Source organism: Sebastes fasciatus, chromosome 13 (genome assembly GCF_043250625.1).
Source record: "Sebastes fasciatus isolate fSebFas1 chromosome 13, fSebFas1.pri, whole genome shotgun sequence".
Taxonomy (NCBI): Eukaryota; Metazoa; Chordata; class Actinopteri; order Perciformes; family Sebastidae; genus Sebastes; species Sebastes fasciatus.
The window spans coordinates 29,781,668-30,034,112 of record NC_133807.1 but is presented as its reverse complement, the minus strand read 5'-3'; the positions used below and the strand labels follow the sequence as shown (position 1 = coordinate 30,034,112).

The 252,445-nt window shown below is 40.9% G+C and overlaps 17 protein-coding genes and 1 pseudogene across 31 annotated transcripts; 9 read left to right on the top strand and 9 right to left on the bottom strand.

Annotated features, from left to right (window-relative positions):
- Positions 1-2,769: 2,769 nt before the first annotated feature.
- On the bottom strand, positions 2,770-3,957 carry LOC141781220 (uncharacterized). Its single transcript, XM_074656805.1, is given in 1 exon segment — positions 2,770-3,957. A coding segment is annotated over 1 exon segment (918 nt). The 5' UTR covers positions 3,841-3,957; the 3' UTR covers positions 2,770-2,922.
- A 252-nt stretch (positions 3,958-4,209) lies between these two features.
- Positions 4,210-6,672, bottom strand: LOC141781218 (uncharacterized). Its single transcript, XM_074656802.1, has 2 exons — positions 6,375-6,672; positions 4,210-5,541 (listed from the first exon to the last, which is right to left on the bottom strand). The coding sequence occupies exons 1-2, from the start codon at positions 6,556-6,558 to the stop codon at positions 4,358-4,360; spliced, it is 1,368 nt and encodes a 455-aa protein (XP_074512903.1). The 5' UTR covers positions 6,559-6,672; the 3' UTR covers positions 4,210-4,357.
- A 940-nt stretch (positions 6,673-7,612) lies between these two features.
- LOC141781216 (uncharacterized) lies at positions 7,613-10,054 on the bottom strand. Its single transcript, XM_074656800.1, has 2 exons — positions 9,868-10,054; positions 7,613-8,977 (listed from the first exon to the last, which is right to left on the bottom strand). The coding sequence occupies exons 1-2, from the start codon at positions 10,052-10,054 to the stop codon at positions 7,794-7,796; spliced, it is 1,371 nt and encodes a 456-aa protein (XP_074512901.1). The 3' UTR covers positions 7,613-7,793.
- Positions 10,055-11,027: 973 nt separating this feature from the next.
- LOC141781215 (methionine-R-sulfoxide reductase B1-A-like) lies at positions 11,028-15,723 on the top strand. Its single transcript, XM_074656799.1, has 4 exons — positions 11,028-11,184; positions 12,922-13,064; positions 13,272-13,386; positions 15,105-15,723. The coding sequence occupies exons 1-4, from the start codon at positions 11,130-11,132 to the stop codon at positions 15,122-15,124; spliced, it is 333 nt and encodes a 110-aa protein (XP_074512900.1). The 5' UTR covers positions 11,028-11,129; the 3' UTR covers positions 15,125-15,723.
- A 1,251-nt stretch (positions 15,724-16,974) lies between these two features.
- On the top strand, positions 16,975-18,429 carry LOC141781214 (methionine-R-sulfoxide reductase B1-A-like; annotated as a pseudogene).
- A 12,677-nt stretch (positions 18,430-31,106) lies between these two features.
- LOC141781213 (heparan sulfate glucosamine 3-O-sulfotransferase 6-like) lies at positions 31,107-50,913 on the top strand. Its single transcript, XM_074656798.1, has 2 exons — positions 31,107-31,927; positions 49,407-50,913. The coding sequence occupies exons 1-2, from the start codon at positions 31,407-31,409 to the stop codon at positions 50,023-50,025; spliced, it is 1,140 nt and encodes a 379-aa protein (XP_074512899.1). The 5' UTR covers positions 31,107-31,406; the 3' UTR covers positions 50,026-50,913.
- A 10,533-nt stretch (positions 50,914-61,446) lies between these two features.
- On the bottom strand, positions 61,447-62,688 carry fahd1 (fumarylacetoacetate hydrolase domain containing 1). The gene has a single exon (XM_074656797.1). The coding sequence runs from the start codon at positions 62,595-62,597 to the stop codon at positions 61,935-61,937; it is 663 nt and encodes a 220-aa protein (XP_074512898.1). The 5' UTR covers positions 62,598-62,688; the 3' UTR covers positions 61,447-61,934.
- A 1,321-nt stretch (positions 62,689-64,009) lies between these two features.
- LOC141781211 (hydroxyacylglutathione hydrolase, mitochondrial-like) lies at positions 64,010-68,851 on the top strand. The gene is made up of 9 exons (XM_074656795.1): positions 64,010-64,170; positions 66,128-66,312; positions 66,705-66,769; positions 66,900-67,017; positions 67,099-67,207; positions 67,332-67,435; positions 67,670-67,771; positions 67,881-67,960; positions 68,064-68,851. Exons 1-9 carry the CDS (start codon positions 64,104-64,106, stop codon positions 68,161-68,163), a joined length of 930 nt encoding a protein of 309 aa, XP_074512896.1. The 5' UTR covers positions 64,010-64,103; the 3' UTR covers positions 68,164-68,851.
- An 836-nt stretch (positions 68,852-69,687) lies between these two features.
- On the top strand, positions 69,688-73,690 carry LOC141781210 (hydroxyacylglutathione hydrolase-like protein). Its single transcript, XM_074656794.1, has 9 exons — positions 69,688-69,818; positions 70,055-70,196; positions 71,018-71,082; positions 71,199-71,316; positions 71,444-71,552; positions 71,801-71,904; positions 72,157-72,258; positions 72,359-72,438; positions 72,758-73,690. The coding sequence occupies exons 2-9, from the start codon at positions 70,092-70,094 to the stop codon at positions 72,906-72,908; spliced, it is 834 nt and encodes a 277-aa protein (XP_074512895.1). The 5' UTR covers positions 69,688-69,818; positions 70,055-70,091; the 3' UTR covers positions 72,909-73,690.
- Positions 73,691-73,738: 48 nt separating this feature from the next.
- Positions 73,739-82,992, bottom strand: narfl (nuclear prelamin A recognition factor-like). Of its 3 annotated transcripts, none has more exons than XM_074656793.1 (11): positions 82,860-82,992; positions 76,824-76,916; positions 76,601-76,744; positions 76,359-76,488; positions 76,145-76,279; positions 75,729-75,847; positions 75,469-75,598; positions 75,321-75,393; positions 75,095-75,232; positions 74,756-74,913; positions 73,739-74,402 (listed from the first exon to the last, which is right to left on the bottom strand). In XM_074656793.1, exons 1-11 carry the CDS (start codon positions 82,968-82,970, stop codon positions 74,161-74,163), a joined length of 1,473 nt encoding a protein of 490 aa, XP_074512894.1. In that variant the 5' UTR covers positions 82,971-82,992; the 3' UTR covers positions 73,739-74,160. The 3 variants fall into 3 exon arrangements, with proteins under 3 accessions (XP_074512894.1, XP_074512893.1, XP_074512892.1); XM_074656792.1 differs by lacking the exon at positions 82,860-82,992 and adding an exon at positions 78,123-78,279 and having other exon boundaries at positions 73,739-74,537; positions 74,692-74,913; XM_074656791.1 differs by lacking the exon at positions 82,860-82,992 and adding an exon at positions 78,123-78,279.
- e4f1 (E4F transcription factor 1) lies at positions 82,928-91,594 on the top strand. 2 transcript variants are annotated; one of them, XM_074656790.1, is made up of 14 exons: positions 82,928-83,061; positions 85,124-85,248; positions 85,331-85,415; positions 85,798-85,985; positions 86,114-86,234; positions 86,332-86,484; positions 86,693-86,892; positions 87,081-87,317; positions 88,001-88,112; positions 88,338-88,555; positions 88,678-88,876; positions 88,966-89,126; positions 89,805-89,867; positions 90,527-91,594. In XM_074656790.1, the coding sequence occupies exons 1-14, from the start codon at positions 82,944-82,946 to the stop codon at positions 90,899-90,901; spliced, it is 2,355 nt and encodes a 784-aa protein (XP_074512891.1). In that variant the 5' UTR covers positions 82,928-82,943; the 3' UTR covers positions 90,902-91,594. The 2 variants fall into 2 exon arrangements, with proteins under 2 accessions (XP_074512891.1, XP_074512890.1); XM_074656789.1 differs by having other exon boundaries at positions 88,963-89,126.
- Positions 91,595-94,510: 2,916 nt separating this feature from the next.
- grid2ipa (glutamate receptor, ionotropic, delta 2 (Grid2) interacting protein, a) lies at positions 94,511-132,699 on the top strand. 6 transcript variants are annotated; one of them, XM_074656774.1, is made up of 23 exons: positions 94,511-94,999; positions 96,580-96,833; positions 97,407-97,739; positions 97,820-97,974; positions 108,909-109,184; positions 115,884-115,969; positions 116,922-116,991; positions 117,438-117,740; positions 119,171-119,322; positions 119,506-119,667; positions 120,940-121,046; positions 121,135-121,282; positions 122,990-123,324; positions 125,113-127,449; positions 127,677-127,764; positions 128,253-128,342; positions 129,158-129,354; positions 130,057-130,212; positions 131,043-131,129; positions 131,243-131,372; positions 131,483-131,601; positions 131,696-131,860; positions 132,205-132,699. In XM_074656774.1, exons 1-23 carry the CDS (start codon positions 94,918-94,920, stop codon positions 132,283-132,285), a joined length of 5,913 nt encoding a protein of 1,970 aa, XP_074512875.1. In that variant the 5' UTR covers positions 94,511-94,917; the 3' UTR covers positions 132,286-132,699. The 6 variants fall into 6 exon arrangements, with proteins under 6 accessions (XP_074512875.1, XP_074512877.1, XP_074512876.1 ...); XM_074656775.1 differs by having other exon boundaries at positions 94,512-94,999; positions 115,932-115,969; positions 125,101-127,449; XM_074656773.1 differs by having other exon boundaries at positions 94,512-94,999; positions 125,101-127,449.
- A 3,177-nt stretch (positions 132,700-135,876) lies between these two features.
- slc5a11 (solute carrier family 5 member 11) lies at positions 135,877-153,746 on the top strand. 2 transcript variants are annotated; one of them, XM_074656785.1, is made up of 17 exons: positions 135,877-136,010; positions 137,340-137,486; positions 137,700-137,771; positions 138,237-138,341; positions 138,970-139,029; positions 139,477-139,581; positions 139,705-139,810; positions 140,316-140,396; positions 140,486-140,691; positions 143,096-143,231; positions 144,629-144,736; positions 144,848-144,998; positions 146,216-146,384; positions 146,641-146,856; positions 148,396-148,543; positions 148,655-148,890; positions 151,525-153,746. In XM_074656785.1, the coding sequence occupies exons 2-16, from the start codon at positions 137,340-137,342 to the stop codon at positions 148,885-148,887; spliced, it is 2,043 nt and encodes a 680-aa protein (XP_074512886.1). In that variant the 5' UTR covers positions 135,877-136,010; the 3' UTR covers positions 148,888-148,890; positions 151,525-153,746. The 2 variants fall into 2 exon arrangements, with proteins under 2 accessions (XP_074512886.1, XP_074512887.1); XM_074656786.1 differs by having other exon boundaries at positions 148,655-148,894.
- arhgap17b (Rho GTPase activating protein 17b) lies at positions 150,473-182,101 on the bottom strand. Of its 5 annotated transcripts, none has more exons than XM_074656781.1 (21): positions 181,672-182,101; positions 176,815-176,854; positions 169,490-169,594; positions 168,653-168,729; positions 166,723-166,834; positions 165,776-165,852; positions 165,097-165,199; positions 164,651-164,719; positions 164,432-164,513; positions 162,254-162,381; positions 161,565-161,676; positions 161,397-161,478; positions 161,174-161,254; positions 159,926-160,039; positions 159,743-159,834; positions 158,646-158,784; positions 157,583-157,882; positions 156,883-157,004; positions 155,555-155,965; positions 153,390-153,441; positions 150,473-151,679 (listed from the first exon to the last, which is right to left on the bottom strand). In XM_074656781.1, exons 1-20 carry the CDS (start codon positions 181,722-181,724, stop codon positions 153,434-153,436), a joined length of 2,307 nt encoding a protein of 768 aa, XP_074512882.1. In that variant the 5' UTR covers positions 181,725-182,101; the 3' UTR covers positions 150,473-151,679; positions 153,390-153,433. The 5 variants fall into 5 exon arrangements, with proteins under 5 accessions (XP_074512882.1, XP_074512883.1, XP_074512881.1 ...); XM_074656782.1 differs by having other exon boundaries at positions 153,396-153,441; XM_074656780.1 differs by lacking the exon at positions 153,390-153,441.
- A 3,366-nt stretch (positions 182,102-185,467) lies between these two features.
- Positions 185,468-187,475, top strand: aqp8b (aquaporin 8b). Its single transcript, XM_074656788.1, has 5 exons — positions 185,468-185,879; positions 186,266-186,392; positions 186,490-186,704; positions 187,018-187,152; positions 187,276-187,475. Exons 1-5 carry the CDS (start codon positions 185,614-185,616, stop codon positions 187,316-187,318), a joined length of 786 nt encoding a protein of 261 aa, XP_074512889.1. The 5' UTR covers positions 185,468-185,613; the 3' UTR covers positions 187,319-187,475.
- A 2,838-nt stretch (positions 187,476-190,313) lies between these two features.
- Positions 190,314-196,582, bottom strand: LOC141781202 (meteorin-like protein). 2 transcript variants are annotated; one of them, XM_074656771.1, is made up of 4 exons: positions 195,711-196,582; positions 194,677-195,110; positions 192,486-192,545; positions 190,314-191,187 (listed from the first exon to the last, which is right to left on the bottom strand). In XM_074656771.1, exons 1-4 carry the CDS (start codon positions 195,794-195,796, stop codon positions 190,850-190,852), a joined length of 918 nt encoding a protein of 305 aa, XP_074512872.1. In that variant the 5' UTR covers positions 195,797-196,582; the 3' UTR covers positions 190,314-190,849. The 2 variants fall into 2 exon arrangements, with proteins under 2 accessions (XP_074512872.1, XP_074512873.1); XM_074656772.1 differs by having other exon boundaries at positions 194,698-195,110.
- Positions 196,583-198,927: 2,345 nt separating this feature from the next.
- Positions 198,928-203,114, bottom strand: cbx8a (chromobox homolog 8a (Pc class homolog, Drosophila)). Its single transcript, XM_074656770.1, has 5 exons — positions 202,823-203,114; positions 202,639-202,682; positions 201,594-201,659; positions 200,930-200,996; positions 198,928-199,989 (listed from the first exon to the last, which is right to left on the bottom strand). The coding sequence occupies exons 1-5, from the start codon at positions 202,889-202,891 to the stop codon at positions 199,135-199,137; spliced, it is 1,101 nt and encodes a 366-aa protein (XP_074512871.1). The 5' UTR covers positions 202,892-203,114; the 3' UTR covers positions 198,928-199,134.
- Positions 203,115-213,172: 10,058 nt separating this feature from the next.
- On the bottom strand, positions 213,173-226,268 carry cbx4 (chromobox homolog 4 (Pc class homolog, Drosophila)). Its single transcript, XM_074656769.1, has 5 exons — positions 225,906-226,268; positions 225,760-225,803; positions 225,008-225,073; positions 221,813-221,879; positions 213,173-216,040 (listed from the first exon to the last, which is right to left on the bottom strand). Exons 1-5 carry the CDS (start codon positions 225,972-225,974, stop codon positions 214,649-214,651), a joined length of 1,638 nt encoding a protein of 545 aa, XP_074512870.1. The 5' UTR covers positions 225,975-226,268; the 3' UTR covers positions 213,173-214,648.
- Between the last annotated feature and the right edge of the window lie 26,177 nt (positions 226,269-252,445).

Genomic DNA, 252,445 nt, shown 5'->3' with positions numbered 1-252,445 from the left:
ACATATTTTTTAAAGGTGCTATTGATAAATATTCAGTCATTAGAAGCTATAAAAAATAAAATAATAAAATAGAATAAATATAATAATAATAATAATAATAATAATAATGGGAAGTAAGTAAGTGAGTGGAAAATAAATTGCAATTTATTCAAATAATACTAAAATAATAATAATAATAATTTGTGTCATTGATTATGAGATGAAAACATCTATAGGAATTCCCCTCCAATAGGCTTCAATTTATTTATTTGACATATTTTTTAAAGGTGCTATTGATAAAAATTCAGCCATTAGAAGCCTTGTAGAATTAGGAACTAAATGTCAGATATCTTCCACAGAGATAAACATTCATTTTGGACCCACCAAAAATGTTTAAATGACTAATTCGACACCTTTCTAAAAGCTTTTTTTTAAAGGTGCACTGTGTAGGATTTGGCGGCATCTAGTGTTGTGGTTGCAGATTGCAACCAGCTGAGAACCCCTCCGCTCACTCCTGCCTTTCCAAGACTGCCATAACGTGAGCCGCCGAGTGCAAAACCGTGGTAACGCCGTTTGCCTCGCTCAGAGGCCATCCTTACCATAATAACACTACCTTAGGAGCAGCAAACGTCAGACAGCGGCTGTCGGTACCACGATTTTTACAGTCTGTGGCTCACGTTAGCGCAGTTTCACAAGAGTCTCGGAGAGCTACGATGGCCTGCGGTGGCCTGCCACAGGAAGTTGGTATGTCAAACTAACTTCCTTATGTTAACCAGAGACAGGAAGTTGGCACGTTATGCTGACTTCCTTATGTTAACCAGCTATAAGAAGATACATGCATTACAGCTCTATGTAATGCATGTTTTTCTAAGTGAAAAGTTCAATGGCCTATTTATCAGTTTTGTGAACTATTTTGATAAAAAGATGTATGAACCACTATGTGCACTCTATGTTACACAGCCTTTATGCTACCAATGTTAGCTAAATATGCCGTCAAACTGTAACTCATAGATATAAAACAGTGTTTTATACCCATGTATTAACTTCTCTCCCATATATGCGGTGTTGTTTCTATCCATCTGTAAAGAGATGCATTTCCTTGCGTTGTATACATTAAACTTGTACATGTATATGAGCTTGACAGGAATACATGCAGAGTGAGAGAGAATAGAGGGAAAGCTTTGGGCTTTTTAGGATGTGTCTGGATTATTGCTCATCTCCAGTACAACCAGCAGAGCTGCAGGGGAGCAGCCCACACACTGACCTTGTATGAACTGACATTTAACTGCTAGCTGGCTGCACATCATTTCATGGACACGTTTATACATTTGGACTCCCAGTAGTAGAAAAAAAACATGTTGCTGTTATATTCTACAAGAAAGAGTTCATGCTAAAAGACAGAGATTGATGGTGCTGACTGACAGTTGCTAATATTTGTGTTATAGGTCCCTTTTTTTATTGACTCAGCTAAACAATACATGCGCTTTGTTCTCCAGTACCAGTGACCAAGACAAAGCGCATGCCACAAAACATAATAATTCCAAAAGCAATATTTTTATGAGATGAAAAAAATAAAATAAAATAAATAATAATAATAATAATAATAATAATAATAATAACAATAATAATAATGGTAATAAATTAAGTGAGTGGAGAATAAATTGGAATTAATTCAAATAATAATAATAATAATAATAATAATAAAAAGAAAAGAAATGCATAGTTTTATAATACAATTATATGGGTTCTTTAGAGCAAATGAAAGAAAAAATATATAGGGTTACAACAACCCAAAATACTACTAATAATATCTCATAAAGAGTAACTCTGGTGCGTCTGCTGCCACCTGTTGGCCAAACTACAGCAGTGTGATGCAGCTTCCTGCCCTTCATTTGATGTGTTATGGAAAAGCTTCTATGGATTTAAAAAATCTCTCTGTGTCTCTGTAAATCCTTAAATGCTGTGTTATTAATACATTATGGTGAACTTGGCAAATAGGTTGAAAATGCTGCAAACATTTATCATATCTCAGATATCAACTGTAAGCACGGAAAGCTTTTATTATGCTTTAGAAATTCCCAAGACGGTGAAAATGATTGTCCCTCAGGCAGCATTTCTGTCAGTTACATTACTGTGGTAACTCAATTTGTCCATAGATGTCATTGAATGTGATCTGTGCATATTAAAAAAATAATAATTTTGTATCAAATTTGCTCAAAGTTACCGACTACAGCTTTAAAACTCTCAGTTAAAAGTCACTTTTGTGAGACAGAATGGTTAAATTTGAAGCAGCAGAGGCCAAGATATGCTGTCTTTTAGACAGTAACGGTCAAGCCCCCAAAAACATTGGCTACTACAATTCCCACAATGCAACTCACACTTCTTTCAAACCCCACATCTCCAGTTTGTGAACTTTATGAACTTCAGTGTAGTGCCCTTTTATAAGGCACAAAGTCAACTCACTAACCCAGCCAGATGAATATGTTTTATGGACGACAACATTAGTCTCGAAGGAACAACTTCACTTTATTAGATAAAACCACTGTGTCGTTACTTTGATGACACGAGCTCTATGCACGGACATCTGTTCTTGACTTTGTCTCGGGGCTGTGAACATCTCACTTTTTTTCCACCAGCTGTTGAAATCACAGTAGCCGGCTTACTTGTGAAATCAACAATCAATATGTAAAGTGACTACTGCTGTTAAGCCATTTATTTCTCATGTATCTCCATTACAATACGGAGAGGACAAACTTTTTTACTGTTTCACTGATGAGTTATTCAACCCGAGGATGCAACAACAGTAATATTATCTTAACTGTTTGTTGAATATGGCACAATCAAGTGGTGCATTTAAGCTGTTTTACAAATATCCGTGTGTGTTTTTCCACACATGTAGAGGTTACTCCACGCTCTCTGCTGTGTGTGCACTCTTGCGTCGAATCAACCGTCACACGAGGATGGCTGTCGTCCTGAAAAACGCTTCACGTGCGTTTTGAGATGGTGGAAAAGTTTCCCACATGATCCACAACCCTACGGTCTCTCTCCTGTATCCTATTTCCTACAGTGACTTATAAGGTGATGCTTCTGAGTGAATGCTTTCCCACAAACATTACACTGAAACGGTCTCTCCCCTGAGTGGGTCCTCATGTGCACAACCAGTTGCTCTTTTTGGACAAAGGCTCTCCCACAGTCTTGACATTTAAAGTCCTTAACCCCTGTTTGTATTTTTGAATGTAACTGCAGACACCTGGTGTTGGTAAACTTCTTGCCACAGACTTCACAAAAAAGGCGTTTGTTGAGAGCACTTTGCAGATGTGTCAGAAGCTCCTCTACAGACTCACTTTTCTGCCTGTGTCTTTTAATGTGATTCATGAAGGGGCGGATGCACTTGAAATGCTTTCCACATATCGGACACGTACTGCGTTCCTTCTCACTTTTAACAGAAGAAGAATCTCCATCAGGCAACGCCGCAGGACCCTTCTGCTTCCCGCCGCCGTTTTGTCTTCGTAAAACCTTCACTTTTCGCCTCTTCATCTTTGTCCGTGCTCCTTCGCTCCGCGACCACTCCTCATCGCTGCCGTTGCTCTCGCTCTGAGCTGCAGAGCCGTCTGAAGAAACTGGCTGCAATTCATAAGACACTTGTGTCTCCGGCTGATCTCGCTCACTCTTCACACCTTCAATAGAAGGAAAAATAACCTGCTGTGTTTGACCGTCATCCCAAATTTCCTCCTCCTCCTCTTTTATCTCGGATATCTTTAAGTGTGTCTCAACCAAGCAGTAGTTTCCATCATTGTTTCCTGTCTCTGCACTGGTCTGAGAGAGGAGGACTGGGACCTCAGGTGTGCTCAGTTGATCCATAATGCTGGGCAGTTTTTTAGGCCATAATTTGAGTCCACATATACCATCCACAATATCTACACAAAGTTACAACTTCTTGCTAGCTACAGCCTTGTAATAATAGACGTAAAGTGCATCGACTTTAACACCATGTAGGTAGCTTTACGCTGTATTAGATGTTTTACCTTGTGGCCACAGCCAGGAAAAGATAAACAGACTACTGTAATGTGATATGACAGAATATTCAGCTTTATTGTCCCCCATGTGGAAATTTGATTTCACCATAAGAAGACATTACACAGAAGAATATACAAAAATACATACATGAGCTGTGAAAAAAGAGCAGATATCAACATATTTCAGAAGTCTAAAATCATATAAACCGAAACCTAAAGGGATTCATGAACATATTTAGGTTGTGTTGTTTTTTTTCTGGTAACAATGAAAGGAGCTCTTCAAAATGAATCTAACTTACCGATATATATGATTTGTAATTGAGCTCTGAGATGGTCTGCCTGCCTTGTTAATGTCACGGTTTTCACTCAGCGGCTAACTTTTCATGAGTTTGCAGGTGCACCTTCAGATTAGGTGCAAACCTGTATCTCATACCACAAATATGGCAGCCATATGGCCTCTCTCCTGTATGTGTGGTCCTATGTCGAGTCATCTGTCCGCTTTGGCGAAAACGTTTACCGCAAATATCACACGGGTACGGTTTTTCTCCTGAATGGTACCTCATGTGTGTTTTGAGGTGACTGCTTGTGTTAAAAAGTTTACCACAAAGGCCGCATTGATACGGTTTCTCCCCTGAGTGACTTCTTTTATGAATTGTAAGGTTCTGGCTCTGACTGAATGCTTTTCCACAAACATCACAGTGATACGGTTTCTCCCCAGAATGCGTCCTCACATGAACAACCAGATGCTCTCTTCGGTAAAATGTCTTGCCACATTCTTGACACACAAACTCTTTAATGCCCGAGTGTATTCTTTCATGCAGCCGGAGACAACGGACATTGGCGAAAGTCTTGCCACAAACGGCACAAAAATACGTTTTGTTGTGACAACCTTTCACGTGAGTTATCAGCTCCTGTGTGGACTGGCATGTTATCCCACATACAGTGCAATCAAAATTGTTCTCATGTGTTTTTATGTGCTTCATCAAAGAGCCGATGTACTGGAACCCCTTGCCACAAAAATGGCAAAAACTGCGATCCTTTTCGTTTTTAGCAGAACTTTTGTCATATGGCAAAGCTGCTTTGTCCTTCTCATCAACGCTACCACTTTGCAATATCTTTCCTTTCTTTTTCATTGTTTTGGTCTGTTCTCCTTTGCTGTTCACCCACTCCTCATCGCTGTTATTGTTCTCACTCTGAGCTTCAGAGCAGTCTGAAGAAACGGGCTGCATCTCATATGATACTTGTTCCTCTTGCTCACTTTTCACAATTTCAGGAGAAGGAAAAAACATCTCCTGTGTTTGACTGTCATCCACAAGTTCCTCCTGCTCTTCTTTTATCTTTGACATCTTGAAGTCTGTCTGAACCAAGCAGTAGTTCCAGTTATTACTGTCCGGATCTGCGCTGGTTTGAGAGGGTCCCGGGACCTCAGCACTCAGACTGAAGTTAGATTCTTCTGTTGTTGAGGGTCCTGGGTTCTCCTGCAGCAGTGGGGCATCACATCCGTCTCCATGTTCCACTGTGCTGCTGGTCAGTGAAGGCTCTGCAGCTGCAAAACAGACAGCAGCAAAAGTTACCCAACAAACTGTCATGTTTCCATTTAAAAGGAAGTAATTTTCTTAAAAGATACACAATATGAAAAACTTTCTGGAAAAACGCATTAACGCAACTTGCGATTTTTAGGTTGTCGCGGGCTCAGTTTTAAAGCAAGAGAGAAAATGCTGGCATCATCAGGAATCCATTGGTACCAACCATGTCATACTAGCTAAATAATGCTCCAAACTTACGCTAAATTTGGTGGAAAAACTGGTAAGGTTGTTTTCAAAAGGGGTCCCTTGACATCTGACCTAAAGATATGTGAATGTAAATGTGTTCTATGGGTACCCACGAGTCTCCCCTTTACAGACATGCCCACTTTATGATAATCACATGCAGTTTGGGGCAAGTCATAGTCAAGTCAGCACACTGACACACTGACAGCTGTTGTTGCCTGTTGGGCTGCAGTTTGCCATGTTATGATTTGAGCATATTTTGTTATGCTAAATGCAGTACCTGTGAGGGTTTCTGGATAATATCTGTCATTGTTTTGTGTTGTTAACGGATTTCAAATAATAAATATATACAAACATTTGCATAAAGCAGCATATTTGTCCACTCCCATGTTGATAAGAGTATTAAATACTTGACAAATCTCCCTTTAAGGTACATTTTGAACACCTACTTTCTCCTTCTGCAGCAGTTTGCAGTACTTGGTGAGTGGATTCTGCGCATGCGTAGAAAGCTGGTAGCTACTTCCTCTAACCACTTCACTAAAAGCTATATATATAGTCTAACATAAGACATCAAACCGCCTCTAAACATCACATTTAACCTGAGTCTCACCTGGTTTGTGTCTCAGCAGGTCCAGCTGGTGTTGCAGACTCTCCACCTCCTCTTTAGAGCGACTAACTTCGGCTTCGTACAGAGCTAACGTGACGGTTCTCTCCACCTCTCCGAGGATCTCCTCTGCTGCGGAGAACAGCCGCTGATGAACGAACGACCTCAGCTGGATCATGCTGGAGTCCATGTCTCAAAAAGCATCAACGATAGTATCCGGATAGGAGACGAACTCAGCTAACAGCTAGCAGCTAGCTCAAACCGTTAGCATAGCTTGGTGGTCCGCTAACTGCCACTGAGTGACTTCCGGCTTCGAACTTTTCAGAATAAAAGCGTCAGTTCCAAATGGAAATGAAAAGTACTTTAAAGAAACTAAACTACATCAATCACAACAACACTGAAGGGTGGATACCAAATACATTTTCTGCCAGTGAAAAGCCAATATATATATACATATTATATGTATATATACATATACATATAATACTCATACATAAAATCTGAGTCAAGAAAAAGTTTTACTTTTTTATGCAATCAGATTTGCATTTATCACAGTCACTTCATAGCACTACTTTGAGAGGACACATACGCTGAGAGGGTGCATCTCTGCAAATGTAATAAAGTATTGATTGAGTTGATTTTTGCATGTAAACTATTAATTCAAAATGTATACAGTGTTTTTGAGAATCGTTACAGTATCACAAAATATAATAATATTTGATTTTTCATATATTTTCTTACAGCCCTAGCCACCTAGCCAACAACATACAAATCTACAAGGTATAGGACAGGGCTTATGTTTCGTGAACGAACTGAATGCAACAACTTTATCATTAATAAAAAAAGACATGTTTATATGTCAACTTGTAACCCACAGACATAATTGTCCACTACAAAACGCACACACTGACAGGAATCTCTCTGTCTCCTGACACAGATATTCCCTGGAAAGCGTATTTGGGATGCTGTATAGTAAATGTGGGTTGTTTTCTATTCATGTTTGCAGTGCTGTATACTGTTATTTAGGGAAGTTTATGTTTTTGCCTTTGGAAGATTGTGACCCTCACAGTATATAGTCACATTGTTGTCTATGCATTTATTTTATTTTGACGTAAAATGAAGTGTGGGGATTCCTCTTCCGTTTGTCCACTGTGGATCAGTGTTGGATCCTGTCCAGGCCAGCAGGAGGCAGTAGTGGATAGCTCTATGTGACGGGTCGGGCTGCAGACATGAGGAGTCACAGGTGGGTTTTCAAAAAATAGGGTTTATATAACACAAAATTTAATGCAATTTACAAAATTGGCAACAACTGGTCCCATTAAAGAGGTCAACTGAACAGAACTCAACCCAGGCTATGCTGACTTAACATAAACGGAATTGATCTGCACATTTGTAATTGAGCTCTGAGATGGTCTACCTGCCTGGTTAAGGTAACTGATTTGAATCAGCGGCTGCCTTTTCATGAGTTTTCAGGTGAGCCTTCAGACTATGTGGAAACCTGTATCTCATACCACAAGTATGGCAGCCATATGGCCTCTCTCCTGAATGTGTGGTCATATGTGAAATCATATTTGCCCTTTGGCTAAAACTTTTACCGCAAATATTACATGCATACTTTTTTTCTCCGGTATGGCGTTTTATGTGCACTTTGAGATTACAGAGAGTATTAAAACGTTTGCCACAAAGGTCACATTGATACGGTTTCTCCCCTGAGTGACTTCTTTTATGAATTGTAAGGCTCTGGCTCTGACTGAATCCTTTGCCACAAACATCACAGACATACGGTTTCTCCCCAGAATGCGTCCTCACATGAACAACCAGATGCCCTTTTAGGGAAAATGTCTTGCCACATTCTTGACACACAAACTCTTTCATGCCTGTGCTGTGTCTTACTTCATGCAGCTGGAGACAACGGATATTGGCAAAAGTCTCGCCACAAACGGCACAAAAATATGTTTTGTTGTGACAACTTTTCAAATGAGCTATCAGCTCTTTTGTAAACTTGTATGTTTTCCCACAAACACTGCAATCAATTTTCTTCTCGTGTGCTTTTATGTGATTCATCAAAGAGCCGACGTACTGGAACCCCTTGCCACACAAATGGCAAAAACTGCGATCCTTTCCACCTTTAGCAGAACTTTTGTCATATGGCAAAGCTGCTTTGTCCTTCTCATCAACGCTACCACTTTGCAATATCTTTCCTTTCATTTTCATTGTTTTGGTCTGTTCTCCTTTGCTGTTCACCCACTCCTCATCGCTGTCATTGTTCTCACTCTGAGCTTCAGAGCAGTCTGAGGAAACTGGCGGCATCTCATATGATATTTGTGTCTCTGGCGGATCTTGCTCGATTTTCACAATTTCAAGAGAAGGAAAAACCATCTCCTGTGTTTGACTGTCATCCACAAGTTCCTCCTGCTCTTCTTTTATCTCTGACATCCGACAGTTATTACTGTCCGGATCTGCGCTGGTTTGAGAGGGTCCCGGGACCTCAGCACTCAGACTGAAGTTAGACTCTTCTGGTGTTGAGGGTCCTGGGTTCTCCTGCAGCAGTGGGGCATCACATCCGTCTCCATGTTCCACTGTGCTGCTGGTCAGTGAAGGCTCAGCTGCTGCAAAAGAGACAGCAGCAAAAGTTACAAGGAACTCATTTTCTAAAAGATAAACACAATATGAAAAACTTAAAACTCCAATTTGCATGGGCAGTTTCTGCAAAAGTGTTCCTCACACTACTCTGAAGCTGTACAGTATTCAAATAATTCTACTCCTGCTGCAGCAGAGCTCGTACACTACATGGGCTCTGTTCCGTACTGCATACTGCGTACTAAATTAACGATTAAGTATGCCAATACCAGCAGACTGTTCACACTGAAGTCTACACTCAAGCAATACGTCTTGTCTGAATCACATGACTGTATCAATAACGACATTTCCAGTCCAAGCTACTGTTTTGTAATTTTTTATCACAAATATACCTCTTTTTAGCTGACGTGTGTCGCTTCACTGTTTTGAGCGATGCTCGTTCATGTCTATGTAGAGCCCGACACTTACTTTCGTTGACTTAACGGCCACAGGTGTCGCTGTTAACAAGCATTTCTGATTCTTACAAATAGTCCCTTTAAATTGTGCAAAATAAATAAACAAACAATAAACAAACAAATTAATAGAACTTGAATGCACTAATCTTTAGAGCATTTATTTATTTTATATAGTTTATTTATTTTATTGCAATTTATGTACCATTTTTTACAGTTTTATTTTTGTTATTTTATTTTAATTACTCATAATTTAAATATTATGTTCAACCTGCTTTGTTGTGTGTAAATGGGTTCATTAAAGAGGGAGAGGTAAACAAGTGGATGATTGAGTGCGCATGCGCAGACAGTAACACCTTTAGATATCACCTCTTCTACCTCTACACCTCTATCTGTTAATAATATAGATTAGTCTGGTAATTAGAGACCTAAACGTCTCTAAACATCACATTGAACCTGAGTCTCACCTGGTTTGTGTCTCAGCAGGTCCAGCTGGTGTTGCAGACTCTCCACCTCCTCTTTAGAGCGACTAACTTCGGCTTCGTACAGAGCTAACGTGACGGTTCTCTCCACCTCTCCGAGGATCTCCTCTGCTGCGGAGAACAGCCGCTGATGAACGAACGACCTCAGCTGGATCATGCTGGAGTCCATCATGGCTCAAACGGTAGCTGGTTGTCCGTTAGCTTGTTGCTAGGTAGCATCCAAAATACGACTTCCGGTTTGAATCGTTCAGAATAAAAGCGTCAACATCCAAACAGAGATGGAAGAAGTACTTGAACTTGTCACAGCAACCAAAGGCAAAACCACATCAATCACAACAATATAATGATACTTAAAGGTCCCATATCGTGCTCATTTTCAGGTTCATACTTGTATTTTGTGTTCACGAGGAGAGTCCATATGAAAGCCTCATGTGGTATTCACGACCTTGTGAGGGGAAAGTTTCTAAAAGCTCACGAGTTGTGTTTGTTGACATTGTCAGAAATGGCGGAGGCCATGGAGGCTCATTTTTGGGCACATAATCAGTTAATATATTGTAATTTTAGTCGTATATTGTAATTTTTCGTAATTTATTTTATATATATATATATATATATAAATTAAGTGCAAGTCATATATTTGCGACATATATTGTTCCCACCTTCCATGCTGTGTTGAGGAATTTTATGTACGAATTTATGTGTCGATTAATTGATTAAAAAATTTAATCATAATGGCCTTAACTGAGCCCACACAAAGTGACACAAGGTACTCCTCTTGTTTTTGGAAACATTGGAACAAATGCCTATATATGTTTTAGTCGCTGTGAACTGCAATGATTATATCTCTGAGTTGTTGTCCTTGTATTGTATTGTATTGTATTTAATTTTATTTATACTGATATGGACCTATGGGTCTGAAATAAAGTTAATGATGATATAGTATGATGATGATATATTCTGCCTACTGCAGCTTTAACTAAATAACTAATTTAACTATTATATTTAAGTTAATTAATTAATAATTTAAAGGACAGATTTAGTCCATAACAGAATTGCATAATACTGTATATACATTTATCAATTAATTATGAGGAAACGCATCCATGGAGCACAGTTCAGTTAATTCTCTGGTTTTATTTTGAAGGCCGGACTCTCAACCCGGATGTCCTGATGTTGTCAGGTGTCAGCTGGTCAGATAGATAACGTGTTAACTTTAACTCACATTGTTCCTCCTCTACAGCAGAGAGATGTCGTTCTGCAGCTTCTTCGGTGGAGAGGTCTATAAAGACCACTTTAAACCAGGTAAACCTTCATCACTTTAACTTTATTCAACATGTCTGCTTTAACTTGTGCTTGTTTTGAGTCTGTTGGAGCAAAAGTGGAGAGATAAGGAGAACTAGCTGACTAACTGTTAGGTAACTAGTTCCTTGTTATGCTAAATAACTTCAACATCTTGTTGTAGCCAACAATATAAACTTTAAGGAGGAGATGACACAGTTCACATGATCACACAGAACTGAGCTGATGAGCATGGAAATAACTTAAATAATGAATAAACCTTGTTACCTCGTGTAAGCCAGGTTCAGGTTGCATAACAACTCTGTTACAAAACTGGCTGTTGTTTACAACCAGGGAATGAAATGAGGAAATACAAGGTAAATGTTGGCTTTCAGGTCACCTGCCACCATGGCAGATTATTATATAATATATTATATTATGATATTAAGAAATATTAGTTTTAAAAAGCAATTCCTAAATTAAAAATAGTCAGTGATTAATGTTACATGATCCATATTTCTACTGTCTGTTACCACTCACTCAATGTTTACCAGGGGTGGAAGAAAATAATGAAAATATGGAGTATTGCAATATTATGTTTAGTGATACTGTTAGATTCTCAAAACCCCTGTATTGATTTCTAATTAATAGTTTACAAGCAAAGATTATCTCAGTCAATACTTTATTTTATTTGCAAAGAGAAATGCAAATCCTACTCAAAGCTTACTCAAATGTTATGCATATGACCCTTTCAGCGTATGTGTCCTCTTAAAGTAGTGCTATGATGTTGGATGAGACTGATAAATGCAAATCTGATTGCATAAATAAGTAAACTTTTTTTTTAACTCAGATGTTATGCATATGGTGGTGTGTTCTTTATACTATGACAGTTTTCATAAAATTAGATTTAAAAAAAAAAATCACATATATTGCCTTGCTTACAGTACCACAATATATACCGCAATATATTGAATCGTAACCTCTGTATCATGATGGGTATCGTATCACCAGACAGCCCTAGTGTTTACTATTATAAAGCGTTCTACATAGATTTCAGAAGTGGCAGACAAAAAAATTGTGTGGCTAGTAGAAATGTTCAATGACCTGCCCAGTTGCAGGTGAGGAAAAGACTTAATTTCAGACCCTGTTTACAACAGATGAGAAGTTAGACTTCCTCTTAAAAACAATACACCCTTATACAAATACCAATGCAACATTATCTATAAATAGTACTAACATAATGTTAAATATGAATATTATATCCTTTGAAAATTTAAAATGAACAAAGCATGACCACACCAATCAATGATAAAAGGATACCAACAAATTACCATTACTTGGTACTAACTTGATGTCAAGTCTGAGCTATGGTCATCCTAAATAAAGATATAGATATTTAAATCAATATCCTCCTCACAAACTCTAACCATACACTTCCACGCAACACACACACACATTTGTCTTTTTTGATATATTTACTGTATTGTTATTGTTATTATATATATCTTGTTCTAATTGTTTATCACTATTATGTAGTCATATTATTTCTTTATATTAATCTTGTCTCTAGGTGGAGGCTTCAGATAAGCCCAGCGGGTTTTTGGCCTCTTCCTGCACTGTATATTATTCTTTCTTTTTTTTTTTGTTATGTTGTATAGACTTAAATTGTGCAAAACAAATAAACAATAAATAATGTTGTATTAAAATAGTTCTCTCCTCATGTTGCACACCAGTTCTCATCTCCCATCCTGTACTCCTCAGGGGTTTATGTGTGCACCAAGTGTGATCACCAGCTGTTCACCAGCCGCTCCAAGTACGAACACTCGTCTCCCTGGCCAGCCTTCACCGAGACCATCCATGAGGACAGTGTGTCTAAAGATCAGGAGAGACCTGGGACATTCAAGGTACAGTCAATAGATAACAGGTTTCACTTTGTTTATTTAACCCGTCAGAGGTATATCAGGGTATAATATTCATTTCTAGACCAGTCAACACACATTTTCATACCGGTATAACCCTTGAAAGACTCGTGATTGTTTAATGCTTCAACTGCTGACTGTTATCGAAATGTACAAAATCCTGATGTAGATGTTTCTGACGTGTTGTTCCAGGTGCGATGTGGGAAATGTGGAAATGGACTAGGCCACGAGTTCATGAATGACGGGCCAGCCAAAGGCATGTCCCGTTTCTGAATATTCAGCAACTCACTGAAGTTCGTCCCTAAAGGTAAGATAGTCACATTGTGTCACAACACCAGGATGCAACTACAGTTTCGGCCCTGTTGCGTTGTGTTTGTGTTCTGTTGGCCCAAGGAATGCAAAAATACCAGTTTCACAGCAGATACCATGAAGAGCTGGACTGATGTCATCCGACACTCCCTTATTGCAAATATACGTGGCAGTGTCGGCATGTTTGTCTGCTGGCAAATCAAAAATATGTCAAGTCATGTACCAAAGCTGAGTCCTTAGTACAGATCGGGGTTTGAATCTGACCCATGGCCCTTTACTGCATGTCATCCCCTTTCTCTCTCTCCCTCTTTCATAGCTATCATTGTCACTATCAAATAAAGGCAAAAAGCCCCAAAAAATAATCTGAAAAATAGTCTTCATTACATATTATTATTATCCACCAGCGAGCACAGACAAGCTTATTTCTATCAGTAAAATGTCACGCTCAGTACAGATCTTGGTCACAGTTCTTTACAAAAAACTAATTTAAGTGATGCTTAATAAAAATGTTTATTTAAAAGCGAATTGGCCCACATAATATGCAGCATATTTTTTTTTTAAACTTTCAAATATTTATGTTGGTATTGATTTACAAAATCCATAATCAGTTAGTGTTTCGTTTTTATTTCCATTGAGCAAACATATTGTTAGTGCACTAATTGTTTAACAAATTTGTTGAATTATTAAAAAATAATTTGAAGAATAAGAACCACTCTAACCTCTTCCATTTTATGTGCCCCTAACAATACAAATCCAAAACCAATACACCAATAAGATTTATAATAATAATATATATGGGTCCAATGTATTTCTTTTTTAGGCGGTGGACTTAAAGGGATAATCCGGGTGTTTTGAAGTGGGGTTATATGATGTACTTCTCCATAGTCAGTGTATTAGCTACAGTAGATGACAGGCGACACGCCCCCAGTTTGGAGAATCAGACAGGAGTTACCACACGGAAGCAAAGCAACGTACTGCTGTGGACGGGGCCGGCAACAAAACGTATTACAAAAGAAAGGCCCACCTATAAAAATGATAGCAGTTGTAGTGTACGCTATATTTAGAATATGTTTTGCCAGTTTACCTTGCTGTGAGACAGTTATACAGTCTGTGTTTCTGATGGGGAACTGAAGCCGTCATCTATGCTCTCACCAGAGCAACCAGACTCTCAGTTAGACTCCAAACTAACCGATCGAGGCAGCTAGTAAAATTCCTAGTTTTTTCAATGGAGTCTGGTGGCTTTGGCGAGAGCATAGATGTATACAACAGCTTCAGTTCTTCGCTGGAAAGGGCTGTCTGACGGCAAGGTAAAGCCGTGAAAATATTCTAAATATAGCGTACACTTAAACTGATATTGATTTTTTTTGTTGCCACAACAATACATCGCTTTGCTCCGGTGTCGTTACTCCGGTCTGTTTCTCTAAACTCATCATCTACTGTAGGTAATACACTGACTATGGATAAGTACCTCATACAACCCCACTTCAAAACACCCGAACTATCCCTTTAAAATGTCCCCCACAGTCCTCATGGACAGAACAGTTACAAATCAGGACATTGACTTTTGAACCATCCCCTCTAATTTCTCCATTGTAAGGGACATATGATCACAGACGATGAAAACTCTCATCATATTTAATTATTTAGTGTCGTCCTAATCAAGAAAGGGTTGGCTGTAATGTAATGAAATGGTTCTGTTTTCTCGTCCCTCCACAGATAAGGTCGATGGACAGTAAGGTGAGCTTTTAGAGGGAAGTGCTGCTGGACTTGTAGAAGTGTCTCTGTGCTGCTGAAGGTGAGGACAGCGGATGAAGAGTTCTGGGATAAAGCCCGATCTGGGAGCGCCAGGGCTCTGATGAATGATGAACCACACTGGACAGCGAGTGCAGAGCACTTCTTTCAACTCCTTTTTATTATGCAATCATCACCATCTCAGGATAGACTCAATGATTACACCGTCCCACCAATTATTCATAACGAATGAGATTGCCTCACAGGAAGAATAAATGATTCTATAAGCTATTTATTTACCTTCACAGTTTTGCCTGTAGTTCATCTGCTTTCCCCAAACTGTCAAAGTAAAGAAACAAGCGTAGCAGTCTGTCAGAAAGAAATAGCTTACAAAGCTGTGAATCTAAGACTAGAAGATGATATATTTATTCATCAACAATGGCCTCTATCTATTCTTGAGAAGCTTTATGCAAATTAATCACAATGACTGATATGCAAACTGAAATAAATCTATTTTAGATTAAGATAACAGTGCTCTGAATATGAACTGATGTCTGTAGCCTGTTCCTATTTTTCAAATATTAAAGTATGTTTTTTAAACTGATTGAATAGTTTCACTCCTTTTATGAACACATGTGATACTACAGAGTCAGTAATGAGGAGGAGAGGCGGAGTCACTTGTTGTGGACTGATCTGGATCTCAGCTTTAGTCACGTGGTTGTAAAAAACTATGTTAGATTTTAGAGAAAGTACTGTTCCTTTAGATATATGCATGGATGGATGAAAGGAGGCCATGAACAGAGCTGATAAATGGTAAGCTTGCACCTTGAGGAGCTGTGATGCTGGTCGAACACAAGTGCCAGGGAGAAGACTTTAAGCATTTTAATGACTTCAAAATTGTCAACATGTGGTCACACCGAAACACAAGTGAGTGACATCTATGGAAGAATGAGGAGAAGGGTATAAACGAGCATCCGGCAGGCCGATGAAGTTTGCTGGTGAGGTGAACGACAGACAGCCGTTGTCCCCTGGACTCCACAGGTGTTTTAAGTACCCCAAAAGGATAAAAGCACAATGTAGTTTGCCTGTGTGTTGGTAGGATAATACGGTCATTTTGAAATAAAGTCACATCAGACGTATTAAGTGATACAGAAGTCATCACTATCTTTCCTGAAACGTCCAGATTTTTGTTATATACATACTACGTCTGTCTCCAACACGCCTGTTGATGTGCAGAACAAACTGTGTAGAATAACTAGTCTGATGCTGGTTGAACAAAATGTAATTGCAGCTTAGCAATGACATCATCGCTCCAGATACTGTAGATTTAACAGATACCTGCTGTCTTCAATTGGCTGTAAAGAGAGTCACCAGAGTAAAGGAAAGGCCTTCAGTACAGTACTATTGTCATGACAGACAGAGCTTTATTATGTCAAGCTGACATCAATGTCATAATCAGTGGTGGAAAAATCAGCATTATCATGATGTCGAACAAATTACCTAAATTACATATATTACCAAATAGCCTAGAAATGATTGAAAAGCATCATAAACCACCAAACGGAATACAGTAAGTTAGCGATTTCATTTTTTTTTGGTATTTAATGCGAGAAACTTCAGCAAGTAGTTGTGAAAAGGCAGGCTTGGGCAGCATGCACCATAAAGCAGGAAGGCAGGAGAGATGGTCCTTAAAATATAGACAATAGTAGGCGATGGGGTCGGGCGATGTTTGTTATTTTATTTAGTTAATTTAATGGTCATTTATTTTGTTCATTTCCAATGCATATCTTTAAAAACAATAAAATTTATAAAAAAGTGATGTAAATACTGCCATCAAGTGGAAGTAAAGAGAACGAGCTCAGACCTTACACAAGGAGGCCAGAGCTGCTGACACTTGATCTGGACGTGCAGGTTTGTTCCAGCTCGAGCCGGGTGACTCTTTGTAAACACACGTTTCAAACTGCAGAGAAATCACCTTTTGGTTTGAAGACACAAGAGACGTTTGAAATGGATGAAATGGATGAAATGGATGAAATGTCATATTGCTCTTTCTCTGGTGGAGAAGAATACAAAAATCACTTCCAACCTGGTGAGTATAGCGAAGAAGCATGAAGTCCCCGCTGTAGTGAAAATAATAAAAAGCACTCATTGATATCTTTTTATTCCTCTCAGGTATCTATGTGTGCTCTGAATGTGGGCACCAGTTATTTTCCAGTATGTCAAAGTTTGAGCACTCTACTCCTTGGCCTGCCTTCTCAGAGACGATCCACGAGGACAGCGTCTCCAAACACCCTGAAGCATGGGGACCCCTAAAGGTAGATTACCTCTAGATTACTGCACCTGTTATCAATCATGTGGTAATAGAGTTTTGTGTGATATTCCAGGTTTGTTGTGGGAAGTGTGGCAATGGATTGGGCCATGAGTTCTTGTACGACGGACCAAGAGAAGGGCTATCACGCTTCTGAATATTCAGCAGCTCACTCACGTTCATCCCTAAAGGTGAGTCTATATCTTTGCCCACATACAGTAGCCCTACATTGCACCCATATCATGCTCCTTTAACCCACTTTTGGCCTCTTCTCTCTCTCCACAGAAAAGGTTGATGGACAGAAAGGTGAGCTGTGAAAAAGAGGAACGTTTTCTGCTGCAGAAGGTGCGGACAGTGGATGAAGTGCCCCGGAAGAAAAGCCTATAATGGAGCTCCGGGACTCTGATGGACTGTGGCCTCACTGGGCAGCAAGTACACGAGTAAACCAGGAGCACAGACATTCACTAAATCATCAACCAGGATCCAAACTCAACTATGAACCTTTACATGCGTGCTGTACAAATATAGAAATGAGTTAAAGTCTCACTGGGATAGTAAGTCACTTTGTTTGCACGCCTCATTGCACCACTCTGGATCTATAAATATGTTGAACACACTGCACAGACTTCATATTGTTCTTCAAAAGTGTAATTGCATGCTCCAGTCAGTTGATGGTGCTATGTGCCCTAAAAACAAAACTTAAATGAACTGCATTTATAACTCACCTACTGTGGACACATTTTGTTCTCTCTAGAGTTAATAGAGAAGAATATCCCACTATGAGAGCTCCATGTATTCAGAGCAAACAAATGCCCGTTCCCTATGGCAACAACAAACCAATAACTACAGTACTTCTTAGTGCCTTTTTTACTGATACTCTCGATTCACTTGCAATAATTTCAATTAAATGTACTCCAGTAATTGTAAAGGATTCCTAAATGCTGCCTGCAAAAAAACAACCAATGTTTCACAAGTAAAAATGCTTTTACTGCATCACAAAAAACATTTTTTTTGTCAATGCAATTCTTGCTAAAATCCCCCAGATTAAAGGGATAGTTCTGGTGTTTTGAGGTGGGGTTTTATGAGGTACCTATTCATAGTCGGTGTATTACCTACAGTAGATGACGGTCGGCACGCTCCCAGTTTGGAGAAACAGACAGATGTAACGACACAGAATCAAAGCCAACAGATTTTAACACTTAAAAGAAAGGCCCACCTAAAAAAAAATCAATATCCGTTTAAGTGTACGCTATATTTAGAATATTTTCACCGCTTTACCTTGCTGTCAGACAGCTATACAGTCTATGTTTTCGAAGGGGAACTGAAGCTGTTATCTATACTCTCGCCAAAGCCACCAAACTCCATTGGAAATAAACAGTAATTTTACATCGCAGAACACGGGGGAGTTGCTGGTCGACCGCTTCTGTGATTAGTTTGGATTCACCAAAGTCACACAATAGCACAAACAAACTAACCGATCGAGGCGACGGTAGACCAGCAGACCCCGTGTTCTGCGAGGTAAAATTACAGTTTTTTTTCAATGGAGTCTGGTGGCTTAGGCGAGAACGTAGATGGATACAACGGCTTCAGTTCCCCGTTGGAAAGAGCCATCTGACGGCGAGGTAAAGTGGTGAAAATATTTTAAATATAGCGTACATGCAAACGGATAACGATTTTTTTTTTAAAGTGGGCCCGAAAATAGGTTTTGCTGCCGGCCCCGTCCACAGCAGTGCATCGCTTTGCTCCCTTGTCTGTACTCCTGTCTGATTCTCCAAACTGGTGGCGTGCCGACCGTCATCTACTGTAGCTAATACACTGATTATGGAGAAGTACATCATACAACCCCACTTCAAAACACCCAAACTCATCACTTCTAAGGGTACAGTAGCTTGTCTCCACTGCATAGTGATGTTGTGCCGACTTGCCATCTTCCCCGTCATGGCAGGGGCCTGTTTTAGGAAGTAGATCCTGGATTTATCTGGATAACTTTGTTGAGTAAAACTCAGACATCGTTCCAGAGGGTTCTGTGTTTTTTCTACTCAGCAAAGTTTTTTTCCAGATAACTCTGCAAACCTGCTTCTTGCCTGGTGGAGTGGTGGAATTATAAACAAAGTGAGGATGCGGGGGTGCGTTCAGCAGCTCTCGGGCTGTTTAAAAATGTCTGTGGGACAGAGCAGGTGTGGAGCTGCTCGTTTCAAAGGCTGGAAGATCAGAGGGGGGAGATGAAAGCTGCAGTGTCAGGCCGTGGATTAAGACAGGAAGTGCAAACATTCGTCGATTGTAATGATGTGTAGTAGTGTGGTATTTAAAGCAAAGACTACATTTGATGTGATGGGTGATTTTGTCTGTGAGACCAAAAGAAATTCACTTCAGACGGAGCAGCTGCTGCAAAAGTACTGTTTTAAATCTCAAGTATTTTGCCTAAAGTGATGATGAAGTAATACCTTCCTTCTGATTAGATGTCTTTTGTCGTGGATTCTCAAACGCCACACACAGCTGGCTCACAGACTGAACTGTCCTCCTCGGGGGTGACGCCTGGAAGAAGGGAGGGGAGAGTTAGAGAGAGGGGGGAGAACGACAAACTCAACAACAGACATAGACCAAAAAAAACACAAAGATAAACCAGATGTGAGAATGAGAGATGAAGAGGAAAAGGAAATTGCCCAAAACACGGGGACTGTAATTAAAACTCGCTATCTGCGAGAACGCTCTTTCTGGCTGGCATCTGTGCACAGCTGTATGGCCAAGAGGAAGCAAACAGGAAGGAGGAAGTGGTAATCCTCTGATAGAATCACGAGAATCGTAACCGCACTTTTCCCTTCCACTGACCTCAAGGGCTCATCCTGCTCGTAATCCTTAATTACATTAAACCGCTACTACTCCAAAAGCCACGCAGTCCCAAAAGGCCGAGCCTCGGGGTACAACTTAAACATGTGTGTGTGTGTGTGTGTGTGTGTGTGCCACGTACTGACTCATTCGCAGGCACATCTTGTTTTAATTGTAACGTATATGAGGCCTGTTGTCTGGATGTGGATGTTTACGGGCGCTGCACCTGCTTCTGTTTTTTGAGCCACGGAGAAAAAGTGTCTCATTCTGCGTCCACACGCTATGACATTATATCCAGTTTCATCAAGGTAGTATTACCCTAAAAACATCTGTCATCCGGTGGCTCCGCTTCACACACACACACACACACACACACACTACAGGAGCTGTGATCACTTTGTGGGGGGGAATGAAGCTCCTGGATGCGTGACTGTAAAACAGAAATAGAGAAAGCTTCTTTCATCCGGGAGTAATGCGAGTTCCCCCACTACGCTTTAATATGATGTCTCCATTCATACATGGTGGGGCTGCCCTCCACATGTTAAAGACCACATGTGTTGGGCCAAACATCTGTAATGATCGAAGAGGATAAACACAGCTTTTAGACACGACACTGGAATGTGATTTCCGCTCCGGATCAAAAGGAGACTTCTGGAAGGCACTCCAGGTTGGGCATTGTTGTAATCCTGTCAGGGCAACATGTGTGTGAAAGAGACGGAGGCTTACGAAAAACCAAAAACGAGAATATATTCTCTCGGCCTCTCTCCGAAAAGGCCCGGCAGTGAACCGCAACGGGAAATGTGTAGTTTACTGAGCATATAAACAGATTTTTATGCAGAGCGTGGGTATATGAAATGCATATCTTTGACAGCCTGTGTTGGTTATAAACACTGTAAATGTGGAATGAGGAGTAATAAAAACACAATTACATTGAGGAAGAAACAATGGAAAAACCTCAATTTTCTGTTCGTTCCAACAAAACGTCGACAGTTTAAAACTATGGGAGGGGATTCCACAGAAAAGTATGAGGGCTCCCAGTAGAGAAATAAACAACGAGAAATTTCAAAGATTATCTTCAACGGCTTCTGCCGCTTTTTTGTCACCTTTTATCACATGATCACATTCCTGTTTCTGAACACCACCAGCTTCAATAACACAGAGGGGGGTTTTGAACATATGTATTTGCAAACATCACTCACTATCTGAGCTCTGATCTACTCAGAGATACGACCCCGAGACGGCAGCACAGGTTGGTCTGAAAGCTTCAAAGGAATACTTGAGGTGTGTGGCACTGTATTGTTCACGCAGATCAGGGAGAAAGGGGGTCCTTATTCTCGGGGATGCTGGGTCGACTGCGGGATAAGAGAGAGGGTTTGAAGCAGGAGAAAGAAGACTGGCTGATTGTGTGCCCACATGTCTACTTTTATCCTTCCTTGATCAGAGACTATGGGGTTGAGAGGCCTCAAAGGTGGGCACAGCAAACCCAGAGAGAAACTGTGGACAAGCTCCTCTATTCTGTGTGAGTTTCTGAGGCTGTACGGAGCAGATAAAAGTGTGCCAGAGGCAAGGGAAACATTTATCAAACGCGCCCGTCTTCAGAGTATATGGAAATATCAGGACGGTTTTAGATTTCGGCAGAATGATTTTAAAAGGAGGCGCGCCTCACAGATAGTCGGAGCGGTGATGGTCGGTGGAAAATGCTGCATTTGTGTGTCCAGAAATGTCAGAGGCCTTTTGATGTCTGGAGAGGTTTATGGCACGCTAAAAACATCCTTTTATGCAGACAGAGACTACTGAGGAGAAGAAAGTAATTACCTCAGTCTTTCCCCGGGTATGGTGCCCACCCATCCTCCACCCACCCACCCTGCTAACCCCAGCTCCCTGCAATTTGTGGCTGCTCATCCTCTGTCATCTTGGTTAGTAGCTAATCCCAGTGTGCTCCATAGGAGAAGCATATTTGTGCATGCTTTTTTCCTTCTATGTGCAACATATATATACATACAGTCTGTATTAAGTTTTGTGAACCCGCCCTCCCCCCCACCGGTCCAAGATGGGTGGTCTTAATAGTCAAAATTGCTGCTTAGGTCGTGCTGATTGTTAACTTCTGTGCAGAAAATGTTCAGAGGTGCCTGAGCTCTTTATTCTCCTCGGTGATTATAACCCAATCAGGAAACCTATAATCATTCCCAGCGTTATGACAGTTACAGAGGTTTCTCAGTAGATGTTGTGAAAGATCGACAAAAGTCACATTTGCATCTTTTACCAAAAATCAACAAGCAGGGAAAGAAGGAACAGAAGCCCGTTTCGACTGCAGGAACTTTCTCCCGGAACTAGGAACCTTTGAGGAACTACTCCTTGCATTTCGACCGCAGGGACCAGGGTCTAAATTAAGTTCCGGGGACATTTTCCAGGGACTCCCCCCCCCCCCCCAAAAAAAAAAGGGCAGTACTTTCTGAAAGTACAGGAACTTTCAGGGTGGAGTTTGCAGGGATGACCGTTGCTGATTGGTTGCTTTTTCATATGTCAGCGGACTAATTTGCCTCGTCTTCGCGGGTCTTTAGAAGGCTACGGAAACCCAGACAACAGTGGGCTGAAGGAACCTTTCAGTTTGCATAGTGGAGGGCAAAAAAATGATGGGATTAATAATCGTATCTTTCTTATGACTTTTTTTGGTCATGGTGTCATAAACTTTCTGTAATAAAACATCTAAAAGCAAAATATCTTATCAGATTGGGGTCTAATTTGTGTCAGTTTAGGGGTCCTTGACGTGAAAAAGTTTGGGAACGACTGTTTTATAGCACATCTAGCCTCCGTAAAACTGCATTTTACCCCAAATAATAATAATAATTACCAGATTTAAATAAAGCATTTAGCATGTGTGTGTTTTGTGTGATCACATCTGGATCCCCCTCGTTGCATGAACGAGGGGAATTCCACATACCTCTCCAGCTTCATGCCCCTCAGCACATATTGTGCAACACACTGATTTAACCTTTTTCAAGTCATCTCCTTAAATAGTCAACGCTAGAGCCAACTATCTCTCTAGAGCTCTCATTTATCACTTGCTTTTTTTAAATATCAAAAATAATCCCTGAATGCATGATTAATATATCTCCAGCATCAACGTTTTGGCTCAGATGAACTTTAATGCTCCGCATTTGCACTCTATTCTTTTACTTTTGTGCCAGAAAAGCAAATAACCCTCTAATCTCGCCTGTCAGTCACTCTGCAGTAATTGTTTCTCTCGATGCCTCAGCCTCTCCCTATTGGCCCGTCAGTGTCTCCGGATTTGTGCGGAGAACACCATGTTACGCCAAATACCAGAGACGGCGAAGCCCGAGAGTGCACTTTGTGTAATTTCCTCCATATCTGTAACAATTATTGCAGGAAGTAGAGTGAACGCTTGGTCAAAAAAAGGATCCAGATTAATTTTTAATGTATTTTTTTTGGGGGGGAAAGTCCGCAAAGAAAAGCCTTCCTGCTGTCATTTGGATCAGCGGCTCTGTTGTGTCCCCTAAAAACACAGACCTCAAAACCCAAAGTGAGACCAGATGAGAGCTACAGGAAGGAGAGGAAGATTTGTGTTTGAGTGTGCGTGACTGTGTGTGTGTTGGTAAAGGGGGTTAAAAAAGAAGAGGTCAAAGACTCAGAATACATTCCCACAGGAATGAGGCTCACAGGCAACCCGATGTGATTATCAGCTTTACGACAAAGTGAGGGTGTGGTGGTGTTTTGAAGAAAGAGGACAGATATCCAGCTCTACCGTGACCGCGGCTCAAAATTATGAACCTGTGCAGATAGTCGTGATTTAAATGATGTCATTACGCCATGAGTTAAAGAAATAGTTCAACATTTTTGGTAAATTTGCTTTATTTCTGAGTTAGATGAGGAGTTCGATACCACTGTCCTGTTTGTACAATAATGGTACATGGGCGTTTTTGGACCCAGCTTTGGACGCTTGATGGACTGCCACTAGACACTTGATTGGACGAACGCTTTCACTCGTGGGCTGCTGCTCAACATGGCTGCTCGTTTGGAAACTTTTTTCTTGTAGGCTATAATACAAAAATAGTTCACAGAAATTTCTTTCTGAAAACAATTTGGGTGAGAAATAAGCCATGCAGATGCTGAATCTGTCTTTATTTTAGATCGACAACGGTTAGTTTTTCGAGAGTTTCCAAAGGCGGCGAGTCACACTGGACGCTCCTGATTTGCATAAAGTAGCCTAAACCTTTATGCAAATGAGGAGCGGGCTGTTTTAGCTAAGCGGCTGTAGCTGTAGCTACATATTTGGCATACAGGCGTGAGTGGTGAGACGAGATGGTAACCCACAATTTGCAAAACTCTTGCAGGATGGTTAAGGTTAGGCATCGACCTTGAATGGTAAACGTTGGTGTAGGTCGTCGGGCAGCAAGTCTCACAAGAGCTTTTGCAAGTTAAGACCGGTATTGATCTTCTCTTGCTTTTCCTCCATCCAAGCCAATTCCTCTTATTTGGTTTAAATAGAACTTTAGGCAACGATGAAAAGCACATAATGCCGTATTTGTTTGTTTATCTGTTCAAAATGTACCTTAAAGGGAGATTTGTCAAATATTTAATACTCTTATCAACATGGGAGTGGACAAATATGCTGTTTTATGCAAATGTATGTATATATTTATTACTGGAAATCAATTAACAACACAAAACAATGACAGATATTGTCCAGAAACCCTCACAGGTACTGCATTTAACATAACAATATATGCTCAAATCATAACATGGTAAACTGCAGCCCAACAGGCAACAGCAGCTGTCAGTGTGTCAGTGTGCTGACTTGACTATGACTTGCCCCAAACTGCATGTGATTATCATAAAGAGGGCATGTCTGTAAAGGGGAGACTCGTGGGTACCCATAGAACCTATTTACATTCATATATCTTGAGGTCAGAGGTCAAGGGACCCCTTTCAAAATGGTCGTGCCAGTTTGGGGCGCTATTTAACCTCCTTTTTCGAACAGCTATAGCTAGCAAGCTTTGACATGGTTGGTACCGACGGATTCCTTCGGTTTTGTAGTTTCGTATGATGCCAGTATCTTCACTCTAGCTTTAAAACAGCCCACTACCTCCGAAAGATCAAACGCCGTCAGGTTTTTAAGAGGTTAATTAAAAATCGCAAGTTGCGTTAATGCGTTAAAGAAATGAGTTATTATCGCGTTAACTTTGACAGCCCTAGTTTAAATGATTCAAACTGAAAAACATCAATCCCTAAAGTGAAATATCCAATTTTTAAAGATCATTTATCTCCCACCAGGCCTGTTTTTTGTTTTTTTTCCCTGGTGGGTCACATATTTGCTGCACTCCTGTCGCCTTTGGCCAAAACAACCGTCAGCACCCTCGCTGATGGTTTGCTTGTTTGAGTCGCACATGATTTTGCATTCCTGTGAAATGCAGACTGGCCCCACGGGGGTAGAAGCCCATCTCCTGTTTCTGCAGCATGAAACAGTTTGACACACACACACACACACACACACTGGCCTGCACGATCTCACAGGACAGGTGATACTATTTTAGCAGACCTGACTCAACAGTGAGGCAATGGACAGAGCAGTTGTTTTTTTTGAAGATGACAGCTCTCTTTTCTCACAGTCAGTGTGACAGGTTGGAATTCGAAAAAAACATGGGAAACTCCAGAGAGCGGAGAGACAAACTGCTGTGGTTTTACACCAGTAATTACAGTCAGTTAACACCCATCTGATGACTGTTTTTATTTACAGACATCATCCAGGTTTGACTTGTTTACAAAAATGAACACATAGTCCCTGAGGAGACACCCAGTTTGCTCGTTCACACGCATCTTCAGCCCCGTCCAATTTGTGCTGAATAAGCTGAGAGTGAGTGAGTGAGAAAATTAACGAGCACTTCCATTTGGGTGGCGGTTCTGGCCCGGTAACAGTAGCGCACAGTGTTCGATCCAACCGTCCGTGTCCTGTGAATTGCAAAGATGGAAAGAAAGTTGTTTTTCACACACTGGGCGGAAATAGATGGTGACAGTGACACATAAAAGGCCCGGGCTGTGGTCTGCAGCTGACGTCATGGCAATCAACGTTTAAGACGACGAGGCCTTTCAATGAGGGAAAGCCACATGGAGCAGCACCACAAGCATTTCAGTAAGTAACAGTCTGGGATCGGGCACCACAAGTGGTGGTATACATGTGCACGCAGACTGGAACAATAGGGCCTCCACAGGCACATGGAAGCATGCGCAACACCCTGGAGGAATAAAAGTCTCCGCACGCATATTGACAGACTTCATGTATGTAGTCGTCTCAAAATGTTTCACCTTCACGGCTCTGTCAGATTTCGCAGCCACACGTCTCAGTGAATCCCCCGAAGTGAGCTGGGAGGCATGAAACTGTATACCGAACTAATCACAGTTGTCTCTTTTTTAACCTCTTTTCTCGCTCCGTTTCTGTCATGAAGACACAAAAACATACAAGCACACGCAAGTTCCCCCTTCGCGCGCCCCCCCACCTCGCTCCACCCTTCCAAAACACCACCCAATATCGCTTAGGAGCCAACCGCCAGATCCCACTTTTCACCGCAGAGCTGCGGATTAGAAAAGGAGGCATTTCCCAAAATGGTCTGCGGCTTGCGCGATGACATGATTGTCATCCAGTTTAATTCTCTCTGTACTCTTTAGATCCTCGCTCTCCTGATTCTACCACTGCAATTAAGCACCCAGAGAAGGTAAATAACAGTTAAAAAAAAAGACCTGACTCCTGTGCAGACTTGCTCCCCGGAAAGGTTTTTATTGCCAAGATGAAAGACACATTGAAAACTGTTCTGTGCAGCTGGTTTTCTAGCGGTCTAGAGGAGGGCTTGCATGCATTTTTTGTTTATTTGAAAAATATCTGTGGGCTCTATACATGTATATCAGTTACGTAATTGAACCTGGCACTACCCAAATCGAACCCTCATGAAGTTGGCAAGCAAACTTTTCCTCCGATATAAATTACTCCCATGTTGAACTCTGGGCTTTATGCAGGTCTAACGCTGTTTAATGCTTTCAAGGCCGTTGAGGCTGTTGCATAAGCTCCAAACATCTCTCCTCTCAGATCTTTAGCACGTTCATCCTTTCAGTGATGTCTCTATAAAGCTGCGGGGCATGTCTGGGAGTCTGGAAGTTCTCCTGGAGGCGAAAAAGATCGATGCACCTGTGTGAAGGTGCGAGGGATGAAGGGTGGGAGGAAGAAGAAGAGGAAGATGTGGGGGAACATTGTGTGTGTGGATGGAGAGATCAGAGTGATTCTGTTCTCGTCGGCCGTCCGTCATTCTCGCCGACTTTGCTTACGTTTGAAAGTTTTGGGGAAGGCTCCAGGAGGAGGGTGGGGCTTCACAGTCTTCTTTTGTTGTTGGCTTTTGTATTCAGCGAGCCTCCCCACCTGAGGGCTCGGCCATTCAGCACCTAACATCCAGCAGAGTGTGTGTGTGTGACATCTTTTATTCCTTCAAAGGAGCCGCACTTCAGACGCCACAATGTGAGCATTAAACTGAATTGTTTTGGGATAATAATAATAACCACATCACTGCATAGAAAAGATCCAAACAGAAGGAAAAATCCTCCGATACATCTTCAATCTGGAGCTCATTATCAGTAAATATCTCATTCATGGTTCCATTTGTGGGGGAAACTGCAGCCATACCTCGGCACCGCTAAATGAGTATCTCCTGGCCGGCGCTTTCAAAGATCTGTCATGAGGGCTTTAAGGAGATTCTGCCGGGTATCTTGCGGCTATCGCAAATAACCTACAGCTTCTTCCTCAAACTGGAAATTACTAAATGAGGGTGGAACATTGTGCTTTTGCTGAGGAGGATTTGTAATTTGCTGTAATGGCTGACACATGTACACGCCATCAGCGGGCCTCTGGCTATGGAAATCTCCATCAGTGGTGCACACAGGGATGCAGCAGCGGCGGCGGTACACACCTGAAGGCACCACAAATGTAGTCTGGACTGCACACACGTATGCATGAATGCCTATAGATGAATGCGAGCGCATATAATGTACACAAAGATGAGACGTACACACACAAACACATCAACAGGGAGACGTATTATCCAACCACAACCCTTTACAAACAGGCACCGTTCACAACTCGCTGCCTGTTTGTTTCTTTAATCTCGCTGTTTATATTTCTGCGTCCAAACCTGTCAGCGTAACTCCAGCTAGAGCAATTAGCGTGAGGGAAAAGCAAATAAAATGTCTGATGAAAGCAAAAGCCTGGATCCTGACCTCATTCTGACTGAATCTGCCTCCAGCCAGCAGACAGTCATTTCCAAAGCTGTGAATTCCTCGGTGCCAGGCTGGCCTCGCTTTGGATGGATTTACAATGGCTGTTTGTGCTTCAAAACATATCATTATTCTATATTTGCCTGGGTCATGTCAGAATCCGCAGACCTTTGTTTGAGCACTTTTTTTTTTTTTTTTTACAAACTGGTTTTTACATCTCAGGAGATGTCAAATCACAGGCTTTGTAATGCGTAACTTTGAAACGTTTATATATTCCTTAAAGGAAAAGTTCAACATTTTGCGATATTTTATTTTCTTTCTTATGTTATATTTTGTTTGTTTAATCGGTAAAAAACTAAAGCGTAAAAATGACAAGTTGAGTTTTACAAGGGGTTAAGTGAGCTTTAGTGGTCTTAGTAGGTGGTTTTTGTTACGTTTGGACAGAGCCAGGAAGGCTGTTCTCATACACTGTTCGTTACTATACCTACGAAAAGTTATTTACTGTAATTCGTATATATCACATGATAAATATTTGTGTGTAATTCAGATAATTGTGAACCAGGAAATATAAAGAGCGGTGAACGCTGCTGAAATACTGAATTTTTGCACAGGAGACCGCTGTTTGTGTCCCGGATGAAACCAGAAGTCAAAGGTGATGTATTTGTAAAGTAACTTATGTTATTTTAAGGCAAACCACGATCTTTTCCTAAACCTAACTAAGTAGTTTTGTTGCCTAAACATAAGGAAGTTGTTTCCTGTGAAGACGGAAATTTATTTTGAAAAGACTGTATTCATGTAACGAGCGGAAATTGACACGTGTTGCTGAACATTCGTAGGAAAACAAACAAAAAAGGAGGAATAACTAAGATATCATATGAGCCGTTGCATGAGAGTACGTTGAGCCAGGCTAGCTGGTGTCAATGTCAAACTTTTCCTTGACGTTAAGTTTGTTAAAACCAAGCAATTTCTATTTTCTCTGAGGATAACGAGGAATAGAGCTGAAGAAAGATAAAAATATAAAATCACCAATTAGGAAACACAGTGAGCACTTTGCCAAATTCATTTACTATCTTTGTGTGAAACTCACCGTGTGCCCCGGGGCTGAGTGTGTGTGAGTGTGAGTGTGAGCACCTCTTTCTCAGACAGATTATCTACCTCAGTTCCCCTTCACCTCTCCTCACTCTCTCTCCATCCCCTCATCCATTCAAACAGCCGCTTAGTCAGGTTCAAAGTCTGAACTCCATCTCAGGTTCAAGCTCCATCTCTTTGCCAGAGGAAACTCTATACCTGGCTGCAGCTTCACAGAGTCGGAGGGGGGAACATCCCGGTGCCGATCCTTCCTGTACGGCCCCCGAGGTGCCACACTCAGCCTCAGATACTGTATTTATGGGACAGAGCAGTCGCAAGGGCCCCCCCTCCTCGCTTTAGGACTATTGTTTGTGCCGGGAGACGTGTCGACGTGTCAGCTGTGTGTTGGTTCAGTCTCAGGGTGCAGGGAGAGTACAAGAAGGTTTTGGGTAGACATCCTCGGGGCTTCTCTCATTCACAGAGACATCTATCACATGGGTTCAAAGGGGCAAGGAGGATTTTCCTGAGTGGGGTCAGCTTACATTTGTAAAACACTCATGTGCCTGTAGCTCATTATAAAGTACTCAATACGTGTTTTTCATGTTACAAAGTTCCACAAAAAACATAAATAACTTTAGGCATATTTAAAGGGACTGTTTGTAACTTCTTACACATATAAATCTACCGGGTCGGGATACCGAGTCTCTGCTCCTCTGCCTGCTTGCCTTCACTCACACACTGCGCGCGTTCTCGCTGTCTCGCTCCACCTCTACACGTGCATACGTGCACACTCCACACTGAAGAAGACTTTGTAGCTCTGAGAATATCTAGTGGACGTTTGTGCAGAAATAACTGCTGCAGCTCCTCCAGACCAACAGAGGTTTTCCGTGTCTTGTGAAGTGATGGGACTCCGCAGCGAGTAACGTTATCGTCTCTGACCGGGTGCCGGTGTCTCCCTGCGGGCGCAGTCGGGAGACAATAAAGTTTCTTTTCCTGCTTCAGCCCCGGACGCTGAAGCAGGAACAGCCCACACTAGGATCAGCATTGATTCATGGAGAGCCCTCTGTCTGGTCAGCTAACATTACTGCCAAGCAGGTGAAATATAGAGTGATATTGTGCTTTTAGCTGACGTGTGTCGCCTCACTGTTTTGAGCGATGCTCGTTCATGTCTATTTAGAGCGAGCGTGAGCCCGACGCTGACTTTCGTTGACTTAACGGCCACAGGTGTCGCTGTTAACAAGCATTTCTGATTCTTACAAACAGTCCCTTTAACTCAAAGACAGATTTAGTTTTTCTCAGTGGGTGCATCAAGTGGTTTCTTTGAGATGATTTATGATAATAATAATGTAATTTAGGTTATGAATGAAAAAATATGTTGTAATATGTGTGCCATATAGAAAGATAGGTTACTACCCGAGGCTCTATATGTAGTCCCATGAAGCATCTACAGCTGGAGGAGGGAGGGGTGGAGTAAAAGAGGGCGGAGGAGAGGAAGAGGAGAAACCTTGAATGAGGGATTAGTTAGTTAGACCTCAGAGCTCACAGACACAGCAGCCTGCAAGTCTCATCTGACTGCAAATAAACGAGTCATGTTAAATGACTAAACTTTCTACACTGACGAGGAATAATTTCTGACAAAAAAAAAAAGACAAAGATTATGAGGATCATTTTTTTTTGTGACCAATCCATCATCTCCATGCGATGCCTCACTTTTACGCAACAGGTCCTGAGAGATAAATTTAAGATTTTAAGAATTTAAGAAGCATGCTGTCCACGTTTTGGCCCTTTATTGGCACCGAGCAGGAGATCAACTCATGGGATGTAGCGGATGCAGAGTCAGGTTTGGCAAGGTGCTCTCCAAGGTGTCTGTGTTTTTTACCATGGTCCTGATCTTCACCTACTTCTTCTACTGCCTCACCGGACTCTGTGACTCGGCTCCGAGGACTTTGTACAGCCAGAGAGCTTCAGATTATGACTTTCTGGACGATCACCGACGCGTTTTGGGCGAGCTGCGACCGTCGCCGCGTCTCCTCCTTCATCCAAACGCGCAAACGTCTCCAAACGCGGACGCAGAGCAGGTGGAGGTGGAGGCAGAACAGCTGCAGCTTCAACAACAGGTGTTGGACAGGAGAGCAAAGGAGAGCAACAACAACGGCATCCCAGTGGCCAACAGTTTTGGCACCAAAAGGTTTCCGCAGGTGATTATAATCGGAGTGAAGAAAGGAGGAACCCGAGCTCTGCTGGAGTTTCTGCGCATCCATCCGGACGTGAGGGCGGTCGGTGCGGAGCCGCACTTCTTCGACCGGTTCTACGACAGAGGAGCGGAGTGGTACAGGTGAGGAGCGCACAGACACACACACACACACACACACACACACACACACACACACACACACACACACACACACACACACATACACACGTGCACACACAGTGTTGCCTTTTAGCTCAATTTTGGCTGCAAAATAAAAACTGAAGGGCAGTTGCAAGGACATTTTTCCCCCTTTGAATGTGTAACCAAATTATAGTATAGGTCCAAATAAAGGCACATAGGGCCGATAGCATTAATCTGTTATTTTTTTTATTTTTTTTCCTTGGAAACTATCATGTTTTCCCCAAATGATGTACAGATTGTTATTAAAATGGCTTGAAAAATGGTGCATATAGCTGCCATAAATGGGAAAAAATCTCCCTGGAAGAGGATGCCACCAGACCCCCCTAAAGGTTTGGAGTGAGCCCAGATGTTTGCAACATCTGGCTCCGCCCCTGTTGTTAATATACATGTTCAGAGTTATTTTAACCCAAACCACAATCTAGTTTTGTTACCTAAACCTAACCAAGTCGTTTTTTCCTAAACCTAACCAAGTCGATCTTTTCTTAAACCTAACCAAGTCGATCTTTTCCTAAACCTAACCAAGTCGATCTTTACTTAAACCTAACCAAGTTGATCTTTTCCTAAACCTAACTAAATAGTTTTGTTGCCTAAACCTAACTAAGTAGATCTTTTCCTAAACGTAACTAAGTAGGTTAATTTTGAAAAGACTGGAGCATAAATTGACAGGTGCGTCACATGTTGCTGGACATTCGTTGGAGAACGCACAAAATAATGAGGAATAACTTTTCATAAGAAATCATACAAACTGTTACGTTGAATACATTGAACCAAAACACAACACATGTTGAGGAGGAATAATTTTCACTCCTGCCACCTAAAAAAAGGCAAAAATGTGTCTGATGTTACTATTTTTAAGTTACATAACATACACAGGTAGGTAGGGTAGGAATTCGGCGTAAACAGCATGATTAATCTTGAAATCTATTTTTGTAATACTATGCTGGAGTAGAGTTCACAGAATAAATGTTAAACTGATAAATCTGATACACTTGAATATAAATGCCATAATAATCTTGTTAATTAATCTAATTGCAAATTAAGGATCCCTAACAATGCCAAGTAAATGTGGTCTTCAATACCCTGAAATAAATATGAGGCCAACAGAAGAACATTTACTCAATGATATTAGATGTCTTTAGGGAATAGCACAGTAGTAGTAGAAGTTAAACAACCCCCCATGATAATGTTAGGACGGACACAGATGACAATATTTCCTCAGTAATAGAACTTTACTCCGTTAATTTGCCTGTCCAGGCTTTGGAGAAAACATTCGGTTCTTGAGCTTTACAATAAAGCATCGGATCCATCCCAGACAGTGGCGGAGCGGATGATGTATGGCAGGGTGAAGGGTCAGATGAGCAGCGGTTGGTGTCACCTGTGCAGAAGTGCTGATGTCTCCTGTCAATAGACCGCAGACCGCTATACACAAGGCCGGTTGATATATACAGATCACCATAAAGCCGATATCCTCCCTGCATGCTGCACTGTAGATCAAAAGGCTAGTGGGGGTCTCTGAGGAGCAGTCCATCATCCTGACAGTCATCTAAACACCATTTATACCCGTCAACATGACATCCTGTATTAACACTTCCAACCTTGTTCTGAGCGGGAGTCATGCAAACATCACAGTGATTACTCATATATATAAATAAAGGATTTAAACCATGATACAATTAACTCATGTCAAGGTCGGTCTTGGCTGCACGTCTCAAAGATGTTGCACATGCCCAGCAGCTGATCTGGGGGTGACCAGGCTGACCAGAGCTATCATTTGGGTGTCGTTAAGGCCCTAAAGAAGGATTAAGGTCTGGATGAAGCTGATCATCTCCAGATGCTCTACAAGCTCCCGGAGAACATCCGAGTTTAGCTCTTAAACGTGGTGTCACAATGCTATTTCTGATCTGTGAGCACACTGTAGCGTTAAAGGTGCCATACGGAGAGAGCGAGGTTTGACAGGATGAAGAGCACTGATTAAACGAACACTTTGATAGCGCGATGGTTCTTGAAACTCTAAGGTGTAATTTAATCTTCTCTTGGCTTTTCTTGTCATCCCCCTTAGCTGTGTTTTAACCGGGAACATAAGGACACATGGAAACACTTTCACCACTGATAATTTTAGCATGCTGCTGAGCTTCCTCTCTGTTTTTCTCCGTGCACGTAAACATGCATCACATACGCATTAGCTCCCTTTCCTACTCCTCTTTTACACTTCTCTCACCACTTTCTCTCCCTCTCGTCTAGCTTCACTACTCTTCTCTAAGCGTAAAGGATGTCTTTATGTGGAAATACCTGTGGCAGACCTTGGTGTTTCCAGGGCATGTTTTTATGTGAGTTTATGTGTGTTTTAATTAGCCTGACTGGTGCTGTAAAGCTGTTACGCTTTAATGCTGTAGCTGTGTTGGTGCTGTAGCACGGCAGCGACACCAACATGATCCCTGAAAGTTTGATCGGTCATAATAAGGGCTGCAACTCATTTGAGCCCATTTTAACATCATAAAACCCAAAGATATTCACTTTACTATCATATATGACAACTAGTCATTAGATTTGAGAAGCTGGAACCAGCAAAAGTTTGGCATTTTTGCTTTAAAGCGGCAGCAGTGTGTAGGATTCAGCATCATCTTAACCCATTTACATGAAAAGGCGTATGAATGCCACGATAATGCGCAAGGTGTGTCATTTGTACGCCATGTCTGTACTGACTGCAATGTCAACGCTCTACGTAAATACGCTACGTTCAGAGCTAGTGACGTAGAGTAAAAGGTGAGAAAGACTGCTTATGGCGGGCGGGAGGGGAGGCGGATGGGTCCAACAAAAACACATGACTTTTAATCAAGAGACCGGTGTTTTGTTTTGTAAGTGACGTTTGTTTCCGTACTTATGTTACGTTGTTTCCTTACGTGTTGTTGGACACACAAAAAGCGGCGTACAAATGACACACGAAAAGCCTAAAATGCATCCTCATGACACGCAGAATGTCCGTGTAATGTTATGCTATTTATACGCCTTGCCGTGAGACCGGGTCGGGCATCTAGCGGTGTGGTTGCAGATTGCAACCAACCTCCGCTCACTCCTCATTTTCAAAACCGTGGTAACGCAGTTCACCTCCCTCAGAGGCCAACCTTACCGTAATAACACTTTTAGGAGCAACGGAAGTCAGACAGCGGCTGGCGGTACCACGGTTTTGTGAGTGGGTTGCCGTATTTTTTGTTGACCGCTATTTTCTTTTGATCTCCGTTGATTAATCCTGTTTTTGCGCACGTTATGAATAAGTTGATCATTTTCATTAAACCAGATTTTTGTTCAACGTATTTTTTGAATCTCAGTGTATAGGGCCCGACCTCAGCCTCTCAGCGTCTTTTAGTTTGTTTCCTGAAGTCGTTACACATACTATTAATCAAATAATCGCTTCAATTCGTATCTCCAAAAGAAAAACAGAAGAAGAAAGACTCTGTGTGCAATATGTAATTCTCTTGTGATGCCAAAATTTGACAAATGACAACTGGGTAAGTGGTCCAGTTAAATCAGTTCTGATGGGTGTGATCTACTAAAACTAGTTTTATTATTGGCTGTTTTCTATTTATGGATAGAAGTAAACTAATCTGGAGAAGGTGGAGAAGAGTTGGAGGGATTAACACAACAATAGCGCCAGCAGCAGCAGCAGCAACGTGATCCTGGGTGAAATCACTGAAAGATGAGTCCCTTGTTGTCACTGAAACTCAGAAATTGGGGGAAATCTGTTTGCTGTCATCTGCAGCGACCCGCAGAGAGGCTGCTGGAAATGTGTGTGTGTGTGTGTGTCAGTGACAGCGAGAGCTCATCCATGTGGAACAAGCAAGTCCTCGTCACAGCAGGTCAACTCCCTGCCACATCTGGAAGCTAACAGTGCACCGCTTTCCCATCTGATTCGGTTGGAGGCGGCTGTGTATGACAGGCTCTGAAAAGCAACGGAGAGAAAAAAGAGCTTTGACATTTTATCTTGTTGAAGTTCCCCGCTTCATCTGCAGCTCTGAGGTAGTAGCGCTGCACAATTATGACCAAAATGATAATCACGATTATTTTTGATCAATGTTGAGATCACAATTATTTATCACGATTATTATTTGCTTTTAGGGACCAACTATTTTTATTACAGTTTCACATTTATAAAAACAGAGCGAACAGAGCTAAATGTTATCCTTTTACTTTATTGTCATCTATAGTAGTTATTTGCAAAAACACACAGCATTCAAATGATTAGGAAATAATGATTGTATTTTTATTTAAATATTTGCTTTAATTAAAAAAAATCTTGGCATTAGTATTTTTAATTATAAGGTGCTCAGAGCTAGTGTTAGGAATATCTATTTTTTATTGCTGTGAAAACATCTCCTTCAAACAACTGGATTTATTCACCAAAAACTACATTTTACAAGATTACATTTGAAAGCATCAGGATAGCGTTATAATCTACCATCGCCCAATACTCATTTTTACTGAGTAGAGCTTGAGCGCACCATAATGTGCTCCGTGCTGTCGGCAGACGAGCCGATCACTGTGACGACTCTGAGCAGCATCACAGGAATTAATTACAATATGTGTCTGATTAAGTTAGTCGTTCAAAATGTTTTTACGGTTGTTCCTCCACGACTGATTTTGGACAACTTGCAGCTTTACGTGTTTTTCACTTACTGAAGAACCTCCATACCGACAACATGTTGTGTGTGTGCGCTGTGTGCCCCATGATGTAACATGTTACACACATGTGTCTGACTGGCGAACAACGTGGATATATGAATATGAGAATGCTGAAAACCAGCCGGCTTTTTCTAAACATCACATCAACATTGCAGTTGATCATGTTCATTTAATTGTGGGAAGCCAAAGTCGTGATCGCGATTAAAATTTGATTAATTGTGCAGCCCTACTCTGAGGTCAACAGGTTCATAGTTATACGATACATATGGATATAAGCATTTCACTGGATCATTAATTTAATCTTAGTATGGCGCCAATTAACCTACATTGTCTTATTACTTTATCGACTCTCCGTTTCAGACACATATGACCTCTGCGTGCTTGTACTTTACTCATAATCAATATATAAAAAAAACTATTAAAATGCTCCCAAATCAGAAAATTGTTAATCATTTCGTAGAGGAGTCATAATATGAGTCATAAAAACACAGCCTTCGCCAAAGACACATGGCTTCACATTAGCATATCTGACAACAATTTGTGCATTGTGATAGTCCGCCTGCTTCCACATGTCTTGGACGGAGAAATAAGCACCACGATTTTAGCAGATGGATGAGAGCCGTGCACGGTCATATATTGCTGTCAGACATTGGCGATCTCCCCGTGCATGTTGTTCCAGCAGCATTGTCTTCAGCGAGACAAACTTAGACCTCATTCATGTGTGTTTTCCATCGCTTTTATCTCGAGTGATCCCTCTCCACCCATCCCCGTCTCTCCATCCCCGTCTTCTCCTTTGCATGTGTGCATACGAGCCCCATTACGGGAATGGAAAAGCCACAAATAGTGCATTCAGAATGAAGCAAAGATTTTAATGAATTTCTGTGTTGTTTTATGGCTTTAAGGGGGACTTCATGGAGCGATGGGTTTCATATGGGACTTGAGAGCCACCGCAGAAAGCTGAAAAACCTCAGCTTTCCATGGCACAATGGTTGCGATTGTCACGGCTTTGTCACCATGATGTGGGCTGTGAGTGAGTGAGTAACTCTCACAGATGAAGTCTATCTTCAGCTCCTTGATGATGTTAAAATGAGAAGATTTGTAGCAGAACAGACAGTTGCTATTTTAAAAGAGATGAACAGTTGGATCTAAAATAACATCCTATAGAAAACGTCTCTTTATATTTAATTTATGAAAAGATGCAGTTCCATTTGAGGAAAAACACCAGTCCACAAGTTCCATCAATATTTTTGAAAGCTTGTCAATTGGCTGACCTACAGTCTTGACACCAAAGGCCACGGCCGATCGGATTGCTATTAAAATGTAGTATAAATCCTTTAAGGGTGGCAGCACAAGAGCAAGGAGAAACGACAGCACTGCTGAAATTTACATTGGCCCTTAAAATAGATTTTATTTTAAATAAGGATCCGAAGTGATGAGGGGGAAAATAAAATGGGATTATGTCGATCTTTGGGATAATGTATGGGTCATTTTTGATGTGCTTCTTTTCAATATACGTCTATTTTGTTAGATCAGAAAGAAGATATATAAGTAATTTCTTTGACACATTAAAGCAACTTGCGGTTTTTAGGTTGTAGCAGGCTCAGTTTTAAAGCTAGATAGAAGATACTGGCATCATGTGAAACTATAAAACCTAAAGAATCCATTGGTACCAACCATGTCATACTAGCTTGTCGAGAAGAAAGTTAAATAACGCTGCAAACTCTAGCAAAATTTTGGCGAGGAAAAACTGGCATGGCCATTTACAAAGGGGTCCCTTGACCTCTGACCTCCAGATATGTGAATATAAATGGGTTCTATGGGTACCCACGAGTCTCCCCTTTACAGACATGCCCACTTTATGATAATCACATGCAGTTTGGGGCAAGTCATAGTCAAGTCAGTACACTGACACACTGACAGCTGTTGGTTGCCTGTTGGGCTGCAGTTTGCCATGTTATGATTTGAGCATATATTGTTATGTTAAATGCAGTACCTGTGAGGGTTTCTGGACAATATCTGTCATTGTTTTGTGTTGTTAATTTATTTCCAATAATAAATATATATATATATTTTGCATAAAGCAGCATATTTGCCCACTCCCATGTTGATACGAGTATTAAATACTTGACAAATCTCCCTTTAAGGTACATTTTGAACAGATAAAAAATGTGTGACTGCATATTTCTGAGTAACTGAAACACTGAAATAAATATGAATGCATATTTTAAAGGATATTTCTAAGATAACTGTAATGTATGTATAAAATATATCTACTGTTCTTTACAGTTTATAAAACGGAGTACATACCAGTTTTTTGCCGTTAGATTACTGAAGTCTGTTGTCACGTATATACCATATGTTGGTTGATCATTTCCATAATGATGTGCTTGTGATGTGTTTATGAAAGTAAATTAGTTGATTCACACTTAATATCCACAATATTGCTTTTCATTTTCGTAGTGTTAATGGAACAAAATGCTTTGTTTTACCTCCATTATGAGCTGTTAAGGTTTATTTATAACCTCTAACCGGTAGGTGAAAGTGTGCTGATTCGAACACTTACCGTGTCAGCCTAGATATCTGACAGCTGAAATGGCGAAAGTGGACTCTAATGTGCATGGGACGACGTTTTCCAGCGCGAGGGTGATTTTCCCCGACACCTCGTTCTGCGTCCCAGCCCCCGAGGCCATTAGTGATGGAGGCTGAACGCCACTGATTGGTGTAACAGACCAGGAAGTGGTCTCTGTAGTGTTGAGTTGTATTGTGTTTTAATGGTGGTGGGTTCTGGCTGCAGTTGGGTCTAGGTGGTGTTATAAGGCCCACAGTCACACCCCATATGGTGGGAATTATAATAATTTGAGGCGCATTGTGGTGCATTTTGGGGGCGCCTGTAAAAAATCTTTCAGTCGTGCCGTTTTAGCTCCGGACTGCAGTTAGCCGGTGAGGAAAATGCTTTGTGTCAGTTGGCCGAAATGAAACGTCTCAGATGTAGTCATGCTCAGTTGCGCTGCTATTTCCAGAAAAGATTAACACGAGGTAGAAAACAGATGGGAGTAAACCAATGGAAATACAATGATATGGAAATACAATGATATTACCAGTGGGAAATATACAATTTTTATCGCACATAGTCAACAATTACATGGTTTGAATGGAACAAGTCTGATTCTCATAACTGACCAAGAGAGCCGCAGTCATGATGCTCTGTTTAGCATCAGGCTAACATCAGCATAAGGACTGGGTATCAAACTTCAGTACTTGTTGGGCACAAATTGTGTCCATGCATCAAGTTTAAAAAAATAGTGTTGAAAGTTGGATTCACAGTTGCGCTAGATGAAAAGTTAAAGAGGACCTATTATGCTCATTTTCAGGTGCATACTTGTATTTTGGGTTTCTACTAGAACAAGTTTACATGCTTTAATGTTAAAAAAAAAAAGAACACCAAACTGTTCGGACTCCGCTCTAACTAGTTTTGTTTTGAAGGCGTGCCAAACTAGCTGTTATGCAAATGTGTTACTTGGTGACATCACCACGTTATGGAGGAAAAGGTGGGACTGAAAGCGAGGCGTTTCAGGCAGTTCAGGAGCAGTGTTTCCGTTTTGTTTATACTCGCGCAGGCCTCCGTAGATGGGCGCGCACTACAAGCTTGCACAGAGGCGTTTATGCTCAGCGTGTTGTTCGTTGCAATATGCTCTGAAACGCCAGGAGGCGTATAAACTAAATATTCTGTGGATAAGCAAGAAGTCAACGAGTGTTATCGGAAAGGAAAGTAGGCTGCCTGGCAACAGTAGTAAACACCGACGTACGTACCGCCAAACATTACATTTGTGTACTGTAATTATTACTGTCACTTACCTCCAAGTCAAACTAATCTTCCGTCTCTCGGTGCTTCCCTTCGCGTCGCCAATCTTTCTATAAGACCTTTTTTTTTTTTTTTTAACTTTTACAAAACGATCACTCAGATTCTTTCACAGCCTGCAGCAAAAAGCCTCTTCTTTCTCCAGTGTGTTGCCTGTTTCTTTACAAGTATTTAATGTCATGTGACTGTCCCTGTGGTCTCTAATAAGGTTATATAATAATAGGTTGTGCGAACCTGCCCGGCCAGTCTTCCCTTGAAGGAAGGAGGATGTTGAAATGGAAGGCGCAGTCGGTGCGTAGTTACAAAAATTCGCGCCGGCTTTACTCCCTTTGGCGTTGATTTTGAGCTTTGTAACTTTGCAGACCTTTTACGTGCACAAGAACCTATATAACACACTAAAAAGAAAGGGGGAAAAGCACATAATGGGTCCTCTTTAATTAAGGGATCACCAAAGTTATTATCATGAGGGGGACATGAATGTGTGTGTATCAAATTTCACGGCAATCTATCCAGCAGTTGTTGAGATATTCAATCTCAACCAAAGTCACTTATTTTGTTAAACAGAAAAAAAGGGTTTTGTGGGAAAAACATTTTTTTATTCAAAACAATATTAAAAAAAAGTATTGTTTTAGTTTTGGCGCAGATATAGAAAATGTTAAAATACCCTGTTGCGTGTCACCACTACTACTTCCACGTGCCAAATGCTGAAGTCATTACTGATTTCCGCAGCAAACCATCACTGACGTCCTCTTTAAGTCCCCTAATTATGATTGGACGCCATGCAGTCACTAATTAGCGACTGACCAACAAAACGGATTTCTTTATAGAAAAGCCCACACACACACTCACACATATGTGCATGATTTTAACCCCCACGCACACACACACACATTCAAACTCATTGCGCCGGTATCCTGCTGTAAACCACCACAGATGATGAAAATGTAAAACATGACGTCTCTGTGGGAGTACCACTTCAGCTAACCTCCTGTCGAGAAAAACCCTCCGCTCCCTCCATTACTGCATCATTATTCATAGGGGGGGGGAAAATCATCTGATAACAATGTATTTAAAATCTGTGGGTGGCAACAGTCTTTCTGCCAGTCATGTGGTTTCCCAGGGGGCTCTAACCATCCACTTCCTCTCTCTGCCGACGGAGAGAGGGGATCGGCGTCTGCAAAAGCGCCGGAAATTCACCTCCAGGCTGACAAGTTTTTTTTTACTTTAGCTCTTATACACACTCTTGTAACTCTTATAATGTTGCTCAAGTTTCGTTTTTAAACACGTTAACTTTCCAACTTTGGCGTCCATGACACTTTGGAGGCCTCGTCGCTTGCTCAGGTTTCCGTTTAGACAAAGAACGCAGAGACAGAATGGCTGCGTTCGCCCTTACTGACAATGATGACTTCTCCTGTGTGTGTGCAGGGTAGTATCACATCGACAGCGTCAGCGGGCGTGTTGACGGGGTTTCATGGTGAACCTTTATGCTTTGTCACTGCAGTGCAACCCAGCAGGTTATACTTAATGGTTTGGCATTTTGGGAAATACAATAAAATCTTGCGGGGAGTTAGATGAGAAGATCGATACGGCTCTCATGATGGAGGTCGGTATCAATCTTCATCTAACAGGGAGTTAGCAAGAAAACAAATAAGCGTAAATGTCAAACTATTCTTTTAAACGGCTCGGTTTGCTCGCTTGTTGAGCTTTTTTTTTTCTGCAGCATATGTTTCATCCAGGCATGAAGGCGTAAATCAGGGTTCCCACACTCGTCCCGTCAGCCTGACGGGGCTGCTGGACGGCCTTGAGGCTCCTTCTGTCACCCTCTGAGAGAGCACAGCAGCACTGCCGGGAAATGTTTTCCTCCAGTTTTGTTGTTTGCTCCCATTCTCATTTTTTTTTACGGCCTTGATTTTCCACTAATTGGGTTTCAGCTCTGAAAGCGTTTGGACGCAGCAGCAGAAGTCTCAGTGTTTAGCGTAGATGGTCCAGTAAACTAATATAATAAGCCATGGAAATTTAGATCTGTTTTTGTTTTTCAGAAAAATGACACGATAATTGGTATTTTTTGGGATCTTTTTTGTCTCCGGTCAGCTCTGCTCTGTGTGCAGAAGGCCTTTTGTTAGGACGCTGCAGGGATATCTGCAGCCCTGCAGCGGGAGAAGCCATAATCTCGGGGGCAGGAAGTCTCCTGGCCACATCCTTGTTGCCAGCGTTAGTACTTAATCTTCTGATCCAGACTGGCTAGAACATATCAGTAGTGTAATCAGCGGTGCAGCACTTCAGGGAGGAAAAGTGCTATATCCTTTAAGCAGCAGGGAGTTCCAGACTAATATGTCAAGACTTTACTACTGGGCTAAATAGAAAACATCTTCGTGCCCCGAGTTACTCTCTTTGCACAACAATAGACTGAAAGGCATTTCTCTTTAACCCTTTACCATTCCTCCCTCTTTTTTTAGAGGGGTAGGGGATGTTCATGGTGAGATAAAGAGTCAGATGTCACATAGAAGTGGTGTACATCATCTGAAAGCTGAAGATTAATTTCAGATGAAAATGAATTGTGAAAGTGTATAAGAGCGTAGAACATATTGATAGAAGTTTCTGATTTCAATCCCCATGCTCTATTATGTCTCACAAATTGTTGCAGCAATCTTTGGGTTGATACCATTTGTTACACATATTTTGGTACTAAATTTAACCATTTTTTTCCACTCGAAAATTGATTAAAATGATCAATAATCCCTCCAAAATACCACATTAAGACACCAAGACCTTGAGGAACACCATAGAAAAAGCCATGCTGTGATTTGGTTTCAACAACTTTTCACATTTGGAGATTTTTGCAAGAATTGCACTTTTTCGGCGATTGGATGGCGAGCACTTCTGTTGTAGAAACTGCTCAGAAACGCCCTTATTGTCAATCTAGCTAGGAAAGCCATCCATCCTCTGAATGCTCTAGGTCTCTAGTTTGTAGCTGTAAAGTTTCATGAAGCTGTGATTATCCTAGAGGTCACCACAGGTCATTTTATACAATGAGCTCAATGAAATGTCTCCTATGGGGACTAACATCATCACACATGAATACAGTTGGGCTCATTGGATCCACAAGAGTCTCAGCTTTACAGTGATACCCAATTTATGTAATTCAACACTGTTTTGGGACCCCAGTATGAAGAAATATTCAAACACATTTATATTGCATGAAAAAAACTGCATGTTTTTTGCCCCAAACTGCATGTGATTATCATAAAGTGGGCATGTCTGTAAAGGGGAGACTCGTGGGTACCCATAAAACCCATTTTCTTTCACATATCTTGAGGTCAGAGGTCAAGGGAACCCCTTTGAAATTCACCATGCCAGTTTTTCCTCGCCAAAATTGTGCTTAAATTTGTGGCGTTCTAGTTTCATATGATGCCAATATCTTCACTTTTGAAAACTCAGTTTGCAAGAATCTCTGAAAGCGGCCGGAGTTTTAAGGGGTTAAGTTTAATAAAAGAGCTGTATTTGTCAAACACATATAACCTCATAGATTTACATGCATGAGAAAATTGACAATAAATGAATCATCGCTGATCTGTTTACTGTTCGTTCTGACACACCACATACAGGAGCAGATTTATGATCGGCTATTATTGATTCTCTGATAATGAGACAGATTGTGATGAGGGAGATAGGGACCCGATGAGAGAGAGAGAGAGAGAGGAGGGGGGGTAAAAGCCATAATTCATTAACTATTCATGAGTATGGAAAGACAACTTATGGTCAATTACTGAAGTGACACTTTATGTGAAGGAGTGAAGGACAAATGGAGAGGAGTATGGATGAGAGAGGGGAGACGAGCGCTCAGTTTCTCATCAGTAAACACCGACACCTCCGCGCTCACACGAGTGTATGTGCACACACACACACACACACACACGCACGCACGCACGCACGCACGCACGCACGCACACACACACACACACACACACACACACACACACACACACACACACACACACAGTGAACAATCTGTCATAGAGACAGACTTATTGATTAGACACAGATAAACAGGGGACAGACAGGCAGCGATAGGCCATTTGCAGCTCTTGTAGTTGGATAATAATCAATTAATGGTCTTTTATTATGGAGATCATTTAGTGGGAGTGGATTGAAACGGCTTAACTTTAAGTAAAGGATGAAACTCGAAACTTACACAGGAACAAGAAGTGTTTTCTTTCCTCCTTCACACTCATCATAGTCATGAACGTGTGACAACAAATACATTTTCATAATTACAAAACTACAGAAGGTTGCAGCACACTAAATATAAACCCTTTAACATGCAGTTTTACCTTTAGTTTCCCCTTAAATAGCACTTTTTATTTTATTCCACACTGTCTGAAAGTATCATTTATACGACGGAGTATAAGGGCCATATTGAGGGAAAAAGAAAATCAGAGATTTCGAGATTAAATTCATAATATTACGAGAAAAAAAGTTGTAACTTAATGAGAAAAAAAGTAATTTCTTCCTCCATAAAAGAGTCAGTTTCCCCATCAGGTCCGTGTGGTTCTTTCTTTGGAATAAACGCAGTTTCTTGCACAATCTTTTCAAGGTCCTGATGATGATGATGATGTGGTGCTGATGTGCCAAAAGATTAAGTATTTGGTTATTTGTGAAACCTAAACTAAAGTATAACTTCACAAGATGCTCCACGTTCCTCATTTTCACACTGTTTCCCCACTAAAATAACACGTAAAATTACTACTTTATAATATTATGACTTTATTCTCATAATATTTCGACTTTTTTTCTCGTAAACTTCTGACTTTATTCTCGTAACAATACGAATTTATTCTCAAAATCTCAGATTTATTTTTTCTCCTCAATGTGGCCCTAACACTCCTCTTAAATCTGATGCTATTCTGTCTTTCGGATGTTGTAGCGCTCAGTCTTAAAGCTAGAGTGAAGATACTGGTATCATATGAAACTAACAAACCTAATGAATAGATTGATACCAAACATGTCATACTAGCTTGTCGGGAAAAACGCTAAATAACGCTCCAAATTTACACAAAATTTTGGCGAGGAAAAACTGGCATGGCCATTTTCAAAGGGGTCCCTTGACCTCTGACCTCAAGATATGTGAATGAAAACTCTGAGATGAACAGAGTGAAAACTGAATCTTATTACATCAAACAGATGTTTTGTTTAATCCCTACAAAAAAAAAAAAAGTGTAAAAACAACATGTGTTTTATTTTTACGGGACGCAGGAAGTAACAGCACTGTGCCAAGAAATAGTCCGGCACGTAATCCCCCTCTAAAACCACAACATGTTGCTTTTACACTTTTGTTTTTGTACAGACTAAACAAAGCAGATACAACGTGTTAATTAGTGAGCTGTTGAGTTGCCGGAGGTGGATTTTGTTACCTTTGGACAGAGCCAGGCATGCTGGCGGTAGCTTCATATTTTACCGTAGAGAGTGGTATCAATCTTCTCATTTAACTCTGTCAAAGTGTGTTGTCCAAAATGTCAAACTATTCCCTTAAGGGTCTCCACTACAATTTAAAAAGTTTTGTGGGTTTCAACAATGTTTGGCTGCACAGGGAGAGCACCAGCAGGCTGCTGCTTGTTGAGGGGTTAACCTACTGTGCTGCATTTAAACCACAGAATGAGCGCAACCTGTACTTTGAATACTGACTGCTGCTCCTAACCGCAGTCAATCGCTGCTTTGTGTACTTTAAAACTATTGGAAGTTTCATCAACCCTGTTTCACTTCCACATCGAGGCTTTGCCGAACTCTAGTTCTCTCAGCTGGAACCAGTGGGCAACCTCAGAGTCTGAGAAGTGAAGCCAATGCTGAAGTCTGCATTCTCTCTAACAGCCAGCAGGGGGCGACTCCTCTGGTTGCAAAAAGAAGTCTGATTGTATAGAAGTCTATGAGAAAATGAGCCTACTTCTCACTTGATTTATTACCTCAGTAAACATTGTAAACATGAGTTTATGGTCTCAATCACTAGTTTCAAGTCTTCTTCAATACAGCATGATGTTCATTTAGTAAATTATGGTCCTATTTAGAGACAAATAGACCATAAAGCAGGGGATGATTTAGGGCGGGGCTACCTTGTGATTGACAGGTCGCTACCACGGTGTTGTCCAGTCTGGGAGTTGTCCGTGTTTTGAACTTTAACTCTTTCATGGTGTGTTTTGAGTTCATGAAAGTTAATTATAACCTTTTTGGTCGCCTGAAAATGTCTTATTCAGCGTGCGTTTGTACTTAGCTCCAGCCTCTCATAGCACTTCTGGTTGCAAAAGACCAAGACGGCGACGACCAAAATATCTGCTTCCAAACGGCAGTCCACAAACCAATAGGTGACGTCACGGTGTCTACGTCCACTTCTTATATACAGTCTATAGCTGGAACATAAAGGAAATATAAATAATGTTGGCATACTACCAATACTCAAGACTTAAGTGGTCAATCTTTCTACATGCCAAACAAGTGTGTATTTGTTTTTATGCTGTTTTCATCTTAAAGGCTGACGATTGTTATTCTACAAGCAAACAATGGGTCTAATAGACCATTACTTTATGAATACTACAGTTTGCTTTTTAATAATAATAATCAAACCAGTGTTTAACCACAGTCAATCTCACTGTAACAACTTCCAAAATTGAAATAAATTTCCCTTGGACGTCCATCAGTGATCTACATCTCTGAATAGCTCTCTTGTCACTGACATTTTAGACTCTACGCAGACTTCTAATAAAGCACACAGGCTCCGTTACTTGTTTATTTTATAGGAAGCCACATGAAAGCTCTCTGTTTCCAGTAACAAATAAGATGAACTATGAAACATTTGAAACATTGCTCATTGTCCCGTTTGTCACGCAAGAAACAATTTGTCCCTGAAATCCAAAATCCACCACAATTTTTGCATCACACAGTCCGTCAAATGTGGACACATGGAACAAACGCCAGATCTGTCGAATACCACGTTTCCCACAATGCCTGTTTGCCAGATAGTACTGAAAGTTTATAGGACAGCAGATGCACACAGTTTAGTAAAGCAGAGACTTACAAACAAAGAAAAGTTTAAACGTACAATGTAGATTAGCGATTATTGGTTTGGATTACAGATTAATAGACTTTGCATTGCATGCAACATGTATCTCTGCAATATGCAAGCACATAATTCAACACATGCCTTTTCCCTGTCGTGTTCTTCATCTCTCCTCCTTGCAGCCATATGTTTAACACACTAGCTGAGCTCAGCAGCTCGCCATCCTGGTTGCACTTCCTGACTCTGGTCTGTTTGGTCTGTTTGGGTCCTTGTAAGAACCCGTAGGGGAGGTGAAGGGGGGCGGGGAGGCACTTTGCTCTTGCAGGAAGAAAGGAGGGGTGGAAATCTGTAGGAAATTGCTGTTAAGTGGTTCTTGAGGCTTTGTGGTTTTGACTCATCAGGCCCGTAGTGAGTGGATGGTCCTGTTGTGCAGGTCTTTAGTGAGGCTCCGATGGGCTGTCTGAGGCCCCGGTACATAAACACACCACAGAGTATACGGACCTTTAATCACACAGATTTTGGGGGTGCTTTAATGTTTAGCGTATATAACGTGTTTACGTTATCTCTTGATGTTCTTTTCACTGTAGTCAGTTTGTACCCCTCATGTGATTAAATTCACATACGGTCACGATTTCACAGAATGTAAAGCAATAATGCAACTGGCACTTTTTTTTTTTTTAAAGCTGCATTAATCAATATTTTTAAAGTAACAATAGGTCAGACGTCTATGTGTTATGTGAAAGGGGGTTACTATTATTGATGGACAAACAGAGAATTATCACCCAACTCTGCAGTTCCCCTCAGCTCCTCAGTGTTTTAGTGTCTTTTAGCTCATTGTTTTGTTTTTGCAGCCCACGACTTTACTCTTTTGGATCGCTCAGTAGCGGTTGTTGTTTCCAGGTATAACAGCCAGCTGTTTTCAGTGAAAAAAACTCAGATAAACCAACTGTATCTACCTGCCTTGCAGCTAACTGTGGAACATTTAGCAGCTAAAGAGCCAGATATTTCCCCCAGGAGTTGGTGGAGACCAAAAACGGAGCTAAAATTTGGATTTATATTTATCAGGTGGACTCAAACACGACTACAAATGGATGCTAACTGTACTAGATGTGTATAAGTCACTGTAATATCAACTTTATAAGGCTGTGGTAATAGAGTGCTCCAGGGATGACATATTTTTGTAGGCCAACCAGGAAGTTAGCACCGCCCTGGTTCCTTCAACAAAAAGCCAATGGGATTGTTCCATTTGGTTTTGCAGAAAAATAAGCTCTGTGGCAAACAAACGCTTCTGATACTTACATGCTTTGTTCAGCAAGATAATCTCCACAAATGAACACCACTTTAATGATTATCTAAGTGTGAATGCAATCGGCAGAAGTAAACAGCTAACGTTAGGCTATAAACAAACTACACCACGGTCGCATGAACGCGAGGCGAGGCGGAGGAGTTGGCGTGATGATGTTTTGTATTCTCATTTAGCCATTTTATATCGTAGAATAAAACATTAAAATCTCTTCAGCTTGTGTTAACCACAGACCTTATTTCAGGCGTCTAACTAAAAACCCATTGTCTTTGAGACAAGGGAACTGGAAGTGCTGAAATGTTAACTCATTTCCAGGTTTTAGGACTCATTCCTTCAGCTCTCTGTATGTCAGAGTTGTGTTTGCAGCTTGTTCCGCTGCCACAAATGGCTAAAAAATATATATTATATATTATATTATATAATATGTGTAAGCCCAACTATTGGGCTTTCAGATCAGCTAGATATATTACAGTCGTTATGGCTTTGAGAGATGAATCTGAATTCTGTGTCTGACCAGTTTTTTCTTTTCATTTAGGAGCCTGATGCCTCGGACGCTGGACGGCCAGATCACCATGGAGAAAACCCCCAGCTACTTCGTCACAAAAGAGGCTCCTAGCCGCGTCTGCACTATGAACTGCCAAACCAAGCTCATTGTGGTGGTCAGGGATCCCGTGACGCGGGCCGTATCTGACTACACCCAGACACTGTCCAAGAACCCAGGCCTTCCATCCTTCCAGAGCCTGGCTTTAAAAAACTCCACCACAGGTCTGATTGACACCACGTGGAGCGCCGTGCGCATCGGCCTCTACGCCAAACATCTGGAGAACTGGCTACAGCACTTCCCCTTGTCTCACTTTCTGTTTGTCAGCGGTGAGCGGCTGGTGTCCGATCCAGCCGGGGAGATGGGCCGTGTTCAGGACTTCCTGGGTCTGAAAAGGGTTGTTTCAGACAAACACTTCTACTTCAACCAGACCAAAGGTTTTCCCTGCTTGAAGAAGCCCGAGGGGAGCAGCAGACCTCGCTGCCTTGGAAAGTCCAAGGGCAGACCCCATCCCCAGATCCCCTCTGAGGTCCTGCAGAGGCTCAGAGACTTCTACAGGCCCTTCAACCACCGTTTCTACCAGATGACTGGACAAGACTTTGGCTGGGACTAATAGAGGAGATAAAATCCAGTCTGACAGTTTAATGCTCCACAGGACTAACGCTCTCAGGGACGGGGAGAGAGGAATACAAAGTCCACAAGCTGAATCCTGCCTCAGTGGACTCAACATGACATGCAGCACATGAACTGTCACTGTTTTGTCGGAGAAATGCCGACATGTGCTGCCAATATGCAAGTTACACACATAGTTAATGGCTTAGTTATTAAACCATTAAACCCTTTTCTTGCCCATATAATGTTATACCGAAGTTAGAAGCAAAGTGCGTACCAAAGGGAAAGGAAAAAACTTTACCTTTGAATATCATTTTGTCTATAAAATAAGCTGATATTTATAGTTTCTGTTGATTTGAAATGCGACAGTTACAGATTTCTTTTATGAAAGAAATGTATTTATTACACGACAAGGCAAGACATAAAACTGAATATGTTTTCATTGACAGGACATTGGGAAAAAAATGTCATACTCCATGATAAACCACTATGTCTTTTTAATTATTAGCAGTGTTACTTTGACTGCATTTATATTTTCATTACATTTACTGTTTCCAAATGTCCTTTGAAAAGCTACATATCTTAGTCTGATGTTGCAGGGTATTTCTCTGCACGTTGCAGTTGATATACCAATGATACCTCATGTGTAAATATTAAATGTGATCAGAAACCACACATACACAAGTTCTATGGCAGTTGTAGATATTTCTCCCCACACATATTTTAATTGCCTTGGACAGCACCGACTGTATCGGCTGTTACTCACTGTTTTGATCTGTGATTATTTTGAACCATCTAAAACTCCATATGTAAAGTACACAAATTACAGTGGTGTGTATAAAACCTAAATTCTGACCTGTGTTGTGAAGTAAAGTTTTATCTGACATGACATCCAGAGTACAATGTTCCTTCATTTTTAATTTCTGTGTCACTGTAAAGTTATCAAGCAAACTGAGGATGTTCGTATTTAAGACTGCTAAAATGATATATATTTGGCCTTCATAAAGTTTGTGGAAGGATCAGCCGCCGATAAACCCACTCCTTCAAACATATTTACATTTAGCAACCGTAACTAGGCAGGCCTGTTGGACTTCTCCATGTTGAAGGGGTGTTTATTATGAGGTTGTAGTAAGAGAGATACTGTGTAGAGTTTGAAGGGTAACAAAAAACTATACGAAAAAAATACTTGACAAAAACGAAATACGAAAAAAAAACTTGACAAAAAGAAAAGTAGGAAAAAAATACTTGACAAAAGAAAATACGAAAAAAATACTTGACTAAAAAATAACTTGACAAAAAAAAGTAGGAAAAAAATACCTGACAAAAAAAAATACGAAAAAAATACTTGACTAAAAAATAACTTGACAAAAAACGTATGAAAAAAATACTTGACAAAAAAAAGTGTTAGAAAAATACTTGACAGAAAAAAATATGAAAAATGACTTGACCAAAAAATAAATACGAAAAAATAAATAAAATAAAAACCTGACTAAAAAAAATATTTGACTAAAAAAATAATTTGACAAAAAAATACTTGACAAAAAAAAAAGCGAAAAAGATTCTTGACAAGAAACCCCACGGAAAAATAACTTGATAAAAATAAAAGTACGAAAAAAATACTTGACAGAAAAAAAATGAAAAATTACTTGACCAAAAAATAAATACAAAAAAAAAAAAAAAACCTCACTAAAAAAACTAAAACAATATTTGACTAAAAAAATAACTTGACAAAAAAAACAGTATGAAAAAAATACGAAAAAAAAAAGTATGAAAAAAATATTTGACAAAAAAATACTTGACAGAAAAAAAAATTAAAAATTAATTGACCAAAAAATAAATAAGAAAAAAATATTTTTGACAAAAAAAACCTAAAAAAGGCTTGACAGAAAAATTACTTGACCAAAAAATAAATACGAAAAAAAAAAAACCTCACTAAAAAAATACGAAAAAAAAAACAGTATGAAAAAAATACGAAAAAAAAAAGTATGAAAAAAATATTTGACAAAAAAATTCTTAACAAGAAACCCCACGGAAAAATAACTTGACAAAAAGAAAAGTACGAAAAAAATACTTGACAAAAAAAAGTCCGAAAAAAATACTTGACTAAAAAATAACTTGACAAAAAAAGTATGAAATAAATACTTGACAGAAAAAAAGTATGAAAAAAATAGTTGACAAAAAAATACGAAAAAATTATTTGACAAAAAAATACTTGTTAAAAAAAAATACTTGACAAAAAAAAAATGCGAAAAAGATTCTTGACAAGAAACCCCACGGAAAAAATACTTGAATCAGCTGTGATCATTAAAAAGGTGTTACTTTCAACTCAAGGAGCTGATGCTATCTTAATCTGCTATCAACAGCTACAACTACAGCTAGTTGTGGCATCGGGGCATAAGGGAAAGCTGGCATAGCAACAGTAACTAAGGGAGGCAGGCATAGTGAATGGTCAGTTCTTCCATGGTAACCATGATGGTAACCATGATGGTAACCCTGTTAGTGCTGCCACGACCAAAACGTCTCCTCTCTCTTTCTGTCCTTGTCGTGCCGTTCCCCCCCCCCCCCCCCCCTGCCCCCCACACTTTATTTATGCCCTCAAACTTTAACTCTCTCTTCCTCTCTCACATTGCTGTTTCCCTCTCGCCACTTCCACACAGCGAGACCACATGTACCGTCTGAGCCGGCCTGCGTGCTGCTGTGGCCTTTAATTATGAAAAATGTCAGCTTGCTCAGAAAAGCCCCCCTCCTTTCCTCTCTTTGGGCTCAGAATTAGCAGCAGCAGAGCTTGTCTCTTTCATCGTACACTAGTATCCTGAATGGAAGGAAAAAAACAAAAAACATCTGCTCTGGTGGAACGACCAAAAAAAGGAAACCCACCATTTGACAAGATCTGATGTTTTTTTGTTTTTTTTACAATGCATAATGTGACTGACCAATTCAATGATTAAACCAAAAAAATATTCAATCAAAATTAACACTGAGCTTTGTTTGTGGAAATGGCTGCTTGCATTAGCGTGCTAGTGCGTGTATTCGTGCGAGTTTGCATGAACACACGCCCATTTCTCTTTGGCTCTTTCCATACATCTTGCCTCCTCTAATTCCAGTCAGTATTTCTGTCACATTCCCCCTCTGTTTTATATGTCTGGCATTAGTTTTTAGTGGGCCTCGCTAAAATTTAAATGTGCTTGCCTCACTTCATCTGTGCCAACTTTTATTACTCTGCATTACCAGCCATAGAGCTTTTACGCCGTGCCAGCCCGGCAGCAGGCATTAAAAGATAACTGATTTCCCATTCTGCCATCTGCGAAAGACGTTAGCATCGCTGTTCGCGGGACTAGCCCAGTCGTTAAGTTTCATTAAATCAGCGGGACATTCGGCGTAATCTACGGTTGTCACTAAACACTGGTAATGATGTGAGAAATTCAATTGAGGTGAAGGAAGAAAAAGAGCAAGAAAAAATGGAGGAATGATTGAGAATACGTTCCCTGAAACTGAGAAGCGAGACGAGAAGGTGTGCGTCGGTGTTCATCAAAAATGAGCTACTGCTTATGTAATGAACCATAACTTCATCCAACTCTGTGATCTAAGCAAACAAGCCTCGCAGTATTCCCTCTTTGCACATATACTGCTCTGTATGAGCTCACGAACAGCCACTTGTGGCTCCCACAAGAATCTGTAGACACCACCAGCACTTAGTCATGTTTTATGACTCTGTCATCAATATTTTAGGTGTACGGCAATTCATGATTTGATTTGATTCAATAGAGTACGATGGTGTCACAGGTCCAGACATTCTCACTGCAGCTGTCTGAATGTCCTTTACATTTACATTACACATTTATTTGAGGATTCATCTTAAGTTTAGTGTAATATTGGAGACTTTAGAATATAACAGTAATTTAGTGGTTTCTCAGCAGCTAATGTACTGTAATAAATAAATATAAATTGTTTAGCTTAATAATGCATCAATACATGAGCCTCAAATTGAATGATATACTGTATGAATTTGTTTTACATTTTGGACTAGTCATTAGGATTGGATATCGGTACTCGATACCTTTAAGGTATCGACCAAAATAACCCAAAACCAAGTAGTATCGAAACTTCTCCATTCAAATGATACCTGCAATCTATTTTGTTCCCAGATCTTGACAAAGATGACACTGTGAGCGTGAACGGAAGGAGTTTGGATGAAGCGCAGAGGGGATTTTTTTAAAAAGACGGAGCGTTTTCTTATCTCCCGCTCCATCCCGCTCCAATTTCGCTCCGGTACCAATTACACCATGAGTTCGAAGCATGCCCCAGTGAGCCTGACACAGAGTGTATCCTGCGAACGGCGGCTGCGTAGGATTGTTTCAGACATGTGTGATCCAAACATTTCCAATAACTCCAGAGTGTTGTAAAGTCCAAGAAGTCAAAATCTATTGAAAAAAAGATAGATGTAATCATTTCTAAAATTCAAAACATGTTTTAATCTAACAAAATATTCTGCTTCAGTCTTTATTTTTTGGTGTTTAGCATTTCAAAAACAGCATTTTTACTGCGGTCAAAGTATTAATGGGGGCGGTCGAGCAGTAATCAAACGAAACTGATGAGTTAAAGTCTTTATAGATAGTTAATTTAATAAAAAAAAGACTGACTCAGGGCCGGCTCTTGCCCTTTTCATGATATCATGATACATATTGCATCGTCAGATTCTTGCCCTAATATAACCTCATCAGTCATTCCCAAATTGTCATGATAACACTGATATAGGTAGAGTAAAAAATATTGTGATCATTAGTCTAATAATAGCAGTGTAAAGAAACAACATCTATAGCATTTTGCTTATGATAAGGATATCCAGGATATTCCCTCCAGTCACATTAAGCATTCATGTGTTGTTCCCTTCAGAAGCTTAAATGTGAAGTAGAGTTTATCCCAGATGAGTTCAAGGAGAGAAAATAGTCGTGTTAGTGAGGGAGTTTAGAGGACTGAGGTTTTGGCACCGGCTACGTGCGGTTATTGGCAAATTTGGAACACATTGTGCTGCCTGTTGGATTAGCTGAGATGTGTTTTCTGCAGAAAGTTTGATGGACCACGTTTTGATGCATTTTTGTAACTGCACAGTGAACCCCGTTGGCCCCGTCAGTGGATGTTGTCTGGTTAGCCTTCAACAGTCTAACACACCAAAAAATAATACCATTTAATAAATCTGTGGTGTTTGTGTTCGTCCGGTGTAATTTTGACTTTCAGGCTGTGTACCTTCATCATAACCACATTCTTCCTGGACTGTTTAACATCTGTTCCAGGTTCAATTACAATTCTCCCACAGGCCTCTCTGTTTTCAGGATCAATCAGAGCCCCCATCAACCTGTCCCATGCAGGCCGGTCTGCTGAAACCCGACTCTGTGTACATCACCTTCCCACACCTGTAGGGCGCGTTATCTCCAAGACTCACAGGAGCACCGGCACTCGGGGGGACTCCGGGGTTATACGTGTCCATCATCAGAGCAGTTATGACAGATTCAATTAGATCTGGGATCTGGGAAATGTAGTCGTGGCCCTGCTTTTTTTTAGAGCAGGGTTAGAGCAGTGCGCTGCACAGGTGTCGTCTTTTATGAGATATGAATCATACCGTTCATTGTCCCCGTGTGACTGAAGGTATTACAGCCTCACAGGTTTCAACAATGGCTTCAAAGCTCGAGCTCAGCTCTGGTTTAGCGTTCACCACATGAAGCGGTATGTTGTCATCGAGCGGGAGTCTGAGGAGGTATATATTTGACGCTTTCAAGAATAAGGGGATTACGTGGAGGCCACAGTCTTCCGATCTAACGAACACCAACCATGATGTCACCTGTGACATGGAGCCAAACGGCAGAGATCTGAGGGGATTATCTTGTAAACAAAGTTGATTTTCTACCCCATCGCATCTAATACTAAGTGGCTTGAAGATACATATTTACATTGAGATATTTACACTGAAATATCTCAACAACTATTGCATAGATTGGCACATTTGGTACAGACATTCATGGTTCCCAGATGATAAATCTTAAATGGACAGTGTGTAGGGTTTGGCGACATCTAGTGGCGTGCTTGCAGATTGCAACCAACCCTAGCACCCCTCCGCTCACTCCTCCCCTTCCAAGACTGCGGTAACGTGAGCCGTCGAGTGCCAAACCGTGGTAACGCCGTTCGCCTCGCTGAGGCCATCCTTACCATAATAACACTACTTTAGGAGCAACGGAAGTCAGACGGCGGCTGGTGGCACCACGGTTTTGCACTGTGGCTCACGTTACTGCAAATTCACAAACGTGTCGGAGGTAACGTTTCATTTAGTTTCAGTTTACTAAACATATGTTTTATTTTACTGAGTGCTACAGTCATGTTAAAACATGTGTTAGTAGCCATCAGTTCATCAGTAGGTTCAGAGCAGAGGTATCCATCCTTCTGGAGGTCACCGGGTCAAATCTCTCAGGTTCACACGGAAAACAACTTGAACATGAATACGGGCTTGAACATGTACCCAGAAGCGAAGCTCAATTTTGTTGCTTTTTCCTTTTTTTATACAGTAAATTCCAGTTAAAGAGGACCCATTATGCTCATTTTCAGGTGAATATTTGTATTTTGGATTCTTACTAGAACATGTTTACATGCTTTAATGTTCAAAAAACGCTTTCTTTTTCTCATACCGGCTGTGCTGCAGCACCTCTTTTCAACTTGAAACGTTCTGATTGAGCTCTTGCCCAGTCTGCTCTGATTGGTCAGCTGGACCACTATTGTGATTGGTCAACCAAACCAAACTCTCTGGACTCCACTCCAGCTCTGCTCGAACTAGTTTGTTGAGGGCCATTATGCAAATATGTTACTTGGTGACATCACCACGTTACAGAAGAAAAGGCGGGTCTTCGAGCGAGGTATTTCAGGCAGTTCAGGAGCAGTGTTTCTGTGGGGGAGAGTAACTCCCTTTGGCGTGGATTTTGTAACTTTGCAGACCTTTTACATGCACAAAAAAACTCTATAACAGACTAAAGGAAAGGGGAAAAGCATAAAAGCATTATAGGTTCTCTTTAAGTTAGTCTTTATATGAAGAAACATGTAAGGAGAGACACCGGCATACAACAGCAACAACATCCTTAGATGATTGGAAGACATCTGAAAATCCCTGAAAGTCCTTTTTTTTTGGCAGATTAAAGCACCAGTTCTTGACATTAAATATAAGACAAGAAAAGGTCCAACATGTGAGAAGGATTTACAACTTGGCAATGTGTGTGTGTGTGTGTGTGTGTGTGTGTGTGTGTTCAGAAAAGGACCATTCGCGATGCCTCGCTTTGCGTGCCTCGACAACGGTGTGGTGAGGCCATTCTTAGAAATAAACCACCAACACACACACCACCATCAGAAGGACTGAGTCAGACAGGACGCATATGACATATTGCATCAACAGACACACACTCACATGGCCAGGAAATTGATTTTATTTCATTTTTGGAAGAAAAAGCAGAAGGGTGTGTGTCTGTACTCTATGTGTGTTAGTTTACATACAGTAGGCTACTTGATGTCAACCCATCGCTTACAGTGAATACACCTCGTCTTTACCCCGCATTTTACAAATCATTGACACGTTCTTGACTGGTTCTTCCGCTTGTAAACAATCACAGTGCGTTTAATGAATCAGTCTCCTACTGAATGAACAAGTGGGTGGCTTGGGGATTAATTAATAACACCATGGAGCCAATCAAGAACCAATTTGTGATTTTTTTTTTTTTTTTATAAGCCAAACTTTAAGGGCTGTAATTCATTTTCGTAGAATAATGAACGGGGTCTTTGGCAAATGAAAAGAAACCATGCGTGAAGGCCAGGTGCGAGCCTCTTTTCATTCAGAGTGATTGACTGCACGTAGTGTGTTAACATTTCGTTTGAAGACGCAGGTGGAAGGCAAAGTGGGTAATGTAAAATGCAGCATTAACAGCAAAACGCAGCATTTGATTTAAGCAATGCGTCGTCTTCCATACAGATGTGCGTACATTACCAGAAGAGTTTTTTAATACCTCCGCCAAGGCCGAAGGCCTAGGAAGGAGGTTATATTTTCATCAGCGTTGGTTTGTTTGTATGTTTGTTGTTTGTTTGTCCGTTTGCAGGATACTCCAAAAGTACGTGATGGATTTGAATGAAATGTTTTGGAGGGTTGGAGAGTGGCACAATGAACAATCCATTAGATCTCGGTCCGATCAGCCAGAACATTAAATGTCCAATCGTCCACAGTTGACGATTGTTGGAAACGGTTTAGGTGAGTTTTATTTTGTTTCTGTCCAGTTTGAATGAAGTGTTTTACGATGCTCCGCTACGTACATCTGATCTCAACATAAACAAAAATACACGTGGATGATGGTGCAAGCTGAACGGAGAGGGGGGTGGGGGGATGTCTGCGCTCTCCGAGTGCCATTCTAGTTTAAGAATGCAGTTTCATTACATAGTGTGAAATATTTCCATCCATTTGGCAACAGTGCAAGCTTCTCTATAAACTTTGATTGTTCAAGTCATCCAATCAAGGCCCAATAAGCAGACTGGAGCTGGTGGCTTTTGTTGGCTAGAAAGTATATGCACTGAAACGTGTCCAGAAAAACAATGTTATAAAAATCCCATTGTAAAAGTTCTTAATCCCATATCGCTAAAAAAGAAATTTCCCCAATTTGAGTTGAGCTACCATGACCATTTGAAAAATCTCTCTAACCCAAATTACTCTCTCATCAATTAAAGCTGGAGTCACAATTTAACAAGACGCCGTGAGGCCTAAACCACAGAGAAATCCCCGAGCATTTCTTCCCTGAATTGAAGGAGACTGCGGTACGGGTGGAAAAATGTGTGGAGTCCTCAGTATGAACGTCTTCCTTTGTGGCTCCTCACACTTTAATCCTACTTTTTATCTGTGGAAATCAACCCCCCTCCTTTACCTTCACAGTGGTTCATCCCTCCCTCCCTCAGGGTGTTTCTGATGAGTCTGCCATGTGCCCATTATTCCCAAATAAGAGCCACCGCACAACATACACATCCCTCATCACGCCTAATCTCGAGTAGTCACAGTGGCCAGTAACTCAATCCACATTGGTCGATTTTCACTCATGCAAACAAATCCACAACGGGAGGAATTGATGGCATGCATTAAATTGTGGGCTCACATCCGTGGACGCTGCATGCCAGCCAAAAGCTAAACAAATTACTGTTCCCATGAGAAAGGAAGATTTTGGAGTTTAATGGACACTGTAATTTAGTGGTTTTTTTTGCCTTTTTATTTGTTTTGACCAATATTAATACAGGATATATTGTATTTCACACAAACATAGAGACAGATATATTGTCTTTCTATCGTCTGGATTTGGTGTAAGTGTTGAGTCTGACATCTCTTTTTCACTTTAAAGACTTTGGCTCAATGTGAAAAGGATTTAATGCTAAACCTTAAGGATGAGTCATATTCATCCTTTAAATGCAACTGCAACACTTTTTCTGAGTTTATGACCAGTAGAGCTGGGTGTTGTTTAAAAAAAACGATGATGTCAGTACCAATACCAGTGCTCTTAAAGCGATACCGTTACCAATAGTACTTCATTCAGTACCCATCTTTTTTGAGTGTCTGTGGTCATATTTTATAACAAGGGACTACAGAAACAAATACAAACATCAAACACCAACGTATATCTCTGAGAAAATGAGTTAAAGCTGCCTTCTTTCTCAAGTCACAAGGCATGGCAAAACCTGACGTACTATTTTTTTTTACCATGACAACATTGCAGAGCAGATCATTCTGGACAGGTTGGAAACTGCAGAGAGAGACAGCTACATGTGACACACCATGGTCAGCTCTATTGAAAAAAAAACAAAAAAACAAAAAAACATTGGCTCACTTTCATTATTCAGACGGGGTCCAGGAGTAGTCATCTTTTCCGGCAAGCTTATATCAGACTTTTCACCTTTCTGCTATGACACCAGTGTTCTCAACTTGTTTTGAAGACGTTTCTCTAAAAAAATCAACACAATCCTTAATTTGAATAAAGTGAATAATTGGATTAAAGCATCAATAATTAGAATACACTTAATATTCTGCATAATGAGTACTTTTACTTTAACTTTAAGCACATTTTGCTGCTAATACCTTTCTACTCTAATCAAATTGTATATGTATTTCTACACTGCTGTAGTGGTACTTTTACTTAGTAAAATATCTGAGTACGTCTTCCACTACAGTGTTTAACTCAGTATATACAACATATAAAGTAGCTACAATTAACTCCACTTTGACCAGCTACTTCAAAATGCTAGTTGCACTTTACTGCATAATAATAATAATAATAATAATAATAACTAACATTAGCCATTCTATCTCCAATAATCACTAATTTGACCTCTTTACTAATACATTCATACTTCTACTTATATTTTATTTTGTAGGAACTTTACTCAAAATATTAAAATATTTTTACAAACATATTATTGTATCTTTGATTTCAATAAAAGTTCTGAATACGTCTACTAAATTTCAGAGACAAATATTGTACTTACTTAATATTCTACATACAAAACGTGATCAATTTATAGGATATGATGCATTAAAGATGGGCACTACTATGGATAAAATCCTCTATTATCTATATGGTATGTATTTGGGTTTGTTTCACCATAAAGATATGTTTAGTTTCTGGAAAATGAGCTGACTGAAATGTCTGTATGTCTGGGTAATCCAGAAAATTAAATGCCTGAGCAGTCAAGATCTACTTACATTTTTAATTTATTTGTAAAAAAAAATACTTTTACAACAAATTATTGCATCTTCAATTTGAATAAAAGTTCTGGATGAATTATTTTCATATGGTTGAAGTAGATAATACAGTAAAAAAAAAAAAGATCACAAGTACACCCATGAGATCAATCAATTATTGTCATATAGTGCACAAGGCAGCATCAGAAATAAGGTGTTGATGGCACAGCACTGCCATCTGCTGATACACACTGATATTAAAATTATATATTTAAAATAATTTGACTCAAACTTCTAGTAAAACACTCTCTTCATGAGTCTGCTTAATTTCTCCTCATCATTAGTGTCTTTTTATTTTCCTCTACTGGTCCTGTCTGTCTTGATTTGAATAAAAGTTCTGAATACGTCTGCTAAATTTCAGAGACAAATATTGCACTTAACTTAATATTCTACATACAAAACGTGATCAATTTATAGGATATGATGCATTAAGGATGGGCACTACTATGGATAAAATCCTCTATTATGGTGTGTATTTGGGGGGGTTTTACCATAAAGATTTATTTAGTTTCTGGAAAAATCTATTGAGAAACTGGTTGGTGGATAAAATGAGCTGACTGAATTGTCTGTATGTCAAGATCTACTTGCATTTTGAATTTATTTGTAATAAAAAATACTTTAACAACATATTATTGCATCTTTTATTTGAATAAAAGTTTTGAAAACTTCTGTAATCTGAGACAAAGACAGTGAATTACTTTCATATGGTTGAAGTACATAATACAGTAAAAAAAAGATCAATTACAATCAATTATTTTCAAATAAAGCACAAAGGCAGCATCAGAAATAAGGTGTTGATGGCACAACACTGCCATCTGCTGATCCACACTGATATTAAAAATTACTTATAATATTTTTACAAACACAATATTGCACCTTTGATTTGAATAAAAGATGCAACTGAACACTTCTGATGATCTGAGACAAAGACAGTGACGATGATAGATAGATCACAAGTACACTCATCAATTATTGTCAAATAATGCACAAGGCAGCATTAGAAATAAGGCTCCGCACTGATATTGAAAATATATATTTAAAATAATTTGACTCAAACTTCTAGTAAACTCTCTGATTTATTTCTCCTCATCATTATAGTGTCTTTTTATTTTCCTCTACTGGTCCTGCCTCTCCACCCTGAAGCTCATGGAGACCACATCCTGGATGCCAGCCTGCAGCTCATCGTGCTCCTGCACAGCAGAGACTCCTTTAGGGGTCCCAGTGAGGATGAGGTCTCCCTCCTCCAGGGTGATGAACTCACTGATGTAGCTGATGAGATAAGGGATGGAGAAGATCATCTGGTCGGTGCAGCCTTTCTGCCTCAGCTGGTCGTTCACCTTCAGCCACAGAGTCACGTTGCCCGGGTCTGGGATGCGCTCTTTGGGGATGAACTCACTGACTGGACAGGAGGTGTTGAAGGCTTTAGCCAGAGTCCATGGAAGACCTTTGGATTTGCACTCATCCTGCACATCTCTGGCTGTCATATCCAAGCACAATGCATATCCTGCAACATGCTCCATAGCTGCAGACTGAGAGATAGCAGTGCCTCCTTTACCTATCACCACCCCCAGCTCCACTTCATGGTGCAGGTTGCTGCAGTAGCTGGGCACCTGGATGGAGGAGCCTTCTGTCACATAAGCAGAAGGTGGCTTCAGGAACAGGATGGGCTCGGTGGGAATGGCGTTTTTCAGCTCTTTTGCGTGGTCTGCGTAGTTCCTCCCGACGCAGATTATCTTCCTCCCCCATTCCCAGAAGCGAGATATGTTTCTTGCTGACATTGTGGAGAGGTTTTGGAAGGTTTGAGCCGCTCTGAAGCTGTCAGCACCGGTTTACCTGGACTTTGACCGACACACTCTGAGGTAGTGGTGTGTAGGTCACGAACGAGCCGGTTCAAAGAGCCGACTCATTTAAGTTAAGATAAGAGAGACGTTTTTTTTGTTTTTTTGTTTTTCTTTAAAGGGACTGTTTGTAACTTTTTACATGTATAAATATACTTGGTCGGTTTCCCATGCGCACTCGCATATACACGCTCGTGTGTGGCTACGCTGTTCAGACTCAGACTCCAACACAAACTACACTGAAGCACCAAAACCATAAAGTTATATCTAGTGAAGCCTGTCTTGCTAAAAAGTGTCAACTCTTCCTGCTCCAGCCCCCCGACCACGGCCAGAATACACAGGAGAGACCGTAGCTTTGGTCAGCGGAGTCTCTACTGTACTCTGCTCCTCTGCCTGCCTTCACTCACACACCACGCTCGTTCTCGCTCCACCTCACGTGCATGCGCGCACACTCCACACTGCAGAAGAGTTAGCAGCTCTGAGAATATCTTGTGAATGGACGTTTGTGCAGAAATAAATGCTTCAGCTCCTCCAGACCAACAGAGGTTTCCCATGTCTTTTGAAGTGACGGGGCTCCGCAACGAGAAACGTTATCGTCTCCAACCAAAACTCCGGCGTCTCCCCTGTTCCCTCCGGCCACGGTCGGGAGGCTGAAGCAGGAAAAGCCAACACTAGGATCAGCACTGATTCATGGAGAGACCTTCGTCTGGTCAGCTAACATTACTGCCAAGCAGCTGAAGTATAGAGTGATATTGTGGTTTTAGCTGACGTGTGTCGCCTCACTGTTTTGAGCGATGCTCGTTCATGTCCATTTATAGCGAGCACAAGCGCGAGCCCGACGCCGACTTTCGTTGACTTAACGGCCACAGGTGTCGCTGTTAACAAGCATTTCTGAAAGTTACAAATAGTCCCTTTAAGTGATATATGTGCATACATACTAATCATATGTGAAAACAACTAAAGCTAAATTTAGCTGAATTATAAAAGGCAGAAGTGGTAAAAACGAAGAGCCGTTTGGGAGCCGAAAGAGCCGGTTCTTCTTGGTGAGCTGAGCCAAATGATCTGGATCGCTAAAAAGAGCCTAAATTCCCATCACTAGAAACGAGATTATTCACCTACGGCGAGCCTGAAGGGCCAAACAGAAAACTCAAAAAACAAATCAAACCTGTTAAATCGATGTATTTAAAAGTGTTAATCAGGCTAAAATATTAAATAAACATCCCTCACATATATCATAGTGTATCTTTATGAATTACTCATTAAAAAATACTAAAATTAACACATTTATTCGAGTTTAACTGATTACTCCTGATCGACTCCCACAGGTTTGATTGATTGAGCCTGGCGGGTGAAAGGTGAAAAGGAGGACGAACCCGGAACTCAAGCTGAGCTAAAGTTCTCTGGTTTACTTGAATGCGATAAGGAAATATATAATCTGCTGCTGTTATGTTATTCAAGTCACTCGTAGGGAGTGCCTGCACTCTGCTCGGAGCTGCTACAGCCTTCAAATACGGTACGTCCACTCGATTATTCAGCATGTTAACTAGTTTAGCTTGTTAGTTAAATGAACGATAGCTGGTTTGCTGACATGTGCTTTTTATTATTTGTTGTTTGTTGAGAGAGGAGGGCCACATCATCCCAGATGTTCTGTCTGAGCAAACATCTGCACCGTATTACATAACCTCCTCTTTACCAGTCAGGTTAGGTAGAGTTAGGTGTTCTAAAGCCTGAAAACAGCCATGAGGAGGAGCAGAAGTCTAGATCTTGAATTACAATATGCTGAAAGGTTATTATGGAATTTTTGCCCAATGATGCCAAAACATGATACTGCCAAGTGCCACCTTAACATTACAGTGTCCATTTAAAGCAGGGGTCAGCAACCTGCAGCTCTTCAGCTCCTCTCCAGTGGATTTATAAAAATGGAAATGAGTAACTGTTTTGTGTTTACATTTTCATTTTTATTTATCATTGTTGTAGGTCTATGGTACGATGGAGTATTAGGTCCACATTGAGGGGAAAAATAAAATCTGAGATTTCAAGAATAAAGTCATAATATTATGAGAATAAAGTCATAGGTTTATGAGGAAAAAGTTGTATTATGAGAATGAAGTCTAGTAATATTACGACTTTTTTCTTGTTAAGTTGTGACTTTATTCTTGTAATATAACGAGTTTTTTCTCGTAAACTTATGACTTTATTCCCGTAATATTACGACTTTTTTCTCGTAAAGTTATGACTTTATTCTTGTAATATAACGAGTTTTTTCTCGTAAAGTTATGACTTTATTCTTGTAATATTACGACTTTTTTTCTCGTAAAGTTGTGACTTTATTCTCGTAATATAACGAGTTTTTTCTCGTAAACTTATGACTTTATTCCCGTAATATTACGACTTTTTTCTCGTAAAGTTATGACTTTATTCTTGTAATATAACGAGTTTTTTCTCGTAAAGTTATGACTTTATTCTTGTAATATTACGACTTTTTTTCTCGTAAAGTTGTGACTTTATTCCCGTAATATTACGACTTTTTTCTCGTAAAGTTATGACTTTATTTTTCTAATATTATGACTTTATTCTGTAAATCTCAGATGTTTTTTCCCTCAATGTGGCCCTAATACTTACTCCTACATTTGCTCTTTGGGCCTCACTGCATTAGACCTATATACTTAGACTATAAACTGTGTTACCTTCATCACAATGATCAAATGTTTTGCGGGTCCAGACAGATTTTTTTTGTTGCCTAAAATGTCTCTTTTGATAGTGAAGGTTGCTGACCCCTGAGTTAGGTCAATGAGTGCAGCTGTGACCATAGCAACAGGCTGTGGATTCATTATTGATAATATTGAGCCTGATTTTATTCTATGTCTAGAGAATGTTTTGTTTTGGTTTCCATAAAGGTAACAGTAAAATCAAAGAACATTATATTATTAATCTGATTATTCTCTTAGCTAAATTTCATATAAATGATACCTTCATATACATAAATCCAAATTTAGTAAATCTAAACCTTAATTTTTAAGTATTTGAACATGAAACCAAACAATTAAACATTAAATTGATTCTCTCCTCCGAAAACAAAAAAGGCTATTAAGACGGTTTAACTTTATGCACCTCCATTTAATATATTGATCTAAATGTTTATTTTCCCTGGCTTTGTACTTGTAAGCTGTTTATCCCTTGGCATCTGTTAGTTTGTCTTGTTGTTGTTCCTTTTACAGTTTTGCACGTGTCTTTATAATTGAACCTGTATGACCAGTTTGTGAAATAATTGTTTACTTTGTTGTTGTTGTCGTTAGCTTACTGTACAGTTTAATGTCATCAGCTTCCTGGTGTTTGTGTCTAATTAAATAGACATTTCTAAGGAATGGGTGCCTGTCATAAAACCAGAGTATTTTACAGGAATAAAATGAGATTAAGAGTTTCCTCATGTCAGTCTGTCAAATATTGACTTGTATCTTCTCGTCCTGAAGCCCCTGTAGAAGTCCGGGCCCAGGCAGCTGCCCTCCTTCACAGCGCAGTGAGGAAATCCTCCATGGTGGAACAAGCAAACATGAGGGTTGAACTTCTCCCAGCTCTCAGTGACAACTACATGTACCTCCTGATAGATCCGGACTCCAGAGAGGCAGCTATTGTTGACCCTGTGGAGCCAATAAAGGTCTGTGCATTCATTAAAATGGATCTTAAAGGGAGATTTGTCAAGTATTTAATCCTCTTATCAACATGGGAGTCGTTAAATATGCTGCTTTATGCAAATGTATTTATATATTTATTATTGGTAATCAATTAACAACACAAATCAATGACAGATATTGTCCAGAAACCCTCACAGGTACTGCATTTAGCATGAAAACAATATGCTCAAATCATAACATGGCAAACTGCAGCCTAACGTATTAAAGTATAATTATTTTAGTAATCATGCATGACTAATATTTTTTAAATTAATATTTTAAAAAAATCTCTAGGTTTACTAATACCCTCATTTTAGAAACTCTGAACTAATCACTGAAGCACTATTTCAGTTAGACCTTTTTGTGCTTTCAACAGGTTGTGGAAGCCGTCAGAAAACATGGCGTAAAACTCACAACAGTTCTGACCACTCATCACCACTGGTAAGCTACAAGTTAAGTTAATCATTTATTTTACACACAGTGTTACACTGGCTAGAATTGATTTACTATGTCCATGACAGCATTCATGAGAAAACTCTAAAGTTTACCACTGACCATGTTCTCTCCTCAGGGATCACGCTGGTGGAAATGAGAAGATGGTGAAACTAATGCCGGGTCTGAGGGTCTACGGAGGAGACGACCGAGTCGATGCCATTACAAAGAAAGTTTCTCATTCCCACAGTTTCAAAGTAAGAGACCATCAAACTGTCTATTCTACATTCCAAACAGCTAATGACTGATGTTTGCTCACTGTTGTCATTCTTTGCCAGGTTGGATCACTCAACGTCAAATGCCTGTTTACACCGTGTCACACGACTGGACACATCTGCTACTATGTGACAAAGGAAGGCAGCACTGAGCCGCCAGCTGTTTTCACAGGTAATCAACATTAGATTAGATGAACTACAGATGATACCGGAGACAATAACTTCTTGATTCAGTATTGATTCAACCTTTGTAACAAGTCAGCTATCCTAAGGATGCTCTTTTTTTTCCTATGCAGGGGACACGCTGTTTGTGGCTGGTTGTGGTAAATTCTTCGAGGGTACAGCAGAGCAGATGCACAAAGCCTTGATAGACATCCTGGGACGCCTGCCTCCTGAAACGGTGAATATATGCACTCCACCTGTAATGTCAGTGTCAAGGGTATTAACGTAAACAATAAAGAAATTAAAGTAATTTACAGCAGATTTGTGACGGAAGATTTAGAGATCAGATTTAGCTTTTGCAGTTTTTAAAATCTTATTTTCCATTTTGGGTGTTGGAAATGTGTCATATTCTGATAACGTATATTTAACCTGTATGACAGACTGACTAACCGCGGTGTGTTTGTGTTTAAAGCGTGTTTACTGCGGTCACGAGTACACCGTCAGCAATCTGAAATTTGCACGTCACGTGGAACCGGACAACGAAGTCATTCAGAAGAAGCTGGCGTGGGCAAAGGTATTTAACTGACGTGTCACAGCCAAGCAATCATTGCCTCGATCAGATCATCAACCTCTGAAACTGTAAATAAAAACTACTTTGCGCCCGCGTGTTTGTATTTCTGTAGGAGAAATGCAGCGATGGAGAACCAACCATCCCGTCCACGGTGGCAGATGAATTCACATTTAACCCCTTTATGAGAGTAAAGTATGTAGCGCATGATTTAATACTAATTATACTTTATTTACTTACTACTGATGTATGTGTAGTTTGTTTAGAGCTAATTGCGTTTCTTTGATGTTAAATTCAGAGAGAAGTCCGTGCAAGACCACGTAAAGCAGACGAGCTCGATTGAAACCATGAGAAGTCTCCGGAAAGAAAAGGACGGCTTCCGGGTGCCCAAGGAGTGATGTCCAGCGACTTTTCTTAACTGCTTACAACACTGCGAGCTGTCAATAGTGAACTACAGAAAACATCTGCATATTCAAAGCCTCCTTAAATCAATCTACTACATTCACGCTCCCATTTTTCATCACTACATTCAGCCCTAATATGGCTATAAACTTGTTTTAGTTGACTTTGGTTTGGTGGTTTTAAGGAATATATGGCCATTAATTCAATGCTTTAAATGACAAATAAGTTTGTAAATCTGAGTTTTAGAGTCTATTTAATATATTAATGTACAAACTACAATTTCATGAAGTGTTAAATGGGAGCAGCTTGAAGAGAATTTTTTGGAATACGTGTACAATTTCTGTAAATTCATAAAATAATTTTGTTGTCTGTAAAGATTCGTATCAACGCTTTATTTTGGAGGGCTTCCGTGTGGCATTTCTTTTCATATTTGCGTGGAAGCTGGTTGTTAATTATGTGAAATTCAGCACAAGTGCTTTTTTATTTCATCCTTTATTCAAAAGCGCTCTGTGAGCAAAGCATTGTCTACTTACTGCTGTGTCAGCATTACATGTTAGATACCCTGAATGCTCGTTTGCATGTAAAGTACAATCTTACAAAGAATATTGCATGATGTTCTTCGGAAAAAGCAATAAAACAAATTTATTTGAAGTCGGTAGAAATAAAAGTCTTGCTTTCAAAAAGTGCTTTAAGTAGAAAGTACACATTTTGCAGAATGTCCCTATTGAAACATATGATATTATATTATTGGATTATAATAAGAGCATTGACATGTAGTCACTACTATAATATAATTACATCGTGGTTGTTTAGGGCCTTCAACTACTTCAAACACTGTTGGGTTATTAAATATATATAACTGCATCACATTTTATATGATGATCATATGTTTTATAGAACAAATAATTGTCTGCAAAGTAACTAACTGTCAAATGCAGTGGAAAAATCTGATGTGTACATTATGAATGTACAAAATCTTTATAATTTGGAAATCACAGATTTCTTTAAATAAAAATAATACATAATATAATATAAATAGTCTTTATCTTCAACCAAGTCTAACATATAATATACTGAGCAGAACAAGGTGTGTATGTGTAAATATATATATATATATATATATATAAATAGTTGTGTTTTATATGAATAAGAATGAATATTTAAATGAATATTGTAAGGTTTTCATTTATGTATTATAATTATAAATATATATATATAGATGTATGCACATATATTGGTGGTGTTTTATATTAATAAGAATTATATATATTTATATACTGTATATTATATTTATAGAGATATATACACATATATTTGTGGTGTTTATATGCATATTTAAATTAATGTTTTATTATTATTTTTATTATTATTATATTATAATAAATATATGAAGACTTTACAGGAATATTAATTTGAATATTCATTCATTCGTATTCACATAAAACATCACAGATTTAAAAACATCATTGAATGTTTCCGGCTCGATTAAAATGTCTTGGATTTATGTGACATGTTGGCTCGATGATGTCGCGATAACTCCCCGGTCTGACTGTCTGGATGTCTGACTGCAGAGATGTAGAACAATAATCATCACAACATCACAGCCGGACCAGGATTAAACAACCTCATCGTGGGAATCATTTAAACTGAGGTAACATTGTTTTTATTGACATGTGTATCTTATTTAATTTGTCATTAATGTTTCATGACACATTTGTTTTTATTATTATTATAAGGTTGGTCCTGCTGACTGAAGTGTTACAGTTGCATGCTTTTATTAGCTAATTATTTAATGCTCAACAGTATCAGTGTGATGCATTAATATAACAACTGCTGCATATTTATATACAACAGTTTAAATGTTGACTAATGAAACTCTTCCTGAAGTGTCGTGCACTGTAGTGCGCATGCGTTGGAGGGTGTGATGAAGGTAAAGGTGATCTCCATCCTGGAGGACAACTACATGTACCTGGTGATAGAGGAGCAGAGCAAACAGGCCATAGCTGTGGACCCTGCTGTACCACACCGGGTGAGTCACGCACGCACTCACACACACACACACACACACACACACTCCTGTTTCAGTCCATGTGATGCACATTCAAAAAAAATATTTTTTGTGTCTTTGTTTGCACAATACACAATATAATAAAACATAATAGATTAATCAAAAAAAATTGGTGCGATTAAAAAAACAGCAAAATATATTAAACACAACCTGTAAGTATAATATAGTTTAATATATAGTATAATATAAACAACCAATAATTATATGTACTGATAATAAAATAAATGTTAGATTATTTTTGATTAATGACGACTCTGCAGAGTGAATTTGCAATTCATTTTTTAGTTCATAAAACTTTCAAAATTGTGAAAATTATCCTCCACAATTTCCTAAATCCCAAAGTGATTTCATCAAATTGCTTGTTTTGTCCAACCTACAAATAGTCGTTTATCAAAATTATTGTTTTTAATTAATTAAAAAACAAAAACATATATGAAACACAAAGTGTAAGCATAATATACACTATAGTATAATATAAACAACAAACAATAATTATATGTATGTGATAATAAAATAAATGTTAGATTATTTTGATTATTGACTACTCTGTTTAGTATTTTCTCTTTTATTTATTTATTTATTTATTTTTATTAAATGTCAGAACATTTTGAAAATACCCTCAACAATTTGCTAAAGACCAAAATGATGTCATCAAATTGCTTGTTTTGTCCAACCTACAAATAATTGTTGAACATTTCCTTGTTGATTGAATAGTTACATACAGTACAGTACATGTGTGAATTACTGCTAACAGAGAGATTATTATTTTTTTTAAATTACAGCTGCTAGAAATCGTGCAGAGAGAGGGCTTGTCTCTGACGGCTATCCTCACCACACACCATCACTGGTAAGGCTGTGTGGTACATGAGTGGGGGGGTAGCGTTGCCTTACAGTAAATCAGTAATACCAGAACACCCGAACACATCACTGCTAATAATTAACTAGCCTGTTTTCTGTGATCAGGGACCATGCTCGGGGGAACGAGGCTCTGCTGAAGGAGGTTCCTGGTCTGAGGGTGTACGGGGGAGATGATCGGATCGGGGGTCTGACGGATAAAGTCACCGACGCTCAGGAACTCAAGGTGCCCACAAGTAACCCTTAAAACATCTCCAGTTTCTGACTTCACCATGTTAATTATACAGTTGTTGTTGTTGTTGTTGTGTCTCTGCCATGTTGTCTGTTGATATTGTGTTTTCTCCGTTTTGCAGTTTAACTCCATCAATGTGAGGTGCCTGTTCACTCCCTGCCATACCTCTGGTCACATGTGCTACTTTGTTTGGGAGGATGAGTGCACTGACGCGCCCGCTGTGTTCACAGGTCTTTGTCTGTAAACATAACGAGCTGGGGAACCAGCTGAAACCTGAGAAGTACATTTCTGAACACAGCTTACAGTTCACTCACTGTCACATCATGTGGCATCAATTATGTATATGATTACTTCATGTTGAGTGGCTAGAGATATGAATCCTTGTTGACCAGCACATTGTGCATTGTTCTTGCTGTGTGGGATGACAGGGACTGACCTCTGGCCTCTGCCTCCACTTGTTTGTTCTTGTGGTTGTTAGGGGATACGCTGTTTATCGGGGGATGCGGGCGGTTCCTCGAGGGTACGGCAGAACAGATGTACCACAACCTCACCCAGGTGCTGGGCTCGCTACCTCAAGACACGGTGAGTGGAAATAAAAGAGATATTTGTCGGTGTTTGTCGTGTGCAGTGCTCTCGGGGTTAACGGCAGCTTGACATGACCTCAGATAAGAGCTGGTGTACAACGTGAGTCACAGTGATGAACAAACACACGTACAATGAGGGGATTGAGTGCAGCCTGGCTCTCTCTAGCACAAAGCCCAGAATGACCAAGATGCTCAACCTCTACTGCTATTTGTGAGTTAATCAGGAATCATGTGCTGTTCATCTGTTCAGAAGGTCTTCTGTGGACACGAGTACACCATTAAGAACCTGAAGTTTGCCATGCTGGTGGAGCCAGAGAATGAAAAGGTTAAAGAGATGCTGAGCTGGGCCAGGGTGAGCAATACAACTAAAAACTCTTTTTTTATTGTCAACAAAAAAACCAATTTAAATATATATTTTTTGCTGCGTTACCTGACCGTCTTTGTTTCTGCAGGCCAGAGATGATGATGACAAACCCACAGTGCCATCCACCCTGATGGAGGAGTTTGACTACAACCCTTTTCTTCGTCTCTCGTGAGTTTGGATTATTTATATATAAAGATGTCACCAATTTTAAAAAATGGATTCAGATCTTTTTATGTTGTTTTGGATGTAAATGCGCTTCTCTTGATGCTTCTTGTAGCGTTTTCAGTGCACAACATATGCGTTAACCCAGTCACTCTTTTAATGATGAATTGCTGTGTACCTGGTAAAACAGGCTCATTTGATGAGCCCTTGCTTCAAGGTGAATCAGTGGTTTCTAAAATCTTGATGTTTCCTGCCATAATTTAGTGTTATACTTTGTCTCAGTTGTTAATATATCTATATTTCTAATCCTCATCCTTTACTCTAGGGAGGAAGGAGTTCAAAAGTTCACTGGGAAGACAGACCCCGTAGAGGTGCTGAGGGTCCTACGGAAGGAGAAGGACAAATTTAAGAAGCCTAAAGAGAGACTTCCTGCCCACGCCATGTTGGCGTTGGAGTGGGGGCTCCTCCGACCCTGACTTCCACTTTCAGAGATCTGAATCAACTGTTGAGGAGGAACAGTTTGAATGACTGAATGCAGCAAAACACGACTCCGTAGAGTGTCGTTTGTTGCTTTAACCCTAAATTTAACCGATTTATACTGTTGGGAACCTGGTTGACCCCCGTGTGTGTTTTTTTTAATAATTATGAAACAATATTTGCACAAAGAGGCCAGTTTAAAGCTGCTTTCATTAAATATTCCTACAAACTAATTTAATTTACAGGCTGGTCTCCCCGTCTGTTATGCAGAAACCAACAGGCAACATCTGCTAATACCAATTCACATTGAAATTGTTTTAATTTTTATGTGTTGTGTATTTATTTTTTTAAATAACTGGTTTTGGGAGAAAAATAAGCTTAATTTCTTTATACTTTATATGCACTTTTGCTCTCTTTATTGATGTTTATTTTCAGTCCAGTAACCTTGTGACTGCCAGTTTATTGTACTTTATTTTTTACTAGTTTCAGTTTGGACATACTGTGTATATATATATACTGTACAGTTGCTCTCTTGCTTACTTTTGCAGTTGGACTCGACACAATTGATTTACCGTAAATTTGTGTATAATTTAGACTGCACCTTATACACAGTATTTTGGAACAGGAGTCTGATGTGCTGCACTCATAAATTGTACAACAAGTGTAGAAACAAAAAATGCAGTGTACATCACTATGAATGTAGTAAATCCCCACTTAGCGAGAGCTTATAATTGTACATCAGAGTCAAGATTATTCAATAAAACATATCAGTCTGAATCAATATTCTGTTGGACATCTTTTTTTTTTTTAAACGTACAAAACAAATGGCTACAATTAAATAAAATCTTTATTTTTTCAATATATATAAGATTAAATAAACAAGGAATGATTACATTTTGCTTTGTGTTATTTCAGCTCACATTTTCGAAGTGTAACAGGCGCCCCACAAATGTATTCTATATTTATACATTTGAAAGGACAATCAGCAGTATAAGGGCAAATGATCAGACCGTATACATGATGTGGTTTAGCTTCAGCATTGTGTCTATCATCTACGCTCGTGGTCTTCTTGCCAGGCACACAACTTTTAGACAAGGAGAAAGGTGGTTTAAAAGGTTATTGGCACATGTCAAACCAGCTTATATTTGACTTTGCCCATAACCCCTCTCTTCTCTCTGAACAGAAACATATATTTGGACGGTTGTGTAGTCAGTGCTTGTTGAAAAAAAATCTCTACTAATCACGCTTTCTTCACCACTTCATAGCGAGTCCGTTTGTCATCTTCTCCACGGTGTGGTAGCCCGTGTGCAGAAACGCTCTGGCTCTCTCCTCCCCTACGCTGTGGAGCCAGGACCGGTACAGCTCGGACACGCGGATGTCATCTTCTGGCGATAGGGGGCGCTCCGCCTTGTAGAGCGCCTCGACCTTCGCGAGAAGCTCCTTTGGCGTCTGACCAGGTAAGGGCTTAACCTGTCCACCTCCATTTAGACAGCCTGAATATTGACAAGAGTTGAGGGGAAACATGCCGTGCTTATCGCTTTAATTTGCTTGCAAACATCAAATTAGTAAAGCGGTGCTGGTGAGACTACGGTGCAAGTTGTGCTTGTCAATGCATGTATTTAAGATGCCTGCTTATTTCCCCAGATGTGACTGAACACAGCATTTTATAGCTTCCATATGTTTATGTAAAAAGCATGTCATTTATGATAGCTTGTGACCAGCTTAACATGAAAACAAATGGTAGTAGTAAACACTCTCTGGTGTGGTAAATATATGCCGTACCAATGGAGCAAACGTGCAATGGCACACATAAAGGAAAAGTTTACATCCACATATTTAACTTTACCTGACGGACAGGCCATAACTTCCACAAAGTCGTAAGGCGACTTCCCCTTCTTGAGTTTCTGCACCAGGTTCTGGATGTTGCGGAAGCCGTATGTGGAAGCAAAGCACAACAGGACAACTCCGTCTCTCTCTAGAGTCACTTCCTGGAAGTCTTTATTCCTGTGGCAGACGGGTTGAGGTGGGAAAACGGGGTTAGGCAGAAATTCTTCAACACATTGGCCCTCTTGGACTGCACATATCAAGCCTCAAAAACATGAATTCGTACTGGACTCAAGCTTGACGGATCCACAAAATGACCACAAAGCAGTCAAGCTTCTTAAAGCTGTTGAGACGGACTCACCGGAGGGTCCTGTAGGTGAGCTGCTTCACCTCCTCTCCAAACAGCTGCTTGGCAGCGTAGGTGAAGACATGATGGAGGTAACCCCCTGACCCGCTCCCAGCATGGCTCAGGAACTCACCCCCGCTCACACTGCTGAACCTGGATCGAGAATAATATGTAGTGGGTGTCTATTCTTCAGGAAATTCCTGCTATGGCTAACAAACAAACGAAATGTCACAGAACTCACATTATGTCTGGCGGTACAGGTTCCACTTCATTAAGAGACACATTTTTCTCCTCCAGCATTCTCTGAACCTCTCCTATACGAGACATGAAAAGAGTAAGAAACACCACATTCATATAGACAAAGAGCATCATAAGAGTAGTTACTGTACCAGATGTGATGACGCAGTCCACTTCTCGCGTCTCAGCTTCATCCAGGTAGAACTCTGACCTCGAGGCCTCAAGTTTCTTGTCAAAGCAGGGCATTACTGCCACATGGTAGATCTGCTTTGGAGTTAGCCCCTAACAACAACAACACACACAATACACACAGTTTAATAGCAACTCATTATTCTATAACTTATCACTTTGACCTCCATGAAGTGGAGCACACTGTTTGATTGCAATATCGGATGTGAAAGGATCCCGGTACCTGTTGATCAGCAAAATAGCCTTTAACCAGAGAGCCCATCATCGCCTGGGGGGAGCGAGTGGTACTAATGTAAGGAAGAATAAACTCCCCGTGGGTCTTCTCTGCATAGCAAATCCAACCTGAGCAAGACACACACACACAGACAGACACAAATGTTTACACTGAAGTGACTGACGCTGCCTTTTTCCTTTTATTAAGCATATCACTTAGTTACACAAATATGAAGACAGTTCCTCCCTCAACACAGCTACGTACAAATTCATATTCTACTTTTACATTATATTAATCGATGGAATTTTACATTGCAAGACTCAAAATATATTTGTCTGCAATTAAAAGCTTGTTAGTGAGCTGATTGTTCCCCAGCATGGTCAGACGCTCCAACATTATACCTACAGGGTTTTTAAGTGGAATACCTGGACAGGCCGATGTCATCATGGGAAGTCTCTTGCTGTCCTGCTCCTTCCTCTTGAAACGCTCCACGAACTCTCTCTGGCTCTCCAGCAGGCTGAAGGTCCGACTATACGTCGTTTCAAAGACATGATGAACTCCTGCAATAATGATAATAATAGTCATAAGTGACAGTCTAAATCAACTTCTCAAAAGAAAAAAAGTAATATTTGCACTCACCAAGGCCTTTGAAGAAAGAAGTGAGCCTCCTGCCTGCCTCACTGCTGCTGAGGTCATAGCGTGCTGCGAGGGACGCTCTGGACTGCGGTGACACCGACACCACCACCACCTTGTGCTCGTCTGCGTTGGCCTGTGAAGGGAGTCCAAATGACAAACACCCGAAATTATTACTATCACATTCCAAAGCAATCATAACTAGACACACACTACACAAGCATTCAAACACATCCATCCGTCTCTACCTTGTTGTTTAGCAGCACTTTTAAGAGCTCCTCGTGGCTCTGCTGCTGAATGAGGACGCTCTCAGCTGAGGTGATGCAGCCACTGCAGGCCAGACAGTCATTCAGTGAGATCTTCGCTTTCTCCAGCTTCTGCTTCCCACCATCCTGCAAACACGAGGCGAATTAACTCAAGGTGGTGCAATTTTATTTCACACGCAGGTTTTGATTAAGTCTAGATACCCACCTGGTTGACTTGGACGTAACTGCCATCATCTTCTATTTGAATTTTGGCCAAAGAACCTTGTTTCTTCTCTATTTTAACAGGTTTGACACATTCCTGCGAAACAGAAACCACATATGTGAACCAAACTACAAAATACTTTATGAACAAGATAAACACGGCAATTTATAACAACATCCAAAGGCACCTGACAGAACTGAGTAAGAACAACAAAGGTAAGAGAATAAAGAAGTAAGTAAAGAAATTAAATACAAGACAAAAAAAACATTAGTAGAGGTCAACACTTGGTAGACCAACGTTTCAAGCCAGATTCAGCTGTCATTTCACTGTTTTTTCTTCACAAAGACCACAGGAAATGACTAAATTATTCGCGACAGGTAAGAAATTACACAAATGAACATCAGTGTTACATCATTCAGCATATGGCAGGTGATGAATCTAAATAATACATTCACAGGGAGAGATGGTTGGACTCCAAACCTAATTTTGAACATTTTTATCAAGAACTGAGGCAATATGGCACCACGATAAAAATTTAAAAAAATAAGAAAGCAATCAGAACTAACTATGTGTTTGACAAATTTCTAATGGACCGATGAGAATCTATTCTGAATTTGTATCAATTTTTTATATATATATATATAAATACTGCTCATGCCAGGGGTACATTAAAAAATAGAAAATAAATAAAATACAATTTATTTATATAAATAAATAAATAAAATTGTATTTTATTTATTTTCTACTTTTTAATGTACCCCTGGCATGAGCAGTTTTATATGTATATATTGTTATTGTACTTATATTTTCTAAAATAAAAGAAATCTAAATAATATAAACTGACAAAATACCAGGTCTTCAGTTTGATAATGTGGTCAATAACTCCAGCTACAGTAACGTATTGTCTATTGAGATAAAGTATAACTTATGAAACCATGTTATTACCCAACACTGCTGTTACACTGGAGTTACATCACTGCTAACATTAGCAGAAAGCTAACTGCGCAGCACGCATTAGATGCTTTTAGCAGGTTTTGCGATCAATAACAGTTAAACCAATTAGTCAACTTTACATTATCATAAGCTTTTGTCGAGGAGGATTCATAGTTGTGTTTATTTTTAAGTTGTTTGATCACACAGCAGCTCTGTGTGAGCTAACAGTGAGCATGCTACTGTTATCTATTTCAACACGTGTTTCTCTATCTACTGCTTTTATATGAGAAGTGAGTAATTATCGTTAACTATTATGTCCTTTTAGAATAAACCCCGGTGTTATAAGCATGTTATAATAGTTGAAACTACCTGAGAAGGAGTGATAAAGTCATCCAGATCTGTCAGCTGCAGCACACCGCTGAAGACAGAAGCCATGTTCACTGCCGTAAAGCGATTTTGTTGTTTACTTTTGTGTCGTGAATAGCTCTCCTTGATTCAACCGCTCCAGCTGAGACAAACTTCACTCTCAACCAGGGGTCTTTCCTATTTGTGTTTTTATACGGCTTGACTCCTCTCCTCGCGTCTTAGTCCCGCCCACGGGAGATGCGAGCGGAGGAGGCGAGGAAACGACTCGAGGAGAGAGGAAACGATGAAATATGTTTTTAGAGACATGGATTTAATTATCTTGTTTATCTGTATCTTATCTATATGTTTCACCCATACTATAAGCCTCTAAGAAAGGGGAATCTACAAGCTTATAATCTTAAAATGCTGTTATGAGTCAGACACTGGGAAAAAGAGAGGTCAAGACAGGTCAGAAATAAACAGGAATTGTAGGTATAACATAGCTTTATTAAAAACAAACATTATTCACAGCTTTATGTGACTACACCTCCTCACTCAATCATTGATCTTTCAAAACTGGGACTAGTTTTACATTTTATATGCAAGCTTCTCCCTGTAAACTGTATCCCTCTTTTACATTTTATATAGTCTTTTCAAATATTTTATATTAACTTAAAATTGCAGCAGGAAAGGAATGCAGAATAAGAACATTGTATAAATTGTTCTTGGTGCATGTTACTCTGCAAGACATATTACAGATTAATAAAAATGTATGTGCACTAGATATGTGCGTTTATTATTTATATACATTTTATTCAATATGTATTATTATTTTTTTATTTTTTTAAACATGTTTTTATTTTCTAATATTTTTTCTTTATTATTTCAATCATTGCTTTGAATGTATCTTATATTTTCATTGACTCATTATAATAATAATAATCATTATTACTATTATTATTATTATTATATAGTTAAAGTATATTTGATACAAGGATAGGTTCATTATCAATAATATATCATTACCACATTTCTTTTCTATAATTATCAATTTCTTATGTTACTTTATTTTATTTCTCTGTTTTCAATATTTGTTTTAAAAACGAAAAGAAATGTTGATAAAGGTGGAATTGTAAAATAAGCCTTTTGCTAATAAAAATAAATAATCTCTTTAAAAAATAGTATACTTTTATAAACTAAAAAGTAAAGTATGCTTGGGAATACACTTGAACTATACTTAAGTTTACTTCATAAAATAAACTTAAAGTATACTTCTTTTTTTTAATAAGGGTTGCTGTGTCATGCACATTTTACCTTTTTCTATTATTATTGATATGTTGTGTTGTTCTGTTTTAGCAGTTACCATATTTTTTACTTTATTTATCTGCTTTTATTGTCTTGTGAATATATATATATATATATATATATATGTGTATATATATATATATATATGTGTATACATATATAACATTTTATTTTATTTATTTTCTACTTTTTTTAATGTACCCCTGGCATGAGCAGTTTTATATGTATATATTGTTATTGTACTTAGATTTTCTAAAATAAAAAAATAAAAATATAAATAATATAAACTGACAAAATACCAGGTCTTCAGTTTGATAATGTGGTCAATAACTCCAGCTACAGTAACGTATTGTCTATTGAGATAAAGTATAACTGAAACCATGTTATTACCCAACACTGCTGTTACACTGGAGTTACATCACTGCTGACATTAGCAGAAAGCTAACTGCGCAGCACGCATTTGATGCTTTTAGCAGGTTTTACGATCAATAACAGTTAAACCAATTAGTCAACATTACATTATCATAAGCTTTTGTCGATGAGGATTCATAGTTGTGTTTATTTTTAAGTTGTTTGATCACACAGCAGCTCTGTGTGAGCTAACAGTGAACATGCTACTGTTATCTATTTCAGCACGCGTTTCTCTATCTACTGCTTTTATATGAGAAGGGAATAATTATCGTTAACTATTATGTCCTTTTAGAATAAACCCCGGTGTTATAAGCATGTTATAATAGTTGAAACTACCTGAGAAGGAGTGATAAAGTCATCCAGATCTGTCAGCTGCAGCACACCGCTGAAGACAGAAGCCATGTTCACTGCCGTAAAGTGTTTGTTGTTTACTTTTGTGTCGTGAATAGCTCTCCTTGATTCAACCACTCCAGCTGAGACAAACTTCACTCTTAACCAGGTGTTGCTGTGCTTACCTGTCATCTTTTATAGTATCGATTTAATTATCTCGTCTATCTGTATCGTGTCTATATATTTCTCAAATACTGTAATATATATATATATATATTTATATATATATATTTAATATTTATATTTTTAATATCTTTTAATCATGACTTGTTATAGTGCTTCATGTATTGTAATGTATTGTTGTTGTTTTTTCTTTTTTCTTATCTGGACCTTGAGTCTGCATAAAGTTTGAATGAATGAATGTAAGCCTCTAAGAAAGGGGAATCTACAAGTTTATAATCTTAAAATGCTGATATGAGTCAGGCACTGGGAAAAAGAGAGGTCAAAACAGGTCAGAAATAAACAGGAATTATAGGTATAGCATAGCTTTATTAAAAAAAAAACATTATTCACAGCGTTATGCAACTACCCTCCGTTACCCAATCATTGCTCTTTCCAAACTGGGACTAGTTTTACATTTTATGTGTAAGCTTCTCCCTGTAATCTGTATCCCTCTTTTGCATGTTTTATCCATTCTTTTCAATTATTTCACAATTATTTCAAATTGCAGCAGGAAAGGAATGCAGGATAAGAACATTGTATAAATTATTCTTGGTGCATGTTACTCTGCAAGACATATTACAGATTAATAAACATGTATGTGCACTGGATATGGCGTTTATTATTTATATAAATTGTATTCAATATGTATTATTATTCTTTTCTTTTCTTTTTTTAAACGTGTTTTTATGTTTTTTTATTTTCTAATATGTTTTCTTTTTATTTCAATCATTACTTTGAATGTATCTTATATTTTATAATTTCATTGACTCATTATAATAATAATAATAATAATAATTATTATTATATGTGAATATTTCATATATGTATTATGAGGATAAACTAGATCAAAGCATTTTTTCTGGTTGCCTCCTCTGTGTAGATGAAGAGACACACGCACGCACCATTTTTTTAGGATAGCATTCCTATAAGTAGAAGACTGGGTATAAATATATGTATGTATACATCCCTTTCTGGACGTATGTGTACAGTTATACACATTTATGTATATATACTGTATATTTGTTTTATCAACTTGTCCTACCATTTTACCACTTCTATTATTATTGATATGTTCTGTGATGTTCTGTTTGAGCAGTTACCATATTTGTTTTACTCTATCTGCTTTTATTGTCTGATGTTCTGTTTTAACAGTTACCATATCTTTTACTTTATTTATCTGCTTTTATTGTCTTGTGAAGCACTTTGTAACATCTGTTTTGAGAAGTGCTAGATAAATAAATTGAATTGTTATTTATTATTATTTTGTTCAAATGATAGTGAATAATCAGATATTTATCACATATATAAAGGGATAAATCGATGCTATCTATATAATGTATATATATATATATGTGTATATATACATATATACACATATATACACATATATATACATATATACACACACATATATATTCATATTAACATATATATATATATATGTATATATATTACTCTATATATTACTCTATATATTAAGAGTAAAACTAGATCAGAGCATGTTTTCTGGTTGCCTCCTCTGTGTAGATGAAGAGACACACACACGCACCATTTTTTAGGATAGTTTTAGCAGTTACCATATTTGTTTTACTCTATCTGCTTTTATTGTTTGATGTTCTGTTTTAACAGTTACCATATCTTTTACTTTATTTATCTGCTTTTATTGTCTTGTGAAGCACTTTGTAACATCTGTTTTGAGAAGTGCTATATAAATAAATTTAATTGTTATTTATTATTATTTTGTTCAAATGATAGTGAATAATCAGATATTTATCACATATATAAAGGGATAAATCGATGCTATCTATATAATGTATATATATATATATATATATTAACAAGCTAGTATGACATGGTTGGTACCAATGGATTCCTTAGGCCCGCTACAACCTAAAGAACACAGGTTGCGTTAAAGCGTTAAAGAAATTAAAAATTAGTTACTATCGTGTTAACTTTGAAAGCCCTAAACAAAATATTCTTTAACACAATTATAAGTATAAGTAGCTGGCTGCACACTTATTTACTATTACATATATATATATATACATATATATATATATGTATATATATATATGTATATATATTACTCTATATATTAAGAGTAAAACTAGATGAAAGCATGTTTTCTTGTTGCTTCTTTAACACAATTATAAGTATAAGTAGCTGGCTGCACACTTACTTACTATTACATATATATATATATATATACATTATATATATATAATGTATATACATTATATATATATATATATATATACACATATATACACACATATATATTCATATATACACATATATATATACATATATACACACATATATATTCATATATACACATATATATATATATATATATATATATATATATATATATATGTATATATGTATATATATTACTCTATATATTACTCTATATATTAAGAGTAAAACTAGATGAAAGCATGTTTTCTTGTTGCCTCCTGTCTGTGTAGATGAAGAGACGCACGCACGCACCCTTTTGTTGTTATGACTACGGGGTCGTAAATCCGCCATGTTTTGCCTCCTCGCAGCGGCGTTGCGACAGAGACGGAGAACGACATGAATGTAGAAAATCCTCATCATCATACGGCAGCAACAGAACCAGAAGCAGAGAGGGAGACAGCGACCGACGACGACAACGAGACTATCACCATTCAGACCACACTGGGAGACGAAGGTGAGCTGTGCTTCTGGCTGAAAGCAGACAGAAAGATGTGTTAAACATTGTGTTTGGGCCTAGCTGACTTCCTCCATCATGAAGTGTTGCTAACAGCTAGCCACAGACAGCTAGCTGTTAGCAACAACATTAGCTTAGCATAGCTAGTTTGTGTCCCAAGTCAAACAACAAACATTGCCACATTATAGTGAAAGCAAACAGCTGTCTGTTTACTAGGGCTGTCAATCAATTACAATATTTAATCACAACTAAATCACACATTTTATATCTGTTCAAAATGCACCTTAAAGGGAGATTTGTCAAGTGTTTAATACTCTTATCAACATGGGAGTGGGCAAACAGGCTGCTTCATGCAAATGTATGTTTATATTTATTATTGGAAATCAATTAACAACACAAAACAAAGGAAACAAGGATAGGTTCATTACTCAGAATGCAGAATAAGAACATTGTATAAATTGTTCTTGGTGCATGTTACTCTGCAAGACATATTACAGATTAATAAAAATGTATGTGCACTAGATATGTGCGTTTATTATTTATATACATTTTATTCAATATGTATTATTTTTTTAATTTTTTTTTAAACATGTTTTTATGTTTTTATTTTCTAATATTTTTTCTTTATTATTTCAATCATTGCTTTGAATGTATCTTATATTTTCATTGACTCATTATAATAATAATAATCATTATTATTATATAGTTAAAGTATATTTGATACAAGGATAGGTTCATTATCAATAATATATCATTACCACATTTCTTTTCTATAATTATCAATTTGTTATGTTACTTTATTTTATTTTTCTGGTTTCAATATTTGTTTTAAAAATTAAAAGAAATGTTGATATACGTTGGAATTGAATTATTAAATAAGCCTTTTGCTAATAAAAAGAAATCTTAAAAAAAGAAGTGTACTTTTATAAACTAAAAAGTGAGCCAATTTAGTCCCAACAAGTATTGAAGTAGTACTCTTACAAGCATACTACTAGTACATACTTATTACATAAAATAAACTTGAACTATAATTAGGTTTACTTCATAAAATAAACTTAAAGTATACTTCTTTTTTTATAAGGGTTACTGTGTCATTATGCATCTTACATGATCACAGCTGCTGCATATGTAGCTGCAGATAATGTAAATAATATTTTAGCTGTAAGAGCAAAATATACATGCATTATCACTGTCAAATAATAGTGAATAATCTGATATTTATCACACATATAAATAGATAAAGGGATAAATGGATGCTATTTAAGATAAGATAAGATATTCCTTTATTAGGGGAAATGTGCAGTGTACAGCAGCAAAGGGGATAGTGCAGAAAACAAGATGCATCAGCTGACACAGTAAAAAAAGAGCTAAACAAAGTGTAACATAATATGAACCATTTAAATAGAAGGAAGTATTAAAATAGGAGCAGTATATACAGTATTGACAATAAACAGACTTAACAAAATTGCACAAGTGGAAAATGATATTGCACAGTGAGAATGAAATGAAATTCCATCTGAAAATATCAGGTTATTGTCAGTTTTTTGGTGTGTAATGCTCATATCATAACATGGCAAACTGCAGCCCAACAGGCAACAACAGCTGTCAGTGTGTCAGTGTGCTGACTTGACTATGACTTGCCCCAAACTGCATGTGATTATCATAAAGTGGGCATGTCTGTAAAGGGGAGACTCGTGGGTACCCAGAGAACCCATTTACATTCACATATCTGGAGGTCAGAGGTCAAGGGACCCCTATGAAAATGGCCATGCCGGTTTTTCTTCGCAGATATTTAGTGTAAGTTTAGGGCGTTATTTAACGTTCTTCGCAACAAGCTAGTATGACATGGTTGGTACCAATGGATTCCTTAGGCCCGCTACAACCTAAAGAACACAGGTTGCGTTAAAGCGTTAAAGAAATTAAAAATTTGTTAGTATCGTGTTAACTTTGAAAGCCCTAAGCAAAATATTCTTTAACACAATTATAAGTATAAGTAGCTGGCTGCACACTTACTTACTATTACACAATTACTATTCTTAACTTTGTGTTTCTGTGCTGTCAGATGAAGATGTGCACAAGTGCGGACGCTGTCAGACCGAGTTTTCCACGTTGGAGGCTTTTATCCAGCACAAGCTACAACACAACTGCAGACGTGCGGAGGCGATCAGCCAGGAGGCCAACGAAGAGGTATATGAACTGTTACTGTGTGTGGGTTTATATTCTATATTAACAGCAGTGAAGAACAAATGTTTATCTACATTTTTGCCAGGTTACTGAAGCCAATGGAGGTTCTTCTTCAGAGGTGAAAGCAGCTGATGGTGCATCCTCAGATGAACCATTGAAGAGCACTTATGGTGGGTCAACATTAAGACTGCAACTAAAGTATTTATCATTAATTAATTTGCCAATTATTTCTCTACAAATGGTGGAAAAATAGTGCCCATGATAATTTCCCACAGGTGACTTGTTCCAAGTGTTTATTTTATCCAACTATCAGTCCCAAACCCAAAGATATTCAGTTTCCTACTACCGTTTAAGACAAAGAAAAACATTAAATCCACACATTTTCAGAAGCTGAGATCAGCAAATATTTAGTGTTTTTGCTTAAAAGTAGATTAAAGCAATAAATTCCTTAAAACTACATTTTTGTTGATCGACAATTAATATCTGATCAACACCGTTTCAACCTGACGTTTCAGGAGGACTAAATTGTTATTTTGTCTGTTTTTCACACAGATGGAAGCAGCAGTGGTACGTTGGGTCGAGGTAGCAGGAAGAAAGTCGTTTCACTCAAAGTCACGGACCACTCAGATGGGACCGAAGGATCCTTATCTGACAATGCTGACAGTGACCTCAAGCCTGTCTTCAAAGTCAACCAAGAGGGACGCTACATTTGCCAACTTTGTGACAAGACATTTAAAACAGTGAGTCAGTTCGTTTGTGTGTGTGTGTACCTAAAATGAGATTTCCTGATTATTAGAAAGACATGCAGGGTATTACACTTCATGTTACCAGTGTTGTCTTTCTAATACGCTCTACTTTCACCCAACAGACCAACATCTTGAGAACTCACATGAAAACTCACAGCGACCACAAGAATTTCTCATGTGACCTATGTGGGACCTCCTTTCGCACAAAAGGCTCCCTGATTCGTCACAATCGTCGTCACACTGGTACAGAGCGTAAACGGGGACTGTTTTTGTTTTGAATTGATGTCCTTTAATACATTTTACCTAATGATAGCACTGCTTTTTTCCTGTTCTCTTGCAGATGAGCGGCCGTATCGCTGTACCTTATGTGGCCAGTCCTTCAGAGAGTCGGGTGCCCTCACCAGACACCTTAAGGCCCTCACACCCTGCACAGAAAAGATCCGCTTTGTTCAGTACAAGGAGATCTTGGTCAGCAAAGATGGAGTACAAAAAGGTTAGATTCATACTGCAGAAGTTGTTATCTTGTGCGTCTGTGCTGGAGAGGGTAGCTTGATGGTCTTGTGCATCTATTCTATCAAAGCAAATGAGCTGTAGCCGTGGGTGGAGTCCTTGAGAATTTTAAAAGTTTACAATGTAGTAACTTTAATAATAGATTTAGAATACTTAAGGAAGTGACTGACAGGTCTGTGTGAACTGTCCAGGAGTCGAAGATGATCACGCTGCAATGGCCGCCCAGCAGCATGAGGTCGTGGTTGTGGAGCAACAGCCAGAAGAGGAGCAGGAGCAGGAGATGGTAGAGGCTCAGACTGCTGTCGTCAGTGTGGTAGAGGCTGGTTCACAAGAGGTCCTCCATCAGGTCCACTTCACAATGGAGGTGAATGGAACAACGCAGGAGCAACAGGTGAGAACAGAAAGGGTGCACATTTAGCTCAAAGTCCTGTATGGGCTTTAAGCACTCTTAATATACACAAAACACATACTCTTTCTTTTCCTTAAAATGCCTTTTGGTACATTTATGGAATGATTTAAAGAAAAAGTGGAGTCATCATCCGACCTTTTCTGTTGTCCTGTCGCTCTGCCTCTGGCCAGGTCGTAGTAGAGCAGTCTCAGGCGGAAGCCCTGGCGGCTGCTGCAGCAGCAGGCGACAACCTCATCTGCCAGGCCATCATCAACTCTGGCATCGCTCTGGAGACAGAGGAAGCCGTGGTGGAGGAGACCTCACAGGAAACCGAGGAGATGGATAAAGAGGTTTCTGACTGTCCTGATATTGATGAGAGTGTCACTGAGATCCAGGTCAAAGAAGAGTTTGTGGAGATGGAGGCAGAGGTAAGGATGGCTGTAACTGGAACTGACCAGTACGTTTACTGCATTGCGTTAAGGCTCATCAGATCGTACTGCTCTTCAGCTGGCAGTTATATTCAGCATCAGGGAGTAATCATTAATAATGAATCAACATTTAACATTTTTTTATTTTTTTTTAGGGCTGCACGGTTTTGAAAAAAATATTTTTTAAAAATATAATTGCAATTATTTTGGTTGATATTATATAATATATATCATATAATTTTTATATTCTTCTCATTTTCATTGAGAAAGATATGAAAATGATTATGGTGTGATTTTTTTTTTTTTTTTTGCGGGGATCTGTACCAAAAAAATATGTTTTCTTAAGTCTGTAGAATATGATATGTAGGCCAGGACATCTCTGCAGCATCACAATATATATAATTTTAAATGGTATTTTGACACACATTTCATCTTTAACAAATATTGCAACTTCTACGATTTTAATTGCAGAAGGCCATATTGCACTTTAGATACAATTTCGATTCATTCTGCAGCCCTAGTTTTTTTTAAAAGGTAAAAAAAACAGAAAATCTGTTAATCACTAACAGAAACTGACGGGGAAACACTGAATTGATCACTGGAAACATTTGAACTGGTTCTCAGCACAGCAGAGTGTTGCAATGATTGATTTGCACTCATAGCTTTATTTTTTTATTTTGCAGGAAGCAGGTGATGGAGTTGAGCAAACATCTGCAAAATTGTACACGTGTCCACACTGTAATCGCTCCTTCAAGGGACTGAATTACTTCCGCTTTCATGTCAAGGGCCACTTGGGTAAGTGCATAACTATTAATGATGACTCACAGCATCACTGTACGCTCCCCTCTTATCATCCTCTTCATTGAACTTCATCAACATGTGAAATTAAAAAAAAGCAGTTTCTGGGACACTGACCAATTTCAGAAAAAAATAATTTTGGAATTTCAGGAACTTTGTGGACCTTTTGTTGGTCCGTAGATAAATATCATTCTTCTCTGTGTATTCTTTCTCTTTCTGCAGGTTACAAGCCCTTTAAGTGCACGCTCTGCCATAAGGAGTTTCTGACTGGTTACCTGCTGAAGAAACACATGGAAGTCCATGTCAGTGAGAGGAGGTACAAGTGTGGCGAGTGTGGCAAACTGTACAAAACCGTTGGGCATGTACGTGAGCACATGAGGGCCCACTCGGATGAAAGACCCTACCGCTGTGCCCGATGCAACAAGGGGTATAAGACCAAGGTGACTTTGTAGACATTAGACTTTGTTGTGTTAAACATCTCAGCTTTTATTTCATTCAGAGGTCATCATTCAGAGATGTAAAAGGCGGTGCCATCTCTAACATATCTCTTTGTGTTGCTCAGAATGCCTTGCAGGTGCATCAGCGGACCCACGGGGAAGATAAACCTTATGTGTGTCAGTTCTGCTTGAGAGGCTTCAGGGAGAAAGGCTCTCTGGTGCGACACATCCGCCATCACACCGGAGAGAAGCCTTTCAAATGCCCAAAGTGCGGGCGCGGCTTTGCCGAGCACGGGACTCTCAATCGGCATATGCGTGCGAAAGGTCTTTGTGAATAACTGACAACAAAACTTAGTATTTTCGGCAGCGATACAGACAAACATGATAACACAATTTGTGATTTCAACCAGGAGGCTGCCAGAAGGACGATTCCAGTGAGCAGCCGGATATGGTAACAGAGGAGCAGGCGTCGGTGGACAGCCTCGCTACGGCAGCCATCATCTCAGAGGATCCTCATGCCGTCCTGGTGGAGTTCTCCTCCGTGGTGGCAGACACACAGGAGTACATCATCAAGGTGAGACACAGGGAAGCAGGGCTAAGAGAAAGCGTGGTTTCTCCGCTTACGTCACAGCTTCAAGGTGCATTTAAGGGTAGAATTGTTTAAGCACCTCTGTCCCAATCAATATTATCACGGCAAGTGTTGTGTTTATTAGCGATCAATAGCAGAATACGGGCTGTCACATCACTGATTGAAGTGTAAATTGATTGCTGATTAGAACCAATCACTCAGCACTTTTCTTTGCCAAGTGCAGTAACCTTTTTAAAGAGACAACTTGATTTCTGGTAGTTTTTAAAGTTGCAAATTACATTTTATTTGTTTACAGAAATGAGTAACCGCAGACTGAATAGACAGGAATGGAAATACCGACTTCAACAGCATTTGTATCTGACATTATTTTGTATAGGAGTGGCTGACAGGCATCGTAGTCGATATTGAATAACGACACAAATGATTTATTTACATGGTCCAAATACAGTTTTGCAGACAGGAGGAGCTAGTAGATTAGTCAATGGAAGTAAGCACTACCGCTTACATATTAATGTTTCCAAATTATGGTCATCAGCTTAGTTCAAATTTAAAGACACAGACTAAATCATACGGACTCTTCACGTGAACACGGTAAACACGACCCCATTTGAAGGCACCATTTGTCATTAATTTTATTTGCTCTGCTTCTCTCATATCCTCTAGACTCAAACAGAGGAGGACGTGCAGGAAGAAGAGGTTACACTCATTCAAGACAGCCAGAATGAGGTCAGTACACACACACACACAAATGAGAACATCTGTATGATCATTAGAAGTGGCAGAGTGTGAGAATCTCACTGTTTTTAAAATTGGGTTTATAAACATATTTAATGTTAAAGGTGCAGTTTGTAGGATTTGGTGGCATCTAGTGGTGTGGTTGCATATTGAGCTCACTCCTCCCTTTCCAAGACTGCGGTATAATGAGCCACCGAGTGCAAAACGCTGTTTTCCTCGCTTAGAGGCCATCCTTACCATAATAACACTACTTTAAGAGCAATGGTCGGCGGCTCGCGGAACCATGGTTTTGAACTCTGCGGCTCACGTTACCGCAGTTTTACAAGCGTGTCGGAAAACTACGGTGGCTCTCTCTAGAATCAGTGTTTGGTTTGTCCGTTCTGGGCTACTGTAGAAACATGGCGGACTCCGTGAAGAGGACCCGCTCCCTATGTAGATATGAAGGGCTCATTTTAAGCTTACGATTCTTAGTTTCAGGTGATTATACACTAATGAAAACATAGTTATGAATATTATATTCCATTTCTTCTAATAGATCCCCCTAAACGCTACGCACTGTTCCTTTAAGGATCTGATAAGAGCTGTCTTTTATATTTTCATCATGTTATAACTCTGCTTCTACCTTCCTATATCCAACCTCTCCCTGCCAGATGGGAAACCACATCATGAAAGTGGTGCAGCGACTTGTCAGCCAGTCGCAAGGCGCCGGCGGCACGGGCAGCCACCAGATCATCGTGCGCAACATGGCGATGAACGAGGAGGCCGCGTCCATCTCCGACTGTGGCGACACGATCACCATCGCTACGCCCGAGAGCCTGACGGAGCAGGTGGCCATGACGCTGGCCTCCGCCATCAGCGACGGCACGCTGCTGGGCACGGCGGGCACCGTGGAGACGGCACACGGAACAGTTACCATGGTGACCACGGAGGAAGCAGTGGAGGAGGGAATACAGATGGTGCAGCATCAAGAGGAGTACGTCATCACCTCCCCAGAGGAGGTGGAGATTCAGACTGTCGTTTTATGATCGAAGAGGATGCTAACTATGGACTGAACCTGCGTAGCCGACTACTGGAGAGTTTATATGAGCCTCATTTGTGAGATTTGATTTCAAAACAAAAGGCCAAAGTGTTTATAAGGTTTATAGTTACAGAAATAGAACAACCTACAAAGTGTGAAAGATAAAGACTTTGCATGAGGACTAGTTCTATCGTGTGTTTGGTTTACTAAAATGAAGCACTGCATTCAGCTAATTTTCAACCTTTAAGGTGCATACAGCTTAAAAGAATAACTAACCACATTCATTTAGTACGGTTTTCATTTTGAAGGCCTGAACAGATGCACATTTTCTTCTTTTAGGTGGTATAAAATGAACACGTCTTTGCCTTTTCATCTGTTGTCGTAGCCTGGTCTCGTCTCTTTGCTGCAGTCAAAAAAAGTGAAAATTCCCTCTTACTTAAAATTTACTACCTAAAACGGCGTCATTCCATCAGCAGTTTTCACTTCTGCTCTCTGATGTCCGGGTCGGCTACAGTCGAGTTTCTGAACTCTTTATCGTCTCAAAAATGAAATGTGATGCGTTCGAGGAGAGTTATAAAACGTCCCATGGCACAGTGTTAAATCATAATGCATCTTTTAAGCATGACGACTACAGCAGACATTAAGATGTGGTCAGTTTACTTGAGCAGAGTTTGCATCAAATAAATGCTATTTTCTTATACAGTTGGCTTCTATTTATCTTTGTTTATATCCTGTTTTTTTCTGATTGAGAAGATTGTCTGATCGTTCAGTGTGGGATTTATTTGATGTACTAATTATATTTATGTGATCACATTTGTTTTTGCCAAATTTATTTTTGTCTTCATTTTAGACTGAAAATGTGGGATGTTTTCAATGGAAATAATTGTATCGCTCACTATTACAGAAAGAGTTTACTGTGGCGTGTTGATATCTGGTTGTTTCCTACTCATTCATAGTTGATGTGCTTCCCCAAAGTCCCCGCAACTTCAGTGAGAAATACCTGAATATCAGCTTATTTTTTGCCTGTGTTTTATTTATTTATATATATATATATATATATATTTATAAATGTATATAAATGTGTATATATATAAATATAAATATATCTATATAAATATATATTTTTATATATAAATATATATATTTTTATATATTTATATATATATATATATATTTATTTATTTATATATATATTTATATATATGTATGTATATTACACATGTATCAGGGCTCTAGACTGCGACCAAAATGATCGCATATGCGACCTTTTTTTGGGAGTGTGCGAGTACAATTTTTACCTAGTGGCATTTTGCGAGTGCATGATCATTACTATTTTGGTAACAAGGTAAGAGCGTTGGATATTGCAGATGAAAGCAGTCCTTCTTGTTCCTCACTGGTGCAGCCTCTCTCTCCTGCACGCTCCTCTGTTCTGTGGAAACCTTAGATGATGAAAATGACTGCACGTTTTGTGTAGCGCGCACACACACGCACACACACACACACACACACACAACATATACAGCCGGCCTCTGATTTCAGGAGCTGCAGCGTCAATGGGGAACTATTCTCAAGTCAGTGAGTTCAACTTTCTAGTAGTTACCAGTAACTACAGTTAGTTAACGTTAGACTGCTGGATGTTACCGGTAACGTTACCAGTTAACGCTCACTAACGAGCCGGCAGCCACGTTTGTATTTACAGTGAGTGAGATGATAACGTTACATTAACGAGGAGTCAAAACTCCGCCACAGCTCAAATCACGTTACTGATGATGTTAACCACTTATTTAATGACTTACTCCTCTCTTTGTCCCCTTCAGGTAATAAGGCTGCAATGAATGAGTTTAGTCCGTACATGATCTCCTCATGACAGCAGCATCTCCAGCAGCTCCTCCAACTTTAGGAGCAGCTAGCAGGGCCTGTCATAACCTTTTTGGGGGCCCTATGCAAAATCTTGTTTTTCGACCAAATGCTATTTTTTTTCACAGCAATATAAAATATATAATAGAAAGGGAATTATGATTATACATATTATATTTAAAGGGACTATTTGTAAGATTCAGAAATGCTGCTTAAAAGTGACACCTGTGGCCTTGAAATCAACGAAAGTCAGCATCGAGCTCGCGCTTGCTCGCTCTACATAGACATGAACGAGCATCGCTCAAAACAGTGAGGCGACACACGTCAGCTAAAACCACAATATTACTCTATGTTTCAGCTGCTTGGCAGTAATGTTACTCTCCATTAGTAACTCCATGAATCAATGCTGATCCTAGTGTTGGCTTTTCCTGCTCAGCGCAGGCTTCAGCAGCGGGGCTCCTCAACGAGTTACGTTATCGCCTCCGTCACTTCACAAGACACGGAAAACCTCTGTTGGTCTGGAGGAGCTGCAGCAGTTATTTCTGCACAAACGTCCACTGTACATTCACTAAATATTCTCAGAGCTAAACTAACTCTTCTGCAGTGTGGAGTGAGCGTGCGTTCACGTCTAGAGGTGGAGCGAGACAGCGAGGACGCTCGCTCTGTCTGAGTGAAGGCAGGCAGGCAGAGGAGGAGAGGCAGCGGCCACACGCGAACGCGCATATGCGAGCGCGCATGTGTCCCGACCCGGTACATTTATACGCTTAAAAAGTTACAAACAGTCCCTTTAATAATTATGTTTTTATGCAAATAACCACTACAGATGGCAATAACAAACTACAGTTAATGGAAAACAGTTAATTTCAGACCCTGCTCACGCACATCACATGATCACATGATTGGCTTAGCTCAGGGGTCTGCAACCTGTGGCTACGGAGCCACATGCGGCTCTTTAGCCCCTCTCCAGTGGCTCCCTGTGGATTTATAAAAAATATTAGTGGAAATGAATAACTGTTTTTTTTATTTACGTTTTCAATTTTATTTATCATTGTTGTGTGTTTAATGTACGACGGTACAACGGAGTATTAGGGCCACATTGAGGAAAAAAAAATAATCTGAGATTTCGAGAATAAAGTCATAATATTATAAAGTAGTAATTTTACGTGTTATTTTCTTCTTTTCTTAACTTTATGACTTTTTTCCCTTAAAGTTATGACGTTATTCTCATATCACAACTTTTTTTCTCGTAAACTTATGACTTTTTTCTCGTAATATTATGACTTTATTCTCAAAATCTCAGATTATTTTTCCCTCAATGTGGACCTAATACTCCGTAGTACATTTGCACTTGGGCCCTCACTGCATTAGACTTATATACTATACACTTAGACTATAAACTGTGTTACCTTCATCACAATGCTCAAATGTTTTGCAGCTCCAGACAGATTTCTTTTCTTCTTTTTTTGCCTAAAATGTCTCTTTTGATAGTAAAGGTTGCTGACCCCTGGATTAGCTGAAATATTTCAGGCAACCTTGAGCATATATGTTCAGGCTACATCTCTGTAACTGGTGCTCCAGTACTGAGGTTAACATGGCCGCTATAATCAGAGAAGTGTCCCTGGCTGGTACGCCACACGCTGGTTTCTGGGTCACTCCTCAGCCCTCTGAGAGGGCCCTATCTACATGAGCAGCAGAGGAAGGCAGAGAGACAGAGAGAGAGAGAGACAGAGAGAGAGAGGGAAAGGTATTTATAGAAAAATGGGGCTTCGCAGTACCTTTTCTTGCAAAGAACCATTTCAGGACCAAGTGAGCGTGTCCCAGTTTTCTGATCATCGCTCAGCCATAGAGGGTTTGGACTGAGGCTGAGGCTGGACCGCCTCAACCAGGATGGAGAGCCTGACTTTAAGACGCTCTCCCCACTCCTCAGGCCTCCCTTTCCTCAGCTGCAGACCGCTGGTTCTCTGATTGAGAGCAGAGGGGAGGCATAGATGTGACCTTTTTGAGGTACGCTTGACTTTCCTAGCAGGGTACAGGGTTTTTGGAGGCAGAGAGCTCAGTTGAGGAGCAGCACAAAGGTGTCCAAGGGCACTCTTTGGCTGCGTCGCCCTCCAGGCCGGGGGCGAAGGGAGGCTGGCTGGAACGTGCCCCGCCGCAAGCCGGGCAAGGATGAGGCGTTTCCTGAGCAGAAAGGGCCGCTTCTCCCTGCGCCAGAGCAAGTCTGGAACCCGGAGTGCCTCCAAAGATTTCTGTAAGTCTCTTTCTCTGAATGGTAGTTTTTACATTCCTGAAGTGCTTCATGTGCTGGTGGTAAGATAAGAGGAGCTGACATTGTGTAACTGGGTCGCAGGCTGGAGAGAACAGGACAGAAAGAAGTCTTGACAGTCCTTCTGCTTGTGTTCTGGTGGGGAGAAAAGATTGTGATCCACACTCTTTGTGTCAGTGATTCCCCCAATCTATTTTAGATCAATAATCAGCTGCAGTTTGATGTTCCCTCTCTGCAAGCTGACACCACCTTCTGTGGCTCTTTGGGAGTCTTTGTATTTTATGTTTTATTCACTCAGCCACATCTCGCCATGAATATTTAGCCCTGTGCTCCAGTAAGATCTCATTTGTCTTGTTTTTGCATTGAAGCAGATCAGACGTTTCTTTTGCAAAGTCTTGTACAGACTTATTTTCTCACTTATCATGCACTTTTTTTTTTTTTTTTTTTTTACTTTTCCTACTTCCTGTCTCTAATTTAGTCTTTCTCCGTCTGTCTCACTTTTTTCCCTCTGTCTCCATCTCTCTCTCTGCCTCTGATCAATAGCAGAAAGAGAAGCAGAGCGGCTTGGTGGTTTGATGGATGATGTTTGTGTAGCTGCAGTTTTATAATGTATCTTACATAAGGATGCTGTGCTGTGTTATATTTCTCAATGTCAAATTTTACCTTCTAATTTTGCACCTTGGAGTCATTTTGTCACACGAGGAGACTTGATTTAAAATCTTTATTAATGGCGGAGATGCATTGACATAAGGCGATCATGTTTAATCCAATTACTTCTTTTCAGGTATTTTCTGCTTTTACACAGAAATAAATCGGATTCAGTGAAGCTTCTAATTAAATAGCCTTTAAATGCAAATGTGAAAAGTGCAAAGGACAAGAGGACAGGACAAAAAGATTGGAAAATAATAATTAAATTAAACAAAACTATTCGGAAGCTCATTTTCATTTTGTGATCCAGAATATGAAGCAGCTTTGGTGGGAAATCTTCCAACAGAAAACATGAGAAAGTGGGCTGACCGGTCCCTATAATGTCCTATTCTATATATATAATCTTTGACATATCTAGATGAGTGGAGATGAAGCCTGTTGGGACACTTCCTGCTGCAGTAGAATGAGGCCAGTGACCAGGGGAAGGCCAGCAGTTCATGTGGGCTACATACAGACAGTCAGAAATAACCTCCTTCGCTCTATTCTCTCCTTTTACTGTCATTCAAGTCAAAGAAAAACAAATCTATCAATCTAAAAAAAAGCTTTTTGACCTGACTTCTGTGTCTTTATACGTGTGGCTTCATCACATGGACTCATGTACCTGCTGCTACAGCTCCATCACTGAGATGCCCTATTTAAACCAGGGGACTGTTTGACCTCCATTTCGTCTGTGCGAGCAGCTTGCTCCAGATTAGCAATGTTCCTACATGCTAATATGACATCATGGTATCCTAGAAGCAGTAAAACATTTAACCTTCCAATTTAAAACCCGTTAAAGTCTGAGCTGATTTAATATTCTGGCCGCTCTTTGACACTAAGCTCCCGCCTTGCTAATATATCTTCTGTCCATCCTCCAGACCTCGGCCTGCCGGCCACCAATCAGAACTGGCCCGAGGCGTTTGGCTTCCGACTCGGTGGCACCGGGCCCAGCTACATCCTGTCCGTGACGGAGGGCAGCAGTGCCTACCTGGCTGGCCTGCAGCCCGGAGACCAGGTGGTGGACATCGAGGGCCAGGATGTGACCAACCTCAGCACACCAGCACTGGTCGCTCTGGCTCAGACCCTCAAGACGGTGCCACCCAGCATCGGAGTGGTGTCACGGGTCGAACAGGTCAGCTGACGGCCAGTAATCTGCACCCCACTCCACCCTGTCTTTTTTTTTTAGGGAGGTCCAGGGGATATTTAGGGGGAGATAGCAGGTCAACAGTAGATGTCACATAGAAGTGGTGTACATCATCTGAAAGCTGAGAACCTGAGATTAATGATGAGATGCTGCTCAGCACTGTGTGTCAAGTTCTTCTAGTCATAAATCAGTAACATGTATAAGGGCTAAGAACATGATAGATGTATATGATGGCATAAAATGGGCATGTCTGTAAAGGGGAGACTCGTGGGTACCCATAGAACCCATTTTCATCCAGATAGCTTGAGGTCAGAGGTCAAAGGACCCCTTTGACCCCTCGCCAAGTGTTATTTAGAGTTCTTCCCGACATGCTAGCATGATACGGTTGGTACCAATGGATTCCTTAGGTTTCCTTAGTTTCATATGATACCAGTACCTTCACTATAGCTCTAAAACTGACCCTGGTACAGCCTCCGAAAGACAGTAAAGTCGGCCGAGGGGCGGAGTGGTAGAGATGGGAAAACACTAAAAACACATATTCATGCTTTTCCCCTCCCTCAGATTGACGTCACTCCCGGCCCAGACGGCCGTTTTGGCTTCACCATCGTCGGAGACAGCCCTCTGATGGTGGAGGACTGCATGCCCAACGGTCCGGCTGGTCGCAACGGCCTCAAAGCTGGGGACTACGTCATGGAGGTCAACGGCATCCCAGTGAAGCATCATGAAACGGCGGCGGCCATGATCAAGGCTGCTCAGGGTCGTCCTCTGCGCCTGGGCGTGCTCAGTATGGCCCGGCGGCCCAAGCGGCTGAGCAGCAGCATGAGGGTGTTGTCGCAGAGCGGGGACAGCATCAGGGAGAGCCGCGCCCACAAGGCCATGGAGTTCAATAAGAAAGTGGGTGTGAAATAGATGCTTGTTATGTGTTTTATGTGCATTTTTATTTTGTATATTAACTGCATTTATTTACCCATCAGGTGGAGGAAGTGCTAGGGGAGGAGCCAGATGTGAAGGAACAGCTGTTCGAGGTGCTCAAGCAGTACGCTGCCGAGAGGGATGTGGACAGTCTGGCTGAGGCCCTGCCCGACATCTTGATCACAGAGGAGCATCAGCAGCTGATTGACAACGTCAGGTAACCAATTAGACAGACTTATACGTCAAACATGTCCGTGTGCATGTTGTGTGTGTGTCTCGTTTAGAGTCTGCGTGACTTTTTAGTCCTTCTCATGCTCATGATCAAAGAAGCCTCAAGAGACTTTATTAAAACTGTTCATACCCTCTCTCTCCCTCCACCTCCTCCCGCGCACCAAAACAGACTTCTCTGCAAATAAAAATCAGATTCGCTGTGCGACATCGTTCTGCTACAGTGGTGGCTTTACATCTTGTTTCAGTATCTATCACTGCCAGTGATGCAACCAGGACCACGCATTAATATTTTAGCCTGCAGTGCCGGTTTCCAGTCTAAACTCTCAAAGGGTTTATGTGCTTGTGAATTTAGAGTCGTATTTTAATTCAGCTTGTTGGGAAGTAACTGAGATGTTTCTTTGTAGGGGAAGTTACTGTCTAATGACCAAACAACCAAAACTCTTATTTGTTTTGTTTGGGTTGCACATTGTTTAATAGAGATTGCTAAAACACTTCTGTAATGCTTGGAAAAACTGTCTCGGCCATTTTCAAAGGGGTCCATTGACCTCTGACCTCCAGATATGTGAATGTAAATGGGTTCTATGGGTACTTACAAGTCTCCCCTTTACAGACATGCCCACTTTATGATAATCACATGCAGTTTGGGGCAAGTCATAGTCAAGTCAGCACACTGACACACTGACAGCTGTTGTTGCCTGTTGGGCTGCAGTTTGCCATGTTATGATTTGAGCATATTTTTTATACTAAATGCAGTACCTGTGAGGGTTTCTGGACAATATTTGTCATTGTTTTGTGTTGTTAATTGATTTCCAATAATAAATATATACATGCATTTGCATAAAGCAGCATATTTGTCCACTCCCATGTTGATAAGAGTATTAAAAACTTGATAAATCTCCCTTTAAGGTACATTTTGAACAGATAAAAAATTTGCGATTAATCACGATTAAATATTTTAATCGATTGACAGTCCGAAATATAATTTTGATAAGTATGTTTTCTTTAGTGTATAATCACCTGAAACTAAGAATTGTTGTGTTTTCGTTCGCTTAGAATGAGCCGTTTATATCCAAATAGGGAGCGGGCCCTCTTCACGGAGCCGCCCGCCATGTTTCTACAGAACGGACAAACCAAACACTGATGCTACAGAAGGCCGTTCGCGTTTCCACATTTTCGTGTCGACCACCGTAGTCCTCCTACATGCTCGGCAAACGGGAGAAGTTACAGTTGGTTGCAATCTGCAACCTCACCGCTAGATGATGCCAGATCCCACACACTGCTGCACCTTTAACTGTCAAACACTAACAAAAACATAGGAGCACAGTTCAATAACAGCACGGCAACTAATCCAAACTGTGCGTCTCAATAAATGATTAACAGTTTTTTTAAATGCAGAAAAACTCGACCATCCATAATTTATTCTATGTAGCGGAGTGGGGAAATTAAAATTCAACACGGCTCACTGAAATCCCCATGCAGATAATATCCTCGATGTGTTGTACATTTCAAATTGTGAGAGAACGCTTGTAAAAGTGCACTAGGGAGAGTTGTAGTCCATTATGTCTTGCAGACAGTTCTGTTATAGGATTCACTGCACAGCACAGCCTTTACACAACAATAAGTGCACATTGAGAGAGCAAAAACTCCTTAATTATCTCATGAAATCAATAGTTTTTGCTCAGCATTTTACTGTGAAATGTGAGAAAGGTGTACATGAAGATCACACATGAACAGCTGACCTGATGTCAAGCACTGACTGCTGCCCTTGGGCGCTTGAATTGTTCTGTTTCTCCCCTCTCGGGTACAGTACACAAGAGTCTAGTTAGAAATTCACAGCAGAATATTGCATTTCTTCCTCCTCAGCATTGATCGGAAAATCAAAACCTAAAACACAATACCCCTGTCTCCTTTCTTTTCTCCTCTCACTTTGACTTTCTCCCTGTTGGTCTCTTTCTTTCTCATTTCTCCCTGTCAGCTGTGATGCACTCTTTGATACACGCACCAATTTTTTTTACTGTGGATCACATCATTGGATTTATTCCCTCCTCTGCATACAGCTCTTAGCTGCTACAGAACAGACAGTTTGCTGCTGCTGCTGTTGCTGGTTGAGATATGCACACATACGAAAGCAGAAAAACATGCAGATGCTTCGACTGCTTGCACACAGCGCTGTTTCTCACACACATGTCCTTGCTCTGAAGTTCTATGTGGGAAATTATGAATTGCTGCCTCAGGTGAGTACTGAAAAAACAATTAGATTTTGCAGCATGCAACTGGAAGTTTATTTGTGGTCATGAAGTAAGATGTGGTGCATTTAAAGCATTTCTGTAGTGGCCGTCTCGTAACAATCATTTAGCGTTCAGTTTTTCCAGTGACTCATTTGTAGGGAGTAATTTGTTCTCCTTCCAGCTAAAAAACAAAGCTGTTGTCCATCTTAGTTTCCTCCGACACAGCTGCCTGTATCACAGCACATTTCCTCCCTCAGAGAGGAAAAAATGCTTTGTAATGTTTGTTTTGCTCAGGAGTCCCATTAATTATGCATTAGCTTTGTCCATAGAGAAATGAGAGCTGTTTTAGCTGTTTCTCTCACCTTTAGCCAGTGAGAAAAGTACAGTAACTCTCCCAATAGGAAGCCTGAGTCTCTCTTTAGATTAGATAAATCTACTTCAGATAGCTGCAGTTACCCATAATTCCATCCTGCTGTGTTAAGTTCAGGTGCGCTGTAACCTTGACAGGCTTTGATATGCAAAGTTTTTCCTCTTTTTCCTCTTCCTCTGGCTGCTGTGTCATTGCGTTGTTGTCATTATCGGCGCTGTTTGTGCTGTCATTTTGGGCAACAATATGTTTTTTTGTGCCAATTAAGTTGTGCAAATCTTACTCTGAAAAGGGCTAAAAAGATATTTTCCAGGTTTGGAATAGCTCTGGATGTTTACAGCAGAATCTGATGAACATGTTTCTGTGGTTGGAGCCTGAGGGGAGTTTCTGCTTCCAGGTTGTCCAGGATGAGCCATGCCTCAGGGTGGTGTTGGTGTTAATGGCTGCTGCTGACAGTGAGATGTCTCAGGCATCTGGGGAAGAAATGTAATGTGGAAGTTCTGTTAGTGGGGAAATGTGTTGCTGATTATATTTTTAAAAGGCATTAGGGCTGCGGCTATCGATTGTTTTAGTAATTCTACTGATTATTCCATCAATTTATTGGATACAAAATACTGTATTTTTGCTTCATTAAGGAGCAATAGTGAATATATAAAAGGAGAAAATAAGACAGAACAACTAATTAGTTTCCCTTTTTAGAAAAAATATCATTTTTATTGCTTAAATTGCATACATATGCAATAATATCTGTTCAAACTAAACCTATTTAGTGCATTTAAGTGCCATATTACATTCTGGATTTCAAGGCTCCAGACTTAAAATAATTTAAACCGTCCTGAAGTCAGTGTAACGCGTCAAAAATTCAAAATGTTTTCAGGTCAGTTTTTTTTAAATTTTTTTTTTTTTTTAAATTTGTCCAATGCTTCAGTTTATGACTAAATACCTGCAAAAACTAATGACAATCCCATCGCCCTTAGCTGTACATTGTGTTTAGTGCTAATTAGCAAATATGAGCATACTAACACATTAAAAGATACAGAGTGAGAGCTAACCTGAATATGTTGATATTGATGGTTTTCTCTATTTTCTCTGTTCTTATTTACTGGTTGCCCTTTATAGCTTCTAATCACAGTGATCTGAACAGTTGTGCGTCTAACCTCTCAGCAGGAATACCAGTGAGAGATTAAGAAACCAGAGTTTGGGGCTCTATAAATTATATATATATATATATATATATATATATAATTTTTATTTATTTAGTTATTTTTTTCTCTTAATTTTCTGTTAGAAAAAAATAAGAGAAGTAAACTCCAGATACATCAAATGTTCCTAACCATCCAAATCTGCTCGTACCCCGGTGTGCTGAATGATGAATCCTACTTGGTCGTAAATATATCGTGACAGTAGTACATGAAACAGGTAACCTGAATAAAATCATGTGCCTCTGTGTCCTCCGGTGCTCTTAACGGCATCTGCAAGATTTCACAGACCGGAGGAAAACAAGCAGTAAGAGCTGATCTGAGGTCCGCTGTCCAGCTGCCGTCTATGAGAGCAGGCTGTCAATCACTCACGAACTCCGACCAAACGGTCAAACTAGGCAGCGCTGATCAAATATGAATCAATATTCTGTTACTGTAATGGCTATTTCTCTCCTCAAACGTTCTCAGAATCATCTTGTAGTGCGCGGTTTAGCTGTAAAGTGAGAAAGTTTGTGACGCCGCCATTGTGAAATCTGGTGAAGGAACGCCAAGTTCTGGTCACATGACCGGAGCACAGCCAATAGGAACGCTCCTCTCAATGAAATGACCTGTGATTGGTCAAAGTCTCCCGTCACGGGCTAGATTTTTTAAAGCCTGAAAACAGAGCCATGAGGAGGAGCAGAAGTCTAGTTTTCTCTCAGAACACTTGAATTACAATATGCTGAAAGGTTATTATGGAATATTTGCCCAATGATGACAAAAACGTACTGCCTACTGCCACTTTAAGTACATTTTGGTGAATCCCAGAAATCAATGGGAGCTAACAAAATAAGAACAAATCGTGGATATGATCAAAAATAAGAGAAAATTTGTTTGTATATCGCTTCCTGCATGAGGCCCAATGTTAGTGATGAGCCAGGTGTCAGTGTTGTCGTATGAGGCGTGGAGAATCGGTGTGTCTGCCACTGAAGCTGAATCTCCCTCTTTTATTCGCTCGCTGTCTCCTCCCCCTGTATCTGTCTGCCAATCTGTCAGTCTCACTCCCTCTACCTCAATCACTGTCACTTCCCGTGACAGCCACACTCACACTTGAAAACTCTCCACCCAAACACCCCACCCCAGTCCGATACTTAGAGGTCGCCGTATCAGAGGATGTGAGGTGTGCTTAACACCTTACGAAGTTGTTTCTTCTGTGTTGCCTTTGTACAACTTGACCAGCTGGGCCACGCTCCGCTCCATCTGCCTCTGTCCCCTCGCCGATTTGCCTCGCTCTCCCACAGGATGTGTTCTATTTTTAAGCAGCCTACTTCCTTTAATAAATTCTCTCTTTGGTTTCTGACACATTTTGCCAGTGTCGATTCATAAACGTCTCTGAAGCCCAGGGGTTAGCGAGCGCTTCAACACTTGAAAGCTGCGCAAAAGATTAGTGTATCTGTCAGTGTCATCGGAGTCAATAATGGAACATCTATTCGCTCTTTTGTTCATGCTGTCCTGTAGTGTTGTGGTAATTGAATGTAATTACAATGAACTGAAGGCCTTTGTCTGATACTCTATCTGCATATAGACTTCAAAGATATGAATTAATGAGACGGATGCATTCTCATCCCAGGATGCAGTGCAGTTTTTTTATAAATCATGCTTTTCCTTAAGAAAACAAGACGACCACAACCTAAATCACAACAAATAAAATATGTACATATAACGGATAGTAACTGTAAATTGGAAAACAAAATATTCAAAAACAATGTTAAAAAAAATGGTAATGATAATAATAAAATAAAACATATAAATAAATAAATAAAAATTATAAAATTGAATAAAAAATATAATAAATATAATTTTAAAATGTATGAATAAAAATAAATAAATAATGATAATAATAAAATAAAACATATAAATAAATAAATGAAAATTATAAAATATAATAAAAAATATAATAAATACAATTTTAAAATGTATGAATAAAAATAAATAATGTTACTAATAAATAAATAAATAAATATATAAATAATGATAATAATAAATTAATATAAATAAATGAATAAAATATATTCTCACACACCACATTCCCAGCACCTGCTTGTATCCCTGTGGTCCCAACACCTGCACAGGACAAATACAGAGTGTTTACTGTGTGTTTAAGGCACGTTTACAAGAGAGTAAATAAAACAGAATATAAAAATAATCAAGTAATATGAATATAATTAAATAAAATACTTAAACAAAATTAGTTCAATATTATTTTACTTTCATTTTTATTTGAATACCAGAGTGTTTCTGTCTTTCACAAATGTTTTATGAATCAGTCAAGTTGTTTTGGGGCTGGAAATGTTTGGAGACATTTGGATAGACGTTGTCGTAGATGTCGTGCAGACGTGACTGTCAAAGTTTCTGTACGTGCACGCACACACACTCACACACACACACTCACATACGCACAACCATTGTGCTGACCTGCCTTTGATATTCCACTGGGGCTCTCCTCTCTCCTCCACTTCTCTCCTCTCTCCCTCCTCACTTACTCCTCTCTTCATCTCACTCTTTCCTTCCTCTTCCACCGAAGGAAGAGAAGATTTGTCACTCACTACCTCTTACTGCAAAATGATGGACGACTCTGTGACGAGGATTATCCTTTAAACTGTGACCGAGAAGACGGTGACCTGGCTCGACCCCGGCTTCTTTGGTGGAAGAAGGGGACAAAAATATGGGAACGAAGAAAGAGCGCTGCCCCAAACATGAAGTTGGAGAACAGCTGATGATGCTACCTGAGGATGTTTTGGAGGTGTGGAGAGATGTGAGCCTCAGCCACCCTCACAGTCTGCTCCTCTCATTCTCTCTCTTTCTTCCTCTGGCTGCTTTCCGAGCCTGCAGCGAGCGCTTTTAAGATCCAGGACACCTTCCCTTTTTCTCATCTTTCCTCTTCTTTCCCCTTTGTTCGGGAGAGTTTGTTTGTTCAAGCTATAGATGGGGACTCGCCGAGATAGAGGAGAGGCATTTGCATTGCTTAACTGAGCTCAGCTACTTCCTCAAAGCCCTGAAGAACCATGGGAAGGGATAGGAACGTTTCCAGACACTTTCGGTATGGCACTTTCCCTTTGATCTCAGCGGTGTTCGCTGTGCTTCGTGTTGTTTGTGCTGACTTGTAGCTGAAGTTGCTGAAGTATTGTTTTCTGTGCGTTTGTTATCAAGTTTGTATTGATGATTCTTTTGCGCTTTCTGTCGGCATGTAAAAATATGAAACTCTGTACTTTCCCTACGTCTGTTTCCAGTCTGTGAAACATGAGGACACTGCGAGATTCTAGCAAAACTCTCCAAATAACTACTTCATTTTGCTTTCTGTGTCTTTTTCTGTGTCTACAGTTATGCTTTGTGTTTGCAAATTCACGACTGGCCCGGCTGTCAAAATAGCTGATCAGAAGTGGGTCTGATAATAATGGTTCTTGCAATGAGTTTTCCAGCTGATAGCAATTGTCATTCATCCCTCTGCGTGCTCTGTCCTTGATCCACCCCTCCTTCAGGCCTAATTATAGACTCCTCTCGCCCTCCTTATAATTGAGGGCATCCCGAGGCCTACATCCAACTTCAACGGAGGAAACCTGTGAAGTTTCTGCTCGCTTGTTTTGAAGAGAAATCTTCTTTGACTGAGATTGTAACATGACATGAGAGGCGTTGGAGGTGATAAAGTTAATGAAAATCGATAGTGCCCGGCCCTATGTGACTGTCATAAAATCACATAAATGGCCCCATTCTGTTTAGTTTCCCTTATCCGCCTTTTGTCCAAGCAACCGTAGTGATGCATGAGTTTTTGGGAAAAGTTCTGTGGCCTACATCTCCTGTAATCACATACTAGCCTGCCTCATTCCCAGTAGTTACATGACCCTGGCCTAGAAAGAGCTCTAGTTCTCCACTTCCTCTCTTCCTCGTCTCTGGCTCGGTCATATTTTACCTGCTTGTGCTCATGTGTATATCTCTGCAACTATGGGCTAAGTTTACAGAGTTTGGTATTCATTCATGTTGTTGTGTTATGCCTCTAACTCGTCTACTCTTGCTGTACAAAGCTGGCCCTAGAGATGGCACTTAAGAGCAGCCTGGCGTCACAGACGAGCACATTTTGGCCCTTCGGGGAAGTGTGGACATTTTGCTGCATGAACACAACCAGCACTTAATCACTGACACCTACATGCACTACTTGCTTTGGCTTTTATTTATATGGATGTCTTCGTAGTAAGCAGATGAAATTGTGTCTGTGGAAGTGGTTATACTTTCAAGATGTTTTTTGCCCTGGCATCACTTGTGTATGTCCGTAATACACTGAGAGTGCACTGATAGGACTAAGATTGTCTATGAGTGATATTATTGTATATCATCATCATAATTATAGTAATAATGAAGTCTATATGATGGGTTTATGTTTAACATCAAGGTGAAACAAAAGGGGACCCATGATTGAGCCCTGTGGAACACCATCTAATGAATTAACTGTTAAATTAATATTTTTGGTTCATTTTTGTTTGTTGCTGAGGGGCGTGTACGGAGCGAATTTATCTTTTTCATCTCGAGAGCTGCCACCTCTGTGCAGGGAATCACAGACTTTGACGCTGTTGAAGTTTTTTCACTTGGCACTGATCTAATGTTCTCCTCCAGTGTATGACTTTATAAACGTCACTGTTTTTGTGGACTTTATTTAGCATATTGTGCGTTTTCTCTTTGGCCCTGATGTCAATCAAACATCGGACTTCTGCAGAAGTCCAGGTCAGTCTTCTCCCACTAATGTTAACCTGGTGTTTACCTGAGTCCATCTCAACAATTGCCCGCACAGGCAGCATGCATTTGGTTCGCTTGAAAACTGTCCAAGATATGACGAGCACAGGTTGTTAGTTGGGATTAGTTGGAGTGGTTTGATTTGGGTCAATGACCCGATTTATAAAAGTTAGTGTTTTTATTACACAGTGATTGACCTTGGATATGGTCCCAGCTTTTATTGGATATCTGTAATTACATGTGTGTTTTTTGAGTGTGTGTGTGTGTGTGTGTGAGTCTGTGAACTTTAGTGAATCAGATTTTTGTCTTGGTAAAAAATGGGGGAAATATCTGTTGGCTTCCCTCAACTTTGGATTGTAAGATATTGGTACGGAGGCAGTTCTTAATTCAACCTCAACACTTTCTCTATGTTTTTATGAAACTACCAAATCATCTAATCTTTGCCTCCGAACAATGCTCCCCAAATGTGCCTGCAAAAGGACCGTGACAGCTTTGAAAACCAAGCCGCACCGCCGAGCCTAATTGTCAAAAAAGTAGCGTTTGAGCGAGGAGTTGTGCTGCGTGTGTCTGGATGCACATTGGAACTGGTGCACTCGGAAAAACCAAAGCACTCTTTTCTCCTCTGCACAGTGGAAGCACCCTGGAGATTCATGATGAAGACGAGAGGCTTTTGTTGAGGATGGAGGCAGCATCATTTTGTAGGCGGGATGGGGGGGAGAGAGATATGCTAAATAGAAAAGGGACAAATGAGGTGTGTGAGATGGTTTGCTTGTGTATGTGTACGCAGAACCATCAGATAAAAGAGAAAGAAAAAGGGAGAAGGCGTCCTATATTTAAAGGAAAATCGCAGCCTAAAACTTTTTTCCCAGCACAGTTACTGGCAACGATTCTTCCATTTCTGGGTCATTTCTGTTGTTATGTATCTCTCTTGTTCTTGCAGATAATTGGCCTAATATAAACATTGTGCAGCAGACAGCTCAGCCATAAGCGGGTTTAACGGGAGTAGACATTTAAAGCAGAACAAAACATCAGTGGTAAATGTCAGACAGAAAATGCTGCTTTCTTTACAGTTGTATGCTGATGTTGAACAATCCCACACTGAGAAATCTGTCATAGAAGAAGCAGACATACCAATTTTTACATCAAGCCTGTCAGACAGCTTAAATAGAGCGCTGCAGGGATGACGTATTTTTGTAGGCCAACCAAGGAGAGTGAAAAGAGGAGATGTCACGCGTCATCAACGCGTCATATCTTTGGGGTACGACCATGGATGTGTTAAAAGAACTGGATACATTGTTGGAGGCGGGGCCCGGTCATTCCTATGAAAGTTGCTCATTGGCGTATGAAGCCTAAATGGCTCGACTTCCGTCTGGAAAAGTACCCAGATCTTGGCGGAGTACCGTCCGAGATGATTGGCGGAGTAGCGTCCGCTCGGTCACATGACTTGGTCACGGGGTCCCAACGTCACGCCGTTGTCAGGGCTTGAGCTCCAGCCTCGGACTGGGTCTCATTCACATGAACACATTCACATCCTCTTCAGCTTGTGTTAACTACAGACCTTATTGCAGGCATCAAACTAAAAACCCATCGACTTCCAGACGAGGGAACCAGAAGTGCTAAAATGCTAACTCATTTCCGGGTTTTAGGACTCATTTCTGCAGCTCTCTATACAATCCTTCTTTGACAGGTTTGATGCAAACACTGCTTTCCTCTCTCCAATCTTTATTTAATTGACCTCGACACTTTCTTTTCATCTACATGTATGCGGCACACAAGACAGACTGGAGTAAAACGCACGCTCACAAAACCACCCCTGGTACACACTAAATCGCACAAACTGACAGTATGTGAGGGTGGGTTTTTCCTTTAAGAGGATAAAGGCATTTGGGAGTTGATTATGGGGAGGGGAAGAATAACACTGGTAGAAGGGGGAGAGGAACACTTTCTCCCAGAGGTGGCTCTGAGCTTCCTCCTCTTCGCATATTAGTGGGGAGCTGTCACCGATACTGAACACTCTTTACCTGCAGCTGCTAATGTGACAGGACCACACAAACAAAGCTTGTCTCTTATCTCTTTCATTCTCCCACACACATACATTTAAAAACACATACACACAAAATAATGTTGGACCAATCCCTTCTACCTACCTCGGCCCTCCCATGAGGCGATATGGACTGAACTATTTTTGAACCAATTAAGTGGATGCTGCAGCTGGAACAATATGTAGTCAGAACAAGAATCCCTCTGTTTTTTCTTTTTGGATACTTTGGACGATGGATGCTTTTTTGAGAGATCAGGATGAAGAATTTTTGTAATCTGTAATGATGTGATTTTTCTGAGTGTCTGATCCCGCTATGTTCGCCAGGATCTTCATTCCCAAGAAGCACCGGGAGCGTTTTGACGAGGTGGTTTCCCAGAGCCTGATGAGCCGGCTCAAAGGGCGGAGCTTCAGCGACCCGAGCCGCAACCACCTCCGCCGCAGCCGGAGCGAGGATCACCCCGAACGCCTTCTGGTCTCCACCCGCGCCAGTTCAGTGCCACGCACCCACGCAGAGGAAGGCGTGGTCCCCCCAACCCGCGGCATGCGCAAGACCACCTCGCTCATAGCTGGGCACACCAGTGGCACCACCACCAACTGCAGGTCTGTGTTACATGTCAAATTGCAGATTTATTATTTGTCTTTTTTTAGTTCCTGCATGTTTTGGCCTTTTATCAGCAGGAGACCCATCACCATCACAATCACCATCCCACCAGCTACACAGCGTGTGTCATTTTTAGCTTTCAAAGAAAACCCTTTTTCCTAAAATAACACATCCTCTCTCCTTATGTCTGATCACATTTATAACTGCTGTGACTGCTCTTCCTCTGGAAGCAATTTATGTGAATTAAGACGAGTAGGAGTTAAGTGAAAAATAGACCCTTCAGTGATTTAGCCAATGGGAACATAAACCTATTTAGATGCTCTCTTCATCTGCTGTGATGTTGTTTACTGTCACATCTTTATGAATTGATGACAGTTTGTTTTCTGCCTAGATAAAAAACATTTATCAGGATTAAAAGATGTGAAAAGTAAACAACATGATTACAAACATCCGATCACCATCTCTTGAAACTGTAAGAATAAAGTGCCCCTAATCTCTTCTATGGCTCTGGTTTATGAGGATGTTACACAGCTCCCCTCTTGGGACTACTGTCCATATTTAAGTTGGGTTATTCATGCAGGATGGGAGTTTAAAGTAGTCTGCTCAATATGGAAATCTGCAGGAGGTTCGCAGTTGGACTCTGGATTAAACTTCATAATTTGTCTCATTGCGGATAACTTTTTTTTTAACAGATCACAGCCACAACTCTGTGTGCAATGAGCTATAGTGATTAATGAATTCTACCACCCTCACTTAAGCACAGCTTGTGTCCATTATGTCATATCTTTTAAGTCTAACTACTGTACGGAAGCCCTGAACGGACATGACTCAAACAAAACGAGAATATTAGGTTATCGTGAGAAAACAAAAGGTCGTTTTCTTTTCTTACTTATAATGTTTGCGTCAAATCAGCTGACGGTAAATGCATCCGAACGTCCCAGATCGAGCCCAGCCTATTAAGAGAACTGGATACAGCGTTGGAGGCGGACTCCCTGTCATGTGCTGAGTTACTAAGATGACCCAAACGCAGAGTACAAGCAGGACAGGAAGATCTTTAAATAAAAGCGAGCTTTAATTCAGCTGACAAACTCCAGAACTAACAAAACAAGGAGGGGAACAAAGTACAAATGAAAACACACCAAAAACAAACTGAGAACAAAAACAAAAAACTACAAACCAGAGGGTGCGAGAGTCACGGGCAGGAGGAACACTAGGAACACTAGGAACACTAGGAACACGGAGGAACACTAGGAACACGGAGGACAAGGGACTGGGAAGACAAGTACGAACCAACAAGGACAGAGGGGAAACACACAGGCTTAAATAACAGACAAATTACACACAGGTGAAACAAATCAGGGCGGGGCAGACAATCAACCACAAGGCGGGAAAACAGACAAAGGAAGGAAGTAAACCCAGACAAGACACAGGAGGAGTGAATCACCAAAATAAAACAGGAAACACCGGAAATACATACAAATAAACCCCATCCAAAACCACCACAGTTCACCACAACAAGCTGGCACAGCCAGAACACAACATAGCCCCCCCCTCAAGGGACGGATCCCAGACGTTCCACAACCAGAACCGGGTGGGCGGAGGGGGGCCCGGAGGAGGGACTCCAGGAACCCTGGGCACCGACCCTCTCAGGCGGACGGCCTGAGGGCAAAACCGGGACAGAGCCTGAGAACTCGGGCGGACGGCCCGGGGACAGAACCGGGACAGAGTCTGGGAACTCGGGCGGACGGCCCGGAGGCAGGGCAGAGTCCGAACCGAGAAACTCCGGCAAATGACCCGGGGGCAAGGCAGAGCCAGAGCCGGGAAACTCGGGCGGACGGCCCGGGGGCAAGGCAGAGCCAGAGCCGGGGAACCCGGGGTCCCGGAACCGCGGCCCAGCAGTCACAGGAACAAGGCTTTTGGGCTGAAACCCAGGCGAAACAGGAGGTGACGGTTGCGACCCAACCGGCGAACCAGACGGAACAGCAGGTGGCGGTTGCGGACCAACCGGCGAATCAGCCGGTGGTGGTTGCGGACCAACCGGCGAATCAGACGGTGGAGGTTGCGGCCCAACCGGAACAGCAGGTGACGGTTGCGGCCCAACCGGAACAGCAGGTGACGGTTGCGGCCCAACCGGAACAGCAGGTGGAGGTTGCGGCCCAACCGGAACAGCAGGTGGAGGTTGCGACCCAACCGGAAAAACAGGTGAAGGTTGCGGCCCAACCGGAACAACAGGTGGCGGGTGCGACCCAACCGGAACAGCAGGTGGCGGTTGCGACCCAACCGGAACAGCAGATGGCGATTGCGGCCCAACCGGTAAAGCAGGTGGCGGTTGCGACCCAACCGGAACAGCAGGTGGAGGTTGCGACCCAACCGGAACAGCAGGTGACGGTTGCGACCCAACCGGAACAGCAGGTGACGGTTGCGACCCAACCGGAACAGCAGGTGACGGTTGCGACCCAACCGGAACAGCAGGTGGAGGTTGCGGCCCAACCGGAACAGCAGGTGGAGGTTGCGACCCAACCGGAACAGCAGGTGGAGGTTGCGACCCAACCGGAACAGCAGGTGGCGGTTGCGGCCCAACCGGAACAGCAGGTGGCGGTTGCGACCCAACCGGAACAGCAGGTGGCGATTGCGGCCCAACCGGTAAAGCAGGTGGCGGTTGCGACCCAACCGGAACAGCAGGTGGAGGTTGCGACCCAACCGGAACAGCAGGTGACGGTTGCGACCCAACCGGAACAGCAGGTGACGGTTGCGACCCAACCGGAACAGCAGGTGGAGGTTGCGGCCCAACCGGAACAGCAGGTGGAGGTTGCGACCCAACCGGAACAGCAGGTGGAGGTTGCGACCCAACCGGAACAGCAGGTGGCGGTTGCGGCCCAACCGGAACAGCAGGTGGAGGTTGCGACCCAACCGGAAAAGCAGGTGGAGGTTGCGGCCCAACCGGAACAGCAGGTGGCGGTTGCGACCCAACCGGAACAGCAGATGGCGATTGCGGCCCAACCGGTAAAGCAGGTGGCGGTTGCGACCCAACCGGAACAGCAGGTGGAGGTTGCGACCCAACCGGAACAGCAGGTGACGGTTGCGACCCAACCGGAACAGCAGGTGGAGGTTGCGGCCCAACCGGAACAGCAGGTGGAGGTTGCGACCCAACCGGAAAAGCAAGTGGAGGTTGCGGCCCAACCGGAACAGCAGGTGGCGGTTGCGACCCAACCGGAACAGCAGATGGCGATTGCGGCCCAACCGGTAAAGCAGGTGGCGGTTGCGACCCAACTGGAACAGCAGGTGGAGGTTGCGACCCAACCGGAACAGCAGGTGGCGGTTGCGGCCCAACCGGAGCAGCAGGTGGCGGTTGCGGCCCAACCGAAACGGAGGTCGACCCGACCCCCGACAGGAGACGTGGAACGGAGGTCGACCTGACCCCCGACAGGAGACGTGGAGCGGAGGTCAGCCGGATCCCCGACAGGACACTTGGAACTGGAGTCGACCGGATCGCCGACAGAAGACGTAGAGCGGAGGTCGACCGGACCGCCGACAGGACACATGGAGCGGAGGTCGACCGGACCGCCGACAGGACACATGGAACAGAAGTCGACCGGACCGCCGACAGGACACGTGGAACAGGAGTCGACCGGACCGCCGACAGGACACGTTGAACAGGAGTCGACCGGACCGCCGACAGGACACGTGGAACCGGAGTCGACCGGACCGCCGACAGGACACGTGGAACAGGAGTCGACCGGACCGCCGACAGGACACGTGGAACAGGAGTCGACCGGACCGCCGACAGGACACGTGGAACAGGAGTCGACCGGACCGCCGACAGGACACGTGGAACAGGAGTCGACCGGACCGCCGACAGGACACGTGGAACAGGAGTCGACCGGACCGCCGACAGGACACGTGGAACAGGAGTCGACCGGACCGCCGACAGGACACGTGGAACAGGAGTCGACCGGACCGCCGACAGGACACGTGGAACAGGAGTCGACCGGACCGCCGACAGGACACGTGGAACAGGAGTCGACCGGACCGCCGACAGGACACGTGGAACAGGAGTCGACCGGACCGCCGACAGGACACGTGGAACAGGAGTCGACCGGACCGCCGACAGGACACGTGGAACAGGAGTCGACCGGACCGCCGACAGGACACGTGGAACAGGAGTCGACCGGACCGCCGACAGGACACGTGGAACAGGAGTCGGCCGGACCGTCGACAGGACACGTGGAGCAGGAGTCGGCCGGACCTCCGACAGGACGCTTGGAGCAGAGGTCTGCCGGACCTCCGACAGGACGCGTGGAGCAGGAGTCGGCCGGACCTCCGACAGGACGCTTGGAGCAGAGGTCGACCGGACCTCTGACAGGACGCGTGGAGCAGAGGTCGACCTGACCTCCGACAGGAAACTTGGAGCAGCGGTCGACCGGACCTCCGACAAGACGCTTGGAGCAGAGGTCTGCCAGACCTCCGACAGGACGCTTGGAGCAGAGGTCGACCTGACCTCCGACAGGAAACTTGGAGCAGAGGTCGACCGGACCTCCGACAGGACGCGTGGAGCAGAGGTCGACCGGACCTCCGACAGGACGCTTGGAGCAGGGGTCGGCCTGACCTCCGACAGGAAACTTGGAGCAGGGGTCGACCGGACCTCCGACAGGACGCGTGGAGCAGAGGTCGACCTGACCTCCGACAGGACGCTTGAAGCAGGGGTCGGCCTGACCTCCGACAGGAAACTTGGAGCAGAGGTCGGCCGGACCTCCGACACAGGAGTAGGCTTGGTTTTGGATGGAACACTGAGCAGCTTAGGAGAACGCCGCCTCCGAGACCCACGCTTCCTTCTAGGGGCTCCAACCCCTAGCAGGTCCAAGCTAGTGTCCTGTATATCAGCATGGCGAGCAGCAGACTGTAAACTTAGTGGACCTCCCAGGGCAAGGCGGGTTCCCAAGAACCGATCCGGGGCTGATGCTAGCCTAAAGCTAGCTGACTGCTGGGGCATGGGCCGGAAGCTCAGGAAGCCAACAGGCCGGGGCTGAGGCTGATGCTCGGACCGAATCCGGATGCCCAAATGGGCATAAAAGCTCTCTGCTGGGGTCATTATTTAAGGTTAGTTCGTTCTGTCATGTGCTGAGTTACTAAGATGACCCAAACGCAGAGTACAAGCAGGACAGGAAGATCTTTAAATAAAAGCGAGCTTTAATTCAGCTGACAAACTCCAGAACTAACAAAACAAGGAGGGGAACAAAGTACAAATGAAAACACACCAAAAACAAACTGAGAACAAAAACAAAAAACTACAAACCAGAGGGTGCGAGAGTCACGGGCAGGAGGAACACTAGGAACACTAGGAACACTAGGAACACGGAGGAACACTAGGAACACGGAGGACAAGGGACTGGGAAGACAAGTACGAACCAACAAGGACAGAGGGGAAACACACAGGCTTAAATAACAGACAAATTACACACAGGTGAAACAAATCAGGGCGGGGCAGACAATCAACCACAAGGCGGGAAAACAGACAAAGGAAGGAAGTAAACCCAGACAAGACACAGGAGGAGTGAATCACCAAAATAAAACAGGAAACACCGGAAATACATACAAATAAACCCCATCCAAAACCACCACAGTTCACCACAACAAGCTGGCACAGCCAGAACACAACACTCCCGTTCATTACTATGAGAGTTTCTCAGTGGCGCATGAAACCAAAATGGCCTCAACCGCCAAGTGATAAAGTACCCGGATCATCCGGCGATCTTCCGCATCCATTGGGCCCATGGAGCAGGCACAGTAGCGTTTCCTTTAACTCCGCCTCCCAGCCCTCGCTCCAGCCTCGGTCTGGCTCTCATTCACATGAACGGAGGAAGGGAAATAACTCTGGATTCAGCTATTAGTGCATTTTACAACTTTTAGGACCTAATGATTTAAATAAGGGCTATTCAAGTGTTCGTACTGGGAAGTTGATTCACCTCAAAAATAAAATTATCCGCTGAGTTACAGACGACTCGTTCCCAATGTAAGTCTATGGGAAAAAGTATTTTTGGGCTCAATGACATCACATGACGGACATGGAAGTTGTAATTCCACCGTTTGGCCACTACGAAAATTTGCATTAAAGCCCGGTGCACTTCCTGCTGGTTTGGCTCACAGTGATAGACTTGGCGAAGTGAGCGGAACGATACACGTGCGACTACATCTGGTTTTCAAAATAAGGTACATACAAAATACATATATGGAAATAAGATTAAATGGATTATAAAATTGTGAATTTGTCGTCACAAAATTGTGAGGAAAAAATGTATGAATAATTTCTGAAAATGACTGATATACTTGAGTTGAAGACATCTCTGCCTACATACAGACATAAAATCCTTCCGCTAACTTCCCCAAGTCCAGCACTGTCAGCCATGGATATATACATCCATGCTGTCAGCTCGATTTGGACTGTTTGAATGCAGTCCGTTTAGGGCTTCCGTATTACAGTATGGTAACCCATGCAGTATTTAATTGTAGGAAAGTTATAAACATGACTTTTTTTCATATATTAACCTCGTAAATTTAGCGATTACTTAAGATATTTATATATTTTTTATATTTATTTTATTTATTGAGAGTATTTATAAATATCTGCTTTTCTTTTAATTTTAAGGGTTTGTTTATTCCTCCGTCCTGCCATTAATCAAAGCTCATATTTGTCTCTTTAGGACAGTGAGAGTGTGTAAAGGTAACACAAGTTTTGGCTTCACCCTTAGAGGCCATGCTCCAGTGTGGATCGACTCGGTCATCCCCGGTGAGTCAAAAATGTGTGTGTGTGAGTAAAGGATCAAGCTGTTGTCGTATAGGAGTACTTTTAGTTATTACGCTGTAATAACACTGTTATCAATCAATCAAAACTTTATTTATATAGCACTTTTTCGAACAAATCAAATGCACTTCAAAGTGCTTTACAAGCGATTGATAATGATGATCAACAGTTACTTAAAGGAGTACAATGTTAATAAAACAAAATTAGTAAAATAGATAATAGATAAAAATGGTATGAACTAGTATAAATATTAAAACCACTAAAATTATATTTAAAAAAATGACATTTAAGCCATGACCAAACAGATGGATTTTTAGTTTACTTTCTGAGAGGTAGTCTGGTGCATGGCCATGTAGTGCCTCATAAACTAATAAAAGAATTTTAAAATCAGTACGAAAACTAACAGGTAACCCAGTGTAAAGACTTTAAAATAGGCGTAATGTGTGCTCTCCTTTTGGTCTCCGTCAGCACTCGAACTGCAGAAGTTTGAATTAATTGTAGTTGATTTATTGAATTCCTCGGTAGACCAGAAAGGAGACAATAGTCTAGCCTGCTAATTATAAAATGAATCAGTCTCTCTGTGTTGCTCAGAGAGAGAAATGGCATCACTTTGGGGATATGCTTCAAATGATAAAATGCTGGGGTTTTTTTGTGACACCCCGCACATGAAATTAAGATCACTCCTAGATTTCTTGCTTCTTGGCTTGGGTTGAGTTCTACTATATTTAGTGTGCAGGCCAGTTTCTCATCAGCCCTTTTGTTTTATCCTTGGTTGAGCTGTAAAAAAATCTGTGACATCCAAGCCTTTATATCTAAAATACAGTTTTATTACATGAGTGTTATATCTTTATAAAGCTTCCAAACTCTCCCACTGTACCGTTCTTGTAACGTGGAAATGATCAAATCAAACGTCTCTTACTCATTGTCTGTTCTGCAGTGAGCCCAGCAGACAAGGCAGGTCTGAAACCAGGAGACCGCATCCTGTTTCTCAATGGACTGGACATGAGGTTGAGCTCTCACCCGCTTTCACTTCACAAATTCTTTGCAAATTGTGCTCAAGCTCCACATAAAACCGTATCTAAATCTATATTTATATTTACAAGTAAACATAAATATGGTAATACTGTTCCTCTTTTGAAGATGTGTTGTTGTTTGCAGAGCTCACACAGTTGTTGAAGGGAGTGGAAATTAAATTCAGATGGATTTGGTTGAAAAATAGCTGAAATTAGAAGACAAACAATGAGAAAGAAGCAGCTCCCCAGAGAGTCTTTATACCCCAGTATGTGTAATGTTCTCTGCAGAATTCAGAAAGCTTTTCATGTTGTTTATTTATTCACACATCATGAATTGACTAATTGATTTAAACTCGCTTCTTTCTAAAAAAATAAATAATTGGCTCATGCAGTGAAAAGGCTGTCACAGTGTGAGTGTTTCTCCATGTGTCTGCCTGTAGGACCTCCTCCCATGAGAAGGTGGTGTCCATGCTCCAGGGCAGCGGCGCCATGCCCACTCTGGTAGTGGAGGACGGTCCGCCTACTTTCTCCCTGTCAGAGCAGGACCTGGCGGGGGGCGGCGGCAGCGTTCCCACGGAGCTCCCCCGCTCCCCCGTGCTCAGCTCCCTGCAGTGGGTGGCGGAGATCCTGCCGGCCAGCATCCGGGTTCAGGGCCGCACCTTCGGACAGCAGCTGGAGCACCTGCTGACCATCCAGGAGAGGTACACCATCTGCAAGGCTCTGGAGAACTTCTTCCAGCACAGGTGAGAATAGAGGGGGTCAGAGGTTGGATGTGACGTGACACAAGGAGGAATAACTGAAAATGCTTGTATTTTGTACTGTTATATGCTTTTATATTATACCATACGAGTGAAAAGTGCATTGTGGAGGTATAAATACGTTCCAATAAGGTAGTTAAAGCTGTAGTGTGTAACTTTTATCTCCCCCCTCTGGCAGCGAGAGTAATAACACAAATACTGTTGCCGCTGCTTAAGACGTTTGCCTGCATAGCCATACTGTATATACATAGACGCCGCATTGACTCCTGGATTGTACGTCAACGTGGGCGCCATATTGGACATGGCAAGGCCGGCAAACACATACAAGTGAACGGGGGAGCTGCCGTTTTTCTAGATAAAAAGCACTATAACGTCTACATTTCTCAACCGATTTCAACGAGTCGTTATCATATTAAAAGGTTTATGATCTACGAGGAGTAACGTTAAGTTAACATAAACATGAAATGTACGATACGTATTAAAAACAATATGTGTCTAATATTGCAGACAATAAAAGTGATGGCACGTCTTTTTACTCTATTAGATTATTTTGTTTTTGTAATTGCTGTATTGTCATCATTATTTCAATAAATTTAGATCATAACTAATATTATTATACCAATATTTATTGTTACCATTATTTATTTATGTACTTGCCTGTTATTCTGATTGCTCTTATTATTAGTATTACTATAGATTGAAAGCATGATCGCTAAAACGGAGGAAGACATTTCATGGTATAATATAATATAATATAATATTAAATTATATTATATTATTTATATTATATTATATTATTTATATATATTATATTATATTATTTATATTATATTATATTATATTATATTATATTATTTATATTATATTATATTATATTATATTATATTATATTATATTATTTATATTATATTATATTATATGATATTATATTATGTTATATTATTTATATTATATTATATTATATTATGTTATACGGGGACCTCTTTACAGGAAAACAAGCCAAAGCCATACTTGACAAACGTGAGTTTTGTCAAGTATTTTAAGTAAGTACACACTCGTCTGCTGAACGTCTAGCAGCGATTATAGCTGAACTATCCAAACTCTAAGTAACTGGAGACAAAACTTTATTTTTCTACTCCACGTAGATCATAAACACCTTTAATATAATAACGAGAAATGCAGACGTTATAGTGCTTTTTATCCAGAAAAACGGCAGCTCCCTCGTTCACTTGTATAGGGCTACAGGCCAGTCTTGCCCGGTCCAATACGGTGGCCACGCTGACGTATCGCTGCAACGGGCTTGAAGCATCCAATGCGGCGTCTATGTGGGCGACCGTACCTTCAAGCTCAACTTCTGACGTTCTGATCGGACAGCCAGGCGATCTGTCACCTTGCCTGTGTTTCCATGGCAACAGGAATGTTGACACTCTGATCGTGGATGTGTTCCCGGTGCTGGATACTCCAGCCAAACAGGTGATCTGGCAGTTTGTCTACCAGCTGCTGACGTATGAGGAGCAGGAGCACTGCCAGAGCAAGATCTCACGCTTTCTTGGATACAAAGCGCCAGGTGTGTGTGTGTGCGCACATTTTGGTGTGAGTGTTTATTATGTGAATGAAAAAGGGGTGTTTGTGTGTGTGGGCGCTGCCATGGGGGATCTTTAACAACTTCACCGGCTCAGTAATCAACTCAGGTGCCCTTCATGCACCGTTGCCTCTTCCTCTGCATTGCCAATATGTGTGTGTGTTCCAGTTCCACCACCACCACCACCTCCTCCCCCTCCTCCGGAGCCCGACGTTGCCCCCGAGCCCCATCGACGTAGCAGCTCCATGAGGGTGACAGGGACCACGTACAGGAGCAGTGTGAGGGGACGTAGCTCTGACGACCTGGTCATTGGCACACACATGGGCATGGGTACAGACCTTCATTATCTTCATTATCATCCGTAGCAACAGTAACACTACGACCACCATGACACTCTTGATTCTTATCACCGCCGTTGCTGTTATTTTCAGCATTATCAACATTATCCTCATCGTGAGCATCAACACAGTAATGTTAAATGTGGAATCTGTAGCTTTGGTTTCCAGCTTCCAATTTGTTTTACGTGGCCAGTGTGGCTCATACTAGTTCAGTTCATACTGTATATTTTCTAAACTATTTTATATACAAAAAAAATAGCTTAAAGGGATAGTTTGGGTGTTTTGAAGTGGGGTCGTATGAGGTACTTATCTATAGTACTCCTGTCAGCTTGGAGAAGCAGACAGGAGTTACTGCACAGAAGCAAAGCAATGCACTGCTGTGGACGGGGCCGACAGCAAAATGTATTTTAGCCACCTAAAAGAAAAAATCAATATCAGTTTAAGTGTACGCTATATTTAGAATATTTTCGACGCTTTACCTTGTTAAGCAGCTCTTTCCGACGGGGAACTGAAGCTGTTGTATCCATCTATGCTCAAGCCAAGGCCACAAGACTCCATTGAAAAAACGAAAGTTACGAATGTAACTGCGGCTGGATGACTAAGAACTCTGGCGGTCAGTAAGGATGAAATAGAACGGGTAATTTTACCTTGCAGTACATCAGTTAGTTTGTTGCTACAGTGTGGTTTTTGGTGAATCCGATCTAACCAAAGTCACACAATAACACAGACAAACTAACCGATTGAGGCAGCGGTAGACCAGCAACTTCCATGTTCTGCAAGGTAAAATTACTGTTTTTTTCAATGGAGTCTGGTGGCTTTGGCGAGAGCAGCTTCAGTTCCTCGTCGGAAACATAGACCGTATAACTGTCTAACTGTCTGACTGCAAGGTAAAGCAGTGAAAATATTCTAAATATAGCGTACAATTAAACTGATGTTGATTTTTTTAGGTGGGCTTTTCTTTTAGGTGGCTAAAATACGTTTGGCTGCCGGCCCCGTCCACAGCAGTACATTGCTTTTCCTCAGTAGATGACTCCCATCATCAACTGTAGGTAAGACTATGGAGAAGTACCTCATACAACCCCACTTCACAACATCCGAACTATCCCTTTAACATATTCCCATGTAGCCAAAATCGCTTGGTTGATAGCTCTTCCATTACTGGCCCACAAATAACCTGAGCTGACTGTTAGCACAAATCAGCCCAAGCCCACATCCTCAAAACCATACATGGTCCAGGGCTAACTCGGCTACCTGGTTGTCGTAGGCCTCCGTGTAGAGACGGTGCTGGAGTCAGGGATGAGGTTGGCTCCAGGAGAGAGACAGTCAGGAGACGGTACTTCCCTTCCTGAGACTCCCAACAACCTCACCAATGTACGTACCAAAGTCCTAAATATCACCATTCACCTCATCATCAGGGCAACTCTCACTCTGGTTTCTTTGTACGTTTCCACCATACAAGCTGTCAGCAGTGTACGCTGAACTGGAGAACATGTATTCGACCAAGAGGTCCAAGTCTCTGAAGAGCCGTCCTCCTCCCACCCCCGAGAGTTTGCTGGATCTGGAGCCTCCCTCGTGCACAGCCTCCCCTACAATGCATGCTAACACAGGTAGCTCAAAGTATAAATATACACTAAACTCGTAGCAGCTGCAATTATATTTACTGTATAAAATGACTACCGTGCTGATCTATTGTGTGCATGAGTGAGTGTGTGTTTTTAGTGTAATAGAGGGAGGATAACAAAAGAACTGCAGTGCAAGAATGATAAATCCCAAGGCAGCCAACCCATTTCTCACTCAACTGAATATTACATTTACAGGATCTTTTGTGATTTCATGTACATAAATATACAGCACAGAGGAGCCTTGAAACAACCCACTGCTTTCAATATTTTCTCAGCCTGGCTGTTATGATTAGTTTATGTTTATTTTGTTACATTAGGACACGTGTTGGAAGGGTCAGACACCTTGCTATAGAGCATTATTTCGAATTTTTTTAACAAGATTGGTCTGCCCATGTATGGAGAATGGAACCTGCCAAAATAAAAAATAAATAAATTACTAAATAAATATGTCATTAAATGTAGCAAAAATAATATTACAAAGAAATGTAGCCATTAATTAATTGATAAAATGTGACATAAATTGATATTTTCATTTTTAATTTGCTTCTTTATTTATTTATCTTTGTATTAATTGCCTTATTTATTTACTTTTTTTGTTTATTTTTTATTCATTTATGAATTTTATGAATTTTTAAATGTAAGTACAGTATATGTTTTTTTTATTAATTGTATATTTCTTTTGAAATATATGTTTTTATTTATGTATTCATGCATTAATTTATTTATTTATGCACAATTTTCCTTTACATTTCACTCCTTACTTATTTCCCCAAAATGATTTATTTCCTTTCTTTACACATTTCTTAGTACATTTCTTAATGCATTTCTGCCTCATTATGCAAATAAGGGGGCTGTCACTCAATGTGTGACAAAAAGATTAAAAAAAAAAAAATGCAATAATAAAAACATTATAATTTAAAAATTAATAAAAATAAATGCATAAATAAATAATGGGGAAAATTAAACAGAGGAGTAAATAAATAAAGGAATTAATATAAAGATAAATAAATAAAGAAGCAAATTAAAACATAAATATCAGTTTATGTAACATTTTATCAATTAATGAATGGCTATATTTATTTTAAATATTATTTTGCTGCATTTAATGATTTATTTATTTATTTATTTATTTATCTATGGAGTCATGTATTTATTCATTCATTTAGTGTTCACATATCAGGGTAAGATAGGAATACCCTCACATTCAATCTACATCAGGCAGAGTCAGCCTATCAGGTGGAAGGAAGGCTCTTTTAAGTTGAGTCTAATACAGTCCAGAAGCACTGAACCTCGTACAGTAAGGAGGATATGGTGATGGTGGAAGTGGAACTAGAAAACACACATTTTAAAAACCCCTTCAAAAATGTGTTTTCTGCAATGTTAGCTCCTCAAGGAGACGTGTTCAGGTTACCTTTCTCCAAATGTAGAACTTTTCCATTTTTCCATTATTGGCACTGTTTTAGATTGACTGGAGTAACATTTCCTACAGATTATTAAATACTCCTGGATGGGATTTATATGAATACAAATGCAGGGTGAGCACACTTTATTGACTGAATCTACTTGTCCGAGACTGTCAACAATAGCCTTTATGTATTTTTTCTATTTAAACATCTGAAAGACAGAACAGAAACACCTGCTTCAAATATTTTCGCCGTCCTTATATAACTGTTTGTCTCTTCCTAATCTCAGGTAGCCGAAAAGGCCCGCCGCCCCCTACATCCTGGCCAGAGCCTCTCCCAAGCCCCCCTCAATCCCAGTTCTACTCATCCGGGCTGACGAGCCAGACCAGCGCGGAGTCCAACCCCTACATCAGCCTGGACAGTCCACCTCCATCACCTCCAGACCCCAACGACTACCCAGCTAGTCCTCCTCCCGCCAACCGCAACAACAAGCGGCGTTACACCTTCTCCAAACCGCCGCGCTCAGAAGACACCGACCGCTTCCTGGATGCACTGAGCGAGCAGCTGGGACAGAGGGTGGCCATCATTGATGACTTCCTGACTCCGGAGAACGACTATGAGGAGGTAGGGTTACATGAAGTCTGATTTATTAAGTGACATTAAAAATAATTAGCTGATAATTTAATGACTGTTGATGTTTATTCAGTTACCATGTTATCAGTTATCAATCTGAATATTAATCTGTATCATTAACTTTTTATGTGTGCATGCCGCACCTTGCTGATTATTTTATTACTTCTCTACAAGAGGAACCTTCAGACAGTCGAGAAGCTTGTGACAGTCTGTTAAAAAAGGTTTGGTGCTGAATGACTTACCGTATTTCCAAGAAACATATGAGCACATCTCTGTTAAACACAAGATTTAAAGTGGTGCTTTTGTGTGATTCTTTGTGGAGGAACTCAGTTTCTCAGATCTGTCGATTAAATCAACTAATCGATTAGTCGACAAACGTCAGGAAAAGGAACTTCTTTATCCAGGACAGCCCTAGAAAATCCCCATGTCTCCATAGTTTCTGGTGATAACGGGTTAATCCTGCGTAGTACACTGATTCCCTGTGGTATGTACTGTAAGCCTTGTGTCCAAATGTGAAATAGGACAGACCCCTTGACACACATACTGAACGGGTACAGAACGTACTCTCCTGTAAAATAAGTGACAAAGTGAAACTTGAGATTTAGAAGGAAACTAGGTTTAGAGAATAGTCTTTTGCGTAATATTGCAATACAACAGATTTCTTTCCCCTGTATGTTGTCCTGTGTACTACTTTGTTTCAGTTGCCTTTTGTTGTCCGTAACTTTGACCTCAACAAATCATTAAAATCACAATCTGTGAATCCCAATGTAAGCAAAGGAGCAGCCCCACCTTCAACATTTGAAACACACCATTAAAACCTGCTCTCAGTCCCGATTTCATTGGCAGGTCAAACCCCTAACCCTAACTGAAAATTAGTTTTATGCATGATTTGCCACGGGACAGCTCACTACTTTTGATGTGAGACTTTATAGAGCAGTGGTTCCTGACCTATTTTCCTTGAAGCTCCTCCACTTGTATCTAAGAAAAGCTGAGGGATGACGTCAATAATGACGTAATGTTTAATAAATCAACTTTCTTTAATTAGTATAACTCATCAGTTCCTCCCTCTGTGTCCGGCGGGCATGAGAGCTAACAGGTTTTTACCACAGTAAAAATGTTGTTTTTGAAAGGATGTATACCCACAAATATGGATTGAAGCAGAATATTTCGTTAGATAAAAACATGTTCTGAATTTTGGAAATTATTTCATCTATCTTTTTTCAATACATTTTGACTTTTAGACTTCACAACGCTCTGAGGTTATTAGAAATGTTTGAATCAAACAAGTCTGAAACAATCCTTCACAGCCACCACTGGAATCTAATTCGACTAAAAATACAATGCTTACAATATTATTGTAGCCGGATCTTTATCTGCAACTGTGCAGTAATACCAGTAAGTGTATTACGTGCAAATCTAATTTTGACAAGCTCTGAGCAGACAAATCCTGGCGCCCCCCTGAGGAGGGCCCGGACCCCAGGTTGGGAACCACTGGTAAAGAGTGAACCGGGTTGTTGACAGAAGTACAGAGGTTGTCATTAAAGCTGTCATCAAACCTGCACAATACTGTAAGTGGATGTCAAACATTTGCAATGTTTGTACAGCTTTTGCAAAGAAACATCGCCTGGAGATCCTGTAGAACCTGTCCAGTTTTATTAAACAACCATTAAAAAATACTCCTGTTGTGTAGCCAACTAACTCATGTAGCTTGACAAGTGTACCACTTTGACATTAACGTGGCTAATGAAGTGTAATTGTTAATACCAGGATGTTGTGCAGATGGGCTTCCCAGATGAGGAGGATGAGGATAATGAAGAGGAGTTGGGGGTGGATGAGGATGAAAATGGAGGATTTGTGGCGCCAGAGCTCAGCAGCCCAAGTGATGTTCAAAGCAGCAGTGGAGAAGAGAATGCCTCCTCCCTCACCTACTCATCCTCCTCTGACCACATCCCTCCACCCCCGATGACCCCTCCGCCACCGCCGCCTGTTCAGTTCAACGACCCGCCTCCTCCACCTCCAGCACCTGCACAGCCTCAGCCTCAGCCTCAGCGCCAACAGCAGCAGCAACTGATTAGCTTCACCCCTGAACACTCCCCAAGAAGATATGTGCCCATCCGCCGTAAATCTGGCCCTCCTCCCCCGCCTCCACCCCGCAATAATCCACCTAAACGGCACTCTTTACATAAAGTGCTGCCCTCCAGAGAGGACCTTCAGGTTCACGCTACCATACAGGAGCTAAAAGCATTCCAAGAGCAACAAATCTACCAGGACAGACACGCCTATGAGGAGCAACAAGCATATAAGGAGAGGCAGGCGTATGAGGAGCAGAAAGCCTATGAAGAACAACAGCTGTTCCAAGAGCAGCAGGCTTATCAGGAGAAAATGTTCAAGGAGAGACAGGCTTATGAGGAGCAGAAGGCGTATGAGGAGCAAAAAGCTTTTGAGGAGCAGCAATTGTACCAGGAGCAACAAGCCTACCAAGAAAGACAAGCGTACGAACAGCGCCAAGCCTACCAAGAACAAAAAGCGTTCGAGCAGCGTCAAGCCTACAAGGAGCAAAAAGCGTTTGAGGAGCTTCAAGCCTACCAGGAGCAGAAAGCTTATGAAGAGCGCAAAGCTTACGAAGAGCGCCAGGCCTACGAGGAGCAGCAAGCATATCAAGAGCAACAGATCTACCAGAGCCACCACTCGATGCCTAACCAGCCAACACAGCAGAAAGCCCTCTCGCCACTGCCTCTCCAACAACTCCACCAGTCCTTACCCCCGCTCCCCGCTCCGGAACCCACCCATCCGCACGCCAACCATCCTCTGTATTTGATGCGCCAAGCACAGCAACAACAGGCCCTCCAGAGTCATCACCACCGACGGCTCTCCCGTTCAGCCCCACCTCCACACCAGCCACCGCCCAAACCGACAGTCCACCCCACCCAACAAGGTCAATACGCTGAGGGCATCTACCAAAGCCACCAGGGCATGAGACCCCAGGCCCACCATTCCTCTGCAGAGATGCTCCACCAGACGCGCCAAACCCCAGCCCACCATTCGTCTTCTGAGATGCTCCATGAGCTGCAACAAAACCAGGCCCACCATTCATCTGCCGAGATGCTCCAGCAGATACAGCAGGCCCATGCCCACTTCTCGTCCTCGGAAATGCTCCACCAAATGCACAAAACCCAGGCCCATCATTCCTCAACAGAGGTTCTGCACCAAGGTAACCAGATGCAACCCCACCACTCCTCGACCGAACTCCTCCATCAGGTGCACCAGATGCATCAGGGACAACCGCACCATTCATCCACTGAGCTGCTGCATCAAATCCACAAACCCCAGGCCCACCACTCCTCCACGGAGCTGCTCCACCAAGCCCACCAGATGCACCAGACTAAGCCCCATCACTCCTCCACGGAGCTTCTGCATGAAGCCCAGCAAGAGCCCGCCTCCCTCCCATTTCATCTAAACCAGGACGGCCACTCCCGTCAGAGTCGGAGGAGTCTTAAAGGTCATCATCAGACACAAGTGTCACACCAAGAGCAGCAGATCCACCAAACCCATCACCCCCAGCCCACCAAGCCCTCCCCACAAAGACCCCACTCTATCCAGCAGACCCACCACCACTCCAGCTCACCTCAGATCCACCACATCCACCACATGACCCCACAGCCCCCACCGCAGGACTTCCAACACCAGATCCACGTCATCCACCCTCCCCAGCAGCCCCACAGGCCTCAGCCCCTTCTCTCCACCTTTCAGCCCCTCCAGCCGCACCAGCCCACCGCCTCCACTTTCCAGCCTCTGCCCCAGCACCACCAAGTCCAGCCCTCCGCCCAAGCCACCCGTCCGCAGTCCCAGCCCTCACATCACCTGCTGCAGTCGCAAGCCCAAACCCAGTCCCACCATAAGCAATCCCACGTCCAGAGCCAGCCCCAGTCCCTCCCCCACTCGCTATCTGACCCTACAGAGCACCTGGAGCCCCCTCCGCCTCCACCCCTGCCCCCACCATGCTCCCCTCCACCCTTGCCCAGGCCTTCGCTCTCCAGGATGGACTCGAACCACATGAGTGTGAAGAGGTTGCGCTGGGAGCAGGTGGAGAACTCAGAGGGGACTATTTGGGGACAGGTGAGCATTGGGGGTTTGGACATGGGGAGCTAAAGGGCCGTTCACATGCCACGTCTAAGCATGCATGCAAGCTATGGGTTTGAGCGTGCAAAAGACACGGCATGTGTACGGTCCCTACGGCCTCTTTAATGTAATACAATTTAGATTTAGAATTCCAAATTTAAAATAATCTAACAGTCATGACATTGTAATTCATTTAGCACCATTTTTTTGCATGTCTTTGGTAGTTGGGAGCAAATTCTGACTATGACAAACTGCACGACATGGTGAAGTATCTGGATCTGGAGCTGCACTTTGGGACACAGAAGAACCCCAGTGAGTACAAGTGGCTGTATGCATGTCTGCAGTACTTTCAGTGGAAGCACATCTGAAGATCATAAGATATGTAAAGCGTTCTGGATAAATCAGTACGCCCCACTCATGTGCACAGCACGTTACAAATATTTTAACAAGACTGACACATCCATCATAATTTCTTAGCACATCATTATCCAGGTCCTCTGGAGCACTCTGCATCCTTGGAGTGTGATTATTTAGTCATTAAAACTACAGTATTTCACTATAATAACAACAACACATGAATCCCCTGCTCTTTTTTTAATTACTTTTCTGAGCATTTATCTTATTTTTGACTGTAATGTGGGATCTAAGTTAATTCTGCATTTGCACTGCAATTTGCTCTTAACCTGCTGCAAAAAAATATAAAATTAACACAAAATCTTTATTCCCATTCATCTCTCTACTGTCTGCTATGTACCTCCATAACATCTGGCCATTTTACAAAACACTTATCCCATTTTTAGTGCTTGCTCCAGAGTCGTCCCTCCTGTCAGAAACCTTCAAGAAGAAAGATGTGATTGAAATTCTGTCCCATAAGAAGGCCTACAATGCCTGTAAGTATAAAATGTACATTATTTTACTATTATATATTATTATATTACTCATATTATTAGGGCTGTCAATCGATTAAAATATTTAATCGTGATTAATCACACATTTTTATTTGTTCAAAATGCACCTTAAAGGGAGATTTGTCAAGTATTTCATACTCTTATCAACATGAGAGTGGACAAATATGCTGCTTTATGCAAATATATGAATATATTTATTATTGGAAATTAGTTAACAAAACAAAACAATGACAAATATTGTCCAGAAACCCTCACAGGTACTGCATTTAGCATAAAAAATATGCTCAAATCATAACATGGCAAACTGCAGCCCAACAGGCAACAACAGCTGTCAGTGTGTCAGTGTGCTGTCTTGACTATGACTTGCCCCAAACTGCATGTGATTATCATAAAGTGGGCATGTCTGTAAAGGGGAGACTCGTGGGTACCCATAGAACCCATTTTCATTCACATATCTGGAGGTCAGAGGTCAAGGGACCCCCTTGAAAATGGCCATGACAGTTTTTCCTCGCCAAAATTTAGCGTAAGTTTGGAGCGTTATTTAACCTCCTTCGCGACAAGCTAGTATGACATGGTTGGTACCGATGGATTCCTTAGGTAGCTTTAAAACTGAGCCCATTACAACGTGCGTTAATGCGTAAAAGAAATTAGTGGCGTTAAAATGAGTTTGCGTTAAGGCGTTATTATCGTGTTAACTTTGACACACCAAATTATTATGTATTTCCATTAACCCAGATTAATTTATGGTTCAGAGTTAGTCATTTATAATCCCTGTTTATCTTCCTTTCAACAATCAGCCATCCTGATAGCCCACCTGAAGCTATCTCCCGCTGAGCTGCGTCAGATTCTGATGAACATGGTCACCGACAGGCTGGAGCCGGCCCACATCAAACAGCTGCTGCTCTACGCCCCGGATGCAGAGGAGGTCAAAAAGTACGAAGCGTACAGACAGGACCCCAGCAAACTCAGTGAGCCAGACCAGTTTGTGTTGCAGGTACATTGCTGGCGGGGTGTGGACCGTAGGGGTGTAAGAAAATATCGATACACTTGCGATATTATGTTTTGTGATACTGTAATGATTCTCAAAAGCAATATTGATTGTTAATTAATATTTTACATGCAAAGATTTGCAGACAGTGCCACAGATTGCACAAAAAGTAGTGCTGTGATGTTGGATGTTACGGAGACTTTGATAAATGCAAATGCAGACGCCACTGTTCTGATTGCATTAAAAAAAGATTTTATGTATATGGTGTGTTCTTAATATTATGAATTATTTCCCTAAAATTAGATTAGAAATTGCAATATATTGCCTTGCTTACAGTATTGCAATATTCCCGCAATATATTGAATCATAACCCCTGTATCATGATATGTTTTGTATTACCAGATACACAGCCTTAGTGGACAGGTGGGTTGGTTGTGTGTATTACCCGTCTCTCTCTCTCGTTGTCCATATGTTGTATTTGTGTTTCACTCACTTCTTTGCTCGCTGTGTGTGTGTGTGTGTGTGTGTGTGTGTGTGTGTGTGTGTGTGTGTGTGTGTGTGTGTGTGTGTGTGTGTGTGTGTGTGTGTGTGTGTGTGTGTGTGTGTGTGTGTGTGTGTGTGTGTGTGTGTGTGTGTGTGTGTGTGTGTGTGTGTGTGTGTGTGTGTGTGTGTGTGTATGTGTGTGTGTGTGTGTGTGTTGTCCATCAGATGTTGTCAGTACCAGAGTACCAGACCCGCCTGGAGAGCCTCCTCTTCAAGTGTTCCCTACAGGAGAAGACGGAGGAGTTGAGGGGAGCGTACGACTGTCTCTACAAGGCTTCGATGGAGCTGAAGACGAGCAAGAAGCTGGCGAAGATACTAGAGGTAGCCTGCCGTTCAGCAAAGAATATAAAAAGAATATATTGTTGTTTATGGTTTAAAAAAACCTGCTGTTATGATGATAACATAAAAATGCTTTCACAACACCTCCCAACTGCGTTTGTAATCAGATAAACGAAAAAAAAAGAAGTAATTTCCTTGAACTTGAATCCATTTTTTTGGATGTTTGACTTTGCAGTTAGTTACATTCCACCGTTGTTAACATAAAATACATTTAATAACTGTTTTTCCTACTCTAGTCAATAAATGTGATTGCAGTTGTGAAGTTTTCTGTTTATACTCAATATAATACTAATTACTAATATAATTACTAACAACTAATAATATCTTTAACTTCACAATTCATAATTAATCTGGAAAGTAAACAACAGATTTTGTGGCGCTCACTTGAATAAGGTGCCAGATTGCATTAAAAAACATCAAAATAGAGCTTGTAATATTGATTAACTGTCATTTACTGTCAGCATTGATTTTGACCAATGAAAATAGGTTGGCGTTGCGTGAAACTTCGCATAAATAGAGCTACGTTTTTTCTAACAAGTGACGCATCGCCTTTTCGCTGACGCCCGGAGCAGGTTAGGACATCTTCGTTTGGAAAATCTGAAACAATCTGATGCTCACTCGTTCGCTCTTTTGCATCGCGTCCAGTTAGGAAGAGGTGTTAGCCCCGGATGTCCTCAAATCCTAGAAACGCCTCTGTCCATGAGGACATATAAGAGATAAATGAATATGTTGCAATTGAAACTGTAATAAACAGTGTCGATAAATTAGTTTTGAGTTGAGTTACAGTTCTGCTGCGTTCTGTCTTTCTTCAGTTTGTGTTGGCGATGGGGAACTACTTGAATAACAGCCAGCCTAAAACCAACAAGACTACAGGCTTCAAGATCAACTTCCTTACAGAGGTACATCATACACTAATACATACTATATGTAAATGTGTTTTCAGAGCAGTCTGTGCTTTCTTTCTCATAATATTATGCTCATACAGTTAATAACTTCCCTGTGTCCTCTGCAGTTGAGCACGACTAAAACAGTGGACGGGAAGTCGACATTTCTACATATTCTGGTCAAGTCGTTATGTCACCACTTCCCTGATGTGTTGGACTTTTCCAAAGATTTAACCATGGTTCCTCTTGCAGTCAAAGGTATGTACAACATAGATAGAACATTTTAAAATGTACTGAGCACATGATTGGTTATTGTCGTGTTTTTTTTTCACAGATTTTAACCTTCTCCTTCTATTTTCTGTCCGTAGTAAACCAGAGGGCGATCTCATCAGATATGAATGACCTTCATACAACCATCCAGGAGATTCGCGCAGCCTGTCAGAAGATGCCTGCGACTGCTGAGGACCGCTTTGCTGCCGTCATGAGTGTATCCTTCACTAAAGTGCTGAAGAGGGCGCTGAGATATGTAGGCTGATGAAAAGAGAAAACAATGTTGTGCCCCTTGACTCCAGTATGTGTAGAACTTCCTGGAAAACAGTCACCCTGCAGTCCAGTCTCTGGAGTCCCTGCAGCAGAGAGCGATGGAGGAATTCAGCAAAACGGCCTCTTACTTTGGAGAAGACGGCAAATCCACAAACACTGAGGCCTTCTTTGGTATCTTTGCTCAGTTCATTGGCAAATTTGAGGTGAGCAAGAAAGATTCAGACATTCATTTTATTCAAATAATTCCTGCTGTCCTACCTCCACAGGGTTACAATCAAGAACTGTATGTATGTTACCCTCGGTCGTTCCTTCTCAGCCTTCCACCAAACTATTTAATATAAAACTTCTTCAAGATAAACACCTCTTATGATTACCTCATTACGTCCTAGATTACCTGTCTCATGCACTACTGTCAGGATATAGTGACCGTTTTATAAAAATAACTTTTTTTTTAACCACATTTGCTCCATTTCTACCCACTGCTGCTTTAATAAAGTAATAATAGTATTTATGTGAGCTTAAAAACGTTGTTGTTTCTTTACCTCAGAGAGCTCTCAGTGATACGCAAGCTGCAGAAAACCAGAAGAGCCCCAGAAGTCCACGATTGGCTTCCCCACTGGCCTGGTAACACACACACACACATACTGTATACTCATGCACAAACACATACCCACAACTCAATGGGTAAATTTTGAGGAAAAATCAAGATTTGAAGTATCTGTGTGTTTTTGGGAGGGAGAAGCTTTGACATGAGGCAAAAATAAATGTCTTTTGCATCAAAGATGGACGATTTAGCTTTATACCAGTGGTATAGTATATGCTGTATATCCTTTCAAAACAAAACAGAGTTTTTGTTGAAGTCTAAAACGTAACTGATTAAGACTGCTGCATAGAAAACAACCTTGTTTGGCCGTCTCTACTATTTGAAAGGCAGTTACTCAGTAACGTCCTGTAGTTGAAGTTTTCTTTCTTTAAGCCTGAGTGTAAGTGTAAGCTATATTACAACTCTACAGTAAAATCTTTGTTATATATATATATATATCCGCAATTAAGACATAGTTTTACCAATCCTGAAATAGATATTTAAATAAAAATACATTCACATTCTCTCGGTGGTTTGAAAGAAAACCACAAAAAGCCGTCTTCCTGTTAGTTTTCTGTATTTTTGTAAGCCGCCCACCACACTGAATGTAACATAAGTTCTTTACTGACTAAGTGTAGCTTATTTTCTCAAGTAAATACTCATAGAAATCATCCGTCCTGATGACGGATTGTTTCATTTACTGCTTTGTATCTCTGCCTCACTGTCAGCAGATTTTCCAAATTCCTACCATGTCAGTTACAGCCATATCATTTCTTTTTTTTCTAAATGGTATTGTTCTAACTTCTAATGTTATTAACATGTATATATATATATACATATATGAGTGAGAAGTTGGCGCCTAATGCTTGTTTTTATAAAAGACAATTTTAACTGTTCCAATGATCATTTTTAACCGGTCTGCAGTCATCAATGCACTAATTACTGGAAGTAGAAGTGGGATTATGTGCAGCTAACAGCGGGCAGTGTGCAATATGTCAGTGTTGATAAATGGTAAATTGATAGTTTATTAAACTTAAGTTATTTTACGGTTAAATAATAAAAATGTAATTTGTACTAATTATTAGCAATGCTATAATTTATATTATTTTACCAGTTTATTGTTGCACACATTATATTTTATATACTATATTATATGTATTTATTGATTACCAAATTATTTTCAAACCTTTAAGAAATTATTTGTAAACATTACATATATAGATATTTTTAACACTTTGTTAATTGTTAATAACTGGTTTGTAAACCACCTATAATCATTATTTAGATGGTTATTATATAGTTGCAACTGATGATTGTAATACCTTATTTAATGGTTAATAAATACTTTGTAAAAGCATCAATAAACATTATTTAGATTGATAGTTAATACTTTATCAAATGTCCATAATTGTATTTTGGTCCATCTATCTATGTAATGTTTTATAGACAATTTCTTAAAGGTTTAAAAATAATTTGGTAATCACTAATAAATACTTAATTTAGTATATAAAATGTTATAATATGTGCAACAATATACTGAATAGTTTAATGTAATGAGAATGTAATTATCGTCTCTACAGCCTTCATTCAATATATAATTTATACATTTATTATTTAATATTAAACAAACTAATGATAAAATAACATATAGCATTATTAATAATTAGTAAACAATATTAATAATAATTTAATTGTTTGTTAACGGTAAAATAACTATTAACTGAGTTTAATTAACTATCAATTTACCATTCGTTAATGATGGTTAATATAAAGTGTTACCATATTATTATTATACTATATTAAAGAGATATATTGTGTTTGTACTGTACAGAATGAGAGTGGATTTAAAGAAAACAGATGCTACAATATATGAAGTACTTTCATGTGTTACCCAAATATTTATTTCATATGGACGGATCATAAAGTCATTAAGTTTATTACAGCAGACGATGCAGCATTTTACATACAAACCGTTAATTAATGCAGCTTCTGAGATGTGCCAGTGCTCCGTAAAACATAAAAACTTAAGTCTTCAAGTGATATTTTGAAATGATAAGATAAATTATTACGATAAGAATAACGTGTGCAGCTAGTAAAAGCTTTGTTTTCTAACGGTCCGAGTTGTTTCTGCTTAAATTACAGAATGTAAACCTCTAAAGCATTGCTGTCCATTTAAGGCCTATAAAGTGTTAAGTCTGTATTTTGTATTGTATCCTAACAATGACAACTATAAAGAGTGGAATGAAATCTACTTTTGCCTGGTTGTCTGTGTTTTTAAGATTTTTTTTTATGTAAAAACGATGAAAAAGTGGGTTGTTTTACAGAGAAATAATACTTTATGCACTACTAGGGTATTAGGGAATCACGTCACGTACACTTAAGGGCTGCAACTAACGATTATTTTCATTGTCAATTAATCTGTTCATTATTTTCTCGATTAATCGATTAGTTGTTTGGTCTATGAAATGGTGAAAAATGTTGATCAGTGTTTCCCAAAAGCCCAAGATGACGTACTCAAATGTCTTTTTTTTTTCTTAAGAAATTACTCAAACTAATTAATCAATTATCAAAATAGTTGGCGATTAATATAATAGTTGACAATTGATGATTAATTGTTTAATTGTTGCCGCTCTAACTGAGAGTATTAGTATTTTCTTCAAAAGAAAAAGAAGCCAAAGTTCACAAACGTTTAATGTTGTTTTTAAATTGTCTAAAATTGTCAAAATATTTGGAAGTATTTGATCACATAATAAGTGAACAAGATTATGAATCTGACCAGATATTTGATGCCAACCACGGCTGCAACTAACGATTATTTTCATTATCAATTAATCTATAGATTTTCTTGTTTAATCATTTGGTCCGAAGAATGTCTTAACATCTTAAATGTGTCTTGTTTTGTCTGACTGACTGTCCAAAATCCAAAGATATTCTGTTTACTATCACATTTGAGAGACTTAAACTCGTCAATTTTTGTATGGCTGCAACTACAGTAACGATTGTTTTCATTGTTGATTAATCTGTTGATTATTTTCTCGATTAATGGATTAATTGTTTGGTCTATAAAATGTCAGAAAATGGTGAAAAATGTCAGATCAGTGTTTCCTAAAGTCTAAGATAACATCCTCAAATGTCTTGTTTTGTCCACAACTCAAAGATATTCAGTTTACTGTCATAGAGGAGTAAAGAAACCAGAAAATATTCACATTTAAGAAGCTGGAATCAGAGAATTTTGAATTTTCTTTTATTAAAAGAATTTCTCAAACTGATTAATCGATTATAAAAATAGTTGCTGATTAATTTAATAGTTGACAACTAATGGATTAATCGTTGCAGCTCTAGTACGCTTGTTCCTATATTTCCTGCAACTCTTGCGCTTTAAGGAACATCGCGTTTTACAACTGCTGCTGACACACACAGTTTATCCGTCCTGCTGCAGCAAAATCTCAGAGATAAGGACACACACACATTCCCCTTACCTTGTTTTAATATCCCGATATCACTGCCAACATCTTCTGCGTAATTTAAAACTCATTCTTTAATCTTTTACATCTCCCATTGGCAGCCACATCAGCCATCTTTATTGCTCTGTTAAGTAATAAATGATTTACATTTTAACTAAACCTCGTCGTACGTGTGGAGTTTGATCTTTTGGAGTGGAGTAAACCTTCGAGACAAACGTGAGCTTCCTCGTGCAATTGGTGACATGCTGTGTTGTTTGGGCCAGACAACTCAGCTCCAGGACACACAGTGTGACAACTTACTGAAAAGTGAGTATATTTACCAGATAATACTATACAATACACAGCCTGAAGATAGTAAGAGACTTGTAGAGTTGTAACGTTTACTGAATTGCTGTAAAACGTCAGTATGTATTATATGTTAAGTGCTTCACAGATGTGTTAAAGTGCAAAATCTGTGTCTTCACATGCTGATAGAAGTGCTGTTTCTAAGTCTGTAATTAAATATTTAGCTGTGTACCACTCGTCAAGAGTTCATTTCCTATAATAACAGTACAGCAGGTTTAATAATCATGTCCCCAGTAACAGACAAATTGTAATATTGTGTAAATTGATTAGAAAAGTTATGATAGAGTGTGTGAGTTTTATTTCAGTTGACAATGACATTGTGTTGATGGCAGATGTTGGGCCTTCATCTGGTTGCCTTTTCACTATCATTAGTGTAATTGTTCTCTTTTGTACAGTTATGTGAGTGTGATTAATTAATTAATTACAGTAATTAAAAAGAGACAAAATGCCCAATAAACAAAGTTAAAGATGAATTTGACGGATAGCATTATTATTATTATTATTATTATTATTATTATTATTATGGTTGCAGACTCTCTCTCCACCTCCCTACACTCGTATTTTGAGTTTAATCAATTAATTAATTTATTACAGTAATTAAAAAAAGACAAAACGTCCAATAAACAAAGTTAAAAATTAATTTGACTGATAGCTTTATTATTATGGTTGCAGACCCTCTACCTCTCTAACAGTTAACAATTAATTAATTAATTACAATAATTAAAGAGACAAAACGCCCAATAAACATAGTTGAAGATTAATTTTTACTGATATTATTATTATTATTATTATTATTATATTTTTATTTTTCCCATTTTCTATAGATTGCAATAATATCGTTATCGTTATTTCTTTTGGCCACGATTATCGTGTAGTGAATATCTGATATCTTGAGAGCCCTAATCTGAAGTGAATAGAACACTTCATTCTAACTTAGACAAATGAGTGAGTGAGTGAGTGAGTGAGTATTTTCCAAAGTTAAAGCCTTTTGAGTACAAAATGTCCTCTTATTTTTCATTTCAATTAATAACAAGGCATTATGTTTAATAAAGTCATTACAGGTTTTGTCAAATCTGTACATGAAAAGTAACTATATCTGTCAAATAGACGTGGTGGAGAGGTAGAGAGTAGCATATAAAAGGAAAGAATACCTCAAACTACAAGTACATGTGCTTAGTTTTGTTACTATACAGTCATACTTTTGTCATGACTTTGGGAACTACTACTAGACTACTAGTCTTAACATTTCATTACTGTATACTCACTATCACAACATATCTTTGATTCCAGATGGCCTTTGACCTTAGAGAAGGCCGCCAAGGGACCAGCATGCCCCCGTCTCCGTCGCCCTCTCCGGGGGGAAGATCAACTCTGGATACTGTGGATATCGTGGTGCTGGTCATCTACTTTCTGCTGATCATGGCTGTTGGCTTCTGGGTAAGTATGGAGAAAAACACAGGTCTCTGTTCTAAGACCTTTACCAACCATTTTATCAACAACCATTCAATGACTTTAAAGTATCCCCATGGTGTGGTGCCACATTTTGGTACTTGATGGAGCCGTCCCATCACTTATTTGGGGATCTTGATGTCTTCTCAGACGTTATGAATCAACATTGTATCTTTAAGAGGTTTCTCGTTTTCCTACCAGTCCATGTGGAAGACGAAGCGCAGCACGGTGGACGGATACTTCCTGGCTGGGAAGAACATGACCTGGTGGCCGGTGAGTCAAACAAACCTGATCATGATGATTATATTACTTTATTGTCTGATCAATATTTCTTGCATCTCAGCAGCTCCATTTGCAAAATTAAAGACAGCAAACAAGGAAATATACATTTAACATAACATTACAATCACTGCAGACAGTATACTCAAGACCATTCACCGTATGTATTGATCCACAATGGGGCTGCATATTTAATTTTTGGATTGACTGCTGCACAAAAGACATTTGATGGCAACAGTTTGTACTCAATGGTTGGGCTCAGAGACGATGTTGTTAGCCAGCCTAGCCAGTATGTTATTACGGTAGGCTGATTCATAGAATTAGACTGTCAGACTGATTGAAACTGTAGAACTCAGGAGCATTTTAACACTTTAAAAGTTAGATGGAGGCAAAAGTGTTCTTCAGTTCAAAGTGAAATACCGAGTCTCTCCTAATACTGGGTCTCTTATCTATATTTAGGTGGGTGCCTCGCTGTTTGCCAGCAACATTGGCAGTGGACACTTCATCGGCCTGGCAGGGTCAGGAGCTGCAGCGGGAATTGGGGCTATCACATACGAGTGGAATGTAAGAGATTTAATATATATTATGCTCTTAAAGGAACAGTGCAACATTTCGGAGGATCTATTAGCAGAATTGGAATATAATGTTCATAACTATGTTTTCATTATCGTATAATCACCTCAAACTAAGAATGTTTTCGTTGGCTTAGAATGAGCCCTTCATATCTACATAGGGAGCGGGTCCTCTTCACAGAGTCCACCATGTTTCTACAGTAGCCCAGAACGGACAAACCAAACACTGACTCTAGAGAGAGACTTTCACGTTTTTATGTTACCTGAAGACCACCGTAGTTCTCTGACACACTTGTAAAACCGTGGTAACGTGAGCTGCAGAGTGCTAAAACCGTGGTACCGCCAGCTGCCGTCTGACTTCCGTTGCTCCTAAAGTACTGTTATTATGGTAAGGACGGCCTCTGAGCGATCGGCGCTACCACGGTTTTGCACTTGGCGGCTCACGTTACCGCTGTCTTGGAAAGGGAGGAGTGAGCGGAGAGGTACTCATTTGGTTGCAATCTGCAACAACACCACTAGATGTCGCCAAGTCTTTGTACCTTTAAGACGTGCTGATGTAAAAATAAGTTTGATATGTTGAACTTCTGTTTTTTAAAGTGTTCCTATTTGGTGATCAACAGGGCTTACTGATGGTGCTGCTGCTGGGGTGGCTCTTCCTGCCCATTTATATCTCTGCTGGGGTGAGACGTCTACACCTGAAACATCACACATGTACACGTGTGCTCATTAGGGCTGGGCGATATGGAGAAAATCAAATAGCGTGATATTTATGACCAAATACCTCAATGTAAATATTACAGGGTTGACTATTTGTGCTTTCACAAAATATTTTAGACAATGAGATAACTTTGATAAATAGTCATCAGTAATGTGGATATAATGACTTAGTGGGTAAAGGCAAATAATAAAACAGCTAGAACAGTCTGGTAAGTTCAGAAAAATACATAATTTTACTGTAATGGAGCCTTTAACACCAGGAAAAGACAACGCTTAGGCCATATTACGATATACAAAGTCTAAGACGATATCTAGTCTCATATCACGATATTGATATATTGCCCAGCCGTAGTGCTCATGCTTTATTTTATTCATTTAATCATCTCTTTAATCAACTCTTTCATCTGCAGGTGATGACCATGCCAGAATATTTGCAGAGGCGGTTTGGTGGTAGAAGAACTCAGTTATTTATAGCTGTCCTGTCCTTATTTATTTACATCTTTACAAAGATATCGGTATGATTTTTCTCATGCAGTATATTTGCAGTATATTTGTATTTGAAAGCTGTTTTGTGTTATCTTGTATCTACATCACATGTGTCCCGCTGTGTGTGTGTGTGTGTGTGTGTTTCTGGCCAGGTGGACTTGTACGCTGGTGCTCTGTTCATTCAGCTCGCCTTACAATGGAACATCTACCTCGCTGTGGTGCTGCTGCTGTCGATCACTGCTCTCTACACTGTAGCAGGTGACCTCTCTCCTTCCTCCGGTTTTCCTCTTTTTTAGGGGGTCAATAATCCCTCCAAAATACCACATTAAGACACCAAGACCTTGAGGAACACCATAGAAAAAGCCATGCTGTGATTTGGGATCAAAAACTTTTGACATTTTGGAGATTTCTGCAAGAATTGCATTTTTCAGCGATTGGATGGCGAGCACTTCTGATGTGTAAACTGCTCAGAAACTCCCTTATTGTCAATCTAGCTAGGAAAGCCATCCATCCTCTGAATGCTCTAGGTCTGTAGTTTGTGGCTGTAAAGTTTCATGAGGCTGTGATTATCCTAGAGGTCACCACAGGTCATTTTATACAGGGAGGTCATGTTTTAAAAAAATGGTCTCACTACAATGAAATGTCTCCTATGGGGACTAACATCATCACACATGAATACAGTTGGGCTCATTGGATCCACAAGAGGTAAAGTGTTTACTGCTGGTTCCGTGTGTCACTGGCTGTGTGTTGTTTCCTACTGTAGGCGGTCTGGCTGCAGTTATCTACACAGATGCTGCTCAAACTGTCATCATGCTGGCGGGCGCTCTCACCCTCATGGTCTTCAGTAAGTCAGATCTGACTGCACACGACACCCTCTTATCACCAGCACGTTATGTTTCAGTTTATCTGACCTCTGTTGTCCCCCCTGTTGAGGCTTTGTGGAGGTCGGAGGCTGGGACGCTCTGATGGACGGATACCTCAACGCCATCCCTTCGATACGTGTGCCAAACTCAACCTGTGGCATCCCTCGAGAGGACTCCTTCCACATATTCAGAGACCCGGTGAACTCTGACCTGCCGTGGCCCGGGGTCATCATCGGCATGTCCATCCCCTCCATGTGGTACTGGTGTTCTGATCAGGTACTGTAACAAAAAATAAAACTCTTTGTGTAGCACTTTTCCTCACAAATAAGAGCAAATGAAAGAATAGAAACTGTCGTGAGTAAAAATGTCCAAAAGAGTAAAATCAGATATCACAAATCAGGATATGCAAAAAGCTGTCTTAATTTCTCTTTAAATTTAAACTAGATCAACAGATAATCAAACTAGTGAATAGACTGGCCCTTTGACTTATGCAACACGTTTTCATCCCAACTCGTCACATACCGCCACTTTGTCACCACGCCTCTTGCGGCAGCACTTTATTTTAGGCATCAAAACTACTATAGTCACTCTTGGTGTCACTTTAGGATTAGGCAACAAAACCACTATAATTAGGTTTAAACTACGTCACCACAACACTTTCTCTTAGCGTTTAATATTGACGCGCTGTGTCTTATACCGGAGCTAAGGGTGCTGTGTGCGGCAGTACTGACCGCCGACGGCCGTGACAAAGCCTTGGTAATTGACGTCCTGGGAATGAGAACAAGCTGACTTATTTCACCCATCAGCAGCTACTACCACATAATTTCTTATTATTCTTATGTGAAATACGGATTAAACTGTTCAATAATTCAACTGTTCAACTGTGCAATAATAATAATACTGCATTTATACTGTACATTTCAAGAAATATTCTTATTTAATTCTTATTTATACTATTCTTGCATGTGTCTGATGCACATATTTGTCCATATTTCTTATATTTATTTCTTATTTCTTTATATTTCTCTACTAGCAGAATTTCTAACTTTGATACAATACCTTGAAAAATATCAATATTCAATACCATTTTTGGTTCCACGGGGAATAATTGACACATTGAAGGCATCACATTTTTGATTTTTATTAAAAGATGAATAGCGGTGTGTGTGTGTTCACACAATATTCACTATCGATATGTATTGATCCTTCAATATTTTTGACAACACTATTCTCTACATATACTGTTATATATTGTAACATTATGTACAAAATGTACATGTTACATACTCCTTTATTTCTATTTTTCTTATATTTCGTTATGCTTTTATATAAGTGCAACTGTAACGTCCCAATTTACCCCCAGGAGATCAATAACAAAAAGTATTTCTGATTCTGATCATGTGCTGACAACCCTGATCTTTATAGGGTTAGGCCTCTTAGAGGCATATAGGGACCCTGAGTTGCCAACATACATATAAAAAATGCATTTTAATTAATTTTACTTTTAAAAAGTCACCAGGTCTTTCATTTATAAAAGATGAAACTGTAATTTAGTGTTTTTCCATCTTGTTTTTTCTGCTCTACAAAATTCCTCTGAAGTTAAGTATGAAAGCGTTTTCATCTGAAAATCCCCATCTTGATAATTTGACATGTTTTGCTCCTCAGAGAGGTTAAAAATTCCTTTTATACAATATCAGAGTGATGGTGATAGTTAAAACTATGCAGCCCAAACGTGAGAAGACATGAGACGTTTTAATGAGCATTTCCTGTCTTCTCGGTTCGGCACTTTTATCTGTATTCGTGCACATAAAAACCTTTAACCTTTGATACCTGCACGCTGTGTGATCTCCTTATCCATTCAGATCCTATGGGCCACTATAAAATGTACTTACATGCTGCTGCATATCTTAATTACTGTAGGAGCAATGTGTTTTATTTGTGGTATTTTTTAAGAGAGGAGGTTAAATGTGCTTCAACCGCCTCACAAGGACCAGAAGGCCTGTCTGGTGCTCACATAAAAGGGCAATCTTGTAACTGGAGAGACGTCAGAGAGCAGGTCCAAAGCACATTGGAGCACACAGATTTAAGGCAGTAAACTTTATTAGAAGACTAACGTTTCGACGCCATCAGAGTCAAACCGATCTGAGACTCACATTCTCTTAAATACCCTCCCCTAGTTGGGAACTGATTCAGCATAGGCTGGAAAAAATGAGGAGGGAACAATAAGCTGCATGTAGGCAGGGTAAACAGGCATACACTGATGAAGACGCAGTTGGCGTCGAAACGTCAGTCTTCTAATAAAGTTGAAATCCGTGTGCTCCAGTGTGCTTTGGATTTGTGGTATTTTATGTGTGTAAGGTGTAATATGCATCCAAGCACTAGGGGGTGTGTGTGGTGTAGGCAGAGGCTGACCTCAGGTAGCTCATACAGGCCTCATGCCAGTGACCTCAGGTGCTGCTGATTAGGAGAAACAAACTGTTTTTGACTGAGCTCTGAGGAGTGTGTGTGTGTGTGTGTGTGTATCAAAGAACATTGTGGGCTGTTTATGTCTCAACCGAGAAATTAAAAGTTATTAGAAGTGACGGGACACAGATGGATTGGTAAATAAACGCCATGTTATAAAGTATTACAGCTTTCACAGCAGTCTCTGGGAGGTAACTGAGTCTGTGATTCTCTGCAGGTGATCGTGCAGCGATCCCTGGCTGCTAAGACCTTAACCCACGCTAAAGGAGGCTCACTCATGGCTGCTTATCTAAAGGTTCTGCCTTTCTTCATCATCATGCTGCCTGGCATGATCAGCAGGATACTTTACACAGGTACAGTATGACATTTTAATTCATCAAGCCAGCAGCTCGGAAAATGTGCTTATTGTGAGACTAGGGGTGGAGTCAGGTAAAATAGGCCACTTTTTGGTAAATGATTCATAAAACCATCATCAAATGAGCTATGCATGAGACCTAATGATATTTCTATAAATTAGCATGGGTCTCTTAAATATGTATTTGTTAAAAAAATGTTTAAAAGTCAAATCTTTTTTGAATTATTTTAAGTTATTTTAACAGTAAATAAACACTAACTATCGTCTTTGGTGTGCCATAGTGACAACACCATAAATACATTTCATGCAATAAAAAGTTGAACAAAAAATATTTTTTCAGACTTTTTTTGTCCGACATTTTCCGGGGGGTTTTTCCGATCTTATTTTTCCGATCTTTTTCTTTGGACATTTTTCGTATTCTTTTTTTTTCAGACTTTTTTTGTCCGACATTTTTCGTATCTTTTTATTTGGATCTTTTTTTCAGACATTTTTCAGATCTTTTTTTTCAGACTTTTTTTTCAGACATTTTTCTGATCTTTTTTTTCAGACTTTTTTTTGTCCGACATTTTTCCGATCTTTTTTTTCAGACTTTTTTTTCAGACATTTTTCAGATCTTTTTTTCAGACTTTTTTTGTCCGACATTTTTCAGATCTTTTTTTTCAGACTTTTTTTTCAGACATTTTTCAGATCTTTTTTTTCAGACTTTTTTTTCAGACATTTTTCAGATCTTTTTTTTCAGAGTTTTAATGTTCAAAGAGGACCTACAGTATTATGCTTATTTTCAGGAGCATACTTGTATTTTTGTTTTCTACTAGAACATGTTTACATGATTTAATGTTAAAAAATACTTTATTTTTCTCATACCAGCTTGATTTTAGTGACAAAATATTTTTATTGCACTTTCACATTTAAATAAACACTGCTTTCAGAATCAGGTTTATTTGCCAAGTACATACGTACAAGGAATTTGACTCTGGTTTTATGCATCTCTAAAATAAAAATATAAAAATAAAATTCCTGCTAATGTACAAATTGGTGCTGCACAATGTTGGAAAAAACATTGTAATATTTCTTTTCTGCGATATGAAAAAATACAGGAATACTAAATTGTGTAGTCTACATTTCAAAGTTATGACATCAATCTGGTGCACTCTGAGAGCAAAATTAAAAAGCTAGATCTATGAAGAACTTTGCTCTTGTTGGTTGCTGACTGTTAGTTTAGGAAGCGCTTGATTTGATCTGCAGCAGTTTTCTATGAGCAGAACACACATTTTAAAAGGTCAATATTGTAGGCGATCATGTTCATTTAATTGTGGGAAGCCAAAATTTGATTATTTGTGCAGACATAGCAGGTGTTTTGCAAATGTGTTTGATTGATTGAATGTTGTTGTGTAGATGACGTGGCGTGCGCAGACCCTGAGTTGTGTGAACAGATTTGTGGCAACCCAGTGGGTTGTTCAGACACCGCCTATGTCAGACTGGTCATGGAGCTGCTGCCTGCAGGTGAGATCAATGGTTACACCTCCTGTACTGACTTTTGCTCTCTCTCTCTCTATATATATATATGTACTTACAGTCTATTTTATGCCAATTTCTGTGTGTTTTACTTCCCAGGGCTGCGAGGTTTGATGATGGCGGTAATGATTGCTGCCCTCATGTCCTCCCTGACCTCCATCTTCAACAGCGCCAGCACCATTTTCACCATGGACATATGGAAGACTTTCCGGTCCCGTGCATCCGAGTGGGAACTTATGATCGTGGGCAGGTATGTGACCGCGTCTGGACAAGCAGGCATGACCCAAAATATGGTCCTGGTTACAGGGATGTATGCTGTATACTGGTTTAAGCCTACAACAATAACATGTTTTAACATGTTAAAGTTTTCTGAGGAACACTTTCAAAGGCCGACCTGCTGCCTATGGAGGACCACAAGACTCACGTAAATAGTAATAGAGCATTTAATTGATTAATTACTAATTGTACAATAAATATAGGCATTAATAAATGTTTGCAAATTAATGTATTAATCTATGAATAAATGGACAAAATTACAAAGTATTTTATTATTTTACATTTTAATCGGAAAAAAAGAATTATGAAAATAATTTACAAATGAATTATTAATCCATCAATAAATAGTTCAAATTAAAAAGGGATTTACAAAAAAAATATATAAAACTATTTAAAAATGCAGTTTAACAAGAGAAATAAATAACTGGATTCACACATTGAATTAAGAATACTGGTTTTAATCAGGCATTTAAAAAGGCGAGGGAAAGCAGTGAAATGCAATTGGGAAAAGAAGTTGCCTTTTTTAATGCCTGATTAAAACCTGTATTCTTAATTCAATTCATCAATCCAGTTATTTATTTATTTTTAAACTGCATTTTGAAATAGTTTTATGGTGTTTTTGTTAATCACTTTTTAATTTGAACTATTTATTGATGGATTAATAATTCATTTGTAAATTATTTTCATACTTCTTTTTATTGCCCATTAAAATGTTGAATAATAAAATTCTTTGTAATTTTTATTTATTCATAGATTTATTAATCAATTGGTAAACACATTTATTGTACAATTAGTTTTTAATCAGCTAAATTACTATTTACGTGACTTGTGGTCCTCCATAGCTGTCCGCGTCTTCCACTGAGGCCTTAAAGGTTAAAGGCTTATACATTGTGTACAATATTTCACTCCCACTCGGATCATCTACAATTAAAGTATAAACCACGTATGGCATTATAATGCACTTTGGATGAAATCATCCACCACATTGCATATTAAAATATTACTTTCTTTCTGTCATGCTCAGCCAAACCACAACCCCTCTTTCCACATATTCCTAAGTAATGACTTTACCAGATTTTCCTTTCTAGCCAACATGCACTCAAATCTTCAACATACCGCGTCTTTGCAGAACTGAGCTGAATTATTTGGCGTTAAAATATCACCGATGTTGTTTCTATGTGTGTGCTGCAGGGTGTTTGTGCTCGTGCTGGTTGTGGTGTCGGTGCTGTGGATTCCTGTCGTCCAGGCCAGTCAGGGTGGGCAGCTTTTCATCTACATCCAGTCCATCAGCACCTACCTGCAGCCCCCGGTCTCCATCATCTTCATCATGGGCTGCTTCTGGAAGAGGACTAATGAGAAGGTAAGGTGGTACCGCCTCAGGTTGCGTCTCTGATCAAATCATCTTTTATCAAGCATATTATGTATTCATTGAGACGAGGAACAAAAAATGCTGTTAGGGCATATTCAACACATAATACGTTCATATTTATGAGGCAAAATGTGAGAAATCTCTGCGTCTTCAGACCTGTTACTCTTTGGATGATGAAAGCTGCACTGAAACAACCGTAGATAAATGCATGTGTGTGTGTGTGTGTGATCCTTCCTCTATACATCAGGGTGCATTCTGGGGCCTGGCTGTCGGCCTGTCGGCGGGCTGCATCCGCATGTTGTTGGACTTCATTTACCCTGCGCCCCTGTGCTACGAGGAGGACGACCGGCCCGGGGTGCTGAAATACGTCCATTACCTGTACTTCTCCACGTTGCTGTCCTTCATCACCCTGGTTGTGGTGGTCGTAGTCAGCCTGGCGACGGAGGAGCCCAAACCGGAGCAGGTGAGTGAAGCCCCTCAGTCACATCTAATATTTCAGTTGTCAGGCTATTTTCTGTATTATTTAATTTAATTATTTTGCACTCATATTGATTTTGACGAGGTACAGAAAGACGTCTTCTTGGGCCACAGATTCAGATTTTTGAGTTTTCATTGTAAGCAAATCAATATGTTTAGATTCAGCATTCCTCACCAAAAACATTGTTTGCATAACTAAATACTAAGGCTGTCAATTGATTCAAATATTTAGTCGTGATAAATCGTATGATTGTCCGTAGTTAATCATGATTAATCACAAATTAATCACACATTTTACATCAGCTCAAAATGTGTTTTTAAAGGAGATTTGTCAAGTATTTAATACTGTAATCAACACGGGAGTGGACAAATATGCTGCTTTATGCTAATGTATGTATATATTTATTATTGGAAATCAATTAACACAAAGTTTTGAGCGTTATTTAATCTCCTTTACGACAAGCCGATTCCACTACAACCTCCAAAAGATCGATTGCCTTAATGCTTTAAAGAAATTAGTGGCGTTAAAACAAACGTTAACTTTCATACTAAATACATAAAAGACTTTTTCTTCAATAGAAAAAAATCTGTTTGCAGTCGTCTTCTCTTTCTCTGGCCCGTTGCTACACAAGATACTACACCTACCTTCCAAATCAAATACTTTTTCTTCTACATACTGCAGCTGCCCTTACAAAGTATGTATTGTTGCATGCGGTATGCATACAATTGAGTCTTGAGCTTTGACCCTCTTGCTCATATATCCACTGTGCAGAGGATTGTGGGTCAGAATAGCCAGAAAAGCATGATGGCTTTCATACTGCAAAATGCGAACAGATGTAGTAGGACATCCTGGTATTTTTGGCATACTGCATTTGACTTACTATGTATCGGGTCATACGCACTGTGCTTTCCAATACCCATACTACCATACTTTATTATGACAGAAAAAAAATTATTATGTCAAATGCAGTATGCCAAAAATACCAGGATGTTCTGTACTACATCTGGCCGCATTTTTCAGCATGAAAGTCAGCATGATTTTCTGGATATTCTGACCCACAATCCTCTGCTCAGCGGATATACAGTATGAGCAAGAGGGTCAAAGTTCAAGATGCAATCTTATGACTAAGTAGTACTGTATGTCCCAATTGTATGCATACTGCCTGCAACATTACGTACTTTGTAAGGGCAGCTGCAGTATGTACTAAAAGAAAAACACACCCTTAATCTTTTTTCTGGCATACTGAATAGTATGATAGTATGAGTATTACTGTTCATTATAACATCGCTCTGTAGCACCACTAGGGGTCAATAACACCTCAGGTTACCTTTAAGGAAAACAGATATTAGTTTACAGTACACTGATTTAAAACTGTGACCTAATTTATAAAAACATGTCGGCCTATTTTGCTTTTGTCTTGCAGTATGAACAGATTTAGGTGTGCAGATATACTGAATACAGGAGAATAAATCCGATTTTTTAGATCTTTGGAAGTTAACATTTTGCATGTCTCTCTTTGAACAGATTAGTCGCCTCACCTGGTTCACCAGGTTTGACCCGGTGGAGCCGAGCACTAAGAGCTCGGAGTTGATCACTAGTCAGACGGATGAGACCGGAGTCACAGGAAGAGAGCAGGACAGCAGCGACGGAAAAGCATGTCACCACAGGAAAGGTGCGTCTCTGCGTGTCCCGCATTACACTTTTCCATTTGACCATCAATCAGTCAGTCTTTCCAGTGAACGCGCCCTCTCCACTATATTCATTGTTCTCTCTCTCCCTACAGACTCTTCGTCCTCGGTATCCAGCGTCCAGAGCCAGTCCAGGCTGATGTCTGCCCTCTACTGGCTGTGTGGGATGGAGAGGAGGAAGGAGGGAGACGATGATCCTGCGACGCTTCCTGCACCTGAACACGATATCTGTTCTCTGGAGGAAAAGCCACGACTACGACTCATCGTTAACGCCAACCTCCTCATCTGCCTCTCCGTAGCTGCCTTCATCATCGGCTACTGGGGCTGACAGGCAGGTCATGACACTCTCTATGGACACGTGGTGGCTAAAAGGCTGTGTACAGATAGTTTCACTTTCTTCTTGTTTTGGTCCTAAAACAGTAAATTGAGGTATACATCAGACCGACACATACGGGTACTTCGCAAAAAAGTCAAGACCGCGCCCCTTTTTGAGGGATGGAAAACTGAAGAGCCCATAGACTTCAATGCAATTCGACGCGTGTTTAGATTGTAATTATGGCAAATTCGTATGCATTCATCTCTTGTTATACAAAGTTTGTTTTATACACATCCATCTACGACGTCTTATACTTATTTTGCAACCTTGCCTGAACCTGAGCGTTCGCGATACCTAAATAAATGAAGGTTGACGCCGTGTCCCTTCAGTCTTCACCCGTCCGACAGTGGCCGGATATTGCATCTCTACATATTTGATTGAATCCTGTTAGGCTAGGTGATGTCTGTAAATAACCAACGTGTTAATAGCCAACTGTTTGATCTACAGGCTGAGATTTAGTTGGAGACGACAGTCTGATGCTGCTATAACGTTAATGTATGACTGTATTACTGCAGCAGCCTCCCACTCAACGTTAGCTAGCCATGCTAGTCACTGTCACCAGCATCATTTAGTGATTTTTCCACACTGACAGTGAATATTCACGTATCGTATGAGCCTCAAATCTCAGTTTCGGGGAGCGCAGCGTCGGCGATGACGCCATGCTGGTCTGGTCTATAGCTTGGAGCCACAAAGCCCCTCTTTTATATCTTTTTTAGGACACGGTAGGGGAACAAATCGGAGATCAGCGTTTTTACATTTATTGTTGGTGCAACGAACTACACAGCAACTCTTCAGCATAGTGTTATTACTGTTAGTGGTTTGTTTAAAGTAGAAGTTTGTTTCAACTTCCTCTTACCGTCTATGAGGGACACCGGATTGTTTTCCCCCAAAAGGGGGCGTGGTCACTCGAGACTACTCTGGATGATGTATTGCTGCTATTTCCCTCAAAACACAGTTGCTTGTCATGTTTAACTTGTAAAATAGATTAATGCAGAAATCCATTTCATTTGTAGTACAATTTTACAAACATTGAAAAAGCCTGAAAGAATGCTTATGTCAAATATTTTGATAATAAACACTAAGTAACACTACAGGTCTGCAAATTTCATGGTAATTAGATGATGATTAGCAAGTAACCTATTTGAAATTTGTGCCTGATCAGAAGTGTCTTCTATTAGTTTTCCACCTTCGAAGAAGAGCAGTGCACAGCCGCTTATCGAGCCTAAGGGCCCTATTTTAACCATTATATGCTATTTCAGCATATCATTATTAAATGTTTATAATAAAGTAATTTTTTGTTAGGTAAATATTGGGGTAATTTGGCAGTAATTCCAAAGAAATTTCAAATATGTTACTTGCTAATTATCACCTAATTACCATGAAATTTGCAGACCTGTAAAATGAAGTGTTGCCGATAAAAGCTCCACATATCCTGTCTTGTAAATTAATTACAGCTGAATAATATGACTGACAGGCAAAGTCTTTTGTTTGAGGAACAATTTTGACAAAACCGATGAAAAAGAAGCTGACAACACTGTAAAATGTTGAACAACCTTTAATTACCAAGATTATTGATGCATTATGTGCAGAAAAGCCAACATAAAAATGCTGAGAAGAAATAAAAAAAAAAAAACATAATCAAAGAGCTGAAAAAAACCACCCCCAACAAGGTAAAACTCGTCAGCCGTAGTAAAAAAAAATATACACAAAGAAGAATTTGGCTGTATTTGGTCGTAGCTTTGAGTGATCAGTTACAAGCTATTAAAAATACATTTATCACAATAAATCTGTTAGAAAAAATCCCTTTTAATGATAAAAGCTAATATTTGAGCTTTAAAGCCATTTGGAATCAACTAAAATTCAGATTGAAAACAAAATAAAAAATCTACCCCACTGGATTACTAGAAGGAAAACTACCTGAAATACCAAAAACTTACAGCATGGCTGTGGAGAGGACGCCACTGGAAGACAACTGCACTTTATATTGCACAAAATATTTGGTCATTAACAACCACAATAGAAGCCGAGCAGCTCTGAAATTCTCATTAAATTACCTTTTGGCCCGTTTCTTTGGTCCTTTACACAAGCTGAACGTTGCATTTAGATCATCAGCGGCTGGCTAACACTCCGATATATCTCCACACAACTCTGCTGAATTAAAAAAATACTAGTTGTTGAGTATATGTGGTGTTAAAACCAGATTCACAGATTTCCAAAAATAGCAAGATTTAAAAAACAAAAGCTTAGCACCCGTTGAGTTCAGCTGCTATGTGCTCAGGTTATATAATATATTTAAGTCCCATTAGCCTCCAGGCTAAGCACGGCTCTGCAGTCCAATCTTAAAATACCCAGCAGTATATAGAACAAAGGGAGTTTGATATGAAGTCTAATAGCTGGACCAGGAGTTTTGAGGTTTCTGGTTTGAGTCTCAGCAGAAACAGAAGAAAAGGCAGTCTGGCATCATGTGCGTGGAGTGTGAGGAGCTGATGCGTTTTTACCTTCTCTGATATTTGATTCTAAACACTCAAATCTGTTGCGTGGACCCGGAGGATTTCAATGACTGTGATGCCTCTGTTTTTTTTTTCACAGAGCGGTGAACTCCGTCTGGATCTGAGGGTCTAGGGACGGGTCTGTGGTGGCGGTGGCGGCGACGGGCTCTTGACCAGCAGAGCTCTCCCCTTGTTGGTCCGCAATCACCTCCGGGATGAGGGCTCGTCCAAGCCCCTTTAGGAACAGGGTTCCATCTGTGCGGGACAGTTAAAGGGGGACGGATCAGCAAAATAAAAAACACTTTATAGACACGCCTTGAAGTTGAGCTCAAGCACACACACGTGGTTTCAAACTGGGGAGCGCACACGCCACCTTTGCATACTCAGTAAGACACCAAGGATTGATCTTTATATTAAAGTGTAACATCTGTAGTTTTCCCATGTTTCTGTGTCCAATAGCGACAACAATTTCTGAACTTGGTCCAGTATTGAGGGAGAACGCTGTGACACATGATGTGAGGGCAAGTGAGCAGCGTCAATTAAGGATGTACAGATCCTACTATTTCAGTCCCGATACAGATACCTGGGCTTTGGGTATCGATCAATACCGAGTACTGATCCGATACCAGTGTTTAATTAATAAGCTGTATGCCTCACTGTGTGGAAGTGACTGGGATCATTCTCTTATGTGTAAGGAAACATCGGGCTTTGACTTAAACATCGCTTTTCTAACTTTGTAAAACAAAATGTAACAAATAAATACGTAGATATAAATTTACTGAATTATTTATTATTAAAATAAATAAAATAATAAAAAAAAATCTTCAAAATTAACAGGAATTATTTTTTAATGCAGCAACAAATTGGTCAAAATCTAAACAGGAATTAAAATTCCAGTCTATACTTTAGTATATAAACTAGGGACGCACCGATACTGGAATGGATGTCGGTGACAATGGGGCTGTTCTATTAAATTCAGTGCTATGTTTATATACTATAGTCGAGCCTGATGTTGCCTTACACATAATAGAATGATACCAGTCACGTCCACACAGTGAGGCATACAGCTCATTGATTAAACACTGGTATCAGGTTGATTCGGTATCGGCTGATACCTAAAGCCCAGCTATCGGGACTGAAAAAGTGAAATAGTCCACCATATCGCCCCGTCGGTGTTTATTCCACAATAATGACCCGCTAGCTGTACATTATCCCACTTATTACACGGCTACTTACTTAGGAAATCAATAATTTGACATAAAAATGGTCCTCCAGAGTCTGACATCAGACCTGCGCCCATAGCAACGGTCTGTTATACATAGCAACGGTCTGCTATGAAGAAATAACAGACCGTAGAACCCCGTGATTGACCAATCAGAATCGTGTATTCAACAAAGCCATGTAATAAGCACTTTTAATGGAAATAAATGACGGTGCCAACTTTCCCCAATAGCACCATATTGCAGCCCGTGAGCAACTGCCGTCTACAGCGTTCTCCCTCAGTACTGGACCAGTTTCACAAATTGTTGTCGTGATTAGTCAGACACAAAAACATGGGAAAACAGGGTTGAAAAATGACGAAGATACCCTTTAAGTCTAGTCAATATTAAAATTAAAGTACCAGTTAAGTACCGTTTAGAGGTGGAGGCAGTTATCGGACAAATTTTCTCCATAGATCTGTCCAGAATAGCAGCACACGCTCAGTTTAAAATAGGTTTAGTGTTGTTTAGGGGCGGGTTAGTTATCACAGAAAACTGTTAGCAGGCAAAAGCCATCCAACCTCAGCGTCGGGGATGGAGTGGGAGTCACAAGTATGTTAGTTTAGCTGTGCAGCAGGGTTAAAGTGCAGGACAAATGCATACTAATATACATTAATGTATATGTATACAGTATGTGCACAGCAACACACACATGCAGTTGAACACAGAAGCAACGCTAAAACACATCAGCCAGTCAGATCCTTACCATTACCTGCCTTGCAAAGCTCATCTTACAGGCAGACCAGCAGCTCAGACATCTGTAATATTTACACATTTCCTGTCATGCATTTGTCAGATCACCACAGTTTACATTTAGAGTGTGAGGAACTATGACACACAGTGAAACCAAAAGCCAGAAAGCTAAATACAGCAATGCCCCGAGAGGAGGCTGAAATCACTCTAATACTGAACACAGTATCAGCGGACGACCAACGAGTGATTTCAGTCAAGAAGAATGTTAAACATCACCAAAGACGTGCTCATGTTGATGTTTTATGTACTTTCATCATGTACTGTGGTTATTAATACATACATATTATACATTAAAATGCTGCAACAGTTGCATAGAGAGTAAACTCCTTTATTTTGGCTGTCTTCAATGGTGGAATATACATTTTCTAAAGTACTGTTTTTAAGTATAATTTTGAGATATTTTACTTGAGTATCTCCATTTTATGTTACTTTACACTTCTCTACTACAATTAAGAGGCAAACATTGTAGGTCATACTCCACCACATTTATCTGACAACTTTAGTGACTAGTTACTTTGCAGATTCAGACTGATAATAAAAAATATGACCAACCAATAAATGATTATATAAAGTAATTAAAATTAGCTCCACTTTCATCAGCTGCAACATTAAAGTGATGAACACATTAATGCATCAATAATTATTATCCAATTATATAATATATATTATTCTGCATAATGAGTACATTTACTTTTAGTACTTTAAGTATATTTTGATGCTAATACTTTGATGTACCTTTACTTAAATACAAATTTTAATGAAGGACTTTTATTTGTAACTTGTTGAGTATTTCTACACAGTAGTATTGCTGTATTTACTTAAGTAAGTAAAAGATCTGAGTACTTCCTTCACCCCTGTCAAATATTGTACTTTTTTCTCCACTACATTTATTTTACAGCTATAGATACTTTGTCATAATTTTATATAATAATAATAATCTGCAAACTACTAAAAGGTTAAACAACTCAACAGTAAATGAAGCAATTAATTAGCCGACCAGCTACATTAAAATGGTGCTTAAACATGAAACAGGAGCCTTTCCCATAAAGAAGACTTTCACTTTTGATACTTAAAGTACATTTTACTCATAAAATAATTTTGATTGATTGATTTTGAATACATCACTTTTACTTGTAATGGAGTATATATTAAGTTTTGGTTATGCTACTTTTAGTTGCGATCTAAAAACTTCTTCCTGTCTGATCAGGGCACCACAGAAGTGGTCAGATCAACAGTCCTGCTCTATTTGGAGCTAGATGAGTTTCTATCACATTCAGTTCACATGTTCTGCACAAAAACAGCACCCTTTCTTGATTTGTGCTGCCTGGTGCATCTTTATCTATTGAAATCTGATTCTTAAAAGGGATAGTTTGGGTGTTTTGAAGTGGGGTTGTATGAGGTACTTATCCATAGTCAGTGTATTACCTACAGTAGAGGGCATCCCCTAGTTTGGAGAATCAGACAAGAGTTACCGCACAAAAGCAAAGCAATGTACTGCTGTGGACGGGGCCGTCAGCAAAACGTATTTAGCGACATAAATGAGAGGCCCACCTAAAAAAATAATCAAGTTTTGTACACTTTCAGACGGGGAACTGAAGCCGTTGTATCCATCTAGATACAATATCTGAGACTTAGAAATGCTTTTCTGACAATAACATTTGATTTGGAAAAAGTTATCACTCTTAGAAACCGTAAATATGGCACTCCTATACTTGTTTTTTTATATATGAAATGTTTTGAACACTAATATTTCAAATGTACTGGTGATTTTTGTCATGGTAATATATATTATAGCGTACACATCTTTCTTTTAGGTGGCTAAAATACGTAATTCTGCTGCCCCCGTCCACAGCAGTACATTGCTTTGCTTCTGAGCAGTAACTCCTGTCTGCTTCTCCAAACTGGTGGCGTGCTGACCGTCATCTACTGTAGGTAATACACCGACTATGGAGAAGTACCTCTTACAACCTCACTTCAAAACACTCAAACTATCCCTTTAACTACAGTTTTCTTTTTATGCATTGCTGATAATATTTAAATATCACGATACTGCACACTGTTTCCTAGATGTTATATTAAAAGACAGGATTTGTGAGGCGCAGGGAAAAGACTGTTTACCTGTTATGATCTTGGAGGCGGAGCCGACGATGCCGTTGTCATTTGCTGCAGGTTGCGGAGGCGGCGCCATGCTGGGTCGGGGCCGTGGCTTGGGTGCCGGCCTGGAGGGGCGAGGGAGAGATCCAGAGGGGTAGAAAGACAGCGGGTTGGAGTGCGGCCCGTCATGAGGCGGAGTGTCGGGAGGGGTGGGAGTGCTGGGGGGAGAGTGCTCCGACTCGCCCTGGGCCTGGTGGGCTGCTTGAGGGGGCTGCGGGGGCGGGTGGCTCGGGGCGTGGATTAGGCTGTCTTTGCTGGGGTGGCGTCGGGGGGTGATGGGTGGGTGATGAGGGGAGCCGGGTGTCTGGGTGTTGCTGGGCTGGGAGGCGAAGGGGCTGTACTGTTTGGGCGGGGCTGGGGCCTGCTTCTTGGTGCCTTCGGGGGAAAACGTCATTATTACATGATATATTGATGATGTTACAGTTTTTCGCTTTGGCTCAATTCATTTTTTTCAAACAGAAAGCTCAAAATCTCTAAACAATTAGTTTGTCGTTCACAACAGATTCGAATTTCTCATTCTTTCAAGCAAATTGCACGTGTTTTGGCACGCGTGCTTAAGAGGAAGCACAACAACCACTTGAACATGTCTTGCTGATTCAGTGAAATTGTCGTCGTCCTCTTCTTCTATACATTCATTGTTTGAGTCCTCACATACAAAATTATCCATTAAATTATCAAAACCTGTTAGACATGCATGTATATTCCGTAAATATCTATCACGAGGAGGTACAATTTCTTGTTTTTAACTGAACTACCTCAGGTTTTTTTCATTGTTGCAGGGTTGTTGTTGCTTTTTTTGGCACGGATGTAAATTTTTCTTGAATTTCCCTCGGGATCAATAAAGTTACTATCTATCTATTTTGTGTCAAAATCTCTTTTCACAGTATTTGACTTTACATGAAAGATCAAAAGAGAATTTTCTGTTTCCAGTACGTAAGCAGTCAGTGTCAACAAAAAGCAGAACAAAACAGAGATTTGCATATAAGAAACACTTCCCGGGTTGAGTGTTGTGGTAAAAATCATCTAGTCATTTTGACCAGTACGGCTCACACGATGACAGAACATTTTTAATTTTGGTGGCCAACTTACTGTCACAATAACTAGCTTTTCAAGCATGAATGAAGTGTTTTGGGTGAGTTGCTACCTTTAGCAAACTTGCAATAGAGTTGTGACGCCCCATCAAACAATTGTACTTACAGTTTAGAGAAAGTTAAGACTGTTTCAGAAAAATGAGCCAAAGCCATTGAGAAAATAAATGTAAATAATAAGAATAGGATTGTACATTCTCTCACCTCTGCGAACCAGGTGTGGACTCGGCCCCCTGGATCCACCCTGAGAGTGGGGTGTTCCTACTGTAAGATGGACCGAACCATTCCTCTGGGGAGGGGGGGTGGATGTGTGTTCACGGGCCGGGCTGTGGGAATACAAGGAATCCAAATATTAATCCATCAACAAGTCATCTGTACTTTAACAGATATTAACAAAGAAGTGCTGCAAGAACTCGTGCATGCAATACATCAAACAAACTGCAACATATTTCCATTCAAAAGCTAATTATGCTCGATGAAGGATGAGGAATAACTCACATGATATAAAGACAAATGTAGAGAAGAGGATGCAAAATTGTTCAAATGTGTTACGTGCAAAAATCAATCAATTGCCACAAAGAAGTCAAACAGACGGAGACGCAGGCAAGGAGGAAGGAGATGTCTAAAAATAGAAACATCACAACAAGCAGGATGGAGGATAAAAGTCGCCTGTAATCAAAGCATCACATGATTTTTGTTGCATTCTTAATCTGTTAAAATGAAGTCAAATTAAAAAGCTGAGGACATTGTTATTCTTATCATTTTCTATTTTGTTCCCCAACATGGGAACTGAGAACTCAAAAGACGAATGACAAACATAAACGGGCGGGTGAGCTCCGGATTGGCTGATTGGCTGCGAGCAGGCGGTGGAGTACTGTTGCTACCTCAGCTCGCTCCTCCTTACCTGCTGTCCTCTGCGCTGAGCTGGGTTACAACCTGAGGTTGCACTGCAGCTACCTGGACCCCACCACCCAGACCACCACCACCAACACCACCACCACTACTAGCACCACTCAGGCCCGGCTGCTCAGCCTCTGTAGCCGGGGACGGAAGCTGGGGCTGGGGCTCAGCGGGCTGGGCGGCGGGACCCACGGCTTCCAGAGGGGGCAGTGGGGGTTGGAAGGTGGGTGAGGTTAGATGTGGCTGCTTTCTATTTACAGCGCTGGCTCTACGTGGAGTGGGCTCCGGCTGTTTGTTAACAGTGCTAGGGAAGGGGGGGAGAGGGGAGAGAGTTCAGGAGGGCAAACCACACGGGCATCAGACAGAATGAAAGAGCAACAGACGGAGAGAGATAGCGAGAGCAGAGGGGAGATGTTGCGGTAGACAGAAAGAGACGCCACTTCCTGAGTTCAATGAAACCAGTTCAGAAGGAAGAATCCAAAAAGGACATAAAAAAAAAAAAAAATCACATGACGGTGACCTTTTAAAAACAGAACTGCGACATCTCTGCAGGGACAGAAGAGGCAGATGCTACACCATACAAACAAAATGCAACAGAGGAAGCCCACACAAAACATAAAACCAGCAACCTACAGTGTGACCTAAGCTTTAATTGGGAAACAAAGGAGATAACACAGGAGTACACAAGAGTAACACACGAGAATTAGACAAAATGGTATCCCCCAGTGAGGCTGAAAAGTCTGAAAGAGAACTGCTTTTTCATCATGTTTAGTACCATAAACATAGCTGAAATCACCTAAACATAGCAGATCTGTGGTGCAAATAAAATTAAATCACACAAAATATCAGGAACTGTATTCATGGGGGCTACATTGGGCTGCGGAGCAGCTTTGAAGTCTGGACAGGGCAGATCTTCAGTGGGTGTTTCTGTGACTGTGATGGACTCGTTGGCCACTACATAGAGGGCCGACACGACCGGGCCCCGCGACTCCTGCCTGCTCAGTGTCTTGGGACGGGACGGGAGGGTGAGGGGCAGGCTGAGGCTGAGGTTGGGGCGAGGCAGGTACCTGTCTTTACGGGGGGTGTGACTGTCCCCGTCCTGCCCCACCAGGCTGCCGGGGCGTCTCCTTTCCAGGCCGGGTTCGGGGTCCGGGGTGGCCGGGTGGGTCGGCAGGGCGAACATGCCCGACACGTTGAACTCCACCTCTGGAGGGAGGAAGAAAGAGAAGATGATCTTCTAATGCTTGTCATAATTGACAGCATTAGAGCATTTTGCCACACTATGAAATGATGCAGACATTCATGATGATTATTAACTTAATTAATCCTCTCATTTTTCAATTAGCGCCATCATCAGGTCAAAATGTAAATGACCTCCGCCAAGGCCGAAGGCCTAGGAAGGACGTTATGTTTTCACCGGTGTTGGTTTGTCCGTTTGGAGGATAACTCCAAAAGTCCGGGATGGTTTTGAATGAATTCTTTTGGAGGGGTGGGGTGTGGCGGAGGTCTGCGCTCTCCGAGTGCCATTCTAGTTGTTTGTTTAATGCTAAATTCACTAATGTTAACATGCTGACACGCTCAACTTTGACGGTGATTTTGGTAACCATTATACCTGCTAAGCATCAGCCATTGTAAGCGTGTTAGCATGCAGACATTAGCATTTAGCCCAAAGCACCACTGTGCCTAAATACAGCCTCACAGAGCCGCTAGCACGGCTGTAGACTCTTTGTTTTTAATTGCACTCTCCCCCTTTGCTGCTCTAATCCTGCAAATGTCCCTGGCTCAATGTTATAAGAAGTATGTCCTAATTGTATGCTTACTGCATGCAACAGTACATACTTTGTAAGGGCAGCTGCAGTACGATGCGATAAGTATGTGATTTGGTTTGCAGAGAAAGTTTGGAAAGAACCTCTAGAATTTTTTTTTTAAGGTAGTTCAAACATTTCACGCTAACAAACTCTGCTGACGCTGCATTCAATAGATGAAACAGCACTTAGTCTTAGTTTGGACAGCCATCATCAGTAATTAGTACACCTATAAACAACATCCAACATGGTTCAATTTCTCCCAAAATCTCCTAGTTGTGTCATCTCTCTATTTAACCTCCTTGAGGTAAGACCGAGAGAAGAAGTACTATTGCAAATACAACAAACCGATGTTTTACCATCTGGGAAGAACCAATCAGCATGCTGGATGATGGGATCGATGATGGCGACCACGTGGATCGACGTGGCTGCTGCCATCTCCGCCAGCGTCCTGAACACAGCAACAGACAGACGAGCTTCATCAGCCTCAGCTTCACTGTGTACTCGGACATGAATATGAGGAAACGGCACACAGTTCTTACCCCTCAGCCTTTGCCCAGAGCAGGTTGGGCCCGAGGACTATGGAGATGTTGCTGGGAGTCATCTTATTGACGTCACTGTCCTGAGCCAGTTTAGCCAGAAACTTCACCAGATACCTGAAACACAAACTCCAACCTCTGAGCTACAGCGACCGTCTTATCATCCACATTTAGTCTTTATTAACTTAAATTGTGATTATAAAGAAATCAATCAGAATGTTAGATTAATCTGTTGTTTAACTTCCTGTTTATCTCGGCACCTGTCTGTGTTACTGCCTGTGGTGTTTTCTGTTTAAAAAGCAGGCAGCATGTACTACTAACCCATCTTTTAAGTGGTTACATCCGGTCTCCACTCTGATATGGAGCACACAGCTGACATGTACGTGGTTTGTTCACATGATGTAGGACAGAAGTGCATAATTTAAAGTATGCAGTGTGGACAGAGAGCGTCAGATGCTACGCGATGCTGCGCGATGCTGCGCGATGCTGCGCGATGCTGCGCGATGCTGCGCGATGCTGCGCGATAGTCTTGTAGTTAGCCGTGGCCAGAGGCATTATGTTTCCATCCGTCCGTCTGGTTCATTCTCGTGAACGCGATATCTCAGGAACGCCAGGAGGGAATTTCTTCAAATTTGGCACAAACATCCACCTGGACTCAAGGATGAACTGATTCGATTTTGGTGGTCAAAGGTCACTGTGACCTCACGTCCGTCCCATTCTCGTTCTCAGGAATGCCTTGAGCGAATTCTTTTTCAAATTTGGCACAAACATCCATTTGGACTCAAGGATGAACTGATTAGATTTTGGTCAAAGGTCACTGTGACCTCACAAAAACACATCTTTTGGCCATAACTCAAGAATTCAAATGCTAATTATGACAATTTTTACAATAAAAAAAGCAGAAATTAGAGAGAACTTTGAAAAATAATGATAATTTTGTGTGACAGGATTCATTTTTCTCTTTTATTTTTCATGTTCACCCCTTCAAGTTTATCTTGGAACCATTGTTTTAAGCAGAAGTTAGTGCTGTATTTGGATGTCTAATAATAAGGCATGGAAATGACTCGTTCCACTCTGTTCAAATCTGCAGCATCACTCGTGAAAGTTAAAGGCGGAACAGAAATAACTCCATACATTCAGTTTCTGTTGATGTAGCCTGCTTTCAGAAACGAAGCGTACACCTCGGCTGTGCAAGAACACGTTGTGTTGCATCAGCTGAACAGAATACAACATAGCTGAAGATGCTCTTACCTGAGGTTTGCTTTGTGAGTCTTTGGCAAACGGTCACATGTCACCCACAAGGCCTGCAGCCTCTTGTCAGGGTCAGACACACTGAAAGCACACACACCATATTTGCTCGTTACACGAATATGTAAAGCAACCACGCTGCTTCAGGTGTGTGTTTAATGCTTATTATTTGAACGGTTTGTTTTGCAGGATATTAAAAGAGTCATATCTGTGTGTGTCTTCTTACTTAGAGGCCTGTGTCCACTCGTCGTACAGGCCAAAAGTCATTAGAGGTTCAGGAAGTTCCCTGAGGTAGGACTTCAGGGCTCCTGTGTATGAAGAGAAAAGCTATAGGTAAATGATCTGGACCAGATGGTTCCACTTTTTTTTTGCGGATTTGTAGAAGAGGTCGTACCGGCGACGGCATGGGGGTCAGAGTAGAACTCCTCGAGCTGCGAGGTGGAGCAGTCCAGCGCCGCTTTTAGCTTCTTCAGTTTTGAAGCTCCGGCAGCTATTCTGAAGAGACCCTGCAAGAAAAATGTAGAAGAAAATGACTCATTAGTGCTTTTCTCGACAGGTACAGGTGACTGGTTTCAGTCCTAAAATTAAATAAGTGAGTCTGGGTTGGTATCAGGAAAGGAGAAGTAAAGCAGACAAAGTGCACCATCCAGTAAAGTCAAGTTGAATTGTTCTTGTTACCAAAAGAGATGTGGCTCTTTCGGGATGAGTAGCAGACGGGACGTGCGGCGAGAGTTTTGTTTCCGTTAATAAAAATGTCCTCCTTGGGGAGTCTAGTGATTCGGTTACATTTTAAGAGTCCAATAGTGAACATGCTAATGCATAACAGATGCCTGCGAACACACTCACACACAGTGTGTATTCCCGCAGCCTCGAGGCTAACGGACCACAAGTTGGCCACAGATGTTTCCAGACTGTACGTGCCATCATTTCTAGAGAGCAGTCCTCATGACCCACATCTCCTTCCAGCTCCGACAGAGTGGAGCGGTGACGTTTTATGGGTACAAATTATGATTAATTAACCTTCAACTTTGCTCTACTTTACTTTTAGCTTCTCATACTCTTGGGCCATCGCTCCATTCATACCTCCTCCTTCATGCCGGTCTCCAGCAGCATCATGACGCAGGCCTCGATGGGCAGAGCGATCTCCCGGTTACTCCTGTTCAGGTGCTCCTCCAGCAGCGTGCCGAACGCCGGCTTCTCCATCCAGGAGTCTAGGAGAGAGGTCAGTGTCTTTACACTGAGTGTTCTTCTTCTACAGTTCTTCTACGTATAGTCGACAGTGAATATGTTATCATGTTAGGTCCTGCACATGCACACATGATAAAAGTAGAGATGTCAAACTTAACGCAATAATAATGCATTAACGCAAATTCTTTTTCACGCCACTAATTTCTTTAATGCAACTTGTGATTTTTATGTTGTAGCGGGCTCAGTGAAGATACTGGTGTCATATGAAAAACCTAAGGAATCCATTGGTACCCACCATGTCATACTAGCTTGTAGCGAAGGAGGCTAAATAATGCTCCAAATTTACATTAAATTTTGGCAAGAAAAAACTGTCATGGCCATTTTCAAAGGGGTCCCTTGACCTCTGACCTCAAGATATGTGAATGAAAATGGGTTCTATGGGTACCCACGAGTCTCCCCTTTACAGACATGCCCACTTTATGATAATCACATGCAGTTTTGGGGCGAGTCATAGTCAAGTCAGCACACTGACACACTGACAGCTGTTGTTGCCTGTTGGGCTGCAGTTTGCCATGTTATGATTTGAGCATATTGTTTTATGCTAAATGCAGTACCTGTGAGGGTTTCTGGACAATATTTATCATTGTTTTGAGTTGTTAATTCATTTCCAATTATAAATATGTACATACATTTTCACAAAGCAGCATATTTGTCCAATCCCATGTTGATAAGAGTATTAAATGCTTGACAAATCTCCCTTTAAGGTACCAGATAAAAAATGTGTGATTAGATTGCGATTAAATATTTTAATCGATTGACAGCCCAAGTTAAAAGCCAAGAAATCAACTGTCTCTAGGAGAAATCTATCCAGGGAAAACAACTTTCTTTAATCCCCAACAATTACCGAATTTGTCATTGACATCCTGCAGGAAGCCGAATGTAACCTGGTTAACGAAGTGCATGTTAACGCACTATGGAAACACAACTTAGGAGAGAAACCAATGGAATTTTTTTAATTTTGTTTTCTGGAAAATGAAGTGACTTTGCTCCTCTTCATTACCATCAGTCTGCTGTATGTCTACCTCTTAGGTGTTAGTAATTAATTTATGAGAACCAGAGAAAAAACAGATGTGGCGTTAGAGAAGTCTGAGACAAAGGAGCTGTCGTGCTAATTTCATTGCTTCTCATCACAGACACCTTTAAGGTACTAAAACTTGGAAAATGTGCCAAGTATTGACTTATGGTACTAATTTGATTGTGCTCGAAAAATACAGAGAGAAATGCTTTGCTTCTGTTGAGCTGGCTCTGTTAAGATTGTCACTTGTTATTTGCACCATCAGCCAGGACAGGTGCAACCCAACAAGCCAGGACAAGCCGTCTGTCTACATCTGTCAACAGCAGAGTACAGAGCTGCTTGTGTGTTGTACAATATATTAACCAGTGGTGGAATGTAACCAAGTACATTTACTCAAGTACTGTACTTGTACTTTACACAAGTATTTACATTATCTGCTACTTCATACTTCTACCCCAGAACATCTCAGAGGGAAATATTGTACCTTTTACTGCACTTTATTTATTTGACACTTTAGACACTAGTTACTTTTTACATTAAAACTTATATGCTTCTGTGATATGATGCAGTAATGTACTACTAATCTACCCAGTAGTATAGCATCTAAATTGCCTCCAAATTGAAGAACTACAACATTAAAATGTACAGTATGTGTTAGCAATAAAAATGTAATAATATAATATTCTATAAAAGCCCAACACTGCATAATGTGTACTTTTACTTTTGATACTTACAGTACATTTAGCTGATAATACTTCTGTACTTTTACTTAAGTAACATCGTGAATTCAGGACTTTACTTGTAATGGAGTATTTTTAGATTGTGTTTTTTGTACTTTTACTTGCATAAAAGTTCTGGGTACATCTTCCACCACTGACATTAACCAGTATGGCTGCCTGCTCTAAAACTTACTGGGGTTTAATGATGCAAAGGTTATGTTTTTTTTTTTTTAGATATATATTGTTAGCAGATTTAATGAACGTTTTCTTGCTGTTCACCTTGCTGTATTTGGATAGTCGGTATAGCTGCCTCCAGAGCTGCCAGAGACCTCCTGTGGTAGTCTGCCTGGTCCACTAATAACTGTAGTACACACACAAACATAAATCACAGGTCATATATATACAAACCTTCATTCACACTGCGTAACCAAATAATACAGTTATAGTGCAATGGGCCATATTTGCATCACATTTCCATTTAAACTGACTTGCACCCACCATGACATAATAGCGCGCATAATCTCCCTCTTTGGAAGCAAAGTTGTACAAGTCTGCAGAGAGCTGGTCCTGCAGGATGAAAACAAATATATAGATTTCCATACATGGCAAACATTATTGCAACCTTAAACCTTCCGCTTTACTTTGCACAGAGACTTTTCATTAAGACGCAGATGAACTCCAGATGACAAAGCAATGACCTCTAATGACTTGGTCCTAATAATGTTAGTTCCTGTTACAAGGCTTCCTTTGTTCAGACAGTTCATAAGATATGATCCTAACCTGACTGGAATTTACAGCCATTAGATTTAACATATTATGATTAAATAATGTATGTACAGCATACCTAAACTACAGTTGGTAAGGCATTGTGCTGCATAAATCTTATTTTTGAGTAATAAATGAGAAAACTGTGCATTGCAAGAGAGATTTAAAAGGAGGTCTACCTTGCATATTTCTACTTTGTTGAGAGCTTCGTCCATCTCGTCTTTGAGAGAATCGGCCTTAGCTGCCATGGCCTGGTTGTTGGACTTTGTTGCCTGGTACCACCTGCAGGCCAACACATTATTTAGACATTCAGGTGTGTCTGATATTCACGTCACAAAGATCTACGACATCAGTCACACACATTTTCGAAATCCTAAAAATGCAAAAAAACAACCAAACAACAACAAAAATGAGGCCGTGTGTGCGATTGAAGTTAAAGGTGTTGCTAAATAATTGATAACGTTATTGTGTAGACAAATATTTTTTTTAAATATAATACATCCGCAGAGCTTTTAGAAAGGTGCCGAATAAAAGTATGGCTTTTCCTGAAAAAAAATTGTGAATTAATCATTTTAAAAATGTTGACGTTTGGTTCCCACTTCTAACCAGGCTTGTGAATAGTAAAACGACGTTGGTATCATGTGGTATCTCTGGGTCGTCAGTTAGTGTGGAAAAAAACGGATAAATGGCGGAAAGTGTCTGGCAACGACTTGTTGTGAAGTGAATGCAATGGAACGGGGGAGGGAGAATGCAACATCTAGTGGCTGAATGTTATCAAAAGCGTCTTTAACATTTGAGAATAATAGGCCTCAATACAGACTTTATCGCCCACTAAACTCAGACTGCATGCCAGCGTACCTCGTCTTGGCCGAGTCGTAGTCCAGAACCAGCTTGGCGAGTTGTTTTCTCTGTCTTAGTATATTGGGAATCTCGACCTGTGAGAGAAACGGTGAGGATCATGAGTGTATACGCACTTCATAGTCAACAACACAGAGGATATAACAACTTTTCCCGTGAGAACATTGTGTCAATATGAATCATGCAGATTAGTAATGTAACACAAAAAGATGCCAAAGGCCATGTTGAATTTGGCACAATCATGACATTAAACACACAGTGTTTACACGCTTAGAAGTTTAAACTGCATGACCTGTTGTTGTTTTGACGTATTTTAGGAAGGCTTTTTGTCATTTCTTGGCCCAGGACAGTAGATGAAAAATAGTCTTTTGGCTAATTCAGGCATTTTTTTTACACCATGATTGCATCCAAAATTCACTACTAACATGCCAATTAGTATGCTTCAACAGTATGGGAGATTTTTTAGTAGGTCTGAAAGCTTAGTATGAAACCAATAGTACGTGAATTGCATACTATTTCCGGTGAAATTTTACAGTATGTAAACACTGGGCTCTACAGTGGCATAAATATCCCACAATACAATGCGGTTGTACCAACAACGTTCATAACAGACGTTGACGGACAGCTCTGTAAAGTAAAATATATCTTTAATTAATTCAGACTTTGATTCTCACAAACCGTCGTTTTGGTCACATAAGGTTGTTACTGGTTACCATGGTTACACATGACCAACCGGCAAGGAGGCTATGGTATGGAGGTATTTAGTGCGTGTGTGATTTTGGACAAAGCTCATGTGTATTTATTAATTTGCACAGTCCCTTCTCAAATTAACTAAATTAAGCTTGAAGAGTGTTTCAGTCAATCGTAATTTGTTTTAAAATGCAAATTTACTAACTTAAATACAGACACATGCAGGCCATAAGTGATCACTACAGCAGTGTCTTTACCTCGGCCAGCTGGTTGAGAGGATCCAGGATGTCTCTCTCAATCTGGACTTCGTGCTGCATCAGTTCAGTCGCTAACCTGTTCTCAGCCTCCCCGCACACATCCATCATCTTGCTGCTCACACATACAGGAATGAATACACGTATATGTAACCGTTATCACTTCTGTTCTCACAGGGAGAAAAATGTAAAAGAAAACACACAGACACACACGAGGCCCCTTGTGAGACCCTTCACGTTCCTTCCACTCAAATAATCACTTTTAATGTTGTATTTGAGTTAATTAGGAGTTTATTTTTGTCTTCAATTATGTGCCCGCACAAACACTGTAAACCCTTTAAGGAGACATATTGTGCTCATTTTCAGGTGCATTCCTGTATTTTGGGTTTCTACTAGAACATGTTTACATGATTTAATGTTCAAAAAACACTTTATTTTTCTCATACTTTCCGTCTGAATATACCTCACCCACTATTCACCCTGTTTGAAACGCTCTGTTTTGGCGTCTGTCTCTTTAAGCCCCCCATCAGAGAATCATTTTATTTTTCGGTAAATCAACATCCAACAACTTAACTAGCCCTCATTTAAATCATTATGTCCTAAAATATATAAAGTTCACTAACAGCTGAATCCAGAGTTATTTTCCTCGGCATAATGAACGTGCCTCAGACCCACGGGACTGCACCGCCGCCCTGCACGCTCAGATGACATATCCGGTTCTGCCAGCTTTTCTGCCAGCTGTATGCAGCTGTAATAATGGATATATTGGCTGTAAGTCATCACTTTTATTATCTTATAATACACTGATGGTAAATGGTAAATGGACTTGCATTTATATAGCGCTTTTCTAGTCTACACTACTTGTCAGCCATTCACCCATTCACACACATGGCAGAGGCTACTAAGGTGCCAACTTTGCCCATCAGGATCTAATCTAAATACTCATTCACACACCCATTCACACAGCAATTTGGGGTTACGTGTCTTGCTCAAGGACACATCGACATGTGACCCGGAGCAGCCGGGGATCGAACTACCGACCTTCCGATTGGTGGACAACCTGCTCTACCCTCTGAGCCACAGCCGCCCCCCGATGGTCTGTATGTTGTGAGCCTGTACCGTCGTGGATGTATTAACGTTTCTGTTCCCAAACAACCGGCTATCGGCCAGTAGCTAGTAGTGCTAGTAGCATGACATTAACAGAATTTAATGGAGTTGTAGGCTATTTACTGACACGCAGGGCAAAATCACAGGACACAACCTCTTCTACAACCATGGTCTGTGGTCTGTTGGACTCCGTTTTGGATCCTTGACATGAAAAAGTTTGAGATTGCTCTCAGAATCTGTGTGAACTTCCGTTTATGTCCATCACTCACTTTATGCTCCTCTGGGAACCAGCCGCGCAAAAAGTTTAATAAATAAATAAGTAAGTAAATAGTGATAATAGTATCCATATTTTTATTGTTCATCACAGGCCATTTCGGCAGAGACATTAAATATAAGACAATAGAATAGTTTGACTTTTGTACGGCACTTTGTAGGCGGATGTTTTATTGGCGTCCTGTGATAATACAGCAGTCGCTTTCAGTCCAAAATGACGGAAGCGTAGCTCTGCTGCTGGGCGTTGATGTTGCAATGGAACGACTAATAAGCTTTCACTTCTTATTAATATACGTTCTTTGGCGGCAGCCTCTACTGGTCACTGTATAGCTGTGACATCACAACCTTACGGAAATCCCGGCGGCTTGTTTAAAAGCAGTGTTTCTGAATCCGGGCTGTGTGCATTTCTCTGTGGATGGAGCGTTTTGACAGTATTTCTATAGCACCTAGACCTGCTTTGTAATAAAAAAAAGACATGGAAATCTACTATTTGGGACCTTTAAATACTGATGAAACTGGTCTTGCATACAACAAAATCTTGTAGTTAACTCACCCAATCAGACTCTCGTCTCCCAGCTGACTGCCTCCCTCCTGCATGGCCTGGGACAGCGTCGTCAGCGGCAGCTTTTTCTACAAGAAGACCAGCAAATAAAGTTTAGCTGATAGCCAAATATCCAAAAGATAACCCAAAGATTAGCTGCAAGTATGTCAAAAGAAAAAAAATATATAAAATATAAACATTGTTGAATACAACACTGATTCAACAATGAGTTGTCAGTTTTATTCAAGCGGTGAGCGGCTCGGTGAGACTGCACATATTTGAAAATATAACTTGACACCCACGAGTTGGGAAACTTGCGGGAAGGTTAAAGTTAGTCATCGACCTCGAATGGTTAAGGTTATGTCGTCGGGCAGCGAGACTCGTGAGAGTTTTTGCAAGTTTTCGCAATTTGTGGGTTACCTTCTAGACACAACCCTTCATTTTTGCTCTTTATCACGGAGACTACGTCCATATTTGATACAGTTTTATTGTGTGTGTGTGTGTGTGTGTGTGTGTGTGTGTGTGTGTGTGTGAATGAGGTGCAGAAGGTCTGTTATTCAGTGATAGTGAAACTGGCAGGAGCCCAGCGCTGAATATTTTCCTCCTGAGTGTCTCTCATATCAACGTGTTACATAAGAGGAGATGCTTTGTGTTCATAGCAACGAGATAGCAGCTCCTTGCTAACACTGACAATAGCGTCACAGTGATTCACCCTTATTCAACTGCTGTTGTGACTCTTAACAGCAAAATGGAAAAGCTTTCCATAGAGATCCTGACTGTGTAGCGTGTTGCTAACATGCAGAGAGAGATGATAAAGATGAGGTTATGACGGGTCGGAGTGCTTCTTACATGTCTCTTCTCGGTGTCGGTGCCCAGTTGACCCTGCAGACAGGACACCAGCCTCTTGTGTGTGTTGTGCGACACCACACGCACCAACTCCAGCCGCCTCTCGATCTGTGGGTGCACAAAAAGACACAAAACGTTATAAAATCAGAACAAAAACAGGCCGACTATGACTAGAGGATACATATACAGACACCCGACAAAACGTGTCGGGTGGCAAAGAGGAAGGAAATATATTAAAAAGCCTTTTGTAGACCTACAGTGATCGAAACATGTTGACTTTTTAATGATTTAGCCACTACAATAAAGGCATTTTAATACATTTCCTTCCTCGTTGCTACTTGTTTTAGTATATCGGAGTGCCAGGATTGCCTCACAGACATACTTCCTGTTTAACAGAGTCAACCCAGGTGAGAGCTACAAATTAAAAACACAAGAAGTTGAACCAGCGCACATCCATCTCTAAACTTTCCATTCTGCTTGTTATTGAAAGATGATGGAGGATGTCGGTGTCTGTTTGTCTAAGTCTATTCTGCAGTGTGCAGTGTTACAACAGGCAGCAGATGGAAGGAATCATGACAGATAAGTCACATAGAGCGATGGATTGTTGTTTTTACTGCGAACAGGGAAAACTTCTTTGTCTCGATGCAGAGATATGATCAGGGAGAACAGATAATCATTCTGACCGCAGCCCTGATCTACTGGTTTGAGCAGGAAGGTATCATAAAGTGGTTTTGCATGTTTTAACCCATTTACCTACAACGCTTTTATGCTTTACCATACCACAGCCCATTTTCCGGAGCATGAATTACGTTTTCAGATTGATTTTCTACCTTCTAGACAGCCACGGGTTTAAGTTCATTTCACTTATCTGCCAATATTGAATACCCATCAAATACATTTCCCCCCCAAATCAGACATTTGTGTGAAATTGACATAATTAGCATATGAATTCTTGTAGGGCTGACCTGAATGCTTTGAAGCTTTGACCGTTGCCATGGTAATTGACCTCCAAATCAGTATTCAAATGCTTTGGGGGGGGGGTTTCTTCATATATATAAGCATGTTATAATAATGTATAAATCCCAAAATAGCCCATGAAATAGGGAATAATCCCACAACATTCATATTCAACAATAATTCGGGACACCCCTAGATTTTCTACCTTCCAGGCAGCCAGTGTTCATTTCACTTATCTGCCAATATTGAATACCCATCAAATACATTTCCCCCTCAAATCTAAACTCTACCTCACTGCAGGAACTCATTGGAAAAAATAAGACAATGCACACAAGGGATTGCTGTGACCAAATAAATGTAACTTACAGCAGAAACAGTGACTTTTATAATGTCAAAGAAACAGAATTGGTCACATTTGGCCGATACCTGACCTGCTTCATAAGGTCAGTATCGAGGCCGATTTGGATCCAGCAGATCAGCGCAACCAATGTTCACCAATGTTTCCTACTTGAAACACTGGTGAGCAACAACAAACATGGTAATACAGCTACAAATGTGTGCATTTTAAGAACAATCCAATAGGAGCGGGAGAAATGTATAAAGTTCTTTAAAATATATTTTCTGGAAAATCAATTAAGAATAGGAAAGTCTGTTGAAAACAATACAAATCAAGTTACTTCATCGCATTGAAAATGTTTAAATCATACAAAAATCCAATATTGCTATAAATAAGTCATTGCAACATTGCCCACAACGGCATCATAATACAACGCTTTTCAAAGTCTGAGACTGTGGGCCTCCCCTCAGACAAAGCTTGTAAAAAGGCCTCACCCCCTCCGTAGTTTACTTACTTAGTGGATGCCTATGAGATCATGATTATGTTATTTGATCCCCACAGACACTCGTTTGTCTCACAATTGAGCCAAAATAGTAAATAATATTGTTGTTTGACATAACTTCAGACTACACCAAATCCATAAAACAGTCCTGTCCTGAAGTATTTATTAGTTTCTGACTCTGGGAAAGTGGAAAAAAGGACAGAGCGTTTCAGACGGAGGGTGAAAAGAGGTGCTGCAGCACAGCTGGTATGAAGGGAAATAAAGCGTTTTTTTGAACATTAAAGCTTGTAAACATGTTCTAGTAGAAACCCCAAATACAGGTATGCAAATGAAAATGAGCATAATAGGTCCTTTTTAACCTAATCACAAACATTTAGTCTATTCTGTGTGATCTTCTTTTGATAATTAGTGTCTGGAGCCCCCCCGGGGAGGCCTGCCTCACACTTTGAAAACCTCTGGCCTCAAATAAAAAGAGATATTACTGCTGAAAAACACTGCATCCAAGAGCTCAAAAATCAATCCCAATATACAAAAAACACTGAAGCAGGAAAACCTAAATTTTGTAGCATTGAAAGCGTTTCCATTTGGCCTCCAACTCTGTGATCTCAGATGTCAGCGTGTCCTTGAATGCACCACATGTGAGAGTTTTCAGTCCCTGCTCAGCAGCTTTATGAACATGTGACAATAACGTAACTCTGACTCAAGTTTCAAGTCTCTGCTGGTTGATTTTTTTTTATATGTTAGTGAAATGAGCTGAAGCCGGTGGCTGAATGGGGTGTAGCTTTAAATGGTCTAATGACTATGGTATACTTTGGGAAATGGTCAGCAGTAATGTACACAAACGTATACAGAAATTATAGTTAATCTACTAAATCAAGCATAACACTAGTATGGTCTTTAAGTATCCACTTCCTCTTCCTGTTTCAGTGTAAACATTCAGTTGTGCCACTACATCTGCCCATTTACGTCTGATCCCCATCTAGCTCTCAGTGTTCTTCCTTTACTTTTATCCTCGCTAACTCTTCTCTTTACGGCATGTCGAGCTCCGTCTCTCACTCACGCAGCCTTTTCCTCCTCCCTCTCCCTTTACTCTCTCCTCCCTCTTTCCTGCAGCCGTTGCTCTATGCCAGACCACAGCTGGACTTGGCTTCCTCGCCTGAATCCAATTGATTCGCTCACCATTCAGCTGATCCCCTGCTCTGATTAATGCATGGAAGCCTAGCTCTATCTGGTGACAGATCGATTGGATCCAGACGTCAAACGCTCGGTGCCAAGAAGGAAAGAAAAGAGGTCTGAGTGACTTCAGTGAAGCCGCAAACTGTAGACTGGATACAATGGGTGATCACATTGTCTCTGCCGAGTTTTTCCATGAGTGTACACCAAAAGAACCTCGGTCTTTGATGAATGAAAAATACTGCTATAACCTCCTTTTAACGTGATGACCCATTAAAAAAAGAAGTCTGATCTTAACCTTCAATTAGCCAGTTTCACGTCTCGGGCAGCCGGCTTTACTGCGCTCACATGAAGAGATCTGGCTTTGGGGAGAAACTCAATTATGGAAAAACTATTGCACACACAGAAAACTCCCCGACAAACTGATGTCATAGAGTTGAGGAGAGGAGGGGAAAAAAGCAGGAAAACTCCCTGATCATAGGCACAGACAAGCACATCCCATCCCTTCCGCCTGCCTCTCCAGTTATGGAGCTGTCCAAAGGTTTACAGGACAGTTACTGACATCTTTTTTTTTCCAGACGAACCAATGAAAACAGTGAACAGAGCGAGCCGACGACCTCTGACCCGCCACAGCAAAAAAATGTGGAACGTAGAGAGAGTCACAGAGGAAACCGGGAGGGTGGATACAGTTTGGTTTTCTGGCTTGGAGCCGCTTTGGTAGACGGGATAGCGGGTGAACTGATGGGCTGCATGACCTCGTGGGCAGGACCGCTAACTGTCCCGTTAGCTGATGACAGAGCAGAAACAGGATCTCCGAATAGTCATGCTAGCTTAAAGGAATAGTTTGACATTTTGGGAAATACGCTTGTTCTCTTTCTAGTCTAGAGTTAGGTGAGAAGACTGATACCACTCTTGTGTCTGTTTGTTAAATATGAAGCTACAGCCAGCAGCTGGTTAGCTAGCCTGGCTCTGTCAAAATCTGCCAATCAGCACCTCTAAAGCTCACTAGTGAGCACCTAATATCTCAGGGCCGGCTTAAGGCTTAGGCCATAAAGGTGGTCGCCTAGGGTGCAAACTTCTGGGGGGCTCTGGTCACCCTCTAAAAAAATAATGATTTTTTTTTTTTAATGCCGGTGGGCACCCTTCCTCTCTCTCTCTCTCTCTCTGTCTCTCTCTCTCTCTCACACTTTTTCATCTACCCGGACAAACGATTTCTTGGCCAGAACCAGGAAGTTACGGTGACCGGCCAAGAAATAGTCCAACACATAACCCCCAGTATAATCACAACGTGACAACTTTATGCTTCATTTTTTGTGCCGTTTCAACAAGTAAGATATAGGATGTTAATTGGAGGTGCAGCAGGTTTTGTTACCTTCGGACAGAGCCAAGCTAGCAGTTTCCCCCCCGTTTCCAGTCTTTGTGCAAAGCTAAGCTAAGCTAACCAATTCCTTGCTCTTACAACATATTTATATTTATTTCTCAACGTCAACAAAAACCTCATTTATACTTCTTCAGAAAAACTTGTGCAGAGCAGCAGAGATGGTTCACGGAGCTCGCAGAGAGCCACGCTGCGCACCTCCTGAAAAATGTGACTACGCGCCGCTACACACTGCGTGCGCCGCAGACATTTTCATTGGACATGAGTCTTTCAGGACAAGCCTCACATCCATGACAACAACAACAACCTTATTAATTCTGGGTACAGGAGCTCCTCCTCCTCCTCCTCCTTATCCTCCTTATCCAAATCTCTTTTTTTTCAGCCATGGAGTTGTGTTGCGCCAAACTTATATGGCACTATTGAAGACTGGAACTAGACCGCCTGACGAAGGATTTGAAAATTGCGAGTCCAAATCGAAAAGAAATGACATGCTGCGTGTAATCCGCCGCCGTGCCATACGCCTGGCGTACGCGAGAGGTGCCCCCACCATCCTGCTCATATAATGGACGCACAGCTGCAGGAGTATTAATCAAGAATAACGCTGTGGTTAGCTGACAGATACCTGCAGATATTAGATATGCTCCAGTATCCACAACAACAACAGCCCATTGTGTATCCTATGGGACCAGTTCCAGCCCGACTCTCTCTACTGTATGAGAACCTCCTCAACTGAGGCAGGACGTGTCCAAACAAGACAAATGCCTTAACCAGTGTGGAAAAAAAAAAGACTACTACGACACCATGGAAATCGTGGAGTCAAATTTCAAGCTGGACGGTTCAAAGAAGGGAGTGTGGGAGCGTGTTGGGGAGAGGGGGAGGAAAAACTATTCTTTCTCTGCTCATGTTTGGAAAGAAGGAAAAACTTCCTCAGCTAGTATGATTGAATTTATACCGACTAGCCGGTCTCTACGAATCATTAAACTATGAGCAACACATTTTATTGACATGACTGTAATCTGACTTGGAGCTCAAGTTGCTAAAAGACATCCAAGCCACTTCCACTATGCTGACCGCTTGACAGTCACATTCCTCACTGAGAGCTGCAGCTGAAGGAATGTCTAACGCAGCACAAAGCTGCTGTCGCTCAGCACGAGGACCAAAGACGAGAGAGAGAGCATTCTCTGGAAGGGTTGGGTCGGTTGCTGCTTTTGGGACAATGGTGTATAAATATATATATGACTAAATTTAACTATTACCACAGTTAAAGCAAAAAAACAACTTTGTCTTGATTCAAGCTAACTAACTACATGTATTTCTGCTTTTGTTCACCACCGAGCGTTTGTGTTAAGCGTGTTACTGTGTGTGCAAACCACATGCGGTTCATAGTTCACTGCTGCATGTCATAAAACGTCCATTATTGAATGACTTCACCTTCACTTTTCCTTCCACAAAAGCTCCTTTCTACTGTAACCTTGCTCCGTCTTCTTCAGCCTCTCTCTCGTGTTTCTTCACACTCTTTTCCGAGCAGTGATCTCACGGTTTCACTAGCCAGTGAAGTACTCCCATCCCCCCCAACACACATACATACATACAGCGTACGTACATCCAGTATGATTTGAAGATAACAGAACATTGCCAGGGTTCGTCCTTGAGTGGAAAACCATGAGGCGCTTTTCCTACAGCGCCAAACCCCCCTGAGCTGGCGAGGCGTTACTGAATGAAAGACTCCCCGGTAATGTTTTAATACCAGCAGAAAGACTTGGCATCAACAAGATGCTCAGGCATGACGGCTTTAACAGAGCCTCTGAAGAGAGCTTGTAAGTCCTTTGATAACTTGTTCATTTTACTCTTCCAGAAAATTAGACACAGTATTTAATTAAGTGGGTTGGACGGTGAACAGAACATAACAGTCTGGCTGTCGCGATGAAGGAATTCCCCCTGCGGTAATGATGATTGACTCAGTTTATTGCAGTTTTTTAGTGCTATATAAATAGGCTTCATTGTTCGGCTATTTTTAGGTATATTGTTGCCTTTTCAATGACAAAGATGACAGTTTTAAAACTAATTAAATACTTGTTTATTGTTAAATGCAGAACACAGAAGGCTAATGTGGCGCTGACGGTGAAAAAACACTTTAAACTAAGTAAAATACGTACGGAGACAACGAAATCAACGAATCATAAACGTCACTAAAAACCCGTCACAAACATAACTTCAAAATAACTCAACACTCTGGGACACGAAGACCGGTCTCCTGGTTAAAAGATGTGTGTTTGCAATGCTGAAGTGTCTTAAACTTGCATTCTCTCTAACAGCCAGCAGGGGGCGACTCCTCTGGTTGCAAAAAGAAGTCTGATTGTATAGAAGTCTATGAGAAAATGAGTCTACTCCTCACTTGATTTATTACCTCAGTAAACATTGTAAACATGAGTTTATGGTCTCAATCGCTAGTTTCAAGTCTTCTTCAATACAGCTTGATGTTCATTTAGTAAATTATGGTCCCATTTAGAGTCAAATAGGCCATAATGCAGGGGATGCTTTAGGGCGGGGCTACCTTGTGATTGACAGGTCGCTACCGCGGCGCTGTCCGGTCTGGGAGTTGTCCGTGTTTTCGTCTTACAACTTTAACCCTTTCAGTGTGTTTTCAGTTCATGAAAGTTGATTATAACCTTTTTTGTCGCCTGAAAATTTCTTATTCAGCGTTCAGTTGTATTTAGCTCCACCCTCTCGTGGTACTTCTGGTTGTAAGAAACCAACATGGCGACGGCCAAAATACCAAACTCAAGGCTTCAAAACGGCAGTCCACAAACCAATGGGTGACGACGTCCACTTCTTATATACAGTCTATAGCTATGATGCATCATTACCCTCCAGTAATGGATGACGTTTAATCCCAGAACACTGTCAACACTTTGATATGAGATCTAGTTTGTGTCTGACAATATATGAACATTAATAGAGAAGAAGAACGTCATATTCACCTGTAGGAGGTCATCACTCAGCACCTCAGTTTTCTCAGCCCTGTTGAGGGAAACACAAAAAGCCAAAAGGTCAAACACTGACAACAAAGAGAAATAAAAACACACATACAGATATAAACATATAACGCAATCCGGAGGACGTGAGTTAAGGGACACACCTGTCCCATTGAATTAAATGCCTAAAGAATATGAAGAAATTCAACATGTCTCACGCTGAATCTGTTTTCTTACAAACAACAAGTTTTATTTGAACAAAACAAGACCGAACTTGCTGTTAAAACTTAGATAAACTGATGAGCAAGCAGCGAACGAGACCATCATACTTCACTCTGTAAAGCAGAAGAGTCTTTCCAGCCCAACCTGTCTGCAGTTTGTGCCTGCGGCAAAGTTACAAAGCACATAATGTGCTTAAAAATCCACAATGAAATGTTGTCACATGAAGAAGCATATGTGAATTCCTGGGTACCATTTGGGCACACACACACACTCAACATGTTTATGCACACAACAGGCCCATCACTTCTCGTGCCTGTGGCTGTTTTCCATGCCGGACCATGTCGGATTCTTCCAGCCTGTCCGAACACACACTTCCTCTTGTCTTGTGTCATCATATGCACCTTGTTTGTTATGGCAACAAAGGGGGGAGGTGTGTGTGCATTGGTGGAGGAGGAGGAGGAGGAGGAGGGTGGGAGTTTCCAATTGGCTTGTTGATGTCTGAAACACACCGCACATTGTAGCCGAGTCTGCAGAAAGCAGGACAATGACATCACTCCGAAACGTCTCGGAAATGTTGAGAAGATGCCAAAAATCACTAATGAAACACGCACTTGCTTCTTTGTGTGACCTCAAACTCTCAGAGCAGATTTCCGCCCATCTTGCTGAGCTAGTGAGACCAACCCATCGCTCACCCTGTCGATATCTAACAAATACACCGACCACACACCAACGCGAGCACGTATTACATCCACACACACACACACACACGAATCCCTGAAGACCTCTCCCCTTCCTCTCCACCAGAGCAGGCCTCACACTATAGATTTAAATCTCACAGGGATCAATTAACCCTCTCTCACACAAGAGCTATTACCTAATACTGCTGTAAGTTACACCCTTCAGATACAGGCTTACCTCACTTGTGCCTGAAATATCATCACCGTTATTTGAAAACGCCTTTGGCTGCTGTCTCGAGCTCGTACCATGAAGAGAAGAAATGTTTAGTTCAACTGGTCAAAGACTCAGACAGGTTTTCATTTTATGTGATCAATGAATTGCTGTTTGGCACGCAGTTGAGGTACTGGCAATCATACTGTAATGAGGAGACTCTATTGGGGCGCAAAGTGTCTATTTTTAAAAAAAAAAAAATTTCCAAGACAAATAAAGTCTAAATTCTCTGATTCTAGCTTCTTAAATGTGATTATTTTCTGGTTTCTTTACTCCTCTATGACAGTAAAACTGAATCTCTTTTGAGTTGTGGACAAAACAAGACATTTGAGGACGTCGTCTCGGGCTTTTGGGAAACACTGATCTGACATTTTTCACCATTTTCTGACATTTTATAGACCAAACAACTAATCGAGAAAATAATCAACAGATTAAATGACAATGAAAATATTCGTTAGTTACAGCCCTACTCTCAGAATATACTGTGTGTGGCTTCTTGAATTTTCTGTCTTAATATACTACATATGTGTGATGGCCTCATATACGATCTGCAGCCAGAATACCTACACACTGATCCATATGATCCCGTTACACATTAGGCTTTACTGGCTCTCTACGTGGGCGATCTTTAGATTCCTATCAATATTGAATCAGCATTGATTTGACTGGAGTGCAGCTTGTGCTCCGGTCAGCAGCTATTGTTCTAAGAATAGACTCCCACAATGCTGGAGCCCAGACCCTCAAAGAAAACGTGGAGCAAAACAACTCAGAAGAATAGAAACTGTGTGTTTATGTGAATTCACTTTTGATTAATAAGCCAATGAGAAAATGAATCAAACTCCCAGAATACACTAACACTAAAAACCTGTTTGTATTCATGTATTATATGAGTTTTGTTAAAAGTGCTCTGTGTTAAGCTTCTCTCTCCAAAGTGCTTCGGAGGTATGCGAGGATTTATAAACACTGCTTAAACCACACCGCAACAACTACATGTAAATCAGACTGCTTCCTCTTTTATAGTAAACAGCCCTCTGTTAGCGTGTGACGTCCCCCCCAGCCCTCCGCAGTGTCCCCGTCAACAACCATGGAAATGCTTACTCCACAAAAACCCTCCGTGCCCTTCCTGTACCAAACAGAGAACCACAAGCCGTCATGGAGGGACACAAATGCACTATAAAAAAGTCATCCTAGTGCCATTGTGGCAATCAGTATGACGTTTATGGTTGTTAAAGCTTCAGTAGGCAGAATGGTTTTGGCATCATTGGGCAAAAAAATCCTTAATAACCTTTCAGCATATTGTAATTCAAGTCTTCTGAGATAAAACTAGACTTCTGCACCTCCTCATGGCTCTGTTTTCAGGCTTTAAAAAATCTATCCGTGATGGGAGACGTTGATCAATCACAGGTCATTTCAGAGAGAGGCGGAGGCAGCTGTCGATCACTCACAACTCCGGTCAAACTAGGCAGCGCTGATCAAATATGAATTAATATTCTGTTACTGTAATGCCTATTTCTCTCCTCAAATGTTTTCAGAAACATCTTGTAGTGCGCGGTTTAGCTGTAAAATGAGAAAGTTTGCTCCGGCTGGTGGGCGGTGCTTGGTATTTCCTCAACTTGATCTCAACATGGCTGCCGGGTCACAAACTTTCTCATTAACGCAGTGATTGGTAGACGTTTTTACAGGATTACAGAAGCTACAGATGACGGCTCTCTCCCGGTCCTTTTTCAGAGCTCATCAGTAATGGATCGCTGTCGGGGTGTAAGGACCATTTCAACCAATATAACAAATAGTGTAGACTGGAGAACATCGTCAACCCTGCCTTTAAGTTTGTGTCATCATTAGTCGATCAATCGATGCGGGGATCGACAGAGAAAATAACCAGCAGCTCATTTGATAATCGATTAATCGTTTCGGTCATTGGTGATCAAGAAAATAGTCAGAGGATTTGCTGCTTGTCTTTGTCATATATCATCATAAACTGATTATCTTTGGGTTTGGGAGTTTCGGTCAGACAAAACAAGATGTTTGAAGACGTCATCTGAGGTTCTGGGAGGTTGCAATTGGCATTTTTTTCTATTTGAATGAAGAAAAACAACTTTTAATATCTAACACACTGATTTGACCTTCGTGGTTGTTTGTAGTGATCACCGACTGCATAGTTTCACTTCTTAATTAAACTCGATACTGCAAACCATTTATTCATAACTCCCACTTTGCTTTGGTCGTGCAGAGAGAGGCACCAGAGGATTTCCTGGTATCCAGCTGTAATCCACCACAGTGGGTGTATGTGGTTGCAAACACTTCTGCCTCTCAGTTAGCAAGCTGTCATTCCGCTCAGTAGAGTTTTACTGCTCTTACACAACATATGGAGGAACGTATACTCGAGGAATCTGAGGCCAGTGGCTACAGGCTATTCGGTTGGAAAGTCTTTTTGAAGAGACATTAAGGAGAGCATCATCTGCAGACCCCATTAAAGGAGCAATAACTGGAGACATGGTCTCAGTGGTGGCTGCTGATAGAGAGCAGGGCTGGAAACCCCTGTGGGGACGGAGATGAAGGGAGAGGAGGAGGAGATGGTATAGATATTGTGTGTATGTGTGTGTCAGTATCACCACAGTGTTTGTGTGCACGCCCTTGACAACAACTGCAGAAATAACAGTAACTCTAAAATATGATCTTATACTGTTTAGACCTGTACTGGTGTGAAAGCAGTGGGTGTCAGATAGAGCTGTATGTCTTCTGTGAGCCCAGAATAGCTGCTTTCCGGTATACTGAGAGATATAAAGAGGAAATTAATCTACATAGAACTCAATTTGTCAACTGACAGAAAACTAATTGGCAACTATTTTGATAACCAATTAATTTATTTAGTTATTCCAATAGGATATATTTCAATAACTACCTGGACTGGTAGCTGGAGAGGTGCCCTTGAGCAAGGCACCGACCTCCCAAGCTGTTCCCCGGGCGCTGTATAGCAGTGTGACCACTGCTCAAAAGCTGATTTATATTTTTACATCAAGCAAAAATGGCAAATATTTCCTGGTTCTTGCATCCAAATTGAGCTAATTTCCTGCTTTTCTCAGTTTTAAATCATTTTAAAATGTATATATTTGTGTTTTAGGGTGCTGGTCAGACAAAATAAGACATTTGAATTTGTCATCTTGGGCTCATGGACCTTATGATTGGCATTTTATATTTCATAGAGGATTGATAATAAAAAAAAAAAGATCAATTGATGAGAATAAGTGTTAGCTTCAGCCCTAAATCTAACTATCACAGATACACTATAAGGCCCCACATAGATAGTAGGAGGATATTAAAGCTTAATACTTAATTAAATGACACCTGGAGACTAGGTTACCTTTCCAGACTTCTTGTATTGCACTAAAAAATCAAAGTTCATGTGACATGTGGGCAGGCTTAGTTTCTATCTGACATTACTCAACTGCAAACGGAAGCTTTACTTTCCTCTAATTTAACAATCTATTCAGGTATTACGCAAAAAAAAAAAGAAAAAAAGAAAACGTGGCCCAGCCCTTCTGATCCAACAAGACAGCTGACAATGGAAGAATATCTGAAAGATCATGAGAAGCAACAACAACAGACGTTCCAGAACACAAATGTATCATAATATGATACATTTGTGTTCTGGAACTGTTGTTGACATCAACTTGCAACAATTGGAACACTCACCTTCCAACAGTCTGGTTGGCGAGTTGCTTCATGCGGTTAAACTGTTTCTTCATGATGTTGTTTTATTTTCCTCCTCTGTGTCTCCTGCTAGTGTGTAAAAAGTTAGCTGTCGTTCATCCACCGTTGATCCAAAAAAGTTGCGCTACGTCGCAGCCATTGTGGCAGAAAAAGGGCTGCTGCGCTCCGGAGACACTTTTACGCACAGAAACTGGATGTTTTACTGATTTAATCTCGGTGTCATTGGAAAGTAGAAAGCAGAGAAGTCAGTTGAACCAGCTCCCGACACGCTGCTGGATCCACATTGTTGCCACGATTATCCGACTTCCTATTAAAGTGGCTGGTTTGAGAGCAACCAGTGTGGTGGAAGGAGGAAGTGCCTTTACTTCCCTACTGTGTTCTGTGTACTGTGTTAAAGCTGCACGGCCCACTGGTGACATGTGATACCTTTAAAAGAGAAGAAAAAAAAAAGCATTGACTCAGCTATTGGCCTGTCATGGTCATGGCAAAGTCATTCACGTTTTTAGAGTTTTCTATCATAGAAAATCACATCTTAGTGTAAAATTAGGATGATTATTTAATATAAATTGCTGAACTAATGGAGCAACTTGGAGAAACATGGCAACAAAATTACTACACTTTACAAAAAAATGACAGCAAAAATGAAGGCTTTTAATTGCATTTATTCCGCTGATCCAGGGTCAGTCTTGGTCACGTCAGGGTTGGCAGGTAATGTGTTACTTTGGACTGATTGGAGATCAGTTCGTTATTAAACGCTCTGCTGCCACCTAGTGGCATTGTGATATTTTGTCACTCATCCCAAGTAGTATATTATGGGGGGGAAATAAAAAAAGGGGTGAAATGCAAAATGAAAATCATGCATAAATTAATAAACACATAAATAAATACGTATAAAAATAATACTATCTAATAAATAATAATATATAAAAATGAATGCAAAAATTAATAAATAAACACGTACATAAATACATATATAAAAAAATAATACTAAATACTAAATAACACTGTATAAAAATAAATGCAAAAATAAATAAATAAATACACACAAATAAATGCAGAAATAAAAACATACATTTAAAAATGATAATAATAATAATAATAATACATAAAAATGCAAAAATAAATAAATACAAACAAAATAAATAAATAAATGCAAAAATAAATATATAACTAAAAATAAGTGCATACATAAATAAATACATATTAAAATTCCTAAAAATAAATACATAAATAAAAAAGTGGAAATCAAACAGAAGAGTAAATAAATAAGGGGAATTAATACAAATGTAAATAAATAAGAAGCAAATTAAAACAGAAACATCAATTTATGTCAATTTTATCAATTTATGAATAACTACATTTATTTGTAATAATATTTCTGCTACTTGTAATGGCATATTTATTTATTTATTTATCAAGTTATTTTTTTATTTATTCATTTATTTTGGCAGGTTCCGTCCTCCATAGTATCTGAACATACAGATAATTTGGGTTCTATCATTTCTACCTCTGAGATTTTGCACCGCCACCCAAATACCATGGAGGTGAATTTAATTTTTCTCATGGTGCACAAATCAGCCTCCCTGCATTACAGTAATAGTGAATTCTCTCTGTCGGCATTGTTATTTATGATATTCAGGCTCACAATAGCTGAAAAGCATGTTCAGACAAAAGGCAAACCTCTGCCTTATCTGCCTAACACAGCCTATAGGATGAGGGTCAATATTGTCTACATTGTAAAACCATTCCTATCTGACCAGCAGTAATGTCATTGGACCTATGAGCTGTTTGTCATGGGACTGATAATGACTATATGGTCCCAATAAATGGAGGGAAACATGTGGAGTCTGTTAATTCCTATGTGCATAGAGAGGAAAAGTCTTAACTTTGCTGAAGGTACTTTAACCCCGGTTTGTTGATGTTAAAGAACAACTAGTGGCATAGCTTAGTTTCACATCCGTCACGTCTAGTGAGAACTCAGAACCACACAAAACAGCTTTGAGAGAGAATACACTCTCTTCTGTAGTGATAAAATTAGGCTTAATTTGTCCCCGTTTTCCTGGATATCTATTCCTCATTTAGCCATCAAACTTTTCAGTCACATTGTACTCAGTATGGCTGCTTTCAAAGTCTTGTCATTAAAAGCAGCTTTAAGAATTGCAAAAGGGTTTGTGCTCTTGAATCCAGGCTTTTCAAAAAGCAATATTAGGTGCGCGTTTCCAAAATCAACACTCCCATTTCATAGTAAAATTACCCAAACACTGACAGAGAGATGCAAAAAGAATTTATTACATTTGCACAGGTGATGCTGACGTGCCGACGATGATCCATTGACAAAAACGTGCACATTTTCTCACAGTGTGTCACCTGTGCGTATTGAATAAATGGATTCTATTTGCATCTTAAGAGCAACTTTTACTTTTTCTGTCAGTTTGCAGTCAACATTTCTATGACACATACTCATGTTTGTCTACTCACAAGCTCCTGTAGGTTAGTCCATAAAACCATCATCAACCCAAAGGATCTTCAGTGATCCTGGTGTCTGATATCTCTGCCTACAGCTGGATCTCAACCACTGTGCAAAATGATCCTTGTGTGACCATAAGAAAACCTTCAATTATTTTTATTAAAAGGACCAATATGTAATATATTTACTGTAATAAATCATAAAATGACCATATGTCATCAAAGATTACGGAAACTACGAAGCTAAATTGAAATACTGGCTTCTCCGACAACAATGCTACAGCCAATATGTTCTCCTTTGAAATTTCCATTCTGGTCCGGAACATCTGTTTTTGTTTTGGCCGGCGTGATCCCGTCCACTGCCCATTTCAACACCCTACTGCCACATATGAAGCAAATCGGCACGCAAACACAGACCAAACCGAATGGATCAACAGAGATAACGTTAACGTTAGATTCTATCCGACCTGAAAAGCCTCAGCACACATCTCTCTAGGTGGTCCGCGTGCAGCTGGGTTATCAAGACAGCACTAACAAACGGCTTCAGTGTTTTTAATTTGGACTGAAGTACCCATTTTAAAACACTAGCTGTCAGTGCTAAATATTGATCCTTTAATATGCATCCTACAAATATAAACAAACCATCATATAAAAACAGCAAAGGATTTAAAACATTTGCTTTTGTGTTTCCTGCAAGTGATCCACCAAATGGAGATGTCTGTGTGCAAACTCTCCTCCACGACATTCTTTCATTTAATGTGTGATCGTCTTTTGGGAAATGATTCATTTGTGAGTGGAATCTGCTGTATCATGAAATTATACAATTTAATTTACTAAGTAACTTGGAGTAATCTTTTTTCCCAGAGACCTTTCTCTGGGGTAAACGTTTATCACGTGTTCTCACTTAGATCCTTATCTCGCCTTATCTAATATTTCTGTCACAGTTTTATCATTATTAGTATTTAAGAAATTTGACTTTAAGTGTACTGAAGTTTGACTGTATCTGCATGAAAATACCAGGAGAATAAGTCTTTGCATGTGTTGCCATAGACTCTGCTGTGTCCTGCTTTGTGCCCTGTCATGGAAAAGTGTCATCTGAAAACATGTTTGTGTAACTTCACAGTACATTATTAGGTTCCAATCATTGACAAAAACTAGCTGATTTTTAAACAGCTCGTGGCACAGTTCACAAATGTGTCAGCAAATGCATGAAATATTTACCTTTGCAAGTGCACTCTTATAATGAGAGGCCCATGTGATGAGCAAACTATGCTGGATTAATAAGAAAAAGAGTCAATGAGTTCACAGCAGTTCAGTGGAGCAGCTCTACCTAGACTCTAACCTTTCTTTTCAAAGTCCGTGTGATTAGCAGGCATAGAGACACTTGTCTGCACACCTCAGGTCAGCTTGCTCAGTGTTACATCCTCCACTCTCACAACCAGACCTCTCTGAAGAACCATGGCTGATGAGAAGATGGAGATGGAGATGGGGGAAGTCGGGGCGTCTCTCATGTCTTCTGATTCAAAGCCACCTCCGGCTAGACCTCCTAACAAATTTGAGAGGATATTTCAGCCCTGTCTGGCTGAGCTGGTGGGAACTACTTTCTTTGTGTTTATCGGGTGCGTGTCGGTCATCGAGAACGGGGAGTCTACAGGGAGGCTTCAGCCAGCTCTGGTGCACGGCCTGGCTGTAGCCGTCATGGTGGCTTGCATGGCTGAGATCAGGTGAGGGGCATCTTTAATGTCTTATACACATTATGCAAAGTTTATTGTGCCATAGATAATGAGTGTTTTCTTAGTTATCATAGAATTATCTCCTGTATGTTGGATGGACAATAATTAACTACATATATTACGTTTTTTTCATTAGAAATAGGATTTCAAAACACTTCATCTATGGTGGCGTTCAGTGCATATGTATCTTAATGTTTAATTAATTTAGAAATATAATTTTTCTGGTGCTTCTGTAAATTCATTATTCTTTCACCTGATTCTGTGCATCAGATAACACCACTCTGCGTTGAACTATATGAATAATTTTGTATCTTGTTAAAAGAACATTTCCAAAAACTCAGAAGTTTACCTGCAGAACCTGACTTTTGTATCTGCAGTGGTTCCCATTTCAACCCCCCATTCACCCTGGCCATCTATCTATGTGGGGGGATGGAGCTGAATATGGTGGCCCCATATCTTGCATGTCAGCTGGTCGGAGGCGTGCTTGGAGCTGCAATGGCGAAGGTGAACCTGTGCCATTTTTTGTGTCATTAAAACATCCATCTCATACTCTCTTATATGTAACATAAAACAAGACCTGAATTATGGCTGATGCCCACAGGTGATGACCTCGAGAGAGAACTTCGCCAAAGCCCACGGGGCTGCGTTCGCTCTGCTGCAGTCAGACAGCGAAATAGGAGGAGCTGTGTTCGGAGAGGTCGCCATGACCTGCCTGGTCACCATGGTGGTGCTGCTAGGAGCCGTCAACGCCAAGACCAGAAGCCCCATGGTGCCATTCCTGGTGGGATGCACTGTTATCATCAACATCTTGGCCGGGTGAGTAAAAATGAGTGAGAAGAAGAAGAATTGTGAATCTAGAGATGAGTTCATTTCTACAATAAAGTGGATTATAAATGTAGAGATATATATATTCATGGTATTTTACAGGATTGTCCAAGTGAAAGATTTTAAATTATCACATGTAATTTGCATTTTTATCTCACATAAGACCGTAGGATGTCATGTTTATGCTGCAGCAGTGATGCAAATGCAAAAATATACAATTAAGGAGGATTCAAATTCACATAAATATCATTTTCTAAATAATGGGAAGCTCATCTGGATATCTCATACCGGTTTGTTTTATCAGTGGAGATGTATCTGGCACCTGTCTGAACCCAGCCAGAGCCTTCGGTCCAGCCATAGTGAGCAACTACTGGGTTTATCACTGGGTCTACTGGGTTGGACCCATCGCTGGAGGCCTAATAGCTGCTGTGCTGGTTCGGTAGGTGCAACACAACGTATAGCCTACACTTTATACTTAAAAAGGATCCTATTTTTTACTGTATCTGGATTAAAGCTTCATTACTGACTGAACAAATTAAAAACTGTTTTCCTGTTTTTGCAGACTCCTCCTTGGAGACAGGAAGATTCGACTCATTCTGAAATGAGGTCATGAGTACATGAACCCAAGCGGGATAAATCACGAGATGGCTTTATCATCTACAGTACAGTTACAATATAACCCGCTTCTTTTGTTCCACCGAGAATGTTTGTGTATCATTATGCTTTCTTTGCTATACAATAAAATTTGACTTTTTCACATAATTAAAAGGTATAGTTGGTTTTTGTGTTGAACTTGATTCTCTAAGTACAAGGGTTAGAGTTTGATGGTTATAAAACAAAAGCTTGCAAGCTTGTACCGAATGTATTATTATGCTTAGCTTGCAGGTTCATTTAAAATGATACTGGTCCTACCACACTACTTTAGGAGAAGTTAAACTTAAACAGAGTTGTAGATGATTAGTAGGCTGAGTAAAAGTGTCTCTAGTTCGGAGAAATACATTCTGGTATTCTCATTGTAGTGCCTTGACTCGGTGTTTTATTACTTTACTACAACTTTTTTATGACAAACTATACTATGACTTTTTATGACATATGACTTTTTTGACATACTATACTAAGACTTTTTATTATAAAATATAGGTTTACTATGACTGTTTTATGAGGAGGACATTAGGGAAATCTAGTTTTCAAACAGGTGCATGAGATGACATTTATATGTAAAACTTTAGAAAAACTCTCAAACTCATTACCTTCTGAATTGAGAAGAACATTTACAAAAAAAGCTTGAGCTAAAATTCAATTACTTCAGATTTTCAACCACAAATGCTGCCGACTGTTAAAAGGAGACCAAATGGCAACCTTTTCAAAGCCAAGAGACATCTCAGCTCCAGCTTTGTGTCCCCGGTACCCTGTCCCCCGGTCTCTATAGCCGGAGCAGTGAATGCCTGTTCGGCGCTGGAGGGTATCACGCTGTTTCCATATTGTACCCCTGGGCCTCCCCACAGCAGTGGCCCACATGGGAAAGCAGGCCAGGCGGTGGGATAAACCAATTACCCCCCCAAGCCTGGGTGGACTCCTGCCGGTGCACCACGCAGCGGCTCCGGGGCCGAGCCCTCCTGGGCTCATTCCCCATGAGAGCCTGCTGGAATTCCCAGAGATGAGAATAAGTGGTCTCAAAAGCCTGCAGAGAGGCTATATTTTGCTTGGAAATTTGACATGGTGGCCCCCCTGGGACAATACTGAGGGAGGAGACGTCAAACTGGGCTTCTGCGGGATGAAACAAGTTTGTGGAAAGCTTGATTTTTGGCCAACATTTATCAAAATAATATGTTTTGCAACCTTTAACCGTGTCTTATAGATACTTCTGGGTACTCAGAAAATGTTTTTTTTTCCAGAACAATTCCAGAAGTATGTTTTTAGTGGCTGAGATATTTTAAATTTATTGTCTAAAAATCAAGTTTGAACTGAAACTGAAAGACAAAAGATGCATAAAAAGAGGAGCAATAGAGAGACGTATGAATGATAACAAGAATATAAAAAATAAAGAAAAGACAAGAAGTGGACGGAGTGAGAGTAAAAGGCTTCTTGGATTCATGAGCCCTGATGGTTTCGAGATGACAGCAGCCGTGACAATGGTCATTATGTCTGCTGGAGGCCTTGTCACTGCAGGGCCATTGTGTGGGCCCCATTCACCACACAGTCATTTACACTTTCATTGGTAGCTATTTAGTCCTCATAAAAAGTTCAACACACCAATTTGTGAGCCCTGCTCAGCCAAGGAGAAGTGTGGAATAGGCAAAAGAAAGCAGTCGCTTTAAAAGTCAATTAATTGTTCCCCTCTTCTGGGAGGGGCCGAAGGGGAGGATCCTGCAGGCTTTGGGGCCTCACATCTGTCCATTCGTCTTCTCGGGCCGTGCAGGGGCCACACAACTCAAAAGAAAACGTCCAATTCAGTCTGCTCAGAGCTTTTTTACCATCTAAAGAGATTTTGTTTTTCATTTTATGGCCGGGCTATCCTATTATCATAAGAATCTGATTACGGGGGAGAAGATGGGACGCAGAAGGAAAAAGGGCTGAAATAAGCTTGTAGGATACTTCAGCTATAAATCCCGTTCTCCCCCCCCCAAGAAAACAGGGATTATGCAGCATATGATGGAGAATGGGGGTGTAAATTCATTTAAGCCTTTACCCGGTCTCTTAAGGGGCCGGAGTATTCTTGTGAACCGGAGGGCCTCATGAAATTTAGATTTTGATGCACTGTTCATGAGCTCTGTTCACTTCCAAACACTTCACCAGACATACTGCTATATGAACTGACCAGATCGTCTGTTAAAATTAAAAAGAAATCTGCAAATTATGTTGGAAATTTATATATATATAAAACGTAATATGAATTGTAGATTTGTATCTGATGATAAAAAGAAACAAATGCCACTGATCACCATGTTGTAAGGCAGATATCCACAAAGGCCTATAGTTTATTAAAACAGCTTATGCTCAAGATAAATGGGGAAATGTTTGATTTGATGTCAACTTTTTCTAGCCTGGGACAATTAAAATATTAAAATATCAAGTTGTACTGACAAAAACAGAGACTTACAGCCCTAGATGATTTATTAAAGTATGTCAAGTCGATGTTAAGCAAAGCTAAGTTTTTACCTAAAGTCTCAATTACTAAAAGATTTCATATAGTCTCTGAATTAAATTTGTAAAGTGGCTGTATACTGTAATGTATGGAAACTGAACAGATGTAAGGGAAAGCTACTTTCCCCATATTATAAAACAAAACACAGGATTTTAAACTTAAAGGCGCTAAATGCGAGATTGGGAGCACTTCTATTGCCTCCGCATGGCTCTCAACATGGCGACAGCTGAGCCGGCGGCTCGTAGGGGGGAACCGGATGGTGGGTGCTATACGCTTCTGCAGTGGTACCGTCGATCCGGATGGCGTTATCAGCTGTAACCGCCGTATGAGAGCAGTGCAGAGCAGCGGCCTGTGAGCTAGCCAGTGAGGCAACGCTCACATGCACAAACATGCACTAAAAGCACACACGTACGGCCCGACCGGCGTTGTCAACAAAGCACGGAGAAGCTCTGATTACAATACACACAGAGGGAGAGGGACTTCGTTCTCTGCTCAGGTAGACATTACTCCACTATATCTTTACATAGCAAATAGTTGTTTGCGGTTTATTAAGAGCACCTTTAAGCACATATGAATCAGAATATAAATCACAGTCATATATGTACAAGCCTATTTAATAGGACAAAGTGGCAATTATGAATGGCCGTGCTTCAGTCTTTAGTTCAGGGGGGCAATTGTCACACAGAGCCAGCGAAGTGAACAACGGTTGATGTGGGGAGAAGCACAAAGAGGGACCCCTTCTCAGTGTCCCAGGACTGAAGGGCAGTGATGGGAGGCAGACAAAGACCTGCTCTCTCTCTGAGCCCCAGAGCAGGAGGTCCTGCTGTTTGCTCCTGCTCTGCTCCTCCAAGTGTGTTTTTTTCAGCAATTGAATTGGTGACGCTGGATGCCACCTTGCTGGCACATGACAACATTACAGGGATCCACACAGTGCCAGGGCTGAGGATGCCTGTCCGGGCTCAGTGTAGTGCTACAACAACAACACACTTCCTCAGCCTAAAGGGAAGTCACAGGAATTCCGACGCGCTGCCCAGGCGGCCTGGTAGACAGACAGGAAGTCTTTGTATCGCGGGGCACACCCTAACCAAGCTTCCCCGAAGTGTTCTGACCCTGTAAAGAGAAATTCTCCGTCCCCGGGCTTCACGCGGCACTGCTGGAGGGTGTGGATGTGTCCACGCCAAGATGGGACGGACGGAGGAGACCCAGAGGCATCGGCCTGTTGCTCAAACACTCCACTGCGCTGCCAGTACACCCTCGCTGCTGACACCTCCACCAGCGACGTCTGCCGTTCAGAGTCGTGGGAGACATTCCTGATGTGGCCTCGGACCACTGAAAGAAAGAGCAGAACCATCTATAAACTGCTTGCATAGAGGAAATTAAATAGAAAAATCAGTGTGCTTTGGATGTAGAAATCTTTCCTACATGTTATTTTAAATTGTGTCTCTTTTCTGTCTTTTACACCTTAGCTGCTCAACTTTCCCTTATCGTTAAATGAACACGGCAGGTTTGTGAGATTGAGGCACATAAATGAAGCCCAGTGGATCTATTTATTACTTCTGCTCTAAAGCACAGGTCTCTCTCATTCTGCAGCTCCCCTCGACATCTGTTTGACCTCGTCTGCACTGCCTATAGAGCTGCTGCTTTCTGGGCACACAACAGACCAAAAGAACAGCTTTTAACATTAATCTCAGTAACATTTACTTAGGGTGGAGGACGTATTCAGATCCTGTATTAAAAATCTTACTAATCATAAAACTACAAAAGTATTTGTATTAGCAAAACACTTAAAGAATCAATTGTAAAAGTACTCATAAAGGTGTAACATATTATTGTATTATTATTAGTGATGCATTATTAACATTTAAGCAGCATTTTAGTGTTGTAGCAGCTTGTCCAGGTGGAGCTAAATTTATCTACTTTATATTGTATTGATATTGGTATAAATTAGAAGTTTTTTGTGTAAAATCTACAGAGTCTAGTGAGTGTAGCTGTGAAATAAATCTAATAAAGTAAAAATTACAATATTTTTTACACTATTTAAATAAATGTAGAAGAGCAGACGTATAAAGTTGCATAAACTGGAAAAAAGATTAACGCAAATTCATTTTAACGCCACTAATTTCTTGTAGCGGGCTCAGTTTTAAAGTGAAGATAGTGGTATCATATGAAACTAGAAAACCTAAGGAATCCATCGGTAACAACCCTGTCGTACTAGCTTGTCATGAAGGAGGTTAAATAACGCTCCAAACTTACGCTACATTTTTGGCGAGGAGAAACTGTCATGGCCATTTTCAAAGGGGTCCCTTGACCTCTGACCTCCAGATATGTGAATGAAAATGGGTTCTATGGGTACCCACGAGTCTCCCCTTTACAGACATGCCCACTTTATGATAATCACATGCAAGTCAGCACACTGATTTGAGCATATTTTTCATGCTATATGCAGTACCTGTGAGGGTTTATAACTTGACAATTTTTGTCATTGTTTTGTTTTGTTAATTGATTTCCAATAATACATATATACATACATTTGCAGTGGGAATGTAATAGTGTTCTGTCAGTGTGTTTGTATAGTACAGTAAGAGACAGATGTTGGGTTTGTAGAGTAGAGATCATTGTTTACCCACCGAAGTCACTGTTGCAGACGGCCATGAGGAGTTCTGTATCGTTGCAGGGTTGGCATGAAGCTGTGAAGCAGAGAAAATCAAAACAGAAAATCTGTCAATCATTCAGTCTCTCCCAAAACCACGCCTGACCCAAAGCTCTATAACGGACATTGATCGATGGGTGTCACTTCTCCTCCCTTCACACACATACCGGCTTCATTCATCTCCCTCCTCACATCAAAAGGAAGAAGAAACCAGGGGTTAAATGAAGGAATGCTGCTCCTGTGTTTAAGCTCTCTACCCACCACATCAAAACCCCTCTCTGGTCTTGACCCCGTGTTTGACTCCTTTTGTATCCACCTAATTGAATGACCCCCTGTGCCAATGCAGGAGGCTGCAGGAGTCAAACACTTCTTCTGCCAGACCGGCGATGCAGAAAAGATAAAAAACCAGCAGCTGTCTATTATGGACACAGGATGACATCTCCGCACTGGGACCGGCCCGCACACATGGATAAATGCTAATAAACAGACACGCACAATGAAAAGGCATTTGTGGAATCTGCAAAGTATTTGCCGTCTCAATTCAGGCCCTGTGGCCCGGTGCCCTTCAGCCGCCCCGTGGTCTGCTCTGTCCTCGCTGCTTTGTCCTCCCCCCCGATGGAAACCAGACAGCCAGACAAAACACACCACTGACCAGCAGCTGCATGCTCCAGGCAGCATGATTGGGGTCTGTAATTAAATAACCACTATTTCTCCTATAATTAGGACTGGTCTGTCCCTCACGCTCCACGACAGTTAATGCATTACATGGCTTTAAAACTTTATGTTTGGAGCCACTTTCTAATAAGACACCTTTTATAAAGGGTTTATAAGTAACTTACAGCTTAATTGTATGCACTAATGCTTCATGAAACAGTTATAAACCACTAAATGTGCAAAGGCAGAATGTTTTTGGCATCATTGTGCAAATAATCCCTTTCAGCATATTGTAATTCAAGTGTTCTGGGAGAAAACTAGACTTCTGCACCTCCTCATGGCTCTGTTTTCAGGCTTTAAAAAATCTAGCCTGTGACACTTTGGCCAATCACAGGGCATTTCAGAGAGAGAGAGCGTTCCTATTGGCTGTGCTCCAGCTGGTGGGCGGTGCTTGGTATTTCCTAAACAGATCTGGTTCACAAACTTTCTCATTTTACAGCTAAACAGTACACTACAATATGTTTCTGAAAACATTTGAGGGGAGAAATAGGCATTAACGTAACAGAATATTGATTTATATTTGATCAGCGCTGCCTAGTTTGAACGTTTGATCGGAGTTCGCGAGTGAATGACAGCTGCTCAGAGATGGCAAGGCTCCAGCTCGGCTCTGATTGGTTGTTTTCCTCCGGTCGGTTAAACCTTACAGATGCCGTTAGGAGCACTGGAGGACACAGAGGCACATGATTTTTTTTTCAGATTACCTGTCTCATGCACTACTGTCAGGATATAGTGACCATTTTTCAATAATATTTGCTCCCTTTCTAACCACTGCAGCTTTAATAGGAGCATATTTTTGGTTGCCAGATTGTGGAAAAATCCCTTTTATTGATATTCATCCATTACATAAGGCAGCTATATGTGTTGGTAATCTATTAATACATTTATTTTGGTCATGATCCTCTGCAGCCCCTCTCCAAAAGGTTAAATAGTTATATCCTCCTGAGACCCAGCCCATTGACATGTGTCCTCTGTAGTGGACATTTTGTCCACATGCATATCCTTTTACTCTTTTGACTTACTCTAGCAACCCCTGGTGTATTGTAAAGAGGACATCATGGGCTTTCCAGTGATATGGCATGTGTTTTTTTTTAATCAAGTTGAATGTATTCTTGGTTTAATATCACTCTACAGCCATAATCTGTTCATTTGTTTAGTCTTTTCACACTGAAATGGTCCTGTGGTCCACTACTACAGTGGACATGCTGTAAAATAAAAAATAAAGTTAAAAAAGCTTAAATTGTAAATTTTTCTTCTAACCCTAACTAGGAAGGAAATCACACAAAAAAAGTAATTGGAAGACTCTTTTTTTACTCGGTTCCCAGGAGGATATGGTTCCATCAGAAAAATTAGATTTTACACAACCTGGCAACCCAAAAGTTTGTTACACCTTATACTAAACCCTTTATAATGGTGCAAAAATGTGTATATTTTTTTAATGGATCTTTATGAAGTACCATTAAAGCAGGTCCACTCACTCTGCAGCCCTTTGTGGCCCACGGTGGCTGCAGCTCTCCTGTTGCCCAGCAGCTCGTATCTGAAGCCCATCGTGCGTCTGCTCCAGAGTCCGTCTCTCAGCGGGCTGGACTGGAGGTAGATAGCCGGCCTGTGAGGTCCATCAGCCCGGAAACAGAACACCTGCTGCCCGGGCCTCCCGTCCTCCGTCTCCAGCAGCTCCAGCTCTCCGGACCGCTCGATGAACACACTGGCCCCGCGGAGAGATGGAGACGGCTGGATGCAGACTGTGGTGATGCTCCTGGAGGAGGAGGACAGGTTGGGCTCCAGAACCACCCGGAGAGCCTGACCCGGGTAGATCCACTTCACAGAGCCCGAAGTACACCGCAGCTGCACCTGGAGCACAATCCGGGAGTCCAAACCAGCTGCAAAACCGCTGGATCAGCAGGGAAAACAACAAATTCATCAATGTGAAACTCAAATTATTGCTATGTTGCATGGATCACATTATTACTAGTTGCTTTATAAATGGTTAATACATAATTTACTAATGCTTTTTGATTATAGTTATAGCTATAAGCCATTAATAAGAACAAAATTTAGGTTGCCAGGTTGTAGAACACCCCATTGGCTGGAGTTATCCTTCTATTTCATAATAATGCAGATACAAATGTTAGCCTGATAATTCATAAATAAATGCTCATGTGTTTCTTACTATCTAATAAGCATCAAATCTGCAGTTTTAAATGTTAATAAGTTATTAATAAAAGGCTTTTAATCATCAAATCTGCAGCTGTAAACTTTGGATTTTTGTACAGATTGTCTGCAGGTCATTTCTGGACGTTTCCACAGCACCTAGTAAACCAAAAGTTGTTCTAATTAATGGCTTTTAACGGATCTATAAAGCCTGTATTAAAAGCAGTAAAACCATTAGAAGAGTTGCCTTTTAAAAGGCCATGTTTGCACTTTAAGTTATTATTAAAATCCCCCTCTTTAAAAGGCCAATAATCTTGCAGAAATGAGAGAAGTTCCTCACCTTCCAGTCCAGTTGCAGAGGTCAGCTGCACAGTGCAGTAACTGCAGACCCAGCATGCACATCAGAATAATCACATTTGGCAACATCTCACCCACATAAAGACAAACATCCAGACAGAAGTGGACGGTGGTGCATAGTTAGAAAGTGTGTTATCGAGAGGAGACTGCAAGAGCTCTGCTGCGACGCGACACTGTGACTCAACTTCACTAGATACTCCCTCTTTTCCTCTCTGTCTCATTAGGACTGATCCAGTTGTTGGCTGGCTGCTGGACTCTTTGTCTCTTTAGAGAGCAAAGACAATCAGTTTGAAAGCCTTCAGCCATCTGTTTTACACCAGTAATTCATCCACTTCTGAGAGGCAGGTTTATTATTTTACTTTTTGCATTTTATATCCGACATGAAAATAGCAAAACTGAAATACAATTAACCAAAAATGATCAAATTGAGTCTAATTTGATCACCAAATCATGAATCAAACTTTACGTCACTCACTGCGCCATAGCAGGTAATCTCATCTTTATGCATTTCAAAAAGTAGGCCAGCCGAAAAATAGACAAAATAAAGAGGGAAATGTGTATAAAAGTGTGTGTGTTTCTGTGCTGGAGCTTCATCTAGTGGCGGGATGATGCAGTGCACCATTGACCTCACATCTGGAGGACAAAATGTAGTCCTCATGCAGCTTTCAGCACTCATGAGGAGGAGGAGGAGGAGGAGGCTGTAACTCAACAACCACTAATATTGTAAGATGAGTTCAAACGTTACCAGCTTTCAGCAATGATTCATCCACTGTGGATGAGTGCTTCCACTTCATTTTAACCCAGCTGGCTGCAGGGCTCCTTTGTGAGAACAGAATTTGGCACCGTTTCAAAGTCTTGCTGGTGGCGACATCTTGTGGAGGTATAAAGTCTGCAGAGCGTGTCAGCAGGCAGGCAGCAAGGCCTCAGAGGGCTGCAGCCTCTCTGGAGGTTTAGACCCTCCAGGGCAGCAAGCATCACATCAAAGGCTTCAGCTTCTTGATGGCTATGTCGTTGAGTAAATTACACTTGTATGGAGAATTTTGGCCAGATGTTTGTCACAGCTGCAGGAGAAGCCTTCGCTGCCCAAGTCACTTAATCTTGGAAGTTTGGATGATATTGGAAAATAAACGCTTATTTACAAAACATTTGGGGATGAATGCAGAATATAAGATAAGATAAGATAAGATGAACCTTTATTAATCCCTGGAGGGAGTTTCAGGTGTCAAAGCAGCAACATCAGCAAACAGAGTGAAACACAGGAGAGGTAAAGGTATACAAAAATTATAAAAACAATAAATAGAGATATAAAAGATACAGAGTGAATGGGTGAACATAGTGTGTGCAGTCCGTCAATAAATAAATGTAGTATGTGCAATAAATAAATGTAATATGTGCATATGTGAAGTCTATAAAGTGGTATATAGGATGTATAGTGTAAAGTAAATGTATATAGGATGTATAGTGTAAAGTAAGTGTAAAGTGCGCCAATGGTTAGAGTCCAAGATGGTTGCAGATAGTACATGTTTAAAGTTAGATAGTGCATGTTTATATGGTATGAGTATATGACACATTTTAGACATGGCAAAGTTGTAATTTTTGTTTTTAAATGATTTTGCATTGGTGAGAGAGAAGCCAGACAGAGTTTCCTCACAGGAGTCCCAGGATGGTCAGATTGGGTCATGTGTCTCAGAGAGACAAAGCTATAAGTCAGATGAATGGAGGCTTTGTGTCTGAGAGAAGTGGCCTCTTATTGGTGCAGAGCAGCCTGGAGCCTCCATATATACTGTAAAGGCCTCATGGATCAAGGTGATGCAAATTGGATGCTGTCAGAAAATACTGTCATTGGTGAGGGGAAAAAATCGATATGATCTTTAAAAATATCACAGTTAAAAAAAAATTATAAATTCAAATCATAAACTCACTCAGATAGGTCACCGTTTGGGGAAACACTTCCTGTGATTCATTCTGTGCATAAAGCAACCAAAAGGCTCCCTGATGTCAACAAGTAATCCGATTAAAATCATTTACAGTTAAAACTGTCAAAACGAACTCACTCCTATAGACTCGCTGTCAGTTTTAAGGCCTAACTCTTTTTAACCCTTTGAAGTCTGTAATCTCACCTGCAATAAACGACTTAATCAGGTCCAACAAAGCTCCTCTTAGTTCTAATATATGTTTTCCTTCTCATGAGATATGATTTAAAGCTGTTTAACTGCAAAACAAAAGTAAACATAAATGCAAATTAATTGCAGGATTTCTTCAACTTGAGATCAGGCCCTCCTTGTTCCATGTAAAGATGTGCTGATGTGTAGTTAATAATCTACTATAGTGTGACAGAAAAGCTCTTTATACAAAATTACAACAGAAAAATAGCATATTTTAAAATAAATCCAAATGAGCACATTTTATCTTTTGCATGAGTTCAGTTCTGTTCTCCAAATCGTTGTTAGAATAATTCGTACGAACAAAAACTTGCTCAGCAGGAATTATCAACCAACAGTAAAGCCTTTACAAGAATAAACTAAATAAAGCTATAAAGCATTTTAGATAAGGGACGCATGGGTCATTTATTTAGGTCGTCTAAATATGTTGAAGTTTAATTTCCCTGCAATAAAATATCACAAACTCTAAGCGAGATCGATTATTTCGATTATTTGACGTGAAACAGCTGCATACAAACATTATTGTTAATAAGGTTGGACAATATTCAAACCTTCTATAGAAAACCGTGATGCGTTTTGGTTAAAAAAAAGTGAAATACTGGAAATTATCTTCAAAATCTCCAGACTCACTTTGTTTGTTTGTTTGAGTGAAACTCGGATGAAACTTTCTCCTGTTTATTTAGGGAACACAATCAACAGCTGGATGCATTTTTTTAGCAAAGTTAATATTGTGGAATTATTACACAAATTATATGATAAGGTTGCTATGGTGATATGTTTGAACATGCACACACGCGCGCACACACACACACACACACACACACACACAGTATGGATGTATAAATGTATGTTATTTTAGTAGTGCACCATAGTTGTATTTACTTTTTTTTAATTATTATTATTTTAGTTACTTATGAACTTGTTTGATATGCTTTGCACCTTATGTTGTTTTTGACTCTATGTACTTTGAAAAATGTAATAAAAAGAGTTACACTAAACAGGATAATCTTAACAAGATGATAAAAAAAAAACATAAACTCACTTTCATTTTTTTTTTAATTTTCTCAGCAGCGTATTAAATATTTGTATGTACACGTTTTGAAAGTTACATAGACAAAAAATATAGTATTACAGTAGGCTTGTTAGTAAGTAGCTTGTTATTTACGCATATATTATAGCCTTCTCCTCCTCCTCCTCCACTGATGATGACCTACATCCATCTGGAGCACTGAGGCCTCCTCATCCTCATTTCTTCCCTCTGAAGAAGCCTTCCTCAGTGCTGCTTTCTCTCACGGTGACTGTCAAGAAGTTCATGGTGACATCTGTCACGGTCACAGTGTCCAGGCTGGTGCAACTGGGAGTCCAGGAGGAAGAGGAGGAGGAGGAAGAGGAGGAGGAAGATGAGGCCTCTCCAGTGGACTGATCATGGATGGACTCGGACTGTGTAGCAGCAGGTTGCAGGAACTCCTTCACTGGATGTCTCCTGTGTTCTGCGGAGCTGCTGGGCCGAGGAATCAAACATTTAGTCCTGTGGTCACCTCTTTTACGCACATCTGGACGCACATCTGGCCTGAACGCGCAGCTGTAAGACAGTCCCGCGTGTCTCTGTTTGGGTGTTATCGTGGTCTCCTCCTGGAACCTCCTGGTCAGCTGCATGAGGCTGTGATCTGAAGTCTCTCCGTGATGAAGATGCAGCAGGCGTCTGGGCAAACCGTGTGAGTGCTCCTCCTCCAGAGACCTGCTCCGTTTGGTGTCCGGCTGCTCTGCAGAGCTGCCTTCGTCCTCTTGATGGTAATCCAAGCGCAGCTTCGGTTTGCGCCCTCTCTTCTTGGGGATGCGGTCTTTGACTGTGAGATCAGCTGGTGGTGCTGGTGCTGCAGGACTCGGCCTGGGCCTTCTCTCCAGCTCTGGAGGCCGGTAGTGCACACTCTCTCCTCTGTTGACTGTGCTCGGTGGGTAGATTGTGGGAACCACCGCGCGTAAACCCTCCCGGTTCCTCGGCGTTATAACCGGCTCTGGGTTCGGATAGGAAACCTGGATCCCTCTGGGAGGGGCCTCTCTTCTAAACTCATACTGTTTTTCTTTTTCTTTTGCTTTGGCCTGAGGACAGAGCAAATAATAAACCCTTATGAGAGGAGGTTTCCCGGGATGAACATGTGAAGTCTCCTGAGGAAATGCAAAGGTTTAAGAGAAGCAGCTGCAGATCTGGTTGGAGCGTTCAAGGCCTCAAGCTGATCTGCTTCTTTTTTTTGGAGGAATGCACATCAGATACATGAAACTTCATGTAACATATTAAGGATGTTTTTATCTTTTATCTTTTATTTGGATCTCCATTCGCTGTGGCTGAAGCCCAGCTATTCTTCCTGGAGTCAACTTAAATCACTTTGAACTGTTTAGGCTACATTTCAGTTCACAATCACATTACAATCTTTCCCAACAATGACCACAACATCAAAAGCGACAGCAACAAAACAACAATATTCAAGACACAACCAAACACACAACACAGGGCCTATAGGTTCAAGTTAATACTATCCACAGAGTACAGAGGTAAATATGATTCATTAGTGGTTGGACATATTATGTAAAAATACGAAAACATACAAAAACAGAACAAGCAACAACTTCTTTTACCATAAGTATTAACGGGACTTTGTATTTATCCAACATGAAACCTTTTATGATTTGATGTTAGCTAAATATCAGCAGACACAGAGAGCTGTTCAGCTAGGAGATGTTTTTTCAATAATATTTTAAATAGATTTTTGCTATTTTCTTGAATGATATACCCAGGCAGAGTGTTCCATGTCACCATTGCTCTGTACACTAGGATGTTTAAATGTATAAGCACACTTGTGAAAACCACGGGGGTAAATTAAGGGGTTTCCTTTGGGTTGCATCTGTCGTCCCACTAGTTTGTGAACAGTTTCAGAATTGATAAATTGTTATATGATGGAAATTACTCACCATCTGTGTCGCCTCAGTAAGACGAAAAGATGAAATGAAAACCAGACAAATACTCAGGAAATGATTCACCCACCTTCAAGAGAAATGTCTCCGGTTTCGGACCCCTCTTCTTCGGCCCGAACAGCTCCCTTTCGCGCTCCCTGATGAATGAAAAATCATTAAAAGAAACATCTCACATCTAGAAAAATGTAGGGTTAGGGTTTTTTGTATCTGTGTAACTCTGAAATGGTAACATCCAATCACAACACTAATCGGGTTAAATGGAACATCTGACTTCTGAATCATCTACTCTAATCATCAATCGCACACTAATGTTTTTATCTCAGATCACAGTGAGTGAGAAAGAAAACATTCTTCTTAAATGTTTATCTGCTGTACTAAACTGAAATACTATATTTTCTATTTAGTCTAAATCGTGAAATCAAATTTTCCGTAGTTTTTTTAGGAGTTTTAATTAGAAATAAGTTCAATTAAAATAAAATAAACGTGTCAGAATAAAGCAGATAAGAAAATGGCACCACACATTGCGACTGTATGAACTAGAAACGAAAAGATCTCGCTCCAATGGAAACTTATTATCACTTCCTTTACGAAAAATGAAGATTTAAAGATTGCAAAAGTAGACTAAATGTGTTGCTTAAATAAAAAAAAAAGAGCATTTTTTTGGTTTGTGCAGAGAGGCCTACTACTACTACTACTACTACATGCTGCTGCTGCTGTTGCTGTCAAGCCCTCACCTCTCCTCGAAGGCAGCGAAGAGACGAGCATCCAGGATGTTTTCCTCCGGCTCCCAGGTGCTGTACCTGCAACCCAACGACAAGGAGGAGAGCTGTTAGTCACCGTGCGTAAAGGTGCATCTCATGACAACGTGTAACATAAAGCTATCATAATGAGAGTTTCCTGCCGTATTTTTGTACTACTGGGACCTGATCTGCACATGTGAGGCTTGCACATTGTACATGATTGTAAAATCAGTGAATTAGCTTTATTGTTCTTCACTCACATGTTGTTCTGGTTTGCATTCTGTGCTTGTAGCAGCTAGAGACACACATTTTTGGGAAAAGTGTCAAGAAGTATATTACAGCCTTTTTCTTAACAAGTGCCTTTAATTGTATTTAGTGTGACTATTACTATGTCTGTAACCTGCTAAGTCTATTCATCTAGGCAAAAAAATTATGTTTAGTAAAATATATGTAAAACCTAAATAGTGCATTAAAACAAATCAGTAAGATAATGTAAAACAAAGGTGGAAAAACAAGCTATATAATGTATCTTTAAACAGTAAATTAACTGTAAAATACTGTGAAGTTAATAAAGTCCAAACTGTATTTTTTATTAACAGTACAAAGCTGTAAATTTCAGCGACAGTATAATAATGTTAATTTTACAGTAACATAAAGGCAACCCTGCTGCCAGTTCTTTACTGTTATTTTACTGGGAAATTCTTAACAATGTATCTTATCGAACGTTCTGGAACACTTTTTACAAAGAGTTCTCGAATGCGTGCGCTGCAATTAGCAACTATGTAGCGCTGCAGTGACGCATGGTGAACCAGCCACTGCTAAAAGCTACATAGTGTGGAGACTTCAACACATCATGGTGGGCTGATTTGATTCATTTACGACCTCATAACTGGTGCATATGAGCCAGAAGCCACACAGTTTACTGCGCAACAACACACAGAGAACATTATGTGATTAAAACAACATTAAACGAGGTGGTGCAGTTTGTAGGAGCAGCCAGGATGGAGCGCTGTCCTTCACAAATACTACAAATACTCACTTCTGAGACCAGCCCTTCCATTTCACCAGATATTCCCAGCGACCCTGCAAAAAACAGATTCGAAAAACAAGATTATGACATTGTTGCCTACAGGCGCAGTACAAACACATGGTTGCGTAATGTGGAGACATTATTCAGCCTGTAGGGTGGAAAGAAGAAGAAGAAGAAGCGGCTTCATATCTACCCGTCGGATTCTCCGTTTAATGATGGACTCAGCTGCGAAGACGCTCTCACCAACAGCCGACAGCTCCATGATCCACCATGCAATGCACCTCGGTTTATTTCTGTCTCTTTTTATTATTATTGGCTTCCCCCTTGCATGTCCTCTTCAGGGTTGTTTAATTCCGCACATCCCATAATAATACGCAATCTGGAGAGGACGTCATCACGTCTGTTGCCAGGCACCGCAGTCAGTCGGTAGGACGGATCTCGGTGGAGCACGTTGGCTCCGGTTGTTGCTACGTGCTCCGGGTTTGTGAGTGGAGAGGCGGAGTCCTGCTGCTCTGGTTCTGGCTGTTGTACAGGAATGTCTGCATGGCACTACTGCATGGGGGCAAAGCCGAGTCACAGGCTCCACGGAGCGGATCCACAGGGTCCGAACCAAAAGACAAAATATGTTTAATGTCACATACATTTAAAAAAAAAAAAAAAAGAAAAAAAAAAAAAAAGTTAAATCAGTGAGAGAGGAGAATGACTGATTTTATAAAAGGTCTCATTCTCATGCGCAACACATCTGAATCTGAACACATTTATTTATTCCTGAATAATTCAGCAATAAAAATCTAATTGATATACTCACAAATAGAAATCCCTGCATAAAAATCAGTCCCCCTGTGGGCCTGTTGGGACTAATCGATATATAATCCCTTTATCTTATTATAAGATGTCAGTAGCTCACACAGCCCAAATTACAACATAAATACGTTACTTATTTGTTAATTAATCGATTTATTTTGAATTGAAAGTGGCCACTGACGATATTTGAACTTTCAAGTTAATTCGCTTTTAATTTTCCTACTTCTTTATTCTAATCGGCCAGAGAGGGAGAGGAGAGGAATAATCTGTTTTCATGAGTGAAAATGAGTTTATAGGTCAGGTCAAAAAGAAAGTTGATGTAATTCTTGTGAAATTGTAGCACTATACCAACAAACTGCCTGACAGCCTAGATCCATACAAAAAAAAAGAGAAAAGAAATGAAATCAGTGAGAGAAGAGAATGACTGATTTAATAAAAGGTTTCATCCTCATGCGCAACACATCTGAATCTGAACACATTTACACCTCTGTAAAAATTAGTGTATTTTGTAAAATCATGAATAATTTAACAATAAAAATCAAATTAACATCCTCACAAACAGGGCTGGACTGGGACAAAAAAACAGCCCTGGCATTTTGACCCAGACCGGCCTCCTCACTGGTCATCTGTGCTGTGTGTACCACGTTTAGTTGAATCCTCTGTTCAAGGAAATCCCTTCAAATGTGGTTGTTTTGCAAACTCGCCAACCTTGTGACCTGAAAAATAGGGAGGATTTCAAAACCAAAGCGGAGGGGTCTGAGACTTTGAGAGTTTCAGAGACTTTGTTTCCTGACTTCTGGTGACTTCAAAACAATGAAAATAACTCAATAATAAGTACACTGCAACAGCATTTTTATGTTAAACTTATAATTTTACCTTTAAATCTCAGGAAAGAAAACTGAATAATTTGCCCCTCTGGCATAAACTTTACGTGTGAATATCTAGCATTTGATATATTTACTGTATTGTTATTGTTGTTATTATATATCTTGTCCTAATTGTTTGTTATCACTATTATGTAGTCATATTATTTATTTATATTAGTCTTGTCTCTCTAGGTGGAGGCTTCAGATAAACCCAGTGGTTTTTTTGCCCTGCACTTTATATTATTCATTTATTTCTTTTGTTATGTTGTATAGTCTTAAATTGTGCAAATAAAAAAACATTTAAAAAATAATAAATATCTAGCATAAACTAATATTCATCAGTTATAATTCATTTTTTTGCCCCTGCTGTCCCTTTTTTTAGGATTATACATACAGAGCTCCATCTCTCTCTCGCTCTCCTCCTCACTGTGGCCGGCACTGACCGATTGGGTCAACCCAGTGAGCCCAGTGTCAATTAAGGAAAATGGGCCGATTTACCTGTTTTATGGGCCAAAAAAAAGACATACTTCGGCCCACCGGGAAAACGCCCGGTATGCCAGATGGCCAGTCCAGCCCTGCAGTCACAAATAGACATCCCTGCATAAAAAATCTACCAAAAAGGAAACATAACCGGTCAGATATCTGTCCGATTCTAAGGTCAAAACTTACCAATAAGCCTCAGACACACTTTGATTTTGATAAGTCTAAAGGTTCATGATTGATTATGTAAAATAATTTGTATAATACAATATGCGACAATCCAGCTTTTCAGGTGCTGAACATATAAAAGAAAATAACCCATGAGCCACAATATAATGCCATATCATGCGTAATTGGAACTTTGCGCATTAAGATTTTACGCACGCTGTGAGGGAAAAAAAAGAATAAAAGAAAAAAAAAGAAAAGTCGGTTTTTAATGATAATTTCAGAGGGTATATATATTTTTTTGTTTAATCTATTGCAAACAGTAAAGCGACGTCGGTTTATTCAGACTCATTATTATATTATTTTTTACAAGACAAAACCAAATTACATGAAGAGCAATTATGATCCAAAACGACCTCATGGATGTCGATTTCTTCACTCAGAAACAAGCAGAATATTCACAGCCTTTATGGTCATAACAGCTTTTCATTCTGAGAGGATAAATTCAATTAATTATAAGTCCTGCATGAGTCAAAGGTGTACCTTTTATTTGGTAAACTGGACTCCAGCCAGCAGAGTTGGGTGATTTACCTACAAAGTTGAAGTTTGGCTAAATTTAAATTATATTAATAAACCAGCTGAACTGTCTTTGCATCTAAAACAATCTACAAAATATTGTGAGCCAACTCTTTAATCAATGAAAGGATGTTTTGTGCATTTATAGACAATAAAGATGTCTTTAAAAAAAATAATTTAATCTTATTGTATAGGCTAAATGAGGCCATGAGGGCCTGTTGTTTGTATTGTAATTATTATTATTAGCATTATTATTATTATTATGTTTTTTTTATTTATTTCAGCCTATTGTTTCTGTCTGTTTACATCACAAATAAAACGAAGCACTTATTATTTAATTAAACATAAAATGTTTATATTTCTGAAGTCAGCAGCAAATTATTATTTGGCCTATTATCATTATTATTATTATTATAGATGTATTTATTTATTTATTTGGCCAGCAGCCAGCTTGTCTGGAATATATTGAACAACTAATATGGTGATGATGAAAACATTCACTCGGAATATTAAATCACATAAATTAAACATGCGGAAGTGCGAGGCTGTAACTTCATTTTCTGAAGGCCTCAGCTGTAATTTTTCTAAGCTACATTTATTAACTATTTATTTTAAATGAAAATAAAATAGATAAATAATAATAATACATTTAAAATCTTAAATTCCGCTCAAGAGACACGTCAGTGTATTTTAATCCTGCAGTATTTCTACCTGGCAAAGCCTCCAGGCCTCCACATCACCTTTAAAACTGAGCTGAACTGAAGGTCAAATAGATTAAATGTTTTTTTTCAATATTTAAAAAATATTTATTTATAATAATTAGTCTTTAAAATGCTGTAAACACGATAGAGCATGGCTACAATACTGGATTGTTTCAATTTTCAGATTTTTACTACCAATTTTCTTCCTCTTTTCTAATTTGCATATTTAAAATTAACACAAAAATGTATGCAGCCTGTGAGAGTTTATTCATTAAATGAATAAAACAGGACTAAAGTCTTCTCATTAGGTATCTAACAACACTAAAACCTTTTTGTTGATGATGTGGGCCACACATTTCCGCTGACTGACAACACATGTTTTTGCCACTGTGGCGTTTTTTAAAGGAGGTCGCAGCTAAAATGTGACTTTACAACCGAAATCCTCCCAGTTATTGGATACTGTTTATATCATGTTTATTTTTGTTTATAGCTTATTTTGTATATTGTATATTGGTAGAAATTATTTTTTTTAATTCTTATTTTATTCTAATGTTTTTAATCTATTCTTTTGTTATTATACTGTTTAACTTGCAACATACAAAACCAAAGCAAATTCCTAGTGTATACCTCATATACATCTGGCAATAAACATGATTCTGATTCTGACACGAAGTTACCACAAATTCTTAATATTATTTAAAAAAAAAGAAAAAAAAAAGGCACATTTCTTTTTGCTCTGCGCTCTTCATAATGTTATAATAATAATAATAATAATAATAATAATAATAATAATAATAATAATAATAATAAATTTTATTTGGTGGAGCCTTTCAAGACACCCAAAGACACCTTACAAGGATAAAATTAAACATAGACAGATAAAAACAACTGGACATGACATGTTATAGCCTCTAAACTATGAAATCCTTACTCAATATTTACCTTAAATGATGCACATGAGAGGTTTTTACATAATGCTGTTTTCTACAATTACGAACAATCTCCAAAATGAAATCTTTTCTGTCATTCAGTGATATGGAGAAAGTCATACATGCTTTAATTTTTCCCAGACTGGATTACTTTAATTCCTTGTATTCCTGGCATCATTGCACTGGCTTCCTCTACAATTTAGAATACATTTTAAAATATTATTACTCACTTTTAAAGCACAACTTGGCCTGAGGTCTGAGATCATCTGATCAGCTACTTCTTGCTGTTCCCAGGTCCAATTTTGTGACAAGAGGCCATCATGCTTTTGTTGTCAGAGCTCCCAAACTCTGCAATGCAACTTCCTATAGAGATACAATCATCTAACTCTGAATCCACATTTAAAAGAACTTTTGAAAACACATTTTTTTAGGATAGCATTCCTATAAGTAGAATACTGGGTATAAATATATGTATACATCCGTTTCTGGACGCATGTGTACATTTGTACACATTTATGTATATAAATACTGTATATTTGTTTTATCAACTTGTCCTACCATTTTTACCACTTCTTTTATTATTATTATTGATTGTTCTGTTTTAGCAGTTACCATATCTTTTACTCGATTTATCTGCTTTTATTGTCTTGTGAAGCACTTTGTGAAACATCTGTTTTGAGAAGTGCTATATAAATAAATGTATTATTATTATTATTATTATTATTTAATTGCTGTCTTGTAATTGCTTTTCCCTTTGTTGTCCATGTATCTGTTTTTATGTTTTTTATTTTTTCCCACTCATAATGTTGTTTGGTTACGATTGCCAACCATACACTTCCACGAAACACACACACACACTTGTCTTTTTTTATATATATATTTACTCTATTGTTATTGTTGTTATTATATATATCTTGTCCTAATTGTTTGTTATCACTATTATGTAGTCATATTATTTCTTTATATTAATCTTGTCCCTATAGATGGAGGCTTCAGATAAGCCCAGTGGGGTTTTTTGCGTCTTCCTGCATTTATATTATTCATTTATTTATTTGTTATGTTGTATAGTCTTAAATTGTGCAAAACAAATAAACAAATACACAAATAAAAAAAAAAGAAAAGAAATCGCACCATAAGCAGAGAAGCGGTCGTTTGTCCGACTTCATTCTCGATCCAGTTAAAGATACTGAATGATCGATAGATATAGATATATAAATATATATATGAATCTATTTGGCTGCTATCTGTTTAAATTCTGCAGACAAAGGCGCGCTGCAGACAAAAGATGCGTCTGTGGCTGCAGTCGAAATATGAACCACCATTTTGATAGTCATAGCAGTGTAGACCGACATTTCCTGTCGGTACTCTCATGGCTAGAGAGGCTTTTGCATGCACGGTTCAGTGTTCAGAGAGAGAGAGAGAGAGAGAGGACTGCTGCGGTTCTTCTTCCATATTTGGCTGCTTGTCGATGAGAAGAAGTGCAGTCAGTCTGAGTCTGCGACAGACGCACATGAATAAACAGAGCTGCATGAGATGTGTGAGGACATTATTGGCTCTCTGGTTTCTGGGCAACTGCTGCTGCTGCTGCTGCTGCTGCACGTACAGCTCTCTGCTCGATGTCCTACTTTATACCAGGCGACATTTTCTGCAGAAGGTGGCTCTCTCTCACACACAAACACACACTCATACAGAAAAACAAAAACCACAAGCGAGGAGCTGTGAAACTGCATGTCTCAGTGCATGCTTTGAATTAGAAAGCATCCTTTACAGCAGCCTGATAACACCACAGCACAGCACACCACAACACCACCTCTCATTTCTCTCACTACCAACTATTTTAGATGACATCTATTTGTGTTTAACAGCTTTTTCCAGATAAAAAAAAAATGAAAGAAAGGCTTTTTTTGATGTATTTGGAAAGAAAATCCACAATGTAATTCCATTATTCATGGAAGACCCTTTAATTTCCACATATTTGCATAATTCTTTAAAACACAAGTTATAGTAGAGTCCTAGTACAGTACATGGTTGATTGAAAAAACAACATAAAGCAAAAATAACAAAAATTTAAAAAAATAAAAGATAATTAACATTGCAATAAATTTGTTCTCTGGAGCCCCAAATTTACACATAAAAAATCTATAAACTCCAAGACCAGTTGGGCAAACTTATATATAAGGTTGTCAGAAAGAGTAGTATTGCTTCAACCAAAGACAACTTGCTCAGTCAGCAACCACGTTAACAACATTAAATAACATGTATGAGCTGTGCAGCCATGTCTCAGCGCATGCTTTGAATTAGAAAGCATCCTTTACAGAAGCCTGATACACCACAGCACAGCACAGCATAACACCACCTCTCATTTCTCTCACTACCAACTATTTTAGGTTACATCTACTTGTGTTTAACAGCTTTTTCCAGATAAAAAAAATGAAAGAAATTAAACATCCTCTGAGGCTTTTAAAAAAAAAATGTAGTTGGAAAGAAAGTCAACAATTCCTTAATTAATGGAAGCCCTTTTCCTTTTGTTTATTCGTAATATATCATCTATATATGATCTGTGAAGCTGCATGTCTCAGCTCATGCTTTGAATTAGAAAGCATCCTTTACAGCAGCCTGATACACCACAGCACAGCACGCCACAACACCAGCTCTCATTTCTCTCACTGCAACTATTTTAGGTTCACATCTATTTGTGTTTAACAGCTTTTTTACATAAATAGATTTCCAGAACACATTTAAGACACCTGTGAAACTAAAGAGCTTCTTTCTCAACACTGACATCATACTATCAAATGCAAAATAATGTGAAACCAAAAGGAAAGACAGCTGCTGAAGCATGTAACATGTAGATCATTTAGTATAAATGCAGCGCAAAACAGCCCTTTACAACTCATCCCAATTAACAAGCCTATCTTTTGTGGAAGGAGTTGCTTTTATCTATACAGTGAGCTAAATTAAATCTCTCAAACACAGCAGGTGATAGTTGGGCTGCCTCATGCATGTAGGAGATGTGATCTAGCCTATTAAACATCCTATGAGGCTTTTTTTTTAATATGCATTTGGAAAGAAAGTCACCAATTCCATAATTAATGGAGGCCCCCTTTTCCATTTGTTTATTCTTAAAAATATCATCTATATAGTTAGATGTTTTAGTCTAAATTTACTGAGCAACAGGGTCACACACTGGGCTTTAAATTATCCAAAGGATCCTGCTGCTGACATGATCCTATGAGGCTGTGAGGCTGTGCTCACTGGGCACACGATGATAAAGGGGGAATGTGAAACATCACACTTGGTCTATAAATATGCTCCTCTGCTCAACGGTGTTTCAGTTTCCTACGGATGCATGACTGACTCACACAGTTGGTTCAAAGCCATGAACGGCCTATAGACACACACGCACACACACCGAGAGAGAGAGAGACGTGCGGGCTGTGTGTGTTCATTGGTTTTGAAACTCTGCTCATATCAACTGATATCGACTGAGTTTCGCAACTGAGAAAAAGTCTTTGGTTGCCATAGACAGTGTGGGGCCTGTTTGGACTAATCAATAAATAATCCTCTTATTATAAGACGTCAGTAGCTCACAAGGCCTAAATTACAACAGAAATAGGTTATTTATTTGTTAAATTAATAGATTTATTTAGAATTAAAAGTGGACATTGATGATATTTGAACTTTCAAGTTAATTCACTTTTAATTTTCCTACTTCTTTAATCTAATCGACCAGAGAGAGAGAGGAGAGGAACAGTCTGTTTTTATGAGTGAAAATGAGTTGATAGGTCGAGTCAAAAAAGAAAGTTGATGTAATTCTTGTGAAATTGTAGCACTATACCAACAAACTGCCTGACAGCCTACATGAGATCCATACAGATCCATAAATGTGTTCCACCCCATTTACACGTTTACGCACGAAGCCAGAGAACCACAGAGGCCACACATTGGAATTTCCCTCTGGATCAATAAAGTTACTATCTATCTATCTATCTATCTATCTATTTCTGTGATAAACGACTATTAACTGGCAACAAAACAGGATCACAGAGGAGTTCTGAGTTTAAAACATAGATGGAAATGCTGTAAAAATATGTCAATCTTCGTTTCACTTTAATCCATCTGACTTAAGTAGAATGAACATACTGTATAAAGAGCATTGATGTCTCATGTTTCAGTCTTGTTCTCTGTTTGTGTCACATTCTTTGATAGGCAACAACTCCCATGACTAAACGAAAGAGGACACACACACTCACACACACACACACACACACACACACACACACATTCCTGGGCCTTTCTATCACTCAAAACATTCAAGAGTTAATCTCTTTACAAGCTTGAGATTCCAGTATAACAACAATTTCTGCTTTCATGTTCAGATCAGAGTCCTATACAGGCCTTCTGATGATCCTCCTTAAAGGGGAACTACGCTCAAAATTCAGACATGTTATTCCTGTATGGTGTAAGACAGTCTGAAAAAATATCAGTAAACATCTAAAAACTAGAGTGCTAAAACTCAATCTTGTGATGTCATATAGGGGGTAAAGTGTGGAGCTGCTCCATAGACGATGAATGGGGAGAGATATATGGGGTCATCTTCTGTTTCACAACTGACAACGCTACAAAAGAATAAGCTCATTTGGATATGAAAAAAGAAAAAAAAACATTCTCCTATTCATCGTCTATGGAGCCGCTCCAGACTTTATACCCTATATGACATCACGTGTCCCGCACCTTCGGCTCTAGATGGCCCGTGTCTGAGGTTTTTCGACCGATTCAGTATGTTGAATCGGCGGCGGAGCACGTCGGTGAGAGAAATCACTCTGACTGGCGGTTCAGCTTTCAACAAATCAATGCATGAGAAGAGAGACATTCAACTCGTCAGCCAGGACAAAGGAGACATGAGGCGACGCGACAGTCGGCGTCGGCTTGGTGCGTTTGGGCCTTTACTTCTCTGGTTTCTGGCTTTGAGAGAGAGAGGAGCTCATGTTCAAACATATTGATTGAACTTTGGAAATAACATATTGTATATTTATTTTGGGTAGTGTTCCCCTTTAAGTCGAGTCAGTTTAAATTATATAGCCCAATATCACAAATTTGCCTCAGTGAGCTTTACAATCTGTTCACCCTACGACACCCTTTGACCCTCGTTTTGGATAAGGAAACTGAGGAGGGATCCCTCTCCCTGCCTGGACGGACAGACATGCAACAGATGACCTGTGTACAGAATAACCAACATAATAAAATCACTGTGGCTTATAGACAATACTGACAAGACAAGACAAGACTAAGCGAGGCTTACACACGATGTCATGAAAGGTCAGCTGAGGTCTGTGTACATGAATGTGGATCTGAAGCTTTGCATGTGAATCTGTGTCTTTGTAGTCTGAACTTTCCTCTGAATTTTCCTGTATGATAATAACGTCGGGGAGAACTGCTGTGTCATGGTGACACGGGCCTGCTTAGGAGACAACACAGCCTTTTATAACAAAGTCACACAATGTTCTGGAAATGCCATGATCCTTTTGCAGACACTATTTAAAACTTTTGACGCCCATTGTGCTGGAAGGCACACACGCTTAAAACAGCCGAATACTTACCCTGCGTGACTCCTTTCTTCTCGATAGAATCCCAAGGATTACATAACAGCCTTTCCCTCCAGTTATGTTGCGTGTTTACATTCCTGCTCGGGGTCGAGCTGCAGCAGAAAAATAATGCATGGGTATAAGTTTTAATAATACAAGTGGCCGGTGCAGTTACGCAATACAGAGGGCCCTTTGTGCAGGATCGTTTGTGATTATGCAACATGATCTGTTTTTCTATTCACGGTTCACAACCAAGTTAGTGTTTCTAGTGTTTATTGTTCCATTCTCTCTCCGTACGAGCAGAAAGGCTCAATAACAAACTGCAGGGCACGAAAACAACGATGCATAAATCTTTCACTGGAACAAGATGACAAAGTTTGACAATAGTACGTTCAATTAATCAACGCGGCAATCGACGCCACAACATATCATTTCTCTTTCTTTCTTTTTATTGTGGAACATACCATCCAACACGCTGCGCCAACAGCAACAAGTCAACCAACTCTCTCCTGGTGTTTTGATTTTGAACCAAGTGCGAGAATAAACAAAACAAAGCAGAAGATAAGCAAACATTTTCAACTGTTCAGTGGAATCACTTGTAGCTTCTTGTTTTTGAACAACAAATTAATAAATATGCTTAATCATCTATTATTATTATAGCATTTTAGCATTCTTGCTGGTTTGCATTAAATGTGCGTGGAAGGCAATTTAGACTCAAATGTAGGTTACATCCAACAGCTTTGACATTTGAAGTTTCAGCAGCATAATCCAAACAGCTCGCACTCATTGGATCGCATGTAACAGTGTTCAAAGGCAGCCTCGCAACTCACATTTAATCTTTAAAACAAACTCATTAATGACCCTGGTAGCCTCCTCTAAAACAAATAGCAGTTAACGTGTGTTCTTCAGATCATATAACGAGCTTCAAGAGCAAAATGAGATGAATCTGTGTGACATCAGGAGAGCCCTAATGAGACTGTGTTTTTAAAGTAACTCCAGCAGTATGTGAGGTCAATAATAAAGTAATAAATCAAGACCGTATTATAATAAGAATCAATACGTCGTCTTTAACGGGAGCGTTTGATAAATGACACCATTTTCTTAATGGTTAACTGACCTTTGAGACGTCACATTTTATTCCATATATGTTTGCTTTAAAGGTGAAGTGTGCAACATAGCAATAGATCGGGTTATTCACTGACGGCTTTGTTGTGTCTCAACGGCAACACAATAACCTGACAAAAGATGAAAAGAAGACCGGGACATTTTTCTTTTAAGGTTGTTGACACAGCCGAGTCACACATTGTGTTTACACTGTATTCAGACACACCTGCTTTTTCAAGATTTGCAAGTCATGTTTTCTGAAACAAGCCACAAAACAAAACGTGTATTAAAATATGCGGATGACGGCGCCTGTCCTGGAGTCAAAAGCCAAATAAAGAGAAGCTGTTTCTCCGCTCGTAATGACACAAACCAACATGTGAAAATGTAATTAAGTGCTTTCAATTTGATCTTTGATCACTACATACTCAACAAACATCCTCTCTACCTTCTATCAGGACCAAAATAAGTGATATTATTCATACAAAATATGTATAAACCTTCATACATCTCAGGTTATAAGTTTGGTACAGGTATGAAACAACGGCAAAAAAAGTATCCCATTATGACAAATCATTATTATTATTATTTTTTAAAGTGGAACACATCCACCTGAATGCATTCGCTCAAATCCTCGAGGGCACTTTCTTGGCTACGACGTCACAGAAGAGGAGTTACAGTATAAAACATTATAAGAAACATATTGAATTTGAATGATAAATTATAAATTTCCACATATACAAAATTCTGATGTTTTTACAATATGCACATATTAACAGGATTCATCCAATCGGTCGCTGGTATTTTGTTTCTTAGAAAGAAACGTATTCCTTGAAGGTGACGGTGAGACTGTTTGTTGTGATGTCAGTGATTATGATATTTCCCATGAAAGGGGAGATTTTCTTAGCAGGTTTTTCTTTAGATTTCTGTTCGTCTTCTATCACGGGAGGTGTGTTTGTGACGGCAGGTTCGGGCTCCGGTTGTATCTCCGGCTGTATCTCCTCCTGTTTCTTAGTCTTTGGGCAGCTGAGATCCATCGGCTCCTCTTGGCTGTCCGTCGCCTCGTACGTACATGTGCTGCTGTGGCGCGGGCCGCTACAGTGGAGGTCCATAGGTTTGTCCTGAGGTGGCGTGACCACAGTGCTGGGTACGCTGAAGCTTCTGGAAGTCAGGTACGTCTTGGAGACGCTCCTGTCATCCGCGGGATCCGATATCTTTCGTTTGCGGTCGCTGGTAAAAGAAGGGATCCTGATATGGTCGACGGATGTAGGCGTCGGGATGTTGGTGTCGACAGCCCAGGACGTCATGGGTGAGCTGGCGGTCAGCTGAAGGGGCAGATCGTCCGGTAAATCGGCCTGACCGCGAGCCACTTCGGTGTTGTATTCCTCTGCCGTGCTCGGCGAAGGTTTGGAGAAATGCCTGTCCTTTGGGGAACACTTTATGGGATGCTCCGCTCCGGGCAGGGAGCCGCCGTTACGGAGCTCTTTGGGGATACCGTTCTCCGGGTGCTCCACCATTTTGGTTGTGTGCGCTGGATTGTTCTCCGACGGTTTGGCGTTTTGGGGTTTCACTTCGCCCGACGACTCCCCGTGTTTACCCTTCGCTCCGTGAACCTTGTTGCTGTCCATATATTTGCTCATGACGATAACTATACGTCCGTTCTTGTTCTTGTTCTTGATTATCTTCATTTTGCTGCTAAGGGCGCTAGGCAGGGTCGCGTCTTTAGGGTTGGGTTTAAGGGCGTGTTCGCTCTCAGCGTCTTTAACGGCTGTTTTCCTCACCTCCACCGCCAACTCTTTGACTTTGCTCAAGCAACCCGTGTCTTTGTCTCGGACCCATTTCTGCTGCAGGGCCAGCGGTAAGTTCCAGCCAGGATTTGCCGGTTTACTGGCCGGCTCCTGGACTTTGACCACCTCTTTGAGCCTGGAGGCCTGGGCGTCGTACATGCTCGGGTCAGGCTCGTAGTGGTGGTGCTTCTTGCTGTTGAGCTGGTAGATGAACTTCTTCTTGCCATTGGTCGGAGGGTCGGTGGGGATCTCCTGGCTGCTGGGCTGGTACTGATGGTGCTTCTTGCTGTTGAGCTGGTACTGTTGAGGCTGGGGCCGCTGGACCGGGACGGGATCGGACTTGAAGCTAGTCTCTGCATCCTGAGATGATTCCTCGAAACCTGCGGGGATACAGGACCTCCTGGCAAACGAGGGTACCTTGAAGAAAGAGACAAGACACCAAGTTTAACATTTCACCTGCTTTCATCAAGTCCAGAATATGATGCGTCAAATAATAATAATGAGGATTGGGATTCTGGGTGTCTTTAAAGGATAACTTTTGTATTTTTCAATCCAATTTTCCCATGTTTTGTGTCTAAGTGACTATTGGGGACAACACTCTCTGAAACTGGTCCAGTATTGAGGGAGAACGCTGTAACCGGTACCTGCAAAACAAGCTGTAATGTAATCTCTGGGGCAACCTGGCCCCAACCGTTAGTTTAATTCCAATAAAAAGCTTGTTTTTTGCCACAGACAGGCTCAGCTAGTTATTATAAGTGTCTGACAACATTATAGAAAAGACCCTACAGAAAAATTAAACGTTTCTTTTACCTCAAGTGTTCCCCATTAGTCACTTAGGAACAAAAACATGGGAAAATAGGGTCCAGATTGAAAAATACCAAAGTTATCCTTTCAGTAATAAATAAAAATTAAAGCTGCAAGCAGCGATGATCGGGCCCTCGCCCATGCGCGCACGTCGGGGGAATGCGCACGTCGGGGCACGTACATGCCTTCAGGGCAAATTTGGGGAAGATTGGACAATGTATAGTCAATTTACAACAACTTCCTGTTTCCTGTAGGGGGCGCTATGACTATCACGCATAATACCACATATATGTCTTCAGGCCTGGTCCATTATCCAGCTTGTGAAGTTTGGAGCAGATTGGACTATGTAAAGTCAAGTAACAACAGCCTCCTGTTTTTTGGCGAAGAAGCTTTTTCGCCGCCACGCCACGGCAACATGGTTCGATAACTTTTTGATCTTTTAATATCAAATCTAATATGTGTCCTTGTCGTGATGTGTTTTTACTATACATATTACAATTAACGTCATGACATTAACTTTTATATAACTTTACATTGTATATATTATATATATATATATATATATATATATATATATATGGAAAAGTTAGAAGGAAAAGTTTTAAAGTTATTATTTTTTGGGGTGATTTTTTAAGTATTTTATTGATAGGACAGGCTGGATTCGAACCCGGGTCCACCACGTTCAAGGCGCTCGCTCTACCGACTGAGCTAAAGCTGAGCTAACCAGCCGCCGAAGGAAAATTTTTCTTTCATGATTGGAGGTTACAAGATTTGTATTTCTTCATACGTTCTTAGTATTTTTCGCACGGATTAACCCACAAGAAAAGATTATATTCATTTTAAATTGTATTTTTATGTAGAGTTTTTCCCAGGCAGTGTTTTGTTTCATTGTTTCACCAAATTTCATAAATTTAGGAGAGGGTTACAACCATTTCCGGTTTCCTGTAGGGGGCGCTATGACTATCACGCATAATACCACATATATGTCTTCAGGCCTGGTCCATTATCCAGCTTGTGAAGTTTGGAGCAGATTGGACTATGTACGACAAAGTTACAACAACTTCCTGTTTTTTGGCGAAGAAGCTTTTTCGCCGCCACGCCACGGCAACATGGTTCGATAACTTTTTGATCTTTTGATAAGTTTTCATCCCAAAGGTCTTAAGATACTACTGACCAAGTTTCAGGTAGATCTGATTAATTTCTGAGGCAGTGTACATCAATGTGTAAAACATGATATTTCCTGTTACCACTAGGTGGCGCTATGACTGTGAGTCAAAATTTGCATATGGATGTTGTCAGACATGGACCTTTATCAGGCATGAGAAATTTGGAGCATATAGGTTAATGTACGACAAAGTTACAACAACTTCCTGTTTCTTGGCGAAAGGCGCTTATTCGCCGCCACGCCACGGCAACATAGTTCGATAACTTTTTGATCTTTGAGCAGCTTTTCATCCCAAAGGTCTTAAGATACTACTGACCAAATTTGAAGTTGATCGGGTTAAGTCTCTAGGAGGAGTTCGTTAAAGTACAGCTCCTGGATATGGAGAAAAACGCCATAAAATCCAATATGGCCGACTTCCGGTTGGGTTTACGGTATACCTCCAAGAGGGTTTTATTTACGTCTCGTCATGGTACATATACCTACCAAATTTCGTAAATTTAGGAGAAACGTGTCGTCGGGGCTACTCAATAGGGGGCGCTAGCGAGCCAATTTGCCACACCCAAGCACGAAACCCATATCAGATATTTATTTCACGCACGTCTGACACGTGTGCAAAATTTCAAAACGCGTTCATTATCCCAAACACCTAATTTTTAGGCGCAAAGACAAGGAAGAATAATAATAATTAAAGCTGCAAGCAGCGATGATCGGGCCCTCGCCCATGCGCGCACGTCGGGGGAATGCGCACGTCGGGGCACGTACATGTCTTCAGGGCAAATTTGGGGAAGATTGGACAATGTATAGTCAATTTACAACAACTTCCTGTTTCCTGTAGGGGGCGCTATGACTATCACGCATAATACCACATATATGTCTTCAGGCCTGGTCCATTATCCAGCTTGTGAAGTTTGGAGCAGATTGGACTATGTAAAGTCAGGTAACAACAGCCTCCTGTTTTTTGGCGAAGAAGCTTTTTCGCCGCCACGCCACGGCAACACGGTTCGATAACTTTTTGATCTTTTAATATCAAATCTAATATGTGTCCTTGTCGTGATGTGTTTTTACTATACATATTACAATTAACGTCATGACATTAACTTTTATATAACTTTACATTGTATATATTATATATATATATATATATATATATATATATATATATATATGGAAAAGTTAGAAGGAAAAGTTTTAAAGTTATTATTTTTTGGGGTGATTTTTTAAGTATTTTATTGATAGGACAGTGGATAGAGTGTTGGAAAGGGGGAGAAAGCAAAATGACATGAGGAAAGGACCACAGGCCGGATTCGAACCCCGGTCCACCGCGTCTAAGGCGCTCGCTCTACCGACTGAGCTAAAGCTGAGCTAACCAGCCGCCGAAGGAAAATTTTTGTTTCATCATTGGAAGTTACAAGATTTGTATTTCTTCATATGTTCTTAGTATTTTTCTCACGGATTAACCCACAAGAAAAGATTATATTCATTTTAAATTGTATTTTTATGTAGAGTTTTTCCCAGGCAGTGTTTTGTTTCATTGTTTCACCAAATTTCATATATTTAGGAGAGGGTTACAACCATTTCCGGTTTCCTGTAGGGGGCGCTATGACTATCACGCATAATACCACATATATGTCTTCAGGCCTGGTCCATTATCCAGCTTGTGAAGTTTGGAGCAGATTGGACTATGTACGACAAAGTTACAACAACTTCCTGTTTTTTGGCGAAGAAGCTTTTTCGCCGCCACGCCACGGCAACATGGTTCGATAACTTTTTGATCTTTTGATAAGTTTTCATCCCAAAGGTCTTAAGATACTACTGACCAAGTTTCAGGTAGATCTGATTAATTTCTGAGGCAGTGTACATCAATGTGTAAAACATGATATTTCCTGTTACCACTAGGTGGCGCTATGACTGTGAGCCAAAATTTGCATATGGATGGTGTCAGAGAGGGACTTTTATCAGGCATGAGAAATTTGGAGCATATAGGTTAATGTACGACAAAGTTACAACAACTTCCTGTTTCTTGGCGAAAGGCGCTTATTCGCCGCCACGCCACGGCAACATGGTTCGATAACTTTTTGATCTTTGAGCAACTTTTCATCCCAAAGGTCTTAAGATACTACTGACCAAATTTGAAGTGGATCGGGTTAAATCTCTAGGAGGAGTTCGTTAAAGTACAGCGGCTGGAAATGGTAAAAAACGCCATAAAATCCAATATGGCCGACTTCCGGTTGGGTTTACGGTATACCTCCAAGAGGGTTTTATTTACGTCTCGTCATGGTACATATACCTACCAAATTTCGTAAATTTAGGAGAAACGTGTCGTCGGGGCTACTCAATAGGGGGCGCTAGCGAGCCAATTTGCCACACCCGAGCACGAAACCCATATCAGATATTTATTTCACGCACGTCTGACACGTGTGCAAAATTTCAAAACGCGTTCATTATCCCAAGCACCTCATTTTTTGCCTCAAAGACATAATAGAATAATAAGAATAAGAAGAATAATAATCATTTGAAATACAATAGGTCCTCGGACCGACTTTGTCGGTGCTCGGGCCCTAATAATAATAATAATAATCATTTGAAATACAATAGGTCCTCGGACCGACTTTGTCGGTGCTCGGGCCCTAATTAAGCCAATTTAGTATTGTACTTGTTGGGGGGGCTCCTGAGAGACAGATTAACAAAAGAATCAAAGCAACAGAGGCTGAGATATGATTTTCAATCCATAGTATATATGAACCTCTATGAAGTCCAGATCCTACATTTCCCATAATGCAATCATTTGCCTCAATGTGTTTTACCGTCCCTGCCTGGCTAAAAGCTAATGTCTTTTCGTGTGTAATATTTACGCCACGCAACAGGTTTGGGCAACAAAACCACTTAGTTAGGTTTAGAAAAAACGTCATGGTTGGCCTTAAAATAAGTACGTAAACAAAGTACAGAAAACACGTCACTAACGTAGCTTACAAAACAAAACAAAACACTAGTTACGAACAGCGGTCTCCTGATTGAAAGTCCTGTGTTTGTTGGACCAATCCACCTCCCCGCCCACTATAAACGGTCTTTCTCGCTTTTTATTCTATGTAACTAGCTCTGAGTGTAGCATATTTACGCAGATATGTTTACATTGCAGTCAGTACAGACTATATGGCATACAAATGACAAGCCAAAAGCAAGAACGCCGTTCTTATTGCGCGCTGTTGCCTTGCGCATTATCGTGTAATTTACACAGCTTTTTGTGCGACCAGGCTGACAGGAGCCAGTATAAAAACGTTTTCACAGGCTGAGCATAATGAGTAAGCTGACTTTTTAGGAGTAAAGTTGCTGTAGTGCCCCTGCAAAAAAAAAGGAGCTCAAACAGCAGATAAAATATTCAAACCTGCACACTGAAAATTCATATAAAATGAAAGTTTAACTATCCAATCAGTGCTCAGCTTACGACCTCCCTCCCACCCTCCTGTCCCCTCCCCCTCCCCTTGTACATGCTGACCCTTCGGGCCGTCAGAGAGGCACTGCAGCAGAACGCTCAAGACGCTCCGGCTGTGACCTCGGGGTCAGAGAAGTGCCACCAGACATGTCACGCTTTATCCCTGATTGCTGGCCACGTGTGACTCTGGCAGGGTGCTGTGCCTCTTAAGGAGTGACATTGCATAGCAATCAGCTCCGAGTCTCTCTCGAAATATATAATCACATTGGGCTCAGAATGCGGTCCTGAGAAGGCCCGAGGTAAGATAGTTGAAGCATGACACAAGTGCTACTTTCAGAACGTCTATTTTTTGTCTTTTGCAACCAGGGAAATGAAAGAAAACATTCTCCCGGTACAGATTCACTTTGTGCAAAAAGACCCCGACGATAACACGCTCTCTTTAAAAACACAGTGTTTAGCATATAAAGCTATTTAGCATAAAGAAATAATGAGCATGCAGATAAAACGAGTGCACTCAAGCGACGCTTGCGTAACCTCGGGCAAAACAAACCCTGTTTCATGATGAGTGTGCAGACAAATCCCGTAGCTGTCGAACCCCATCCTCTCTCTTCGCCTTTTACTCCATCGCTCTCATAGAAATCTATTAATAACCGCGACCGTAATGACTGCAGCTCTACAACACCTGACAAGCCCCTTCCCCCCCTTTCTGGCCTCTCACAGAGTGAAACTTTAACGGGAAAAGCAGGACACAGTCATGTCTGTGATGACTCATCTGATGATGAATAATTACCTGGAGTATAAGATGTTTTGGTTTCGGTCCCCGTTTGCGATATCCCATCAGCTGCTCCTGCCTCTCCCTGCAAAAACAAAAAAGATAATTACATTTCCTTGCACCCATATTTACCTTTTATATACAACACATCATGTGAGGGACAGTGTTTCACCTTTATGCATTAAAAAATCTAATTATATCACGTGGAAGATTTGCCGTTTGGAGGGCTCATTTCCTTCTACCTATTCAAGGTCAAAAGTGGAATTTAGATTTGGAGGACTAATGAATGCCCACATGTGACCTGCTGCAAAGCATTATGGTCCTTATTTGCATAGCTCTCCATGGTAATCGGCCCCGTTCCATATTCTCATTATCCCAGAGAAATTCAATTAAGGCTACAGCAGGGAAAAAAAACCTCTCCTTGTCTCTCAAACATCCTCCCTCCTGCTGCACGCCCTGTTCCTTTTTACATTCAATCTCTAATTAGGGTCGTGAGGGATGAAATGGGATAAATACAACGGCACTTCTGGGATACGTGCTGCTGTTGAAAACACCCAAACCACCACCCTTGTGCAACACAACGCACACACTCTGGAAATGTAGGGTGATGAGTGTCTGACAAATAGCAAACATCTCTTTGGAGCTGTTTTCATAGAGGGAGGAACGAGAGGGAAACGTGTTATTGTTGTACCGGCTACAGCGAGCACTGGGGTTGAAATATCGCTCCCTGATATAAACCTTGACTCATCATTGGCTCATAAATAACCAGCGGTGGGTGAAGGCCGGGCCTGCACACAGGCTTCACCAGGCACGCGTAAATCCAGCTCTATTGTTGGCCCTCTCTTGCTGCAGATGTTCAAACTATCAGAGCCGCCAGAAAATTGCCACAATAAACAGTCTACGTCTCATAATGTGTGCGATTTCAAAACAGCGTCCAACGGGGTGACCCCTATTCACAGAAGATTTGGCAATTACAGCCTCCCTTGTCGGATCCCCTCCCCCATCCTCTGGGAGCAGAGAGGAATCCACACACACACACACACACACACACACACACACACACACACGGCGCAGAGGCAGCACTCCATGACCATCAGCAAAGAGCCAGACACACACACACACAGCCAGGCAGGCAGGCTGCGGGGGAATATGAGAGCGGTGCACTGGAAACGCTGGAGAGAGCACTGCGTGTCAATTAGCCTTTTCAGAAATTCCTTTCCCCCGCCATCGTGTCTTTACCCAGTCCCAAACGAGCGGGCCTGCTGGCCTACAGAGAGAGCACATCTCACAGGCCTCATGGGGTCCAGCAGCGAGATGTTGCTGTGCACGCGCCACAGGGAGGGGGGGGCTAAAACGACATCAGCATTTGTATTCATTAACATCTCAACCTCTGAGATTGACATCGATGTGTTTCTGATTATCTTACAGGCCTCCCTTAAGCCTCCTCCTGACCCAAGATTGAATGCAGGTTGACGCAGCCAAGGTGAGATATTCTGTTTCCACAACACCGAAAGGCAAAATAAAGGCGGCAGCTGCATGCGAGGCGTCTGAACTATAGTACTACTTTTCTCGCTGTATGAAGTCAGCCTGTTAGAAGATCTCAGACTAGTGATGAGAATCCCATCAGGCTGCAGCTTGGCCTCCTCACATGAAACCACAACAAGCTGCTGCACCCTGAATGAAAACAGTCAGACTCTGGAGAGCAGCTGCTCGGTCAGCACCTGTCCTGCTGAAGCTTTACAGTTGCAAACTTAGTAGTAGGGCTGGGACGATTCACCTATCTCCTGATTCAATACTATCACGATACTTAGGTGCCGATTCAATATGTATTGCGATTTTTAAGTATTGCGATTCTACAAGTATTGCGATTTTTTACTTTTTTAACACTGGACCATGAGAAAAAGTTGAATCATACACTTCTAGGGACTTTTACTTTGGAAAATATCTCTATATCTCCCTCACAAATTAGTGGTATTTTCGTTTTAATTTATAAGGGACATGTTTTCTACTTCTGGTGAATATAATCCAATCAATCTTATTTCCATATTTTGTATATACAGTTCCCTTTGTTAACACCTTATTTTGAAAACTGGACGTAGTCCCACGTGTATACTTCCTCTAACTTCTCCAAGTCCGTCTCTAGCTCTCCCGTCAGCTCCGTTCTCTTTATACATCCATGGTCAGCTCCATCGGGGCCGTTTGAATGCATTTAACATAAATGTCAGTATATGGGTGCTCTACAGTTGTAGCGTTGGCTTATTTGACCACGGAGATGAGAGTGACGGCTGGCTTTACCGCAGGTTACCGCGATACGATAACGTTTCCTGTCCGTGACAGAGTTAGCATGCAGCTCTAGCCGTGATGTCTAGCTCTGCTTTTCCTGCAATGTGTGAAGCCCAAAGTGTTTCCATACTTTACTGGATGTGTAGTGTTTACCACGCTGGATTTAACAAGTGAGGGTGCAGGTCGTATCCAAGCAGACCCTTCGCTGTTTTGTACTTCCGCATTGCGGCTCGCTGCGGTTTGTTTTGGTTGACGGATACAGAACGGATACGGAACGGATACGACGTCACGTTACTCAGACTACAACAATAGAAGCGGTAACTTCGTTCTACCTCCATATAGACTCAAATGAAGTAAATATATCGATTCTGGCATTTAAAAATTCAAAATCGTAAAAAAAAATAAAAAAAAAAAATTGCGATGCATAGGTGAATACATTTTTTTCCCCACCCCTAAAACTTATAAAAAAATATTGGTATTTTGATCCACATGGAGAGCATTGCTTTTCCATTTTCACTGGTCCATCATGCACTGCCTGGCACAAAAAAAAAGAAGGCAGTTTTTTGTGTGAAACCGGGTCACGACATGATTCCTGACGCAAAATCATGTAATAAGATGATAATCTGTTACAATTTGCGTCTACATCCATGCATATATCCGCGTGTCCAATATTCCCATTAGTGTGATTTAGGGAATTCTCACTACCACATCCCCAGTCCTTTTCCCCCAGGGACAGTCCTGTGGGGAGGAGGAGGAGGGTGAGGAGGAAGAGGAGGGTGAGGAAGAGGAGGAGGAGGAGGGAGATCAGTGCTAGAGTTACTGGAGCGCCCCTCCTCCCATGCCTATATATGGTAAGGCTGAACTGGAGGCTGCTGCGGCCTCGTCCAAAGTCCACATCTCTCTCTCTCTGTCTCTGTCTCTCTGTCTCACCTGTGTTGAAATGCAACCAGGAGACGCGGGTCAAGGATGTTTTCCTCTGGCTCCCATGTGTTGTATCTGCAGGGAGGAGAGAGAGAGAGAGGGAAAGAGAGAGCAACTGTCACTGAGCTGTCACGTGCAAACTTCCTTTTTCTAACTGACACACAGCAGGCCTCACACACACACACACACACACAAACACACACACATTCCCACATCTTTGCGCACGTCAGTGTGGAGTGGACAGGTGAGGCGGTTACGCACCAAAAGATGCGTTTTTTGGAGACACCCTTCAATCTGAATGTGCAACAACTACCAGCCACATTCCTGCTGCAGCAGATCAACCATGCAACTGCACAGCAAACATGTCTCTGTATATAGATATAGATATTTATATGTATAGAGTATATGTGCTCTCCAAACGGTCCTCCAGCACCAACATACAGTCGGCCATTTTAGCACCACTGTCTCGTAAATTCGCTGGCAGAGCAGAAATAATTAAAAGGGGATTACATGGCTGTGCCTACTACCCCCTTCCCTCTTCCCTTTGCATAAATTAGTGAAGGCATCCGCGGATCCACTGAAACACTGAAACACATACCGACCGCGCTCCTCCAGTTTACGCGCACACACACACGCGCACAGTCAGCCACAAACAACCACACACTCTGTGCGCGTAAAACCCCCAGATCGATACCATCTATAAGTGAGATTCTGTTGCAAAATTGTGCATTTCTTCTCCATTTCAGTGCATGTAGACTTACTTGGGAGACCAGCCTCGCCACTTGACCAGGTACTCGATCTTGCCCTGTTGTGATGGTGGAGAGAAAATCTGGTTACGGCTCATGTCCAAAAAAACAACAACACACCAGCAATATTTCATTTTGCAACCATGCACCGTGTCTGTTACCTTGCGGATGCGCTTCTTCTCGATGCCCTCCACCGCAAAGACGTGCTCTCCGGCGGCAGGGAGCTCCATTCTCGGTTGAATCCGATCGCAAAGGGTGGAGGGAGGGATGGGGGGGGAGAAATGTGCGTCGATGTGTGCCTTTCTGCTCGGTGCGTAATGTGCGCGCTTGGTAGTTTTCCAGTTGTATCCAAAAAATCCAACTGTATATTCCCTCCACCTCTCCTCCTCTCTCTCTCTCTCTCTCTCTCTCTCTCTCTCTCCCTTCCTCTGCACAGTCCTGGCTATGAGCACACAGATCTCCACAGTGGTGCGGCTGCAAGCAGCTCTTTTCGTGCCTCAGCTCGGTGCATGACGTCAGGAGAGGAGGAGGAGAGGAGGAGACCAGGCACAGAGGTTGGGGTTTATTCCGTGCGTACTGGATATCTGGAAATTCAAATAAATCACTACCTAACTGTAACAGCACTACATCTACTTGTGCAGTTGTGTTATTTCTTTTCGATAGCAAAGCTCCTGGGAACCTCCTCCTCCCATCCTCCTCCAACAGCTGATTCACATGAGAAAACAATACTTCTGAGTGTTTTTTCAAGCACATATCATGAGTGGGTGTTAATAAATAGCAGATGCATTTACAATAGATGCATATAAAAACTCACATAACATGTTCTGTTATAACTGCAGATGCATTTACAATAGATGCATATTTAAACTCACATAACATGTTCTATTATAATTGCAGATGCATTTACAATAGATGCAAACACTTCTATTAAAACTCACATGACATGTTCTGTTTTAACTGCAGATGCATTTACAATAGATGCAAACACTTCTATTCAAACTCCCATAACATGTTCTGTTATAACTGCACATGCATTTATAACATGTTCTGTTATAACTGCAGATGCATTTACAATAGATGCAAACACTTCTATTCAAACTCCCATAACATGTTCTGTTATAACTGCAGATGCATTTACAATAGATGCAAACACTTCTATTAAAACTCCCATAACATGTTCTGTTATAACTGCAGATGCATTTACAATAGATGCACACACTTCTATTAAAACTCACATAACATGTTCTGTTATAACTGCACCCGGCATTTTTTAATGCTGCACCCAAAGGGAGCTGAAATTACCAGTTTTGTCTCCAATCATCTCTCTCCACATCAGTCAGTTTTATCTGGAGACTTGTGTAATAATAGGCTAACATAATAAAACCCTCTATAGCACTGCAGGTGACAACACTGTGTCACCAGAGCTTGTTTAACTGAAGCACTGATGAAAGAGAAGAGAAGTTCCCCTTTTTTTATTTTCGATCCCTCTTTTAAAAGCAGCCCAGTTGTAGCTGTGCAGGCGGATCTGCTGACAGCGCCCTGCAAAAATATAGGTCACACACTCACACACACACACTCTGATCGTCAAACCAGTACCATGTCCTCTGGGCTCAACTGCCAATAATTTGACATACAGCAGAGGGTTTGCTGTGCAGCCTTCAGCCTACCTGTGGCAACTCTCTAATGGTGCCACACAACGCTGCAGCTTAGATTATACAGCCTGTTATTCGCTGTATAATATAGCCTATTTTGTATATGTGCATCTTGACAATTTAAATCCCAAAAAGCATGAACCACATCACCAGTGAGTTTGTACTATGTGCTGTAAATGTCACCCGCATTAAAGGTCCCATATTATGCTCATTTTCAGGTTCATACTTGTATTTTGGGTTTCTACTAGAACATGTTTACATGCTTTAATGTTCAAAAAACACATTATTTTTCTTATCTTGTATGTCTGAATATACCTGTATTCACGCTCTGTCTGAAACGCTCCGTTTTAGCGCATTTCAACGGAAAAGCAACGGAATTGCGTTGCTAGGAAACAGCTTGGGTCCATGTTTACTTCCTGTCAGCTGATGTCATTCACATACACTGCAACCAGGAAATAAACTGAGACACATTTAGTATGTTTACGTTTAAAACTGTGAAATGGTGTAAATATTGTATATTTGTGACATCACAAATGGACAGAAATCCTAATGGCTTGTTTCGAACACACATTTCTGAATACGCGGCTGTGTGTGTATTTCTCCGTGGATTGAGTGTTTTGATAGTTTAACAGTATTTATATAGAACTTAAACCTGCTTTATAATATAAAAGACAAATCTCATATCGTCCAATATGGGACCTTTAAAGCCAATAGATTTATGGGGGACTTTAATTGGAAACATGAGAGGAAAAACGTGCATGAAAAGTCTTGCATTTTTGTGCAAGACTGTCACCAAAAAATGGTGCAATTCGTTTGAATGTGCATCGTGGATTGCATCAAAAGAGAATCAAACGAGCTAAAAAAAAAAAAAAAACCCGATGCTCTTTGCATGCTCCAAATATAATTCAGCAGCAGAAGGGTTAAACTGAAGCCTCCGTGCAGAGCTGCTGCAGCCAGCCAGCCTATTAAACACAGGCACGATATATCTCTGCCCTGCCATATAAGGCAATGGAGAAAAAGCGACCAAATGTGGCGTTTTACACTCGTTAATTCTCGAGTTTCGCTCTTGAAATGTGCACAGGAGGGGGTTTAGACTCAAATGTTGCAAACGTGCTCGATGAAAAGTGCGTCTTTTTCGCTTTATTCCCATTTTTTCCCCCGTGCCCTTCAGCGCATACGCCCTGCTTCCCTAGCAACAGCATGAAAGGAGAGAGAGAGAGAGAGAGAGAGACGCAGAGAAACAGAGAGAGAATTTAAGTTTGTGACAAACAAACGAGCTCTTGATAAAATGGCACCATGCAAAAGGATTGACGTGTTTCCTCAAACATTATTCAATATCATCGAATCGAAATGCAAAAGCGCAAAAAGCTCCGAGCGCGTTTTATAGAGCACATATTTTGGTGAGCTCTTGTTTACTCAACCAGGTACCCAAAATACAAATTATGTGTCATTTTTGTTGTGTGTGTGTTTGCACTGACTGGAATGAGTGTGCGTCAATAATCATTTAAGATCCTCTGAGTCAGCTTGTCTGCGTGTGAGTGTGATCTGATCTCATGGAAATATGTTTGGTTATACTTTAAATAAAAAAAAAAACAATATGAGAATCACCTGGAAGGACTGTGAGGTGGAACAGCGTCACCAACACGCAGCACTTCTTAAATTATACAGGTTATATGCGCATCAAGTATGAAGGATTTGAGGAATTAGAAACCATTCGTTGCTTATTTAAAAAAAAATGTGTGTGAAATTGGTTTTGTGAGGAGCTGAGTGTGTTTTCCTCTGTGGCCAAGAGATCCATATATATATACCTGTAGCCTGAAGCACCTCAGTAATTACTGATCATCTTATCACAAATCCTTTGAAGCACTAAGATATGTCTTCATATCTTTACTTCGTTATGAATGTATTTGTTGTTGATCCCCCAGATCTGTCTGTCTGTCTGTCTGCCCTCTCAGGAATGCGCTCAGGTGAGCACGTATCCACCTTTTTTGCACTTGTTCACCTGTGACGTTTGACATTCAAGATGTTGATTAAAAAAAAAAGAAAAAAAAAAAAAAGTCGCAGATTGGAAATCAACCGGTTTTTGGTGCCGACAGCTAAACTGGAAACTTTTCAAGCAAATAAAAGAAACACACATACATAAATAATGAAATAAAACAGCGCTGATTAAAATCAAACAGTGATTTGGTTGAGAATAAGATGTGAAAAAGGCTCAACCCCAAATTCAAACAGCGCAGAGACGCTCCTGAATGTGTCTCCTCGTTTTTACGCACTTATTCAAAGTGTGAAAAATGCCTCTAAAATGAACAACAAACACAGATATTCACTTAGTGGCTGTCCTTGTGTTATACTTTCTTGTTTTTCTTTTTAAATGCTCCATGAGTGCTTTTGAAAAGAAAGAAGAAAAAAGCATTTTATTTTGTCCTTGCTGCACAGTCAAGGTCAAATGAGCTGTTATCTAAAACATGAGGATAAACTCAGGGTCAGTCAGTCTGTTTCTTTATCTCCTCTGTTTGAAGGGACTCTTCTAAAACAAACCTTTTATTTCAGTTTGTGCCAAAGCTTTTATATCATTACACGTTGGATAGAGAGAGAATATGTTTCTTTGAGACATCTAAAAGCAGGAAATGCTTTAAGATTACAACTTCTTCTCTGTGAGTTTAAAGGAGGTTTCTGTGATGATAGACTCTGCAGAAGAAAAGGAGTGTTGTAAGAATGTTTGTGTATTTATGTGGGTGTACTAGGAGGGCCAGGGTCAGGTTAAGTCCTGATCTCTGGTCCGGTCTCAGCAGGAACCACATGGGAGCTCAGCCTTGTGACGTTTTTTGTTTTTTTTGCCATTGCAACACCAATTTCTTTCCCTCTTTCTGTCTTTCCACGCACACTCTGCGTGCACACAGCTGGCTCGCTGGAGAAGCCACAAAATGGTGGCTCAGGACGAGGGGGGGGAGAAACCAGGGAGGCCTCCCGTCCTTGGCACCCAACCACCCACGGTGCCAAGAGTGCCAACTGAGGGAATGGAGAGATGAGGAGGAGGAGGAGGGAAACTGGGAATGTGTGATTGATGCAGAGGGCAAGGAGAAGGTGTAGTGGGAAAGACGAGGAAAAAAGAGGGACAGGAAAGAAAGACCAAGATTCATTCCTCCACAGCCACGAGGAAGAAAAGAGCTGATTGGTTTAAGAGGACAGAATGCAAGGACAGGGTTTAGAGGAGGCGAAGGAGAAGGAGGAGGGTGTGGGGGGGTATTACAAAAATGTTAAGAGGGCCCTACAGCCATTCTCACGGCGCTCAGCGGGCGGTCATTAAGCTCCACTATCAAACAGGCTGATGTAGCGATGGACGTACACATGAAACATGCAACACACTTAATGGCAAAGAAGAATGTTGCTGAAAAACAAACCGGAAACTCGCCGACTGGAAAGCTATTTGCTGTGTGGTTACTACACACGTTCAGGGCTAATTATGCTGTAACAATATCCGGCGCCCGCATCCCCTTCTGCTTCAGGTGCTAACACAGAAATCTCCCGCTCCCTTTGTCTGCCCCTGACATATGTTTAATTATGATAATTGTAACAAATGAAAGCCATTAGGAAGCCATTCATCTTGGCGCCGCGGATTTTAATGCACTATGAAGATGGGGTGGGGAGGTGTGTGTGGAGAGGAGAGGAAGGGTGGGGGGGGGGGCAGCGGAAATTCCTCCTCCAGTGTCATTGTCACGGCCATTGTTGCACCGAGGCGACAGGTCTGCAGAGAGGGGTGCTCCTCTGCCAGGGTGGGCTCCCCTCCATCCCTCCATCCCTCCATCCCTCCCTCCCTCTTCCCCCTCTGCGCCCTACCGCCTGCTTGCCTGCAAGGCTGCCGTCGTGTGGGGTTCACCCCCACCTCCTCCTCCACCACCACCACCACACATCCACCACCACCAACATAAGCTTCCCCCATTGATCCCCCTCTACCCAGGAGCCTGAGCAGGAGGTGGGGGTTTGCAGGGAGCCTGGGAGAAGAGGAAGAGGAAGAGGAGGGGGGTTACTACTACAGAGCACCAGGCTTCCAGGGGGGGCGAGGGCCGAGATCAGGGGCGGAGGAAGGAGGTGGTGCAGTGGAAGAATGCGGCTGACTTGTCGATACGGTATTGAGCCTGCGGTGGGGAGGACAGCGTGGATGTTTCGTGCACGCAGCACACTGCATGTTGAAAATTATTCATTCACCGCCATCGACAACAGATATTTTGTGTTTTTTGTGTAGGAAAAAATCACAACAAGCGAGCTGAAACACAATAGCGAGCGCACAATGGCACGCCTCGGAGAACAATAGCTGAATAATCCACTGAATAATTGTGTTGCATTTTTTTTTTCCTCTCTGATCTAAGGCAGAAGTGATTCCCTCTGCACGAGATGGGGTGGCTGTTTTCAGACCTCGCGGTATAGCAGATGCGGCTCCTCTAAATGTGGCCGTGACCCAGCGTTCAGATTTAGCTCCCTTCAGTCTAATGCCATGCTAATGATGAGTGACGTAGGCCCTTATCCTGAGAGCACTTCTCCTCCCTCCCCTCCCCATCTCCCGGGAACAGCTTATTTGCCTGTTTTTAATTGCGTTTTAATTTACATGTAAGCCTGGAAGCACCACGATGAGGAGCTGCCTTTCTTCTTCTTCCTCTTTTTTTCCCCGTCACCACTCATGAACTGCTTTTTTACAGGAAGAAGAAGAGGCCAGATTGAGCAATAATGAACACAACAAACCCGGGGCAGGAAAACCAGGCGCAGGTTCCTCTTTACGGGGTCAACACGGGTTCAGAAACAATCAAGTGTCCGGGGCAGATAGGAACACGACACAGGGAGAGGGTTAGGAGGCTGGGGGGGAACGGAGGTGGAGGGGCTTTGCAAGTTGATGATGTAGATGAAGCGGCCATCTCTCCATCAAAAATGTAATAAGAGGAAGGGTGGACAGTGAGCTTGCAGATAGACAACTTTAATGTCTATCTATATGGAAATTCAGCCGTGCGGGTGTTCGCCCCGCTGCTTCTTCTTCTTCTTCTTTTTTTTTTTTTATCATAATTCACTTTTGGGTTTTGATTGGCTGCGTGGAGAGCAAAGAGAAGGAGGCTTCAGAGGAGGAGCCGAGAGATAAAGCGAGCTTTCTTTTACTTGAGCAAAGAGCACAACAGGGATTTAAGATTTGTATTAAATTTGGAGAGATAATGGAGCCGCCGCAGAGCGTCTGCCATTTTGTGCAAAAAAAAAAAAGGTGACAATCACTCAGAAAGCGCCGTCCACAGCACAATATCAACAAAGACAGCTCAATATTATCTATTGTTTTCTAGCTTGTGTCTTGCTTTTTCTCTCTTCGGGCTCAACAAAAATAAAATGTACTGTCTCACTAACTCCAGCTGTTTATCTTCTGTGCATATAGATATCCTACATTATAGAAAACTTTCCAGACAATAAGTACCCACATGGCTTTATAATCACCTCTCACTGCCACACTGATGGCCTACGGCAAGCCTGTCAGGACTCATATAGAGCTGGCAGTGTGTGTGTGTGTGTGTGTGTGTGTGTGTGTGTGTGTGTCAGTCACTCAGCGCCCTGCCACGTGCACCAGACATCATACACTCAACACAGGAACTCGGTGTGTGTCGCAGGTACTGCAGCTCGCCACATCAGAGCGAAACAGGCCTCTTCCTGAACACAGCAGCACAGACAGCCCTTTGTCTGCAGCATGTCCTGTATTGTCCCCTTCTGCTGCTGCTGCTGAGGTCCCGTCGTCACTGAGTGACATGTTAGATGATACAGTAGAACCACAAATACCTAAATGCATAGATTTAATGTGCAGAGAAGGCTCTTATACTGTGAGCCACGGGGTCCTACATAAACACTCATTTCTGCCAAAGTTAGTTTTGGTTGTTTCTCAAAAGAGATTTCTGTCGGTGCCGCTGATCGTTGAATCAGTATCTGACATTTAATTTCTGACACTTTGGTGTTGTTGTTTTTCGTACGGTTGTTTTCCAGTCAATCAAATCTGATCAAACCGCACCCACACAGTCCTGATGAAGCAGATAAACTGGGTTGTTTGTTGAGCACTGTGTTATCAAAGTCGAACATCATTGTGGCTTGAAGATTTCAGCTTTAATGTTCCTTTTGTAGGCTGACAAATGTTCCCTTGTTTGGGTTTGTTTAGACAAAACTTACTTTTAAAGCCAATTAAATACAAACTCAAAAATGCATGGTTGTCTGACTATAGTGAAGGTTGTTTTTTCTTTGCTTATGAAAAGTTGACAATAAGGAAATACAAGCTTTTACCCATCAACACCTAGTGAGCATTGAGTTGGTGATTTGCAGGTCAGAAACACGTCTATGCTTCGAGTTTAAAACTCTAGTTATTAGATGTCTACGTCACGTGTAACGGCTGTTTCAACAGCATTTCATTAAAGGAGAGGTTCACATTTTTTCAATCTGTCTTAAAAAGGAACAGTGCGTAGTATTTCGGGGGATCTATTGGCAGAAATATAATATTAATAAGTATGTTTTCTCAGGGTTAAAAGGTCAATTGTTTATTGGGCCCATCCACCCGCGTCTTTATCGCTTTTTAAACTACGTCCCTAACCCTTACCATAGCATGTATACACAGATGCGTTTACATTGCAGTCAGGACAGGATACATGGCGTACAAATGATACGCCGAAATGAAGACAGGCGTACTTATTGCACGCTAAATTCCTTGCACATTATCGTGGCATTAATACGCCTTTTCATGCGAACGGGTTGGTTGAAACAACAGCTGCATGTCACCTGGACGTTTAACCAAATGTAGCCCGCCAGCGTGATCACAAGCTCACCTGAAAAACAACGTCAGTGCACTTTGTGTTTAGAATATTTTTGTCAAACTATTTCAAGGGTAAGAAGGTCACGCTTGAATTTAGCCCAGTTTGAAAGTAGACCAGTCGTCTCCACGCTTACTGGGCGATACGAGTACATGCAGATTTATCGGTGGAGCCTCCAATGCGAGGAGGAATCTCCCTCCCAACAACAACACACTGAGATCAGGGTCTCTAGAAAAGCCTGATTCAGCAAAGCTTAACATAATTCGCCAGCTCCGTCTTTGTCAAGACACGAGACACGTGGAGAAGATTGCCTCGCTTACACCGGGCGTCCCATGTGTTCCAATTCGATATGGTTTCTCCGTGATATATCTCTCTTGTCCTCATGTGATGGTTATTTAAAGGGAGAGCCATGGATTTTCTCCCCGCATACGACATAATGGCAAATCAATAACACGGGCCATACGGGGAGAGAGAGAGAGAGGGCATTTCATACAGCGGCCTAAACGATGGGACGCCAAATTGAACTGGAGTTCTGGCAAAAAAGGAACAGATGGATTTTCCAACTGCATTATTATAAATAAATGTTTGATCGTTGTTGCCATTTATGGAGTTGAATGCAAACGATCCCCTAATCATTATGTTGCACGTTCGGCTGCACACACACAGCCAGATTTGCCTTCTTAAATCAAAGAATAAATCCCTTTTAAGATGACGCTTTCTTTCTTTTGGTGTATGTGCCGTTCAATTATGTGTGTGCTAAGCGTGTGCTCACACACATGTGGAGCGTGAGGACGAGTACGCTGATGTGCCTGCGAGGTCCCCGTGGTGTGAGCACACACACACTTAAACACACTTAATGCGTGTCTTTACCATGGCAAGGCCTGTCAGAAAGCAGACGTCTGACATCATGCTCTGAGCGAGGAGGAGGTTTTCCACCGCCGCCTGGGTTACTGTGTGTGTGTGTGTGTGTGTGTGGGAGGGAAGGGAAGGAGGAAGACGGTTGTTATCATGACTTATGGATTGGACAGCAGTTTCCTACTGGGCAGGGGAGACAGGAGAGGAATGCTGTTTTTTTGTTTTTTTCAGAGCGGAGGGGTTTTGCAGGAAAGAATGAGAGGATGACAAGATGAAAAAAAACATGGAAATGAATCTCCACCAACCACCGGCGACGACAAAAACACAAGGGAGAGGGGAGTCGGATGTCAGAAGACAAGACGCCTGGAGGTCCTCTGTGTTTACACTTTCCATTCTGTCAGTCAGTGCCTGCTCCGTCGTCTTTATCTCTGACACGGCTGGCAATCCCTCAATGACTCACCACTCTCTGAAGTGCTGCGAACGTGGCTTTGCTGGAGGAGGAGGAGGGGAGGGCTGAGGATCGACAGCAAATCCTGCTTAATCATTCCCGCCACCACCACCGCCACCACCACCACCACCACCACCACCACCGATAGCCTTTGGGCATGAAAGGATGTGGATGCTGTGGGTGGGAAATGAGGGAGCAACACTTCACATCCAGATATGGTGACAGCTGAAGTAACAGTTTGTGACTGCTCAGCTTTACCCACGCTCCCACACTGACAAAGAGAAGGTTGTCTTCCCCCCCGTGTCCCCAAGTTGGAGAGCCGTCATCGGGGCGGCGGAGCTCTTGGCCAAACTCCTCGGGACGAGAGCTTGTTTTTCAAAAGGGCCTCTTTTGTGTCGGTGCAGCCCGAGACGAGCGGATCATTAACAAGCTGTCAGTGTGATTCAGTTTTCTCAGTGTGAACGCGGTCAGATCAAACCGGATGAGCCTCTTATTCATGTTTTTCATTGATCCGTGCGGCTGGAAATGGCTGAAAACAAAGCATTTCTGCACACGGACAATAAGCTGGAAACAAACCTCACCCTCCTCTTGGCAAACAAACACACGCAGACATACTACACACACACACACACACACACAGCGGCTGATGAAGAGCTGAAGTGTTATTTTATAGACAGCATTGTGTGACTTTTCACACCTTTGCAGAAGCTGCACACATGCACCGTGTGCACACACACACACACACCGGTGCTGTGGCTGAAAGTGAATTATGGAAGAGATCACAGTTTCATAGGCTTTTCCCCAGCACACACACACACACAGACAGACACACACACATCTGCAGATGCCGTATTGGCCGGGTTGAGTCTATCAGAGCGGTGGATGAGACGGGGCCTGGAGGAGGGCCGGGATGTGTGATGGTAATCTAACACTTTTGAGCTGGAGATTGAGCACAGAAGCCGAGCTCACACTCACACCTCTCCGTTTTCCCAGCATGCACGCGGTCATGGGGATGGAGGGCCGTTTGAAGCGGGGGGGTTTTTGTCGCGTTAATCACAAAGAATTGAAGCTACAAACAGTTGAAAGAATATTTCAATGATGTCAGCAAGGCAAAACATTCAATAGTTGGTTGAGACAAAAATATACAGAGTCAAATTTATGCAAAGAGCGAGATATGCTATCTGGATGCAGCTCGCTGATTGGACAGAGAGGGGTCTTGTGGTGAAATGAAGAAGTAATGCTCCATGGTCCAGGAAATATCACACTGAACTGCTCACACATGCTGCTGGACGATGGATGCAGCTATAGAGAAACAACCAAGCACATACTCGCCAACCTTGAGAACTGAATAGTACTAGGGAGGCTTTCAAAAGCAAAGCGGGGGGAATGGGGGTCCTCCCCCAGAAAAATTTGAGTTTTTGTTTACTGCATTCTGGGGATTTTTAAAGAATGAAAATAAAAAAATAAAAAGTAATCTGCAAATAGGCCTACTTTTAATTTTCTGTTAATTCTCAGGAAAGAAAACTGAATAATTCGCCCCTCTGGCATAAACTCATATTCATCAGTTTTTATACATGCATTCATTTTTTAGCCCCTGCTTGAGTTTTTATTTCTCTTAGTACTCTCCATTTCCATTTCCCCCTCCTTCTCTCACACACTGAAGGTCCTTTCAGACACAACGCATCAACGGCACCACTGCGCTCTGAAACCCGTCCGGCTACGCCACGACGGCTTTTCGCTGCGTCACGTAAAGCTCAACTTTGGGCATTCTCCGCGTTGTGATGTGCGCCGAGCGCAGCTCAAACCGCATTGTGTCATGAGCAGCTCTCTGTCACATTTGGTGTAGCTCTATTTCAGCTTTGTTGGGCATCGTTTGCCGTGCAGTGTAAAACGTAGCTAGCTTACCTCCAATACTCTCTACAAAATGGACAAGCCATACTGTCCACATCTTCCTAGACACAGCATGTCCATATAACGTTACGCCGCTACCTCTTTTTTTTTAGATGTTTCAGCAGACAGGATGGCACAGATGATCAAGGGAGCACGTTTCTGCCTTGTTAGCACTGTGACCCGTACGGACCTCTGCTAGCAAACACACTTTACCTGCCTCAGAGCTTTCAAACCAATCTTTATCTATCTATCTATAATCTATTTGACACGTACAGTGTGAGCGCTCAGGTCGTGGCTGACGATCGGACCGTACGGTGTGAGCACATAAATCGTGAGCTTTGACTTTACATCACAAACGATCTACTCGTACAGTAAGAGTAGGACGTACACAACAACGTTTCTAAAATCGTACAGTGTATGCCCAGCTTTATAGACGCTGTACAGAGCCAGAAACAGGTTGAGATAATGAAAAGGAGAAAAAAAGGAGTGAACATTTTTCATAAATCGGGAGAAATACGGGAGAATTGTGACCTCAGGAGGAAACCGGGAGAGGGCGATGAAAAACTCTTTTCGGGAAGATTTTCCGGGAGGGTTGGCAAGTATGACCAAGCAGGCTATGGAATAAAAAGGCTTCACACATGGCCCTAGATCACTTATTCCACGAGCCAGCCCTGCAAACACACTACAGACACTAAGACAATCTTTGTGGTTATCATGCACGCAAGTGCAAACACAAACACTTGCTCTGACTAAACACACACACACACACACACACACACACACACACACACCGTCCTCTTCCATCATACTACTTGTCATCTGCTCTCTCATATTTCTGCAGAACTGCCAGATCGTGTTGTTTATACCAGCTCAGCTCAGCACACACACGCCATGAGCTACAAGCACATGTTTGAAGCTGAAGAGAGAGGAACAAGGCGGTTTTAGCGCCACAAACACAAGTCTGCTCCTTTTCTCTATGAAAAGTCTCCCAATCACAAAACCAATGGATGCTTCACAGTTGTAAGAAAACAAGAGTGATTCTGCACTCATAATTATTTCCACACCCTCCACTCTCTAGCCAAGTGTCAATATCTCAATGAAACAGCCTCCTCGAGACAACACCAGCTCTGTAGATGTCTCCCTGACGTCCCTTAATGTGGCTGCTTCAGAAAAACTGTTAACGAGCATGAGAGGGAAGGTGCACCTCCGGGAATGAGAGGAGAAAACTGAAATAAAAAATAACGACTGGGGCAGATGGATGCAAAAATACCGCATGGGAGACATGGACATTTTTGCATAGAATGTTTGAGAATTAGTTTTATCATATGAAACTGGCCAATCAGTCCTCAGAAAGCCAGTCAAAGACACCTGACATGTTTTTAAATGATATATGATATTTGAAGCATCTCTAACTTAAAGGTGCAGTGTGCATATAGACTATTAATTTACTGAATTACCAGAAAACATTCTATATCATGGATATATATTGTTATTGAGATATGAAATGACCCTAGTGAAGAGGACCCGCTCCGTATGTAGATATGAAGGGCTCATTCTAAGGTAACAGAAAAACAATAAATCTTAGTTTCAGGTGATTATACACTAAAGAAAACATAATGTTATATTATATTGCTGCCAATAGATCCCCCGAAATGCTACACACTGGTCCTTTAAATAAAAGCTCTGAAGATGTTGTTTTGTCGGCTTATAGACTAAAGTCTGTTCCTGCTTTTTATTCAAGTTATTCTTCTAAATAAAAAAACACTTTTCATCCATGCTTCAATCGGAGGAGTTGCATCCTGTTCCCTGTCAACCTGCCAATGTTTGTGAATCACCCTCCAACAGAGACTCCAGTCTCTACATAAAAACTAACAATCGGCCCATTTAACCAACAGATTGATAGTAAATGGCTGGTGAACTCCAGATAGTAAAGTGAGCGGCGTAACAATGCCATAAAGCTGATGTGAGGCCCTCGGTCACGTGACCCCGGAGTCTGACTGCAGTTCCCTCGCAGGTATTGATTGAAATGGCCACATGAATGATTGCATCAGTCGGGTTATTGATGGACACGTGGGGAAAGAGTGTGTAATTAAACAGTCCCCCGTGTGTGCTCAGGTCACCCTGATGGCTATCAGCAATAAACACAAGATGGACGGAGATCAATGTCGGAGTCTCAGATTTCAAAACGGGGAAATCATGAAATCATGGAGATCCTGTACAACATCATCAAACGGGGCCAATTCTTCTTCATATAAACTAATTTTCCATCATGTTTCCATGTCACACACACGTCCAGATCGTTTTCCCTCCGGGACCGTGCGCGGTGACCTCTTCCATCATCTGCAGCAGGAGAATGACTTTGATTCCTATTTCAGCGCCTCATCTCATCCATCTCTCGCAGCTCTCCATTGTCTGAGGCTGCATTTAAAATGACAGTGATACATACGGCGCATTTACAAAAGACAAAAAGGTCGACAAGGCCCAGTTTTTGCACGCATTAAAAAAGCCGTGACAAAACCCGCGCCACGGCGACGCATAAAAAATTCACGGGGAATTTATCGGCCCCCTCTTCTCGGCAGCATCCGGAGACTTAGCCGGGCTGAGGTGGGCGTGAGGATCCCATTAAAATGCACTACAGAAAATGAGATTTGGGGGAGCCCTGTGAAAAACCATGCATGTAATCATCTCTCTTCCCTTCTCAGTTTATCTGCGAAGGATTTGGAGGAGGCTTTGGTTCCCCACCCTCAACCTCCCCCCCCCTTACCACACATTAATATTCATAGAGAAGATTCTCTCCTTGCTGTCTGTTGCTGCCTGTAGCACACAGCTTATTAGGAATCTCAAATGTGGCTCGCAGACTCTCTGTTGGGGAAAGCCTATTGTGATTTTCAGACACTGCCCGTGTGGACTGACAATGTGAAGGCTACACATGGCACGGATCATGTTGTGAATCCACCAAAAAAAACAAAAAACAGAGTAAAAATATCGCTCTTTATTTTGTCTAATTGGCCCGTTGTGAATTAGCTGCCTTGTGCTGAGCAATAGCAGATTCACGGTTCAGCGCTGCAGCAGTGAGTTTACAGACCCACTGGTTTGATCTTGTGGCTTGTTTTGGTCAAAGCCGCCGTGGTGGAGTGAGTCAGAGCGAAACCAAGTGCTCCACTTTTGTCTTTTCCTGCTTCGGTTCATGACGAACATTAAAAAAGGGAGAGACGAAGAGGTGACTCATGCCTCCCATGAACAACCTCAGTAATTATGCACAAAGTCATTAAGTCCACCTTGCAGATCTCTGAACAACAAGCGTCACGCCACTGACTACACATTACAGCATTTCCTTCTCCTCTCGGAGTCACCTCAATTTAGTTTATTTTTTCCTGACACACTAAATGTAAAAATATAAGTTATCTCCAAGTTTTGCCTCCTTTGTTTCTCTTAAAGCTGCAGTGGGAAGAAGTGGAGCAAATATGATTAAAAAAAAGTTATTTTTATAAAACAGTCACTATATCCTGACAGTAGTGCATGAGAAATCATGTTCCTCCGGAGTCCTCCGGTGCTCCTAATGGCATCTGCAAGATTTCACAGACTGGAGGAAAACAACCAATCAGAGCTGATCTGGAGCCTTGCCGTCTCTGAGCAGCTGTCAATCACTCGCAAACTCTGATCAAACGGTCAAACTAGGCAGCGCTGATCAAATATGAATCAATATTCTGTTACTGTAATGCTTATTTCTATCCTCAAATGTTCTCAGAAACATCTTGTAGTGTACTGTTTAGCTGTAAAATGCCATGTTGAGATCAAGTTTAGGAAATACCAAGCACCGCCCACCAGCTGGAGCAAACCTTATCATTTTACAGCTGAACTGTACACTACAAGATGTTTCTGAAAACATTTGAGGTGAGAAATAGGCATTACAGTAACAGAATATGAATTGATCGGAGTACGCAAGTGATTGACAGCTGCCTCCGTTGAATGAACAGCCAATAGGAACGCTGTCTCTCTGAAATGACCTGTGATTGTCTAAAGTCTCCTGCCATGGCCTAGATTTTCTAAAAAAAACAGAGCCATGAGGAGGTGCAGAAGTCTAGTTTTCTCTCAGGACACTTGAATTACAATATGCTGAAAGGTTATAATAAACAGAACAAACAACAAACAACAAAAACATTCTTCCTTCTGCAGGTCTAAAGGTGTGACAGGATGCCAGATGTTGGCCTATATTCAAAATGCAAAACATCCACCTGACTCACACCAACTCGTGCAGCACACACAAATTATTAACATTGGGAAGATCTATAACTTTAAATATAAAGCAATGGGTTTCCTTGTATATCCCAATGAATGTAATTAATATAAATCATTATTTCTAAAAGCCCTTACTTGACTCGAGAGATAGAGACAGGAAACATGGCAAGAGAGCAACAAAGGTGTTGTATTTACATAGCATGCGTCTCAAACCACAAACCACAAGTACAGTACGCCCAGTCATAAATGATTTTAGGCACAATAGAGGCTGGTAAACTGCACAGTTTAATTGCACTAAAAGTCAAAAGTAAATCTGTTGCATAAGCTGAAACGATAACACACACACACACACACACACACACACACACACACACACACACACACACACACACACACACACACACACACACACGTAGACGGTCAAAATGTTGGTCAAAGCCTCTGCAAACATTTGCCTGCGTCCTATCTGACCCTCTTCTCCAGAATACACTGAAGTGAGTAGAGAGCAGTAGAGTATAGTCTCTCTCTCTCTCTCTAACCACTCTCCTCTTTCACATGTAAATGAGTCTTTAATCTCTGCTGCTCTAATAGACAACCATGGCAACGGAGGCAGGCCTAATGAGGCGGCGGCGCAGGTTAAAATCTGCCTGCACGCCACCACCAACACCACCACCACCACCACCACCACCGATCGCACGATCAACAGTTTAACGCGCACATATTCCCACATGCACAAACACCTATGCACGCATTGGCATACATCTTGCATCCCTGCACAGGAGAATTACTGTTTCATTTAACATTTGTTAATGTCGTATGAGTAGCGTATGAATTGAGAAATAAAAAGGGCGCAAAATAAAAAGCTGGAGCCTTTACGAGCTATTTTTTTTTTGCAAAGCAATTGTCTGAATAATTATGGCAATCTATTCAAATGAAGCACGACATTAATCACAGACTGACAAGAACCCCGTGCAATCTGTATGAAACAAACCATGAAGTGTATGATGGAGAGGGAGTCGTCTTAAAAATGTGAAATAACCACTGACCACACACTCAACTTAGTCCGCTGAAAAATGAAAGATGCTGCACACACACACACACACACACACACACACACACACACACACACACACTCACACACACACTCACACACACTGCTGATAAAGCTCTGAATACGGCGTTAAAAGGCACTCAAGTCGTGCTCATTTCCATGTGAGTGGTACTGATGCTCCGGCACTCTGTTGACTGTAATTTACAACCATATTAAATCCATTAGACCAACATGTGTTTTCAGAATATAGCTCTACCCACAGACAAGCTTTTCAGCGAGCAAACCTCAAACACACACACACAGACACACACAGACACACTTTACATAGTCTGCGAGTAAAGAAGAACGTGGGGGGATGTGTGTGTGTCTGTGTTTGTGTGTGTGTTGTATGAGAGCTACAATACAAAAGCAGTGCGTCGCAATTATTTCATGCGAACATCTGTATTGTTGTCGACCTTTAAATCCTGTTTTACTGGTTACTTGTGGGACCATTTAGCTTCACAAAATTCCTGTCTGTCAAAGACTGCCTCCCTCTCTCTCTCTCTCTCACACACACACACACACACACACACACACACACACACACACACACACACACACACACACACACACATTAAAGTACATTAATGTGAAGCTGTTTCTGGAATGAGAAACAGTATGTACTGTATGAGACAAAGGATTTGTTTGTGCTACAGGAACACGAGATATACTGATACCGAAACTGACACAGTTTGGTTTTTTATCGCTTTCCATTTGTGGGGCTTTTTTTAACGCAAGATGCATCGCTGGCATGCTGGAGATGTGTGTGAACAAGAACGTGGTCATGGGGTTTTTACTTGGGCAGTCAAAGTTAACGCGATAAGAAGGCAAATTCGTTTTAACGCCACTTATTTCTTTAACGCTTTAAGGCAATTGGATCTTTCGGAGGTTGTAGTGGGCTCGGTTTTAAAGATAGAGTAAGGACACTGGTATCACATGAAACTAGAAAAAATCTAAGGAATCCATTGGTATCACCATGTCATACTAGCTTGTCGGGAAAGAGGTAAAGGAACGCTCCAAACTTGTGCTAAATTTTGGCGAGGACAATGTCATGGCCATTTTCAAAGGGGTCCCTTGACCTCTGACCTCAAGACATGTGAATGTAAATGGGTTCTATGGGTACCCACAAGTCTCCTCTTTACAGACATGCCCACTTTATGATAATCACATGCAATTTGGGGCAAGTCATAGTCAAGTCAGCACACTGACACACTGACAGCTGTTGTTGCCTGTTGGGCTGCAGTTTGCCATGTTATGATTTCAGCATATTGTTTTATGCTAAATGCAGTACCTGTGAGGGTTTCTGGACAATATCTGTCATTGTTTTGTGTTGTTAATTGATTTCCAGTAATAAATATATACATACATTTTGCTTAAAGCAGCATATTTGCCCACTCCCATGTTGATAAGAGTATTAAATACTTGACAAATCTCCCTTTTAAAAGGTACATTTTGAACCGATAAAATGTGTGATAATTTGCGATTAATCATGGACAATCACGCCATAGTTTTTTACCAAAAATTGCATTAGTTCAGGGATTCCTCTTGCAAAAAAGTTAATTTGCATTTCATTGGTTTACCATGACCTTTAAAGACCTGAAAGTTTAAAAAAAACTGTGCAGCCAAAACACAGACGTTAAATGATGCAGTTTACATTAAATAATACTTCAATGTCAAGGAATAAAAACGTATGAAAAGGTTCACACAATGAAACATTCCCTCAGTTGTTGCTCTAAAAATCTCTGTATCAACTGCACCGCAGCAAATGACCCGTGAAATATTTGCACAAATACCGCCGCGCCGATAAGTACAACCTGTCACATTTTGCGAGAGCTCCTCTCTCACGGTTTCCTTTCTGGCGGCCCACACAGGGAGCAGATGTTGACGCGCTCCTACAACACCTTCCATTGTAATTATTCCGTGTACACCGACACAGTGCTATCACCTCACACAGGAGGTCTGTTGCTACACCGGCCTAATTAGCAATTAACAGTCATACAGTCATGAAAACACTGTCTATTGGGATCCACCGGGGGATTATAGGGGCTGTAAATGAGAAGAGGAGGAAAAGTTGAACAAAAGAACAGCACAAATATCTTTTCTGTGATGTGCATAATTTATAACGAGCAATCCTTTTCATGTTAATAAACGAGATATTGTGCGTTTTATATTTGTAAAACGATTGCGTCCTTTTGTCTCGATAGAAAGGCGTAGGCTGCTGACAGACAAACCACACTCTGTCTCTCCGTCTTTGGTGCAATGTTATTTTTGCCCTGAGGCCCAACACAATTAACACCCACTGCCAACTGGTAGGTTGTGCATGTGTGTATGTGTGTGTATGCATGTGTGTGTGTGTGTGTGTGTGTGTGCGTTAATGTGTCTGCTCCAGATACATAAACCGGTTTAATTTGTTTATTCATTCGGGCAAAAAAAATTACAGTTATTTCCGACAAAATGTGTGTTTTGCCCGTTAATTATGAATGTCTGCAGATGCATCATGGGGGAAATTTCACTTTGATTGATTTAGATTTTCATCATTTCCGGCTCCTAATTAATTGCTCTTCAGAAGTTAATTTCTCAGTAAAAAGCTGTGTTTAATTTAGCTCACAAAGAGGAAAATTACAGCGAGACACACACACACACACACACGCGCACACACACAAACATGCTCCGCTTTGCCACATAGCATCTGTTAAAAGGCACAAATCTCCTCAGATTGATCACTCAAAGGCAAATCGATGGCGTTTGGACGTTTTGGAATGTAACAGTAAATCAATTCAACCCCCTGAAACAAGAAACAATAAAGCTTTCTTCAGAGGTAATAAAAGAGAACACCCCGTTCCATTAATTTATTGCCTCCCCTGCATGTGTGTGTGTGTGTGTGTGTGTGTGTAAATGAAATATGAGTGGATAATCACAGGCCAGGAATTCTTCCAGCGGTCCGGCAGGCAGGCAGGCAGGCAGGCAGGTCGGTATGCCGTGCGGAGGAATGCGGAACTTGGAAAGTCAAAACAATGTTCGGTAATGGAATGAGGGAAAAAATGACGAAGGGCGTGAGGAGGGTCCAGGAGGACAAGAGCGAGGGAGAGGAAAAAATGAGTGGCCAAGAAGTGGAGGAGGAAGAGGAAGAGGAGGAATGAAGTGGGGAGGTTTTTTTTATCAGGCTGGAATGAAAACATTCCCAACCTTTTTGTGTCATCCAAATCTGTCAAAGCGTCCAGATCTGAGGCATCGCTTGAAATTTAGACAGAGTGAACATGCTTTTCAGGAACCCAAAATATGCATAAGCTACTCTGTTTATGTGTTCTGTTTATTATGAAGCTCTGAAATCCCTCCATAAAAATGGGGTTTACCACAATAATCACTCTTATTCTCCACCTTCTCCCTGTCTCAAACCTCATTTATAGCCTCCCGCGCCCCCCCATCCGGAATCGCTCCAAATCTGTGTAAATAAGGAAATGCTCCCATTTTCGATGCACGCCGCAGAAGAAAAGATGCGTGAAAAGATGCGTGAGCCCCGTAGCACAATACAATTCAGAGGTGTGGAAATCTCCCCTCCTTAATCCAGAAATCAGTGCTGTGGAAAGAGGGATTTGGGGCTGTCACTGCTAAGCTCCTTGTCCCTGGTGTATTATTGGAGCGGTGGCATATAGAGGAGAAACACTGGGAGGACGCCGCCGCTCGCTGCATTGTAAACAGGCTTCGGTATTTGGAAAATAAGCATCTCGCCACGACCGAATTTTTACAGGAGCAAACGTAGGAAGAATGATGGCATCGACGGCAGCGGTGCGCTTATCTCTGCGCTGCATCTGCGTGCATATGACTGCTGAGCTGCAATCTTTAGATGAATATACAGTATACACGGGCGTCTGGTGCAGGAAAAGTGGCAGAAAATGTGTGCAGAATGCAAATGAGTAACTCATTTATTAGCCGTTTCGCACATTTCTATCATCTTTTTTTGGCTCAAAAGAGGCTGAAAGATGATGCACCTCTATGTGTGCTGTTAATGAACTGAGAGATGTGATATAGTGCCTTTAATATGCACATATTAAATACATCATATGGTATGGAAATCTCTAAATAAGATGGTATTGCGCAGCGCTTTTTAGAAACTAGCAGAACTACAGCCGAGTAACTGTAGAAACAGGGCTCGGGGGATTCTGCATGCAGGAGCAATGCATAAGACATGAGCCGTGTTAGGGGGGTGAGTGGGTCGCAGCTCCAACCCTGTGTGCTATTCATAGACCCCACCGATAACAGGTTGACTTCTCTGGGAAAGCAGCAGGCAGGGAGAGGCGGCGAGGGGGGGGAGGGTGGTAGACGAGAGACAAAGGAGGGAGGGTGCAGGAGAATACACCTGTGGAAAGAAACTAAAACAGAGCTGAGAAAGAAGAGGAGGACGAGGAGGATGTTTTAGGGCTGAAACAAAAAGGATCAAACGAAGGATAACGAGGAAGAGGAAGCACCTTCCCATCCACACACACCTGCCAGCAAGAAAAGAATGAAAAGAGGAAATAGGAGAGTTTCCACACAAACAAACATCCACACCGTTTCAGTGCGGAGGAGCATCTTCCCTGCTCCATCTCTCCTCAATGTATGGAAATACACTTATGTCATGAGATGACAACGACACTCAACAACACGGCCTCATTCTGCAGCAGCGGCCGTCATGTGGCCCAGTGTGACTAACTACAATCATGTCGTCCCTGTGACTACACCCCGTCTCTCTGCAGCAGCAATTTCACACACATTCTCACGCTACGATCTTAGAGCTGAAGAAGGGACGGAAAAGAGAAACAAGAAATGCAGAATCATGTCTTTCTATCCCGGTCGGTCTCTGCATCTACAAGCCAAGCTGTTGCTTTCTGATTATAGTGATGTTCTTTTACTTTTAAATGCAGTACTTTTTCTTGTTATACAGTATTTTACATGGTTGTATTGGTACTTTTACTAAAGTAAATTATCTGAGTGCTTCTTCCACCACTGGTCCATGTGTCCATAACCACCTCACCTGTAGTCAGGAAGTCTGGAAATCAACACATTCTCATTCCCAACTCGTCAAATACCGCCGCTTGGTCGGTGCCCCTCGGCATCGGAGACCGACGCACGGGATACCCCTCCTGCATTACTTTTGGACGGACCAGGGACGGCGTATAAATATACACTCATTACATGCATAGTGTCCTTCAAATTAAACTAACGTTTTCACAGAAAGTTAGGTTTAGGCAACACAGACACTTAGGTTGGGTTAGGAAATGGTCGTGGTTGACGTTAAGTTCACAGACTAACGACTCACGTGACTCACGGAACTGATGATACCAACGAGTCAGGTGACTAACGACTGACTAACGACTGACGTCAAAGTTACTTTCAGTTTCATACGGGACACGAACGGTGGTCTTCTGGTTGAAAGTCTTGTGTTTGTTTGACTCATCCAACACCTATCCCGCCCGCCCTGAACGGACTCTCACGCTATTAATACTACGTCACTTGCTCCGACCGTCGAATAACGCCGTGGGTGGGTTTACATTGGCAATAGTTGAAAGCCCGGTTCGTCACATACTGTCGTTAAAAGCGCCACCGTGCGTCAGTTTCCAGTGCCGAGGGGCGCTGCACAATTGGCGGTATTTGACGAGTTTGGAGTGATGGTGCCTTCAAATGAAACTTGTGAGCTCGTGTTTACAACATGGGAAGTCGGTACACGATATGCTTAGCGTTCAAGTTGTTAAGTCGTGAGAACTGCTAAGCAACAACAATATTAACGTTACTGTCGGCGTCTAGAAGCAACAGAGGCTAACAAGTGTGTGACATAATGCAGGAAATGCAAAGACATAATGACAGAGGAAAAAGATGAGGCCTTTGGGAATATCAACATTTTCCTCAGACATATTATAAAATTAAAAAAAGAATTACAATATTCGACTAAAATTACATTATATATACTTATTATGTACCGAAAAATGAACTTCCATGGCCTCCACCATTTATGAAAATCACGCCAGAACTCGTGAACTCTGAGGTTTCAGTAACTTTCCACTTACGAGGTCGTGAATACGTCAAGAGGGGGGCGTTCATATGGACTCTTTCTTGTGAACAAGGTAAACACGACCTCATTTGAAGACCGGGTTGTGGAAACCAATGTTGGAGAATCCGGCATTGCCAGGAACCTGCAAGTTATCATTCTCACCAAACGTCTGCTGTTGTTTTAGGTTCTGATTGGCTCCCTCTTTACTGCTTTACTCCACATCACAGCGTCCAGTTCTCTCCGATCGAGGAGCTCTGCCAACGTAGCCGAGCCCTCATGCCAACGGAAATGGCCGCCTCTAATTTAGCTGAACCGGCTGCATTCCTCGCCTAAAACAAAGCCGTTGCTGTTCACCATATTAAGGCAATCTTGCAACAGATACCAGCTCCACGTTGAGACGGACTCTAATCCTTCTTTTCACGCTGGCCTCTCGGTCCTCATCCAATTGTACTACAATCGTCGACTGAACTCCCTCGGGCGTACGCACTCTTCATTTTTCTGGCCTTAATAGTGATAACGCATTTTATAAATAACACATGTTTCATTAAATGCAAATCTCAAAGGGGGAATAGGGGGATAGAGCCACGCTGTAATTAAAAGGAGGTAAAAACAACATGCAGGGAAAAGGCAACAACTAAAGCAGCGGGATGAGAATTAGTGGTTGGCTCTTTAGTAACCTAAAAATACTGCAATAAACATAAAAATATAAAGAAAGGATTTGTTTGAATGTGTGTGATGTGCCTTCAGGTGGTCGGGAAGTGCGTTCAAGAGGAACAAAGCAGCTCTTCCGAAACTCGAAACCCCCCTGTGGTTCATGGAGGATTAGACTGGACGCTCAGCTTGACAAATGTTGGTTTTAGAGGTTATTTCCTTCATGTTTACATCTGTCTAACTAAGTTTCCCTCTTATTCACACTCCTCATTTCCTTTCCCCTCCTCTTCCTCTCCCTCACACTCTCTCTGCCTGAGCCTGCCCTGACCCAGACGTCTGTTCCCCGTCTGAGCTCCTGCCAGATTCCTGCGAGGGGAGGAATGCACGAGAGGGCCTCGCCGAGCCACAATTAACATTTCGTCGGTGCAGCGCCCACACCTATGCAGGGTGCTTAATGATGGCATATTCATGAAAAGCAAATATTTGCACAGGAAAGCTGTCTCCCAGCGACCGGCGAGGAGGAGAAGAAGGGGAAGATAATTGAAAGGAGCTTGCGGCACTTCTAAAAAAAGGGCGAGAATGAGAGATTAAAAAAAAAAAAAAGATGGATAAATGGAGGGCTTTAAAGAGGCTGTTGGTAGCGAGAGGATACCATGTGAGGAGTGTGTAGTGACAGGAGAAAACCCTCACAGTGGGGGGACGGCAGCACACGCTGGGAGAGCATCAGCAACAGTAGTGAAAAAAATCCTGGCAAATCAGACGGAGAGGACAGGGGGAGGAAGATAGATAGAGAGAGAGAGAGAGAGAGGGGGGAGGGGGTGACAGGTAGAGGGAGATATTTCTTTAGCAGAATGTTACAGGCCTGTGTTTTTCTGTGTGTTTTCTGTTTTGCCTGTGATTCCCCAGGTACTGCAGTTTCTCCACAATGAAATGCTGAAATGCATCGCTAATAATCATAGACGCAGTTTGAACTTTAAGGTAGGTGGTTCACAAAAAGAAATCTAGAGGGAATGTAATGTGTACAACACAGAGAGGTCTAATGTATTGGGATGTGTGTCGCTTACATATTACACCCTCCAAACAGAATGCGACGCCAGCAAGCGTCAGTGACAAAATCAGTTTGATTGCATTGTTTTCTACCGGAATTAACTAACTGACTGCAAGTGACGAAGCGCTGCGCAGCGCGCCGTTTTGAGCTGAACTTTTGTCAGACACTGTTTATATTTATTCGTTATTCCAACGGATGATGATCGATGATTGGTGAAGTTGAAATGACAATACGACACCTCCTCATTTCACTGAAATCACCTAAATAAGGAGGCAGCTGGCTGGAGGGAGATCACCAGGAGATTGTCTGAAAGTTTACTGTTGGCTGTATTGTACGTTATTTTCAGTAAATATCGCAATATAAAACCTGTTTTCTGTTTAAAAAAATACAAACGTTGGAAGAGAACAAGTACTACTCACCTATCTTTTAAGTGGTTATGTCGCGAGTCTGATCTTGACCGCACAGCTGATGGTACGTGGTTTGTTTACATGGCATAACAGAAGTGCTTATTTAACGGTGTGTGGACAGAGAGTGTCCGATGTTACTAGGCTATAAGTAAATAAAAAGACCACAAATCTATCTTGGTTTCTTATTCTGTCAAAATGAAGAAACAACAAGGTCGATATTATTCATTATTACAATAAATTATTAGTTCTACGTTATTATAAAAAAATATATAAATGCATTTCTAGGGGGTTCAGTGAGCCCTCTGAACCAACGCAAACTGTGCCTGTGCTAATCATTGCTGGGCTATAAAGACGGCGAGTGACATTCGGTCGGAGTCAATGGACCAGTGGTCGACGTGCGACAGTGAAAAACCAATTACTTTGTACGTCTTGTGTAACCTGCGATACGTGAACTATTATAGTTTGGTTTTTTGTTGTAAATTTCAGTGCTTGTTTGATATTTAGGTTAATAAATCCCTCTTTATTTTCACTTACATCTCAGTTTCCTTGCTTCTTTTTCCCCGGTTTTAATTTTATCGTTACTACCCTCAATCAGGGAACGTAAAAATTAGGGGGCTCGTCCGGGATTTGAACCCCGGACCTCTTGCACCACAAACGAGTATCATACCCCTAGACGTAACACAGAAAAACAGAGATTTGTTTAAAAAAAAGAAAGAGAAGAGGAAGAGTTGACAAAGGATAGAGAGAAGGAGAGATGATACACTGACTGGTTTTCCAAGAGGAGCAGACTGCATACCGTCCTCCATTTCCCCAAAGAACATCCCTCCCTACTGCTGCCCCCAGCTGTGAGCGCACACACACACACACACATGCACACACATGCACACACACACACACACACATCTCGCCTGACTGTCTGGTTGGGGGAGGGGAACGCTGAGATGCAGGGAAACGGCGAGGGATAGTGATGGAGAGGGGAAAGAAGAAGAGAGGGATGCAACAAGAAGCGGAGGAAGAGAGGAATGCGAGCAGAAAAACAAAAGAAAAAAAATGACACGTGGCGTGCCTGTGTGTGTGTGCGTGTGCGCCTCCACCTGCACTGCAATGCTTACATAGTAAATCACCCACCTGACTCAGCATCACACACATTCACACTCACACCTCACTATTCATCATCCATGTTCTCCTGCCCGCCGCCACACACAAAATTCCAACAAAATCCCCCTGCAGAGAAGTAATTCAGGAGTCAATAACACGGTACACATGCACCCCTCGAAAACACACACACACATGCACCATCCCCCCTCCAAGCACACACACATATATGTGTGTACACACATGAACGAGACAGCTGGAGCTATCAAACCAAAGCCTGTGAGAGCCAGCTTTCTTCAGATGGATTTGAGATGTGGGCTTTACCGTATCATCTGCCAGCACGCTGCTGGGAATGAGACGTCACGTTCATAACAGCCTACTGCCTTATAAGGCAATTATCTCTCTCTCTCCTCTCTCTTCTCTCTCTCTCTCTATCTCCCCTTCAGTGGGGGGAGGGATGAGTGGTTTCAATTATGTGCAACAAAG

What these genes read in the sequence shown, in the direction of transcription:
- LOC141781218 (XM_074656802.1), bottom strand. Translation starts at nt 6,558, where the DNA reads ATGGACTCCAGCATGATCCAGCTGAGGTCGTTCGTTCATCAGCGGCTG. An exon ending in CCTGCTGAGACACAAACCAG is followed by an intron (nt 5,542 to 6,374) that starts GTGAGACTCAGG and finishes TCTGTTTTGCAG; the next exon opens with CTGCAGAGCCTTCACTGACC.
- LOC141781213 (XM_074656798.1), top strand. Translation starts at nt 31,407, where the DNA reads ATGGGATGTAGCGGATGCAGAGTCAGGTTTGGCAAGGTGCTCTCCAAG. An exon ending in AGAGGAGCGGAGTGGTACAG is followed by an intron (nt 31,928 to 49,406) that starts GTGAGGAGCGCA and finishes CTTTTCATTTAG; the next exon opens with GAGCCTGATGCCTCGGACGC.
- LOC141781211 (XM_074656795.1), top strand. Translation starts at nt 64,104, where the DNA reads ATGTTATTCAAGTCACTCGTAGGGAGTGCCTGCACTCTGCTCGGAGCT. An exon ending in GACGCCTGCCTCCTGAAACG is followed by an intron (nt 67,436 to 67,669) that starts GTGAATATATGC and finishes TTGTGTTTAAAG; the next exon opens with CGTGTTTACTGCGGTCACGA. An exon ending in AGAAGCTGGCGTGGGCAAAG is followed by an intron (nt 67,772 to 67,880) that starts GTATTTAACTGA and finishes GTATTTCTGTAG; the next exon opens with GAGAAATGCAGCGATGGAGA.
- e4f1 (XM_074656789.1), top strand. Translation starts at nt 82,944, where the DNA reads ATGAATGTAGAAAATCCTCATCATCATACGGCAGCAACAGAACCAGAA. An exon ending in ACCATTGAAGAGCACTTATG is followed by an intron (nt 85,416 to 85,797) that starts GTGGGTCAACAT and finishes TTTTTCACACAG; the next exon opens with ATGGAAGCAGCAGTGGTACG. An exon ending in TTGTGGAGATGGAGGCAGAG is followed by an intron (nt 87,318 to 88,000) that starts GTAAGGATGGCT and finishes TTTATTTTGCAG; the next exon opens with GAAGCAGGTGATGGAGTTGA.
- cbx4 (XM_074656769.1), bottom strand. Translation starts at nt 225,974, where the DNA reads ATGGAGCTCCCTGCCGCCGGAGAGCACGTCTTTGCGGTGGAGGGCATC. An exon ending in CTGGTTGCATTTCAACACAG is followed by an intron (nt 221,880 to 225,007) that starts GTGAGACAGAGA and finishes TTGTTTTTGCAG; the next exon opens with GGAGAGGCAGGAGCAGCTGA. An exon ending in CAAAACATCTTATACTCCAG is followed by an intron (nt 216,041 to 221,812) that starts GTAATTATTCAT and finishes TCTTTCTTCAAG; the next exon opens with GTACCCTCGTTTGCCAGGAG.
- arhgap17b (XM_074656780.1), bottom strand. Translation starts at nt 181,724, where the DNA reads ATGAAGAAACAGTTTAACCGCATGAAGCAACTCGCCAACCAGACTGTT. An exon ending in CACACCCCCCGTAAAGACAG is followed by an intron (nt 157,883 to 158,645) that starts GTACCTGCCTCG and finishes CCCCTTCCCTAG; the next exon opens with CACTGTTAACAAACAGCCGG. An exon ending in CTCAGCGCAGAGGACAGCAG is followed by an intron (nt 157,005 to 157,582) that starts GTAAGGAGGAGC and finishes GTATTCCCACAG; the next exon opens with CCCGGCCCGTGAACACACAT.
- fahd1 (XM_074656797.1), bottom strand. Translation starts at nt 62,597, where the DNA reads ATGTCAGCAAGAAACATATCTCGCTTCTGGGAATGGGGGAGGAAGATA.
- slc5a11 (XM_074656785.1), top strand. Translation starts at nt 137,340, where the DNA reads ATGGCCTTTGACCTTAGAGAAGGCCGCCAAGGGACCAGCATGCCCCCG. An exon ending in CTATCACATACGAGTGGAAT is followed by an intron (nt 138,342 to 138,969) that starts GTAAGAGATTTA and finishes GGTGATCAACAG; the next exon opens with GGCTTACTGATGGTGCTGCT. An exon ending in TGCTCTCTACACTGTAGCAG is followed by an intron (nt 139,811 to 140,315) that starts GTGACCTCTCTC and finishes TTCCTACTGTAG; the next exon opens with GCGGTCTGGCTGCAGTTATC.
- aqp8b (XM_074656788.1), top strand. Translation starts at nt 185,614, where the DNA reads ATGGCTGATGAGAAGATGGAGATGGAGATGGGGGAAGTCGGGGCGTCT. An exon ending in TTGGAGCTGCAATGGCGAAG is followed by an intron (nt 186,393 to 186,489) that starts GTGAACCTGTGC and finishes TGATGCCCACAG; the next exon opens with GTGATGACCTCGAGAGAGAA. An exon ending in ATAGCTGCTGTGCTGGTTCG is followed by an intron (nt 187,153 to 187,275) that starts GTAGGTGCAACA and finishes CTGTTTTTGCAG; the next exon opens with ACTCCTCCTTGGAGACAGGA.
- narfl (XM_074656793.1), bottom strand. Translation starts at nt 82,970, where the DNA reads ATGATGATGAGGATTTTCTACATTCATGTCGTTCTCCGTCTCTGTCGC. An exon ending in GTTACGTCCAAGTCAACCAG is followed by an intron (nt 76,745 to 76,823) that starts GTGGGTATCTAG and finishes TCGTGTTTGCAG; the next exon opens with GATGGTGGGAAGCAGAAGCT. An exon ending in GCTATTTTGCTGATCAACAG is followed by an intron (nt 75,599 to 75,728) that starts GTACCGGGATCC and finishes TGTTGTTGTTAG; the next exon opens with GGGCTAACTCCAAAGCAGAT.
- grid2ipa (XM_074656773.1), top strand. Translation starts at nt 94,918, where the DNA reads ATGAGGCGTTTCCTGAGCAGAAAGGGCCGCTTCTCCCTGCGCCAGAGC. An exon ending in TGGTGTCACGGGTCGAACAG is followed by an intron (nt 96,834 to 97,406) that starts GTCAGCTGACGG and finishes CCCCTCCCTCAG; the next exon opens with ATTGACGTCACTCCCGGCCC. An exon ending in TGGCACACACATGGGCATGG is followed by an intron (nt 119,668 to 120,939) that starts GTACAGACCTTC and finishes TGGTTGTCGTAG; the next exon opens with GCCTCCGTGTAGAGACGGTG.
- LOC141781210 (XM_074656794.1), top strand. Translation starts at nt 70,092, where the DNA reads ATGAAGGTAAAGGTGATCTCCATCCTGGAGGACAACTACATGTACCTG. An exon ending in ACCCTGCTGTACCACACCGG is followed by an intron (nt 70,197 to 71,017) that starts GTGAGTCACGCA and finishes TTTAAATTACAG; the next exon opens with CTGCTAGAAATCGTGCAGAG. An exon ending in CGCGCCCGCTGTGTTCACAG is followed by an intron (nt 71,553 to 71,800) that starts GTCTTTGTCTGT and finishes TGTGGTTGTTAG; the next exon opens with GGGATACGCTGTTTATCGGG.
- LOC141781216 (XM_074656800.1), bottom strand. Translation starts at nt 10,054, where the DNA reads ATGATGGACTCCAGCATGATCCAGCTGAGGTCGTTCGTTCATCAGCGG. An exon ending in CCTGCTGAGACACAAACCAG is followed by an intron (nt 8,978 to 9,867) that starts GTGAGACTCAGG and finishes TCTCTTTTGCAG; the next exon opens with CAGCTGAGCCTTCACTGACC.
- LOC141781202 (XM_074656771.1), bottom strand. Translation starts at nt 195,796, where the DNA reads ATGTTGCCAAATGTGATTATTCTGATGTGCATGCTGGGTCTGCAGTTA. An exon ending in TGAGTGGACCTGCTTTAATG is followed by an intron (nt 192,546 to 194,676) that starts GTACTTCATAAA and finishes TCTGCTTCACAG; the next exon opens with CTTCATGCCAACCCTGCAAC. An exon ending in CGTCTGCAACAGTGACTTCG is followed by an intron (nt 191,188 to 192,485) that starts GTGGGTAAACAA and finishes TCTTTCTTTCAG; the next exon opens with TGGTCCGAGGCCACATCAGG.
- cbx8a (XM_074656770.1), bottom strand. Translation starts at nt 202,891, where the DNA reads ATGGAGCTGTCGGCTGTTGGTGAGAGCGTCTTCGCAGCTGAGTCCATC. An exon ending in TTAAACGGAGAATCCGACGG is followed by an intron (nt 202,683 to 202,822) that starts GTAGATATGAAG and finishes TGTTTTTTGCAG; the next exon opens with GGTCGCTGGGAATATCTGGT. An exon ending in CGGAGACATTTCTCTTGAAG is followed by an intron (nt 199,990 to 200,929) that starts GTGGGTGAATCA and finishes CTCTGTCCTCAG; the next exon opens with GCCAAAGCAAAAGAAAAAGA.